This window comes from Mirounga angustirostris, unplaced genomic scaffold (genome assembly GCF_029215605.1).
Source record: "Mirounga angustirostris isolate CCGP_5_RB_7025 unplaced genomic scaffold, mMirAng1.0.hap1 SCAF_15, whole genome shotgun sequence".
Classification (NCBI taxonomy): Eukaryota; Metazoa; Chordata; class Mammalia; order Carnivora; family Phocidae; genus Mirounga; species Mirounga angustirostris.
Window position 1 is genome coordinate 88,419,411 of NW_026991723.1, and position 246,664 is coordinate 88,666,074.

The 246,664-nt window shown below is 49.6% G+C and overlaps 6 protein-coding genes and 1 long non-coding RNA gene across 19 annotated transcripts; 4 read left to right on the top strand and 3 right to left on the bottom strand.

The window, feature by feature from the left end:
• The first annotated feature begins 15,945 nt into the window (after positions 1-15,945).
• PRDM12 (PR/SET domain 12) lies at positions 15,946-30,938 on the top strand. The gene is made up of 5 exons (XM_045882022.1): positions 15,946-16,168; positions 18,044-18,234; positions 19,722-19,877; positions 29,074-29,185; positions 30,526-30,938. The coding sequence occupies exons 1-5, from the start codon at positions 15,946-15,948 to the stop codon at positions 30,936-30,938; spliced, it is 1,095 nt and encodes a 364-aa protein (XP_045737978.1).
• A 7,340-nt stretch (positions 30,939-38,278) lies between these two features.
• EXOSC2 (exosome component 2) lies at positions 38,279-48,678 on the top strand. Of its 6 annotated transcripts, none has more exons than XM_045883349.3 (9): positions 38,279-38,438; positions 39,938-40,039; positions 41,713-41,758; positions 42,166-42,255; positions 43,271-43,402; positions 43,807-43,875; positions 45,198-45,374; positions 45,974-46,102; positions 47,021-48,678. In XM_045883349.3, exons 1-9 carry the CDS (start codon positions 38,317-38,319, stop codon positions 47,099-47,101), a joined length of 948 nt encoding a protein of 315 aa, XP_045739305.1. In that variant the 5' UTR covers positions 38,279-38,316; the 3' UTR covers positions 47,102-48,678. The 6 variants fall into 6 exon arrangements, with proteins under 6 accessions (XP_045739305.1, XP_045739306.1, XP_045739307.1 ...); XM_045883350.3 differs by having other exon boundaries at positions 43,271-43,336; positions 47,021-48,478; XM_064579392.1 differs by lacking the exon at positions 38,279-38,438 and adding an exon at positions 40,854-41,058 and having other exon boundaries at positions 39,938-40,052.
• Positions 48,679-51,458: 2,780 nt separating this feature from the next.
• Positions 51,459-52,611, top strand: LOC135362701 (uncharacterized). The gene has a single exon (XM_064579393.1). The coding sequence runs from the start codon at positions 52,353-52,355 to the stop codon at positions 52,503-52,505; it is 153 nt and encodes a 50-aa protein (XP_064435463.1). The 5' UTR covers positions 51,459-52,352; the 3' UTR covers positions 52,506-52,611.
• ABL1 (ABL proto-oncogene 1, non-receptor tyrosine kinase) lies at positions 52,571-187,968 on the top strand. Of its 3 annotated transcripts, none has more exons than XM_045883358.3 (11): positions 52,571-53,186; positions 158,366-158,539; positions 159,115-159,410; positions 167,054-167,326; positions 174,526-174,610; positions 175,465-175,642; positions 177,415-177,599; positions 179,902-180,054; positions 181,585-181,674; positions 182,013-182,177; positions 184,057-184,252. In XM_045883358.3, the coding sequence occupies exons 1-11, from the start codon at positions 53,051-53,053 to the stop codon at positions 184,233-184,235; spliced, it is 1,914 nt and encodes a 637-aa protein (XP_045739314.1). In that variant the 5' UTR covers positions 52,571-53,050; the 3' UTR covers positions 184,236-184,252. The 3 variants fall into 3 exon arrangements, with proteins under 3 accessions (XP_045739314.1, XP_045739309.2, XP_045739313.2); XM_045883353.3 differs by lacking the exon at positions 184,057-184,252 and adding an exon at positions 184,259-187,968 and having other exon boundaries at positions 52,577-53,186; XM_045883357.3 differs by lacking the exons at positions 52,571-53,186; positions 184,057-184,252 and adding exons at positions 142,912-143,133; positions 184,259-187,968.
• LOC123850088 (uncharacterized) lies at positions 56,160-142,817 on the bottom strand. 6 transcript variants are annotated; one of them, XR_010407691.1, is made up of 6 exons: positions 141,102-142,004; positions 139,469-139,544; positions 137,398-137,524; positions 132,167-132,379; positions 127,297-127,363; positions 124,506-125,582 (listed from the first exon to the last, which is right to left on the bottom strand). It is a non-coding gene; the product is annotated as an uncharacterized LOC123850088 (long non-coding RNA). The 6 variants fall into 6 exon arrangements; XR_006792224.3 differs by lacking the exon at positions 132,167-132,379 and having other exon boundaries at positions 125,201-125,582; positions 141,102-141,204; positions 141,868-142,004; XR_008506784.1 differs by lacking the exons at positions 124,506-125,582; positions 132,167-132,379 and adding an exon at positions 56,160-56,655.
• Positions 187,969-193,548: 5,580 nt separating the features above from the next.
• On the bottom strand, positions 193,549-193,959 carry QRFP (pyroglutamylated RFamide peptide). The gene has a single exon (XM_045882023.1). It carries the CDS (start codon positions 193,957-193,959, stop codon positions 193,549-193,551), a length of 411 nt encoding a protein of 136 aa, XP_045737979.1.
• A 5,341-nt stretch (positions 193,960-199,300) lies between these two features.
• On the bottom strand, positions 199,301-234,882 carry FIBCD1 (fibrinogen C domain containing 1). Its single transcript, XM_045883359.2, has 8 exons — positions 234,828-234,882; positions 234,102-234,214; positions 225,026-225,505; positions 220,872-221,031; positions 220,354-220,490; positions 208,812-208,908; positions 204,257-204,436; positions 199,301-203,707 (listed from the first exon to the last, which is right to left on the bottom strand). Exons 2-8 carry the CDS (start codon positions 234,171-234,173, stop codon positions 203,448-203,450), a joined length of 1,386 nt encoding a protein of 461 aa, XP_045739315.1. The 5' UTR covers positions 234,174-234,214; positions 234,828-234,882; the 3' UTR covers positions 199,301-203,447.
• Between the last annotated feature and the right edge of the window lie 11,782 nt (positions 234,883-246,664).

Consider the following 246,664-nt stretch of genomic DNA (forward strand, 5'->3'; position numbering starts at 1 on the left):
TTCTGAGGCCTGTTGAGAGCCGGAAGACAAAAGGGGGCTGTGGCATCTTTAACTACACCTCTAGAGAATCGAGTTTGACGTTGAGAAATTGAATAGTAAAAGCCACTTGGAGAGGAGGGGCTGAGCAGGAGGGCATAAACGCTGATGATGGTAATGGGAGTTGGGGAGAGGGCATTACAGAGAAGACTTCCTTCTAATTCATCTTCCAAGCTCCGTGCCAAAACAGCATTTGGCATGGTTCACAGGGAGCGATTGTGTGATAATGAACCCTAAGGTGTCCCTTAATTGAAGACTGAGCATTGCGGTTTGTGCCAAGAGTCATAAATGGTGCAGGCTTGCGGGAGGATGCATTTTCTTAAATGTATCGGTAAGTACAGATTAGCACTTGTCCCCAGTGAAATGCCCATACTATAAATTATGGAAATCTCTCTCTCTCTCTGATGCAACCTTTTATTGAGGCGGGGGAAGGCGGGGTACAGTACAGCAGGAGGCAGGGGGGAAAGTTTGCAAGCATATGAAATTTGGCCTCTCATTAACATGGCGCCCACATAAGATGGTTTCCATCAGCAGTCTGGTGTCCTGGAAGCCTAAAGTGCTTGAAATGTACCAGGTTCAGCGAGTGTGTTCCATTAAGAAAAGCTGCGTGGTCATCACTGAAAGGACAAGTCTGTGTTCGGGGAGGTGGGGCGGCGCGGGGGCCCCGTCTGTCTTCCGCGCTCGGCCGCGCGCCCCCGCCCACCACCACGCACGCGCACTCCGTCTCTGCCCCCCGCCCCGCTTCCGCGTTCCGGGTTCGAGGATGCGGCTGGGCTGTTCCCGCCCGACCCGAGAGTTTGGGCGTGGGGGTGGGGAGCGCTCCCGCCCGCGTGCCCCATCAACGTCCATGCCCTCTCGTCAGGTAGGGGTGCTGTCTCTTCCGTGTCCCCTCTAAGGGGTGGCCACCCGTGATGTCCTACAGCCCCCCCCAGTAGGCGTGGCTGGGGCACAGACGGCAGGAGGCAGGAGCGGTCCGAGAGGGCGTTTGGACACCTCGGAGCCCGGCTCCGAGCCGGCTGCGGTGGCTCGGTTTCCCAAGGCCCTCTTCTGGCCCGCTGGGGTTTCCTCAGACAGGCTGATGCAAATGGTCCTGACAGACTCTTAGAGATTAATGGCCAGAAAGTGGCCTGACACTCAGTTCCGAAGGGGGTGCTGGCCCGGGGGCCGTGCCTTGCCCGCGCGGGGTGGAAGGGGAAGTAACGACAGCCCTCATCAGTGAACCGCTGAAACAGTGGGGAGCCTTGCTGGCCTCTGTCCTGAGGGCCTTCTGGTAGCACCCAGCGGGGGCCTTCTGGTCCTTGGCGGGCATCTCCCCCTTGCCGAGGGTCTGCACACCCTGGACGGTCCGCAGGACTGTTCCGCTTTCACAGACGAGGGCGCACAGTCAGAAGCCAAGCGACCTGCTCTTGTTCACACGAGTGTAGCGGCAGGTTCTGTGCCAAGTTCTGTGCTGGGCTTGGGAGCATAATGGCTGCTCCAGGGAGCTCCATCCAGGTCACGTTGGGGGACACGGCTGTCACCCCCAAGTGAGGCGGTCCATAGGGCGGGGGAGACCACCCTAAAAGTGAGTGTTGAGCGCCAACCCTGGGCTGGGCCCTCCAAGCGCGTCACAGGCAATCACGGTCTTTGGTTCCGTATTTACAAATTCACCTACTCGCTAAAATTTATTTACAATCTTAAAATGCATACCCCCTGCGCTCCCGCAGTCATTCTCAGCAAAGACTCTGAGTTGCCCGATGCGGACGTTTCTAGCCAGGAAAACAAGGACAACCCCCGCCGCCTGCGTGTCGCGGCTCTCGGGCCGTAAGCAGGCGTCCGTCTTGCAGTCTATCCAGTGCCACGGTTTTGCAAAGTCTGTGCTTTTCTCTCTGTGATTTTGCTGCTGAAAATGGCACCCAAGCGTAGGGCTGGGAGTCTGGTACTCGCACGTCCCACGGCGGTCGGCTCTGAGTTTGATCTTCAGGAATCGACAATATATATTAAGTAAGGTGCCTTGAAACAGAAACACTCCTAAAACACGTTTATGCACTGATTGATGAAAGGTTGAGACCAGAGGCTGGCAGGACCCTAACCCTGCATTTCCCCACCCCCCTGGGAGCGATGGTCCTGTATTCGCCAATCCAGATTCTCGGAGATTTTGTAGAATGTGACTACGGCAGACGAGGAGAATCAACTATCTCTTAGTTTCCGCCGAGGGCCCCGCTACTCCTGGGGCTCATGTTAGAGATGAGCAAACAGGTTTGAAGGGGTTCTTGCCAGAATCATACCATGGACACGAGGTGGCAGAGCCCGGGCTCAGACCTCAGTCTGACTGCGAAACCTGCCCACGTGGCCCCTTTCGTGGACAGAAATGGCACGTGTGCGAAGTCCACCTAACATGGTTCTAGAGGGACCTAGTGGGTTCAGCCCACCTGGGGCAGCAGAGTATAGGGGATAAATGTGTGGACACTCAAGCTTGGGGTTTTTGTTTGTTTCGTTTTGTTTTGACTTTATTTATTTGAGAGAGAGAGAGAGAGACAGCATGCTGCAAACAGGGGGAGGAGCAGAGGGAGAGGGAGAGACTCTCAAGCAGGCTCCACGCTCAGCGTGGAGCCCCATATGGGGCTCCATTTCACGACCCTGAGATCAAGACCTGAGCCGAAATCAAGAGTCGGATGCTTAACCGACTGAGCCACCCAGGCGCCCCTCAAGCTTGGGTTTGAGCAGTGTCCCCACTACTCAAAACCTATGACCAATGGCAAATTATTTAACATTCTATGCCTCAGTTTCTTCATCTGCGGTATGGGGATAAGAACTGTCTACCTGGTCATGGGCTGAGCTAAGATTCAATGACAAATACGTAAAGCACTTGACACCTGCCTCATAATGAGCACACAAATCATGGCATTTCCTAGTAATAATTGAGCCCAGGGCTTCTGCCTGCTCCCGTGGCTTTTTCTATCCCACGAGGAATGCAAGGGGCTGAGTGTGTAATCTGAAAAATGTATCAGCCTCACCACTGACCCTCTAGCTTCTTCTGGGCTCTCCTGGTCTCCCCAGGATTCTGTGACCCCAGGTCTAGCTCGCTGGTCCCCTGAAGCCACGGCAGCTAGGCCATTAGGAAAGAACGGCCCCCAAGGGCAGGTGGGGTGACTCCGGGAGAAGCCAGGACGCCCCCAACACACACACACGCACATTGCTCTGAGCCACAGCTGTGCGGGAGAAGACTTTGGCCAGCGCTTGAGTGGATCAAGGCTGCCCAATTCTCGCCTGCAAGATGATGTTTAAGGCAATCCTATTTCAAGCACACTGAAAAGGATTCTGATCCCTTGTGTCTCCCCCTCTCGCAGCAGACTCTCTAATCTGGACTTCCCAGGAAGCCTCGACCCCTGCGCAGGGACCTGGGCCCCCAACTGTCCCAGCTGCACTTGCTCAGAGTCCACACGACACTCCAGAAATCCATGTACTTTCAATTCTCTGGGGTGTAGTCGGGTGCTCTTAGCTGTGTTTAAGAGAAGGATGACAATAAAGATCGGGTGGTGACTGGCCTGGGATTAATGGTTTCATTCTAGGGATTGATAACATTCCACTAGGTCAACCCCTTCTGAGTGTCTATATCAACAAGTTCTTCCCCAAGTCTGCCTTTTCTTCAGTCAAGAGGAGCAAACAGCCAGATGGAGAGTCCAGAGGCCTGGCTTTTTCCTCTACTTGGATGGCTGACTTCCTCTGTCACTGGAGCAGGTCACATCCCTCAGTGTCCCTTCCATTGGAATTAGACCACACCAGTGGTTTCCAAATTGTGTGAGGCTGGGGTCAAGGGTTCCACTGTTGTTCGATTCAAATTCCAATAAAATATATTAAATGTATTTAAAATTTTTTGACTATAATTTTTTAAACACACCATGCATTCGAATATGTTACAACTGCATTCCCATTTTTTTTCAATCTGTGTGTCTGCCTTCATGCCAGTACAATGCTATCTTAGTTACTGTGCCTTTCAGTGAGTCCTTCAGCTCTGTTCTTCAAGCTTGCGTTAGCTGTCCTCAGCCCTTTGCATTCCCATGTAAATTTTATTTATTTTTTTAAAGATTTTATTTATTCATTTTGACAGAAAGAGAGCACAAGCAGGGGGAGAGGCAGAGGGAGAGGGAGAAGCAGGCTCCCCACTAAGCAGAGAGCCCAATGCAGGGCTCCATCCCAGGACCCCGGGATCATGACCTGAGCTGAAGGCAGACGCTTAATGGACTGAGCCACCGAGGCGCCCCTCTATATAAATTTTAGGATCCATTTATCCTTCCCCTATGCCCCACAAACAATGTGTTCAAAGCTGCCAGGATTTTGATTGGAAGTGCCCTGAATCTATGCATCAATCTGGGAAGTACCAAAACCCAACAATAGTCAGCCTTCCACTTCATGAACATGGTATATCCCTTCTTTTGTTTTAATTCTTTGATTTTTCTCTAGAATTGTAGGAGCTTTCAGTGGAGGGGTCTTGTACACCTTTCCTTCCCTTTATTCCTGGGTTTTTGATGTTTTGCTGTTATTGAAAATGTACTTTTTAAATTTCATTTTTCATTTCTTTGTCACTGGTTTTAGAAATATAATTTTTAAATATATTAACCTGGATTCCAATGACTTTACTTGAATTCCTTATCAATTCTAACAGCTTGTAGATTCATTTGGATTTTCTGTTCCAAATCATGTCATTTATGAATAACAATGGTGTTATTTTTTCCTTTCCAATCCTTATGCCATTTTTTTTTTTTAAGATTTTATTTATTTATTTGACAGAGAGAGACACAGCGAGAGAGGGAACACAAGCAGGGGAAGTGGGAGAGGGAGAAGCAGGCTCCCCGCAGAGCAGGGAGCCTGATGCGGGGCCCGATCCCAGGATCCTGGGATCATGACCTGAGCTGAAGGCAGTCGCTTAACTAACTGAGCCACCCAGGCACCCCCCATTTTTTTTTAATTGATTGCTTTACGGCCCTGTCCAAGGCCTCCGGTGCATTGTTTTCTGAAAGTAGTGACAGTGAGCATCCTCGCTGGTCTCATCCATAGTCTCAGAGGGAACACTTTTAATAATTCACCATTAATTATGTTTGTGGTGCATTTGTTATATATACTTTTTATCAGATAAGGAAGTTCCCTTCTGTTTCTCATTAGCCAAAAGTTTTATCATGACTGGGTGCTGAATTTTTCAAATGCTTTTTCTGCATCTCTAGAAATCATCATATGATTGATCTCCTTTTTAATTTTAACATAGTGAGTTAATTTGATTGTCAAATTTTAAACCAGCCTTGCATTCCTAGAATAAACCTCACTTGGTCATAATATATTATCAATTCTTCTTATATATCATTTGATTGAATTGCTCATAGTTTTGTTTAGAATTTTTGCATGTATATTCATGAGAACAGTCTATCATTTTTAAAAAATCATAATTTTTTAAATTTTAAAAACACCTGAAACATGTTGACTTGTGCTATTAGCTTATACTCAGTTCCATCTGGGTATGCCGTTATTGGTCATATTCCTGATGAAGAATGTTCTAACTCTGGATGGGTCTTTGGGTTCAGGTCTCCAGCAAAATTGTGCCAAAAGGCTCATTACTGAGTTCCAAGCTCAGTCAGATGCCAGGCAAGGCTCCAGCAAGCAGATCATCTCACTGTGGCCAGTGGTCATTGGGCAGTAACACTCCTGGAACACCTCGCTGTGCTCCACCCTGGGGGAATTAAGGCAAAGCTGCTTCTCCCCTCATGGAGCTTGCCATCCAGGGGAGGGCTTGTTTATGCCTGTGGTTACTCAACAACTCAACTTGGAAACAAAGTTCATCCTCCGCCTTGTCTTTGAATCTTCGGAATCAGTTTTAGGAAAGAGTATCAGGTCGCCTGGGTGGCTCAGGTCATGATCCCAGGGTCCTGGGATCGAGCCCCGCATCTGGCTCCCTGCTCTGTGGGAAGCCTGCTTCTCCCTCTCCCACTCCCCCTGCTTGTGTTCCCTCTCTCGCTGTGTCTCTCTCTGTCAAATAAATAAATAAAATCTTAAAAAAAAGAAAAAAGGGAAGAATATCTAAGATGACAAGGTAAGCCGTTCAAATAACTGTAGTCGTTAACAACCACTTATTTGTCTGAATCAGAATCACACTCATACTGTGCAACCAGTCCACAAATAACACGGACATTGAGACTCAGGTGAAACCATCATCCCCTAACTCCTTTTGAATCCCTCATCAGCCTCCCTGCTGCCGTTGATTGACCACCTAGCAAGTACAGACTGTAAATGTGAACTTATCAATCTGTTGCTACCTAAATGCCACCTGTACCTGTTTCCTTTGGTTTTCGTCAGTTTGCGTATGTTACGCTGGAGTGTGGTATTTTCTGTGTATTGGGTTTTTGTTATTGGTTTTGTTTCTTTTTGTTTGCGTTATTTGGGGTGCTTTTTTTTTTTTGGTTTTATAATAGCTTTAAATTTCTTTTTTTTTCTTTTTTTTTATTCTTATGTTAATCCCCATACATTACATCATTAGTTTTAGATGAAATGTTCCATGATTCATTGTTTGTGCATAACACCCAGTGCTCCATGCAGAATGTGCCCCCCTCAATACCCACCACCAGGCTAACCCATCCTCCCACCTCCCTCCCCTCCAGAACCCTGTTTGTTTTTCAGAGTCCATCGTCTATCATGGTTCGTCTACCCCTCCAATTTCCCCCCCTTCATTCTTCCCCTCCGGCTACCTTCTTCTTTTTTTTTTTTTTTCTTAACATATATTGCATTGTTTCAGAGGTACAGATCTGAGATTCAACAGTCTTGCACAATTCACAGCGCTTACCAGAGCACATACCCTCCCCAGTGTCTATCATGGGGTGCTTTTTTTTTTTAAGATTTTTATTTACTTATTTGACAGAGAGAGAGAGAGGCAGTGAGAGAGGGAACACAAGCAGGGGGAGTGGGAGAGGGAGAAGCAGGGAGCCCGATGCGGGGCTCCATCCCAGGACCCTGGGATCATGACCCGAGCCCAAAGAAGACGCTTAACGACTGAGCCACCCAGGCGCCCCTTTTTGGATGCTTTTAAAAAATATTTTATTTATTTATTTGACAGAGAGAGAAGGAGAGAGAGAGAGCACGGGCGGAGGCGAGGGGCAGAGGGAGAGGAAGAAGCAGACTCCCCACGGAGCAGGGAGCCCGATGCGGGGCTCGATCCCAGGATCCCGGGGATCATGACCTGAGCCGAAGGCAGACACTTAACTGATGGAGTCACCCAGGCACCCCCAGTTGTCCACTTTTTCTGTTAGAGCCCTCAACATATTAATCATAGTTATTTTAAATTCCTTGTCTGATCATTCTGGTATTGGCGTCATATTTGAGTCTGGTTCTGATCATTGTTTTGTCTCTCCAGATTTTGTTGTTTCTTGCCTTTTGGTATGCCTTGTAATTTTTTGTTGAAAGCCGAACGTGCTGTATCAGAAAATAGGAACTGGGGTAAATAAATAGGCTCTTAGTGTGAGAGGCGATGTGAGTCCCCCCAGGAGTGAGGCTGTGTGGTGTTTGCTGTAGTTGTGAGCGGGCATGACTTCAAATTTTCTTGTCTTTTCTCACCTCCTCTCTGGACTTGGGGCTTCCCTGTGTACACCTCCGCAGATAGAATCTTGCAACCCTTTCAGCTGGGATCCACCACCATATTCTGGAGCCCTGCTGGCGTGGCGGGGAGGGGCTGGAAATGGGGAGCATGCTATAGTCGCTCAATTGTAGGTCAGTCTCTTAGTGGGTCTGGCTCTTAGGGCTGTTTCTCCAGCGGAAGAGCTTGTCCCCCAACTGCCCATTATAGCCTTCTCTGGCTGCAGCAATTTCAAGCAAATTCTTGGAAGCCCTATATCCTGCTGACTTTGTTCATTTGTTTTTCCCTTAGGTGAGACAGGAAGTCTGGAAGGGGCTGGAGGGAGAGGAGAGTTCCCTTCCCCAATCTGGGATAAAGCTCTGGGTGAATTTCACCAGGCTGTCTCTCCCCATGCGTGCCAGGGACACTAGCCAGTCTTCTCAGATCTTCTCCTGGAGAACCCAGTGGGGTTCCTGGAAGTAAAAAGCCATGAAAGTGTGCCTCTCCCCAAGACTGGAGACTCCAGGAGTTTCTCACTGTGATACTATTCCACACGCAGTCTCCAGCAATTTGTCAAAATTGCCATGAAGTGTTCCTACAGGTTTGTGGCCTCAGCGATCCCGCTCCAGGTACACAGGTCCTCCCTGGGGTCCTCCAGATCCTCCTGTCTCCCCAGACTGCAAGATGATGGTATGCCTTACAACCTCAGTTCTCTGATGGGTCCTAGGAAAATTGCTGATTTTCAGAGCGTCCAGCTTTTTCTTGTTGTAAGGACCAGAGTGATGATTTCCAAGTTCTCAACATGTTGGGGCTGGAACTGGAAGTCCTATATCTGTTTTCTAAATTAGATTTCTTCAGGGGTGCCTGGGTGGCTCAGTCAGTTAAACGTCCGCCTTCAGCTCAGGTCATGATCCCTGGGTCCTGGGATGGAGCCCCGCATCGGGCTCCCTGCTCTGCAGGAAGCCTGCTTCTCCCTCTCCCTGCTGCTCCCCCTGCTTGTGTTCTCTCTCTCTCTGTCAAATAAATAAATAAACAAATAAATAAATTAGATTTCTTCATAAGAGTTCATCTGGAGAAAGCATTTCACTACTCGACACACATTTGAAGATCTGCAGCCCCTCATCTGCGTGTGTAAGAGTGAGTCTCGCACTTCATGGCGGGAGGCATGGAGCGGGCACAGAAGTGGGAGCAAGAGGACATTCCGACCAGCTGGAGAGCAAGGATTTGAGCCTTGAATTCCACCATCCAGGCCAACATCTTGCAGTGTGGCCTGGGATCTGTGGAGGTGCCCGCTCACTCAGGAAAACATCAGCATCTCGAGGATAGAGACCAGATGGGTCCTCTTTGGCCTCTCAGTGCTCAGACAGGGCTCAGACAGGGCTAGCTCAGTGCGAGTTCTCAGTAGATGCTTGTTGAACTAATTCACCTTTAACTAAAGTCTCCAGGGACCAGCGGCTGCCAGGGCTGGGCTGATGTTTCAAGGTACAACCCGCCTTGTTCAACGCCCCGAACTCCAGGTCCAGCCTGGCACATTGTCAGTGTGTGTTAAACATTTGCATAATTATCTGCATAATTAAAATAGATACATGATGATCTGAGAGTCTGGAGTGTTCAGAAGCCTCCAGAATAAATAGTTTGTGACTTACTAGACATTGGAAACAGTAAATTTCCCCTTCATTGTAACTACAACTTACTTAACTGGTCTCCAAATAAGTTTATCCTCCCTAATTTGCCCAAAGTCAGACTCTGGACAGAGAAGAAGGGAGAGGCGGGAGTGGGTAAAGGTGGGAATAGAAGAGGTGGCAGGTGTAGAGGTAGGAGTAGATAAATGCATCTGGTTTCATTTTTCAATGTCCCACTGGCCATATTTGGTACCCACCTAGTGCTTTTCATATTTCCTAAGTTTTCAAGCATGGCCCTACGTGACTTTTTAAATGTAATGAAGTTGCTAATATTTTCCGTATATGAAGCACATCTCCTATCCTATGAGCTTTTCATCGACTATGTATTTTCTTCCACAGGGCAGCCCTCCCAGTCTATCCCCATTTTGCAGATGAAGAAACTGAGGTTCTAGGAGGAGAAATGGGTGCCTTGGCTCCTGGGCAGTACCTACCAGAGCCAGGGTTGGACTCACACCCTCAGGTCTCAAGGGTCTGGAGCATCTCCTAATGGGCCCAGAGGATCCACATCAGGTTGAGCGTCTTTGGAGAGGGAGCAGCAATAGGAATGACAACCACAGGCACCTCTTAAGTATGAGCTCACTTATAGGGCACATCAGGCTTTGTGAGACAAGCCAGGGTTATTGTTCCATTTTACAAATGAGATCTACTTGCACAGAGGTGTCAGAGGTACCAGATGGGCCCAAAACAGGCTGTCACCACCTCTAACCAGGGTGCACCCCACCACCACCAACCCTAGACGCTGGTCTGAGAAAGCAAGGACAGGGTCTGCCTTGGTCACCTGGATGCCCCAGGGCCTCAAATAAATTGCCGGACAAAGGAATGACCGGAGCCTTTGGGATCTCCATGAGGCCAGATATGGTGTGGATGGCAGCCGGTAGGGCATGAGGGGCAGCACTCTCTGCCCCAGCCCTCTCTGCTCTGGGGGCATCCCATGCGGAGGGCTAGCAGGTGGAAGGACTGGGAGGCAGGCAGCAGAGGAGTGGAGGAAGGCCGGGCGGGCTGGGTGCTGTGTGGGCAGGGCTGCTGGAGAAGGAAGGGAGTGTGAGGGGTCTGGGCATTCCTTCTGGCTGTCCCAGGACTCCCAGGGGCAGGAAACTGGGGAGAGTTGAGGGGCTATGGCAGAGGGCCTGGAGACAGACAGGCAATGAGGGGCATGCCTTTCTCCCACCTTCCCCAGCCAGCCTCCTTCTCTCTTCATCCTGCCTGTCTGCTTCCCCCAGACACCACCCCCGCCCCCAGTCTCTGTCCCAAGAGCCCCTGTCCTCCCTCTTCCCTCTTCCAGACCACCTCTCTAGCTCTCAAAAGTCTCCCAAAAGCCTCATGCATTTTTAGAATTCCTGCTGCTCTGCCTCCTCTCATCTCTACATATCCCTGTGTTCTCCACATACCAGATTTTAACTTTCATCTGGATCCTTCCATCTCAGCCTCTCCTTGCCTCAGTCTCCCTCCATCTCGGCCCCTCACTGCTCCCATAAGCCTGTGTCCTTCTCCCGCGGCCCCGCCTCTCCTGAATTTCTAGCTTCTCACCCCGACTGTCCCTCCCCTCGGTCCCGCTACACCGATCGCTTATCACTCGGACTTGGGCGCTGGGACCCGCGGGGCTGGGGGCCCGGGCATGGGCGTTGGGTGGCGCCCGGGAGTTGCCGGAAAGGGGGGCGGTCCCCGCCCTCTGCGCCCAGCGAGACTCGCGTGCCAGTCACCTGGGCCCAGGGGCGCGCCTTTGTCTCTCAGGGGCCGGGGAGGCTAATTAGATTGGGGGGGGGGGGGCGCCGTCCTTCAAGGCGCTGTGACCGCCACTCCGCGTGGCAGCCCCGGGCAGGCCCAGCCCGAGTCACGTCTAATGAAATTGTCGTCTCTGCGGCCCGCGCAGCCACCCCACCTCGCAGCCCGTCGGGCCTTAGTAGGTGCCGGCGGGGGCGCCCTGGAGCCCTGAACCGTCCCGCGGGAACGGGGCCGGGGGACACGCGGGCCCCACGAGAGGAAGCAATTTCCCTGGGCCACCGCGGGACTGGGACTCGAAAGACTGAGACTCTGCACGGGAGAGAAATGGGAGGAGGAAGCCGAGAGGGTGTGAGATCGCCGGCGAGGGGGCCGGAGCGCCGGCGAAAGAGGAGAGCGCGCGCGGGGGGAGGCGAGCGACGCGGGCGGGGGAGCGCGGGGCGGCGGCGGCAAGCGGAGGAGGGGGGCGGCGGGAGGGGCCGGGCGCGGGGAGGCAGGAGGAGCCCGGGGGGAGGGGGCGAGCCGCCGCGGGAGGCCACTGGTCGCTGCGGACCACGCGGGGGCCCCGCTGCCGCCGCGGGGAGGGGGCTCGGGGGCCGGGGGGGCCGGGTACGGCGTCGGGGCGCGGCGCGACCGCATTCTTCGCCTTTTCTTCCTCGGGCTCATTCCGGCCGATCGATACCTGCGCGGGACCTGCCCCCGCCGCTAATATCTTTTTAATGAGTTCGCGGGGCTTAGAGCGAGCGCGATCTGCCCTCCAGGGTGGATTTTCCCCCGGCAGATGTTTCGAGAGGAGGAGGCGCGCGGGGGCCCCCGGGAGGGGAGACAAATCTCTCCCTCCGAGGGGCGAGGGCCGAAGACTTTCTTCTAAAGTTCAAAAGAAAGACGGGCTTTCACTCGGCCCCCAAAAATGTATTTCCCGGCGGACAATGGGCTCCTTTCTGCGCCTCGGAGGGCCCGCGGGGCGGGAGGGGCGGGGACCCGGGCGCTGGGCCCCGCCTGGCCGGCCCGCGCCCCCCTCCACCCGAGTCGGGGCAGCTGAGTGAGGGCGCGGGAGCCGGGAGCCCGGCTTCCCCTCGGCACGCCCGGCTGAAGCGCTCAGTCTGGACCGGGGCGCCCCCGAGCTGAGCCCCGGCGCAGAGGCAGGAACGAAAGTGCTCTGCGGGCCTGGCCGCGGGGCCTGGGGAGCCCCAGGCCGGCCCCCACCCCAAGTCCCGGCGCTCGGGGCTGCTGCCGCCGGGCCCGGAGGGGCGCGCGCCGGTGCCTCGAGAGGAGCTTGCGCCGTGGCCCCCGTTCTCTCCGCGCTCCGCTCTGTGCGGGGCAACAGGTAGAAATCAGCCGGTGTCGGGCGGCCGCGGGACCCTGAGTCCCTCTTCCCCTGCCTGGGCCGGCCACCCCTCCCGGGGCTCCCCGGCGCTGCCCGCCCCCCGCAGTGTCCCTCAGTCCGTGGGTCCGTTGGCCTGCCGCCGACTCCCTCTCTCCACTCCCGTGGGCTCGGGAGAAGGGGCAGCCCGGGCCACGCGGATGACCTCCGAAGAGCCGCGGCCGATTGATTCGTTCCGCCCGGAGCCCGGGCCGCGTGAATGGGGGGCCGGGGCGGCGGCGGCGGCGGCGGCGGCGGGGATAAAGATGTTCTCCCCGCAAGGGGGAGGGGGCGCGGGGCGGGAAGCGGGGCCATTCACTCCTGGCCCGGCCCCTCGGGAAGCCGCGCCGCAGAAAGAGGGCCGGGGCCTATTCAAGCCCTACGAGCCGCCCACAATGGGCCGATATACTGGGGGCCTCTCTATTAACGCCCATGAATATTAAAGAGATCGCGGAACGGCGGCTCGCAGGCGCGACGAGGGCGGCGCCTGCGAGCTCGGGCCGGGCCGGGGCAGGGCAGGGTAGGGGGCTGCGGCGCGGACACACTCCTCGCCTGGGCCCCGCGGAAACCGACACGGGTCAGCCGCGCAGAAACTCCGGGACGTGCAGTATCTTCCTTCGCAATCTCCGCGCACGGGCCTTGCTCCCCATTTCCAATGGGCCCTGAGACTGGGGCGCTCCCTACAGGTCCCCTTCCCTGGGGCGCGGTCCAGGTGGGTCTGAGGCTAGACCAGAAGCACAAAATTTGAGCGCTCAGCGGAGACGCGCCGGGCCGGCGGGCGCAGGAGCTAGAAGGCTGTGCCGAGTTCCGCTTCCCTCCGGCGCCCCGCACCGCTGCCTGGGTGTTCGCGTCCGGGGGGAAAGGAATAGGGCTCCCTGGCCGCGGCCGGAACCCTCGGTCCTTTCACATTCTGACCCCGAGCTGGGGCCCGGGTCCCAAATGCTGTGCCCGTGGTTGGAGGTACGCACAGACCTGAGGGCTTTTCTCTGGGGTGTGGCCCGGGAATTGGCAAAATCCTCCGGGCTTTCGGAGGAAAGTGACCTGACCCAGAATGGGACAAGGTGGGAAGAAACTTCAGTTCACAAAGTCCAACCTAAACCGTTGTGCAGACAGGGACACTGAGGCCCAGAGAGAAGGGCGGCCCCAAGGACGCACAGCAGTCCTCCTCCTCCTCCTCCTTTGATCTCCCCGAGACGCTGAGGTTGGCTGCCAAGCTTGAGAACTGAGCTCGAAGCTCTGGGCGGTGCTCCCCGAGGGAGTCTCCTCTGTCTTGGCACATTTTCCCCTCCACCAAGTCTTTGTAGAAGCCAAGGTCCAGGCGTGGGTGAGGCACCCAGGCTCGGATTCTGGGGGGCCCCCTCCGACGGAACCCTGGGCTCAAGCCTGAGCCAGTGGTGACTCACCGGTGGTATCTGGAAGGGATTTGAGGTTCCAGGACCCTAACCCTCGAGCTTCGCTGGCTCCTCTGCAGCGCTGCCCTCTGCTGGCGCCAGGCCCGACGGTCGTGCCTTGTGCCCGGTGCAGCCTCCTCTGGGCATCAGCCTCCAAGCTCATCCGAGCTCTGTGTCTGAAGGCCGGCGATTGCCGCCTTCCTTACTCTATCCCTGGAGGCAGACTCCAGGATGGCAGAGACTGCTGGCCGGGCACTGGGTGCGGGACGCTGGGGGTTCATGGTGGCCAGGTGTGAGGATGGCTTAGCAAAATCCAAGCCCCCCCCCCCCCGCCACCCAGTGGAAGGAGCTTTTTGCCAAGGGGCGTGAGGACAGTGACTCCTTATGGGAAGGCCAGACCCCTGACCATCTGCCCAAGGCCCCGTGCTGCGGAGAAAGCCCGGAGAGTCTGTGAGCCCAACCCATGCCCCAAGGGTCCAGAAAACTGGGCTCCGCTAGCAGAATCTGAAATTGCAGGGGGGAAGGGAGGTGTCCCCATGATGCCCCTCCAGTGTCTAGGGCTGGAGTCGGGGGCTTGAGGCTAACCCAAGAAGTCGGCAAAGGCCGCAGGAAGCTGTGGCCTTCCATTCTAGGCTCCGGGCTCAGCAGCTCCTTGTCACGGGAAAGAGACCGAGAGACACCGTTCTGGCGCCCAGGGTGCCTTGGAACCTCTGCACAGAAAGCATCCTGGTGGAACGGGGGAGGGGGCAGTTGGGAGGAAGGGAGAGAAGTGGGAGGCCCGAAGAGAAAGAACGAGAACTAGGAGGCAAGAAAGAAGGCGTGCGGAACGCAGGGGTCTCCCCTAGGTCGCAGCTGAACGAAGGAGCTGGGAGGCCGGAACCTCAAGCCGCGCGGGCACCGCAGGCCTGGGGCCGCCTGCGGTTTCGGAGATCGTTCGCTTTGGCGCACGGCTGCTCCCACTCAGAACTGTCCGGGGACCCCTTTCCATCCTCCGTATCCATCAGAAAAACCTATTCTAGGCAACCCACGGCCAGTGCGGATTTCGGTCCCTAGCCCCCCGAGAGTCGGGAGCCGGTCGCCCACGACGCCGTCCCGGGCAGGGCCCAGCCCCAACGTTCGCCGCAGCCCTTTCCGCCCCGGGAAGAGTTTCACACTCGGCGGCGAGCAGCGAGCGGGCCGGTTGAGCGGCCCGTTTGAAGCGAAGCGCACGGCTCTAGCAAGCGCCGTCTGCAGCACGAGAGGAGCGCGGTGTGCGCTCTGGGGCTCGGAGCTCCGGAGAGCCCGGGCCGGGCCGGGAGGGCCAGGGAGCGGAGGGGAGGTGAACGCCGGGCCCCGCCGGGCGGGGATGAGGAGCGCAGATCCGGCCTGGGGCAGTGGGTGAGCGCCGGGCCGGCGGGGCCCGAGGCCAGGTGTCCCCTCCTACCCAGTCTGGTCCCTGGAGTCCGAGCGAGCCTCGCCGCGCCCCCTCCCCTGCTCCGTCCCCTCCTCTCCTCGCCGCGGGCTGAGCCTCCCTCCCAGCCCGGCGCTTCCCACGGGGAGAGGAGGAGGAAGGGCGGGGGGGGGGGGTTGGAGAGGAAGGGCCAGGGAGAGGCGGGAGGAGCGAAGAGGGACAATTCGGAGCGGCCCGCGCGCCCCCGCCCCTTGAGCTCTCGCGACGAGGGCTCCTCGAGCCCGGCCGGGTACAACAAGTCTGTCCGACGTCAGGGGGTCATTAATAACCAATTAGGAGGGTCACTGCGGCTCCTATAAAGGCGCTGAGATTTTGCCAAGGGGAAGACCGTCCGGGCCGGTGTGCGAGAGCCGAGCGCGCGTCCGAGAGCCCCTCGCCGCCGTGTCTCTGCAGCCACCCGCCTCCCACCCGCCCCGCACCCCCCGCACCCGCCTCCGCCTCCACCCCCGTCTCTCCAGCCCTCCGCGCCGCCTCTGCCACCTCTGCTGATTTCCCCATCTCTCTCCCGCTCCGCCTCGCTCCCCCTCGTTCACTTTCCTTCCAGCCCGCCTCGCCTCCCGCTCCCTCCTGTGTCCTCCCCCTCCTCCTCCTCCTCCTCGTCCTCCCCCTGCTCCTCTTCCTTCTCCTCCGGCACAACCCTCTTCTCTCGGGCTTCCGCTCTCCTCTCGCCCGCCACATCCCCGCGTCGGCCCGGCCGTCCGTCCCCGGCGCCGGCGAGCCCCGGACCGCCCATGATGGGCTCCGTGCTCCCGGCTGAGGCCCTGGTGCTCAAGACCGGGCTGAAGGCGCCGGGGCTGGCGCTGGCCGAGGTCATCACCTCCGACATCCTGCACAGCTTCCTCTACGGCCGCTGGCGCAACGTGCTGGGCGAGCAGCTCTTCGAGGACAAGAGCCACCACGCCAGCCCCAAGACAGCCTTCACCGCCGAGGTCCTGGCGCAGTCCTTCTCCGGCGGTGAGTCGCGCCGTCGAGGCCGGTCGCACCCCCTCCTCCCGGCGCCGCCGGGTTCCCCGCCGGCGACGCCCAGGGCGCGCGGCAGGGACACAGGGCGGCGCGGCTGCTCGGTGGGCCTCAGTTTCCCGGGAGCCGAACCGCGGCGCGAGCAGCCAAAGGCCGGGCGGGGCGGGAAGCAGCTCGGCGCCCCGCGCGGCTCGGAGAAGGGATCGCCGCGTCCAGGCTGCCCCGGCCCTGCGGCCCCCCGCGGCCCCCCGCCCGCCCCTCACCCCTTTGAGCCGGCGGGTTCCCGGCATCTAAAGCCTTACTAGGCGTGTAATAGCAGTTGACTCAAAAAGAAGGGGTTTAAAATTCATTTAGTTAACTTGGGCTTGACCCGCGAAAGTTCCCACTTCAACCGAGAACTTTAAAAGGCAGGGGGGCTGGGGAGGGGGCGGAGGGCGGGCGGGCGGGCCGGCAGAGAAAGCCGCTGAGGGAGCGAGGGAGAGAGAGAGAGAGAGAGCCAGAAAAGTTTCTTTTCTTTAAGATGTCTCAAGTTCTTATTCCTCATTCATCAACGTGCAAACAATATCTTTCCCCGGCGCTGGCATCTCTGCGCGTCGCCCTCTCTTCCCCCGTGACGATTTCTGTTCCTCTCTTAATTTACCGTGCAGACTAATCCCACTTCCATTCACGCTATGTCAACCATCTAATCCCCCCTTTTTGTAAGGGGAATTCCTCGGCCCCTTTTAAACAAGTCCCCTCCGCATTGAGCTACAATTTACTGCTACAGCATTCTTCCAGGGCTAATGAATTTAGAATTAGCAATTTCTTTCGAATGGAACCGAATGAATGCTATCACTTTAACAGCGTGACAAATTGCCGGCCGCGCCGCAATGGACACCGTTTAACCCCCCCGCTTTCAGCCGGCCCGCTCGCCGGCTATTTTCCCAGGTAGCTTAGAGGGGAACCTTGTAAGACACGGAGGCCGCCCCTGTGCGCCTCGCCGCCCCCACTCCGGCTGCCGGGCCGGACAGGGGGACCCCCGGGGGGCCGGGGGCCGCCCGTTCTTTCCCGCCCAGAGAGGCGACTTCAGAGCTCGCCCAGGTTCCCGGCGCCGCCCTTTCTGGCACCCCGGATCCTGGGCGCCGAGGGGGACCGAGGCGGGCCCGGGGTCACACAGAGAGCGCCGGAGGCTGCCCGCCGCAGCCCGCGTTCCTTTTGAGCTTCGGCCGCCCCCCAACCCCCGCCGCGCCGCAGCCTGAGGTCTCTTCCCAGCGCCGTAGCCAGCCGGCGCCCAGGCGCAGCGCCTCCCGCACCCCGGAAAAGAGTCAGAGCTCCTGGCCGCAACCGGGATCCTTCGACAGCGCCCTGTGTTCGGTGCGGGGAGGCGCAGTGAGCGCCGAGCGTCCCGCGGAAGGAAGGTCTCAGCTTGGCTATCACCTCCTCCTGGGAGCTGGCCTCAGTTTACGCATTTGTAAAACCGCGCGCTGCGGTGGGCACAGTCGTTCTTAAACTCTTCCAGGGTGGGGGGGCAGGGACGTTGTGGATGCTTTGAGAATTAGTGGAGAGACCAAATAAATAAAAATAATAAAAGCCCCTAGAAATGAGCCCCAAAGCACCTCTTGCTTCCGAGGGCACAGAGGATCCCCAGGTTGCAAACGGAGGAGATTCCTGCACTGAGCACCCCGCCAACCCCCCCCCCCCCCCCCCCCCCCCGCCTCCCCCACTCCGCAGCCCGCACACACACACCCTAGTGACTTCCCCGGAGTCACTCCGGGGCGGGCCTGAGGTTGGTCTGGCCGGACAGGACTGGCCTGGGTCTCTGGCGGGAAGGGCGGGCCATTCCCTGCCTCAGGCTCTGACCCAGTCCCCCTGCCCTGGCGGCGGTCACAGAAGTGCAGAAACTGTCCAGCCTGGTGCTGCCTGCGGAGGTGATCATCGCGCAGAGCTCCATCCCGGGCGAGGGCCTCGGCATCTTCTCCAAGACGTGGATCAAGGCGGGCACCGAGATGGGTCCCTTCACTGGCCGCGTCATCGCCCCGGAGCACGTGGACATCTGCAAGAACAACAACCTCATGTGGGAGGTAGGTGAGGGCCGGGGGAGAGGGGTGCCGGCGGGAGGGCCCCAGGCAGCCGCCACTCCGTCCCTGTCGCTCCTGCTGGGAGCTCGGGGGCGCTTGGGCCCCCCAGCTCCCTGACGTGGGATCCGGGATCCTACCGCCCTATGCCTGGCAATGCCTCCCCAAACCAGGCTGCTAAGGCCATTGTTCAGAAAATCTGACCCTCTTTCTTCCGGCCAACCCTAGGGACTGTTGTTGGCCCTACTTCAGAGGAGGGCACTTAGGCCTCCGGAAGCCATGTAGCTTGCCCAGGGTTATGCCCAAAGCGCTGAAGCCAACCCTGGGGACAACCTCCCAGCTACCTGCATTCTTCTCCTTGGGAGGAAGTTGCAAGGAAAGCCCTTTTGAACCACCCTGGCCTGGGGGTAAGGGTGGCCAGTGTGGGGAATGGAAGGGGCCGGTGCTTCCTAGGAATGAGCTTCTCAACCCAGGCAGAACAGTGACAACTGGAAATGATCGGGGATGAATTGGCGTTGAGATAACTTTCTGAGTCAGCGGCCCGCATTCCACCAGATGATCTCATCAGCCCTGTGAATTATTATTCCCATTCTACAGAAGGAAACTGAAGCTCAGAGAGGCTTCCACGCCAGGCCTTCTGACCCTGCTCTCCTCCGACAGTGCCAGATGCCAGGGACGGCCACCCTTAGGACACCCTTAGGACAAAGCCACTCCCAAAGCTCTTCCTCCCCTGGGGCTCTTACCTTGCCGAGGCCAGGCTGGTGCACCCTTTCCCTAATCTCATTTCCCTTCCCCCCATGGGTACCCACCACAGCCCCCACCTGACAGTCCCTGGAGGAGCCCAATGTGACAAATCTTGGCTCTGGTCACAGGCACAGGAGGAAGGGAACAGGGGGATGGTCCAGATGCTTCTCCTGACCTCACCTCCTCCCTCCCTGGAGGCCTGGGCCAGTAGTTATCTTCTCCATTTGTTGCTAGGTTAGGAAGTTGGGGCCCAATCTGATCTCTGAGTACTCTTGATAGCTCCCACAAGGGGGCTTGGGCCAGGCCAGGGTGCCACAGTGAGCCAGCCTTCCCTCTCCAGGCTCCTGTGTCCCCCTCTGAGGTCCTGGTCCGTGCTCTCTGCTGCTTTGGGGAGCATCTCTGCATCCCCAGGAAGTTAGCTGGCTGTTACTTTGTCGAGTCAGTGATCCCTTGGAGACCCTTTTCTTCCAGAGTTGGGGAATACGTGGCCGCCGGAGCCTGTGGGGCCCTGGAGACTGACTCCCTGTCGGTCCCTTCTAGCTGCCTGGCCTCAGGCAAGTCACTGCACTGCTCCGAGCACCCCTTTTCTCAGCTGGAAAACTGAGATGAGTACAGCTGCTTGCCCTTCCTGGGGCTGTCGTGAGGATGGAGAGAGTGTAGGAGGACACACCGGCAGTGGCCCAGCCCAGTCACAGGTGGCACCTGCAGCACAGCCTGCCTCACTCAGCCCCTCGTTTACCTGCATGCAGGTGTTCAATGAGGACGGCACAGTGCGCTACTTCGTCGATGCCAGCCAGGAGGACCACCGAAGCTGGATGACCTACATCAAGTGCGCACGTAATGAGCAGGAGCAGAACCTGGAGGTCGTCCAGATCGGCACCAGCATCTTCTACAAGGCCATCGAGGTGAGTGCCTGTTCTGTTCCGTACGAAGCCAGGGGGCAGCCAGGAGAAGGGGCGCAGGCAGCAGTGTCCGGGGACTGGGGGTGGGGGGGATGGAGGTGCATTGATGCCGGCCACCATGGCCCTGCCCAGGCCCTAGGGCTGGGGCCCAGGCATCATGGTCTCTGGGAGCATGAACTTCGTGGCAGGTTTTCTGGTCTGTAGATCAGAAAGGACAGAACTTTTGACTTCAGGCCACTGGGGATGTCACGAGCACCTCAACCGTGAGGCTCCCGGATAGCTGCTTAGGGTGTCCCGGGGTTCAGAAACCAAGAGATACAGAGAGCAAGACGCAGGGGGAAGCATTTGAATGCAAGAGAGGGCATTGTGTCTGCAGCATTTTCGCTGTGTGTTGTTCCTTGTCCTGCATGCGTGGGACGCTGATGTGGGGATCATGACTCTAAGTCTTGGCTCTGACACATTGATCACTCGCTGTGTAAGGCTTCTCTCCTAGACTCTGTGGGTGCGTTATCCTTTATAATCCTTGTGCATTTAATCCACGAGGGAGGGTTCTGCGATTATCCAGTTTGCAGACAAGGAAGCTGGGGCTCACTTGGTGGCAGAGGGACTCGGGAGCTACCAGGCGTTGGGGGGAATGTTCGCACTAATGCCTGTGCTGGGTCGAACTGCTTAGAAGCAAGGGAAAGGGAAAGATAGCAGCAGATAAATATCACATCCCATGGTTGGGAGTAGCTAAGCCCCGCCCAGGTCATGGGAAGGTTCAGGAGGATGGAAAAAGGAGGTGTTCCCGATAGGGAAACCTTGGACAGAGGCAGAAAAGCTCATGGTCTACAGAGAGGGGCTGAGGGCACAAAGCAAGCCAAGTGGTGGTAGCCATGGAGGGCCATGCTGTCGGGACCTTCTGGACAGTGTCTCTTGGCAGGAAATATGCTCAGCATCTGTCCCAGGAGTGAGACAAGCTCCCTCCTTCCCCATGGCAGATTGGTGGCCAGTGCTGTGTGGGGGTGGTGGGGATATCCCCCCCACACACACTTGTCTGGACCTCCTGCTTCCACTCCCCTAGTGGAGAGAGGCAGTGTCCTCCCTCGGGGGTGGGGCTGGGTTTGGCCGAGTTTTGGAGAGGTCCAAAGGAGGTCTCCCAGGGCGGGAGAATGACTTCCCTATAGTCCATTTTATCCCTGGGACTCAGAGCCTCAAATCTTTCTAAGGCCCTAGGGGCACTGGGGCCTAGCAGCTTCTGAAACTGGGGTCCAGTTGTCCCTCAATAACCAGGCTCCAGGAAATCTCCCAGGGATGACAGCAGAATGGTCTTTGCCTGGGTGTTGTTGTGGCCACGGAGTGGGTCCCAGCAGAGGGGTAGACTCTGGGAGGGCCAGGAAGTGGAGGGTAAAGAAAGGTGCCCAAGTTCTGGGCTGGTATTCAAGTGAGATGGAACAGCATGGGGCTGTGTGAAGGTAGGGCCAAAGGTGGCCCAGGCACCTAGGACAAAGGTCTAGGACAAAGGTGGCTCCTGTGACCGTCTCGCTGGGCCACCACCCTGTGGGAATAAGGACTCCCCGCCAGACATCCCAGAATCGGCCTAAGGTGTGGCTGAACCTCACTTCTAGCAGAGCGCACGCTCCAGGGTCTTCTCCCCTCCTACCCTCCCAGCCTCACACACACATCCTCACATTCGTGCGCTGCTTCCTGGCCATCCCAATACAGATGAGCTAGGAGACACACAGTCTTTCCATTCCTTCCCTCTAACATGAATGCACACACATGTACATAAACACAGATGTACACGCATGCACAAGAGAGACAGTGGGAGTGCTTGTATGATTCGGGCCAAAGAACTCCCGCTGGGGCTGACTCGGGGGCCTCAGATCATCTCCCTGTGCAGATCACATTGGCTAAAGGCTCAACGGAGTCAGGAAATATTAATAGAAATTTCTACAGAAATTCAGTCAGAGGACAGAGGGGCTGAAGAGGATCTCTAGGGAGGAATCTGAATTTAGAAGAGTAAAAAAAAAAGTCATCTACACTTTATCAGGATTTAAGTTGATAAAAGAGGATCAGGAAAAAGAAACCGATTCATATAGGATACTGTGAGCAAGATGCCATGGATTTGCAGTTAATGCTTGCCCAGAGGTAGCAAGCCTATGAAGAAGGGGCCTCTTGAATGAGGGACAAGGAAACAGAAAATATCACTTTATGGTCATTTTACTTTTCATCAGCAAAGCTGGACACTTTTCTCGTAGTGGCAGTTTTTCTCAGATCATTTTGTGGCCATGACAGATTCCACTTACTGGAATCTGTCATGTGTGTCTGGGCCAGTGGTCACACCCACCATGCGCTGGGCAGAGGCCAGGGCTCACTGGCCCTTCTAGGCTGCACCAGAAGAAATTGCTTCTCCCCCAGGCCACTCCCTGAAATCTCTGGAATACACGGGCTGTTTGTTCTGTGCGCGCGTGCGAGTTAGCCAAGGAGACGGGCCTTTGCGATGATCTGTTTTCTTAGTCTTTCTGTCACTTAGAACTGCCATTTATATTCCATATGAGTAACCCAGTACTCACCCCAAAAATGGGAAGGCCCGTCTTTATTCGATAAGCAGAATGCACTGTTGCTACTCTCAGATTTTCCACAAATACAAAATAATAGCCCTCCAAATGGAGATGGGGTTCAAGGCCAGCCAGTCAGAGGAGAACCCCAGGCGGGATGGCATCTGGCTGGATCTACGGCAAGCTATTTCTGGGGCATTCTCCCCATCGATTCAACCACAGAAGAATTTACTAGGTGCCTAAAATAGCATTTCTTTTTTTTTTTTTTTAAGATTTTATTTATTTATTTGAGACAGAATGAGAAAGAGAGAGCACATGAGAGGGGGGAGGGTCAGAGGCAGAAGCAGGCTCCCTGCCGAGCAGGGAGCCCGATGCGGGACTCGATCCAGGGACTCCAGGATCATGACCTGAGCCGAAGGCAGTCGCTTAACCAACTGAGACACCCAGGCGCCCTAAAATAGCATTTCTAGAAAGCGCCCAGCACATAGCAAGTGACCATTCAGTGTTGAATGAATAAGTCTTTCTGCAGGTGATGGGGACTGGGTCGAAAGGGGAACACGCGGACCCCTGTTCTCCCAGAAAAACAAAACCAGCTACCCCAGGAAGCAAGACCTTCGATGCCAAAACTCAGCGCAAGGAAAGGATTTAGTAATAAGTTATGAAAGCTTTGGACTCTGGAGCTGGGAAGAAAATTCCCAGTCTTTCCCCTCCCTGTGTCTTGGCAGATTACTGTGCCCTGAAGTGTGGGCCTTTCCTTCCCGCTACTTTCCTTCTCCTTTCAAGCACTCGAACGTTAGTTATACGGCAGAGTCCCATGTCTGCTTTTCCTGGCACCGTTTTCCTTTTGACGTTGCTCAGGGGTGGATGCAGTTGGGGCACCTTATTTTTTTTTTTTTTAAAGATTTTATTTATTTGACAGAGAGAGCACAAGCAGAGGGAGAGAGAGGGAGAAGCAGGTTTCCTGCTGAGCAAGGAGCCCGATGCGGGACTCGATCCCAGGACCCTGGGATCAAGACCTGAGCTGAAGGCAGATGCTTAACCGACTGAGCCACCCAGGCGTCCCCACCTTGATTATTAATACTAAGCATCATTAATAATGCTACCATCTGTGAAGCATTTATCATCTGTGGGCACGTGCTGAGGGTCTTAGCAAATTTTTAAGAATCGAGTCCTCTCCGCTCTGTGAGATACTATCACTATCCCCGTTTTAATGATGGCAAAACTGAGGTTCAAGGAGATCATAGGAAGTTGGTGAGCTGTGATTTGAATCCAGGCCTGTCTGACCCCAGAGCAGAGCCCTTGGTCACCACGCCGTGGGGCCTCCCCGGCCAATATGTATTTGCTGGAACTCTATTAATTGGTCTGTCAGGACATCTGTGGTACAATGGAAATTGATATTCGTCCAGATGACATGGAGATCCTTCTGGACTAAGGTTTCTGCACTGCCCGGGGTGGGGAGGGGGGCAAAGGGAGGTGTCAGAGCCTCCCGGGAGTGTATTCAATAGTGTGACATACATTTATATAAAGAAAACAAACCAAAACCGGATCGGTTTCCATTTATAATAAAAATTCAGAGAGGGGGCAGGACAGAATGTCTGGGCTGGTAGGGATGGTTCCGAAGCACGAGCTGAGAGACTATGTAATTTGTCAAGGGAAGACTCGGGCCCTGATATTCTCCCAGAATCTCAGGGATGTGGATTTTATGGTACCGGGATCGGTTTCTTGGGGGAATTATTTGGTCTATTGTGTGTCCCGAATCAGTCCCCGCTGCCTAGAAAAGTGAACGAAGGACACCTTTGTGATCCTGGTTCTGCCGGCCCCAACGGAGAGTCCTGGCAGGGTCTTGCCAGAGTTGGCTGTAAAGAAACGTCAGTATTGAGGGACCGGGAAGCCTGGGAGGGGGACGGTGGTTGTTCTTTGCTCTTAGGCAGTCAGCTGCCGGGACCCTGGGAGCCTGTGGACAATAGTGCCAGGATCTCCGGGAAGAGGTTGCTGATCCTGAGGGTCTCCTGGTCTTGATCTCTGGGGTTATTGCATGAGGGGTACCAGCGAGCAAGCAGGGACCGGGCGTCCAGGTCAGGGGCTGCCGCTGGCTTCCCAGAGCTCTGAAGAGCCAACAGACTCCACTTCCAGCCTTCTCCAGTGCTGGTGGCTTCTCGATATCTGTGCCATTTTCAATTCCAGTAGATTCTTCTTAATAGATTTTTTTTTTTAAGTGGAGCTAATGCGGGGCTTGAACTCATCACCCTGAGATCAAGACCCGAGCCGAAATCTAGAGACAGATGCTTAACCAACTGAGCCAACCAGGTGCCCCTAGATTTTCTTTCTTTAATACAGAGATAGTATAAAAGTAATATGTGCTCATTATTTTTTAAAAAATCAGATATCTCATGTAGAAAAATAGAAGCCACTCTGCCCGTCATGCTGCTCCCCGCGAACCTTAAATCAGCATTTTTTAATAGTCTCAAAATGACAAACCCTTCTGGGGAAAGAAGCACAGAAAACTGGCCACAGTGGCTGAGCATCCAGGGTGGGGAGAGAGTCACTTTTCATGTCCTACCCCCTTTATGTGTTTACACGTGTTTGTCAATGTGTCTGCTTTGTTGTTTTAATTTCTGAAATTAACTAGTAAGATTAATTTTAGTACATGTAAAAATTATGTTAGTAAATAAATGATGTACTCTATGTTAAAAGTCAATGTCGAAGCTCTTATTTAGAAAATCATGTTCCAAACAACCATTTTGAACAATATTCAGAATTTGTGCAAGCCCAGAGTTCTTAGCTTCTCCTCATTCATCACCACTGTTGTTGTTGTATTTATTTTATATATATTTTTTAATTTTTAAAAAGATTTTTTTTTTTAAAGATTTTATTTATTTGACAGAGAGAGACACAGCGAGAGAGGGAACACAAGCAGGGGGAGTGGGAGAGGGAGAAGCAGGCTTCCCGCTGAGCAGGGAGCCCGATGCGGGGCTCGATCCCAGGACCCTGGGATCATGACCTGAGCCGAAGGCAGACACTTAACGACTGAGCCACCCAGGCGCCCCTAAAAAGATTTTATTTATTTATTTGAGAGAGAGAGAGAGAGAGCATGAGTCCGGGTGGGAAGGTGGGGAGGACAGAGGGAGAGAGAGAAGCAGACTCCCCGCTGAGCAGAGAGCCCCACACAGGGCTTGATCCCAGGACCCCGAGATCGCGACCTGAGCCAAAGTCAGTCTGTTAAGCATCTGACTTTGGGTGCCAAAGTGCGTTGGGAAGCCACCCAGGCGCCCCAAATTTACATTTAGTAACAATTGTTATTGTCAATTACAACGAGAAGGCTGGTGTTGATTTGGATATTTGATTCCTCCGCTGAGAGTCTGGAGGTGGAGATGCAACTCAGGGCGACAGCCGATGCGGGGTTGCTGAGCTTCCCCTCCACATCGGTGCTCTCCCTGGGGGTGCCCCCTGCCCCAGCCAAGCCGGAGGCAGTGGCCCAGAGTGGGGCTCCCGTCCTTGGGGCACTGGGGCCCAGCCCGTGCTATTGTTAGTCATTGAAGGCAAAGCCGCCAGTCACCCTGGGTTTTTTTTTTTTTTTTTATTCTTATGTTAATCTCCATACATTACATCATTAGTTTTAGATGTAGTGTTCCACGATTCATTGTTTGTACATAACACCCAGTGCTCCATGCAGAACGTGCCCTCTTTAATACCCATCACCAGGCTAACCCATCCCCCCACCCCCCTCCACTCTAGAACCTTCAGTTTGTTTTTCAGAGTCCATCGTCTGTCATGGTTCGTCTCCCCCTCTGATTTCCCCCCCTTCATTCTTCCCCTCCCGCTACCTTCTTCTTCTTCTTCTTTTTTTTTCTTAACATATATTGCATTATTTGTTTCAGAGGTACAGATCTGAGATTCAACAGTCTTGCACAATTCACAGCGCTTACCAGAGCACATACCCTCCCCAGTGTCTATCACCCAGTCACCCCTTCCCTCCCACCCCACCCCCACTCCAGCAACCCTCAGTTTGTTTCCTGCGATTAAGAATTCCTCATATCAGTGAGGTCATATGATACATGTCTTTCTCTGTTTGACTTATTTCGCTCAACATAATACCCTCCAGTTCCATCCACGTCGTTGCAAATGGCAAGATCTCATTCCTTTTGATGGCTGCATAATATTCCATTGTATATATATATATACCACATCTTCTTTATCCATTCATCTGTCGATGGACATCTTGGTGGGGGTTTCCACAGTTTGTCACCCTGGGTTTTAACTGTGCCCGTGGCCCCATGCCACACTGTAGGCTCTGTGGGGACCACTGTGGGCCTCGATGCCCCAGAGAGCGCTGCCAGCTTCCTGAGACATTGGTGAGCTCAGGGAAAATCATAACACTCGCTCCTGCATCCAACCTCCCTGCAAAGTTTTCTGCCCACGGCTCGCGGAGGCCTGGCCCCGTGAGGCCTGAGCAGAGAGGCCGTCCCTGTTTTACAGTCTGGGAAACCGAGGCCCAGCGCCAGAAGGCAACTTGCACAAGGTCACAGGCTCAGCAGGTGGGGAGCCCAGGTGGACCCTGACATGGGTGACCTCTGCCAGCACTCTGTCCAGTTCAGACAAGTCTGATGGGGGACTGGCTGCTTTAGAAGAACGCTGATTGTGAAAATTGAAGCCGGGGGTAAGGACAGGGTCAGAGGTGACTTACAATCAGATTCTCAGAGTTGGGGGACCTCAGGGAGGTTCCCCCACCCCCTCACTTGAGGAGACAAGCTTAGAGGGGATAAGTGCTTGCCTCAGGTCACCCAGGCGCCCGGTGGCCGAGGGTCCATCTGCATCCTCACACAGAGAGCATCCTTCGCAATGAGTTGATCTTAAATATTTTCCTTCCGTCCTCCTCCTTCTGTCTTCTCCGTCCCCTTTCCAGCAGGGCCTCCAGCTCTGTCCCGCTGACCCCCGGGACAACGGCCATGACTGTGAATGGCCTCGAGGACTTCTGTGGTGCCAGATTCTAACCTGTCTGCTTTCTTTGAGGCACCACCTGATTTTCCTCGGGTTCCGGGACTGTACTTATTTCTTCCATATTCGAACCCTGTACCTCCGAGCTGGTACCCTCTGCCTGGCTTCCAGTCACTCACTGACCCTGAGGGCTTGACGTGATGCCCCACGGGCCGTGGGGGCAGGCACACGGTGGCCCCAGGCTGAGTCTCAGGAGGAGGGCAGTGACTAGGCCCCCTCAAACTTTCCTTCCTTTGCCCACCCCCCACCCCCGTCCTTTTAGGGTCAAACAGAGCTGGCTGTGAGGGTCTGAGGGTCTTCCTGGCTTTGACCAGAGGAAGGAAGCTGTGGTACAGAAGCATCCTGCATGTGGCAGGGGTCTGCAGGCCAGAGTCAAATGGAAGGGCTGGGGCCTTCTCTGTAACCAGGGGGCCCAAAAGAGGGGGTCCTATTCTTGCATGATTTCAGATACCCCGAGATGGCATATTTGGTGTTTCAACTCCTTTGAGGCGGTTGAGGACCCATTAGGAAAACAAACCGGTTGCTGCCTGGGTGTGTCCAGCTTTCTCTGGGAAGCTCAGAGAGTGACCCCCAGGATAGATGCCAGAGCCAGCTCTATGGGGTGCAGGCTTGTCCGCTCTTTCAACTGTCTTTTTTTTTCCAAGATTTTATTTTTATGTCATCTCTACACCCAGCATGGGGCTTGAACTCACAACCCCAAGATCAACAGTCGCATGCTCCACCAACTGAGCCCGCCGAGGCACCCCATCTCTCTCATTTGTCTTAGCTGGCTGGGGTCTGAAGGTTCCCCACTTGGGAGGGCTAACTGGCTTTCGCCAAAGACCTGCAGGCCCCTTGGGACATCCTGGAGTGTGGGGTTTATGGTCAGTGCCACCACAGTGCCTTCCACAGCCTCCCGGGGCTGTCATTGCAAACCCCTTCCTCCCCGTGGCCTTCACCATTTCCCTGGTGCAGGTCCTCCCCTGAGATTAGCAGAGAACTGTCACCGTCTGTGGTGTTCTCTCCTGTAGAAATGGATTTTGTTTCAGGCTGTGTGCCCCAGTACTTCCTCAATCCGAATGCTTCTTTTTTAGCATTTGCCGTGTGCACGGAGTCACACAGCCCGTGATGGGGAGAGAGGTACATGTGGCGTGGTGCTGCCTTGTGGGCGTTTTGCGTGAGAGATGTTTCCAGAACATTATCAGAGAGGATGTAACCAAGTGCCATAGGGTGCCCTGCAGCCCACGATCCTTGGCTCAGCCTTGCAGACCAGAGGGCTGGCTGATTCTGGTTCCCCTCAGTAAGACAGGAAAAGTTTTCTAGCTTTCCTTCTTCTGTTAGTCAGCTTGCTGTAAGCCTTCCATTCTGTTGCTATCAGTCTGGGAACTCTTACATGGCTGGGCGGCTGCTCTGTTCCCAGCCCCAGAGCTAGGACAGAAACAGCGAGAAGGCCTGGCCTGGGAGGGGGAAAGAAGGGGTGGGGGCAGAGCAACCCAGGGCCTTCTGTGTTTATGCAGCTTGCTAGCGATGGCTGGTGTGGCTTTCTCTGGGCTAAGACTGGATCCCTGTCTCCATGGCAGGTGCAGGACAGCTTCCTCCTGGCTGCAGGAGGTCGTGCGGAGACCCTGATTCCCACCCCTGGGCACTGCTGCCTCCCTGATCTCATCTTGCTTTCTCCCCTGTAGATGATCCCTCCTGACCAGGAGCTGCTGGTGTGGTATGGAAACTCACACAACACTTTCCTGGGGATCCCTGGTGTGCCTGGGCTAGAGGAGGAGCAGAAAAAGAACAAGCATGGTAGGTAGTCTCCGTGAGGCCACAATGACAAGGGACCCCTGGAACCCAGAATGAGAGAGTGAGAGTGTGCCTGTGTGCACCTGTGTGTGGCAGGGAGGTTCCTGGTCTCCAGGGACCCGGGTTCAATCTCCAGCAGTATCGAGCCCATGAGGCTACTGGCTCAAGCAGGCCAATGCCCCCAGAGCCACCACCACAGTCCGGACACGAATGGCACTGTTTTCTGGACAAAATAAATTGTCTGGGGGCAGGCTGGGTTGGGGGGGGGGGGGGCACGCAGGATACCAGAGAGGCAGAGGGTGGAGCAGAAGGAGCAAGGGGCCGGGCAGCAGGAGCCTGGATTGAGTTCCAGTTCTGCTGTACAATCTTGGGAAGGGCTCTGTGCCTCTTGCTCCATCTGTAAAGGCAAGAGGTTGGGCCAGATGATTTTTAAACCCCCTTCCAGCTCTGACAATGTACATTTCCCTCTGTCCCTGGTGGAGGTGCTTGGTATTAACCTGTTGAATGAAGGTGGGGTGGAGTGTACTTGTGTGTGTGTGTTGTGGGGGACACCGGTCAACACAATACACACTGTTTGCTCAAGACCTATTTCATGGCAAGTATTGCACTAAACCTTTTACAGCTATCACCCCACTTGGGTCCTCATAAAACCCTTGTGAAATTTGGTTAGAGGAAGAACCTGAGGCTCATGAACTACTGTTTATCCAGCCCTTGCCCTGCAGCTAATGTTTCACAAACAGTAATTTCTCTGATTCTTACAAGAAGCAGGCTTATGGGGGTGATGCTATTATTATCCCCATCTCAGCAATGAGAAAGGTGAGGCTCAGTTCCCGGGTACATAGTAGGGCACTCAGTAAATATTTGTGGGATGAATAAATGAAAGGATTTTTTTGGGGGGGTGGGAGCCTTTTATGGAAGGCTACCATTTACAGAAGGCTACTTTGAGTCAGGTACTTCTCGTATACAGGCTAAGGGAGGTAAAGTGCAGCTTTTTATGATCACCTCGTGACGTTCTGCACAGCCCCGTGAGGTCGTAGTAGGTCCCCATTTTACAGATGAGGACGTTGAGGTTTGGAGGCGAAGTCACTAAGTCCCTGAGGTCTCCCAGCACGGTCTGGAGGCCAGCTCCTATGTGACCCCAAGCCAGCTTCCTCGATGCCTCTCTCATCCCTCTGGCAGCGCCGCCAACCCGTCTGCTCAGACCCGCGCCCCCCACCCCCACCCCCGTCGATCCGCGGCGGGCTGGGCGGGCCGGGCCGGCGGCGGCGCGGGGTCGTAACGAGGCTGCTCTCTCTCCCCCCCTCCCCGCCTGCCCCCCCCCCGGGCCCCGCCCGCGCGGCCAGAGGACTTCCACCCGGCGGACTCGGCGGCGGGCACCGCGGGCCGCATGCGCTGCGTCATCTGCCACCGCGGCTTCAACTCGCGCAGCAACCTGCGCTCGCACATGCGCATCCACACGCTGGACAAGCCCTTCGTGTGCCGCTTCTGCAACCGCCGCTTCAGCCAGTCGTCCACGCTGCGCAACCACGTGCGCCTGCACACGGGCGAGCGCCCCTACAAGTGCCAGGTGTGCCAGAGCGCCTACTCGCAGCTGGCCGGCCTGCGCGCCCACCAGAAGAGCGCGCGCCACCGGCCGCCCAGCGCCGCGCTGCAGGCGCACTCGCCCGCGCTGCCCGCGCCGCACGCGCACGCGCCCGCGCTCGCCGCCGCCGCCGCCGCCGCCGCCGCGCACCACCTGCCGGCCATGGTGCTGTGAGCGCCGCGCCCGCGCCCGCCGCGCCCGCGCGCCCCGCCTCCTCGCGCCCGCGCGCCCCGCCTCCTCGCGCCCGCGCGCCCCGCCTCCTCGCGCCCGCGCGCCCCGCCTCCTCGCGCCCGCGCGCCCCGCCTCCCGCCTCCGGCCCGCGGGCGGGGCCCTGGGCTGCTCTCGCCTCACGCGACCGCCCGCACCCCCCCGGCGGCAGACGGCCCGGCGCCCGGCGCTGTAGGTGCGCCCCGCAAGTGAACCCCTAGGCATACAGTCTTCGCTCCATCTCGCAGGTGAGGACACCGAAGGGCAGCGTCCCTTTGCAGGCCACCCAGCTGGTGCGGCTGCTCGGCCGCCTCCTCCTCGGGGGTCCCCACGCCCGGCGTCGGGGGCGCTCTGGCACACCTGTCGAGCAGGCCGCCGGGGCTGGCGTCCCTCGGGGGTGGCAGGGCCTCAGCGGGGGCGGGGAGCCGGGGGCGGGGGCGGGCCGGTGTGCGCACGGCCCCTCCGGCCGCCTCTTGGGACTGGTGCCCCGCGGTGTCGGGAGTCACGGACTTGATCTTGAGAGTTGGGGGCGGGCGGGGCTCTGGGGCAGCCAGGAGAGACCCGAGACCTGCTCTTCCCTGGCAGGCGGGCCCTTCTCTCCTTCTGGCCACCTTACCCCCAAAGCCGGCTCCCGGGCAGGGACGAGGCACGAACACTGTGCAGTGTGCCGGGCAGGCTGAGCGCGAGGGCCAACGGAAATCCACTGGGGTACCCGGGCAAGGCCCTGCTCCTCTTAGGGCCTCAGTTTCCCCTTTCCCCATCCGTAAAATGAGAAAGGTGGAGCCATGCCTCCTCCTCTTCATCTGACTTCTCGCTTAAGGAGAAGCTTCCCTTCCCCTCCTGGCCACACTCCTGCGGGAGGAGGGCAAGACCGGCTTCTCCACGGGGAAAGCACTTCCAAGCAGTGCGGGATCCTGGTGGTGGTGGGTGGGTGGGTGGGGGGCGTTCCGCCCCGCCCACCCACTCCCTCCCTTGCCTCCTCCCAAGTCTCCCCAAACTCTGGCGGTGGGCGCCCTCTGGTGTCGCCTGTCCCACCTTGCAGTCATGTTCCAGAAGTCCCGTAAGGCGTTTTGTAAAATAAAGAAGCTATAATAATAATGAAAAGTATAAAATGTATAGGGTTTTCAAGAAACTGTGTTCTACTTCCAGAAAATGGTCACTTTAACTTTGTAAATATTTATCTAAAATGATATTTACGAAACTGTGATATATATTATTTGATTGTATATGTACAACTGTAAATACATTTGTACCTCTCTTGTATTCTAAAATAAAAATTACTTGGATCATTTATCACTTAGCATCTGAAGGGGTCGACACATTTATCTGCATGAAAAGGAAATATGAAAAGTGCCTAGAAACTGGAGAGGGGTTGGGCAGAGTTGTTTCACTGCTTTTGAAAGTCACCATTGTGCCCTCCCCGAGGAAAATTCTCCGTCACGACTGGGATGTCAGCTCCTAAAGAGATGGCCACAGTGCAAAGCAACCGGAAATCTTTGAAGGGGTTGGGCATATTCTTCATGCTTCTAGCTGGACTCTCAAATCCTGGTGTCCCACTTTGTTACTTCCCCCAAATCTTTACTTACTTTTTTTTTTCTTTTTTCTTTTTCATGAACAATTTAAGAGAATTCAAGCAGCCCATGGGGTGGACCAGGATGGCCACTAAGTGCCCTCCCAATGCCTAGAATCTCCAAATGCTCTGGGTCCCCATTTCCAGAGCGTCCCCGAGGAAGAGGAAAGAGGAGGAAGGCCTTCAGTGCAGGGCCAGGCCCTGGCTCTCCTACCCAGTGCCTCCTGGCCAGGAGGAGGTGTGCACACTGGGGAGTGTGAGTTCACACCTGTACCCCAACACGTGCTAGTTGGGAGGGTCGCCTTTCCAACCCACTGGCATCGTCCAGGCACACCTCTGTGCATCCTCATTTAGCCGTGTGTGTGCACATGAGCTCACACACGCACACATGAAGACACTTGAACTCGCACTTTTATAAAGACCATCCCCATTTGGAGCTTCAGGTGCTCCCGAAGACCCCCATACTTTGGGGACTGGTCTTGTACCCCGGCAGATGGGGGCACAGGTAGAGATGTACACTTGATGTGTTCATTTGCAAGGCCCATCTGGGGTTTCCTCCCTAGGGTAAGCAGGGTAAGTCACCCTGGTTACTCCTCCTCCCCTGTCTCCAACCTCGCCTCTCCTTTGAAACCTCACCACTAGGCTTCTGATGCCTCCAGGGGCCCCCGGTATTACCTTCCCCCCATTGCAGGCCCCACAGGAGGCCTCTTGTTTCCATAAACAAAGCTGAATCCCCTTTCTCCTGGATGCTGACCAGTAGAGTTAAACACCCTCCTGGCCCACATGCCGTGCCTCCAGAGAGTAATGCTGGCTTCCTTCAGGAGTCAGACTTCAGAGAAGTCAGTAGGGCCCTTGATCAAAAATCTACATGGCTCTCCGTAGCTAATTCCATTCTGTGAAGTCCCCGCTACTGAGCGCAGGGTCCAGAGCCCGGGCTCCAGAACCCACCTGGTGGCAGCAGGCTGTAATTGCAGGCTAAAGTGCATTTGCTATGCCTGCCGCAGACCTACACAAGCGTGCGGGCGCCGGAGATCCAAGGATGAGCAGAGAGGAATGGGGGTCCTGAAGAATTGCACGCTGCTGGGAGGCCTGATACCAAAGGCCTGAGCTCTCACCGTGCTTGCATTCGCAGCAGACGCCTCAGGCCCCTTTCCACGGAGTGCACCCCCCCTCCTCCCCACAAAGGCATGCAAACACCACAGCAGTTTCTGGCCTTAGGGATTTAAATGCATTTATTCTGGGAATCCTCCCCACAAGCCCATGAAGCTGATGCTCTTTTTTCCTCCCTGATGCACTATTAATATCCATTTGAAGTAGAAGAAAACTGAGCTAGAGAGTAAATCATTTGCCCATGTCACCCAGCCACGAGTAGCAGAGCCGTTTTCGCCACGGCCGCTGACCCTAGAAGCCATGCTTACGACCAGTAGGCCAACCACATCCCAGTCAACCCACAGAGTCAGGGCTTTCTGCATAACCCACAGGGATGCAGTGCGGACCGGCACCGTATATAGACCTTGTATTCTTCAGCCTTGCAAAACTCACTTACTCATTCTAGAAGCTTTTTTGGAGATTCCTTAGGACTTCGATGTACACGATCATGTTGTCTATGAATAGAGACAGTTTTACTTCTTCCTTTCCAATCAAGATGCCTTTTCTTTCTTTTTCTCATCTTATTGCGTGGTTCAGGAACTCCAGGAGTGGAGGATTCTAGATAGAGGCCACCGGGTCTGGGTTTGAAACTCTGCCCCGCCCTTCACTCGCTGTGTGACCTGAGGCAAGTCAATTAGCGGCTCTGTGCTTCAGTTTCCTCAAATGGAAAAGAATGTTGTGAGGATAAAGTGGGATAATGTATATAAACAAATAAAGCATGTGGCGTGGTGCCTGGCACAAAGTTAAGTGTTCAATAAATGGAAGCTCTTGTTAATGCAGGGATGCCTTTGGTGGGTGAGAAGGGTTGTAGCTTCTTTTGCCACCCACCCCACTGGGCATTCCCCCAGAGGGCATCTGAGGCAGCTGTCCACCCCCCTCTTCTCCTACCCTTTGCTGTGTCCATTATCCTTGGATCTCTTGAAATGGACGAACAGATATCCCAAACTTTCAGCTTCCTTCCCACCTCAGAGCTGGCCTACTGGGATGTATGTCTGTGGCTAGTGGGGCAAGTTCTGGATGGTGGCGGATTAGCACCCTTGCCAACTGCTTCTGCAACGTGGCTGCCTTGTCGAAATCAGACGTCTTGCATGTTAGTGCAGGGCTTCAAAGACAAGTGCCCCGAGAACCTGTCCCTGCTTGTCTGGTACCTGGCCCAGGCGGGATTAGGGCAGGTGGAGCGTGGCCCAGAGTGAGCCCCCTACAGGAGGGCTGGTTATTTACTCTCTAGGGAATGGCTAACCCTGGAAGGGGCCTCAGTTCCAAGCACTGAGACACAATGAACAAAAAGCATAAAGCCCCCGGTTCTTGGAGTACTCGTGTTCTAGTGGAGGAAGTCCGCAATAAATAAGCAAACACACAAGAACATTCAGTGACAAGAAAGGAGACAAGATCAAGTGATAAAAAAGGGACCGAGGATTATTCCGGAAAAGGTGGTCAGGGAAGGCTTCTCTGAGGAGGTGATAGTTGAGCTGAGGTCTGTGTGAGAAGCAGCCAGCCCCACCAAGACCTAGGAGAAGAGAATTCCATGCCAAGAGCGCCCCAAGTGCCCTGATCTTGGGGTGGCGACCAGAGCGGTGTGTAGGGAACACAGGTGAGACCAGCGCATCTGGCTGCAGTGGAAGGAGTAAGGGGTTGGGTTAGGAGGAGAGCGAGCTCAGAGACAGGGCCAGGCGAAGACGAGTTTGGATTTTATTCTTGGTGTAAAGGGAAGCTGCCAGAAGTGTTCTAAGCCAGGAAGTGGTTTAACCTGATGTGTTTTTTAAAAGCTCACTCTGTCTGCTCTATGGAGATTGGATGGTAGGAGGGGCAAATGTAGAACCAGCCTGGAGGTGGTGCCCAGGTGAGACATGACTGAGAGGCCTGAGGAAAGTGCACAGATGGGAGGTAGATGGATGTGGGGGAAACTGATGAATGTTAGACCTGAGAGGCCATTAAAATCACTGAGGGAGTTAAACACATGCTCACAGGCTTCCAAGACCCCACCTTTGTAGCACCTCAATGCCCAAGTTTGGGCTCAGGAATCCATATTCCTTTTTTCTTTTTTCTTTTTTAAGATTTTATTTATTTATTTGACAGACAAAGAGAGAGAGAGAGCACACAAGCAGGGGGAGCGGCAGGCAGAGGGAGAGGGAGAGGGAGAAGCAGGCTTTCTGCAAAGCAGGGAGCCCAATTCGGGGCTCGATCCCAGGACCCCAGGGTTCATGACCTGAGCCTAAGGCAGACGCTTAACCAACTGAGCCAGCCAGGCGCCCTGAGGCATCCATATTCCTAATAAGCCCCTCTGGGATGCGCACTGTTCCCGGGTGCCCGGTTGCCCGGTGTGGTATGAAGAAGCAAGTCTGTTGCACAGAGAGGAGCTCTGGTGGGGAGTCTGGAGTCTCGGGTGCCAGTCCCAATTGCAGGTCTGTTGTGGGATTCAGAGACCCCAAGGGACCGCCAGGAATAGCAATTCTTACCTCCAAGATGGGCCAAGTGTGAGGAATAAGTAGCATGTGTTTGTAAAGCATTCAGCAAAGGACAAGGCCCTGGAGAAGTGTTCGGTAAATGGTGCAGGCTTTGGGGTAAAGCAGGTGCAGTGGGAAGGAACATTGGCCCTGCCACCAAGCACTCTGTGAATATTAGTCCCTTTTGGCCCTTAGTTGCTTCCGCTATTAAAAAACGTATCTGCAGTGGACTGAATGTGTCCCTCCTAAATTCATGTGTTGAAATCCTAACCCCCAAGTTAATGGTATGAGGAGGTGGGACCTTTGGGAGGTGATTAGTTCACCAGGGTGGAGCCCTTGTAAATTGGATTAGTGCCTTATAAAAGACACCCCAGAGACTCCCCTCACCCCTTCTGGGCCATACGAGGAAACAGCGAGAAGTCAGTTGTCTGTGAACCAGGAAGCCAGCTCTCAACAGACACTGAATCCGACACTACACTTAGACAGTGTTCATAATCCCAACACTGTGACAGGCCCGGTAAATGTGGATCGCTTCTCGGCCTTTTGGCTAAGATCAAGTGTAGGCTCGTAAATGTGGGTGCTGTGAGAATGGGAGGGGCGGAGGTTTTGTCCGTCCCTTCTGGGATGAAAGTGGATGATGTCAAGAGTACCCTACTCTTGGTCTAGGGGCCCTCCCAGGCCTAGCTCCCTAGCCGGCTGGGCTACCCTGGCTCAAAGGACACCACTGCCCTCTTATGGCGGAAGCCAGACTCAACTCACACTTTTGTAGCTCTATCACCTCCTCCATGCAGGAGGGCCATTGTCTGACCTTCGGATGCCCCATGGAGCCCTAGAATTTATATCCTTGACTGCCTTGCAGGATTGGCTTTCTTGACAGATGTAGTTGTGAGCTTTGCTTAAAAAGAAATGTTGTCCTTTTGGAGGTTTAGCAAACAACTGATCTGATGGATCTTTAGGAGGCAGTGGACCCGATTTACTGAGCGTAGTGTGTGAGGCTGATGCAAGTTATCTAATCCTCTTTAGGATCCCTGTGCATAATCATCAGCTCCAATTCCCTGAGGTTGAAACACAGTTTGTTGTGGATGCTATAAATCACGCAGGGCAAGGGGGAGGGAGAGGGTAGTGGGAGGCAGGGAGAAGGGAGGAGGGAAATGCTCCTATTAAATAGGATGTGGAGGGGGCACCCGGGTGGCTCAGTCGGTTAAGTGTCTGCCTTCGGCTCAGGTCATGATCTTGGGGTCCTGGGATTGCGCCCCACATCAGGCTTTCGGCTCAGCGGTGCGTCTGCTTCTCCTTCTCCCTCTGTGATCTCTCTCGCTTTTGCTCTCTCTCAGATAAATAAATAAAATATTTTTAAAAAGTAAACTGGACATGGGGATAAAGCCACATATACATCTGTCTGTCCACCATGGAATCCTTAGAACAGCTCCTGGCACACAGAGAGTGCTCAATTTGTTGTATGAGTAAATATAAGCCCATATCTTTGTATTATGTGTGCACCTGCCCTCCCTACAAAATAGGCCTGCTTTGCAAGGTTTGCATATTCTCTTAGGCAGCTTTATTTTTAAGTTAGAGTAAACCAGCTCATTCAAAAGAAGTTATTAAGAAAGAACAGAATCAGCACCTGGAACACTGTTTGGGGGTAGAGGTGGTTGGTTGGTACTGAGCCAGCACCCACGAGGAGGCAGTAAAGTAGAATACTGGGGCTACCAGGAACAGTATGAAAAGGGCCTCTTTTTTCTTTCCAACTCGTGTCTTCTGTAGATCCCACCTCCCCAACCTCCTGAGCTCTCTCATACCAAAGAATCACATTTTAGCAACTTAGAGTTGGAAGGAAACTCATAGGCCCATTTCTCAATGATCTCTGACTCTGGTAAACCATAAATGGGATGATGATTACGAGATATTTTTGGTAAAAAAATCAAACGCCACGCAACCTGAGATCTCATTATTTCACAGGTACGGCCTTACCAAGAGTAAAAATGGCAACTTGGCTCCCTCATTCCCTTCATGTTAGCCAAATGGTTGCCAGTAGTCAACATGGCCGCCAGACTGTGCGTTCCCATTGGCGAGTGCTCTGAGGCCCGCCCTGCCCCGCCCCTCCGCGCGAAGGCCGGGAACGGCCGAGGCGGAAGTCGCGGTTCCCGGCCGGACTGCGCCTGCGCCATTCTTTGGCGCCAAGATGGCGATGGAGATGAGGCTTCCCGTGGCTCGCAAGCCTCTTAGCGAGAGCGTGGGCCGCGATACTAAAAAACATCTGGTGGTTCCGGGGGACACGATCACCACGGACACGGGATTCATGCGGTACGTGGGGACCTGGGGACTCGGGGCCCCAAAGGGCGGCCGCTGGGCTGTGCACGTGGCCTCTGTTCCCTTGCATCTGAGTACCCGCGGGACGCAGGGCACAGCTGAGCATCCCAGCTCCCTTGTTTCCGAGTCCTCGGGCTTCTTATTCTGTGCACCTTGTGTGTCCCCGTCTGCGTTTGCCTCAGTCCCTGGAAACCCTTCTCTCCTAACCTCTGGTGTCAACGACTCCTGGGTTCTCCGTCTCGGGCCCTGATCTCTGAGCCTTCCTCGCCTTCTTCGTTGGAGACCTGCAACGCTGGGGAGGGTTAGGAGCAGGGGCCTCTTTCCAGTTTTCAGATGAGGGGACAGTGGGCATTCCTGACGTGGCCTCTTCTCTCGGCGACATCTCTTAGCCAGGTGCTCGGTTTTGAAATCAGTAATTGTTTGGGCTTAGGGCATACACAATATATTGTGCTCCATGCACCCAAATCTACATTTTGAATCCGAAGGCAGTACGATATGTGTAGTTAAAAGAGAGCAGACTCTTGAGCCAGACAGTTGGGGTTTCAGCCCTGCACCATCACATATTATAAGTTGTATTTCCTCTCCAAGGTCAGTTTTCCTATCTGTTAGATAGTGATAATAACAGTAACTATTTGGTAGGAAAATGAGAATTAAATGAGGAAATAATTAAGAAAAGAAGCGGGGTGCCTGGGTGGCTCACTCGGTTAAGCGTCTGACTCCTGATTATAGCTCAGGTGTGATCTCAGGGTCCTGCGATCCAGCCCATGCAACCCCCGCCTCCCCAGGCTTCACGCTGGGTGTGGAGCCTGCTTGGGATTTTCTCCCTCTCTGCCTCTCCCCCTCCTCTTTCTTTCTCAAAAAAAAAAAAAAAAAGAAGAAGAAGAAGAAAAGAAGCAAAACTCACCATTGTATCACTATCGTAGATAAACACTAGTAGTATTTCAGCCTTTTGGTGGTGGGGGTACAGCATTTATAATATTGCTCTTTAAAGTTTTAGTTTGAGGTTATTGGATCAGTGTCAGTCCTTCATGAATTCAGCATATATTTGTATTACGTGCGGTTGGAGTACAGCTGTGATCAAAGTAGGGAAATCTCTGTCGCGGTGGAGTTTATATTTCGACAGAGACAGACAGATAATAAACAATAAGCACAACAAACAAGTTAGTATGTTTGGTGATAAATTCAGTGGGGAAAATGCAAAGTTGAGCAGGGTAAGTGGAATGTGGTTGGGAATATGGTGGGGGTGGTGGCAGCAGGATGGGTGACTGTTTTAAATGGGGTAATCAAGGTAGGCCTGATGGAGAAAGTGACATTTGAGTAGACTTGAGTAAGACAAGGGGAGATGTCTATGCAGCTCTCTCAAGGAGTGTTCGGGGCACAGAGAAAAGCCAGGCTTTAAAGTAGGAGGAGCCTGTTAGGAATATATTGTTCTTGAAGGGAGAGGTCATCTCAAGAGTTACCCTTGTATCCTTTGTATCCTACTCTTAAAACAGGGGCCATGGAACTTACATGGGGGAAGAGAAGCTCATTGCATCTGTGGCTGGCTCAGTGGAGAGGGTAAACAAGTTGATCTGTGTGAAAGCTTTGAAAACCAGGTGAGAACAAAAGGTGTGTATTCTCTTGTGTCATTCATGTTATACAGCCAGGAACATACCCCCCCCCCCGCCGCCCCCCGCCTGCTTTATCATTCAGTAGGTCTGCGATTTTGAACATGACTATAGAAAGGATACAGGTGACTATAGGTGAGTGTGGGCTTCAGAGGTTTCCTCACATTACTCGATCTCTCCAAACTTTGGCCACCTCCTCTGCAAAATGAGGGTAATAGCATGATCCATCTTGTAGGATTTTTGTTAGAATTCATTGAAACGGGACATGTAAAGTACTTAGCACAGGGCCTGCTACCTCGAAGAGCTCAGTAAAGGTTAGCCCCAGAAAGGAAGCTGGTGGGGCTGGAACGGAGTGAGCAAGGGGGAGTGTAGGGGCAGATGCAGACAGAGCCGAGGTGGGCAGCCTGCCTTGATAAGCATTTTGTCTTCCACTTTATGTAGCCTAGGCCACCCCTGGAAGGGGTGGAGCAGAGGAGGGACATGATCTGACTTATGTCTTAATATCACCGGCTGCTGGGAGGGATTGAGGGGGAACAGGGGCAGGCTTAGGGAGACTTCATGGACTGTTTTCATCATCTAAAATAATGGTGGCTTGGACTAAGGGAGCAGTAGAAGTGGGGAGTAATGGCTGATTCTGCATACATTTTGTGTTCTGAGTTTTTTGTTTTGTTTTTCACCTAAGGGTATTGGATTTTGTATTCTTTGGGCTTTTCCATATATAGGACCATGTCGGTGAATCGAGATAGTTTTACTTTTTCCTTTCCCAATTTGGATGCCTTTTTTTTCTGTGTATATTTTGAAGGTAGAGCCAGTAGGATCAGCTGCTGCACTTGTCCTGGAGTGAGAGAGAGAGAGAGAGAAATCAAGCGTTCCTCCAAGGACTCCCAAGATTTTTGGCTTGAGCAACTGGAGGAATGGTGTTGCCATTTACTGAGACCCTGCTGGCTGGGAGAGGACCAGTTTGTGATGGGGGCTGGGGAGGGAGCTGCTGGAAAGCTTTTCTTTAGGTTGGTGACATTTGGAAATGGCTAATAGTCATGTAAATAGAGATGCTAGGTAGCCAGCAGTTGACTAGAGTCTGAAATTCAGAAATGGCATAGTCATCAGTGGTGTTTAAAGCCATTAGATTGGATGAGCTCAGCAAGAGGTGAGTGTGGGCTGACGGAGAAGAGGTCCACGGCTGGAGCCTTCAGCATGGAAGACATAATGATTAGAATTGGGATAAGGAATTAGCACAGGGGCCGGAGCTGAGCTCCCTGTGGGTGGGGGAGACTGTGAGTGGACTGGATTGAGTGGGGTCCTGTCTCAGTCTCCTCTTCCTCCTCCTTTGCTGATGCAGAAGCCATCTGTGCTCCAGATCCCCCCGGGAAATATTCCATGGTTATCAGTGTCATGTAATTAACAAAACAGGGGTTTCAGGCTTAAGGAACTACTTGGAATAAATGGTTTGTCCAAGAATAGTTAATGGAGACTTTATACACGTAGGAATGTTTGAAGTTCTCGGTTCTTGGAAATAAGTCGGAAAAGCATAGTATGTGAATTTACCATACTTCAGCATGGTGCCTAATCCAGGCCCTCATCCTGTTGAACTGAAATCTCCAGTGGTGCTTAGTCTTGTAATAAGGTCTGTTCACTGATGGATGACCTGTTTTATCTTTCAGATATAATGGTGAAGTAGGAGACATTGTGGTGGGGAGAATCACAGAGGTAAAGTAGATATCATGTTGGTTTTTACAAAGTAAAAGCAAGCTGGTGATTGAATGAATGGGATAGTCATTCTATCTGTAGTTATGCAAATGGGGCATTCATTGCATTTGACTCTTACGTGCCCCCCCCTTGAAGAGATTTTATTTTTTTATTTGAGAGAGCACAGGTGGGGTTGGGGAGGAGCAGAAGGAGAGGGAGAGGCAGACTCCCTGCTGAGCACGGAGCCCCATGGGGCTTGATCCCAGGACCTGAGCCTAAGGCAGACACTTAACCGACTAAGCCACCCAGGCGCCCCTTATGTGCCCTTTGATGTGAACAGTTGGCTTGTTGTATTGGGGATTATTGGTCACTGACGATGTGAGCTCTTGCCCCTGGAGTCTGTGTCCAACTGTGAAACTTCTCTGTAGGTTCAACAGAAGAGGTGGAAGGTGGAGACCAACTCTAGGCTGGATTCGGTCTTGCTTCTGTCATCCATGAACCTTCCTGGAGGAGAGTTGGTAAGGGTCTCCATGCTGGTACTGTAGAATTTGCTAGCGAAAGTTCTGGGGTCCGTTGCACCAGTGGAGAACTCTGCTTTATGCTGAGGTTGCCTCTTTTACTCTTGTTTGTCTGCTGTGAGGTTTGCTGCCTGGATGTACACATTTTCACTTGGTCCGGGCCTCCCAACATAAGCAGCAGTTGGTATGTGATAGGATCTGGAATGGCCGTGGGGTGTGATCCCAAAAGAGAGTTGGAAGAGAAGCTCTCAGGTGCTTGGTGCTCATTTTCCTTTTCTGGGTGTATCAGCTTTGCACAGTGATGGTGTCCCTTGAAAAGTTGTGTTTAGATTAGCTTCTTGTCAATTGAATGGCATTTGGTTATTCCAGACAACTGCAATACCTAAGGGGCGGCCTTTTGTAAAATGCCGTGGTTTTTCTTCAATCCATCATGTATGTACAGAGAGGCTCACTGCTAGGTTCTCTGGAGAATGCAAGATAAAGGAGGCTTGGCTGAGTTCCTGAAAGTGCACAGATTAGCAGGGGAAGCGAGATAACTGATCTAAATACCTGACAGTCGAAGAATAAACAAGCGTGTGATACAGAAGGAGTGAGTGATTTCACTGGGAGATGCTTGTAGGAAAGGGGCGTTAGAGTGGATCCCTGAAGAATGGATGGAATTCCACAGGGAGTCTGAGACCACGGGAAATGTGTGAGTAAAGATAAGAGTCAAGCCATAGGTAGTCTGGTCCTGCTGCAGCAGGGAGGGCTACCACGGACGGTGAGTGTGGACAAGGAGGCTGGGCACGATTGGGAGGGGTTTCAGTAGCACGTAAGGAGTTGGAAAACTATGCAGAGAAAGGAGGGGGAGAGGAGGAGCTGTGGGAAGGCCTGTACGAGGGAAAGTGGTGGTGATCGCTCTGGTATTCCTTGAGTGACACTGCTTACCTACTCGAGTGTCTGAATACTGTGGCTGGTTCCAGGGATCTTTCTGTAGGATCTGACTTAAGTCACATCATCGCTTTGTGTATTTCAGAGGAGAAGATCTGCAGAAGACGAGCTGGCCATGAGAGGTTTCTTGCAGGAAGGGGATCTTATCAGTGTATCCTGCACCTTGGATTACAGCGTCTCTGTGCTCTATACGGAGCTGGGAAATGGGGCTTTGATCGTATGTCTCCTCCTGGAGACATGTAGTCCTGGCAGGGATCTGGATCCTAGATCAAGTGTCTCAGGCTCTGCTGCAGCCTTCCTCCATCCACTTAACCCAGCCGAACTCTCCAGCCCTTGTTCAGACCTGCTGCCTCAGTCATTTTTGGGGGTTTTGTCACTTATGGTGGCCCGTGCTTTAAGCTAGACTCCAATTTTCTTATGCAGGGAGTAGAAAAGGTGTTGTTCACATCAAGACATTCGTGAGCACCAAGGGGGAGAGGTTAGGTCGAGGTGCTGTCCTCCGGGTCTGTCAGGCTGCGAGTGGGACCGTTGGGGATGGGAGGAAAGGAAGGAGGGGGGGGGCCAGGGCCCCAGGGAAGGCGGGTGCCGTGAGAGTGTTTGTTCCTTTATCACCCCGGCCAGGCGGAGGTGCAGGCGGTGTTCTCCGATGGGGCTGTCTCTCTGCACACGAGGAGTCTGAAATACGGCAAAGTAAGTTGGGCTCCTGCTTTTCCTGGATACAGACTGAGACTTCGAATCCATTTCTGAATCCCCAGGGCTCTCTGGAATTCGGCCCTGAAGAGCCCCAGAAGTTAAGCAGGACAGGCTGGCGTCCCCAGAGCGGCTGGTTCACGCGGTCATGGGTCAGTAGCATTGTCACCGACGACAACTCCTGTTCTCTTCTTACTGAGGAGACTGTTGTGGCAGGAGAGCTCCTGTGACCAGGGGCCCCGCGCCCTGCTGGCTCGGCTCACTCCCGGGGGCGCTGCCGCTTTGTACTGGGGCCAGGCCTGAGAGGCTCTACTAGGAGCAAAGGGAGGTCATACTGAAACCCGATGGCCCTGGCTCTAGACAAATGTCCAGTCAATAAATTGGGTGTCATTACTAGGAGAAACTGGTTTGCCACTTGAGCCTCTAAATGAAATGTCACTGATTGTATGAAGTTATGTTATTGAGGCTCTTACTGTTTTAACGATAGCGTACTTTTTTTCTTTTAAAGATTCACTTATTTTAGCAAGAGAGAGTGCACATGAGCAGGGGAGGGCCGAGGGAGAGAAGCAGACTCCCCGCTGGGCGGGGAGCCCGCGTGGGGCTTGATTCCACAAACCTGAGATCATGACCCGAGCCGAAACCGAGAGCCAGGGGCCCCACGCCAGCATACTTTCTCTAAAACAGATTATGATTTATTAGTCTCTGGGCTTTATCTGGCGGAACCTTCTCATTTTCTGTTCGCTTGTGGAGTGGCTCCAGTCAGCCGTGCGCGCAGCCCTGGAGCAGGGCCACGGCTACACTCTGGGTGCTGACCTTCCTGGGCTTGGTCCTGCAGACCCTCCCTCCGCGGGATGGGAATTCGGGGCTGACCCTCCCCCCCCCCACCAGGGATGGGTTTGCACCCAGCTGTAGGCCACTCCCCTTGCCCAGCGGCACGCGTGTCCGGGCAGGGTAGGTGGCTGGGATCCAGGTGGAACAGAATGGTGCACCTGGGCCCACAAGAGGCTCGGGCGCACGTCCTCATTAGCGCCAGCTTGCCTGACTCTGCCAGCGCACCAGCCCCAGATTCAAATATAATGATGAGAATGGGAGAGAATGAGAGAAGAGTATTGAAAGTCACCTTCTCTTGGGGTGTGTCAACAACCTCTGCGTCCCCAAGTGTCCTCTGGGTGTAATTACCCTGTGTGTACACACAGGTGACTGTAGTCATTAACAGGAGTGGCCCCGACTCCGCTGTAATGAGGATGTGTGTTCTGTGGTCTGCTTTTCACGCACTTTACTCATGACCCTCCAGTGACTTCGTTTATGCTGTATTTCTTTAGCTAGGCCAGGGGGTGTTGGTCCAGGTTTCCCCCTCCCTGGTCAAACGGCAGAAGACTCACTTCCATGATTTGCCCTGTGGGGCCTCAGTGATTCTTGGTAGCAACGGCTTCATCTGGATTTACCCCACACCCGAGCACAAAGAAGAGGACGCGGGGGGCTTCACTGCAAACCTGGAGGTGTGTAAACACCATGGCTGCTGTCGGGGCGGAGTGGCGCTCAGTCTTCGCTGTGCTTCTGGGGCGGGTGGAGCTGGCTGTTTCAGTTTTTAAAATTTTTTACTTTTGAAAGATTTATTTATCTATTTGAGAGAGCGCACGCATGAGCAGAGGCGGGAGAGGGAGAAAAGCAGACTCCACGCTGAGCGCAGAGCCCAACTCGGGGCTCGATCCCGCAACCCTGAGATCATGGCCTGAGCTGAAACCAAGTCGGACACTTAACCGACTTAGCCACCCAGGCGCCCCAAGAGCTGTCTGGTTTTAAACCGTACGACTGCTGTAGTCTGAGGGAATTCGAGTTTCCCTTGAGGTGTCTTCATGAACATCGTCTTGCCTTCTCCTTTTCTGAAGGAAAAGGAATGGGAACTGGTTTGATCCCCGTTGGCAGGATGGCAGGTTGCAGGGTTACAGCAGCTGAGGGCCTTTCTAGTCTCCCTTGGAGTTAGCCGTTGATGGGCTTGGAGTCTCGGAGTGATAGGGTCCAAGTTATAAATGATTTCTGCGCTTTGCCGTGACTCTTCCCTGACTTTGGTTCTGCTTCCCTCTGCCTCCGCTGGCAGCCCGTCTCCCTCGCCGACCGAGAGGTGATCTCCCGGCTCCGGAACTGCATCGTCTCGCTGGTCACCCAGAGGATGATGCTGTATGACACTAGCATCCTGTATTGCTACGAGGCATCCCTTCCGCACCAGGTACCTGCTCCAGCCACGCCCTCCCTCTTCCTCGTCCTGCTGTAAGGCGGGGGGGGGGGGTCGTCTGCTCCAGCGCTTCCTCTGGGATCGCAAGCACATCTCCCAGCAGCTTCACGTGTCCAGCGGTGGGAACGGATCTGCTGGGCAGCCCTACCGAGTGTTGGTAGAGTTTCCCCAAGATACTTGTAATATCCTCGGTGTCTAGTGTCACTCGAAGGACTTGGGGGGATGGAGGTGCTGGGGAGGACTAGTTTACAACAGCAGCTCTCTGGACTTCATCTTCCCATCCCCAATTTTAGTTTTATCTTTTTAGTGAATGCCAAGAATCAGGTCTTTGTTCCTGACAGCTGTGTATACGGGAGAATCTTGATCGTTCATTAAGCTGGTTCTAGCAGATTGCAATACTTAGCCTCCAATCAAGTATAGAGAGATGCCTGGATAGCTCAGTTGGTTGAGCTTCTGGCTCTTGATTTTGGCTCAGGTTGTGATTTTGGGATCATGGGATCGAGCCCCGTGTTGGGCTCTGTGTTCAGCGCAGAGTCTGCTTGGAATTCTCTCTCTGGCCCTTCCCCCCGCTCACGTGTTCGCTCTTGTTCTTTAAAATAAATAAATCTTAGGGGTGCCTGGGTGGCTCAGTCGTTCAGCGCCTGCCCTTGGCTCAGGTCATGATGTCAGTGTCTTGGGATTAAGCCCTGCATTGGGCTCCCTGCTCCTCCCTCTCCTGCTCCCCCCTGCTTGTGCGTGTGCGCATGCTCTCTCTCTCTGTCAAATAAATAAATACAATCTTTAAATAAATTAAATCTTAAAAACGAAAGGAATATAGAAAGTTTATGGTAACCATGCTTGGTTTCTGCATTTGGATGTCTGCTTATGGTTGGTTTCTTTTCTGAACAAATACCTTTTTCTTTTCTTCTTTAGATCAAAGACCTCTTAAAGCCAGAAATAATGGAGGAAGTAGTTATGGAAACGCGTCAGAGGCTTTTAGAACAGGAGGGGTGAGGAGAGACATCTGAAGGACGGGATGGTGTGCACCTGACCGGAGCCGTTCTTGAAAGTGAAGAATCTGATTTGTGGTCCCATGTGTGTCTCTCTAGAGAACTGACACTCGTCACCTGACCTATATCGGGCTACCTCTGGCCCAAAGACCTGCGTTCTCCTGTTGGAGGGCAGAGCCTGGGGAAGTGCTGCTGGCGCCTCTGGTTGCCCGCAGAGACCGTGCTATGGGTAGTTTCAGGCCTTTGGTTTTTTAAATTTTTATTATTATTATCTTTCTTTTTTTTTTTTTTTTTAAGTTTCAAGACTTCAGAAGCACACATGTTTCAGCCAAGTGGACTCCCATTCTGGAATAATATGGACAATCTTTTTCTTCCACTCACCATCAATTCACAATTTCACATGAAATTGCCCTTATAAAAAACACAGCCTCCCTGACCCGCAAATTGCCTGTTTTGGCCTCTGTTCCCACTTATGCAGCGCAAGTAGGATATTGAAGAATATAGTTAGTAACTTTTTTTTTTGAGAGAGAGGGAGCGTGCTTGCGCAGGGGTGGGGGAGCGTGGATCTTAAGCAGGCTCCACACCCAGCACAGAGCCAATGCAGGGCTCAGTCTCATGACATTGAGATCATGATCTGAGCTGAAACCAAGAGCCTGAACGCTTAACCCACTGAGCCACCCAGGCGCCTGTATAGTTAATAACATTAACCCAACAGTCAAATGGAAGAATAAAGTTAACCAAGCAGCCTTTGCTTGGTTGGAATCTTATTTCCCACTGCATGTTCCTTCTAGCGGTAAATGCGAGTGTCTACACCAGGCTGCTATAATCTGTCCTGCCTTTAAGGGTGATTTGTCAGAAGCTGATTTAGTGATAACAGAATGAATGTTCAGGGTGCTTCCGAGGAACACGAAAACAGTAAGAGAAATGCACATGGGTAAAGAAAAGCTGTTTTCCTCCTGTCAAGTAGTAATGCATTAACTTTAGAATAATTCAGGGTTGGGACACCTGGGTGGCTCAGTCGTTAGGCATCTGCCGTCGGCTCAGGTCGAGTCCCACATCGGGCTCCTTGGTCAGTGAGGAGCCTGCTGCTCCCCCCTCTCCCGCTGCTGCTCCCCCTGCTTGTGCTCTCTCTCTCTGACAAATAAATAAAAATCTTTAAAAAAAAAATAAGTAAATAATTTAGGGTTAAAAACAGGAGATTGAAGTTCTCACTGAGGAATGCTAGAATTCCCATGCATTGGTTTTCCTAATGACTGTCTAAAAATGGTACTCTGATTCAGGTTTGGGGAAGCATTTTTTTTAAAGGCAGTCTATGAAGTGCTATCTTATTTCACAATATGTGAACTATTTTTTATATATTTATAAATGTGGCTTTAACATCCCTGTTTCTGTCCCCGTGTCCTGTGTAATACTTGGGAGCAGAGTACAGTTGAAGGAGGGCTTAGCAGATACAAAATCTGATGGAGGCCTTAACTGCTCTCTGCCGGGTCATCTAGTAAAACGTAAACCTTGGACAGTTTCAGTGGCAGTGACTTTGAACACTGCGTTTGACAGTTTTGAAATACAGCTTGGCTCTTCACTGCTGGTGTATTTCCTGTCCTTACAACATTACTCAAGAGGTATCTTACAGACAGCCGAATATTCCATAGGCTGTGGTGCAACTTTAGATTTGCTCACTTGGCATGTTTTTAGAGCACATGCTAAGGCCGGAGGAGAGCAGGGAGTGCAGAGGGTGGAAGCCGAAGTCCCTGATTTGGTTTAGTTGACTGGGGTCATTTGTAAGCTCTCTGAAAGTTTGTTCTTGCTTGGTCTGGTCTCCCAGGCTGCCAGCCTTCTGCTGCTCATTCAGTATGTCCTGAATGGCAATCACCTGCCCAATGGGAATGATACAAAGAACAGTCTGAAAGCACCTCTTGGGGATGATCTCTCCATGGCCCACTAGAGGGCGCTCTTGTCGAGTGTTAATTCCAGTGGGTGTTCTTAAAAAATGGAGTAAGGGGAAATTATTACACTGGTGCCGAATCCCTGTAGCAACTTGTGATTGCTTTGCTCTATAAAAGTGAGGACAAAGTTAGACTGAATGAGAATATGTGAACCTAAAGGGATTTATTCGACATTTGGTAACGCTGATTTCTGACCGTCAGGCATTTGCTGAGCTCTGCATTTTAGTTTTTAAGTCCTCAAAGGTATCCTACAGTGTTATACAGGAAGTAAAAGAGTATAGTGCATCTCTAGAAAATACTGTAGTCTAGGCTTGGGGTTCACCTATAATAGGATGGTGAGTGGAAAGTGGAGATTGGGGATGCACCTTTAGATCAGGTGCAGGTGGCCTCTCCACTCTCCCCTAAAGCATCATCTCAGTCTGCAGAAGACCAAACAAGATCTACTTTGATAGTTAGCAGATAGGACCTCCACTTAGAAATGAAGAAAGTGGTTCAGAGAAAGTGACTTGATTAAGCTCCTACTGAGCTTAGCTATGAATCAGGAGTAGGCTTAAGCATTAGAGAGGTATCCTATAGCAACCCTTTAGAGAATGGGTTGGACTATTGGTGAAAGAATGTGGGTCCAGAAATTTTATTTCCAGCATTGAGACCAGTCCTTTGGGTTGTTACCATTTTGCTCATCGCTTCTCCCTCTATGTATGCTCCTCAGGACAGGGATGAGCGTCTCCCCACCCCCTGTTGTATACCAGCACCTAGGGCAGCACTCGGCACACTGGCTCGATGAATGTTGAATTAGTTGTAGAAATGCATATTAGAGTTCTGATCCAATTGCCTAATTTTAAGCTAAACTAGAGAACTATGATGTGCAGGAAATGATTAAAGCATGAATAGAAAGACACCAACATCTTATCCTCCCTCCCCAAATTCTCACCTTTTCCCCAAGAAGCATAAATATTAGAACTAGACAGGACAAGATCATGTGTGAATCAGGACAAGATCATGTGTGAATAAAGGGGAACAAGGGTGTTGAACGTTTGAAGAGTGAAGTATATCATTCGTATCAAGTCAGGCCTGAGTTTGCCAGCCAAGTTAGTTTGTGAGAGAGCAAAGCTAAACCAACTAACATCTGAATTTGTAAGTTTGAGTTCTAAATTTGGGTACAAGTTTTCCTATCCTTCACATTCAGTACCTCCACATGACTATTCTTGAAGCTGCTATCTACAAAATCACTACCATTTCCCCATCCAGCAGAAATATTCCTAAAATATGTAACAATATAACTGGATTACAACACCTGTAACGGGCCGTGGTTGTGGTTCTTCTGAAAAATGAGTTGTCCAACGTGGCTGAAAAATCAGTGGTCTGACATGGTCAACAGTTACACTGAACGTGCAGTGGAAAAGCATGGGCTTTGCAGCAAGATCAATCTGGGCTCAAGTGGTGACTTTGTCACATACTAACTAGGCAAGTGACCTTGATTAAGTCACCTCTCTGAATCTTTCCTCAGCTGTATAATGGGGAATAATATTACACGCCTCACTGGGCTACAGTGAGGATTAAATTAGATAATGTAGCTTACGAAAAGCAACACAGTTAAGTAGTGTAGAGCAGGCGCTGGGATGAGTGGATCTCCTTAGAAACGGGTATATCCCAGTCAGGTGCACTGCTCTGGGGATACACAGAGGGTGAAGACAAAGGGGCCGGGCTGCTTTTTAGTTGCAGGAGATGGGTCACAAGTGTGGGTTTGGTGTGTCTGGATCATTGGTTAGGCCTGCTAACCCAACAATCTGCATTTTCTCGGCTAACAAGATGTTTTCATGCGAATGCATGTATATCTGTGTAATGAGGTCGTGTCCTCTTAAAGGCTCTTTCTAGCTCAGACATCTATGATTGCGCCAGGCCTAACTAGCCTCTGAGGGGTGCTTTACACATGCTGTTTCTTTAATGAGTGAGCCTCCGGATAACCCAAAGAAACAATGAATTCGTTAGCAATATGTCAGATGCTTTCCAGTCATTTATTTTTCGCTAGTTCTAATATTTATGCTTCTTGGGGAAAAGGTGAGAATTTGGGGAGGGAGGATAAGGCACCAAATACCTTGGTTTCCAGAAGCGAGCCAAATTTTCTTCCCTGAAGAGGCTTAAGGAAGTAATCCAACTCCGGTTCTGAGACAATCCAATCCGCAGTTTTCGCCTGGCTTTGGCTCCTCGCCGGGCTCACTCCCCGCGCAGGAGAGACATTGGCCAGCCCTACGCGAGGCCGGCGAGAGTCCACCGTCTCCCAGGAGGGCGGGACCGAAGCTCAGGAGCTGGGAGCAGAGGGCAAGAAGTCTGGGGTTCGCGCGTGCAGGGGTGGGCGCCGCGGGACTACAACTCCCGGCATGCCCTGCGGCTTGCGCCGAATGCGGTTGGCTGGGAACTCCAGCCTCGCTGCCTTCGCTGGCCAATGGGACGCAGGAGAGAGACCTGACCCGGATTCTCAGGGACCAATGGCCGTACAGGGGAGGCGGGGGCTTCCTTCCCACTCACCTTGCGCTCGGAAAAAACCACATTTAAAAGGTCGTGCGGGGCCAAGTTCCGGCGGGCAGAGAGACCAGAGGCAGAGGGCGCGGCGGCGTCCCCGAGAGCGGCGCCGGGAGGGCCCGGGTCCCCGCGAGGCGCGCGCCGGACGTCGCCGGGGGCGGGGTCAGGGGCGGGGCCTGGCCTCGTTGTGGAGCGGCTCCTAATCCATCATGGCGGCCGCGGGGGTCGGTGTCGGTCCCTGAGCGGCGCTGGAGCCGGAGCCGGTTCCCGGGTCCTGCGGCTGAGGAGCCCCTCCACTGTCCACGGCCCCCACCTGCGGGGGGAGGCTGGGTCTCGCGGCGGAGCTCCGGGGATGTGACTGCCTGGCGGCGGCGGCTGTAACAACGTCCGGAGCCGGGGGAGAGGTTGTCTCGGGCAGAGACCCCTGGGCTCGGGGCAGCCGAGGCGGCCGGGCCTCCTCCCCTCTCCGCCCGCCTCCCGCCTTCCCGGGCCGCGAGGGTCCTTCGTCCCGTGCAGCCCTGCCCCGGCTCTGGGACACTGGGGGTGGTCTCTGTGTCCCCCAGACCTGGGACACCCCGTTTCCTGAGGCGTGGAGGAGCGACGCCCCCGAGTAAGCCGCCCGTGCCCCGCCCCGGCAGCCTCCCCCGTACCCCCCGGTCCGCCCCTCGCTCCCTCTCCCGGCCTCCAGTTTGGCCGCGGAGCCCCCCCATTCATATTGCCTCCCTGCTGTCAAGTGGCCTCCCCTTTCCCCCAGGTTGCTCCCGAGAGCCTCCAATGCCCTGACTTCTTCCAATGTCACCGACGGTCCCCTTAGTCTCAGCCCAAACAAAAACTTTAATGCAAAGGAAAAGTCTGGACTGGTTTCACAGGCCTTTTAAAAAGCGGACTGAAAAGTTGCTGGCAGTGCATTCCTTCTCGTCAGAGCCGAGGGCAAGCTCTCGCTGAAGTCTGGGTGACCCGTGTCCTTTTCCGGAGCGCACGGTAGAGAAGCCGGAGCGGCAGCTAGTTGGGCAGGAAATTTGTCGGAAGATGAAGAAACTAAGGGGGTGGGTGACTTCCACAGGAAAAGTTCCGGAGAAGCATCCAGAGACGATCGACATTTCCTTTATGTTGTGGGAACCGAAACGACTGTAGTGTTACTGACCCTTTGACAGCATCCCTGTGAATGTTTGTTTTTCTTCTTGAAAAGACAGAAACCTACTCAGCCAGTAAAAGACACTTAAACTCAAGAAGCTTTTGGGTAGCACTGCAATTACATTACTTCAAACTGATAAACTGCAGAAGTAATCGGAACTCCTGTTTACACATGTCAACCTAAAAACTGCTTCCTTTTTTTACGGAAGATGTCTTTTTGTGATTGACCTCAATTACTGACTTGTGGAGATTCGGTGAATGTGAAATCCCAAATAGATACTGTTTCTTTTTAAGCCCACTGACCATTCTGGAAGATCTTGAACCCTTTTCTGGAAAGGGGTGCCTATTATTACTTTATGGGGCAGCAGCCTGGAAAAGTTCTTGGGGACCAGAGAAGGCCAAGTTTGCCTGCCCTGCACTTTATCAAAGGAGCAGGGAAGAAGGAATCATCGAGGCATGGGGGTCCACACTGCAATGTTTTTGTGGAACATGGTGAGTGCTGTTCAAGCTTTCTGGTCCTGTTTTTCCTCATGTATCAGCTTAGGGATGCCTAAGGGACTTTTGAACAACAGCGTTTGTGTCCAGCTGTACTTAAAACTTGTGTTACTATAGTTTTCTCTTCGTTTGTGGTGGAACTTTCTTTGTATAAGAAGAAGTTACTTGGGGACTCTGGATGGCTTTATTCAAAATCTCTTTGAGTTGTTTATTTCTTGCCTAATTCCCCTTCTAACTCACTGTTGACCTTAGATAAGCCATTTTACTCTTCCAGTTTCCTGAGGAGATTGGACTTAAGTGGTTTCTCAGGATCAGAGTCCATGATCCTGCTCTAAACCTTAGGCTTGGGCTATACCCGAGGTACATGGATCCTTTACTGCTTTATCCACAGGGAGCTTTTATCGTATCCTCAAGAGTGCTTGTGTTGCCCAAAAGGTTAAGAACCACAGATCCTAGTTGACACTAATATCCTCGACCTTTTCAGTCATAAGTAGGACCTGAAAATACGCACTTTGGAGCTACGTGGGAAAAACTGAGTGGGGAAGCGGTGTCCCTTGTGAACTGAGGATACCCCCCTCTTCTGGTTATTTTACCTTACACAGGAGTAATCGTTTCCCCAGGGATGGACGGAGCTTTTATCCTCCTCTCTCCCTATTTTGGATGACATTTGGGGCAAGAAAGGTTGTCTTTGACATTTTTATGAATATAGTTGGCATTTGATTGCAGACAGTATGTGTTATACCATATACTTCCCATAATTCTATGTGTAGTTTTAAAGCTAAGGGTCAGCTTAGACAGATGTTCCTATCAGGGGCCAGCCGTGAGCCAGTTAATCAGGGGCCTGTTTGTACTGTTGTAGCCTCACATTTTTCAAACTGTGTACTTTATATTGAAATATCGGTCCCACCCACTCTATAAGCAAATGTGAGATGAGTGCAGGTGGCATATACTTTGAAATTCGATCTCAAATGCCTTTTAACAATGGGTGACCACAATAAACAAAGGTCTCTGTTGCATGAACTTGCACTTGACTGTGGAGGTTTTACTTTCTTATAGAAAAATACCTCATCTAAATGATTTGAGTACTCGAATTGTATTTTTCCTTGAAATATTAGTTACATTTTAGCCCTGGTTTTAGACAGGCAAAAATGGAAATTTGTTACATTATGGTGCTTTCCCAATTCAGGATTTATAAAGTGATTTATTTATGTTTTTAACTAGTGATGATCATGCAGCCTTAGATAATGAAAATTGGTACATATTTTTTGGAGAGCTTTGGCCAAAGTTATCAGAATTTAAAATGCATATACCAATAACCCGGTAATCTCACATCCGGGAAGTTCTTCTCGTACAGAACAGTATAGTCCCTTAGGTGTCCCTGATAACCTTTCAGAGAGTTGAGGTTAAAACTGTTTTCATATGAATGCAATTCTTAGATGTTATTTGCACTCTTTGCACGGATGGTGAATGGTGCGGAGGTCATGCAGGCTCCTGAGCACGAATCGAGGCGGGAGCACTACACCTCACTCTACTAGTAGCCAGTGTGTTCTTTGTGCTCGTGATAAATACATTGTGCCATGCACTCATAAATAAATAAAGACATACAATAAAAATTCGTTTTTCACTTAAAGAATGTCCTTGATGAAGCAGGAAAGATTAATTTTATGAACCGTTGGCCCTTGCGTATACTTTTTTTTAGTACGCTGTAGGTTGAAATGAGAAGTACACGTAAAGCACTTCTGCTGTGCACTGAGGGGTATCGGTTATCTCCAAGAGAAGCAGATGGGCAGTTGTTTGAGTTGCAAGCTGTACTAGCTGCTTTTTTCATGGAACTACCATTTTTCAACTACCACTGACAAACAATGGTTATTCAGGCTAAAAAGAGTATAAAGGAGTCTTTCAAGGAAAACCACTGGTAGTATATGTTGCCAGTGATAAAATTTTAGCTTTCCAGTGAAAATTAGGATTTTGGAAAACTTGTATCTGCTATTGTGATGTAGAGATTGGTGGTGATATTTTACAAATGTGATGTTTTGATATAATGAAATGTATTATTCAGAAAATCTACATAATTCAGTGATTTTCTAAGTGATCAGTAGTACGTAGTATTATAAAATCACACACAGGTAAAAGATCCATCCAAGGTGCAAGATGGACCAATGGATTTTAATGTAACAATACAAAAGTTCCCTGATACAGTTTTAGATTCTACATCACAACTAACCTTTAAGAAACTACCACTTACGGTGTTTTGGTGCAGCTTCAAAGAAGAAAATCTACTTATCTAAAAAGGCTACTTTTTTGGTGGAAGAGTTATTTTCTAGTAATAAAAAATGTTTTTAAATTAATAATTAAAGGGGCGCCTGGGTGGCTCAGTCGGTTGGGCGACTGCCTTCGGCTCAGGTCATGATCCTGGAGTCCCGGGATCGAGTCCCGCATCGGGCTCCCTGCTCGGCGGGGAGTCTGCTTCTCCCGCTCCTGCTCCCCCCTCTTGTGCTCTGTCTCTAAAATAAATAAATAAAATCTTTAAAAAGAAAAAAAAATTATTAAAAAAAATTAATAATTAAAAATTTTTCAGTTTAAATTTCTAATATGGAAACGTTGGTGAAATAGCCTATATAAATAAGAGCTCGTTGGGGGTCTTTAGTAATTCTCAAGAGTGTGAAGAGGTCCTGAGATAAAAAAGTTTGAGAACTGCTGCTATAGGGGGTCTGTCACAGGCACACAGGCTGTTTATTGCAGGTGTGTACTCTAAAGTACTAACCCTGAAAGGCATCCGTGTAGGGGCTGAGTGGAAAAAAGCAAATTGGAAATGAGTCAGCATGGCATGGGAATTGGGATTTCGGCACGATGGGAGAAAACTTGTACTTTTTACTTTGCACTTGTGATTTCTTTCTCTGACAAATTTGTGTTATTTTATAATGTAAAAAATACAGAGATGTAAAAACCAAACTGATGGCAGCCCAGCCAAATAGTCACTTCCTTGCAGCAGCTTTTTATTTATTTTATTTTATTTTTTTAAGATTTTATTTATTTATTTGACAGAGAGAGAGAGACAGCGAGAGAGGGAACACAAGCAGGGGGAGTGGGAGAGGGAGAAGCAGGCTTCCCGCGGAGCAGGGAGCCCGATGCGGGGCTCGATCCCAGGACCCTGGGACATGACCTGAGCCGGAGGCAGACGCTAAACGACTGAGCCACCCAGGCACCCCGCAGCAGCTTTTTATGAAAGAATTTGCCTAAGTCATGTTTTACTGAAGGCAAGTCAATTTCTTGGACCTCCGGTGTTCTTTTTCTAGGGGAACACAGTCTTACTTTGTGTTACAAATTGTTGATCTTTTATAGGGTGATCTAAGAGTTGGTTAATATCCATATAGGTTGGATTAAAAAATTTGCAGTTATACGGTGTTGGATCAGGCACGAATCTGGAAGCCAAGAATACTGGTAGATGAGGGTGTCAGTGATGAATCTGGAAGGAGAGGGCAGATGTCAGTTTCTTTTGCCAGGATCATTCAGGGTCAGAAGGGCTAGTCATGTGTACAGGGAGAAAAAAAAAAGAAGCCATATTATTTCATGCGTCGTATGTTCCAAATTTCAGTGGCTTGACTAAAGAAAGTTCACTTTCAGGAGAGTTGGTAAAAGAGGCATAAAAGCATTCACTAGTAAACCTCTTTTCCTTAGCGATTCCTTCTTTCTTCAACAAATACTTATTGAGCACACACTATGTATCAGGTAATGTTTTAGTCATCTGTGAAACATTAGCAAACAAAAAACATCCCTGCCCTCTTGGAATTTACAAATTCATTCTAGTGGGAAGAGACAGACCATAAATAAGCTAGGTAAGTGAAATATAAAGTATGTTAGATGGTAGCAGGTGCTGGGGAGAAAAATAACACAGGAAAGGGGCTAGGGAATGTTGAGAGGTGTGATTTTAGTTAGGGAGGCCCCCCCCTAAGAAAGTGGCATTGGGAGGGAGGTGAGGGAACAACCCTTGGAAATAATGGGGTAAAAGCATTTCAGGCAGAGAGAATCAGGGTGCAAAAGGCCCCAGGCAGAGCTTGTTTAGCGTGTTCTAGGAGAAGCCCAGAGTAGCTGGAGCAGAGAGCAAAAGGAGAGTTGGTAGGAGATAAAGTGGGGGTGAGGAGAGAATGACTGGAGGAGAATGTCGCCTTGTTGACCATTTGAAGATTTTGACTTTGACTCATGTGGTTTGGGAAGGAGTAACAGGCCCTGACTTATGTTTTATTTATTTATTTTTTAAATTTATTTATTTGACAGAGAGAGACACAGCAAGAGAGGGAACACAAGCAGGGGGAGTGGGAGAGGGAGAAGCAGGCTTCCCGCGGAGCAGGGAGCCCGATGCGGGGCTCGATCCCACGACCCCGGGATCACGACCTGAGCCGAACGAAGGCAGACGCCCAACGACTGAGCCACCCAGGCGCCCTGACTTATGTTTTATTAAAATGTCTCTCGCTGCTGTATTCTGAAGGAGAGCAAAGAGGAAGCAGGGGTTCCACTGAGGGGTTGGCTGTACTCATCTGAATGAGAATGGTCATGGCTTGGACCGGGATGGCGGTGGTGGTGAAGGGTTCAAATTCTGTGAATACCGGCAGGCACAGCTGTCTAGATTCGCTGTTGGATTAGATATGAGGTGGGGTGAGTAGGATGTGAGAGAAGTCAAGGATGACTCCAAGGTTTTTGGAAAAATGGAGATGTCTTTTACTGAAATGTAGACTAGAAGAGTGGGGTTTTGGGGAGGTGGGTTGCAGGGGATGAACGTCAGGAGCTGCTTTTTGGGCATGCTACATTCGAGTTACCTAGTAGTAGGCATCCAGGTGGCTGTGTCATTCGAGTGCATTCGAGTCTACCAGCGTGAATTCAGGGAGGCAGTCCACGCTGGAGAGGGAGCCTGGGAGTCATCAGGTTATAGGTGGTATGTATGTATGTATGTATGTGTGTATTTATTTAAGATTTTATTTATTTATTTGACAGGAAAAGACATAGCGAGAGAGCGAACATTTATTTATTTATTTATTTATTTATTTAAGATTTTATTTATTTATTTGACAGGAAAAGACATAGCGAGAGAGGGAACACAAGCAGGGGGAGTGGGAGAGGGAGAAGCAGGCTTCCCGCGGAGCAGGGAGCCCGATGCGGGGCTCGATCCCAGGACCCTGGGATCATGACCTGAGCCGAAGGCAGTTGCTTAACGACTGAGCCACCCAGGCGCCCCATAGGTGGTATTTAAAGCTATGAGAAGGATGACAAGCCCAAGGGAGAAATCTCCAAGTAAGAACCTTTCAAATATGTAAGGTGACATTTAGTGGTTTATGAAATTAAGACTTTACATTTTTATGTAGGATTAATTTGTATCTTTTTCGGGGGGGTGGTGACATTCACATTCACATTTTGATTTTAACTCATTTTTAAGTTTTAAATCCTGTTTCTCTGAGGATTTTTTTTTTCTAAATCAAAAAGTTGCAGATTTAACAAAAAAATGCACACAACTTTTCCTGTTCTTCTTGGTAGTGAGTGTTTTAAATATAAAATAACTGTTTCAATTTAAAAAGTTTTGTAGGCACATCAGGCTGGCTCAGTTGGTAGAGCATGTGACTCTTGGGGTTGTGAGTTCGAGCCCCACGTTGGGGGTAGAGTTTACTTAAGAAAATAAATAACATTAAATAAAATAAAAAATAAGTTTTCTTATGCATAAAAAGTTGAAGTTTTTTTAAAAAATAAATTATTTCTGGATTTTCTAATTTTAAGGTAGTACATCTCTGTCCTTCAGGATATTATTTAATTTGGTTATGTCACATGTTTTATTTATGAGCTTACCTGAAAACTGACTTTAAGAAATGGTTTATTCTCAGTTTAAAACTATGTTATAGTTCTCAGGGGCACCTGGGTGGCTCAGTCGTTAAGCATCTGCCTTCGGCTCAGGTCATGATCCCAGGGTCCTGGGATCGAGCCCCGCATCGGGCTCCCTGCTCTGCGGGAAGCCTGCTTCCCCCTCTCCCACTCCCCCTGCTTGTGTTCCCTCTCTCACTGTGTCTCTCTCTGTCAAATAAATAAATAAAATCTTTAAAAAAATTTGCAAATGCGTTTAACTGCTGACCCAGTGATCTCTTTAAAAATAATAATAATAAAAAAAATTAAAAATAAGGAACGCCTGAGTGGCTCAGTCGTTAAGCGTCGGCTTTCAGCTAAGGTCATGATCCCAGGGTCCTGGGATCGAGCCCTGCATCGGGCTCCCTGCTCCGCAGGAAGCCTGCTTCTCCCTCTCCCTCTCCCCCTGCTTGTGTTTCCTCTCTCACTGTGTCTCTCTCTGTCAAATAAGTAAAATCTTAAAAACAAACAAACAAACAAACAAACAAACAAACTATGTTACAGTTCTCAAATAAAACTTTATTGAAGGTAGGGGTGCCTGGGTGGTGCACTTAGTTAAGACTCTGACTCTTAGTTTCAGCTCAGGTCGTGATCTCAGGGTTGTGAGCTCCAGCCCCGTGTTGGGCTCTGTGCCCAGCGTGGAGTCTGCTTGAGGTTCTCTCTCTCCCTCTCCCTCTGCCCCTCCTGCTCGTACACACTCTCTCTCTCAAATAAGTAATAAAATAAATCTTTAAAAAAAAACTTTATTGAAGGTAATAGAACAGGAATTTGATAGATCAACACTAATTCCCATTACTGTTAAATTGTACTGGGTATCCATATACCTCAGAAGGTGGGAGACAGTGCAACTATGGAGTCTTAAGGTACTGAAGTTAAATCAGTCAGATTCTTAAAAAGAGGTTGTTTGGAAAGATTATATTTATGTACTTACTGTTAGGGATTAAGTTCTGAACTGTGAAAATGCGGAATTGTGTATATGTAATATTTTCTTTAACACACCCGTTATTTCCTGTAGGTGAATACATTTTATATGGCCCTCTTTTCATGAAACTTTATATAGAAGAAAACAGGAATTTCAGTTGTGGGATAAAGGAGGATGATCAAAAATGATTTAACCAAAAGAATTTTTTCCTTAATGAAGCATTCTATCAAAGAAAATAATAAAAATTGGAGAAAACATGCAATCATTTTCTCTTGGTTAAGGATTTCACTCGTGCTTCAGATCTCCATGTGATATACACTGTGTGTTGTGACGCGTGTTACAAATAATGCATTTTTTGCATGGGGGAATAGAGATGAGTTAACATGCTTGAGCTGAGAATTATACCCATAGGAGTATATCAAGCACATTATCTGGGTCCAGGGGGAAAAGGTTAAAATTGCTACTTAGAAGATGAGCTGTGGTAAAAGAAAGCACTCCCTGAAGACCTCCTTTGACGCATATCCCGCCATTCCCTACCTCCTCTCCTCTTTGGTGGCTGTACCCTGACGTTGCTCTTCTATGTGTTTACAACCTGCCTGCCTTTCAGAACTCTGCTTGGGTCCCACCTCTTTCTTGAACAGAAATTCTGATGTGCTTTTTTATTTTATTACTATTATTTTTTAAAGTGAACTCTGTGCCCGACATGGGGCTTGAATTTACGACCCTGAGATCAAGAATCACATGCTCAGGACACCTGGGTGGCTCAGTCGGTGACGTGTCTGTCTTCGGCTAAGGTCATGATCCCAGGGTCCTGGGATTGAGTCCCTCATCGGGCTCCTTCCTCAGAGGGGAACCTGCTTCTCCCTCTGCCTGCTCCCCTGCTTGTGCTGGCTTTCTCTCTCTCTCTCTTTCTGACAAACAAATAAATAAAAATAAAAATAAAATCTTTAAAAAACAAAAAAAAGAATCACATGCTCTACTGATTGAGCCAGCCAGGTGCCCCTGATGTGTTGTTCTTGAAGTGTTTAATTCCCAAATATTTGGGGAGTCTAAATATCTTGCTGATTTCTAACTTAATTCCACTGTGGTCAGAGAAGATCTTCTATAAATTTCAGTCTTTTGACGGTTACTTGAGACTAATTTTCTGGCCCCACATATGACCCATCTTACTGAATGTTCCATTTGTACTTGAATATATATTCTGCAGTTGTAATTTTCTGTAAATGTGAATTAGATGAAGTTGGTTGATAGTTGTTTAAAATCTTCCACATCCTTACTTTTCTTTTTTTTTTTTTTTAAGATTTTTATTTATTTATTTGACAGAGAGACAGCGAGAAAGGGAACACAAGCAGGGGGAGTGGGAGAGGGAGAAGCAGGCTTCCCACGGAGCAGGGAGCCCAATGCAGGACTTGATCCCAGGACCCTGGGATCATGACCTGAGCTGAAGGCGATGCCAAACGACTGAGCCACCCACGCGCCCTTCCTTACTTATTTTTTGTCTGCCTATTTTATCTGTACTTTTGCTGAGTGTCTTGGGGTCTCTTTTTTCACCGAGAGACGGGTATTAAAAATCCGCAGCTAGGATGATAGATTCTACCCCCTACCCCTTTAATTCTATCAGTTTTTTTAGCCTTAAAAGCAGTTATTAGGAAACAAGAAAGACTGGAGGGAAAAACCTAAGCATTTAACTCAAGAAGCTAGGAAGACAAAGTAGTCCACAGTACACAGACGTAAGAGTAGTAACAATGACAACAGAAATTAAGAAATGGAAATGTCAGTAAAACCAAAAGCTGACGTGGGAAAGCATCTGTAAAATAGGCAGCCTTCTAGCACGATTGGTGAAGAAAAGGACAAGGCAGGAGCGTGTGGTACTTAGGACGGGATTGTAACTGCAAATGTGGTCAGTTTGTTTCATGTATTTGGAAGCTCGGGTGGGTCAGCAACACACCACGGTTTTTTTCTTTCTGTTGTTCAGTTTGGGTACTTTCTGTTGATCTCTCTTCAAGTTCACTAACCCCTCCGCAGTTGTCAGTCTCTTTACGATTCTCATTTCAGATGTGCTATTTTCAATTTTAAAATTTCCATGTGGTTCTTTTTGATAGTTTGCATTTTCTACTGAGATTCACCATCTTCTCACTCATCAGGCCCATCTTTGCCTCCAATTTCTTTCTTTCTTTTCGGAAGATTTTATTTATTTGAGAGAGAGAGACAGAGGTAGCAAGAGAGAGCATGAGCAGGGAGGCGAGGGAGAAGCAGGTTCCCCACCGAGCAGGGAGCCTGACAAAGGGGCTCGATCCCAGGACCCTGGGATCATGACCTGAGCCGAAGGCAGACGCTTAACTGACTGAGCCATCCAGGCGCCCCTGCTTCCAAATTCTTAAAGGTATAATAAAGAACTTATCTGCTAATTTAAATATCTGGGTGATCTTGGGGTCTGTTTTTATGGATTGCTTTTTCCTCTACATTGCGAATCAACATTTTCATGCTTCTTTGTGTGTTTACTAATTTTTTATTGTGTGTCAGATATGTGGATGTCATACCATAGGGATTCTGGATCGTGTTGTCTTACTTTAGAGAGGCTTTCATTTCTTTCTTTCTTTTAATATTTTATTTATTTATTTGTCAGAGAGAGAGAGAGCGCACAAGCAGGGGGAGTGGCAGGCAGAGGGAAAGCAGGCTCCCGCTGAGCAAGAAGCCCAGTGTGGGACTTGATCCTAGGACCCTGGGATCATGACCTGAGCCAAAGGCAGACACCCAACCGATGGAGCCACCAAGGTGTCCCATTTCTTTTCCTTTCTTTCTTTCTTTCTCTTTTGTTTTTGTTTTTGTTTTGTTTTGTTTTGTTTTGAGAGGGTTTCATTTCTGACAGGCAGTTCCTGGCCTGTTCTTTTGACCCTGTCAGGCTTGGTTTTATGCTTTGTTAGAGTGAGTCTGTTTTGGATTTATCCTTAGTCTGCAGGCATGGCCCTTACTCTAGAGGGCGTTCTTTAGACTTAATGCTTGGCTTTTCTGGAATGTCAGCTAAAGAACAGAGGTGCTCAGCGGGTCTTCTCCACGCTGGATTGGCTGACGCTTGAATGTCGGGCACCGTGAGAGCTTCACCCTACAATCACTGCTGTTTGTTAGGCCTTCCAGAATCTTACCTTACCTGGTCCCTGCCCAGCCCTCTGCCAGGGACCCACAGGGCACCTCCCTCCTCTTCTGCCCCCCATGCAACCCCTCCTCTCAGATATTCTCCCCTGCACATTCTAGCTGCCTCCGCAGCCTCCAGCCTTGAATCCCCGTCTCAGTCTGCTTCCTCAGTTCCAGGAGACTGCTCCAACTTTGGTTTGGGCTCCAACTCCCTGCACCGCGGCTGGGAAGGTGCCCCAAGGCAGGAAGTCGGAGGTGACAGGCAGCTCACCTTGTGTTTTTCTCTTCTCAAGGATCACAGTCCTGCTGAGCCTGTTGTTTATCACCTGGAAACAGCTGTCTCGAATATTTCGCTTAGGGCAAAGGCTGTCTGATAGGAGAGTTCCAGTGGTTTTACATTCTTTACAGACTTGGATATTGTCAGTGTTTTAAATGCTAGCTTTTCGTGTGCTTGTGCAGTGGTATGTCATTGTGGTTTGATTCACTGGCTTCTTTGATGACTCACTGAAATTAAGCACCTTTCCATCATGCTTATTGGCCATTTGGATGTCATAAATATGCATTGTGTGTGTGTGTGTGACCTGTCAGCTCACCTCTTTTGTCCCATTTTTCTAGTTATGTTTCTTATTGATTTGTAGGAGTTATTTGTATATTCTCAGTGCATTTCTTTTGTTGGATATATACACTGCTAATATTTTCTCACACTCTGTGGCTTGCCTTTTTACTTTCTCTTTTTTTTTCTTTTTTAAAGATTTTATTCATTTGACAGAGAGAGCACAGGCAGGGAGAGCAGCAGGCTCTCCGCTGAGCAGGGGGCCCAACTCGAGGCTTGATCCCAGGACCCTGGGATCATGACCCGAGCGGAAGGCAGACGCTTAACTGACTGAGCCACCCAGGCACCGCTTGCCTTTTCACTTTTTTTTTTTAAAGATTTTATTTATTTGACAGAGAGAGGCACAGCGAGAGAGGGAACACAGCAGGGGAGAGTGGGAGGGGGAGAAGCAGGCTTCCTGCTGAGCAGGGAGCCCGACGCGGGGCTCGATCCCAGGACCCTGGGATCATGACCTGAGCCAAAGGCAGACGCTTAATGGCTGAGCCACCCAGGTGCCCCTTCACTTTTTTTTTTAATTTTGAAAGTATTTTTTTTTTTAACGATTTTATTTATTTATTTGCCAAAGAGAGAGAGAGAGAGCACAAGCAGGGGGAAGTGGCAGGCAGAGGGAGAAGCAGGCTCCTTGCCGAGCAAGGAGCCCAGTGTGGGACTTGATCCCAGAACCCTGGGATCATGACCCAAGCCGAAGGCAGAAGCTTAACTGACTGAGCCACCCAAGCATCCCCCTTTTCACTCTTAATGGTGACTTTGAGGAACCAAAGTTTTTAATTTTAATGTAGTTCAATTAACAATTTTTTTTCTTTAAGGTTGGTGCTTTTTTATGTCCAATATAAGAAATCTTTGTCTACACCAAGGTCATGAGGAAGTTCTTTTTTTTTTTTTAATTTTTAATTTTAATTCCAGTGTTGTTAACATACAGTGTTATATTAGTTTCAGGTTTCATGAGGAAATTTTATTTTATTATGTTTCATACACAGATCTACAGTTTCACTTGGATTTGACTTTTCTGTGCAGGGATGATGGTTTACTTTTATTTTTTCCATATTGACCTAGTTCTTTAATTGAAGAGCACATTTGCTGCTTCATAAATCAGGTATCGATATATGTGTGGGTCTGTTTGGGAACTCCTTACTCTGTTCGTTTGTTCTGTTTGTCCTTACACCAGGGTCATACTATCTTAAATACTGTCGCTTTAAAGTAAGTCTTAATATGTCGTGGAGTAAGACCTCCAGTTTTGTTCTTCAAGATTGTCTTGGCTTTTCTTTCTCCTTTGTATTTACAAATACATTTTAGAATCAGTTTTATCAATTTTCTACTGAAACAAAATATCCCTGGGGATTTTCTACTAGGATTACACTAAATCTATAGATTACTTTGATTGTAGGAATAAATAATGGAATATAAAGAATTCTTACTGATGGGGTGCCTGGGTGGCTCAGTCCTTAGGCATCTGCCTTTGGCTCAGGTCATGATCCCAGGGTCCTGGGATTGAGCCTTGCATTGGGCTCCCTGCTCGGCGGGAGGCCTGCTTCTCCCTCTCCCACTTCCACTGCTTGTGTTCCCTCTCTCGCTATGTCTCTCTCAAATAAATAAATAAAATCTTAAAAAAAAAAGAATTCTTACTTATGAAAGGAAACCACTTCAGGAGACTTTTTTTTTTTTCTTGTTAATCATAAAGGCTGAATGATTCCTGTAAATTGTTGAAAATTTCAAAATATCTGCTTATTCCAGATTCACCTTTCTTGTATGTGTTTTTTGTTTTTGTTTTTTTAATTCTACTTTTCTTTGACAGCACTTGGTTCCTTGCTGGTAGAGACCATGTTTGTAATCTCCATGGGTCCAGCATTATATTTTTTACAGACTAGATGCTCAGTAAGTATGGAATTGAATATCATTATCTCAGTGCCCACTCTGTATTATGCACTGTCAATCTCAGGTAGTACAGTCGACTACCCTGGAACAAGGGGACAAGATAGCCAGCCAACAGAATGTTCTTTAGGTCCAGTTTACAGTCCTAAGGACCACCATTGGCCATCTGCTTGGGAAGATGGTTGCCGCCTTTGAACCAACAGTGTGGGGGTGGGTCCAGCAAATGGGCCAGGGCCAGGGGGCGCTTGTTCAACTTGATCATGGTTGTTACACGGTGAGGAGACCCCCAGCCTGCCGTGCCTTTCATCTCAGTTCTTACCTTTTTATGTCAAGGGCCACTTGTGGCCACTAACTGAATCTGGAGATACAGTGCATGAGTATAGCACTGAATTTATAGTAATAGCTACACTACTAATTGGAACCTTTACTTAATGGATTTTATTTTTGGCACTTGCACTTTTATGAAAGAAAGGCAGCCAGTCTGGTTCCAAGAATTTAGTCCAAATGAACAGCTCCAGCATTTGCCCTGGTGATGCATGGATTCAACATAAACTTCTGTACTTTGTACTTCTGCAGTATCATACAGTAATTCCTGGTTTTATTGGTGATCCTGTAGCAGCCCGAATTGCAAAGAGTATCTGTCTCTTGTGGATGTGAAAGATTTAAGTATTTATAAAGCGCTTGTTTTTCGATTCACGGTACAGGTAGCATAGACGTTATTCCTGTTTTTCAGTAGAGAAAGCTGTGGTTCGGGATGGCAACAAAGTGTTTTTAGGATTATATTGCTGATTTGTTATAGAGCTGGGGTTGAAATCAAGTACTTTTTTTTTTTAAGATTTTTGGATTTTTTTTAAAAGATTTTATTTATTTATGGGTGCCTGTGTGGCTCAGTCGGTTAAGCGTCTTTCAGCTCAGATTGTGATCCCGGGGTCTTGGGATCCAGCCCCACATCGGGCTCCCTGCTCAGTGGGGAGTCTACTTTCTCCCTCTCCCTCTGCCTCTCCTCCTGCTCATGCCCTCTCTCTCAAATAAAAAATAAATAAAATCTTTAAAAAAGATTTTATTTATTTATTTTAAAATTTTAAATATTTATTTAAGAGAGAGAGAATGCACTCGTGAGTGGGCAGAAGGAGAGAAAGAGAATCCTCAAGCATACTCCCGCTCAGCAGGGAGCCCAACTCAGGGCTTGATCTCAAGATCCTGTGATCATGACCTGAGCCATAACCAAGAGCCAGCCATTCAACCAACCGAACCACGCAGGCACCCTGAAATCAAGTACTTCTTGATAGCTTGAGTATTTTTTCTACCAAAAACATTACTTTTTGAAGATGAACTAATCCTTTTGAAAACGTTCACAACACTGAAATGAGGGGGATTTAGAGTTAGAATTTATTTCAGTAAAACTTTTATTTTTTCACCATTCTGTGGGATATGCTTTTGATACTGATTCTCATAATAAATGCACACAGATACCCAGTCTAAGAGCCATGTCCTTGCACCTGGGATGCCCTTCAATCTCAGGGCTGGAAAGGACCTGGAGGCTAGCTACTTCCCTATGCTTAGGTGCACGTCCCTACACTACATGAGTGGCTGCTCTGTTCTGTGTGAGTGCTAGTCGTGGGGGCTGCCTGGCACCCACAGAAGGCATGGCAGGAGGATGGCGGGAATACCAGTCACCCCATAGGAGTGCAAGTTTTGGCCGAGACATGTGAGTTATACAGAAGAGTGCAAGACCTCGCCTGTCCTCAGATGCTTGAAATCAAGTACAGAGGAAAATGAGCAAAGTAAGAAAAATGTAGTGAAAAGGAAATTGGATGAGGGCCTAGGAGAAGAGGCAGAGTGGGTTGGTTGGCATTGATGAGTGCCGCAGCTACTTGCCCGTGCATAGCACAGTGCCGTGGGAGCCTAGACCGTCTCTGGCAGGAGGCTCCATGCCCTTCACAGACCAGTTGTCAAGAGAGGGGAACACAGCCATTTGCCCTATGGTCTTTCTCCTTTGTTGTGGTGTGGGGCTCATTCCGAGGTGTACCGAGGAGATGTGTCATGTATGTTTTCTGGTTGTCCCTGGTTTTGGCTAAACTCACAGGATGGTCATTTGTGAAGAGTACTGGTACTTTTTACCGCTTAACTTATAAGCTCCGGCTGCAGTGGTTGCCATTGTAGGGTGTATGCTCAGCAGTGAGGCAGATGGGGTGCACACATGGCTTTTCAGTTATTCACCCAGCACAGTGCACTATCCTGACATACTTCTGAGAAGCACTGACGAGTACATTTCACACTTTTTCTCCACTGGCTGGAATTTTCAACAAAAACACTGCCATCTCTTCTGAAGTGCATTAGAAAAACTGGAAGCTGTTACGTGATTCACAGATGGTGGATTGCATAAATAACCCATCTTAGATAGATACCGAGTATTGTCATATATTCCTTACTTTTTATGGCTGCCACTTGCCCACTTTCTCTATGCTAAGCATTGTGCAGAGCGCTTGACGTATTATTTTTGAAAGTTACCAGATAATGCCATGGCCCTTATTCTAAAATGCAGTCTAAGTTTGGGATTATGTAGCTTAGAACCCTCTGGTGGTTCCCATTACATAGAGCAACAACCTCCATTTTTGTAAACAATCATGTACCTTTCTTCCTAAAACTTTCCTGAGCAAACGTATCATTCATGTATATATATTTGCCAAAGTTGTGTTTGACATTGTGGAGTTGAATGTTTCTCAACTGTTTGCTTCTTTGGAGACAAAGTGGGCAGGGAGTAAAGGTAGGGAGGTGAGAAGGATATTCTCTCTTTCTCTTTTTTTTTTTTTTAAAGATTTTTTATTTATTTGAGAGAGAGAATGAGAGAGAGAGAGAGAGCATGAGAGGGGGGAGGGGCAGAGGGAGAAGCAGACTCCCCACTGAGCAGGGAGCCCGATGCGGGACTCGATCCCAGGACTCCGGGATCATGACCTGAGCCGAAGGCAGTCGCTTAACCAACTGAGCCACCCAGGCGCCCTCTCTTTCTCTTAATTGTCTCATTTGCAGGTAGTTTTATGCAGGTCTGCTGAATGGAGCGCCCAGCTGTTTTGATTTATAGTTTTCTGTAGAAGGAAAAAACCTCACATAAACAATAGCAAAGCCCTTGAGACCTCCTTGTTTCTCCCTTCCTCCTTTCTGCCCACATTGTCTGGCTTTTGATAGGAGATGACGGTGCCTGGAACGAGGGTAGAATGACTTTCACATTTAGGGTTCTTATTCTAAAGCCTTTCCCCCATATTTCAGCCCAAATTGTTTTGATAACCCATCTCAGTTCTTGTTCTTTGAAATGCACGTGGAAAAATGTTGATCAATGTGGAAGCTTATCATTTTTTATCTCATGAAATTCTGCAGTTGTCTGGTTATCAAATTTCTGCTTGTTTGGTTGTGGCTAAAATCCTGTGTTTAAAAGAGTAGAATTTGTTACTACTCCCAGCAAATGAAGATCAGGTAAATAAATAAAGTGGGCTGGAAAAGTAAGCCTTGGCAGTGTGGCATGTAAATTAAGCCAAACCTTCCCAGAAATGAGAATACAGACTGTGAGATATATAGGAGTTTTGTTGTACTTTGACAATTTCCTGCTTCTGTGTCTGTCTCTTAGTCAAATAGGGAGACAGGTTTTATCTGAATGCAGGCCCCAGCTTACCACTTACTAGCAGTGCGACTGTAGATACCAGCATGTGCTTCGTAGATATTGAACACATCCTCTCTGTGTTGCGAGGTTCTGGGTCTACAGCAAGTCTTTTTAACCGGAGTCTCTGGTTTTTGATTTGCAAAGTAGGAATCATAGTTCTTACTTGATTTACTACTGATGAGAGAATGAAATGGGATAATAAATTAAAAATGTCTAACAGTGCCTGGCACTTGGGTTAGGCCCTAACAAATAATAATTATTGCTGCTATTATTGTTTATAATTCTAAAATAATATATCTTTCAGTAATAAGGAGCAGGCCCAAAAGGACTAAACCAGAAGAAGATTAAGAAATAAATTCTAGTGGTAATAACATTGTGATGAGCAGTTTGCCTGTGACAAGGTTGTACCATGTTGGTAATTAAGGGTTATCTATGAAACCGTGGCTTATATCTGACCATATGACCATACTGGAATGCAATGCTTCAAGAAAATTCTAGAGGGGCACCTGGGTGGCTCAGTCGTTAAGTGGCCAACTCTGGATTTCGGCTCAGGTCAGATCTTGGGGTGGTGAGATCAAGCTCCATGTCAGGCTCCGTCCGCGCTCATCAGGGAGATTGCTTGAGATTCTCTCCCTCTCCCTTTGCCCCTCCCCGTTTGTATGCTCTGTCTCTAAAATAAATAAATAAAGATTTATTTGACAGAGAGAACACAAGCAGGGAGAGCCGCAGAAAACTTACACTCCCTTATGCTCTTGTGTGCACTGCCCGCCCATGCCCACCCCAGGGCAAGCTCTGACCTGCTCTTCTCACTGTATTTTGTCTTCCTGAGTATGTCCTATAAATGGAGCCATCCAGTATATAACTTTTTAAGACTGGCTTCTTTCACTGAGCCTAACACCTTTGAGATCCATCCAAGTGTTGTATATAACAATAGCTTGTTCCTTTTCTTTCTTTATTGGAGTTGAAGATTTAATATTCTTATTTAGTTATTTACTTATTATTTAAATTCTAGTTAGTTAACATACAGTGCTGTATTGGTTTCTGGAGTAGAATTCAGTGATTCATCACTTACATATAATGTCCAGTGCTCATCATAACAAGTGCCCTTCTTAATACCCAACACCCATCTAGCCCATCCCCCACCACCTCCTTCTGTCAACCACTAGTTTGTTCTCTATAGTTAAGAATCTCCCATGATTCTTAGCAAATCCTAAGCAACCTCTCCTTAGTGTCACTAGCCAGTGACATGTCCTTGAGTAAGTTGCTTGCCTCCCTAGGACTTATGTTCACCATATGAAAGGAGTGTGCATTTCAATTTCTACACCTAAGTTTCCATTACTCTCAGCACCTCTTTATTAGCATTTTTAAGCAGTTTTTTTAAGTTCACATTTCTCTATACTCAACTATCAGTCATGGTCCTTTTTTAAAAAAGATTTATTTATTTATCATTAGAGAGAGAGAGAGCATGGGGGGAGAGGAGCAGATGAAGAGGGAGAGAATCTCAAGCAGACTCCCATTGAGTGTGGAGCCTGAGGCGATGCTCATTCTCACAACCTTGAGATCCTGACCTGAACTGAAATTCAGAGGCTTAACCGACTAAGCCACCCAGGGGCCCCAGTCTTGGTCCTTTTAAAAATATTCCTTCAGTTTTTGCCATTTTATAATCTGGAACACAAAACTGCCTAGTGAAAACTGCTAATGATATTAAGTTTACTCTGAGTTCTACTGCCAAAATGTTTATAATATCAGGGACTACTTTGGTGTATTTATTTTTTAAAAGCTTTTGTGATTTGATATTTGACATTAAAATTAAATTATATTGTGCATTCCAGAAATAAAAAGAATCTCTCATGATTTGTTTCCCTCTCTCTCTATTTTTCCCCCTTCCATATGTTCTTCCGTTTTGTTTCTTAAATTCCACATATGAGTGATATCATATGGTATTTGTCTTTCTCTGACTAATTTCGCTTAGCATAATACACTCTAGCTCCATCCATGTTGCTGCAAATGGCAAGATTTCATTTTTTGATGGCTGAGTAATATTCCATTGTGTGTGTGTGTGTGTGTGTGTATGTATATATATATATATATATATACCACATCTTCTTTATCCATTCATCAGTCAATGAACATTTGCTCTCTTTCCTTTAGTTTGGCTGTTGTTGATAATGCTTATAAACATTGGGGTGCATGTATCCCTTTGAATCTGTTTTTTTGTATCCTTTGGGTAAATACCTAGTAGTGCAATTGCTGGATTGTAGGGTAGTTCTATTTTTACCTTTTTGAGGAACCTCCATACTGTTTTCCAGAGTGGCTGCACCAGTTTACATTCCCACCAACAGTGCAAGAGGGTTCCCCTTTCTCTGCATCCTCGTCAAGACCTGTTGTTTCCTGTGTTGTTAATTTTAGCCATTCTGACAGGTGTGAGGTGGTATCTCATTGTGCTTTTGATTTGTATTTCCCTGACAATGAGTGATGTTGAGCATCTTTTCTTGTGTCTGTTAGCCGTCTGATGTCTTCTGTGGAAAAGTGTCTATTCATGTCTTCTGCCCATTTTTTAACTGGGTTATTAGATAAATTCTTTGTAGATTTTAGATACTAACCCTTTATCAGTTATGTCATTTAGAAATATCTTCTCCCATTCCATAGGCTGCCTTTTAGTTTTGTTGATTGTTTCCTTCGCTGTGCAGAAACTTTTATCTTGATGAAATCCCAGTAATTCATTTTTGCTTTTGTTTCCCAGATTTTCTTTTTCTTTTGTTTTTAAGATTTTATTTATTTATTTCACAGAGAGAGACCGCGAGAGAGGGAACACAAGCAGGGGGAGTGAGAGAGGGGGAAGCAGGCTTCCCGCTGAGCAGGGAGCCCGATGTGGGGCTCGATCCCAGGACCCTGGGATCATGACCTGAGCCAAAGGCAGACGCTTAATGACTGAGCCACCCAGGTGCCCCTGTTTCCCAGATTTTCATTGCTGAGTAGGAGTCCATTGTATGGATATGGATATACCGTAATTTGTGCATTAATTCATCTGTTGCGGGACTTTGGGTTGTTTACAGTTATTGATGATCATGAATAGAGTTGTTATAAACTTTGCGTACAGTTTTTGTAATGTACTTAGCATATTGGTTTCCTAGGGCTGCTGTAACAAATTACCACACACTGCGGGGCTTAAAACAACAGAGATTTTTCACTGTTCTGGAAGCCAGAAATCTGAAACTGGTATCGCTTGGCCAAAGTCATGGTGTCAGTAGGGTCTCACTAGCTCTAGAGGCCCCAGGGAAGAACCCCTTCCTCCAGCTTCTGGAGGCCACTAGCATTCCTTGGCTCGTGGCCCCCTCCTCACATCCCTCCAGGCCCTCACTTCCATTGTTACTCTCCTCTTCCTGTTCTGCAGTCAGATCTCCCTTGGCCCCCCCTTTTAGAAGGACACTTGTGATTACGTTTATGGCCCATCAGGATAATCCCCCCCATCCCAAGATCCTTAACTTAATCACATCTTCAGAGACACTTTTTTTGCCGTGGAAGGTAACACAGGTTCCCAGGAGTCGGCTATGTCTATCTCTTAGAGGGCCTTTTTCTCAGCCTACCACATTCCAGTAAAGACCTAGGCGTGGGTATTACTGGGTTATGTGATATGTGTATATTTAATTTTATTAGAAACTGAGAAACTCTTCTGCTGAGTGGCTCTTTTTGTTACATCCCTCCAGCATTCTCACATGCTAGAATACCTGGCATCCTTGCTAGAACTTGGTATTACCAGTATTTTTTATGGTAGCCATTCGTGGGTGTACGCATTATGGTTTCAATTTGCATTTCCCTGATGGCTAATGATGTTGAGCATCTTTTCATGTGAAAACTGCATACTTTTTAATTTTCCTTTTTTACCTCCTTCATAAGTATGGGGAAGGAAAGAGTGAACCAAAATAGCTGAAGGAAGGAAGAACATCACTGTCTCGCGGGAGAAGCTTGCTGAGCAGCGAGTCTGCGGGAGAGTGCAGGGACACAGACAGATCTGTTTCCTTCCAGTTGCTCTTGCCTGTTAAATTTCCTTATAAAGTTTTGTCTGAGTTGATGATATGCTTGATTCTAATCTAGGAGGTGACTATTATCTAGCTTTATAATGAATAATAAATCTAAATCATGCTGATTCTCTACCAAATTGTTTTTTTTTTAATAAAAAATCTTTAACCAGCCACCCCACCACCATGACCCGAGGCGTGATACGGACGGGCTCATCTTTCTGCTGCTGTCTAGCTGCAGTTCACACTGATTCAGTGTTGCTGTAGATCACTCTTAGGGACATTAACCATCTTTTAGACTAGATTTTAAACACTAACCATTTACTTTCTTTTGAAGCAGTGGTTTATAGTAGTAAGTTGTGCTAAATTCTTTTTTGGTCCTTGGCTAAGTCCAACACCATAGCATCTGTTGCTTGAGTTCTTACAGAGTTATGAGAGGAAGTAAATGAATGCTGGTGTCCGTTGAGAATTAGAAACCTCAGTTTAGAAAGGCATGGCAGAATAGAATAAAATGAACTGATGCAAAATACATGACATATCTTTAGAGTATTTTTTAATTTTTAATTTTATTATTTTGAACTCATGACCCTGAGATCGAGACCTGAGCCGAGATGAAGAATCAGACGCTTAACCAGCTGAGCCACCCAGGCGCCCCTAGAGTATTTTGTTATTCTAATTGTGCTGCTTTTACTATGATATTTGGGTATTGGATGATGTATGGAAGTGTTGAATCACTATATTGTACACCTGAAACTGGTATGATACTGTATGTTAACTACACTGGAATTAAAAGCAATAAAAAAATAAAACGATCCCTTTCCCATAAAAGAATATGACATTTGCAGTTAAATATAAATAAGTAGTACCCAGTTTCAGTCTCTGGAAATTGAAAAGCCCATGATTTAAAATAGTCATGGCTCAGAAAACAGGATTACATGGCATTTCCTTGCTCACCACCCCCTCCAAGATTGTAGGGCTTTACATTTCTGGTATGCTAAGTTGCTGTTAGCAGCATGAGCTTTAGAGTATGTCGACTTGATCCAACATTTATTGTCTATAAATATTTGCTTCTAGCTCTGGTGCTGATACTTCAGGTCATGTGCTCTTGGAGAAGGCACTTAGCTGATAGGATAGACCTGAGCCTCAGTTTCTCCATCTCTCAGATGGCACTGATGGTACACTCTGCTCCTTCCCAGGACAGTGGGAGACTGAGATGGGCTGATGTCTGCGAAAGAGCACAGGAAACTGTAAAATGCTTCATGATTGTACGTAATTTTTATTATGATTTCATGAAATCATTCACTTCCTAATTTGAGATACCATATCTCTATTTGAATGCTAACGCTTGTGGAGGATTTTCTCACTTACTTAAAAAAATATTGTCGGGCGCCTGGGTGGCTCAGATGGTTAAGCGTCTGCCTTCGGCTCAGGTCATGATCCCAGGGTCCTGGGATCGAGTCCCGCATTGGGCTCTCTGCTCCTTGGGAGCCTGCTTCTCCCTCTGTTTCTCTCTGTCTCTCATGAATAAATAAATAAAATCTTAAAAAAAAAAAATATTGCCAAGTAAAATCGAATATTTAGAGGTTGGCTAGCAAAGGCCTTTTCATTACTGACTTTTCAACTTATTTCTTCTGGGTTTTGACAGTTGAAGAGTAGGGATAAATTAAACAAGGGAAAAACTCCTGCCCATAATGTTTGTCTTTTTTTTTTTTGAAGCTACTCTTTTGGTGGGATCGGGGTGATTGAAGGAGTGTTCATAGAATAGGGAAGAGATTTTATCCTTTGTTGAAATAGGTTTAGAAACGTGCAAAACCCAGTCACATAAAGTTTAAGAATATATATGGTATCATTCTGTACACATCCTTTTGAAACTTGATTTTTTTATTCAACATTGTACATAAGATTTACCTTTTGTTGATGCATATAGATCTAGGTCCTCATTTTAACTGCTGTATGGTATTCTGTAATGTGATTATGGCATAGTTTATCCCTTCTCCCATTTATGGCCAGTAAGGTTGTTTACACATTTTCCACAATGACAAACAGTGATGCAATGAACATCTCTCTGCACATCTGCTTATGCATGTGTGTGAAAGTTTCTCAGAGTGGTGGATTAGGCTGGCAAGGCTAGGTTTTGCAATGGTAATAAACAATCATCAGATCCCAGTTGCTTAACCAGGTGGGTTATCTCTTGTGGATGTGGTTGAATGCTTTGCCCCACATAGTTTCTGGGGGACCCAGACGATGGTGGCCCCAGCATCTTGTGCCTGCATAACTAGAAAGTGTGGCATCTTCAATATTGAGATAATGCGAGTGAGCAGCAAGAACTGTGAGTTCTCCAGGCAGGAAGGGATGCATGGTCACTTCCCATTGCACCTCACATGCAGAACTAGGTACAAGATCTCACCTCACTGCCAGAACCCTAGGAAATGTCGTCTTCTGTGTGTGTTCAGGAAAGGGAAGGGTTACCAGTTGTTCGTGAGCACTAGTAATGTCAACCAAAGATAGACACCTGGAAGAGCAGCTGTCTGCTGTTTAATACTGTGTCTCTAACACATTACATACAGCTGCCCCTCGAGCCCCCAAAGGGGCAACCAGTTCTTCCTCAAATTAGATAATTTTGGAGTTTTGAGTTTGGGAGCCCTTTAGTCTTAAATTACAGCTTGATTATGGATCATGGGCTTTTTTTTTTTTTTTTTTAACATTAATGAAGTTGAAGGTGGAGACCAGAACCTATGTCTTGGGATTTGTAATTCAGTACAACAGCTACTTCTTAAAAATCTAGAACAGGGATTTTCTGCTGGTCTGGGTTCAGTTACAGAGACAAGAACCCACAATAGCTCATTTTAATGGGGAGGGCTTTATTACAGAGTATTTTATAACTAACAGAATTATTGAGAGAGCTGAAAATGCAGGTTGTAGGTTGAACTTGGTGAATGATGCCCAAAGTCACTGACCGCACAGACCTGGGCCACCAAGGAAGCTGTAGCCTCTTTGGTCCTTGGAGAGCTACCAGCTCTAGAACTACCGCTATAATCAAGGACATTATGCTCTTGGCTCCAGCGCAAATCAGCTGTTTCCCATGCTGCTGCTCGACATCTGGACATGGGACCCCCAGTTCCACCCCAGAAAACCAAGTGTTTTTGCCCCAGCATCAGTGGAAGTAGCAGGAGTGTGCTTGGCCCTGCATCTGCTCTCCAGATCTCATGTGAGGGTTATCTGATTGGTAAAACCTAAATCATATTCCAACCCTGGCTGCAGGGAAGTGTCTCTTTTAGCTCTCCAGCCTCTGCAGTACTATGTGACGGAACGTTAGGGGGAGGAAGGAATGGGTACTGAGCATCAGTCCACTCTACTGGCCCCACGTTCTTACCCTGATTATTAAGATGTATACATAGAATTATAGAGTCTCTGACCCCTGGGATTTTATGCGTACTTTTGTGAATGTGCACAATAACACTTTTCTTTGCATGGAGCCTAGGCTTTCATGAGATTCTCAAAGGGGATGATGACCAAACAAACAGTGAGCACCTATTGACCAGATAGTGATTAAGCACCCAGATTCTGAAATCAGGCAACCTAAGTTTGAATCCTGTCTCTGCTACTTACTTGGTATGAGACCTTGGACATGTCATTTCTCTTCTCTAAGCCTTTATTTTATCCTCCTTAAAATAGGGATATGAGGGAGCACCTGGGTGGAGCATTTGATTAAGCATCCGACTCTTGGTTTTGGCTCAGGTCATGATCTCAGGGTAGTGAAATTGAGCCCCATGTCAGGTGCCACGCTCAGCGTGGAGTCTGCTTGAGATTCTCTCTCCCTCTGCCCCTCCTGCTCATGCTTTCTTTTTCTCTTTCTCTCAAATAAATGGAAAGAAATGGGGATATTAGGACTTATCTCCTAGGGTTGTTGTGAGGGTGTGGTGTAGAAGCATGTATCATAGTGCCCAGTATATTGCCCAGCCCAGAGTAACAACCAGTAACTGGTAGTTGCATGCATTCATTCATTCACTTGTTCATTCCTCAGAAGGAGGTGGCCAACCCCAAAATTACAGGGTTTTGCTGCCTCTGTTAAGGGTCCCACCTGGTGACTCCTCTTCGTCGTGTCTCAGAATACTTAGGTATTGTGCCCTTTGTTCCCACTGCATCCTGTGTGTAGCACTGTGAGACTTATCACACTGTTTGATCATCGCTTCTCTGCCACTCCCTCTTACATATCTTCAGAGCAGAGATTATATTGTAGTGCCTATCCCATAGTCGGTGTTCACTAAATATTTATTTAATGAACGAGTGAAAACTGAATGGTTAAAGTAACTGGGCAGTTTTTTAGCTTGGAGGAGAGGAGACTCTGGGAAGACATGTTAGCTGCCTGAAAACATTTAAAGGACTATCACATAAGAGGAAGCGGGTTTCACCTTGCACTGCTTTGGAAGGCAGAGTTAGGAGTAGTGGATAGTAGTCACAAAATAAGGGGTATTTGGGCTCGTTGTGGAAAGGGCTTTCAAACAGTGAGAGCAGTCAAGCATTAGGATGGGTGCCTTGGAAGGCAGTGATTAATCTATCCCTGGGGATATTCAAGAGGAGTCAGGATAAGGAGGTCAAGACTGTATTCGAACACTGTGGGACTTTGGAACACTCTTGGGACACTTCTTTCTCTGAGTACCTTTATTGAACACACTTTGGTAATCCCAGAGAGACTTAACTAGTCAGGGAGGGAAGGTATCTTCAGGTGGGAAAGGGCAGAGTATATTAGGAATAGTTTGGCTGGAATATTCAGGGGAGTATGTGGATTAAGGCAGGCAAGGCATGTTTGGGCTACTTCAGAGATGCCTTGAGTGCTAAGCCAAAGATTTTGGAAATATTTGGTGGGCAGTGGGAATTGTAGATAGCTCCCAGTAGGATGTTAGCATCATGAAAGATCCCCAGTACTTAGAGTAATGCTTGGCACATAGTTAGTTGTTCAATAAATATTTGTTGAAGGAACTTGTTAAAAGATCATAGCTGTGATTTAGAAAATTAATCTGAAACCTGAGTTTAGGTTGGGTGTGAAAAGGAGGACACATAAATAGGAAGTAAGGAGAGCCTGAAGAGAGGGAGCGGACACCAAGAGCCATCTTGGTTGTGGCGCTGACTGGGCTGGCCAAGTGGGCAGAAAGGGGAAGAGACAAAGATGATCCCAAGAACTTCATTCTGGTGGCCAGAAATGGGAGTGACATTCCCAGAAGGGGAATAGTTCCTTGTAGTTCTTACTTAAGCATAAGAAGGTGAGGCTTTTGGTTCTGGACATGCTTCAATAATGTGATGGGGTTAACAGTCTCCATCCGCGCTTCCCTATAGTGGTTTGTCCGTGTGTGTCACTCACTTGTCACTTACTTATAGGTCATTTGTGGTTCTCACCATGACTCGGAAGTCTGGGTCTCTGGAGAGAATCAACTGTAATGATCAGAACAACTGCCTGGTAGGACTTAACTTCCTGTGGGTTTGGTATGACACATCCTTTCACATGGTCTACCTGCTCACTCATCAGGTGTGTTTGGTGTGTTAGCTATAGTAGTGTGTAAGTAAGGAGACCCTTTGGACCAGTCTTCCCTTTTTTTCCATCTTGGAAAAACCGGAGGTCTATTTTCTTGAGATGTTGCTTCTGGCCCTGCGGCTCCTTTTCCCAGGCTTGCAGGGGTTGTGGAATAAGGGCGGTGTGCCGAAACACCAGCAGGAGGGGCCTGGCCTTGCCTGCGGCCATCCCCGGCCTCCAGAGATCTGCTCTGTGACCTGTCATCTGTGCAGTCTGCTCCGGCTGCCAGGGTGGTGACCGAGGAGGACGAGGACGCTCCGGGGACCTGGGCCTTTCACGAGCTTCATTGTACCGAAAGAACACTCTCTAGGATCAGGGTAAGTTCTTGTCAAAGCAGAAAAGAGTTGATGACACTTATCATTTATTAAAAAAACAACTTGTGAGCATTGTCCTCTCCCATTCTGTAAGCCGTGTGGTTTTTCAAAGGAATCACTTCTCTGTGAGAAAAGGGGCAATCAGTTTTCTGATAAAGAAGAGTGGGATTAGAAATGCAAAGATCAGCAAGTATATGTTGGTTCCCTGCCGTAGCCTGCTTCAACTAATTTAGAAAAGCAGCTGAATGTAGGAGGTTTTGTGTTTGTTCATTTCCTTTTCTCCTTGACTTTTGACAAACCAATTTAGCACTGAAGCTTTCCCATTCATTTCTTCTGGAGAGAGCTGCTTCTTGGGCTTTCTGTGTGTGGGTGGATGTTTTAATTATTTGGTCAAAGGAAAGATAAAACTTTACCTCAGATTTCCCACACAGCAGTACAGCAGTCTTTAGATTTCAAATTGGCAAATCCAGTGGGTCACTTACTTCTTCACAACTTGAAACATTTTACATCTTGAAACACAACAAAGTTTTGGTGCCTTTTTCAGCTATATTTCAGCATTGCTAGAAATGGAAGTTTTTCTCTTTCAAGCCATTGACATACATTTTACTCTCACATTTTCTCTTCACCTCTGGGATTATCTTGATAGTGTCTAAGGCAACCCCATAGCATTTTGCTTAGAGAAGAACTTAGGGCTGGTGGGAGCTGAGGGGAAGGGGCTGTGTCTGTTGTTGCTACTTGCCGAATTATCTTCCATTGTGTAAAAGAACCTTCTGTACACGCAGGGGCCTTTGCGGGGTCAGCTTTGGTTGTCTGTGCTCTGATGTGCAATAGTTGATCTGTATCCACTCTGACTTCACCGTAAGGCGGTTTTGAGGTGTGTGCATCTGGGGGTGTTTTAAAATGAAATGAAAACAAAACTCTTCCTTGCCTTGCGCTCATGGTTGTGGAATTTGGGTGTTTGGAATCACCCAGGCGCTGGGCCTGGGCAGAGCTGGGCTCCCCTCGGTGCTGTCTGCCACCCTCATGACAGTCGTATCCCAGGGGCTACCACTGAATGCTGGATGGAAAGGGGGCCTCAGTTTCTAAAAGGGCAGCTTGGGGCTCTTTTAGAAGCTTGCTTTATAAATGAAGAAACTCAGGCCAGCCAGAACACATTTTCAGAACTCAGCGAGAACAGGTTGTTCTAAGACAGGCTCTGAGATCAGCCCACTTGGGAGGGCTCATCAACTCCTGGAGGAGAAGGCCAGATGGTGAGAAGTGTGCAGGCCCCATTTTCCTGTTGAGAATCTAAATTTCGTATTAAAAAACTAGAGGAGTTTGATGAAGATTCTAAGAGAGCTGAGAAGCCCTGGCCCCTCTGTGGCACGCCAAGCACTGTCTCTTCTCCCCTGGCAGTTTTACGTCAGGTCCCTTAGCTGTAAGATGGGCCCCTCATACCCTCCTTCAGGGATGTTGTTACTGTTAAACTTCGATGATGGGCTAACATGTTGAGTGCTTACCTTGAGCTGGGCGCTGTGCTGGCTGCTTGACACATGATGTCCATCTCGCTTGCAGAGTGGCTGAGAGTTTGGGCCCAGGAGTCCGACAGACCTGGGATGGAGTTCTGACTGTGTGTTCACTAGCTATCAGATCTAGCTCTGTTTCAGCCTAGATCTTACGTATCTCATTGCGTTTCAGAGGCTGACTAAGAGAGGACACTATTTCATTTATCACAGTTGAGGGAGGCCTGATAATATCTTCCAAAGGTTCTCCAGGGCTGTGGAGGCCTGGGGGCAACAGGTTGTAGGTTCATGTGGAGCCAGGACTGAGTGTTTCCCAGGATACCAGCCATTTGTTGGAATAAGTGTTGAGCATATACTATATGTCTGGAACTCTCCTCGGTTGAAGCCCCTTAAAGGGTTTGTCTCAGTGGTGGAGCCAGGGGGGCAGCCCCAGTTCCTGTCAGAGACTCAGAAGGCTCACCTCCAGGCCCCATTGCAGTTGCTTAATTTTATCAACATAACTGGGTTGAAATGCGGTCACCTTATGTTTGGATCCTGGACCAATTGGGGTTAACTGTGCCACTCTCCAGCCTGCAGATCCTGGTGTTGTTGGGAGGTCATTTTGCTGTACCAAGGATAAACAACAGTAGCTGTGTTTGGTCTCTGACCCCCTCCTTAAAGTCAGTCCTCAGTGTGGGGACTTACACTGTGAAGAGCTGGGACACTGTGATCAATTAGGATTCCTGTTCCTCTTGGGTTGGTAGTAGAAGCTACCGGCTGGTAACAAGAGATCTGTTGTTCCTGGATTTCTTTCTGTTCTCTTAGCGTAGACCCTTCCAAGTCTCCCAAATGTCAGGGGTTCTTGAAAGCAGGAAATATTCTGATCTTTTCCAAGTGGCTGCATAACTGATCCTGGTAAAAAGACCTGAAAATATTAGGGGATGGCTTTTCTGCTTAAACCTTAGGATGCTAAGTCCTTATACTGCTTCTCTATTTTTTAAGGAAGAAAATTGCACTTATAAATTTCTTGGTGGCTAAATCAATTTTTTCCTCTTTCTGGTGATTATTATTCAGTCTTTGACATATCATTCACATTTGATTCACGTTGACTTCTGGAGGGGAAAGTGGCATCTGCCTCTTCTCTGCCTGCCACCCTTCCCTACCCTGAAGCCCCTCACAGCCTTCTCTCTTTCCCTCGGGAAGGAAAGGTCCTTGTTTTGATGCATTATTAGGACCAGGAGAACAAAAGCAAGACATGCTGGAATATTCTGTTTTAATCAACTCTCCCTTTCATTTTTTAAAAGTCATTGTTGGACCTTCACAGCTAAGGAGCCATTCACCATTGTCAAGCATGGAGAGTAGCAGCTCTTCAGGCCGCCTCACCAGTGTTACCATTTTGCTGCTGCATGTCATCAGACTTCCTCTGAAATGGTTCAGATCTTCATTTAGTGGACTGTCCAGCCAGTCCTTCAAATTTCTTTTCTTTTCCTTTCTTTCTTTTCTTCTTTTTTTTTTTTTTTGTATATGGAAAAGTTAAGGTTTTTGTGTTTTTTGTGTTTGTTTTTGTTTTTTTTCAAATGAAAATGATTTTGTTTATCTTTATAAAAGAAATGCTCATTATTTAAAAAATTCAGAAGTGTAGAAGGGGCTAACAAAGAAAGCAAAACCCACCCATAATCCCACCACTGGAGATAACCCACTGTTTATTTTGTGGAAACCTTTCAGATGTATTTCTATGCCTATAGCCACACCCCTCTGACACAGGAGGGGTCACAATATGTATGCGGTTTTTGTTCATTTGCTTTTAAAAAAACCTTGCCAGTATATTGTAAGCATTTTTTCATACCATTGAATATAGAACATGGCAATTTTAAATTGTGTTGTTGGCATGTGTATGCACTTCCTAGTTTATAATGATTGCATATGTGTAGAGTGATTTTCAAATTGAGCATTTACAAAGAAAAGAAATCCCGGTTATTGGTTGCATACAGTGTGCCAGGCATTGTGATAAGCACTTTACAGGAATCAGCTCATCAAATCCATCCCTTCGTCTGGAGTTGTGCAATCGCCTTCTTACTGATGCTCTTGCTTTCAGTCTCTCTGTTTTACAACTTATTTTTCATGCATAAACCTGAATAATCTTTCAGGAATGCAAATGAGATCATATTGCTCCTCTGCTAAAACCCTCTAGTAGCTTCTCATTTCACTTCAACTAAAAGCCAAACTGAGATCTGGCCTGCGTCCCGGCATCCCCCTCACAGCCACGTAGGCCCATGTTCTGCTTAAACATGACAAATCTGTTTCAACCACAGGGCCTTTGCACGAGGTCATAGTTCCCCTGCCCTGGGACATTTGGATGATTGGCTTTCTTTTCTTTCAGGTCACAGTTCAGATTGAATTCAGGTGAAGTGAACTGCATAATACATGTACATTGTATAAAATTTTTTTAAATTTAGCAAGGTATAGAATAGAACATGTCACCTATAATCCCACCATTGCCCTTTACATTTTTGTGATTCTTTTCATTTCAGTCACTCCATTTATTCATTCTTTTAACAAAATATCTGTGATATGCCAGGTGTATTATACTGGTGTTTGGTAGGGTTACAGCATTAAAAAAGACAGTTCTAGCTCTCGCCTCTGTGAAGTCTATTGAGGCATTCATCCTTTTGTGGAGGAGGATGCACAGTGTCACGGTTAAGAACTTGGGCTCTAGGGTCAGAGTAGTAAGATTCAAACATTTGGTGGGACTGTTTACAAATTGTCTAACTGTGAGCTGGTTACATTCTGAGCCTGTTTTCCCATTAGTATTGGTTATCTATTTCTGTACGACAAACCACCTCAAAATGGCGTGACTTAAAACAACAAATCTGTATTAGCCCACAGTGTCTCAGGGCCAGGAATTCAGAAGTGGGTTAGCTGGAAGGTTCTGTCCTGTGGCCTCTGCTGAGACTACGCTCTAGAGGTCAGCTGGGGCTCTATCATCCGACAGCTTGACTGGGGCTGGGAGATCTGCTTCTAAGGTGGCCTGCTCGCAGGGCTGGCAAGGCAGTGCTGACCGGCAGGAGGTCTCGGCTCCTCACCACACGGACCTCTCCACGGGCTGCTTGCGTGTCCACAGAGCAGGCAGTCCAAGACACCACAAGGCAGAGGCCACGATGTCTTTTTTTTTTTTTTTTAAGTTTATTTACTTGCTTATTTTTAAGTGATCTCTACACCCAATGTGGGGCTTGAACTCAGGACCCCAAAATCAAAAGTTACATACTCCTCCGACTGAGCCAGCCAGGTGCCCCTGCCACAATGTCTTTTATGACCTAGTTGCAGAAGTCCCACTGTCATTTCTGCAGTATCCTATTGGTTACACAGGTCCACCCTATTCAGTGAGGGAGGGGACGAAGCACATGAGAGGGGAGTCACTGGGAACCGTTTGCGAGGCTGGCTACTACATGGCTGTAAAATGAGCATCATGGTGGCATCCACATCCTTGCTTTTAATAGTGAGGAATAAATGAAACAACACATTGAAAATGAATGAAGAAAAGTCCTGGTACTTAGTAAGCACTCAAAAAATCTGAGTTGTGATTACGTGCTGTCATTGCCACCACAGCTCCCTCTTCTGCCGGTGCAAGGGGAAAATGAATCTAGCATATGGGGGGCGGGGGGGGGGAGAGACAGGGAAAGGCTTCCCTGAGAAGGAGACAGCTAAGCTGAGACTGGACTAAGGAGCAGGCTTTGGAGAGGTAAGAACATTCCAGGCAAAGAGGCCGCATACGTGAAGGTGCTCAGTGGAGGTGGGAGAGTGGCGGAGGCCAGGATGTGGCATCACTGTGCCTTTTACAGAGCTTGTCTTCTCTAGGAATGTAGATAGCTGAGCTTACCTAGAAACGGGCCGAGAAGGTACGAGCCAAGCTTTCTGTAGTGCATCTATCCCGCGAAGTGAGGTTTTTGTGTACCACACGTCTCCCCAGAGCTCTTCAAGTTGTTTTATTACCTCTGGAGGGAAACATACATCTGGGTCTTCCAGGTCAGACCAAACTCTGTAACTGACCTTTCCACATGTTGAAGGTTCCCTCTTCCCTTGGGGGGACTGCGCTTTTCTTGTTTCAACGGTGTAAACTTAGCTTATTTAGCAGAATCAGATTCTTGTTCTGATGAGTGCATCCAGAAACCTTGTACAGATTTCCTGTGGCTTGTGGCACATTATTTCCTTGTGTTTGTTATATGTAAGGTCAAGGATGTTGTGTTTTGTGTTCTTGATACCTTGGGTTTGGATTGATTTGATTAGTTCAAAGGATACAAGTAGAGTTGGTGCTTTGCCTAGTGCCTGCCTCATTAACCAGCCATTCCAAAGACTGAAGTTCCCTCACCTCTTTTCTTTTAGGCTGGAATTGCCCATATTCAGAATTTTTTGCCAAGATGATTTTTTACTCTTAAATATGAATGGTATGCGTCTCTTTGCACTTTCTAGGCCTTCCTGAAATTATATGCAAACATTTATGCATTCACATGATTTTGTGTGTGTGTATGAGGAAAAGCCCTTATCAGCTTCTGGGGGGGGGGCAGGGCGGGGGAAGGTTGTTGGAGGCATGGGGCCAGGCTTTAGTGTGGGTATGATGGTGCTGTAGCAACCCGGGGATACCTGGGTGCTGCTCGCCTACTCTGCAGAGTTCTTATGGGAGGAGGGAGCACTATGCAAAAATACAGCAGAATGGAAAGCAGATAACATGATAGATGTGGGTATGCCATGATTTATTCTCCTAATCCTCTACTGGTGAGTACTTATGTTGTTGACAGTTTTTCACCCCAGAATTTTCATGATTCATTTTTGTGTGTTCTTGTTATTTCCTTAGGATAAATATCTGAAAGTGGGATTTCTGCATCTAAAGAATAGATTCTTTTAAAAGCTTTGGCACATATTGTGAACTGTCCCTCTGGAAGGTGTATCTGGTAGGTCAGTTTACTTGTCTGCTGACAATAACAGATGAATATTTATTTCTTTTCTTATAAGGGAGGAATCCAAGCCATTGGGTGGGACAGAGCCATAATTTGACCCAGTAGCCCCTATGCTTCTAATCTCTCCTAAGCACCCCAGGAGCCCTTTGCTTTCTTCTTTATGCCACAGTTTTAATGCTTTAGCAAATGCAGAAAGTTTGGAAAGTTACGTAAATCTAATGGGGCATAATAGTCTGGTGGGTTTTCCCAATCCTGGCACTGACCAAATGAATCAGTCGTACGTATTGGCTTGGTGGTTTGCCAGCAGAGTTAGGTAAGGAAACTGTCACAAGGACTGGATTTGGGCTCCTTTTGAGTGCTTCCCTGAGGAGACAGAAGATAAAGCAAAGAATTGGGTGAATTCATTGGATTGTATTTGGCAGAATGGAAGTCGAGTGGGTGCAGGTCATCGCCCACAAGTTTCCCAGGGGCCTGGAGAGACTGTTGCCCAGGAGCTTCCGATTGTGAGGGCCCCCGGGGCCATGGCATGCATTGGTGCACTCAGAAGAATGTGGCCTGGGGCATTCCACAGACATTTACCAAGCACAGTTGTCCCCCCCCCCCCCCCCCATAAGCTAGCTCATGGTCATGCTGAATAACCAGAACAACTCACATGACCATTGCATGGAAAGTGGGTCTGGTTGGGCAGGACAGACGCCTACCTGTTGGCTCAGGGGGAGGAATGATGGTCACAGACAAACTTCTGAGTAGGACCCTGAGCAAAGAATGGAAAACCTGCAGTGAGTGGAGGCCCCTTCCAAAGCTGGCTCTGACGGGAAATTGGAGAGCCCGGGTGGCGGTGCTGGATGTGGCTCGTCAGGATACAGACCAGAGTGTGCCCTGTGATTATGAAAATGACCGTGAAGAAGCCCAGGTGCTTTCAGGGACCTGTTTCAAGTTAATGGGTTCTCACCAAACCTGGTCTTCAAATTCCAGTCCTTTTTAAAAAATTTTATTTGGGAGCGCCTGGGTGGCTCAGTTGGTTGAGCGACTGCCTTCGGCTCAGGTCATGATCCTGGAGTCCCGGGATCGAGTCCCGCATCGGGCTCCCTGCTCGGCGGGGGGTCTGCTTCTCCTTATGACCCTCTTCCCTCTCGTGCTCTCTGTCTCTCATTCTCTCTCTCAAATAAATAAATAAAATCTTTAAAAAAAAAATTTTATTTGAAGTGTGGTTGACATACAGCATTAGTTTCTGGTGGACAGCATAGTGATTCAGCATTTATATACATTACGAAGTGATCACTGTCATCAATCTAGCTGCCGTCTGTCACCATACAAAGTTGTTATAGTATCATTACAATATTATTGTCATATTAATATTGTAATATTACAATATTACGGTATTATTGCCTAGGCTATATATTGCAAACCCGAATCTTCCTTATTTTATAGCTGGAAGTTTGTACCTTTTTATCACCTCCTGTCCTTTTTTTTTTTTTTTTTTTGTGGCTTAGGATGTGAGGAAAGGGTGACTGCATGTGGCCATGGCATCATCTTCCGAGGTGCCTTGGGCCACCACCCCCACGTGTCATCCTTGACTCCTCCCTTATCCCTACTGCCCATATCCAGTGCGGCAGCAGATGCTCCAGAATAAATCCCAAAGTAAATCACACCACCCTGGCCCTGCATCGCTGCTGGCTCTGTCCTGAGAGATTTCCCAGTCTCCTAACCTGGTCTTAGTCCCCATCTGTGTCTGTTCAACTCCTTCTACCATCAGAGACCTCTCCTCAGACATTTACATCCCATTTTTCCAGTGCCCAGTTTTCTGTCCCCTGCTGGGTATGCGTCTCCACAGCCTGTGGGCCTGTATGGTCTGGGCCTGGTGTCCCTCTTGGATTTCCCTGCCTTTCACCCCCTTTGTTTACTAGGGTACTTTTCCCTGTGAGTGCCTGCCCCAGGCTCTGTCCTTCCCTCTGCTGGGGTACTCTTACAGCAGATCTGCTGGTGCCTGACTCTCAGATCCTGTGAGTTCCAGCTCAGGCGGCACCTGCTGGGAAAGACTTCCCTGCCAACCCAGTCCAGGGCCCTTGTGTTAGCACCAGCTATCCTTCCTCTCTCAATTTCTCGAAGCACACACCATTTGAAATCCCCTCGTTTACTTATTGGTATAGTTGTTTGCTCTCCTACTAGAAGGCCAAGCGCCCCTTAGCGATCTCATTCTTCTAAAGACTCACCTGGCCTCAGAATGCCCTGGAGAGTCTGGCCTCCTATGAAAATACCAAGTTTTAGTTCTGGAAGAGCTGCAGGTTATATGAGAAAGAAACACATCTGATTTCTCAAACCAGCCATAGCACAGCCCTTCAAAAGAAAGTGCATGCATGTGGCACCTGGGTGGCTCAGTCAGTTAAGCGTCTGCCTTCAGCTCCGATCATGATCCCAGTTTCCTGCGATTGAGCCCTGCATCAGGCTCCCTGCTTGGCGGGAAGCCTGCTTCTCCCTCTGCCTCTGCCTGTCACTCCCCCTGCTTGTGCTCTCTCTCTCTCTCTGTCAAATAAACAAATAAAAATCTTAAAAAAAAAAAAAAAGCACACACACAAACACATGCACATGTACCCACAGAAATAGGGCATATCCTTTAGACGGAAGTAGGCACTTGCTTTTGAGTAAAGAAAGTTTTCACACAGAAAGATACGTTAAAATACACCTCCTAACAAGTTAAACTCAGTCGAAGAAGAACTCCGTAGAACAAATGACCCATTTTAATTAATGGGTAAATTGGAAGAAAATTAAGTGGCATCTGTAAAGGAGATATGACTGCAGCACATGGAGCTTGTTAAGAACTGAATTCAAGCACACTATAAAACTGGAGGGGACATCTGGGGCACCCGGCTGGCTCAGTCAGCGACGCAGGCAACGCTTGACCTTGGGATCGCGAGTTCAAGCCCCATGTTGGGCATAGAGCGTACTTAAGAAATAATAATAAATAAACAAATAAATTGGGGGGAATCCATTTGTGAGCTGATTGGGGAAATTTGAACTCTGGTGGAAGATATTAAAGATTTATTGTTAATTTTTAGGCATGATAAGCAAAAGAACCATTATGTTTAAAAATCAGTCTTTGGGGCACCTGGGTGACTCAGTCAGTTAAGCGTTGGATTCTTGATTTCTGCTCAGGTCGTGGTCTCCAGGTCATGGGATTGAGCCCCTGCCTTGAGCCCTGCATCAGGCTCTGCTCTCAAAACAGAGTCTGCTTGGGATTTTTTTTTTTTTTTTTTTTTTTAGATTTTATTTATTTATTTGAGAGAGAGCGAGTACAAGAAGGGGGAGCAGCAGGCAGAGGGAGAGGGAGAAGCAGGCTCCCCGCTGGCAGGGAGTCCGATGCGGGGCTCGAGCCCAGGATCCTGAGATCATGACCTGAGCTGAAGGCAGACGCTTCACCGACTGAGCCACCTAGTCACCCCTGCTTGGGATTCTTTCTCTCCCTCTCCCTCTGCCCCTTCCCTCGCTCATGCACGTGATCTCTCTCTCTTGCTCAAATAAGTAAATTAATGAAACAAAAAAAAAATCAGTCTTTGTCTTTTAGAGACCTATGAAAATATTTATGAATGAAATCATGAAATATCAGATATTTGCTTTAAAACAACCTGAGCAGGAGGAGTGGGTGGTGTCAATGAAAGCCAGCCATCTGTGAGTCGGGTCTTGTTGTGGCCAGGTGCGGTGACATGGGTAGATGGGGGTGCATGGGGGTCTTAGACCATTCTCTCTACTTTGAGATACAGTGTTAAATTTCCATAATAATTTTTTTAACGAGATTTTACTTCCCCAAACCCTGCATTTTCCTACAGCACCTCTGCTAGAGCTTACAGTCTGCTGCTCTTTTAAAGTTGCATCTCTTAAAATGGGAGAGCCTTCCTATGCACTTCGTTCCTGGGTACAGCTGCTGGCCCCTGTAAGCATTAGAGCTTGCAGCCTCTTCTTTTTCTTTGTCCTCCTTGATAGAAAGATTGGTTGGTGGCAGGATTTACATTTATGAGCATGTAAAATAATTGGCACTGTGCAAAGTAGGTACACAACTTCATGGGAAGCTTGGTGTGAATGGGCATTTAGCAGCAGTGTGGAGTTAGAGAGGACTTTTCTTGGCGAGAAAGGATACAGACCACAGTGTGCCCTGTGATTATGAAAATGAAGGAGCCAGTGATGACTTGCTGTATGTCCTCAATCTGATGGGGATGGAGGAGAGGCAGCACCAAGTAGCAGAAGCCGGAAGCTTTGACCCTGTGACCAGCCTGCCCCTCCTGGGCTGAGAGCCTGTCTGCAGTCCCTAGAGCCCTCCTTATGTTAACCCTGACTTGCACTGGTCAGGGGATTGTTGCTTGTTACAGGGAGCAAAGAAGAAATATAGTGAGTTATATGATGGCCGAGACTATCTGACCATGTGTATTGTGTTCCTGGCACAGAGTAGTGTTTGTTGAAGGAAGGAATGAGGGCATCTTTTTAAAGCTTGGGGGACTTAATCTATAATAGGCCCACTCTATAGGGTCATTGGGAGAATTAAATTAGAACTTTTGTGAGCAACCTAACTTGGAACAATTGGAAATAGCTTAAATATTCATTAACAGGGAATGGCAAAATATATTGTGGCCATGGTTCTGTGTAGCACTGTGGAGCTGTTGAGATTGAGGTAGCTTTATGTGGATTGATATGGAACCTGTTCAGAATGTTCAAGAGAAAAGCAAGTGTGGTAAATCTCTTTCATGCAGAGAAAATTGTGGGTCTGTAGGTGTGGAGAAAAAGGTTTGTTGATAGCGGTTATCTCTGGATCGGGAATGGATGGGGGAATATGGTGTGGAGAGGGGCCATTCTCCACTCTTTATTTTACATATACCTACAATCGAGATAGAAAATTAAATACTAACCTTAAAATAACAGAATAATGCTTGTTACACAGCACTCAGTGAATTGTAAATATTATAAAGGGCAGTTATAATAAAGGCCAGACATCTAAGTCAAGTAGGTTGGTTGTAGAGAAAAAGTAGAATCAGTTTTTAGCTTTTATAGAATGCGACTTCTTTAGCTTCTGAAAACATAACTAATCTTTAATGTGGAAGGCCAAACAATGGCCCTGGACTTTTATTGTATTTTATATTATGTATTTTTGTCAAGTTTATTGAGGTATAATTTCTATAGAGTATAAAACTCTCTTTTGCATACAGTTCTGTGAATTTTGGCAAATGCATCCAGTTGTGAAATTACCATCACATTTGAGATCGAGAACAGTGTCATCACCTGCGGAATTCCCCTGTGCTGCCCCTTTGCCATCATCCCTTCCCCCAGCCCAGCTCCTGGCAACCACTGAGCTGTTTTCGGTCCTTACAGTTTTGCTTTTTCCAGAATGTCGTATAAATGGAATTGCACAGTATATGGTCTTTTGAGTCTGGCTTCTTTCACTTAGCATAACACATTGAGAGTCATCCCCGTTGTTGCTCATTATCAGTGGTTCCTCCCTTTCTATCTCTGAGCAGTATCCCCTTGTATGGATATACCACAGTTTGTTTATCTAGTCACCCGCCGAAGGGTAGTGCTCCAGGCTTTTAGAGCACAAACAGACCTCTGGCTTTGCTGTTGTCTTTATTTCTACCAATTTTGCCTCTTTTTTTTTTTTTTAACCCTAGAAGATTATTGAGATTTATAATATAGGCTTTTTTTTTTCAAAATCCTCATATGAGAAGAGCTGTATTAAATATAAATTATTTGATTTTAAATTTTATTGGACACAGCGCTTACTGTGTGTCTGCCACTGTTCTACATACTGCTTTACAGATATTTATGAAGTGCTTGGAACAGCTGCAGGCACGTAGTAAGTGCTATATGTGTGTTTGTTAAATAAATAACACATTTAAAGTTGGCAAATCATTTTCATTTCTTGTAGAAGAGAGGTGCTGTGGGATAGTACAGAGGTGGGAGAGCAGGGTTGTAGACCCTAGCAGTGTCACTTCTCTACGTCACCCCTGCCCCTGATTACAGGCTTTGGGACCTTGGGTGATTAATTGACTCTTTCTGAGTCTCACTAATGTGAAATGAGGATGGATTGTAATCTGAATCCTCCTGAAGAGAATAGATGATATCTGAACTCTAATATTTTAACTCTAAAGTTTGCTATTGCAAAAGTAATCTGTTATAAAAATCTCCTATAAAATGTGGCTCTATCTATTTTGTATTGGGCCTGGATAATTTGTTCCTTTCCCTTGTTTTCAAGTATAACGCAGTCCTATTGGTAGCTGTGTTAAAAGTGTACTAAAACCATTCACCACATGGTGGCGCTCCCTTAAAAAACCGAAACAAAACAAAATGAAACGAAAAGTTATGGGTCAACATTGAGTTTTAGGCATGGATTTGAGTAGAGGCAGCTGGAGTGCCAATTTTTATTCTGTACATTTGTGCTTTGAGTTTTGGGGGACAGATAGGGGAATAGAGTCTTGACATTTTATTGGCTCAATAAGTTATAAAGATGTGAGAATATGGGAACATTTGTTCTTTCTTAAACACCATGACATTTATTGTACATTAACTGATGCTATACTTTAAAATTTTTCCAGATATCTTCACTCAGAAGCTTGTGTGCTTAACAGGAAAAAACAAATACATCTGTAAATAAAACATCATAAGTATTTCTCCTTCAAAGATTGGCATTTAAAAAATGTTTACCTGGTAATTACTGCAGGGAGTACAGTTTTAACATTTTAGTTGTGATTCTCTCTCTCTTTTTTTTTAATGTTTTATTTATTTATTCATGAGAGTCAGAGAGAGAGAGGCAGAGGCAGAGGGAGAAGCAGGCTCCCCGCCTAGCAGGGAGCCCGATGCGGAACTCCATCCCAGGACCCTGGGATCATGACCTGAGCTGGAGGCAGACACTTAACCATCTGAGCCACCCAGGCGCCCCGTGATTCTCTTGAAGTAGAGTGTATCTACCTTATAGATTGAAATGGATACTTCTAAGCAGTCATTGCTGTCACTGGCTAGATTTAGGTTATTTACACCAGAATCAGGCTGGTTGGCCCTCGTGCGTCTTTGGGAGGGAGAGGAGATCGCCCCCATCACACTAATTTCCCTAAAGAATTTTCCTTCCTGCATATGTTCATTGATTCATTTACCAGATATTTATTGTTGTCCACATAGGCACAAGGCATTGTGTTAGTACTGTGGGAGTTCAGATGGTCCTGATTTTCAGGAATCAAATAGACAAGATGAAACTCTCAAACATTTAATTCAAATGCTAGGCATTATTTTGTTCACATTAATAATATAGGTAAGAAGAATTACAGTGTCTAAGAGGAGAGACTGCTCCTCACTAGGGTGACTGGTCAGGGAGAAATAGGAGAGCAATATTTAGTGAAGGAAGATGAGAAGAGAGGGTATTCGGGTGTATATATGAAGAGGCCTGCAGTAATGTAGAATTTCACCCCTGCCCAACTATAACTCCACCCCAAGTATGTACCCCATAAGGGCACAGGAAGGACACAGAGATTGTGGGCTGAGGGAGTGTTCTGAGAAAGAGCCTGGGGAAAGGAAAATACAAAGTCCAGAGGGATTAGATTGTGATCCAACTCTATGCTTGCCTGAGGGGTTTCTCTGTTGAAGGGTTTGGGGGAGGAAGACAGCTCGATAGAACTTTAGGGACACTTAGTAACACCCTCAAACACAGATATGGGAGAGACTTCTGCAAGTGAAATGACAGATGAGCTATCCTGAAAATCCACCTAGACGCAATGCCTAAAATGGAACAAACATCTTATTAACAAATAGCTGAACTTGAAAGAAGGGAGGGACGGCCTGAACAGTAAAGGACGAGCTGAAGGTAAGATGGGCAGCCTTAAACTACAGCTGTCTTCCTTCTGCTGATTTTAGGAACCAAGAGGCTTTCTTCCCCCTAGGTTGTTTTATCAATATAATTGACAGATAATAAACTGCACATAGTTAAAGTACATAATTTGATAAATTGAAATCATCACCACAATTTAGTCTAATGAAAATATCAGTCAACCTCAAAAGTGCCTGTATGACCCTCTAAAATCCTTTCCTGGCCCACCCCCCTCAATTCCCAGTCAACCGTTTGCCTGCTTTTTTGTCAGCATAAGTTAATTTTTATTTATTTAAAATTCTAGAAAATATAGCCATATGCTGTATACTTTTTTGTCTGACTTAATTATTTTGAGAGTCCTCCATGTTGTGTATATCAATGTTTTATTCTTTTTTGTTACTAAGTACTATTCCATTGTCTGGATATACCATAATTTATTATATATTCACCTATTGATGGGCATTTGGATTGTTTCCATTTTGGGAATATTACAGATAAAGCCTCTGAACATTTGTGAACAAGTCTTTGTGTGAACATATGTTTTCAGTTCTTTTGGATAACTAGCCAGGAATGGAATGGCTGGGTCATATGGTGGGTATCTGTGAGACTTGGACAAACAACCATGAATAAGAAGAGAGCAGAAGAAAAGAACAGTGGAGCTAGGGTTTTAGATTTAAAAATGATCAGTTTTGGAATATAAAATAATGGTTTAAAATATTTAAGGAAACAAAATATGAAATAGATAACAAGTAAAGACTAAAATCTTATGAAGAAAGAATCAGGAAGAGTTGAAAAAGAACTGAAATATATCATCAGTGAAATTCAAACCTGAATGGATGGGGTAAACAGGTTAGACACAGCTGAAGAGAGATTTAGTAAATTGGAGGATAAAGCTGAAGAAATTACATAGATTGCAGCACAGAAAGAGATGAAAAATATGAAAATCAAATATAAAGAAGTAGAGAACAGAATGAGAAGATATAACATGTTGGCTTATGTGGAGAGGTAGAAAAAGATAATAGAGACAACCAGGGAGAGGCAGTATTTGAGGAAATAATGCCAAAAATTTCCAAAAATATTGAAAATATGAATCTTTAGACTTAGGAATCAGAGGAAATCCCAAGTAGAATTAAAAAAGAAAAAGCCAAAACACCTTATCCAGACAAATTGGGAGTTTAATAGACACCAAAGACAAAAAGAGGGCCTTAAAAGCAAACAGAGAGGAACACATCATCTTCAAAGGAGCACTGTTGGACTGAAGGAGACTTCTCTCCAGCAGTCGGGAACCAGAAGGCAGCAGAATAGTGTCTTAAAAGTGCTGAGAGAAAGCTGTTGCCAGCTAGAACATTAAGCTCTCTCAAAATGTACCTTAGTAATGAGGGAGCAATAGTGACATTTTCAGATAAACAAAAACTGAGTTTTAGCTCCAACAGACTCTCACAAAGGAAGCTTTTATACTTAAAAACAAACAAACGGGGGCACCTGGGTGGCTCAGTTGGTGAAGCGTCTGCCTTTGGCTCAGGTCATGATCCGGGGGTCCTGGGATCGAGCCCCGCATTCGGGCTTCCTGCTCAGTGGAGAGTCTGCTTTTCCCTCCCCCTGCTCTGGCGCTCGCTCTCTCTCTCTCCCTCTCAAATAAATAAGATCTTTAAAAAACAAAACAAACAGAAAAGGACTCGAAAAGGAAGGCTGGCTGCAGTGCAAGAGAGGCTATCTGTGTGATGCACAGAAGGCTAGCTCAGGAAGATGAAGCAACTCTGAGATAAAGGGGTTACAACTTGGGAGTCCTGTTTATCGCTGTCAGTCTGGTCTAGGTGTCCTCCGTGAAACTGAATTAATAAGTAAGTTTTAAGTTAACCTAAGTTAAGAAGTTGTGGCAACTGATTTCTTAGTTTTTGGAGGCAGTGCATTGGTGGCCAGGCAGGTAAGAAGGAGAAAGTCCTAGAGGGTTGGGCAGAGTTTGCACGGATAGTGCCAACTGGTCAAGAAGCAACGAAACAGGGTCATGTTGCTTAGAAGGGGCTCTGTGTTCATATTAATTTAATATGTGCACTCCTGGATCTTTTATCATTTTTCTAGGTTTTGGGAGATTTCCTGGACGATTTTTCATTCATTTTAAAATTTCTTTATTTTGGTAGCCCTATGTTTAACTACCAGAGCTCTCTCTTATTTAAAAAATCTTTTTTATAGCATCACATTCTTCATTTCTGAGCATGTAATTTTTATGAGTCTCTCTGAGGGTATGAATTAGAGAAGAGTAGTTGCGGGGGTGGGGGGGTGTTGGTGTTGGTTTTCTCCAGTTTCCTGAATTATCTGTTTCCTTCAGGGTTCATCTGTTTTCTTGGTCTTTTTCTGTGATGCTCTAGGGCTTCCCTCAAAGTCTGGTGATCCTAGTTGTCCATTTGTATTTAAAGTGGGACTAGGAATTGTACAACTAGGACTGTGGTACAACTAGTGACTGTAGATTGGCTAATTACATTTCTGGATTAATAAGGAGAATCAAGAAACTCTTGGAGGGCTTACATTACATTGGGGCATGAACACTGCATTTGTGCTTTCGAGACTTTAATTTCTTAAGAGAGGATCCATCCTTATGGGAAGGTAGCTGTCTGGGTGTGGAGAGGTGGGTCAGGTGTGTGTTTTGGCTGTCTGCCATTTCACAGACTTAGAAACCTCAGTTTGTACCCTCTGCCTCACTCCCCATTCCATTCTCCTTGCCATCTTCATGTTTGTGGTTCTTCCTGGTCGGTGGGCTCCCTCTATCCTCTACTCCTTCAAAACCCTTCTCGGCTGTGATTTCTTCTCCTCTGCTTTGCCAGGCAATGAGCACCTATCCACTTTCAGATTTCCCCAATTCGTTGAAATTTCTTGTATGATGAAAACCCCCTTTCTGTTCTCTTCATTGCTGTGGGATTAGACTTTTTTTTTATTCCTTTATTGTAATTTCAAGGGGTGCAGGCAGGCAGAAGAGGTTAAGCACGTGTGCTCAATCTGCCAGTTTACCCCAGAAACCCAGAGTCATTATTTTAATACTTTTGATGATTATGGATTAATGCAGATAAGGAAAACATAGGTCATTAAGCCAAATATATATTAACTTTTAGGGTATTATCAAGAGCTTATTTAGAATTTTTTAAAAGTTTCCTGTATTTTGAAAACTTGTCATTTTATCCTTGAAAAACAATTGTGGTAAATAGGGAAGAAAGAATTAATTCTCTAGTTAATTAAGAATTATGCGTGAGATTTAAATATTATCACATATTGATGGCAGCTGTGACTTTTTTTTAGAAATCTAAGGACTGATTTCCAATTAATGCCAGGTGAATGAAAGCCACTAGAGTGGCCGAGTGGCAGTAACAGCGCTGGAAATGTGTGTGCACTTTGTTAAGATGATTCAAATGGTAGTTATGGCAACAAAGATCAACAGAGGGAGAAAGAGAGAGATACTAGAAAAGCAGCAGGACATTTTAGTAGGTCATTATTTACGATGGCAAAGTCGTTTACTATAAAAATTCTACCCTTCTTGGCCTCTTTGCTGTCCTCTGCCATTTTTTTTTCTTTACTTTGTTAGCACTTGCTGATTTATGGCATAATGCAGTTCAAATTCACCTCTGAAATGAAGTCTGTAAAGTCTCAAGGTACATCAAAGACCTTAGTGCCCAAGAGTAAATCATGAAAGGATCTTAATCAGTTTAGTCCTTTATGCTTGAGGATGGGGGAGGGGAGCTTATAAATGTATAGAGAGAAATGGGCTGAGGTGGTGCATGAGTTAGTGGAATGCCTTTAGCAAACGTAGCCACTACAAGAAAAACAATATATTCACCATATGAGTAATCTGCTACGTGGGGAGTTACTTTGGGTTTAAAACAGTGTCATAGTCTTGCTGCTCTTAGGTGGCTAATATCTTGGTAATAATGAAATAGAAATATGGTGAAGTTGTATTTGATCTTGAGAGATAGTACTGGCAAAGCCTGACATTTAGTTTGATTACTAGAGGTTTTATTATTATTATTATTTATTTTTTTTAAAGATTTTATTTATTTGACAGAGAGACAGCGAGAGAGGGAACACAAGCAGGGGGAGTGGGAGAGGGAGAAGCAGACTCCCTGCCGAGCAGGGAGCCCGACGCGGGGCTTGATCCCAGGACCGTGGGATCATGACCTGAGCCCGAAGGCAGATGTTTAACAACTGAGCCACCCAGGCGCCCCTAGAGGTTTTATTATTTACAGCTGCTCAGCTATTGTATTGATTGAGCCCTCTCTGCTTTCTGGCACCAGGGAGGCCTTTTATAATTTGAGTGTTCTCAAAAAGAACGTTGTGTGAAAACGATCAGCCCCAAATGTAAACTACTTTTAATAAAAGCAAACACATTTTACCTTGGCTCATCTTCTGGTTTTTGGTTGTCTGTTTTAGGAAGGAAGCTGTAGGGCCTTTTAGAAACGTGGTGAACCAGGTAATAGTGAGGTTCTCTGCTTATTGGCTATGTGGATATAGTCTTGTTTGCCTTTGTCATATTGGTGGTAATCTTGGGACTGTTGGTATCTGACCAGTCCCAGATGAAACCTCTTGCAGCTTCAGTTTTGGATTCTGCTCACCTCCTAACGGTACTTGTATCAGCTCTTTCCTTGCCTCAGGTTTTTCTTCCGTATCTCACACTCTCCTCTTGGTAGCTAACACCACTCAGCCTCCAGTCCCGTGTCACATGTCATTTTCAGAGAGCCTTCCGGTCTCAGTCAGATTCTCTAGAACCTGTATGAGTCCTTGTTGGCACTTGCCATACTTACAGTGAATCCCATTAGCGTGGCAATTATTTAAAGCCTTCCTCCTTCACTGGACTGTAAGCTCCATGCAGGGAAGGGCTGTGACTGTCTTGGTCAGTCTGTTCTGCGTCCATTGCCCGCGTCAAGCCTGGTGCATGCCGTGGGCTAATGCTGTTCAACCTGAATGTTCTGCCTTTGCCACTCCTGTCAGGTATCCACTTACGCTCACCATCTTTGGTGGGTACACATGGGGACTGATTTAGAAGCCCAGGTGAGCCGTTCAGTGTCGTCTCTTTTAGGACTGGAAGAAATATTGAGTTGTGGTCAGCTCTCACTATTTCTAAAAATGGGTAGGAGAGTGGGGATAATTGAAGTTGCTTCCCTCTCCCCATGAGTTTTCTTTTTTGTAGATAAAAAGATTAGAGGAGGCAACTCCAGATGTGTGCAGTACCAGCACTGGAGAAAGCTGAGCTAGACGTCTGGTTTCCATTCTTTTCTTAGCACATGACCAAGTAAGTCCAAGAAAGTCGACTGGACACGGCATGGGCAGGGAAGGTAGAGATGAGGTCCCAAATTGGATGGACAGGTTAAGAAAAGATTTGGAAATAAATGGTCAAGCTGTTTTGCCAGTTGAAAAAAGTGATCAGACCGTGATGAAATTGAAGATGAGGAGAAGGACACCCCCATCACCTGCCTGGTGCTGGCAGTTCTGTGAATAGGTGCCTCATCCATCTGATGGTTCCAAAGGCAGCCTTTGCCTGGGTATAGTCACAGTCTGTTTTGAAGTTGTGCAGAGAAGCTCGCTTGCGTCATCCTGAGATGCAGTGAGTCAACGCAGTCCCAGGGGAGCAGTAATGGCCTCAAACAGAAACTTGGAATGAAAAATAGCTCTGGATTTAAAGACAGAGTACTTTCTTCCTATGACTTCATTTGGTAATGGTAAGATTAATTCACAGAAAACCCTCCTTTAGTGGTGGACCTTAAACACATGTAGAATGATTGTTTTCCTTTACTTTTCCCATCTGACCTTTAAAAGTAGGACCGTGCAGTTAGGTGCTCAGTTTGGGGGGACTGTGTTGCAATGATTCTGCACCATTCACTTGCCATCCACACACCCCATCCTCTCCCAGCTGCTTTTGGATTTCTTGGGGAATGTCAGTGGAGTTTTCCTGGTCATTCTTGACCTTCAGTCATGTTGACATGCATTGGGATTTTTAGTGGAGAAGAATCACCAGAGAAGAATCTTTTCATTTAATTTTAACCATTGACCATATTTACATATACTATTTCAGCCTGAATTTTAAATTGATGTATTTTAATAGAATTGCAGATAACATCTTACTATAACAAACATCAAGAAGATTATCCAGATTCCTACTTGAAAATGTCTTTTATATTAGCAGAGTTGCCAGTTGCACTATTATCTGTTAGTGTGTACTAAAAGTAGATTATTTTGGCTTATTTTGAGATTAGAGAATTCCCAATGGAATGTTTTCCTTAACCATCTAAATCTGTATTGCTTTTTCTCTCTAGTCTCCTGAACAGCGAGGCTTCTGGGCAGGAAATGAAAGAGGAGGAGGAAGCAATATAGAATAACGCAGTGGCTTCCAAACACGTGACCTGCGTGAGGAATACGTACTCTGCTATGACTGTGTGTGTGTGTGTGTGTGTGAAGAAAGTCTGTGAATTAATAAATACCCTTATTATGGATCATAGTGATATTTTCTGTTTTATTTGTTAAAAAAATGCAGGCTGTGCCATACTAACAGTTTTTATGACCAGGAGTGAGTCCTGACCCAAGTTTGGAGAGATTGGTAGTTTATAACGAACGTGGGCTCCAGAGTTTGTCTACCCAGGTTTAAATTCTGGATCTCCTCTAACTCGACTGGATTGCCCTCTAACGCTTTGGCTCTGACTCCCGTGAGCTATGAGTGGTGGTAACACACCCCCGTCTCCCGGGGTCGCTGAGAGGATGAGAAGAAATGCATGGCGGCCTCCGTGCAGGGCCTGCGCACAGCCCTCGGGGGTACTGCGAGTGGTAGTGAGCGTCCTTGCTAAGAAGCTACAGCTGCACTGGCTGCATTGGAGGCTATGGAATTTCCTTCCCTGAGGACGTGGGGAAGGAGAGATTGTACTTGTCAAGAGCATTTGTTATGATTTTATTTTCTTATTTTTTTATTACGGGAATTTTCAAACCTATACAAAGTTGAAAGAACAGTGCAGAGAACCAGCAGTAATTTCCTCATATAGGTTCATCAACTCTTAACACTTGCTGCACCCTCTCCACATTTCTCTTTACATACGAACGCTTCTTTTTTTGTTGTTGTTTTTAAACCAAACCACCTAGAAATTGGCTGTAGTCTCATGATAGCTACGAACAAGGACATTCTCTTGCAACACCACAGCACCATTACCACACAAAGAAAATCAGCATTAATCCAAAAACATTATTCAATCGTGCACTCTATATTCAAAATGCCCTACATCTCGAGTGCCAGGGTGGCTCAGTTGGTTGAACCTCTGACTCTTGATTTCAGCTCAGGTCATGATCTCGGGGTCATGAGATGGAGCCCCGCGTGGCGCTCTTTGCTGGACAGGGAGTCTGCTTGAGATTCTCTCTCTCTCTCTCTCTCTCTCTCTCTCCCTCCCCCTCCCTCTGCTCCTCCCCCCACTCATGCCCACTCTCTCTCTCTCCAAAAAATAAAAAATAAAAAAAAATTCCCCACATCTCTGTAACATTTTTTACATGTTTTTTAAAGATTTATTTATTTATTTGAGAGAGAGGGAGAGAGCAAGCACATGCAAGCATGAGCGGGGGTTGGGGGGAGGGAGAGAGAGAATCTTAAGCAGGCTCCATGCCCAGTGTAGAGCTGATGCGGGGCTTGATCTCAAGATCCTGAGATCATGACCTGAGCTGAAACCAAGAGTCGCACGCCTAACTGACTCAGGCACCCCCTCAGTAACATTTTAAATGTGAACCACTCAAAGAATTTCGGATGAACCAGGTAGCCTAAAGAATGCCTGATGGAGGGCCACCTGGTTAAGTGTCTGCCTTCAGCTCAGATTGTGATCCTGGGGTCCTGAGGTCGAGCCCCACATCGGGCTCCCTGCTCAGTGTGGAGCCTGCTTCTCCCTCTCCCTCTGCCCTCCCCTTCCCCCAGCTTGTGCTAGCTTGCACCTTTTCTCTCTCTCTCTCTCTCAAATAAATAAATTTAATTAAAAAAAGAAAGGAATGCCTGATGGAGGTGAAGACTCCTGTGAAGTTGAAAATTGCCACCCATGAGGCACTCTCATGTGGCATATGAAATCGACTGGGCCTCTTTCTGGCCTCTGCTGTGTGAACTCCCAAGAGCTGATGTAGGTGGTGGTTATCGCACCCTGTGTGGAACAGTGAGCCTGGCAGTCATCACACCTGCTTTAGAGATGGCGTCCCTTCCTTTACCAGTTCACACAGTGTGCTCTGGTAAGAAAATGGGGAGGGAGGACCAAAAATATACACCCTGAAAGGCAAAGGGGTAGAGTAGTAGGTTACATCCGAATTTCAGTGGCTGTCAATTGGAAATATTTGTTGGAATTAGAATGTCTAGGTAGAAATTTAAGTTCTTCCCTAAAATTGAGAATGACAAGGTTGTCTTGTAAGGAGAGAATTTAAGATGAACGGTATGGATGTTTGAACATGTATGTTTTTAAGTTCACATACGAACAGTAGAAAATTAAAGCAACAAAAGAAGGCATTCAGTTAAAGGTCTTACATTGCCAATTTCTTTCTGTATTTTTTCAGAGCTGCTTTAATTCTAAAATTTACATTATTTCACATTTTTAAAAACATCTCTAAAATCAGGATGGATCTTATAATCAATAGAATGCCATGGTTTAATGGTTAGATTTGAAGAAGTATAATATTCTATGCATATACAAGTTTGTTCTTTTTGTTATTTTCCATTTTTGAAGACATGTGGTAGCATAGCAGGTTCATAGATTTATATACTACTACCCAGCTATGCAGAGATATTATAGCCTTTTAAAAATAAATCACCAGTCTGTCTTCCTCATAAATTGCCATCCTGTAGTGGGGAGAAGTAAAGGAAAGCATTTTAATTAGCCAGCTAACAAAGTCTTACATTATTTTGGTTTAAACATTATCTTTTGGGTAAATTCTTTTTTTTTTTTTTTTAAGATTTTATTTATTTGACACAGAGAGACACAGCGAGAGAGGGAACACAAGCAGAGGGAGTGGGAGAGGGAGAAGCAGGCTTCCCATCGAGCAGGGAGCCCGATGTGGGGCTCGATCCCAGGACCCTGGGATCATGACCTGAGCCGAAGGCAGACATTTAACGACTGAGCCACCCAGGCGCCCCTTTTGGGTAAATTCTTAGTCTTTCACATTTCCTACCCTCCCCTGCTCATCCCCATTAAAACATGACATCTGGGTGCCTTGGGAGATGAAGAGATCTGTGGTAGTGAGGGAGGGCTCTTTGGCCATGCTTTATTGATCTGGTTGGGTCTGGTCCCTGGGACCATTGTGCAGACGTTCACTGAAGTATGATCGGTGACCTTGTGTTTTATTCTTCAGTCTCCATCAGGTCCGGGGACTGTCCTTGTCTGCCCTTCAGTATATTCACTCTATGGCAGATGTCATGCCTCTTGACTTGGTTTCTTCGTATAAGGTGGAAAAGAACTTGAGTTCCTTTCTTACCACACAGAAACTGAGGAGGTTCAGCTTCTTTCTCTGCCTTAGCCTATCACACTCTGCCACCATTTTTAGTCTGTGGCCATCCATATTGGCATCGGTGGGAGGGTGCAGGGTGATCTTCTCCCAGAGTTTCAATTAGAAAGTGAGGCAAAAGCCCATTTCCCTCTCAGTCTAACTACTGTTCTGTCCTCCCTTTCCCTCATTATCTGTGCCCATTACCAATTTATTGCCTCTCATGTCCAAATCCATTCTTTGCCCTGCTTTGTGACATGGGATCTGGACTCTAAACATTTCTCCTTTGCTAGCTAGCTTAATGTTAGGCTTTGCCAACAGAGGATGTTGAAAGGACACTGCAAGGTGGGAGGTAGGGCTTCCTTTCCTATTTCCTGAGTGCTGATTTTCAGTGGGGTGTGGTTTTCAGGGGACCAGTGTGCAGGATGCCCAGTAACACTCAGCAGCTGTCACAGACCACCCAGCAGGCTGTACTGTAGGTCAGTTCCAACCCATTCACACCCTCCAGTGAGCTTCTCAACCACATGGTGGGCTGCTTCTGTAGACCTGTCTCTGGATCACTCCCTCTGGCAAGCAGAGGGAGAAGGACAAGCCGACTCCCCGCTGAGGAGGGAGCCCGATGTGGGGCTCAATGTGGGGCTCGATCCCAGGACCCTGGGATCATGACCTGAGCTAAAGGCAAATGTTTAACTGATGGAGCCACCCAGGTGCCCCTGGAGGTGGGGCTTTCTAAGAATTCCAGCACTTCTTTCCTCTGTGGTACCTAAATTTTACCTTTTATATGAGTGTCTGAGTGGCCAGGGAGAGGATCTTGGGTGAGATAGAATTTTCCTTGTGCCCTCCTCCCCAGTGGTAACAGACTTATGCTTTGTATCAATGCAGGATCCAGCCGATGATGACTTTGCCTCACCCATCTCCAGAAGCAGTAGACCTTTGCGTAGATCCCAGGGACTGGGAGGGTTTCTTGCCTTCCCCCTGTGGATTAAGGCTTTTACGTTGTATGAGAGAAGGGCCTGAGAAATGGACAAGATTTTGTCCCAGTCCAGTATCGAGGGGAGCTTTCTCCAATCTCCTGCTCTGCTCCCAGTCTTTCTCAAGAGCATTTGGTAGAGGCCCCTATGGAAAAGAGCTTGCAAATGAGTTCGGACAGCCCTTGTGTTTGGAACTCCCAGGGATTTGATATATTATACTAGGCTACACTTGGCTTTATAATAATTCAGTGTAATTTAGGTTATTCTCCTCTTACCTAATTTTATGGCAGCTACCTTTTCCTCTTGTGTTTTGTGAAAGGTCACACAGTTCGCATGTCTGTCTCTCCTTGGAGGGACTTGTCACTCTTTAGAATTCAGTTCACTTGGTTACCTTGTGACCTCAGCTTTCTGATTAGCTCAAGTAAAGTTATGATTTTATAGATTCTCTAGTTTTTTTCTTGTTAGGATGGGAGTGGTGTTCTCTATGGCTTTCTTTATCTTAAGCAGGAGTAGAACTCTGTATTATTTCTTCACCAGTCCCTCAGCAGGATTATATAGGTAAAATAGAGTTTTAGGTTCCTCACAGATCAATACAGTTTGCTAATGCAAGTACTGTGTATATATTTATTCTGTTTACCATGTCTCCAGTTGGCTCAAGTTTGACCACCCCCTTTTTTTCACTTTGTATTTTTAAATAATTTCAAAACTTACAGAAAATTTACAAGAATAGTAAAGAGAATTCCCACATGCCCTTTATTTAGGTTTATCAATTTTTAACATTTGCCATATTACATTTGCTTTATCACTCTCTCCCTCTCCTGTTCCCTCTCTCTCTCCCTCCCTCTGTCTCTTTGTCTCTGCCTCTCTCTCTCTTTCTCTCTCTCTCTGAATTGTGTATGGACATAAAATTCATTTTTCTGAGTTAGTTGAGATTAGGTTGTAACATTTGTCCCTGTATCCCTTAATGCTTCAAGTGTGTTTACTTAGAACAAGGATATTCTCTTATTTAGTTAGCTTTAGTATAACTAAATTTTCCTAAAACTGAGGTGTTTTAGGAAATTTAAGTTCAATAACAATATTCTTTTTTTTTTTTAAAGATTTATTGATTTATTTTAGAGAGAAAGAGAGAACATGGGGGGAGGGGCAGAAGGAGAGAGAGAGAGAATCCTGAAACAGACTCCCCGCTGAGCATGGAGCCCGAAGCAGGGCTTGATCCCAGGACCCTAAGATCATGACCTGAGCCGAAATCAAGAGCCAGCCACTTAACCAACTGAGCCACCCAGGAGCCCCAACAATATTCTTATTTAATCTGTAGTCCATATTCCAGTTTTCTTGGTTGTCTGCGTAATGACCTTTGTAGCATCCCCACCCTCCCCCCCCACAAGTTTAGGATCCAGTCCACGGTCGTGGATTGCATTAATTTGTTATGTCCTTAATCTCCTTTAATCTGGAACAGTTCCTCAGTATTTCTGTCTTGGTTAACCTTGATATTTGTAAAGAATATAGGCCAGTTATTTTATAGAATGTTTTTCAATTTTGGTTTGTTTGATGTTTCCTTATTACTATATTTGTTACATACTCCTGGTTAGAAATCTACAGAAGTAATATGTCTTTCTCGTGGTATCACATCTGGGTGCACACAGTGTCCTTCTATCTGAAATTAGTGATATTAATTTTGATTATCTAGTCAAGGTATGGTCTGGTTCCTTCATTTGGATAGTTGCTAGTTGTCTTCTGGCAACACAAAAGCAACCTATGGGGAAAAACATTGTGTGGCCATGTAAATGATCCGCTCCTTATAAAACCTTCCATTGATGATACCCTGGATGTATCCTAATGATCTAGAACCTTGTTGGGGGCGAGGGAGGGCAGTAATATACCTGTGACAAGCCTTAGTCTCCTCTTAAGGTAGAGAAAGGGGTCAGTAATCCAAGACCATTTCTTGTAAAGCCAAGACTTCAGAGGGGCAACACTCTCAGAGAAAAGGTGGACTGGGGACTAGCAGCAAGGAAAATTGTTTCACCCGTGGCTTTGGGTGAAGGCAAAGAAAAAACAAGTGACATGAGAACTTGTGGCTACTGACCAGCTCCCACATGGGTTTGGAAACTGATTTTATACTATTTGTTTGACCTCCAGTAACTGCAAGTTGGAAATCTTGATTTAAAGTGGAAATGTTGGGGCACCTGGGTGGCTCAGATGGTTGGGCGTCTGCCTTCGGCTCAGGTCGTGATCTCAGGGTCCTGGGATCAAGCCCTGCATCTCTCCCTCTCGGTCTGCCTCTCTCCCGACTCCTGCTCTCTCTCTCTCTCTCTCTCTCACTCTTTCAAATAGATAAATAAAATATTAAAAAAAAAAATAAAGTGGAAATGTTTTTAGTCACCCTGGGCACTTGACAAAAGAAAATTGAAGTCTTCTCTGGACTCAGAGAGTTCCTATAGATCATTTTAACCAATATGAACACACCAAAAAAGGAGATAGACAGACAGACAGATACACATGCACACACACACAGCAGAAACAGGATATCGTGAGCAAGAGTCAGTAGAAATAATAGTAAACCCTGACTTCTGAAGATTTCAGATATTAGGAATATTGGGTATAGAATATAAAATAAACTCATTTATAATACTTTGAGCAAACAAAAGAAGGAATAGAAAATATGAGTAAAGAAAAAGATACCATTAAAAACAACTAAGCAGGGTGATGGGCATTAAGGAGGGAATGTGATGTAATGAGCACTGTGTTATATACAACTGATGAATCACTGAACTCTACCTCTGAAATTAGTAATACACTATATGTTAATTAAATGAATTTAAATTTTAAAAATATTAACATAGGACAGAGAAAGGTCTGAATTAAAAAAAAAAAAAAAAAACTAAGCAAATTTGTTTTAAAAACCAAACATAATGTCCAGAAATAAAAAGCATAATTATTGAAGTAAAACATTCAAGGAAGGGTTGAATACCAGACTAGCTAGAGCTGAAGAGAGAATTAGTGAAATGGAAGACAAATCTGAAGAAGTAATATAAGCTGTAGTAGAGACAAAGAGGTGGGAAATAGAGTTTACGAGACAGAGTATATAGTGAGTTCTGTTTAATTGGAGTTCCAGAAGAAGATGCTATGCGAAATGGTGGAGAGCAGCATTGAAAGAGATAATGGGTGAGAATTTTAATAATGGATTAGCATCAGGCCTCCCCCTGTCATCTGTGGGGGCTAGTGTAACAGTATAAAGGAGGCCCACAAACCAAATGTTTAAATATGTACAAAAAGTTACCAGTGTAACAAACTGTTAAATAAAATATTTTTACCTTGACAAATATGCCTTCATAATAACCTAGAAAGCCAGGTTTAACTTTATAGTTGTTGTTTTTTTTTTAAAGATTTTGTTTATTATTTGAGAGAGAGAGAGTGCATGAGAGGGGTTAGGGTTAGAGGGAGAAGCAGACTTCCCACCGAGCAGGAAGCACAATGCGGGACTCCATCCTGGGACTCCAGGATCATGACCTGAGCTGGAGGCAGTCACCCAACCAACTGAGCTACCCAGGCGCCCCTAACTTTATAGTTCTTGAACTCTACAGAGTTTTGCATAGGCACGTAGCAGCATGGACTGAGCCAGACCCTGGCCTGTAGCCCAGCCCTCTCCCCTTCTTCCCCCAGCTTTATCCTGTACTGTGAGGGGTCTTATGCACACATGCATAGATATTTCCACCTGCATATCTAACCTCTGTTCACACTCCTCACAAACATGCCACTAGAGGACACCTCTGGCCTGTGCCCACACTGCTGGTACATTCTGCTTTCAGAGCAGAATGGGGAAGAGAACCAGACAAGCCCTGAATGTGGGCTTGGAGCTGATAAGGTAGGGAATTCCAAGGGCCTAGAATACAGTAGTCAGGCTCTGGATGGACACATCCCCGAGCCTTCGGACCTCTTACTGGAGTAAGCTGGAGTCTTAAACTGTGGAATCTGGGACAGAGGCCTCTTGACCCAGGATCTAAGGGTGGTAGAGAGACAAAAATTCTCAGGTTCTGGGATGCCTGGGTGGCTCAGATGGTTAAGTGTCTGCCTTCGGCTCAGGTTATGATCCCAGGGTCCTGGGATCGAGCCCCGCATCGGGCTCCCTGCTTGGCAGGGAGCCTGCTTCTCCCTCTCCCACTACTGTTCCCCCTGCTTGTGCTCTCGCTCTCTCTGTCAAATAAATAAATAAAATCTTAAAAAAAAAAAATTCTGAGGTTCTGGAAGCCCATCAAATTCCAAAGCAATCAAAAAGGAAAGTAAAGAAATTGTGACTCTATAGAAAATCAAAGACAGAAAAGATTCTTAAAATAACTAGAGAGAAAAGACAGATTGCCAACAAAGGAACAACAGTTGGAGTGACAGCTGGCTTTTCTACAGCAAGAGTAAAGGCCCTGAAACAGTACAATAATATTTTTGGAGTAGGTGGAGAAAATAACTCTTAACCAGAATTAGACAGTTATGAAACTGTCTTTCAAGAATAAAGACATTTTCATGGGGCGCCTGGGTGGCTCAGTCAGTTAAGCGTCTGCCTTCGGCTCAGGTTATGATCCCAGAGTCCTGGGATCAAGCCCTGCATCAGGCTCCCTGCTAAGCAGGGAAGCAGTCTGCTTCTCCCTCTCCTGCTGCTTCCCCTGCTTGTTCTCGCTCTCCCTCTCTCTCTCTCTCTCCAGCAAATAAATAAAACCTTAAAAAAAAATAAAGACATTTTCAGATGAATAGAAACCAAAGGAATTTGCCACTGAGAACCCATCACTAAGGGACTTTCTCAAGGATGTATTTCAAGAATGGAAGTCACCCAAAGAAAGAAGGTTTAAAATTTAAGAAGACATTGAATAGACCCAGAGAGGTGGATAAACTTGCCTAAAGATCCCAGTTGGTTTAGGATCGAGCTTGGACTTCAGCCCAGATCATCTTTGAGTCAGACAGAATGGGAGTAAGAAATAAAAAGTTGAAAACAGAACAGCATTTCTATTTAGGAAGTAGGTAGAGGGTGCCCAGAGGTTCCCTTCTGAGATAAGCCCTACATTTTTGCCAGAACACACCATCACTTAAGCTGAGTCTTCATGGCCTCTGGGAATTTGTTCTAAGTCCTCCATTGCTAATGCGTCATTGTTCCTTTCTCCTAACACTGAGTTGGTTGCTCAGATTGAGAACTTCAGTTTCTGACTTTCAAGAGACCACATGGTAGCGTAAGGCCACAAGTCCAGAAAACCTCTGCAGCTTGCCAGGGACTTGACAACTTGCATTTCTCTGCTTGTTCTCTTCATTCTCTCTCTTTCTCCTTTTTTTTTCCTTTCCACTCTCCATCAGATCCTTCCTGCCCCATTGGTTCTCCAAGAGTTTCTTCATTTCCCAGCCCTCCAGTTTTACCTCTTCCTCTGTGACAAACAGTAGCCCCGTGAAACACGATTTCCGATGTGGCGGCCCTAGACGGCACAGGGAGTGGTGGTCTCAGCTCGGGGAGGGGTTAAGATGTGTGAAGAAGATTGAGCAGGATATTTTAGGAGGTCAGATAATATTGTACCTCTGCTGGCCCAGTTGTGCTCAGCAACGGTGGTGCTGTTCCACCATCTCATTTGGTATCCTCCAAGATGGCAGGTACTATCCAGATGTGTGGAAGGTTGTAGGGCGTGGAGCGGCCGAGTGACTTGCCTCTGATATGAAGGTGGGAAGTGGCAGAGTCCTGGTGCTAGACCTCATGGCTTCTCTCTGCTTTCTCGTCTTATGCTCTCCACTAATCCCATCTTTCCTCTCCGTAGTAATGCCTTACAAAGGGTGCTAAGGACTGTCACTGGTTTTTGTTGTTGTTGTTGTTTAGTTGTAACTGACATAAGGAACACTTTTTAATCAGCCACTAAGGATCACATGAAATTTGCTTATTTTTAGTATCCCTGTCCATACTGATGAACTTCTTCAAAAGCGTTTTCCACAGATTTATTTTGTTGCGCATTTCCTTAACTCCTCCAGTTACTTAGCATCCGCCCCCTTTCTTCTCCATAATTATTGTGAAGTCTAACCCCGGGCCCAGATGATCATGAATTTTTAACTGGTGGTATCCCTGCTAATCAGGATTTCTGTCATTGGAATGTTCTTTATACTTTTCAAGACATTGTTGATATTACCCTCTCCACTCACTCTAGAAGTTTCCGACTATTCTGAGAAACAGCTTGAGTCCATATAAGCTGTGTTGTGAAGGCACACTTTGGCTTGAATTTTAGAACTAAGCTTTGCCTGCTTTTTTTTTTTTTTTTTAAGATTTTATTTACCTATTTCACAGAGAGACACAGCGAGAGAGGGAACACAAGCAGGGGGAGTGGGAGAGGGAGAAGCAGGCCTCCCGCCGAGCAGGGAGCCCAATGCGGGACCGATCCTAGGACCCCGGGATCATGACCTGAGCCGAAGGCAGACGCTTAACGACTGAGCCACCCAGGCGCCCCTGCCTGCTTTTAAAGAGGCAGATGAACTCAGCAAATGAGGGCAGTTTCAAACCTACCCACTACCATTATTAGCCTATAGATGACATGGGAGATCATGGTATGCTGCTATCTTGTTGATTTTAGTGCTTCCGACTGCAAAGTTTGGGACTGCCCTTAGGTCATATATATAGACTTTTTTTTTTTTCCTTTTACCTGTGAGCTTACATCCCTACAGTTAGCAGAATATGTCATAGTTGAGTACATAAACTAGCTGATATGTTCATTTTGTGAGCTTGGGAAGAAACTTTTTTTAAAGGCCAAGTTTAAGATACCTTAGGCCATACAAATATGTCTATTTCCTGGCCTGTTCTGTCTTTTGAAGGCCAGATTTCATCAAAACAAATGAATCACTGTTTTTTCTTCCTTCATCATCCCCTAATTGGTTTCCAAAATAAAATGATTAAGGGCCACGTTTCTCAACTGCATTGTTTTGGTTACAGTCCTACTGGCTGTGCTGGTGGTACATTGGGAAACCGAACTGGTGATCCTTGCTGGCCGGGTCACATGACTTCTCGGAGGATTCTCTCCTATATTGCCACTAGTAAGTCTTCAAAGGAGCAAGCTCTTTCTTATGCTTTTTGCTCTAACCTAAGGAAGATGATTTCAAGTTATGAAACCTTAGCTATTATTGTTCAGGCTCCATTTTCCTTGAGGTCTGTTTTGGTTTTCAGAGAGGAAAAAAAGTGTGCATTTTAGAGTTTCCCAGAGCCTATATTTAATTAGTGGAGTTTTTTGTTGTTGTTGTCAGTTTGTGGGAAAGCATCAACTGACCCTCTGGCAGAATAAGCTGATTACTCCTGACTGTAGGCCCCTCTCTGCTGGCACCCCCCAAACAGGGGCTGCCTTCACATTTCCTCAGCACTTTGTCCGATGAGCGGTGTGGAAGCAGAGCGCTGTGCACCAGCTAGTGGGACCCAGGGTTTCTGTGAGCACCCACCTGCACCGGCTGGGCCTTTTGTTCAGTGACGACCTGCTCCTTGCCAGGCTGCCCTATAGCTAGCTGGCCACTAAATACTTCATTTATAGCAACAGGAAGGAATAATTACCCTGATACTATGAAGTGGGTGGTTTTAGAATTCCCCTTCAGATGGCATCAACCCTTAATGCAGCTGGTTTCACTTAATACGTTTTGTTTAAACAAACCCTGTTCCTGGAAATGGTTTCAGAATAGTCTGTTCCTTGTAGCTGTTCCTTTGCTCTTATTTTTAAAAATGTTTTCCCAACGATATCATAAGTGCATGAGCATGACAGATTAGAACATTCTGCTTAAAGTTACTGCACTTATGAATAGAGTTGTGTTCAGATGTGATACATTGATTATTCAGTAGCTTTAGGATTTAATTCGGTACCTTCATTTTGTAAAACTGACCAGATTCCTTTGTGGTTTAGGTATATTCTCCTTTAAGGGACTCTGATGTTTAGAAATTTCAACTGAGAAGACCAGATAAATTAGGGAATAAGTGTTTTTCACTTTGTAAACATGAAAAATTCTTAACAAGAAGCCAGAGCTGGACTAATTAAATAATCAGTATATTAAGTAATCAGTATATTTTTAAGTGGGATATAAGTTTCGTTTTTTTTTTAAGATTTATTTAGGGGCGCCTGGGTGGCTCAGTCGTTAGGCATCTGCCTTCGGCTCGGGTCATGATCCCAGGGTCCTAGGATCGAGCCCCACATCGGGCTCCCTGCTCCATGGGAAGCCTGCTTCTCCCTCTGCCGGTCCCTCTGCTCGTGTTCCCTCTCTTGCTATGTGTCTCTCTGTCAAATAAATAAATAAAATATTTAAAAGAAAAAGATTTATTTATTTATTTTTAGAGAGAGCACGAGTATATCAGTGGAGGGAGGGCCAGAGGGAGAGAATCTTTTAAGCAGACCCCCCACTGAGCGAGGAGCCCCCACATGGGGCTCAATCCCACAACCCATGAGACCAGGACCCCAGCTGAAACCAAGAGTCAGATGCTTAACTGACTGAGCCACCCAAGCGCCCCAAGTGGGATATAAATTTCTATTTTAGGTATAATACCACTATATTAAAATCAAATTTTAACAAAAACTGCATAGAAATACAAAATAAGATATTAGTGGTTTCTTTTTTTTTTTAAGATATTAGTAGTTTCAACTCTGACTTTTCTAAAACAAGTTTGTATTACATTATTAAACATATTTTTAACGAGAGAACCTTTTAAAAGTAGGAATTTATAAAACATACGCTGCTCATTAAGAACTATTTTAAGGGCGCCTGGGTGGCCCAGTCGGTTAAGCGTCTGCCTTCAGCTCAGGTCATGATCCCAGAGTCCTGGGATCAAGTCCCACATCGGGCTCCTTGCTCAGCGGGGAGCCTGCTTCTCCCTCTACCCTCTGCCCCTCCCCCTGCTTGTGCTCTTTCTCTCCCTCTCTGTCTCTCTCCTCGATCCTAGGACCCTGGGATGATGACCTGAACCGAAGGCAGCCGCTTAACCGACTGAGCCACCCAGGCACCCCTGCTCGTTAGGAACTTTTTATATATTAACTTTCATTTTTGTTATATTCTCCTATAGGATTTGTTCTTATCTTTGGAGAATGTATCTCCGTTTATAATTATACATTAATTAATGTGAAACTTTGTTCAGTGCCCCTCCGCTCCTGGACTGCAAGCTCCCTTAGCATAGAGATCTTGCCCATGTTATGCTTTATCAAATCCTAGCACATATCAGATTACCTTGCACATAGTAGGTGTTTAGTAGAAACTTACTGAATGGATGAACCAGTGAGACACTTTTCACCTAGAGTGCAGTATAATGATGATAATAGCAAACCTGCGTTAGTCTTAACTATATCAGGCACTGCTCTCAATGCTTTACATACATTAAGTCCATATATTAAGTATTAGGTGGTGACTGCATATAAAACATTCAACAACACGCTGGTTAACATTTAACTCTTTGTTTCCAAGTTCTTTATTGTTTGCATTTGACAGTTATTCCAGGCATTTTCCATATAGGAATATTTTGGCAGTAAAAGAACACAGGATATTCTTCCGCTCCCAGAACTGATGTGTTTGTGATTCCAGGTGCAGATGTCTGTTGCCAGGAACCAGGGGCCTGTTCTCAAGCCCAGACACTGCATCAGGAGATTAGACCAGGTGCCTGTTCCTTTTTCCCCTCTTTTCCCTCCTCTTTGATTTTAATTTCTTTAGCAGGACAAAACTGATACAGCTTCCAGTAAACAAATGATTAGCTTTTTTTTTTTTTTAAAGATTTTATTTATTTATTTGACAGAGAGAGACACAGCGAGAGAGGGAACACAAGCAGGGGGAGTGGGAGAGGGAGAAGCAGGCTCCCCGCAGAGCAGGGAGCCCGATGCGGGACTCGATCCCAGGACCCCGGGATCATGACCTGAGCTGAAGGCAGTCGCTTAACCAACTGAGCCACCCAGGCGCCCTAAATGATTAGCTTTTAATTCTTACTCTGATGAATACTTTTGGTTGTAGTTGGTTTTATTACAAAGGTAAGGATTTGCTCATTATTTTAAAATAAGTAAATGTCTCTTTCTCTTGACATCCCTTCATGAGTAACCACTGCTGTTTGTTGAATATCCACCAGACCTTTTTCTCCTGGCTTCTTGAATATTTAAAAAATCTCTTTCTGGGTTGCACTTATAAAACATTTTATCCTAATCTGTATATCATAGTGGATGTTCTGCTTCTGAGAATACAATTTAATTTCCTTTGTAGGCATCATTAATAAAAGGCAGAGAAAACATTGAACCCAATATTAAGTGTGGGGCTTACAAAAGGTAAATGAATGTTACAAAGTCATTGCTTGCAGTGGAATTTGTAACATTTTCCTAGTAAGTTCATCTAAAACTGCTAAGCATGTTATTCCAATCATCACAAAAGGTAGATAAGTAACGAGGAGAGGGATACTTACACCCAAGTAAAAAATAAATATGGATTTACAATATCTAAGAATCCTTTGGCAAATGGAGAATGATTGCCAAGCTCCTCACTACTGAGAACAGTGAAAATACGCAGGAGGCAGGCTATGAGATTGGTTGGTACTGGCCAGCATTCTTTTTTTGTTTCTTGGAAATTCCACAGCTCTCTACCATGGTTTGTTACCTGCATGAAAGAAAGCACTTGCCCCTTCAGTATTTCCTGCTGACTCTTGACTTTGTTCTCGAGGCATCTTCCTACAGGAGCAGTGAGTTCTTTAAGATTATGAAGGGGGGGTGGCGAAGAAGCAAGGTGGTTATACAAATTGTCTTTACACCCCACTCTGTGACGTACATGAATTCAGAGTGACCCCAAGGACCCCTCTTTGAACCCCATGCTTCACCATTAATAGAAATATGGATAAAACTGGAGAGTCATAAGACTGGGGGTTTAAGGTGCCACGAGGAAAGAAGGCTTCACTGTCGCCAGTATTCGTAGCTGTGTTTGTCCTCCAGAGGTGTCCGTACCCATAAGCAGTGCTCCATAGTGAGGTTTAGTGTCAGCATAAGCTTTACTTTAGCAAAGTGCGTGGAGGGTGACCATGGTAGGGCGTGGGAGAGAATTACTGGGAAGGCTGCAGGTGCGTCCTCTTGGGCAGGTTGGGCATAGGGAAGTGACATAGGGAGGTTGAGGTTTGGGAATTTATTTCCTTAATGTGGTCCATGTCCAACAACTTGTCGAGGAAGGAAAGCATGTAGTGGAGAACACTAACTTGACAGAGTCAGGGGAGGATGTTTATAGAATATTAGGGCTTGGGTTGGGTGATTAAAGTAATTATTTAAAAATTAAGGTATTTACAAATAATAAAATCCACCTATTTTTAAGTGTGCATTTTGATGAATTTTGGTGTATAATCATGTAACCTCTATCACAGTTGAGATTATAGAACAGTTTCCTCACCACTAAAGGTTTTCCTGTGCCCTTTTCCAGTTGATTCCTTTCAACCACTGGCCCCAGAAAATCACCCATAGACTTTTTGTCTCTGTAATTCACCTTTTCAAGAAATTCATATAAATGGAGTCATACAGAAATCATAGGCTCTTTGACTACTTCCACTTAGCATAATCTTTTGAGATTCATTCATGTTGTCATATATATGTACTAATATTTTCTTTCCTCTCTTTGCTAAGTAATGTTCCATGATATGGATAAAGCACATTGCTTACCAGTTTACCAATGATTAACATGTGTTGCTTGCAGTTTAGGGCTATTATGAATAGTGCAGCTGTGAACATTTTTGTACTCATCACTGTGTGCACATATGCTTTTATTTCTTTAAAAAAAATTATTTAGGGGCACCTGGGTGGCTCAGTTGTTAAGCATCTGCCTTCGGCTCAGGTCATGATCCCAGGGTCCTGGGATCAAGCCCTGTATCGGGCTCCCTGCTCCACAGGAAGCCTGCTTCTCCCTCTCCCACTCCCCCTGCTTGTGTTCCCTCTCTCGCTGTCTCTCTCTCTCTCTGTCAAATAAATAAATAAAATCTTTAAAAAAAATTATTTGAGAGAGAGCGCGAGCTCATGTGTGCATGAGTGGAGGGGAAAGGAGAATGGAGAGAGAGAAACCGACTCCCCACTGAACAGGGGGCCCGATGCAGGGCTAGATCCCAGGACCCTGGGATCATGACCTGAGCCACCCAGGCACCCCTAGGTGTTCTTTTAGTGTAGGTCTGTTGTCCACTGATTCTCTTGGTTTCCTTCATCTGATAATGTTTTGGTTTTCTCTTTATTCCTTAAGGATACTTTTGGTGGATATAGGATTCTGGGTTGCCTGTTTTCTTCTTTCAGCACATGAAAAGTTGTTCCACTCCCTTTTGGCCTCTGTAGTTTCTTTTCTTTTCTTTTTTAAAGATTTATTTATTTCAGAGAGAGCAAGAGAGCACATGTGTGTGTGTGCAGTGGGGAGGGGCAGAGGGAGAGGTAGAGAGAGAATCTCAAGCATAGAGCATGAAAGTCAACGCAGGGTTTGAGCTCACCACCCTGAGGTCATGACTTGAGCTGAAATCAAGAGTCGGACACTTAACCCAACTGAGCCACCCAGGCGCCCCTGGCCACAGTAGTTTCTGATGAGAAATTTACTGTCATTTAAATTGTTTTTCCCCCTATAGGTGAGTATCATTTCTCTCTCTTCGTCTTCAAGATTTTTTTCTTTGTCTTTAGTTTTTAGAAGTTTGACTAGCATATGTGTTGGTATTTATTTCTTTGGGTTTTGCTCATGTAAATATGGACCTACATATGGACTCTTCTGGTCTACTGATATATGTCTATTCTTCTACCAATGTCATACTGTCTTGGTTACAATAGTTTTATAATGTGTTTTCAGGCAAGTCTACCAATTTTATTGTTCTTTTCAAAACTGTTTGGCTATTTTGGGTCTTTGCCTATTCATATCAGTTTTAAAATTAGCTTGTCAATTTCTTCAGAAAAGTCTGTTAAGACTTTTATTGGGATTGCCTTACATCTATTGTCAGTCTGAGGGGATTGCCATATTAATATTGGCTTCATGGGGAATCAGTATTCTACAGTCCATGAATGTAGTATGCCTCTCCATGTAATAGGTCTTTTCTAATTTTCCTTTTAAATGTTTTTTTATTTTTTTTCTTCTAATATTATTTTATTATTTTATGTTAGTCACCATACAATACATCATTAGTTTTTGATGCAGTGATCCATGATTCATTGTTTTCGAATAACACCCTCCTTTTTTTTTAATTTTATTTTTTTATTTTAAAAAAATTTTTTTTTTTTAAGATTTTATTTTTATTTGAGAGAGAGAGAGAAAGAAAGCACATGAGAGGGGGGAGGGTAAGAGGGAGAAGCAGACTCCCTGCCGAGCAGGGAGCCCGATGTGGGACTCGATCCTGGGACTCCGGGATCATGACCTGAGCCGAAGGCAGTCACTTAACCAACTGAGCCACCCAGGTGCCCCACACCCTCCTTTTAAATGTTTTATAATTTCCAGTGTACAGGGTTTACACATCTTTCATTAAGTATAGCTAAGCATTTTTAATGATATTGTAAATAGCACTGGTTTTAAATTTATCTTTCTTCTTATTGCTAATGTTTAGAAATAAAAATGACTTTTGTCTACTGAACTTATATCCTGCAGTTTGCTAAATTCACTTATTATTTCTAGTAGCTTTTTTATGTGGGTTGCTCAGGATTTTCTCCAAATACTTCAAATACTTGGAATGTTGTTTTTGTTGTTGTTGTTGCTATCTTTTTGGTACTGACTTCTAATTTGATTCCATTATACTTAAAGAACATACCCTGTATTATTTCAGTCTTTATAAATGTATTGATCTTATTTCTTAGGATATTTCTAAGTAAATATACCATGCCCTTGAAGAGAACGTATATTTTTCTGTCCTTAAATAAAAGATTGTGACATTCACAGATAAGGACAGTCATGCCTTTTCTTTCTTTCTTTTTTTTTTTTAAAAGATTTTATTTATTTATTTGACAGAGAGAGAGAGAGACAGTGACAGAGGGAACACAAGCAGGGGGAGTGGGAGAGGGAGAAGCAGGCTTCCTGTGGAGCAGGGAGCCTGATGCAGGGCTTGATCCCAGGACCCTGGGACCATGACCTGAGCCGAAGGCAGACACTTAACGACTGAGCCACCCACGCGCTCCTTTATTTCTTTTTCTTACCTTATTGCATTACTAGGACTTCTAGTACAATATTAAATAGAAGCCATAAAATTGGACATCCTTGCCTTAGTCTTGATTTTAGCTAGAAAGCATTGAGCCTTTCACTATTAGATATAGGTTAGTGGTAGGGCTATCATATATGCCCTTAATGAGGATGAGGAAATTCTCTTCTCTTCCTAAGTTACTGAGAGGGTCTTTTTTTTTTTAATTTAAATTATAGTTAGTTAACATATAGTGTATTATTAGGTTCAGAGTAGAGTTTAGTGATTCATCAGTTACATATAACACCCAGTGCACATGGCATCAAGTGTCCTCTTTAATGCCCATCACCCAATTACCCCATCCCCTCATTCACCTCCCCTCCAGCAACCCTCAGAGTTTACTGATAGTTTTTATCATGAAAGTGATATCAAATTTGGTCAGAGGCTTTTTCTGCATCTACTTAAATGATCATATGATTTTTCCCCCTTATTCTTCTAATACGGTGAATTACATTGATTTTCAAATGTTTAACTTTGCATTCTCAAGATAAACTCCACTTGATATGATATATTTTTGTGTATTATTAGATTTGTTATATAACATTTTGTTAAGGATTTTCACACCTATGTTTATGAGGGATATTGATCTGTAGTTCCTTTTTCTTGTTATATCTTTGTTTGGTTTTGGCGTCAGGGTAATACTGGCTTCATGAAATGAGTTTGGAAGTGTTTCCTCTGCAGTTTTCTGGAAGATTGATATTATTTCTTTCTTAAATGTTTGAATTACCAGTGAAACCACCCGGGTCTGGAGATTTCTTTGTGGGAAGGTTTTTAAGTATACGTTCTCTTTCACAGATATTGGGCTGTTTAAGTTTTCTAGTTCTTACGTAGTTTTGGTAATGTGCATCTTTCAAGGGGTTTGTTCATTTCATAGATTGTCATATATATAGCTATTTACATATGTATAGATATTTAAAGCTATAAATTTCCCTCTAGACACTACTTTTTCCTGTGTCTCACAAGTTTTGATAAGTTATTTTTTCATTATTATTCAGTTCAAAATACTTTATTTCTCTTGTGATTCCTTCTTCGAAAGAATGATTATTTAGAAGCATGTTGTTTCATTTCCAAATACAAGGAGTTTTTGGTTATCTTGTTGGTATTGATTTCTAGTTTGATTACATTGTAGTCAAAGAACATGCCCTATATAATTTTAATCTTTTTAAATATATTGATCTTGGGGCACCTAGGTGGCTCAGTCACTTAAGCGTCTGCCTTCAGCTCAGGTCATGATCCCAGGGTCCTGGGATCAAGCCCCGCATTGAGCTCCTTGCTCAACAGGGGTCTGCTTCTCCCTCTCCCTCCCCCTGCTCGTGCTCTCTCTCTCGCTCAAATAAATAAATAAAATCTTTAAAATATATAGATAGATATAGATAAAAGATATAGATCTTGTTCTATTTATCAAGATAGATCTATCTTAGTAAATATACCATATAAAATACACCTTGAAAAGAATGTGTATCCTTTTTTCTTGGGTAGAGTTTTATAAATATTGTTAAGTCAAGGTGATTCATATCTTCTATGTGTTTGCTGAATTTTTTTTGTCTAGTTCTATCAGTTGATGGTGTTAAAATCTCCAATTGCTACTGTAGAATTATCTTTCTTTAATTGTGTCAGTTTGGTTTCATGTATTTTTTAATCTGTTATTAGGTGCATACATGTTTATGATAATTGTTCTTTTATCACTTCTGATAATGCATTTTGTTTTGAAGTCTATTTTACTTGATATTAATATGATTATTCAGTCTTTTTTGCCTATGCTTTCATGTTATATCTTTTTCTATCTTCTTTCAATGTACCTGTGTCTTTACATTTAAAGTTTATCTCTTGCAAAGAGCATAACATTGGTTTTTGGTTTTTGGTTTTTAATCCATTCTGACAATCTTTGCTTTTCAATAGGAATGTTTAGTCTGTTAATGTTAAATGTTATTACTGATATGATTGGATTTTCGTCTACCATTTGATTTTGTTGTTACTTGTTTTCTCTGCTTTTTGTTTTTCTGGTCTTCCTTTCTACCCTTACTTGAAATATTTGAATAATTTTTAGACTTCTCTTTTAATTTTCCTTTCGGTTTTTTAAGCTTTGCTTCATTATCCTTTTTAGCTATTACCTTATGGATATACATTAACTATCCCCATCCATCTATAATTAGTATTGTGCTATTTCATGTTAAATATAGAAATACTGAAATTTATACCTTTCATTTCCTTCTTGTCCTTTAAGTTGTACTATTACATGTGTTTCATCTACATGCATTAAAACACCATCAGTGTTATAAGAGTTGCTTAAAGGGGTACCTAGGTGACTCAGTGGGTTGAGCATCTGACTCTCGATTTCTGCTCAGGTTATGATCTCAGGGTTGTGAGATCAAGCCCCTCATAGGGTCCACGCTGGGTGTGGAGCCTGCTTGGGATTCTCTGCCTCCCTTTCTCTCTGCCCCCCACCTTAAAAAAAAAAGAGGTGCTTTAAAACAGTCATGTGTTTTTACTTTTAATTTTTTTTTTAAGATTTTTATTTATTTATTTTAGAGAGAGAGAGTGTGTGTTTGAGCTGAGCCTGGGGGAGGGACAGAGGGAGAGAGAAAGGGAAAGAATCCCAAGCAGACTCCCCGCCAAGCTCAGAGCCCTTTGACACAGGGCCTGATCTCACAACCCTGAGATCACTATCTGAGCCAAAACCAAGAGCCAGACACTCAACCGACTGAGCCACCCAGGTGCCCCAAACAGCCAGGTAGTTTTAAAATAAATTTGGAGGAAAAAGCCAAAAAGTTAAAAAAAGGAGTCTCTTGCATTTACCATTTCTGAAGCTCACCATTCTTTTCTTAGTATTTCAGTTTCCCTCTGATACAATTTCCCTGCAGCATAAAGAACTTCTTTTAGTATGTCTTCTAGCACAGGTCTGCTGGTGATAGATTTTCTTTTATCTAAAAATGTCTTTCCTCTGCCTTCATTCTTGAAGAATATTTTCTCTAGATATAAATTCTGAGTTGACAGGTGTTTGTTTTTTTTCTTTTGACCCTTTTTAAGATGTTGTTCCCCTCTCTTTTGGCTAGGTCCTTACTACCCTCCATTCAGTATGTTTTTTTCTCTTGCTGTTTTCAAGATTTGCTCTTTATTTTTTGTTTCAAGTGTTTGATTGTGACTTGCTGGCTACTTTGTTTCTCCTTGGTGTCCGTTTAGCATCTTGCATCTTCAAATTTCTGTAGTTCCATCAAGTTTATGCAGTTTGGGGCCCTTACTTCTTCAGTTTTTTTCCTACCCCATTCTCTATCTTCTGTCCTTTTGGTATTCCAGTTACACATGGTAGACCATTTGACTTCATCTAACAAGTGTCCAGGTTTCTGTTCTTTTTCCCCCCAATCCTTTCTGTTTTCCACCTTGAATAATTTCTTTAAAAAAAAAAAAAGTAAAGATTTTATTTTTAAGTAATCTCTATACCCAGCATGGGGCTCGAACTCACAACCCCAAGATCAAGAGTCTCATGCTTTACTGACAGAGCCAGCCCAGGCACACCCACCTTGAATAATTTCTCTTCATCTATCTTGAAATTCACAGACACTTCCTCTTCTTTGTCCATTCAGCCATTAAGTCATCCAGCGGATTTTTTTATTCCAACAATTGTATTTCTTTAATTTTAGAATTTATATTTGACTTTTTTTGTTTCTATTTCTCTACTGAGATTTATTTCCTTGCGTAGTTTGTATTCATTGAAAACATGTTTTATTATACTTCACTGAGTTATTTATAATAGCTTTTAAAAAATCTGTGTTTAGGGGCGCCTGGGTGGCTCAGTTGGTTAAGCGACTGCCTTCGGCTCAGGTCATTATCCTGGAGTCCCTGGATCAAGTCCCGCATCAGGCTCCCTGCTCAGCAGGGAGTCTGCTTCTCCCTCTGACCCTCCCCCCTCTCATGTGCTCTCTCTCATTCTCTCTCTCTCAAATAAATAAATAAAATCTTTAAAAAATAAAAATAAAAATAAAAAAATAAAAAATCTGTGTTTATTCCAACATATTGGTTCATCAGCAGGGTAGGCTTGGTCCATTTTCTTGATTCTTTGTATGTTGAATAATTTTGAATTGTATCCTGGATATTAAGAATGTCAACTTGTAGAAATCCTAGATTCTGTTATTTTTCTGCAATAATTGTTGTTTTCTTTCTCTTATCAGGTAATTTTCTTGTCTGGGTTTGAATTACAAACTTGTTTCTCAGGGGGCAAAATTAGACAAACCCCCTTCAAAAATTAGACAAACCACATTTATTGTGTTATACACATATTTTGTTTCTTTGTCACCATTTATATTAAGTACCAACTTAAAAGTTTTTAGAAAGGGCGCCTGGGTGGCTCAGTTGGTTAAACGACTGCCTTCGGCTCAGGTCATGATCTTGGAGTCCCTGGATCGAGTCCCGCATTGGGCTCCCTGCTCAGCAGGGAGTCTGCTTCTCCTTCTGACCCTCCCCCCCTCTCATGTGCTCTCTCTCTCTCAAATAAATAAATAAAATCTTTAAAAAAAAAAAGGTTTTTAGAAAGCTCGAAGACAGGAAATCAGGAACTATCTAGCAATTTCTTTCCATGAGCATACATTTTATGTCACTTTAACAAATTTTAAGATGGCAAAATAAGCATGGATCTAGCATCATTTAGAGAAATTTACGCATTCAGTTAATCTATAGGTATTTTATATATAAAAGTAAGGAGGAGGGGGAGCCTGGATGGCTCAGTCAGGTAAGCATCTGACTCTTGATTTCGGCTCGGGTCATGATCTTGGGGTTGTGGGATCAAGCCCCTCGATGGGCAAAAGATGTCTTACATCTTTTGTCTTTAGCTGAGCTGTTTTGGGTCTGTCCCATGCATGAGCGTGAGTAGTTCAAAGGTCAGTTAGAAATGTGAGTGTAGGGAGCTTGGAGATCACCCCATACCTCTCTGTCTTCTAGGATTACTCACTCTCTTCGGCATTCAGTTTTCTGGCTTCACTTTTCTGATTTGCCAAGTCAGAAATACTGTGTGTTTTTAAATGCATGTTCCTACTCTCTCTGCATATATGACATAAGTCAGAGTATCCAAAAACAAGAAATTGCTAAAGGCAATAATTTGGAAACATGCAACAGTAAATAAAATGATTACAGGAACTTTAAAAAAGGACTTTTTTCAAAATGATTCCTGAGTATGCCAGAAAATTCAGACAGTCAACATAGCATTTTGATGATAAAAAGGAAAGGAATCTGTTATCTGGCAGTGGAATAACTTGGTCACTTTACAGAAAGATAACCCAAATTTGTATTTTCTTTTTTGCCTGTTATCCATCTATTTTCAGTAAGAGATTTATAAGTCCTTTTCTTTATGAATAAATTTATTAACATTGAACCAACATTGCCATGATTTTTAAAAACAATTCATTATTTCCTTCAAATTCACCATCTATAGGCAGAGTTTGTTTTCCTCAGACCCTTTATATTTACCATTAATAATTTACCCTCAAATTCGTCTTTTGTTATCTCTTATCATTTATTAACTTTTGATTTAATCAATATACTAGGTATGTATATTAGATCAATATAATAGAAATAGATAACTGTGATGATAAGAATAAAGCTTTTAACTAGTTGTAAAATATAACTAATTGTATCAGTACATTAAATAAAATAATGTATAGATTATATTGATTTACCATCTTAATGAACTAACATTTTCCTTAATGAAAAAAATTAGACAAACCACATTTATTGTGTTATACACATATTTTGTTTCTTTGTCACCATTTATATTAAGTACCAACTTTAAAGTTAAAAGTTTTTAGAAAGCTCGAAGACAGGAAATCAGGAACTGTCTAGCAATTTCTTTCCATGAGCATACATTTTATGTCACTTTAACAAATTTTAAGATGGCAAAATAAGCATGGATCTAGCATCATTTAGAGAAATTTACGCATTCAGTTAATCTATAGGTATTTTATATATAAAAGTAAGGAGGAGGGGGAGCCTGGGTGGCTCAGTCAGGTAAGCATCTGACTCTTGATTTCGGCTCGGGTCATGATCTTGGGGTTGTGGGATCAAGCCCCTCGTTGGGCTCTGCACTGGGCATGGAGCCTGGTTAAGATTCTTTCTCCCCCCCCCCCCCCCCCCCCGTCCCTCTCCCCTTACCCCCCTTTCAAAAAAAAAAAAATTAAGTAAGGAGGAGGAGCCTCTGGCTCAGTCGGTGGAGCATACAACTCTTGATCTTGGGGTTATGAATTCAAGCCCCATGTTGGGTGTAGAGATTACTTAAAAATAAAATCTTAAAAAAAAAAAAATAAGGAGGGCGCCTGGGTGGCTCAGTTGGTTAAGCGACTGCCTTCGGCTCAGGTCACGATCCTGGAGTCCCAGGATCGAGTCCCGCATCAGGCTCCCTGCTCAGCGGGGAGTCTGCTTCTCCCTCTGATCCTCCCCCTTCTCATGTGCTCTCTCTCTCTCTCAAATAAATAAATAAAATCTTTAAAAAAAAAAAAATAAGGAAGGGTAATTTAAAACTATATGTGGTGCCCAGTGTTTGGATCTTTTCCTTTAATTAGAAACTGTCCATATTTCCAAGGATTATTAATTAACTCAATTTATTATTAGTTTAAGAGATCTTTAAGTTGACCTAAACATCTGGAAATTAAAATTTAGGTCAACGCATCAAATATTTATAATTTGAAACATAAGAATTTATTAGATGAAATAATTTTTAAAATATAAGTTCTTTTAATTAAATACAGTTCTATAGTTTTGTAATTTTAAACAATTTGTGGGAACAGTGAGATCTTACTGAACCCTTAGAATTACTATTATTAATTTAGAAGCTTTAAATCATGAGAAATTAAATCTAAGTCTTACATTAATTATTACAGTAACATTTTTATATCATAATAAAATCAGGAGGAAACATGAAGTTATTTTTAAGCTAATTTAAACTTAACTCTTCTTTATAGTCCAAAGAATCATCTAACTGTCGGGAATATAACATAAAATTTTAATATAAATAGACCTATTATGGTCATATATCCAAAAAGATTTTTTTTTTTTTAAAGATTTTTATTTATTTGAGACAGAGAGAATGAGAGAGAGAGCACATGAGAGGGGGGAGGGTCAGAGGGAGAAGCAGGCTCCCTGCTGAGCAGGGAGCCCGATGTGGGACTCGATCCCGGGACTCCAGAACCATGACCTGAGCCGAAGGCAGTCGCTTAACCGACTGAGCCACCCAGGCGCCCCTCCAAAAAGATTTTTAAGACTCTTGGATATACCAAGCTCTAAGTATAGGAACCAAGACTATTGCCCAAACTCACACTTAAACTTTTTCTTTTGCGTTAGTTCAGCAAGGGAAAAGTAGAAGCACAAATAGTTTAATTTTTTTCTCTTTTTTATGGAAATTATGGACTGTTTATCTGTACTAGGTATTTCTTCGGTATGTACATGATGACAGAATAATTATTTATGATTAATTGATCTCCAAAGTTTCCCAAGGAAAGAGAAAAAATGGGGAAGGAAGGAAGTGAGAGGAAGCTGGCTCACACAGACACAAATGGCTGGTTATCTTCTCCCTGTGAGGAAGGGAAGAGACTTAGATACCAGAAAACCTATCTGACTTGCCCACTCAAACCCACAAGAACTAAAGTCAGTATATCTGGTTCACATAGTAATTCAGGTCCTTGACAGTCCTATTAAGCCATGTCCTTAAAAAGCCAGGATTTATTAATAAATAAGGGAAAAAAGAGGGAGATCTCCTGGTTAAACAAAGTGATATGTCTTTTATTTTTTATTTTTATTATTTTTTTAAGATTTTATTTATCAGAAAGAGAGCACTCACAAGCAGGGGGAAGCAGCAGGCAGAGGGAGAAGCAGGCTCCCCACTGAGCAAGGAGCCCGATGCAGGACTCCATCCCAGGACCCCGGGATCACGATCTGAGCCAAAGGCAGACGATTAACCAACTGAGCCATCCAGGTGCCCCTTCATAACAAAATTTTCAAAGTGATAACTGCAGTTTTGGATTGGTGGAATTATACCAGTTAGAAATGCATATGAGTGGGGCGCCTGGATGGCTCAGTTGGTTAAGCGACTGCCTTCGGCTCAGGTCATGATCCTGGAGTCCCTGGATCGAGTCCCGCATCCGGCTCCCTGCTCGGCAGGGAGTCTGCTTCTCCCTCTGACCCTCCCCGCTCTCATGTGCTCTCTCTCTCATTCTCTCTCAAATAAATAAATAAAATCTTAAAAAAAAAAAAGAAATGCATATGAGTGAAAATACGAAGAGAGCAGGTGTTTGGTCCAGAAGGCCAGACTAAGAAGACCTCACAAGAATGAGGTCAGTGAGGCTGGTACTTACATAAATCTAATATCTCCAGAATCTGGTCAAAGACAGCATCACAAAGTGGAATCCCAGTGACCCCGCCAATAATAGTTGTCTGTTAGTATCCTTAGAGAACAGGGCTCATGGAACTTCCCTATAACACCATTTGCTTAACAGTAGAATTAGGTTATTAGCTCAGCCAACCCAACTAATCAATAATGAGTGGCTGTATACAGGACTTGGCCCTAGGTATACAAAGATGGATCAGACATAAGACATAGTTTTAGCCCCCAAGAGCTCACAGCTTAGCTCTTTTTTTGAGCAAAATATTGCTTAAATTGTTGTCTTCATGGTGGGATAAATCTGCCTTGGAATCAATCCAAAGTGATTTGATTACCATAATATAGTTGCACTAATAAGACTTGAATTCCAAAAAACCCCATTTTAGATTCTAGCATTTTGCAGAATATTAGGATTCTCATTTTTTTTTTAAGATTTTATTTGTTTATTTGACAGAGATAGCAAGAGCAGGAACACAAGCAGGGGGAGTGGGAATGGGAGAGGGAGAGGGAGAAGCAGGCCTCCCGCTGAGCAGGGAGCCCAGGACCCTGGGATCATGACCCGAGCCGAAGGCAGATGCTTAAAGATTGAGCCACCCAGGCACCCCTAGGATTCTCATTCTATGTTAAGCCAGGCCAGACCTATTTTCTTTGATGACTATTTAAAAAATAAAATAATGCATTTGCTAGTTTAAAAATTATATATATATATATAAACTAGTAGATTGAGAAGTTTTACTCTGGTCCTTGAACTTTTCTACCTGGTTATCCCATTATCATTTCTTCCATGAATTAACACTGTAATTAGTTTCTTACATATTTATATATTTTCCATTGTTATTTTGTGCAAATATAAGCAAATATAAATGTATATATTTTTTAATCCCATTCTTACACAAAAGCTAGCTTACCAGTTTAAAGGCTGTCAGGCAGAAGGAATTCTTCCTTGGAGAAGTGAACAAAGAACAGATTGGATAACTATAAAACAAACAGGAAGATGGTAGATGAAATTCCACATTATGTTGTTATTATATTATATTAAGTAAAAAGTCTAAGCATCCCAATAAGAAGTAGGGGTTGTCAGATTGCATGAAAAAGTAAGACCCATTCAGATGCTGCCTAAATTGAACTTGCTTTTTTTTTTTTAGATTTTGGAGCACAAGGAGGGGGAGCAGCGGGCAGAGGGAGCAGCAGGCTTCCTGCTGAGCAAGGAGCCCCATGCGGGACTCGATCCCAGGACCCTGGGATCAACCCGGGCCGAAGGCAGACGCCCAACCAACTGAGCCACCCAGGAGTCTTGAACCTGCTTTTAGTACAAAGATACAAACAGGTTAAAAGCAAAAGGGTGGGAAAAGATGTACCATGTTAACATTAATCAAAAGAAAACTGAGTAGCAAAGTGAGTTTTAAAACAAATTACCAAGGATAATGATAAAGGGGTTAATTCATTAAGAAAATATAATCCTAAATGTTTATATATAAATAGAGATTCAAAAGACATGAATCAAAAACTGATAGAACTGCAAGAAATTCACAATTATAACTGGAGATTTTAACACCTCTCAATAACTGATAGAACAAGTAGACAGAAAATTAGTAAGGGAATAGATTTGAACAGTGTAATCAACGAATGTGACTTCATTTATGTTTATGGAACACTCTACCCCAGAACAGTGGAATACACATTCTTTTCAAGTGCAGATGGAACTGTTACCAAGACAAACCATTTTCTGGGCCATTAGAAAAGTCTCAAAAGTCTCAATATATGTAAGCTGGTTCAATTTATAGAAGGTATGATCCCTGACCACAGTGGAATTCAATGAGGAATCAGTGACAGCAAGATGTCAGGAAGATCTTTCAACTGCTTGGAAACTAGATAGCATTTTCAAATAAACCATGAATCAAAGAATAAAAAATCAAAAGTAAAATTAGCAAGTATTCAGAACTGAATGTAGGTGAAAATGTAACATAAAGTTTGTGGGATGGAGCAAAAGGAGAATTTATATAACACTAAATCCTTATATTAGAAAAGAAAAAAGGTCTCAAATGATCTTGGGTTTCTACCTTAAGAACTAGAAAAATAGGGGCACCTGGGTTGCTCAGTCATTAAGCATCTGCCTTCGGCTCAGGTCATGATCCCAGGGTCCTGGGATCAAGCCCCACATCGGGCTCCCTGTTCCGCAGGAAGCCTGCTTCTCCCTTTCCCTCTCCCCCCACCCCCCCACTCCCTGCTTGTGTTCCCTCTTTCACTGTCTCTCTCTCTCTCTCTCTGTCAAAATAAATAAATAAAATCTTAAAAAAAAAAAAAACTAGAAAAATAAAGGCTTGTGAAACCCAAATTAAGTAGAAAAAAAGACCAATGTAGAAATCAGTAAAATAGAAAACAAAAACCATAAAGAAATCTATGAAATCAAAAGCCAGTTCTTTGAGAAGAGCAATAGAATTGATAAACCTCTTGCCAGACTGATCAGGAAAAAATAGAGAAGACAAAAATTGTAATATTAGGAACAGAAGAGGTAACATCACACAGATTCTACAGATATGAAAAGTATAATAAGTGAATCATCAGCCTAGGAAAAACAGACCAATTCCTTGAAAGACACAAATGGCCAAAGCTCACTCAAGAAGAAACAGACAACCTGAATAGCACCAAATCTATTAAGGAAATTGAATTTGTAGTTAAAAGTCATCCCACAAAGAAAACTCCAGGCCCAGATGATTTCACTGGTGAATTCTACCAACTATTTAAAGAGGAAATAATATGAATTCTCTGCAACCTTTCTAGAAAATAGAAAAAAAAGGAACAGACACTTCCCAAGCTCATTCGCCCTGAGGTCAGTGTTAGTCACTGGTACCCCTCTTAGTCTTCTCCTGGTTCAGCCAGAGTAATCCCTTTAAATATAATCAGATTCAGTCACTCTGCCCCAAGCCTCTTGTGCCTTCCCAGTTCCTTCAGAGTAAAAGCCAAAGCCTCGACACCTTAGGCAGACAAGATCTTCCCATGCCCCTGCAGCCTCTATCTAACTGCCTTTTTTTCTCCTTCTTCTGTTCCATCCATATTGGCCTGTTTGCTATTCCTTGAACCTTTCCCAGTCATCCTCCCTGTCCCAGTGCCTTTGTACTTGCTGTTCTCTATGCTAGGAAAGTGCTTCCCCCATAGTTTACTCTCCCTCCTTTGGGTCTTTGTTCAATTTTTATCTTCATCAGTGTTTTTTTCTGATCACTTTATTTAACATTACAATCCAGTCCCCACTCCCTGACCTCAGCATCCCTGTCCCTCTCACATGCTTTTTCTCCCTAGCAGTTTTACCTTCTTATATATTTTGTAATTTACTAATTTATTTTGCTGTCTGTCTCCCCCTACTAGAATGTGAACTGTTGGAAGGAGGGATTTTTTTTCTCTGTATTCTACCTGTTGTAACCCTAGAGCTTAGGATAGTACCTAGCTCTTAGTAGATACTCAATAAACATTTGCAGAATGTTTAACGTTCATTTCGTAATGATGCTCCCTTTGCTTTGCTTTGAAAGAAGACTTCCCCTCTGCAGCCATGTATTCTCAGATTGTCCCATAGTTTAGTGACCAGAAATTTTTAAACCTATGGGGATTTATGAGAGGTGTTCTTCATTGTAAGGAAGGAAGGGGTCATTGTGAAAGCAGCATTAGGAAGGAGAACTGGCAGAGGTGTTCTCAGATTAGTTTTAGAAAAGATTATGTATGAAATTCAAGATCTGAAATTTGATCCCTTTTAAATAAGTACTTTTATACTTCTTGGAAAGCTTCATGTACCCCCATCCAGACACAAATGTACCCCATTTCGAAGGCTAAGATTAGAGTTTATTTAACTTAGTGATAGACACTTTACTATTTAAACAGTGCTTCAGTGAATATGTGTGTGCGTATGTGTGTATTCATACTCAGTTGTGTGTGTATGTGTAGGTAAGTCTGTAGAGTTAAATCCCCCAAAATAGAATTGCTGGATCAAAGGGTAAATGTATTTGCAATTTTGGTAGATACTGAATATTGTCAAATTGCCTCTCTGGGGCTTTTTGAGAACTGGGAATCAGATATGCAAACTCTAGGCAGAGTCAAGAGCTAGCATTCCCTTCGTGTTGTGCAACTATAGGACAAAGTTAAAGACAGTTTTGTCACCTACATAGTGGAAAGCTGAGGAATTAAGTTTACGTTTTTGAGGTTCATCTATATTGCAGCACATAACAGCATGTCATTCCTTTTTATTGTTGAGTATTCTTCCATTATTTGGACATACATTTTGTTTATCCATCCACCAACTGAGGGACATTTGGATGGTTTCCAGTTCTCGGCCATGACGACTAATGCTGCTGTGAACACTCACGGACAATTCATGGATATGTGTTTTCATTTCTCTGGGGTGGATTCCTAGGAGTAGAATTGCTGGGTCTTATAAAGTAAGTTTGTGTTGAACTTTTTAAGAAACTGCCAAGCTGTTTTCTAGAGCGATCCTACGGTTCTACATTCCCACCCGCAGTGTACGAGGGCTCCAGTTTCTCCACATCCTCACCAACACTTGATTTTGTCTGTTTGATTCTAGTATATCTCTTTGTGGTTTTAGTTTCCATTTCTTGAATGACCAGTGATACTGAGCATCTTTTCATGTGCTTATTAGCCATTTGTATTTCTTCTTTGTTGACATCAATTAAAAATCTTTACCTATTTTTTAATTGGTTTGTATACTGTCTTATTATTGAGTGATAAGAGTTCTCTGTATTCTGGATACAAGGTCTTTATCAGATATATGATAGAATGTAGGAATTTTTTAATCTTCCTTCCACCAGGACCAGAAATTGTGTAAGGCAGGGAACCGCTAACTGTAATAATAATTAACATGTGATATTTGAGTGCTCATTATGAGCTGGACACTGGGCTGCTTTATACTGATTGTTTTATACTGATTGTTTAAGTAAGATACTTTCTCATTTTCTGAAGGTTATGAGAATGTTTCAAATGCTTGCTTTCCAGTTAACAGTTTTTGATAGATAAAGAAAAGAAATAGTTGATTTAGAAAATTCTTGATTTCTATGAGTTAGAATTGGTGTTTTAATATTATTACCATAAAGATTACATGGCTGTTATAACAGATGCAGAATACCAGCAACTTTAAACAAGCTAGGTGTTTATTTCCCTCCTCTGTAACAGGCTGACATTAACTGGCTGTAGATGGGGGCTCCACAGGGTCAGATACCTCCATCTTATTACTCTTTAAAATGTGGATTCTACCTCAATTCCAAATGGCCACTCCACCTGTCCTGTCCTTGTGCAGGGAGTGGGAAGTAGAAAGGAGAGGGGGGCTGCCCATTCCTTTTAAGAAAGAGGCCCAGAAGTTGCCTGTATCATTTCTGCTCACATCTTTGGTTAAAACTCAGTGACGTGGTAATGCTGAGGTACAAGAGAGACTGGGAAATGTAGTCTTTACTGTGGGGCCATGTGGCTATCTACAGCTAAGGTTAAGGTCTAAAACTTAGGGGTTGAGGGTGAGAGAGGAGAACAGATGTTGGGGACCATTGTTGGCTTGGGGGTTCCTGTAACTAGCCCGTGTGGGATTCCCATTAATTTTTCCTCAGAGAAAGTCTAGTTGATATGTAGTTATTAGCCTAAACCTTATCGAGGAGTTAACTTTTACTATTGTTTTAGAATTGTATCAGAATGCTCTTCCTGCTGAAATAGCCATAAATATGAATTATTATTGCTTAGGAAATGTGAAAATTAACTTAGCAGTTAAATCCAATTTAGGAGTTGCCTTACTGAATATAGAGCTTATGCACCAGCTGGTCGATAGGGTGGCAGACAGCTTCTGGAAGTCGACTTTGGGAGCAGAACTCTGTCATTTTCTTTTCAAGTGACTCTTTCCTCCTGACATCACCACAGTGCCACTTAACGAGCAGTTTCTCCAGTGTTATCTGTAGCCGTTCTTCTCTGGTTAATATGTAGCTTTGGATTAATATGCCATATCTGGCGCTTTAGGAGGAAAAAGCATTTCATTTAGAGATGCCATTGCTTCTCTAAGGACAACAGTCATTTCTAACAAGTGTAGGGAGAAATCTTCTGGACCCATTTGTCCTTTGTGTGCGTTTAAAAACCTTGACGACAAAACAAATTGCTGCTGAATGTTTTGAAGAAACAAACAAAACTCCTTTAGTGTTTCATTTCTAGGTTTTTAGTCCTAACAATTACCGAGAAATTTGCCTTCCCCAGGCGCAGCTCCAGGCTGCTGAGAGGATCTTAATGCTGAGGGAGCTCATACTTGCATAGCCCATTTCAGCTGCCCCAGAGATAACCTGGATAAACACTGGCCCCTCTGCGAACCTCCTGATCCCTGCTGGGCCTTGCACTGTGGGGAGGTTCAGACGACGTGTTTTCCTTCCCTACTGGCCCTTCTCTCTACACTCCCTCCAGCTGCCTGCCTCCCCCACCCCCAAGTAACGTGATCTCCCAAGCCTGCTCACTGCTGGCCAGATTCTTTCAGTCTTAGAGAAAGAGAGGGAAAATTAACCACTGGTTTCCCAGTCAAAGTGAGCAAAACTATAAAAGCCAAAAGCAGCATTTGAAAATAAAAGAAGTCTTACTTGTAAATAACCAGTGCTCGGGCTTTTCCTTTATCAGTGTTTCTGCAAAAGTGTGCTTAAGTTTACCTTACTCTATAGATAATAGTCTGAAGTGTTTTGATTTTTGCAACATTGCTATTTTTGATTTGTTTTATAGATATTGTAATCTTTATTCAATATTCAGATTAAAGGCAAACAAGACTTTTAGGGATTTGAAATAAAATTCTTGGCATTTATTTCAAAAGTTAACCAAAGTAAAGGGACAGACACAATTCACGAAAATGTTTGAAACCTCTTTGAGTTGAATTCAGGCACTTAGTGTTTAATACGAATTATCCCAAACTATTTTTTGTTTAATAATATATCTGTTTCTAACTTAACTTGTAAGTGGAATTTGACTGGGTTTAGGAATTCAGGATTTGATTGTTTCTTCACCACCAGCAATATTATGATTTGAAACCTATAGTATGCAACAAATTTTAAATAGTTTTGCAGCCTGGTGTCCTAAAATTGGTCTGTCAGCTCTTGATTATGGGTACCTACCTAGTGGGTGTGATAGAATGGAAAAAAATCTAACAAGGGAGTTTGGAGATCTGGGTTCTTTTCCTGGCTCTGCCATACCTTGCTGTGAGACCTCGTGCAAGTTATTTAATCTGTCTGTGCCTCAGCTGTCTCATCTATAAAATGGGCAAAACAGATTCTGATGAAAAATGATTAAATGTGGAAGACCTGTTTTTATCTCCGTTTGTTCCCCAAGCTCTGCTGAAATGATAGTAAGAAGATTTTTTTCAAAGTGAAAATTCATAAGGGCAAAAGAACCAAAAAGGGTAAGTAGATAAGAAAGGTGAACACATTTTTGAAAATGGAAGGCAGTCAGAAGGAAATTGAAGTCTAACCTCTTCTGAGAGAGACATTAGAAGTGAGCCAGTGTGCTTGTAAGATCCTGAGAAAAAAATCGACGTTAGAGGCATTAGTACTAAAGAAAGCAGGGAGGGGTGAGGCCTGTAACTGAAATCGAGGGATCAATTGAAAGTCAGTAAAAGGAGTGTTTAGATTCTTCATTCACACTGCTCCCCAACTCTGTACAGCAGATGACCACCTCTCCTTCCCACCTATTTGAGACTAGAAGTATTATATTGACAGATTGCCCTATAGAGGCCCTGGACTCAGGGGCATTACTTTCACCATGGATACATATAAGCCAAGGGACTGAAAACAGTGGGGTGAGCAAGAGCAGAATTTTTTTTTAAAAATATTTTATTTATTTATTTGACAGAGAGTGAGAGAGAGAGAAGGAGCAGTAGGAAGGATCAGAGGGAGGGAGAGAGAGAGAGAAGCAGACTCCCTGCTGAGCAGGAAGCCTGATGTGGGGCTTGATCCTAGGACCCTGAGATCATGACCTGAGCCGAAGGCAGACGCTTAAACAACTGAGCCACCCAGGTGCCCCCAATTTTTTATTTTTATTTTTTTAAAAGATTATTTATTTATTTATTTGAGAGAGAGAAAGTGTGAGAGGGAGAGGGTCAGAGGGAGAAGTGGACTCCCTGCTGAGCAGGGAGCGGGATGCGGGACTCATCCCGGGACTCCAGGATCATGTCCTGAGCCGAAGGCAGTTGCTTAACCAACTGAGCCACCCAGGTGCCCCCCAATTTTTTTTTAAAGTAAGCTCTATGCTCAACATGGGGCTTGAACTCACAACCCCAAGATCAAGAGTCGCATGCTCTACCTATTGAGCCAGCCAAGCACCCCAAGCAGATTTTTTTTTTTTTTTTTTTAAGTCTGCATATTGAATAGCGAGATTCTCGGCCCTCTTCTAATAAATGCCAGCTAGGGCCCTAACAGAGAGATGGAAAATTTTTTTTCTGGGAAAAACAAAAACAAAATTGAACAGCCCTAGAAAAAGCCCTACAGATACCAACATTTGGGGATTCTCTTGAAGGAAAAGTGAGCTTACCACTTTCCTTCACTGAAGCCCACCAGTTGTGCTCCTCCCCGCATACGTTTTAGTTCCTCATTTATTTAGAAGAGTCTCTAACAGATAAAAGGTAAAACATTCACAGAAAAAAGGAACTTGGTTGAAATAAAGACAATGCAGGAAACAGAAGAAGAGTCCAGAAGAGTCTTTGCTGTCCTTAGGGAGACATATTGCAAACATCAAGCAACAGTGTTAATAAAAATAATCACAATAATAAAATAATGAGAATATCAGAATAATAACAAGGTCTTATATTGAGAACATTATAGCCAGAAGTTAAAATTCCACAGAAGACTTAAAATGCAGCCTATTGCAGGAAACAGTACATAAAGAAAAGACATAGACAATGAGAGAGAACAGATAAGAAAATTAGAAGCTCAGTCCCAGAGGTTCAGTATCCATCTGATAGGAATTCTAGAAGGAGAAAGCCAAAAGAAAATGGAGGAGAATTTAGGACACAGTATCAGGGAAAACCTCAGAGTGGGTGTTCTCCAGAGCTAAATGACTTAACATCTTCTAATTGGATTAGCTCCTGAGGTGCCAGCATTATAAAAGACTCACTCCTAGTTGTATCATTGTGAAATTTCAGAACACCAAGAGTATTAGAAGATACTCCAGAGCGTCCAAAGAGAAAAACAGGTTATTATATAAAAGATCAAGAATCAGAGTGGAATTGCATTTCTAAACAATACTGGAAACTAGAAACTAGTGGAGAAACATCTTCAAAATTAAGTGGGAAAAATTAATTTTAACCTAGAATTCTGTACCCATCCAAACTGTCAGAGTAGGTTTGGAATGTACCCTCCTCCCACTTTTTTTCCAGAAAGCTACTGGACAATGTATTCCAGCAAAACGAGGATGGAAGTCAGTAAACAGAACTGAGGGGGCACCTGGGTGGCTCAGTTGGTTGAGCGTACCACTCTTGGTTTCAGCTCAGGTCATGATCTCGGAGTCATAGGATCAAACCCCGTGTTGAGCTCCACGCTCAGCGCATAGTCTGCTTGTCTCTTTTTCTCTGCTTCTCCCCCACTCGCACGCTCTCTCTCAAATAAATGAATAAATAAAATCTTTTAAAAAATAAAAATAAATAGAACTGAGAATATTTTAAGGGTTTTAGTATTTGGAAAAAATACTACTAGGTGTTTGACAGATCTTTGAAATATTTGGGAGTAATAGTAATAGATCTGTAGAAGATTAACCAAATGAAAGAAATCAAGGCAATTAATATCTCTAAGATAAATAAAGGAAACATTCGTAGTATATTATTGATGGAACAGTGAACAATATATAATCACAGTATTATAAACACTGACTATTGACTTAACCAAAAATTGTGATTTTACTGTTTAGGGAGGTTGGGATACTACTATAATAAGTTAATATATAATGTGGAAAGCTGATGAATCCAGAAACAACAATATGAGGACATTAATTAGAAATCTGAAGGAGGCTGCCTGCCCCTGGGGCAGCAGACTGGGGGATGGAGTCAGGGGATTGCTGTATTTATTACAAAACTTCAGTACTATTTGATTTTAACCTTGTGTGTAATACAAAAATTAAAAGTAATAAAAAATAAAATGGGCATACCAATAATAAATTAGTTTCCTCTTTGAGAAAAATTACTGTTTAATAGTTCTATTTGACTTGTTAATTATTAAAATGTAGTAGAGTCTTACTATAATGAGATTTTCTAGAAAGTAGATTTACTCTAAGTTCAGATTTGGCCTCCAATTGAGAATTGTGGCTCTGGAAATACCAAGGGAACTAACAAAACAATCAGTGTTACCTGAAAAGACAGTCCTGTGTGCAGTTAGCTCATCAAGTCCTGGGCCTGAAATAGGCACCCATTAAAGATGTGGGGTGTGGAGTTTATGATTCACCACAAAGCTGTGGTTGCAATCCCTGGCTTTAGGATGAAAGGTAGGACTCCGTGACATTTCAATCGTAGTTGCTACTCCTACTCCATAGCTAGTTTCTTTCCCCTAATAAAATAAATGGCTTCCTTGTCCCTTGGAAAACCTCTAGACTACTTTCACTCCCTCAGACTGTGCTTGCTGGAATCATTTTCACCTATCACATTTGTTAATTTTAGCTCTTGACTTCGTCCCAGTAAGACTTAGGCAGGAACAAACACAGACCATCATCTGATCTGGTAAGAGGGCTCTTTTGGAAATAACAATAGCTACTGTTTATGGAGCCCCTTCCATACATTGTTTCTAATCTTCATAACCCTGTGAGATAGCTCCTCTCCCCCAGTGTTACAGTTGAGACAGTGGAGGCTCTGGGAGGTGAAGTCACTTGCCCAGGCCACCACAGTGGACGGCAGAGGTGCAGTTCAGAGCTAGGCTGCGTGAGGTAGCTCATTCAGCCTCTGTTGTGTTGCTTCCCCCAGTCCAGAGTCAGCAGGCCTTTGTGACACTCAACCCCCAGGTCGTACAATCTCCCAGAAAACTTACAAGACAAAGAGATGCCTGTGTGTCCTTATACAGTGGCCAAAATGGATGTGACTGCTTTGGTCTTCTGAGCTGCATTTTCCTTCAGTCGGACACACACTGGACACAGAGAGCTAGAGAACCCAGCAGGCTGTCAATGGAAAGTGTTTGCAGAGTCAGAGCAAGTGGGCTTTTTGGCAGGTGCACATGAAATAGCATGCACATGCCTCAAGATCTTTGCTCTCCACACGCCCCCCGCCCCCAAGTTATTGGCTGGGCTGGAAACAGTGGAGGGGTCAGTCACATTTGGGATCATTTGGTCCTGGGGGGTCCCAAACCAGGCCCCATGTCAGGCCTCCTGCCTCATTCCCTTGACCCACGTCAGCCCCCCTTTTTAAATAGGACTGAACTCCAAACTTTAAAAAAAAATTGTCTTTAGCCTAAAATCTTAAAAGAAGGGTCCTCTTCTGATAACTTGTTCTAGAATTATACATTTCCTAGATTTAAAAAAATTGCCTTCAGGGGTGCGCCTGGATGGCTCATTCGGTTAAGCCTTTGGCTCAGGTCATGATCCGAGAGTGCTGGGATGAAGCCCATGTGGGGCTCCCTGCTCAGTGGGGAGTCTGCTTCTCCCTCTCCCTCTGCCCCTCCCCAGCTCATGCTCACTCACTCTCTCTCAAATAAATAAAATCTTTAAAAAATATACAAAAATAAACAAAAAATTGCCTTCAAAGGAAAAAATTTTAGAAATACCCATTCCTGTTTGTCCAATTCCTTGTGAAAACAAGAAACAACTCTTCTCTATTCTAAAACGTAGTGGTTTTCAACCTTAAGTATGCACACAAATCATTTGGGGAACTTGTTAAGATGTAGCCCATTCCATGTATTCTGATTCTAAAGGACTAGAATGGAGACCAAGAGTCTGCATTTTATTTTATTTAATTAATTAATTAATTTATTTATTTGGGGGTAAAAATTTGTTTATTTATTTTAGAGAGAGCGTGCGTGAGGAAGGGGAGGGGCAGAAGGGAAGGGAGAGGGAGAAAATCTCAAGCAGGCTCCAGCCCAGTGGGGAGCCTGCAGCGGGGCTCAATCCCATGACCCTGAGATCATGACTGAGCTAAAACCAAGAGTCAGACACTTAACCAACTAAGCCACCCAGGCACCCCCAAGAGTCTGCCTTTTAAGCAAGTGTCCCAGGTGATTCAAAATAGGTTGTCCATAGGGGCACCTGTGAGATCAAGCCCCATCTCTGGCTCCGTGCTGGGCATGGAGCCTGCTTGAGATTCTCTCTTTCCCTCTGCCCCTTGCCCTGCTTGGGCATGCGCTCGCTCACTCTCAAAAAAAAAAAAAAAAAGTCCATGGACTATACTTTCAGAAACACAGCTCAGATCACATACTTTAATTAAGGACCTAAATTCTTTCTTTCTTAATATTCTTACTACATTTTAAAATATTTTAAAATAGTTCTAATTCTCTGAATTTTTTTTTTTAAAGATTTTATTTATTTATTTGAGAGAGAGAATGAGAGACAGAGAGCATGAGAGGGAGGAGGGTCAGAGGGAGAAGCAGACTCCCCGCCGAGCAGGGAGCCCGATGCGGGACTCGATCCCGGGACTCGATCCCGGGACTCCAGGACCATGACCTGAGCCGAAGGCAGCCGCCCAACCAACCGAGCCACCTAGGCACCCCCTGAATTGTTTTCTTTTAAAACAGTTTTTCTAGAGGCGCCTGGGTGGCTCAGTCGGTTAAGCAACTGTCTTTGGCTCGGGTCATGATCTCAGGGTCCTGGGATCAAACCCCACATCGGGCTCCCTGCTCCGCGGGAGGCCTGCTTCTCCCTCTCCCACTCCCCCTGCTTGTGTGTTCCCTCTCTCACTGTCTCTCTTTCTGTCAAATAAATAAATAAAATCTTAAAAAAAAAACCTAACAGTTAATGATTTTTATTTCATCCTCTAGCTTTGCTCATACTGTCCTTCCACTTAAATTGAAAATTATGTGCCATTTTGGAAAGGTCAGGGCTTTGGGACCGTACTACTTCCAGGATGTGCGACCTTGGACAGAACCCTCTCCTGGCCCCTTCAAGTTTCCTTACCTGTGAAATGGAATTGTTGTGACCCTTGTGTATGGCACATATCAGGCGCATATTAAACGTCTGTTTCTTTCCCCAACTGAATGCAATAGAACAAACAAGTTAGTTCACAGTCTTTCATTTCTTTGCTTAAGTTAATGCCTGTGGGTTTAAGGTTGCTTAACGGGAAGCTTTCTTGGGCCTTTTTTCATTCTAGGAAGAAGATAGAGGCTCTCTTTCATTTGCTTGTAACAATGCTTTTTGTATCTTGCAAATGAGTTTCAAAACTATCAAAAGCTGGATCAGGAAAGAATAGTCCAGTCTGATATGGTAGTGTACAGTTAGGCAAAATTTTCAATATTCGTTGTTGCTAATTCAGTGTTTTGCCAGACCTGTTGCTGCATGGTTTTATAACTATAATTTTAAAGATTTGGACACAGTTTATAAGCATTACTCATTTTAAGAGGACTTAAGAGGATAAGGTCATTGTAGACTCAAGAGAATATTAGTAATAGTCATTAGCTTTTTAAAATAAACTTACATCCAGTATAAAGTACAGGACACGCAAACAAATATCTGGGCCTATATTAACTGATAGTATTCAAGGATATGGTTAGAATTTCAAAAATGCCTATTAATATATAATTCTTGGCATTAAACCGCCAATTTGGATATAGCTTTTTTTTTAAGATATTATTTATTTATTTGACAGAGAGAGACACAGAGAGAGAGGGAACACAAGCAGGGGGAGTGGGAGAGGGAGAAGCAGGCTTCTCGCGGAGCAGGGAGCCCGACGCGGGGCTCGATCCCAGGACCCTGGGACCATGACCTGAGCCGAAGGCAGACGCCTAACGACTGAGCCACCCAGGCGCCCCTGGCTATAGCTTTTTAAATCTGAAGTGCTGTATCAATGACAGACTTTATTATAGTTTGGTCCAAAGCCCTTGAACTTTCCAGAATGGCACCAAAACAGATACTGTATTTTTCAGTTTGTGCTAGTGGCACCCTTTGATTTTTATTTTTGGCTTTACACTTGGGAGTTTGAAAGTTTTAAGACAACACTAAACAAGTCAGCAGTCACTCCCTGCGGGCTCTCTAGCAGAATGACAGTGCCTTAAGAACCTAGATAGCATCCACAGTTAGTGCACGTCACTTGTGTCTCCAGGTGGTGGGAACTGCGTACTTAGTTCCTGGGCTGTGCTTTCTTAGGTGCTCATGAGCCCTGAGCTGGTACCACAGCATGAACCATACATAGGTCCACTCATTTGCAGGACAGACACATTTTGTACATTGATCAGAATTTGGAAGGACAAAATGATGCCCTGGCTGAGAACCCCTGTGATACACACTAGTCACATCCAGTCCGATTGTGAATTTTTATGTGCTATATTTGGCAGACCTACATGAAGATCTTGTTACTTAGCCATTCTAAGATACCCAGATTTTGGTTTTTTTTTTAAGATTTTATTTATTTATTTGACAGAGAGAGACACAGCGAGAGAGGGAACACAAGCAGGGGGAGTGGGAGAAGGAGAAGCAGGCCTCCCGCCAAGCAGGGAGCCCGATGCGGGGCTCGATCCTAGGACCCTGGGATCGTGACCTGAGCCGAAGGCAGACGCTTAATGACTGAGCCACCCAGGCACCCCAAGATACCCACATTTTTGTTGTTACAGGATAGGCTGGAAAGTGTAACAAGTGAGTCCAGCTTTGCCTTCTGGGGTTGACCACTCGTAGCCAGAGCCTCTTAACCAGCACTTCCTCTGAAATATATGATGTTAGCTATTTAACCAAAGATAATGAAATCCAAGGTTTTAATCTACTTGGATTTATTGTTGATGGGAGGGGGCTGTGTCATCTACTGGTCAGGAGCCTGATCCTTGGAACTGGGCAGAGCAGGGTTGGTTTCCAACTATGGTGCCTTGGGCAGGGTGCTTGACTTCTCCAACCAATAGGCTTTTACCTGAAGAATTGGGATAATGATTCTCTTTTCCTCACAGGATCATCGTGCAAATGCAATGTTGTAGTGAATGGCCCATGTTTCTCATAAATGTCTGACACACAGTAAGGTCTCAGTAAATATCCTCCCTCATTATTCATGTGTTCTAAGATGTGAGCTACATTAATTTTTCTGTGTTGCAGTTATCTGACACTCTATTAAATAAATATTGATTAAATAAAATAAATGCCTTTTCTTATTGTTATTGAAATACATCTGATTTTTATTAAATGATTTGGTATGATTGGGTTCCCTGTTATTTCCCACCGATCTAGATTTCTGGCCTTATGCCAAGTAATACACTGTTGTGATTATTGTTATTTTATGTTATAATAACGTATATTATCAGTCCTAACCAGAGTTCTAAAGATTTCGGCTCTATACAGCAATGAAATCGGTTTTAAATAATAGTACCCCTGGCACTTACCAAACAAGGAAAAAAGTTCCCCGTTGAAGAAAATAAGGCACGGGGGGTGCCTAGGTGGCTCAGTCGTTTGGCGTCTGCCTTCGGCTCAGGTCATGATCCCAGGGTCCTGGGATCGAGCCCCACATCGGGCTCCCTGCTCCGCGGGAAGCCTGCTTCTCCCTCTCCCACTCCCCCACCCCCGGCTTGTGTTCACTCTCTCACTGTGTCTCTCTCCGTCAAATAAATAAAAATCTTCAAAAAAAAAAAAAAAAAGAAAGAAAGAAAAGAAGGCACGGGCCCTGCCTCTATGACATGGGTTCTTGTTGTGGAAGCTGAATTCCCTTTACATATAATCAGAAATTATGTTTGAATTCGAACTTACCTCTCTTCCGTTTCCAGCCACCTCCTAGTATGAATGTATGATTTGACAAATGTCTTGCATACCTGTGAGGTTGTCGTGTGGGTTCTAGCTCTCAGATTATTCATTCTTTATACACCCACTGAGTTAGCCTTAATCACTGTAAACTCAGTGAACATAAATGAGACCAGTATTGGTAACTGCAGTGGGATTTGCCTTATTCGCCAACATTTTGGGGACCCAGGGTTTGCCAGAGCCCCGCGCACCGGCGTTGTTCGGCTTTTAGCGGCGCAGGTTGGGGGGCATCTCGCCACAGAGATGCTCCAGGTTCCAAAGGTGGTGCTGAGCAGGCCTGCGCTCCCGGCAGCCCGAGTAGCCGGTGTCTTTCTTGGGACTTTAGGACTTTCCAACGTTGAGAACCACTCGATGCTGCACCTAAAAACAGACCCCCCGTTGACTTAGAAGCCGGCCCCGGGGTTGGTTTTGGACTGCGGTAGAGGGCCACGGCCGGCCTGGGCCTGGCGATCGCCGGGAAGAGTGGGGCCGGCCGGTCGGCCGGCGCGGCGCCGAGAGGGTTAAGGCGGCGGCGGCGGCGGCGGCGGCGGCGGCGGCGGCGGCGGGGGCGGGCCTCGCGGGCCGGGCTTGGGGCCCTTTGTTAACAGGCGCGTCCCGAGCGGAGACGGAGACGCGGCCGCGGCCATGGGCGGGCGCGCGGGGTGGCGGCGAGGCGGCGTGGCGGGGCCGCCGGGGCGCGGGAGGGCGCGCGGGGCCAGCGGGGCGTGCCGGGCCTGAGTGCGCGGCGCAGCGAGCGCGGGGAGGGGTCCGGCCCCGAGGCCGTCGGCACGCAAAAATGCTGGAGATTTGCTTGAAGTTGGTGGGCTGCAAATCCAAGAAGGGGCTCTCCTCGTCCTCCAGCTGTTACCTGGAAGGTAAGCGCCGGCCGGCGCGGAGCGGATCAGGGCGGCCGCGGGGCCGCGGGGCCGCGGGCCGGGCCTTCCCGGGCCGCGCCCGCCCGCGCGCGCTCCCTCCTCGCCCTCCCTGGCCCTCCCTTCCCTTTCCCTCTCTCCCCCTCCCTCTCTTGCTCTTCCTCTGTCTTGCCTGCGACCACGCCTGGGCGCTGCGGGCCGAGCGGGAGGGTGCGGGGCTCCGGTCCTCCCCGCGCCCTAACCCCGGGAGAGCCCACGCCGGGATGGCGGTGTCGCCGGGCCCCCAGCCGCGGGGCTCTCCCTGAGGAAGTTTGAGAAAGCGAACTCTACAGGCCCGAACGGCCTTGTGAGCCCACGTTGTGGAATTTCTACCGTTAATTGGGAATTATGTGTCAAAAAGGTCGACCCGTGTTTGTGAAACATGTGATTTTCATTAAGGATCGTGTACAAAGGAACACGGCTCTACCATTTATGGATACAGAATTCAAGCGATCTTTCTACCCCACACCCCACGCTCACAACCCCCAACCAGTGTTATATGCAGACCACGAAGAGGTCTTAGGAATTCTCCCTTTTCGGGGTTGGGGGAAGCGAAATTACAGATTTTAGGAAGGCATTGTGAATGAGTTCAGAGTACTTGGCGGGGGAGGGGGAGCCTCATGTTAGGTTCGCTCCATAAAGCGCAGAGCCAGGAGCATCTTACTTTTGCCTTCTTTCCATTCTACTTTCCTTCTCTCACCCCTGTGTTCTTCTTTCCTGTTGTCTTTCCTTTTCTGTGCCAGTAACAACGGAAAAAAAGTGAACTGGGATGGTGCGTGGTCGTCATTTTGTAGCTTCGAGTGGAGGAAATCGATCTGATTTAGGGACTGGTCATCCCGGGCGTAATCCTGCTGGCATTTCTCGGTCGTTTTCACTTAGGACTTAAAATAGGAATAGAAACGTAAATGTCATTTTAGAACAAGTATGATTTTTGCTATAGTGCCATGAAGTTGCAATGTTTTACTTTTTAAAATGAGGGAAAAATAAAGGAAGGCCTCATAAATGGTCTAATCTCTCTTCCTTACAACTTTTTTTTTTTTTTTTTTAAACACCCCACACCCTCACCGGGCACCTTTTTTTTTTTTTTTCTTTTTGACTTGAGGGTCTGCCTGAAGTCACATAAGCAGCTTAAACCTTAAGCACCAGTGTGGTAGGTGAAACCTGTTTGCCCTTGCTGCCACAGTATGTATACATCCATCAGTCCCCTTCCCTGTTCGGGATTTTCGACCTTGGAGCAGGCTCATAAAACTCGGCATTTGGAGGGTGGAGATGGTTTATTTGTCCCCAAAAGTTGGCATCTGAAGCAGCCAAAATAATCTTCAGTTAATCCATCGCTTATTTTCCAAGTTGCTCAAAATTCTGAACACATTCTCATTTACATCTGTATCCAGTTAATGTTAGGCATTATCATCTCCATTTTGCAGATGGACGCCTTCCGTGGAGTAGAAGAACAGACTTTTGTAGCTGCAGAGTTGGAGGAAAGTTTAGGTCACAGAAGAGCTGTGATACTGTTTTGTTTTCTTGGCGTAAACTAGAGATTTAGTGTGTACCTGGCTGCTTTAATTATTGGGGTTTGGGGGGTTATCTAATCCTAAATGTCTCATTCCATCCTGTCCTGAAATAATGTAGCCTACTGAGTCTCAAAAAAACCCAGCTGTGGTACCACAGACCGCCTTGGGTTAAGGCTGCATCTAGGAAGGAATCACTATAGGAATTCTCTCTTCTTACTGAGTTGCCCTTACTTTGCTAGTGTATTTAATTGGAGAAAGTAAATGGAATTATTGTTTTGTAAGTGGAGAGAATTTAACAAACCTCAGTGATCATTTCTTGAAGACTGGACGAGCTATGAGTCTCTTGGGAAGAACAGTTGCCAACATCTGGATAAGTAATCCAGTCTTTCCGTTTTTACTGACGTCCTAAATCAATCAATCAGTGTTTATTGACACCCACTCAGGGCTCAGGCAGCTCAGGTCACAGAGAGAATTGAATATGGTCAAGTTTTCCATTCTGTCAAAGAGGGTTCAGCCATAAACGCAACTTGAACACACATCTACTTGCTACCCAGGCCTAGCTGTCAAAGAAATAATTAAATGCTTACTGTATGCCAAGCTCTATTTTGGCATCCTGTGTGATTTAGTGTGCTTGTTTCTCATGATGGCCCTCTGGTTATTTCCACTTCATATATGAAGAATCTAAGGCACCAAAAGGTTAGGAAACTTGCCTGAGGTCACAGAGCTAGCAAGTGGTGGTTGGGATTTGAACCCATGCTGTCTGGCTCTAAAGAGCCCAGTTTTAAAGAGCCCAGTTTTAGCTGTTCTGTGCTTTACTAACTGTCACTGTGACCTTTGGCACTCTCTTTGGATGTTAAAATAGTATCTTCAAGAAGCACTCAAATGCCTGAAATAGGGTATTCTTTCTTTTCTAGAAAACTAATGCTGATAAAAATTATCTTTGCCAGTAGAAGTAAAAATGATTATCTTTACCAGTAGAATATTTTAAACATATTTTAAAATAGTTCTACATGATAAAAAAAATTCTAAAAGGGTATTTTGTGAAAAGTAATTGTGTCTCCTATCCAGTTTCCCTATACCCAGAGGCAATCACTCAGAGTTTCTCGTGTATCCTTCTGGGAATATCCTACGCATATAACAAGTATTTATAGCATTTGAATTTTGTGTTCCAACTCTGTGAAAATGTATGTTTATAGCAACATCTTTCACTATGACCACATTTAGCTTTACAACCTTAGGTCTACTTCAAACACTGAATTTTCTGATTATTTCTTCCCCCTAGAGATGTGGAAGAAAACATGAATACTAGCCATTTGAATTTGCTTTTTTCCCAGTTTTCTTTGTTCATGTTTGTATTTGCATACGTTGTGCATGACTGTTGTACGTGGATATGCTAGTTCTGTAGTGTGGAATCAGAATTTAATGTCTTGTGAAGTGAACTCTAATTGAACTTTGTAAATTTATTTTAAGGGCCCACTTTTAAATGCCTCTTTTCAGCAGTTAACTTTCTGGTGGATGCTTTATGTGGTGCCAGCCACACAGATACACTGTTAGAACTTCTGCTTCAGAGAAGCTCATGCTCTCTTTCTAAATACTCTCTTCTGAGGTCATCACATGCTTCCCTTGTGTAGTAACAAAGAAAATATGAGGCTTTTTCAGGAACCTAATAGAAAGCCAGCCAGTCCTCTCATTTGAGGTTACATTAAAATTGTTGAGCATTTCTGATGTGACAGGCCTCGGCACTAAGCACTTCATACACATCCTCACTTCATTCTCACACCAGCGCTATGAGGTTTCTAGAGAAGAGGAGGAGAAGGGCCCCATTTCACTTCGGTTGGAACTACTTCTGAATTTGGAGTCAGGAGAGCCCAGTTTTTGTCTGACCTCTCAGCTTTTCTGCTTCCTTACTTACCTCTAAGAGCAAACATCCTCTATCCAGCCCACCTCAGAGGATTGTTTTGAGGATCTAGGAGAGGATTCCAGTGAAAGTTTTGAAACCAATAAGATGCTAAATATTTGTATTTATACTGACATGCAGTTCCTTTGAGATGTCCCTAAGTCCAGATGGTTCTATGGTCAGGGTATTGCAGAAGTCCCAGTCTCACGTGAGGAACATGGCTCCAGAGCCAGCTGCCTGGGCCTGGTTGCCAGCCGGGCTTGCCTGCTGAGCTGAGGGATGTTGCTTTCTGAGCCTTGGTGTTCTCATTTCCAAAATACAACTCGTAGTAGTCCCTACCTTCTCGAGTTGGGAGGTTTGCGTGAGAGATTTTGTTTAAATTGTTCAGCACAGAGTAAGATGTTATAGCACGTTAGCTGTTACTTTAAACAAATACTTAGCAGTCTAAAATGCTGGCATTGCCAGTTTGTCCATTGGCTGAAGGCATGATAGAAATGAGCTGAACCTACCCGTAGTTTTTCTTGTTAACAAAACAGTTTGTTTCCAAGTTTGCTTTGATGCATAGAATTAATACTTCCTGTCATTGGTTTTAAGGAAAAGTATCCTCCCTTTCTCTAATCCTTTCTCTCTCTCTCTTTTTTTTTTTTTTTTTTTTGCTAAGTTTTTATTTACCTAATCTCTACACCCAGCATGGGGCTCGAACTCACAACCCTGAGATCAAGAGTCATATATGCTCTTCTGACTGAGCCAGCCAGGCGTGCCCCCCTCTGATCCTTTCTTATGCCCATGGTGAATGTTTTAATTGTGGAAGAAGAAATCCCATCAGTTCGTGATTGGCATCTTTTTCTCTCCAGAGGCAGTATTTCTGCAGCTGCAAATACGTGAAAACTGAAGACCTCATACTACTCATTACCTTGTTCTAAAATCATCATAATTTTGCCAGTATAATCACTGATCTGAAATAGAAACGGGAAAAATTGTCTACGGATAAGCTTAAAAATATGTAACAACGTTGTACAACATGATGACTGTAGTTAACGGTACTATATTGTATATTTGAAAGTTGCTAAGAGAGGAAATCTTAAAAGTTGTCATCATAAGGAAAAAATTTGCAACTGTGTGGTGATGGATGTTAACATTGTGGTAACTGATCATTTCACATTATTGACATGTATCGAGTCAGTATGTTGTACACCTGAAATTTATACAATGTTTTATGTCAGTCGTATCTCAATAAAACTGGAAAAGATAAAATAAAAAAATATATACAACAAGAACTAAAGATCAAATGGGATATTGGAAGAATTTAACTTTTCCTGTGTAATAGTGGATCATAATTAAACGCACTGAAATATTTATAAAATAAATCTTTTTTTTTAATGGAAAATTCTAAGTCTGTAAGAAAAGCAGATAGCCCATTGAACTCCTTGTACCCATACCTGGCTTTAACAATGACCAAATTATGGTCAATCTTAGGTTGCCCTCTTAGTGCAGCTGACAGAGCATCATTCTCATAATCCAAATGTCCTGAGTTCAAGCCTCAGAGAGGGCAGATTAAGTCACTTTTTATAGTCAGCCGGGCCCAAGGTTACGCTGGTTAAAAAAAGAACACAAAGCACATTATGGTCAATCTTGTTTTCTTGCCTAGTGAAGTTATAGTTCCAAAGACATGTGGGAAAATAGCTTGCTAATTACCGACATTTGAGAGTCTGACTTTGCCCTCAGATGATGAGAGTTGTTATTCTCTGAAGTTGGCTCTCAGATCCTTCTTTCTTAACCCACACCGTAGATACTTTATTATACTATCTGTGTTGGGGTGGTGGTGACAGGAAAGACAGACCGACAGATGAAGGAGACAGAGAAACAGATGGGAATTGAGGAGAGGGAGACAGAAAGGCTGAGACCAGAAAGAGAGAACACAGATGAGAAGAGGTGTGGGGGACAGTGGACCGAGGGAGGATGGCTGGAGGTGGGCAGAGGAAGAGACCCAGAGGGGAAAAATTCTCCTTAAAGACCTAATTCTTGGGGTGCCTGGGTGGCCTAGTCGTTAAGCGTCTGCCTTCAGCTCAGGTCATGATCCCAGGGTCCTGGTATCGAGCCCCGCATCGGGCTCCCTCCTCAGCGGGAAGCCTGCTTCTCCCTCTCCCACTCCCCCCTGCTTGTGCTCACTCTCTCTGTCTGATAGATAGATAGATATTAAAAAAAATTAAAGACCTAGTCCTTATCAATCTTACCAGTCCTCAAATGTAACTAGTAGCACTGTATGTTGCATATCTGAAAATTGATAAATGTGGGGGATGGATAGAATTAGCCATTGCTTTTGGGCACTCAGATACCTTTTTTGGGTCACATTTCATTCCCTGAGATTAGCAATAGGAATAATAATGGCTAATGAGACATTCTGGGGATACTACCTGCTACTGGGTAGCCCCTTTTCTTCAGTGAGTCTAAACTGACCCAGGAGTCCTTGATGACCCTTTCAGGAGAGAACAGGAAATGTGAATTGAGTGCTTCCCAGGCCTGGCAGGCAGAGGGGGAGGCTTTCAGTCTGCTGCAAATGGCCTGTGACAGAATAAAAATGCTTCTATGGTTAGGGGCTCACTGCAAACAGAATCTGGGCCAGTGCAGGGATTCCGTGAACTGTTCCTCCCCCACAGACAGAACGTGTGTGGAGGTGTTGTCTGCCTGTTCTGGGGCTATAACAGGTCCTGTTTCTTTTGAAAGCACAGAGAAATGGACTTTTATGTTGCACCTTGTTTTAGGATCTTGACCATGGTTTACATTCCATTAAAAAAAAAAATTACTGCATTTCTGAGATCTTTACAAAAGCTTCCCCGGTGAAGTGCCTTTTCTCTTCATCCTGCTGTCTTTCTGCTGTTCTTACTGCAGGTTAACATAATTAAGGTGCACTTTTCCGTCATGACTTAATGTTTTACCTTGTTGCTGAAGACACTGCAGGGCGTTCTACGCAGCGGCTGGCTGTAAGAAACACCCAGTGGTGCTCTATGCACTGCCTTGCAGGAAGCAGGGGGTGAAGACTGTAGTAGGAACGCTGGGCTCTGCCCCAGAGTTCACGTTATTGTGGGGACAATAATAAGTGAGGGAGTACTTGCCCTGTAGTGCAGGGCCCTAAGATCAGGTACCACACTTGGCATTTGTGCAGAAATTCTCTGCATGCCGTGTGCATGGAGTCCTCCTGACAGCCTGGCTAGGTAGATACCATCGTGGCCCTGTTGTGCAACTGGGAAGCTGAGGCTGGGAAAGTACTGACTCCAAGACATGGTGGACTGAGATTTACACACGGCTTGTCCACCCTGGAGCCCAGGCTTACAGATTCCTTACCAATGAGATGAAGGGGAAACCGCTAGAGGTTTGGGGAGGCTGGAATGGGGAACTAAGGGTTGTGGGAGAAGCTGGCCCCAGACCAGCCCGTCAAGGGCCTTCTGGGCCCACTTCAGGAGCTCGGACTTCTCCTGCAGTGGTGGTAATAAGGACAACCCCAGCCATCTTTTGAGGGCCTGTTACCTGCTAGGAGCAGTGTCTTCTATGTTATCTGCAGACTGCCAACGACCCTGTAAGGCACTTGACTGCTCTGTTCTTTGTGTTGCCACAGGTGACCCTGCTGGTAAATAGTGGCCTACCAGTGACAGGCAGAGCCGTCCTGGGCTTCCTCTTCTGCCTCTGCCAGCAGCCATCTCCGTGGGATTTTAACAGGAGAGCCACTTGGTCAGGCTTGCATTTTAGAAAGACCCCTCTGGTGGCAGTGTGGAGGCCGAATGGAGCAGGGCAAGGTCAAGGGGGGGAACCAGTTTGGGGTGTGGTGGGCAAGGATAGGATGGGACCAATGAGGGAGATTTAGCAGGAAAAGTGGCCAGTGTGGATGTACACTTAGCTGGGATGAGGTGGGGGTTGGCGAGGGGTAAGCATCGTGTTCAGAGTGGTTTGAGGATGGTGGGGTGTTCCTTCATATGGGTCTTTATTATGCTCCATCTCCAGGTACTATAGGCTTCTTTGACAACAGAGTCTCAGAAGGTGATAGAGAATTTTTTTTTATTTTTTACTTTTTGGTAGAAGGAGTGGACTGAATACCTTTCAGAATGGTTTAATACTTGGACTGCTGATAGAAACAGAGGTTAGCATGGAGAATTCTGTTTTCTAAACTTGACTGGCTAGGGACATTATAATGTAAACAGATTCCAGGGGAAATATTTAAACCTTGGGCTAATTTAAATAACTTTATTTTTTACTCTTTATTTTATTTTATTTTTTTAAGATTTTATTTATTCTTTATTTTTTAAATGAGGTTTCTCGGGAAACCTATTTAACTTATTGCCTATAATGCCCATAAGTGGGAAGTATGATAAAACTGCATTTATTTAAAAAGAAAGTTGCATAATTTGGACTTCTAATTTATAGCAGCCTCTTTTCTAGGCCCCTCTCCCTGTCGGATTACTGGGGTTCTACTGAATCACATCTATAGTGTAGTTGTTAACCTGGAAGGCTCTTGGGGTCTGGGATAGAACTCAGGGGCTCCATGTCCTTGGATGGGGAAATATTAGAACTTTATTTCACTAACCTCTAACTGAAAATTAGTGTTTCATTTTTTTAAGAATGTAGGTAACAAAGCACAGTAATATTAGAAGTACTTGTGACTTTGTCACTGGTAGAAATCAGATATTTTTATGTCATCTAACAGTTGTGATTGATGCACATATCACTACTTTGAAATGACAGTAGTTTCTCCTGGATGTTGTATCTAATGTGTTAATAAAGAAGCATATATTTAATGCATTAATAAAGAAGTACTGTATCACAAATTAATTTTTTTAAAGATTTTGAGGACTATTTCAGTACAGTTCTCCTTTGCAATCCTCTATGTTCTCTGCATTTGCAGACTTCTGAGGCAGACATCACCAGAGGGGCCGCAGCCCAGCCCAGATGAAGACCCCTCCCTTAGTAGCCTCAGTGTGTCCGGCTAGCCTTGGATCCCTGTCTTAGTCCTGCTTCCCTTGCTAAGCGAGGTCTTGTTCAGGATCCACATCCTTCCGGATGCCAGTGAGCTGGTCCCTTCACAACTCCTGGTCCTCAATGTCTGTGTTGTTATAAATGAATCCACAGGGCAGTGCCCGTCTTGGATTTGACCTGCTGTTGAGGCCGTGTACATTTTCATTAGCTTTGTTCTTCCCACAGGAACAGAGGCTGTGTGGTGATTCTTTGCATCATTACCATCTTGCCCTAGCCCTGCTCCCCAGCAGCTAACGCAGTGTTTGGGGTGCTGGGAAAATTTTGTCGAGTGTGAAGTTAAGGCCAAGGCTGTATTCAACTAAGCTCGTTTTTTAAATAATTGTAACTGCTCTGGGTGAGGGTGTAAATTACAAAATAAAGGACCATGTATAATGTAGATACAATGACTTTCATCAAGTTCAAATTGTGGGAAATAATACTTTTTCTCTAAGCTCATATTATAAGAAGTTGTATGAGACTGTTGTATACTGACTTGAGAATATTCTGAGCATGATCTCATCAGTTGGAACAGAGTCTGAAATAAAACACGAAGACTTCCCTCTTTTTTGAGGGATCTGTTTTATAGATTTCTGAATTACACAGATTCCTTGAACTGGAGGGTAATAGTGAAAGGCCCACAAAGGAAATAAGAATAAAGCAGCAAGGGTTTAAATAATTGAAATCGAGCTAAAGTAAGGGGAATGTATCTCATGCCCAACACGCCCTGCCCTCTCCCCTCCTCCACCCTGAAGGGCCAGCTGCACAGTGTGGGCTGCTCTGTACTAGGAGGGGACAGGGGGCAGGAGCACCTACAAGAAGGTGGTGGGAAGCTTCCCAGGGCTGTTTTTCCCAGAAGTGAAATCTCCCCTCCCCTTGGGATTATGAAGTAGCCTCAAGGCTCCTGGAGTTCACAAACATTTTACCTCTCTTCCTGTTGGACCACGGAAGGGGTTCAGGGGCAGCCCCTGGAAGTCTAGACCAGATAGGCCATATCGGAGAATCTTCTGTGAACATTTCTGATCAGTGACACACAATTTTAAGAAAGGATTATTTTCATATAAAACTATCTTTAAATTGCACTTTAAAGACGCAGGCCATTAGAATACCGTAAGTTAAACACACACAGGCCCAGTGAATTTTGTGGCATTATTCTTACTGGATTTTTAAACAGTTTGATATTCTCATGGTTAAAGCTGTAGCTTTTTGGAGGCTATTTTATTTTATTTAGATTTTATTTATTTATTTGAGAGGGAAAGGGAGAAGCAGATTCCCTGCTGAGCAGGGATCCCAACACGGGGCTGATGGGGGCTGACACCAGGCTCCATCCTGAGATCCTTGCCCTGAGCCTGAGATCATGAGCTGAGCCTAAGGCAGATGCTTAACTGACTGAGCCACCCAGGTGTCCCCTGGAGGCCTTTTTTTTTTTTTTTTTTAAGCTATCACCATTCTTGGTGCTCAGCTGGCTAATTAATAATAACTGAGTGAGTTTTATGGGTGAGTGGAAGCCTTTTCATGAACAGTATGGTAAAATAGTAACAAAAAGGTCTTAAAAGGGGTGAGAGGCACTTTTGAAGGTACAAATCTTAAATAGATTTTTTTTTTTTTTAAGATTTTATTTATTTGAGAGAGAGAGAATGAGAGACAGCACGAGAGGGAAGAGGGTCAGAGGGAGAAGTAGACCCCCAGCTGACCAGGGAGCCCGATGTGGGACTCGATCCCGGGACTCCAGGATCATGACCTGAGCCGAAGGCAGTCGCTTAACCAACTGAGCCACCCAGGGGCCCCTTAAATAGATTTAAAATATGACTCAGAAAGGATGCGGCAGAACGTGTTCACTAAGAAAAAGTAAGAATGATAGGAGATGCTGAAATTCCTTTCCCAAGACTTAACCATAGCCAAAAGATCCACTGGAAGAACAGAAGAGGGGGAGCTCTTTTGGAGCATGTCTTTTGAATGAAGCCTTGGGGCTTCTTCAGGGGTCTAACTTCCTGATCTGGGGCCTGGCAGAAAGTCCCTACGTGAAGCCAGGAAGGCTGAAGAACATTCTGCAGTATTGGCCTTGTAAGCTGTGATCATTTTTAAGGTTGATGAGCATAGTTCACTATGAAACGAAGCAAGGAACTTGGCATTTATATATTGTGAGTCAATTTTGACATCAGCCTGGACTGGGACTTAACTGGAAGGTTTTGGTGTTGGGCTCTGGCTACACTTCAGCCTCTTGATCCAGAGGCATGCATGAGCAATACTTCCCTTTGGGCTTTGGCCATTAATTTGTGGAATGGAGCAAGAACTGGAGAGGAAAATCGAGAGACTGCCTTGGATTTCCTGACGTCCTGTTGAATCAAAAAGCAGTGGGAGGCCCTTTCCTTCCTGACAAAGGGCTCATCCCCTCTCATGAAATTCCCAGCAGCGGTCTCCATGTTAGGGACAGTCCCTCCTCATTCCAGACTGCAAATCCACAGGCACCCCTGGGCGAGTATCGGCCTTCTGCCTAGTCCAGGTGTTTTCTAGGCCACTTCCCCTGATTATGTAACTTTGATCCAATCCAGATGCTGCAGAATGCTTGATAGAAGAGGTCAAATGGCACTGGAGAAGAAAAGCATTTCTGTATTCATGACTTTGGTTTAATTTCCTGTGTGGGCCGGGTCTGCCAGAGTTGTGTGCTCGTGGCCGGGAGGTCAGGACTCCAGAGGGAAGTGCTCAAATGTTTTTTCAGGACAGCTCGAGGAGATTCCTGCTTCCCCAGGGTTCTTTTTCAGGTTAGATTATCAATTAGGGAAGTGTCAGCTGGCTCTTATTTATGATGGCAGTTTCTCTATTTTTGTCATTGTTTTCTGAATTATAAAAACAATCCCCATTCATTGTGAGAAATAGGCCATAATATAGAAGAGAATAAAGGAAATTTTAAATGTTTATAATCCCACCACCCCACGTGAACCACTCTTAATGGCACTGTTAACACACCACCCTGGGTTAATAACTACTGTTCACATTTTGGTGCGGTTCCTTCTGTACTTTTTTCAGTTTTTATAAAATTGGGATCATGCTGTATGTAACAGGTTGTAGTACGAGCACTTAAACAATGCATTATTATGTGTATGTTCCCAAGCCAGTGGTGGTTTTTCTAAAAATATTTTGAATGGCTTTATGGATATATTCTGTATTACGGATGGACCACAAGCTAACTTACCTTCTGTTGATAGATATTTTGTACTTTTTCTGTGCTGCTATTTAAAAATCAGTATATAGAAATAATTGTGTGGATCTCAGGATAATTCCTAGAGGTGGATCTAAGGTTATGGAATTATTTTGAGATTCGGTTTGTATTTCCGGTTGCTTTCCTAAAGTGTTATGGCAATTTCTACAGCAACCACTGGCATTGTATGAGAGTTATATTTCATTGAAGTCTTACACTGACTTAGCCTCAAGAAAATGTACCTGCCAATTTGATGAAGAATTTGCATTTCTTTGATTACTAGCCAGGGCTAACATGCTTTCCAAGTTTAATGGTAATTTAAATTTTCTGTGAATTGCTTATTCATGGTTTTGGTTCATTTTTCCATAGTGGAGGGATTTATCTTTTTCTGTTGATATGCAAGAGTTCTTTTATGTTGAGAATCCTCAGGCTGATGGTGTTACTTAATATAATGACAATAGAACTCTTTTGACTCGCTTCCACTTTACCAACTTACTAGGTTGACCAGCATCTCCGCTTCCTGTAAAAGCTGCCTCCCTAGTGCCCAGGGCCCACTGCAGTCCTCTGCCACTCACTGCCCAGCCACACCAAGAGCCAGTTACATTTCTTTTTTTTTTTAATTTAATTTTATTATCTTACGTTAGTCACCATACAGTACATCATTAGTTTTTGATGTGGTGTTCCATGATTCATTGTTTTCGTATAACACCCAGTGCTCCATGCAATACGTGCCCTCCTTAATACCCATCACCAGGCTAACCCATCCTCCCACCCCCCTCTCCGAGCCAGTTATATTTCTTTCCAGATCTTCAGATACACTTGTTGTTTTATTTACTTGGTTAATATGAAACCAGTGAAATGCAGGTGTAAAAAGAGATTTGTTTCTATGATATTCAGATGGATGCCTTAGACAGACTCAGTAAAGGCAGGTGATTTTAAACACTGCTGCCGGACCAGGTGTGGATGAGCCAGCTGTAAGCGTTTGGAAGGGACCGTGCTGGGGTCACGGAGATATAAATCCAAGTCCTCTCCCCCTGCAGGAAACCGAAGCTGAAAGCCAGATGATGGGGACAAGCTCTGACTGTCACCACATACCCACCCCCGAAAGGGCAGGCTTTGCCCCTGCAGTCAAGGCCAGCAAACCAACACACAATCAGGTGGGGGGGGGGTAGATCAAACATTTTAATAAAAAAATAATTCTTTGCCTTAACCGGCTTTATTTGGTTAATTGATCAATCCCTGATCATGATGGTGCTAGGCGTGCTTTTAGAGCCCATGTAAAATACTCAAAAGAACAGGGCTTAACCCATCACTAAGGCTTTTCTACACTCTAGGAAGTGGCAGTGTTACAGACCCTCTTCCTTGAATTTCTCTTTGCCCTTATGATTCGTACAATGAGATTACCAAACATAGTAATGACATAATTTGGGATTTACTCTTTTAGCAAAAACAATTCCTGAAGGTTTACTTCAGGAATTGAAAGACCCTTGTTAGGGTCTTTCTGCCTGGGTGGCTCAGTTGGTTCAGCAACTGCCTTTGGCTCAGGTCATGATCACATGGTCCTGGGATTGAACCCTGCATCGGGCTCCCTGCTCAGTGGAGAACCTGCTTCTCCCTCTCCCTCTGCTGCTCCCCCCTCACCCCACCCCACTCATCTTCTCTCTCTCTCTCTCTCTTTCTTTCTCGCTCACTCTATCTCAAGTAAATAACTAAAATCTTTAAAAAAAATGAAAGGACACTTGTTATTTATGTTGTATCAGCTTATTCCAAAGAGATATTTTAAAGAATGCCAATTTCTGAAAGTTCTCCGGTTGTGTTTCTGGAGGGTTAGCCTCATTCCTCAGATGTCTTAGGTGTCTCCAGTAGTTGGTTTGGTTTGGTTTGGTTTGGTTTTTTTTGGGAAGTGAATACTACAGAATCAGGCCCATCCTTGAGATGGGTGTTATTGCCCAAGAAAAGATGCTTAGGGGTTCTCTCTAAATCCATAAAGAGGGAAAATTTAAATAAATTAAAAAAAAAATTTTTTTAAAGATTTATTCATTTATTTTAGAGAGATTGAGTGCAGCCGGGGGAGGGGCAACAGGAGAGGGAGAGAGAGAATCTCAAGCAGACTCCCTGCTGAGTACAGAGCCTGATGCGGGGCTTGATCCCACAACCCTGAGATCATGACCTGAGCTGAAACCAAGTTGGACACTCAGCCGACTGAGTCACCCAGGCGCCCCTAAATAATTTTCTTACCATTTGGGAAAATTAGAATTTTCCCCTTTATCTCCTTTTATAAAGTTTGATTTCTTATTGTAGTTTCCTTAAATGAGTATTCAGATTTCAATCCATAATATCCTATGACTATTAAGACCTACTTACTACTTTCTAAGGCTCTGTCTCAGGGCTCCTGGGTGGCTCATTCGGTTGAGTGGCCCGCTCTTGATTTTGGCTCAGGTCATGATCACGGGGTTGTGGGATCAAACCCCCACATCAGGTTCTGTGCTCATCATGGAGTCTGCTTGTCCCTCTCCCTCTGTTCCTCCCTCCGCTCGTGCACGCTCGCTCATGCTCTCTCTGTCTCAAATAAAATCTTAAAAAAACAAAAAACAAAAACCCTCCTTGGAGTATATTTGCTGGCTAAAAAAAAACCGCACATGTATATCACAGAAATTCTAGTGAGGCTGAGCATAGTTTAAGAAAAAAAGGAAGAAACTTCAGGAAAAAATAATGAACTATTTGACCCTGTAGTGAACAGTGGCCTCATGTTCTTAATATAAGAAATGTTGATTGGTGTTCAGCTTTTACAGTCTACCTATATACGAAACATGAAGGACTTTATTACAGAGTGGAAGAAACTTACTAGTTTTCACAAAGTAAAAGACATGTAAAGAAGGCCATATTTGAGAGTGGAGAGAGAGCTGGAAGGAAGGGTAGGATGATAATATTCTTATCCTGGGAAGTAAATAGCTGAGAGACACTGTCTATAGCTGGAGAACAAGAAGTAAAGTCTGTGCAAGTCTGTTAGTGAAAATGCAAAGGTAACTGGTAGAGGCTGACGGGAGCCGTGGGGGCAGAGGCGCCAGGGTAGGGTAAAGCAACCCAGAGATGGAGGGGTCACCCAAAGCACAGCTGTTGCCTCTGGGTGGAGAGGAGAGTAGGGTGGAAGGTGTTTGTCCTTCATTATAAGCCCTTCTGTCTTACTTGATTTTTAAATTATGTGCCCATATTAACTTTGATGTGTTTTTAAATGTTTTAAAAAAATTTTTGTTCTCCGTTATATGTAAGCAATGGTAAAGACATATGAGGATGGACCATTTCCAGTTTTAACTGAGTTCATTTTGAATTAATGAATTTAAAAAGCTGAAACTATTTGGGAACAGTGATTGCCACCTTGGAATGAAAATACTTAATATTTTTCACAAGACTTAGGAAAGGAAGAGTCCATTTTTATTTTACCGCCTTTCTTATTATCACATGTAGATGTTGAGAAATGAAATAAATTAGAAATGTATAATGATCGAAACAGACTTTTTTTTGCTCCTGAGAATAAAACTAATTTTCCCCAACTCTTCCTGTTTCTTCTGTTTCCCCTTTGTCTTCCAGAAGCCCTTCAGAGGCCAGTAGCATCTGACTTTGAGCCCCAAGGTCTCAGCGAAGCAGCTCGTTGGAACTCCAAGGAAAACCTTCTTGCTGGCCCCAGTGAAAATGACCCCAACCTTTTCGTTGCACTGTATGATTTTGTGGCCAGTGGGGACAACACCCTAAGTATAACTAAAGGTAAAAGGGCTGTGGACCACCGCTGGTGCTTGCAAGAGACAGAAATCAGGGGAAACTGTGGCTTGACTGGCTACCCCTTTGCCTAGTGAAAGAGCAGCTTTAAAGTTTGGAATGCAGAGGCATCCAAAAAAACAAAAAACACTCAGCATCTTTATAAGAGAGCTACTTTTCCTTAAGGAGAAGAGTTCCTATACAGCAGTCCTTAGGAAAAACAGCGTCGTAGTGAAAAAAAAGCCTGGACCAAACACTGAAAATGCCCTTTTTTTTTTTAAAGAAAAAGTATTTTTTCCCTAAGAAACTTCATTATGTTAGGAATAGAACACTTGAATAAACATAATAGATTTATGAAAAACTGAGGCTCTGTATTTCTCTTATATTCAGTACAAACAGGAAGCTTCATATATAAACGTATACTCTTTTTATATACACTTATAAATGCATATATTTATGTGGATTTGTTAAAGGGAAGTAGGTATTTAGGAATTTGGAGATTTTTAGTAATCCTATAAGAATAAATGGGAATGAACGAAGCCAGCCTTTAAAGCTGATGTCTGATTTGATTCTCCTCTTCTAAGGTGAGAAGCTCCGGGTTTTAGGCTACAATCACAATGGGGAATGGTGTGAAGCCCAAACCAAAAATGGCCAAGGGTGGGTCCCAAGCAACTATATCACGCCAGTCAACAGTCTGGAGAAACATTCCTGGTATCACGGGCCCGTGTCCCGCAACGCGGCTGAATACCTGCTGAGCAGTGGGATCAACGGCAGCTTCTTGGTCCGGGAGAGCGAGAGCAGTCCTGGCCAGAGGTCCATCTCGCTGAGATACGAAGGGAGGGTGTACCACTACAGGATCAACACTGCTTCCGATGGCAAGGTAGGGGATCCTAGTCGGGAGAGCTGATGGGCTGGGGGTGGCAGCCTTTGGCCAGGAGGACCCAGAGCTCCTGCTGCTGGGGTTAAGAAGTTATCATGACAAATCTCAACGGGGAAGATGCTTTTTTTTTTTAATTGTTATGTTAATCCCCATACATTACATCATTAGTTTCTGATGTAGTGTTCCATGATTCATTGTTTGCGTATAACACCCAGTGCTCCATGCAGAACATGCCCTCTTTAATACCCATCACCAGGCTAACCCACCCCCCTACCCCCCTCCACTCTAGAACCTTCAGTTTGTTTCTCAGAGTCCACAGTCTCTCATGGTTCGTCTCCCCCTCCAACTTCCCCCCCTTCATTCTTCCCCTCCTGCTATCTTCTTTTTTTTTTTTTTTTTAAACATATAATGTATTATTTGTTTCAGAGGTACCGGTCTGTGATTCAACAGTCTTACACAATTCACAGTGCTCACCATAGCACATACCCTCCCCAATGTCTCGGGAAGATGCTTTTGAAGGAAACATCTTCAAGTAAACAGCAGCCATCACTCCATTAGCCTAGGAAAGACATTCTTTTGAGGACCGATCACGTGATTTTCAAGTCCACGGGCCTGGTGTGGCTCTCCACCTGTCCTGCTGGAGTTTTGTTGTTAGCTATTTCATAAGACGAAGTGAATACCTGCTAGGTATTGGACATACTTCTTGTATTAAGATTCTTCCTTTGTAAAAAATCTCTTACTGTGATAGTAATTCATCTTCAATGAGTAAAACTGCAATAATGGATATTTTTAAAGTAAAAGACCACCTTAATATCACTTCCCCAAAATAAGTCTGGTACATGGTGTTCTTCCCGTAAATAAAGCCACATTCGTGTGTGTGCCTGCGGGCATTTATGGACATAAATACACAGTTTTTAAACAAATGAGATCACATTGTACCAGTAGATTTCCAAACCCAAACTGTAGTTTTGTAAAAGAGTTGATATATACAGTTTTGTGATCTTTATATGAACAATGCTCAAGAGTCCATGGAGGGAAGGGAGGGATTAACATTTTCCAGGTTCCTCCTGGTGGCTGGCACATTTTTCAGGCATCCTCTCATTTATACTTCACTTTGGTTCTTAGGGCAGAGGTCGCTGTGATCTGCATTTTTGCCTTAAGGAGTTGGGGACTTAAAAGGGAGGAGGTTTCTTACCCAGGATCACCTAGTGTGTGATTGATGGAGCTAGGCTTGGGCCCCGCTGTCCACCCTGCTATACCGTGCCATCATCCAGGGTGGAGATGGGTGGATTATTAGGCAGGGTCTAGATGGTGGATGTATTTTTTAATTAATATGTAATGTATGCATATTGTTAAAAAAAAAAAAAAAAAGGAAGAACAAAATAGATAACAGTGAGAATTCTGTCTCCTAATTCCATTCCCCTGCCCAGAGGCAACCCCTGTGACCAGTTTCTTTCGGAGTTCCCCAGTATATGTATATGCTTTTATATATATATATATATATATTTTTTTTTTTTTTTTTAAGATTTTATTTATGTGAGAGAGAGAAAGCGAGCACAAGCAGGGGGAGCGGCCGGCAGAGGGAGAAGTAGGCTTCCCACTGAGCAAGGACCCCGATGCAGGACTCGATCCCATGACCCTGGGATCACAACCTGAGCTTAAGGCAGACGCTTAACTTACTGAGCCACCCAGGCATCCCTACGCCTGTATGTTTTTTAAAAACGCAAATGATGCAGACTCCGCAGTGTTCTGCATCTTGCTTTTCCCACCTGATGATATTTTTTGAAGATTGCTTTATGGTAGCACATTTAGAGCTGCCTCATTCTTATTAATGACAGCCTCGTGTGGATGGACCGTCATTTATGTCAGCAGTCCCCTGCAGGTCGACTTTTAGGTTGTTTCCAATCTTTGGCTGTTACAAATAATGCTGCTCTGAGGTAGCTTTCAAACCATTAAAAAAAATAATCTCGGCACACTGTATAAAAGCATTTACCTCAGCACCTAGTACTCACACTAGTAACAAAAGGTTCTGGAAGCCCTACTTACCCTCAGTATATGTAATGCACTCTGGTATTTTGTATTCCATTCTGTTCTGTTTCATTTTTTTAAAAAAGTTTTGGTCAGAATCCACTAAGTTTATTTCATAGACACTTGTACATGTACATATGTACATCGTACGTACAAATTTCCATCGTGTTAACATTAAACACAATGGAAATGTGCAGATGTGTTTACTCACCCTGTTGCTGGTGGGAAATGGAGCTTCCAGGAGAAACAGGAGAGCATCTCCCCTCCACCTCAACAGTGCTCTGTCAGGCTTGTGAAAACATCTGTCACTGATGTGTAAAGATGGTCTCTTGTTATGTGTAATGTACATGTGTCATGTTTTGAGGGATCCCCGTCCATTTACTAAATTTATATTTTCCTGCATATTTTAAACATACCAAATTTACATATGCATATAGGTCTGTTGATCTACTCTCTGTTCTCCCGACATCAGACTTTTAAGTGTTAAGGCTATATAATATGTTTTAATGTGCGGTAGGGCTAGTCCCCTCCTTGTAGTCCTCTTGGCATTTTTATGGCTATCCTCAAACATTCATTTGTACCACACAAATGCACATGTATTTCTCTTTTTAATGGTCTTCTCTCGTTTTTTCCGCATGTCTCAAAGTCTTCTGGCCAAAGTCCTTATTGCTAGTATCTGGTACTTTCCGTGATGGCAGGGGTCTTTGTACCCAGCGTGGCCGCTTGCTGATGTGTGACTAGAGATCAGCCTTACCAGCTTGCCTTTCGGGTCCTCATTCTTATCCCAGATGTGGAGCTAGGTTGTTCCATTCTGCAGGATGTACTCCAGGGCAGGGGGCCCTTTGAAACCTTGCCTTCAGCCCACAAGGGTTCCTCTCTCGTGAATTAGAACGCCAGAGCACACCGCCCATGAGGGAGGTGATTTCCTGGAGCTGACAGCTTGCTTCCTTCCCATCTGTGCTGTTTATCCGAGGCGATCCGTGCCGCACTGCAGTAATCAGTTGAGGTTTGTACTGAACAGGGTAATGGTTTCTTTTCCCTGGAGTTGTTTAACCAGCATCCTAAGAACAGATTCAGGCAGGCATGATCTAGTTTGACAACTCATTAGCCGGGGGTTGGTCCAAAATGCTATTCAGAGGGAGGAGAGCAAGGGCCTGCATGTGGGATGCATGATTCACAGAATTTGAGAGTTGTCCCATGAGGACGTCACCCCCTCTGTTTAAAAGCTGGTATGTGCCAGGGGAGCACAGGGAACTCATTTGATTAGGCAGTATCCACCACTGGGCAACTCATCCAAGTGTCCTAGGCCTCCTGCCTTCTTCCCTCCCTCCCTCCCTGGCAAAGACTCTCCCTTCAGCTGTCCAAGCACCTGGAGACATCTCAGCCCACGGGGTTATCAGTTCCGGCCATCTGCAGAGGCGCCTCTCTGAGCTGCACTTGAGGGGGCTGTGTTGGGTGGGATCATATTCCTGGAATGAGTGGAACAGCATCAGAGGTATTGGGGGAGGTATTACAGCAATGCATGAGACAGTGTGGCTCGGCACTGAAAAAAGCTCACATAGCAGAGCTTTGATGCAATCCTTTTTGGATTTCTAAGGGGAAAATCTAAGGTTGGTAGGAGGGACAGGCTGGGATTGCATAAGCTCTAATGCCTATTTTCAAATAGCTAATCTTCAGAAAACAACTGAATTTAGAAGATTCTTCTCTAAGGGCCCGAAAGATTGCTTTCTGCCTCCACCCTCTTGGCCCTGGTTTCCCTCTGTTGTCGTGTTTCTGAGCTTCAGCAGCCGTTGTGGCTGGTCAGTCAGCCCAGGGCTCGGGGAGCTTCGAGCCGGACTCTTGCAAGGGCCCTACCAGACTGAGCCATCGCTGCTCCAGGGAGTCTCGATAGTCTTGAAAACCTCCACATCCCCTGGGATCTGATTGTCGTCTCAGTGCTTTCTCCAAGTTCACAATCTTCTGCCAGCGTAGTGGAGTTAAAGGCTGATTTTTCTCAACCACCCGCTGCCTGAATCATATTTAGCTCTTCTGGTTATTTGTGTCTACACTTTATTTACTTTCATGGGATGCCACTGTCAAGTTCCACTTATGGCCCTTGATAGAGTCTTTCCTTTTCTTCAAAGACGTTCCCAGGTGATACTTATTTTCACGGTCTGCTGAAGTGACAAGTTCAGGGTGACAGGAATGGAATTTGGGCTTAAGCTTTAGCAGAGATGGCAGGATAGGCCAACTGTATAACCTCTTGAATATTTAAGATTTACCTACCCTGACAGTGGCTTGGCAGGTGCAGGCATCCCAATGAAAAGCCTGCTAAAACGTGGCTGACCTGCCCTTGTCGAGGAGACCTCGAGCATTATTAAGTACTGCTTAATCATTAAGTTCTGCCCTCCTGCTGGAATGTGGGACACTCTCAGGGTAATGTTGCTTCCTGGCCCAGCAGCCTGTAACCAGTAGTAGTACATCCAGCATGGGACTCTGGGGACTGAGGCAGCTGAAGAAGGCACCGGTCTGAGCACTGATAAGCCAGTAAGTCGGGCTTTCAGGAGGAAAGCTGTTTCTGGTGAGTTTGACAAGTCCTGTCTTTGGGCTTCCTACATGATCAGGAGGAGGCCCAGTCCTGGCTGAGCACCCAGAGTGTTTATGTAACCAGGTGCATAGCATAATGACATGCCATTCATAATGCATATTTCACTTTCTTCTCGGAACATGCCAGGAATTCCTGATGCAGATTACCCAGTTCACTAGCAAAATGCTCAAAGCCCAGAACTAATCAGAAGGAAACCAGCAGACTTGACTGTTAGAAGGTGGCTGTGCGGTGCCTTGAGAACGGAGAGTAGTTTTAATATTTAATAAGTGTTGGGATGTAAATTTTATGTTGAAAGATGAACTAAGTCACAGGGTCTGTAAATTTAATTATCGAGAAGGATAAAGTAGGTCCGTTCAGTGAAACCTCCCACAGCTCTGAAATCTCTTAACAGGAGAGCCTGTGAGGGAATCAGATGAGACCAAGAACAAATTCTGCATAAACTTGGGCTTGGGGGAGCCATTAGCCTTCTGATCCTAGGATTGGAGAGCACTCCTTTCAAGCTGACGGGGAGAAGTAGGTAATGAACCTTGCTCCCTGGTGACCGGCCCCAGGAGCCCCGCAAGTGAGCTGGGCTCTTTCACCCGCACTGTGCCAGTGATGTCCGAGGTGGGAGGGATGCTCACATTCCAGGGAATGCCTTCTTGGAGAGGTTCTTCTCTCTTCTCTACACTCCATGGTAGCGAAAACACCAGCAGCTGAGCTGCCCCAAAAGAAGAGGGCTTGGAACACTTGGCACCCGCAGTGAAGTAAGTGGACGACGACAGACTTCCAGAGAGGGGTGGGAGTACGGGCTGTCCCCACGTCCCACTCGGTCTTCTCTGTGAACCGCACTCGTGTCCGCAATGCCCACTGACAAGAGTGCGTGTACGTCAGTGTGTGGACATCGGGCTAAGCGCGGGCTCAGCGGTGCTGACTTCTGCTCCCCACCTTCTCCCAGCACCTTGGTGCACTCGCTCTGGGTCGTAAGCGTGACTCATCGTGTGGCCCTAGAGCAGTTCACTTAGACTAAGGTTCTCCTCGGTACTCCGAGGTGTAAGTGGGGCCTCCCAATGGGCCCTCTCCTCACTTCGAAAGGCCCTGCCACTGAGGGGCACCATCTAACAGAGGGACAAGTTCCCCCAGAGCTATGGGGTCTTTTTGGACAATTCTTGGGTTGCTCAGAATTTTATTTTAGTAGGATTGCAACCAGAAGATTGTAAATTACAGGGGTGCCTGGGTGGCTCAGTTGGTTAAGCGTTTGCCTTTGGCTCAGGTCATGATCTCAGGGTCCTGCTTCTCCCTCTCCCCCTGCTTGTGTGCACACAAGTGCGCGTGCTCTCTCTCTCTCTCTCTCTCAAATAAATAATAAATCTTAAAAAAAAAAAAGATTATAAATTACACACCTCTAAGTCAAAGTTTGCCATTGCCTTGCCTGAGTTTTAAAAATCTGTTTACATTATCTCCCCAAGCAAAAAATTCAAAAAGAAAGAAAGAATTCTGTTTACCTTCTTGAGGGTTATAAGTGGGATCAACTCATGTATTTGTTAATATTTTCTTCTTTTAAATTATTTTGATTATCTAGTATTACCAACATACAGGAAGTGATGGAGCCTTCCATAACCACTCTGCTGTGTGTTTCAGGCCTTTTCTTCCTTTTTCTGTTTTTAAGTAATAGAGATACTGTAGCTACAGCTGTAGTCCAACTCATCCTGTTCCGTTTTCTCCCTCCTCCCCACGCGTCACCGCCATTCCAAACACATACACCTCCTTTGTCTCAGGAGTCAGGGCAAGCTGTGGTTTTTAATGTCTCCCCCACCTTCCGCAGTCGCTGGCTGCCCTTCATGAGCTAGTAGGTTCGGTTACCTGCTGTCTGCCTGGAGCCCAGATGTCCTGTGTGGATTTTAATGTGGAATTGTTTCTTGCAAAGGAAGCATTCCCTCACCACCTCACTGAAATGAACCAAAAAAGAAGAAAAAAAGATAGCTGTCCCCATCCACGCTTGCTTTCTGTCAGCCTGTCAGCTTGCTCCTTTCCCTCCTTCCTTTCCTGGGGCATCCAACGAGAATGACACGTGGATGGGCTCTGTGCATGGGTTTGCGGCCACTGTAGATCTCAGAGAGGCTCGCGTGCGCTGGTGTCTGAAAGCCCCTCTCCTTACTTCCCCACGGTAGAGGAGGCTGTGCGGCCTTTGTGCAGCCCTCCAGTCCCCCACCCCCCACACTCCACTCCTGGAGCGCGCTGACGGGGGCATCCCACGGGGGCATCCCACAGGGGCATCCAGCTGGAGTCGGCAAGTCTGGGCCTCTGATGCTACTTAGCCCAAATTGAGGGTGTAAGAATGAGAAGAAGATTTATGTTTTGTTTAGAGGTTTCCATCTCTGATTACCGTGTAGTTCTGGATAATTATAAATAATAATTAGAGGTTTTAGGTAATAAGCACAATTATTTTTTAAAAATTGCTTTCTTTTCCAATCAGCAAATAGGTACCAAGTTCTTTTCTTCGTTAATTTAATTAGTAGCTGCTCATTGAGTACCTATTATGTGCTGTGTATTTCTTATTCTCCACATTGGGGATACAGGATAAAACAGACCGCTTAGGGCTCTGCTCTCATGAAACTGACATTCTAGGAGGTGTTGACCGTAAATAAGCAAATAAGGAGGGTAAGTACAATGCAGAGAAGTAAGAGAGGTGGTATGACTAGTGGTGGGTGATGACCAGGTCAGGTGACTGCCGTGACCGTGACATTTACGCCGGGCTCAGGTTGGTAAGAGAGAACCAAGCATGTGGTGATTAGGTCGCTGGAGGATTTCAGGCAGAGGGAGCAGCAGATGCAAAGGCCCTGAGACATTTTGTATCTTTCTTCTTCAGCAAGTAAATTACAGCATGTGTAGAGAAATACAACACAGTGATTTTCTGCACACTCCGTCCTGTGTGGAGAGCCATTTATCTGAGGTTTTGCTCTGCACTGACTTAGGCTCAGCAGAGCTGGTTTGTTGGAGTTTGGGTTTGTGTGCGCTCTGTGGGCTGAAGGCTGTCTGTTTCCCTCAGCTCTACGTCTCCTCAGAGAGCCGCTTCAACACTTTGGCTGAGTTGGTTCATCATCACTCGACTGTGGCGGACGGCCTCATCACCACTCTCCATTACCCGGCCCCCAAGCGCAACAAGCCCACCGTTTACGGCGTGTCCCCCAACTACGACAAGTGGGAGATGGAGCGCACGGACATCACCATGAAGCACAAGCTGGGCGGAGGCCAGTACGGGGAGGTGTACGAAGGCGTGTGGAAGAAATACAGCCTGACGGTGGCCGTGAAGACCTTGAAGGTAGGCCCTGGGGTGGCGCCGCCTCCTGGGTTGCTGCCCCTGCACTCAGGTCCGAGGGGGTGACGTGCCCAGGAAGTGCCTCTTCGGGCCTCTGTGGTCCCTTTCTTCGAACGGGTTCAGTCCCTCGCCCCGACTCCGTGTGCCTCTGCATACAGCGAGAGCCGAGAAGTGCTGTGGTTTTTTGGTGTAAAAAGATGAGTCATTTGGAGACGTGTTTTCATTATATGGCAAGATTCTCTTAAAGCCGTGGGTTTCCGTTCTGTCTGTGTGGCATTTGGATCACTTCCTGTTGAGAGTTAAGAGAAGGAGGAAAAAAAACTTAAGTTTTTAAAGAAGGGGATTTAACCAAAAAGCATTTGACTCTTCTGTGGATTTTTGTTGGCAGACTTGAAAGGCAAGTGCATTGGGTGTTCCTAGTAGGTTCCAATTCTGTGTAGTGTGAGTGCAGACCTCTGGAAATGGAGGCGTGGAAAGGCATGAAGGAAGCATCAGGGCTTCCTACAAACTCAGGTACCATCGGGTCATTCTTGTTAACTAGGACTTTCGCTCTCTCCACTCAAGCGTGGGGTTTGTACTTTTCCGGTGGATTTGAAGTCCTTTGAAATCTTTAGGACCCCAAGCAAGGGTTTCACTTGCAAGCCCTCTCTGCCTTCCGAAAGTGATCTGAGCTTTTACCTGTGGCCAGAGCGTCCTCTAGTGTTGACCTGCGCTATTTTCACTTGCTTAAAAAAAAAGAAAAGGAACCGATTACACTCACACGTGCACAGAGACTGAGAGGGGAGGCCCCCCTGTAGGCATAGAATGGAAACATCCACGACTGCAAGGAAGGGACCCAGGTGTGCGCACGCGCTTCTCTGGAGTCCGTGGGGCGCACGCTTGAAGACCCGTGAAGTCAGATCACTTGCCTTTTAGGGACTCTGTTACTTCCCTTCTGCCTTCACTCAGAGACACAGTAAAGTGGGAATTATGGGTTCTGGCTGATGTAAAGTGCCGCTTCAGAGAAAAGATCGCGTTCTTTAGTTCTAGAAACCAAGAGTGGCTTTCCTTGGTTGTGTCCCCCTTAGATCAGTCCTTGGGGCTGATCTTGTGTGTTGGGGGCGGGAGGTGACGTGGTTTGAGGTCACCTTGGGGACTTCTGGATACTTTCCAGACATGATTTTTTAAAAACACAATAAGCATTTATTGAGTTCCTTGCTTCTGTTCACCAGACCCTGGCCTTAACCCTGGGATTGTAAAAATAGACTAATTCACTTCAGGCTAGTCTAGGTGGTAGAACAGTGTAGCTAGGAGGAGGAATAGGCAATATGATGGCAACCACAGTGTGGTGTGATAGGTGCCAGATCAGAGGCAGGAGCGGGGAGCTCTGACACCGCATGGGAATGGGGCGTGGGGTACTGGTGAGCTCCACTTGGGGAGAAAGCACGAAGGGAACCACAAGTTGGTGCCGTGGGGGAGGAACAGGAGTTGGCCAGGGGAGCAGAGGCCTGGACAGAGGTGGAGGGTGAAGAGCCTGCGCTAAGTCACAGGGTTTGAACCGGCTAAGGAGCTGGGACGCTATCCTGGAGGCGGTGGGGCGCGTTGAAGGGTTTGATGGACAGATGATTGGATTGGAGCTTCACAAAGATGGCTACTTTGGCGAGCCCTAGAAAAAACGAAACAGCCATTGCCCTGCCTCCCCCAGACCAGGCGAGACCAGGGAGAGGCATGTGCTCGTGCTGCAGTGTCTCAGCTTGGCACAGGAACGAAGAGCGGGCCCGGCTCTCGGTCTTGACCAGCTTGAGAAACTGTTAAAGGCCCAGGCAATACCCACACATTTGCCAGTATTTGCAGAAATGAAACAAGGAATAACAGAAGCACAAAATAAACTAGGTTTCCATCCAGGAAAGGCTTGTTTGAAAACTTTAGAAAGAGGGAGAGTTTGCCCAACTTGAAATGTGGGGAAGACACAGCCCAGCCACCGATGGTGTGGTGGTGTTTCCTGAGCAACTGAAGATGGGCATTCCAGAGGAGGGACCCTCCTGGAGGTCTCTGTCGGTGGTGGCGTTCTCACACCAGTGAAGCAGAATTATCTGGAAGTTTTGTGCCTTTTAGAATATATTTCTCTAATGATGTATTATTAATGATGTATTTTTATTATACTTTTAATGGTTTTCCCCAAGAGCTTTATTAACTTTATGGTTCCACGGTTGGTAAAAAAAAAAAAAATACAGAATCTGGTTGCATGGATTTCTGGGAGTCGTCACCCCTGCTGGTAGCTAATTAGGGAAAAGGGAATGCATCATATTCTAGAGATATAGGTCAACCCAAATTATGGTACTAAGCAACTGCTAGATAAATTACCGCTTCTTCCGCCTCCCCTGCACAAAGCACATGTCTACAATAGGTTTCCCACTTGTCAAATAAGATTAGTGTCACTATTTTGGGCATTTGTCTCCACTGGAGAAGTTGGGTTCTAAATGACAGTGATGGCTAATGTTTATTGAGCTCTTGCTATGTGCCCGGCAGGGTCTGAGTGCTCCATCTGTAGCCTCATGTAATCCTTTCAACCACCCTGAGGGAAGGGTCCTCCTGTTGGCCCAGCACCACCACTGTCGTAGGCTTGAGGAAACCGCAGTGGAGGGAGGCGGGGTAACTGGCCCGGCGTGAGCCAGTGAGCCGCAGAGCCAGGGTTCCAGCCCAGGCAGCCTGCCTCAAAGCCCAGCTCCTTTCTTCTTTCCTTAATTGTCACCCCGGTTCTTACTCCTCACACACCATGAAAAATACACAAAGCACAGTTACAAGTCTTAGAAATCCCCTTCCCCACCCACATTCACTTCCCCTCAGCCTGCAGCTGGGTCTCCCTTTCTCCCTAGGACCCAGCTGGGCACCTGAGTCTCCATCTGCTCCCCCCACACACACCTGTTTTGTGTTGCTGGCCCCTCTTGAGGTGGCACAGGTGGCCCCCCCTGCTGTAGCCCGGGCTCCATATTGATCCACCAGGCATTGGGTCCTGTACCTTTGGGGTCTGAGACCAGAAGAGATGGGGAAACAGGAGTGCACTAGGCTGACCTCTGTGGGTGGGAAACTAGAATTAAAGCAAAGGCCCACTGCTCAAACTGCTAGTTTGAGTTCTGACATAATTCAGCAGGTCGTAGGCTTACCTCTACCTGTGTATTATCAGTGTGACAGGTGGGATGTGCCTAAGAGAACCAGCTGTCCAGTACAAGAAAGCCCCATGTTTCAAATGAGCCATATTCCAAAAGTTTGTTTATAAGTCCGTTTTTTTCCCCATGAAACATGTAAGTCATAGAATTTGGGAAAGACTGCTGTTGATCCAGTGGCATTAGGATTGACTCGTAAGCTACTGACAGATTTACCATTGAAATGGTGGAAAATAACATTGTTGAAAAATGTTAAGACTTAAAATTGTACTCAGTTCTTTAGTTTTCAAATAGGTAACGTGTGCGCATAGTATCTTCTACCCTTGACTTTTGTGACTTTCCAGAAATAGCCCGCCTGTGGGTATCTTTCTGAACCGTACGGCAGCGTGCTCTAGACACTGCTCTGTGCCCCCTGGCACCCGTGTATCTGGCAGTCGTTCCTCGTCAGTGGACGTAAGGTGGTCTTGTTTCTGCATGGATGTATTTTAACACACACCAGCCTTCAGCGGGCATTTGTGTTTTTTCCCGCACTTTCCCGCACAGTTGTTACAGACTGTGCCATAGGGATTCTTGTTGGACGTGTGGAGACTGTGCTGGTGGTCAGCTCCCAGATCGAGTACACTAGATCGAAGAGCGTGTACCAATTTGTACTCGACTAGCAGTGCTGGCAGAGTGCTGTGATGCCCCTGTCCTTGCCAACACGGTCTGCTTGGGTTTGGTTTTTGTTGTACGAGCAGAGAAGGAAGGGCTCCATGGCGGCATGGACCGTCGCGTGCTCCAGCTTTCTGACTCCCCGAGGGGCTGTGCCCAGGGAGAGAGGCAGCCCTCGGAGCCCACTGTTGCCGTGTTGCTCGCTCTTGCAGTGGCTTCTGCTCTGCCTGTGAGCTAGATACACCTGCGAGTTTGAGGACCAGGGCTCGGGGGCTTCAGTGTGAGGTGGTTTCTCGTGCATCTGGTTGGGGAACCCCCTTCCTCGGCCTGGCTCTGGAGCTCTGCCCCATCTCTGCGGCCCCCTCTCTGCAGGCTGCGGGCTGGCACTTCACCGTGGTGGCAGCCTTGCTCAGCGCACATTTGGTTGAGAACCAGGGACAGATGTGGAAACTGAGCTCTCTATGGACCCTGCTCCGGGGCCATGGTCCCTGCTGAGACTCAGGGAGGCATGAAGGGCACTCGGGGCTGTGCAGCCCCAGTGGGATGCTGAGCCATTTACACGAACGCTGTTCTTTGTTAACGCCATAGCCTGCCCACGCTCGGGGGGAGGCCCGTGAGCAGAAAGGGTTAGGCTGGGTAGAAAGCCCCCGTGAGATCCTGGGGCCGGAGAATGTGTCTCTGTGAGAACGACCGAAAGCAGTGTTAACTGTCTCTCATACTAGTGCTATATTTCGCCTGCTTCCCAGGCATAGAGATCACCTGTTTTCAGTATAGTAAAAGCGGGTCCCGCTGGTGGAGTCCTGCCCACGAGGCAGATGCAGCTCTTCTTCCCGTTTGGGTTCAGAGAAACCTCGCTTATCTGGCATGTGAGTAACTTGGCATGGCCACGCAGTGGCAGGGCTTGGTCTGTGTAACTCAGAGCCACCCTCTGAACCAGCCCTTATACTGGCCAGGCCTTCGTGTGCATCTGGGCCAGGCTGGTCAGTCCCCGTGAGGAGAGCCCGGCTGACCCACCACCCTCCCAACAGACAGGGCCGAAACTCAGCCTTCACTCAGTGTTGCCTTCACCCTCATTGATCGGAGTTCATTTTATTTTACTCCGTAAATGGAAGACCTTTCAAAAAAAGATGATGGAAAGTTTTTAAATAAAAGTCAAGGAATAGAACAGGATAGCATCGGGGGTGTTTGCGGTTTAATGCAGCTACAAAAGTCTGATGGTGCTCGTGGTTTCCATTGCAAATTGAACCAGGCCTGATTCCACCAGGGGGAGACAAGTTTACACTGATGGTCCTGAAAGAAAAGAAACAAGGAATTATTTATACTGTCCACACGTGTATGTGCGTGTGTATGAGTGAGGGGAGAGCGAGACAGACAAAAAGAGGAGAGGGGTGCCTTTGAAAGCCCTGTTGTTCCTTCTGTGTGTCCACGCCTCTCAAGATCCAGACATGGTTCTTTTAGAAAAGAGTCTGTCGCGCTATAAGAGCACATGATCTTTCTGAAATGATTTCACTGTGGGTGGTTTATTATGTGGCACTTTTATAAAGGAAAACTCCACTTGTTTAGAAAGCTTTGTTTAAGAGCTGCGTTTTGAACATGTTGCTGGCCAGGCAAGGTTCTTGAAGTGAGCAGCATCGACTCGCCGACTCCAGCAGGTGTGTGCTCTCCAGCCTTGACATTACTGTGTCACCTGGCGGATCAGAGCGCTCCACGCACGAACGGCACGGTCTGCTGAGCGTGTTAAGGAGCAGAGAGGACTCCGAAGAATTGAACAGCCAATGGGGCGGTGGCAGGAATGAGTTCTTGTCCCCTGTACAGCTTGACGTGGTGACTACCAGCAGTGTTTAATTGACATTAGAGCAGCTGACCGTTGCTAAAGAGCAGTAAATTGTTTGAGTCTCCACCTCACAGAGCCCAGGGCTAAGTGGTAATGGGCTGACACGTGTCCTCAGCGGTCGTGCTCCGCTTGTAAACATGACTGACCACAGCAGGCACACGCTAGGGAGAGGATGACCTATCCTCTGGAAGCATTCCCCACCTCCGGGGGCAGGAATGGCGCGGCCACGGTGATGCCACAGTAAGGACATGTGAGCTCATCGTCTCCCGGAGAGGCAGGTATGATGTATAAGGTATAAGGTGCCACATTGAAAATAAGGTTGGGGCGCCTGGGTGGCTCAGTCGGTTAAGCGTCTGCCTTCAGCTCAGGTCATGATCGGTTGTGGGATCGAGCCCCACGTGGGCTCCGTACTCAGCAGAGAGTCTGCTAGGGTTTCCCTCTCCATCTGCCCCTCCCTGCATGTGCACACGTGTGTGTGTGTGTGTGCGCGCGTGCGTGCGCTCTCTCTCTCTCTTGCTCTCTCTCAAATAAATACATTTTTTTAAAAAGTTGCTAAAGCTTTCCTCTTGGGCGAGTCTGGTTTTCCAAATCACTCCCCATCCGCCGTGCAGTCTTTCTCTCCAGACAAACTTAGACCCCATGCTGAAACTCAGAGGGAGGCGTCCTGCTTCTCCCGCTGGCCTTTGTAAGCGGGCTCTCACAGCAGACCGGGTCACTCCCCCCACCTGCTGCTTGTTGCGGTGATTAGTCAGAGCACAGTCCGTTCTTTAAGTCAAAAGAGGTTTACCTGACGCAAGCCACAGAAGGCTCCTGCGTAGTAGGGCCAGCCGCCATGTGCGGGGCGAGGTGCACAGCACTCCAGAGTTGAGCCTCGACCCACAGCACCTGAGGAAGTGTGCAAATAGCATCAGGTTTGCTCTGGGCATTTGCTAATATCTTTGTCTCTTCGTGGCATTTAGATACAGTGAACTTGCTAAAACGTGACCTCATGAATCCATCGTTAGGGGGGCTGCTACAGAGGATTATTTTAGAACCTGAGTAAATCTACCTGGTGTAGGTAGTGGTGATTGCTTCCTTAAGACCCCCATGACGCCACGTTTTCAGAATCCTCTGCAGTTCAGCATTCTCCATCATATTTTGAGGTGTGGTTCTTCTTTGGTAGGATAGTATCTTTTTGTGTCATCAGGGTCTCTTCCATTAATTGGGTATGTTTCTGATTCTTCAGGTGATTTTTTTTTTTTTTAATGTTCAGTGTTTTAGGACTCCTTGGAAACCAGCTATTCCTTAGGGAAATAGAAATATCCTCTACATAGCAGCCCCTAGAAGCAAGTTCCCAACATCTATTTATTGCCCTGGGTGAGAATTCACAAGTTCAGCACCAAAGGGGAAAATTCTCTCTACTGTCGGGGTGACGATCGGCTGCAGGGAATCTGTCTGGTGCAATGTGCGGGTCGGCACTGGTGGGCCAGGGTGGTTGTCGGTCGAAGCTCCAGTTTGTATTAACCATTCAAGCTGTACCTTCCCACTTAAACACTGTCCTTGCTGAAACAACTTTACCCCCTTTTTTTCCACAGGAGGACACCATGGAGGTGGAGGAGTTCTTGAAAGAAGCTGCAGTAATGAAAGAGATCAAGCACCCCAATCTAGTACAGTTACTCGGTGAGTGTGCAAAGTTCTGAAGAGAGGGCCTTTTCATTAAACCCTCTCAGGGTGGTGCAGGTGCTGTGAAGGAAGAGATGAATGGCTTGCTGCATGAAGATTTCTGATGTGGACATCTGTCCTCTGCCAACATTCAGCCCATGATAAAAAGGAAGCCGATGTGGGATGGTGTGTGTGTGTGAGAGAGAGAGAGAATATGTTATTACTTTGTTTTTTTCTCTTTTCTTTCTTTTTTTAAGGCGGGGGGCAGAGGGAGAGAGAGAGAGAATCTTAAGCAGTTTCCACACCCAGCATGGAGCCCAATGAGGGGCTCAATCTCAGGACCCTGAGATCGTGACCTGAGCCGAAACCTAGAGTCAGATACTTAACTGACTGAGCCACCCAGGCGCCCCCCTGTTTTTTTTTTTAAGGCGGGGGGGAGGACGTTATTATTTTAAATCGATACCTAAAAGCAGTCAAAGGCAAATCTCAAATGGCTTCTGAGACAAGAATTTTCCAGAGTCCCTTCACTGCAGTTACTCTGTAAGCAGACCTCCCCGTTTTGGGGGTGAACGGACAGTGCTGTAGGCTGTTCCGTGTGTGCCCGACCTTTGCCTCTGAACTCGGTGGCAGCCTCTTCATTGGGGTTCAAGTGCCCGAGAGGAAGAGAAGAGCATGGCCACATCCCTCCCCCAGGAACGTGATCACAAGCCCTGAGTGCTTGGAACTGTGGTAGAGGTTGGACCCCAGACCTAGGGGCAGAGACAGAACCGGTTTCAGGAGCCCTTTACTGTCATGCTGTCTTTCTGGCCGGGGTTGGTGCACTCGGGAGCAGAACAGCACACCAAAGCCCTCGATGTCTTTCTTGTTGGCAGGGGTCTGTACCCGGGAGCCCCCGTTCTATATAATCACTGAGTTCATGACCTATGGGAACCTGTTGGATTACCTGAGAGAGTGTAACCGGCAGGAGGTGAACGCCGTGGTACTGCTGTACATGGCCACTCAGATCTCGTCGGCCATGGAGTACCTCGAGAAGAAGAACTTCATCCACAGGTAGGAGCCTGGCGAAGCAGAAGAGCCACGGAGTGAGCGTGGGGCCGGCAGCCTTTTACAAAAATCTCCAGCCTACAGGGTCTTAGGGCTCAGCCACTCGCTTTAGTGCTGGCAACATGGTGGGCCTTGGACCAAAGGCAGATGCTGGGTTCCTGACCTCGCCGGCTTCAGGCATGCATCCAGGACCAAACTCAGCAGGCCTAGACCCTGGGCCCGCCGAGCACTGGATCCCTGTGGTAAGAAATAGTTCCCCTCAGCACCGTTCTGGACTACGTGGAATACTAAGTGAAGTTCATCAAAGGCCTCCTTCCTGATAATCAGCGCTCCCCGGGAAGCAGAGTGCAAAGCGGGCACTCAACAGTAGTGACCTCCTCCCCGGGGGAGGCTGGCGTGGCTTCTACACGGGCTCGCGGTCGCAGCTGGTGCACGGGCTTTGTTTTTTGCGTTGCGTGTTTTCTCCCTCCTTTCTCTTTATTATCATTTCATTCTCCACTTAACTCGCTGTCCTCTGGTTCAGGGATGTTTCCGCGATTGTCAGAACTGTGTGTATGTAGTTCTAAATTAAGCGGCTTTGCTGTTTTGAAGCCTGGAGTGTTTTGACCTTCAAGCGTGCCACAATTATGTTGGTGTTCGCATTCCTTGCTGGCGGAAATGGCTTCCTAGCAAAGTGATGGCCTAAGCAGGACAGGGCCTGATGGGCTTTGCTGGTGACTTTTATACAAGATGTTCTCCACACCACCGCTATGAACTTTCCTACCCAATTAACTCAAGTATGAAGCCCGTACATGAGATTTGATAGTGAGGAATAAGAGTAGCATGTGTGAAGGGCTGTCCGTTTCTTGTAAGACAGATTTCCTATGCTGTGTGAGAGCCTGATTCAGTGCTCCTGTCACTCAAGAAGGTGAACCCTCTGAGGCTGCAAATTGAGATTTCTTGACTTCTGGTTTGCTTTGCGTGGCTAGATCCGTTCCTTCTTCATTTCACGAACTTAAAATGCTTTACCAAAATCCTGTTACGCACACAAGTCTTCTGCATTTAATTTCTGTCTGATTGCTGATGATCAGGCTATCTTAGGCAGCCATCGCCTGAAGGTGCTGCCTCTTCTCATTCCTCGGTTCCATTTTGCCTTGGGATTTCATGGTTAACATCCATGAACCAGAGATTAGACTCCCACCTCCCTGGGACAATCAGGAGGCGAGAAGAAGCTGATTATACAGGAGAGAATTTGTCGGATACACTCGGATAAGCATCAGAAGGAAATAGGAGAGTGCGAAACACAATTTGGGGGGAAAATGCTGTGGGCTTTATTTTATTTTGTCCTTTATCAAGTCTGGGTAGGCCAAATGGAGACTCCCTCTGATGGAAGTTGAGGACTGGCTGGTGCCTTTGTTCCCCCTGCCTGGCGTAGAGCTGTCCTAACTGGGCAGACCCTTAGGGGACCGGAGGTGTGCAGGCATCAGCGGAAACACTTTACGTATTAGCTCATGACCGCTCACCACAGCCCTAAGAAGTAGGCGCTGCCGCGATCAGCTTCATCATAGGGATGAGGGTAATGGAGGCCCAGGGTCATGAACTCGCCCCTCTGCTGCCTCTCCCCTCGGTGGGCGCTCAGGCAGATGCTGAGGGATGAGCGCTGCTCCTGCTGGGGTTTCACACACGTCCCCCGGGCCACTGGACCCAGTTGTCGGGAATGCGCCTTCACTCGCTGGTGGTGGATTCGTGAGGCCGGGAAAGCTGGCCACAACTCATGGGTGAACGCTTGCTTTTCCCAGAGATCTTGCTGCCCGGAACTGCCTGGTAGGGGAGAACCACTTGGTGAAGGTGGCTGATTTCGGCCTGAGCAGGTTAATGACCGGGGATACCTACACAGCCCATGCCGGGGCCAAGTTCCCGATCAAGTGGACGGCGCCAGAAAGCCTGGCCTACAACAAGTTCTCCATCAAGTCCGACGTCTGGGGTAAGGACTGCTGCTGCCCCCAGGCGGCCCTCGCTGCCAGGGCGGGCTCCTTCTCCCGGTTTCCTCGCTGTCCTTGCCTTTTCACTGCCTCTTGCTCAGTCCTTCCTTTATTTTTCTTTATCGCTTAATCCTTTATTTTTTTCTTTCCCACTTCACAGTCTTTACTCCTATTTTCTCTCCCAAATGAAGTAAAAGCCAGCATTTTCTTCCAGAATAATTCAGATTACCTTCCCCCCCACCTCCCCCCCCGCCGCACCTTACCATCTTCATCCGAAGCATGCTGCTTGGGTTTGCGGGGACAGTTAGCCAGCCCTGCAGGCACCCAGGGTCTTCTGAGCAGGGAATGCTGTGTAGTTTGGTTTGGGCTTTAAATTGGATATTGCCCTTGGAAGCTTCATGGGCCAGTATTTTTACCTTTTGTTAAAGAACTCATCGTGGCAGGTAGTAAGCATACACTGAAGAAGGCGGAGTTGCATCATGAGCCCCACGCACGCATCACCCACCTTTCCCGGCCATCAGCTCGTGGCGCTCCTGCACCCTCTATCCCGCCCCCTCCCCCGACCCTGACTGTTTTGAAGCAGATCCCGATAGCATATGATTTTGTCCACAAATATTTCAGTATGAGTCTCTTAAAGATGGCTCTTTTACTCTTGTAACCACATTGCCCTTCCTCCTCAAATTGACAGTAATTTCTGAATATCATGATACAGTGTTCACATTTCCAACTGAGTCGTAAAAATCCTACTTTTACGGTCTGTTTGAATTGAGATCCGGGTACTGTTCACACCAGGTGGGCGGTCGATGCGCCCTCAGTCTGGTCCCTTAGCTCCGCTCCATCTTTTCACTGCCCTTGCTGTCTGTCTGTTGAAGAAACCCTCTCACGTGTCCTTCCATGTCTCCCACACTGCATCCCTGCTCTGTGGTTTAGTGTGTTCCTCTGTCCCTCCTAGTAAGTGGGCAGGTAGGTCTGGACCGCTGGGTCATCCTCGGGTTTGACTTCTTTCAGCAGGACGACGTCATGCGCTGTGGTGTGCTATTTCATCAGCATCTCTTGTGTGATTTTAGCAGTCCTGATACCCAGTGCCTAGATCCACTCATTTATGAGGGGTTACCCAGTGGTGCTTCTCTCATTCTGTCACTCTTCATTCACTCGTTAGCTTAGTACTTCTGTAAGAAGAAACCTTCACTACTGTTTGGTTAAGGGAGGGGGGGGGTTAGTATACAGTTCATTTGGGAAAGACAGCATCATTGTTAGCTTCCTTGCTGTTGTCTACCAGTGTTCACACAAACGAGTCAGTTTTTTAATACCCTCCAGTGATGACCAAGTAGATTTTTGGGGTTTCTTTCTTTTGTGACACTATTATGAGATATGTGTGTGTGTGTGTGTGTGTGTGTGTGTATGACATGTTTGCATATATTTTAATCCACTGTAGTTCTTTTCCTTATTGATACTCCAATTGTCTCTTGTTTGGCCAATGGGAACTTCAGATTGCTCCTGGTTTTGACAAGACCCTTGTAGTCTTTAATAGCATCTGTGCTGTCTAGAGCGATAAAGATATTCCACGTTCATTCCTTGCCCTAGACCTGAATCACCCATTTCTCCAAGAAGTCCTGGTCCCTTTAATGAGATCTGGAATTTCAAGGCTATAATCTGGGCTTTCAAAACTTCCAAATATTTATTTAAAGATTTTATTTATTTTGAGAGCGAGAGCATGCACATGAGTGGGGGAAGGGGCAGAGGGAGAGAATCTCAAGCATACTCCACATGGAGCATGGAGCCCCATACGGGGCTCGATCTCATGACCCTGAGATCATGACCTGAGCTGAAATCAAGAGTCGTATGTTTAACCGACTGAGCCACCCAGGCACCCCGATTTTATATGATTTTTATGAAATGTTTGGAGTCAGAAGGGGCCTTGGAGATGATACTGTACACCAGAAAGAGGTGGCTTGTCTTAGACACTGAGCTAGTTGGTCTCAGAGCTAGGAGTAGCAGTGGCCTCCCGACTTCCAGCCCTAGGTGCCCTCTACCATAAATCCCAGCAAGGTGGTCACATGACCTCAGAGACACTGGAGGGGCCGATCAACCCAGTTTCTTCTCCCCTCTGGCACGTTTTGGAAGGGGCAGGGTGTTACCATCTCATCCTGTCCTGGGCTCTTGGTCATTAAGCCCAGTAAAATGTGCCTGGCTTGCTTCTGAGGGTGTAACTTCTAATGTCCATTGCATAGGTAACCAATTTTAAATGAACGATAGTTAAATTTCATACGTCTTGAACCAGCTTTCTCTTCCCTTTTTTTATAGCTTTTGGAGTATTGCTTTGGGAAATTGCCACCTATGGCATGTCGCCTTACCCGGGAATTGACCTGTCCCAGGTGTATGAGCTGCTAGAGAAGGACTACCGCATGGAGCGCCCGGAAGGCTGCCCGGAGAAGGTTTACGAACTGATGCGCGCATGTGAGCTTTCCCCAGCCAGTTCTAAAAATTCTTTGTGGGCGCTGTGAGAAATTACCGTCCAGGAGTATATTCCCAGAGTGAAGTAGTCCTCCCCTTCCTTTATTCACATTTTTCAGAATCAGCCAGTGTAGCAGATAGGCGCATGCTGACTCAGACTTGTTTCTCTGCACGTTGTTTATACATAGTGTTTATATGTGAGGGTTTTTTTTGGCTTGTTCTTAATGCAAAAATGGGATTGATGGGTATCAAACTTGGATTTCTTAATAATAAATACAAATTCCTGGGCCCTACCTCCAAATATTCTGCTGTAGTAGGTAAATACTCCGGGTGATGTTTATCTAGTTGGTTTTATTATATATATATATTTATATATATAAAATCATTCCCTCAACTTTTTTTTTTGCACATGGGCGTATCTTTTGTGTCCATATTTCAAAGACGTCTCTCCCTCTCCCCACTCCCTTATTTTTATATAGCTGTTTAACTTCCCATTAAATGATTTATTCATTCATCCAGTCCCATTTTGGTGGACATTTGGTGGTTTCGCACATTTGTTTGGCTTTTGCCATTATAAACAAAACAAGGATGAACATCCTTTTACGTATACCTCCGTGCATTATGCTGGGATTTCTAAAAGTTGAACCATTGGTTCAAAGGGCTATTTGCATTTTAAATTTTGATTTTACCAAATTGTTTTCCAGGAAAGGTGTACCAATTTATACTCCCTCCAGAAGTGTAGGAGAGTAACTCTGTGCTCTCGCCAACATGGGGCTTCATCAGTCCTTAATCCTCACGTTAATCTTGGGGCACTTGGGTGACTCAGTTGGTTAAGCATCCAGCTCTTGTTCTCAGCTCAGGTCTTGATGTCAGTGTCGTGAGTTCAAGTCTCGCATTGGACTCCACACTGGGCATGGAGCCTACTTAAAAAAATAAATCCTCATGTTAATCTTGTTTTAATTAACATTTCTTTACTGATGAGGATTTCAGACTTTGATAACCCAGAAGTAAGGGTAAAATAGAAGGCAAGCCGTTTATTTGACTTAGTGATTCTCTGCACTTGCTAGAGTGGGGCCGGGGAAAAGATTTATAAATGTACTTCTTGCTGTCACGTCTCTCTGAGGTTTTACAATCCATATTCCTGCCAATATCTAAAGTCTTTTCGAATTCTTAATGTCTGTAATAGGACACAGTGACATTTGTCACTTTAGCTTGTCACAGCAAAAGATGGTTAGCAGGATTGGGATGCTTTTTTTTTTTTTTTTTAAGATTTTATTTGAGAGAGCTCAAGTGGGGAATGCGGTAGAGAGAGAGAGAGAGAAGCAGGCTCCCTGCCGAGCAGGGAGCCCGACACAGGGCTTGATCCCAAGACCCTGAGATCATGACCTGAGCCGAAGGCAGATGCTTAACTGACTGAGCCACCCAGGCACCCCAGGGGTGCTTCTTTCATTACCAGACTTTCCTTGAGAATTGCTAGCCCCCAACTTGTTAGCAGGGCCCCGTGCATGGTCTGACTGGGTTTCGTCCGTCCAGGTTGGCAGTGGAATCCCTCTGACCGGCCCTCCTTTGCTGAAATCCACCAAGCCTTTGAGACAATGTTCCAGGAATCCAGCATATCAGATGGTAAAGTGCCCATTCCTGGGGGTGCCTGCAGCAGTGGGGTGAGAGGTCAGGATGGAAGGGACAGCCAGGCCCTTTAGTTCACTTCCTGCTAGAAAAGCCCAGACCAGCAAAGTTCTCTGAGACCAGAGAACTGGGCAGAAGTGTTGAGCATGGAGCTGTCTTACAGCCATGCCCAACTCTGAAAAGTACCGAGTGCGGTCTTCTCAGCATCTGTATCTCTTCTCTGTAACTTTGCGTGGATGACCACTCTTGCCTGAGGAGAAAAAAAACAAAAAACACCAGCATATCAAACTGACACCATTACTGATGGCCACTGATTTTTGGTTTTGTTTTCGTAGAAGTGGAAAAGGAACTGGGGAAAAAAGGTGTGCGAGGGGTTGCAAGTACTTTGCTGCAGGCCCCAGAGCTGCCCACCAAGACAAGAACCTCCAGGAAAGCTGCGGAGCACAAAGACCCCACTGATGTGCCTGAGACGCCCCACTCCAAGGGCCCAGGAGAGACCGGTATGTCCCCCCAGCCCCACCAGACACCCAGAGGAGTCTACATCCTCAGGGCCAGTGCAGGCAGATGGGAAGCAGCGAGGGAACCTGCATAGAAGGGCAGGCAGATTCCTCGTTAGTGATCCAGCTTTGAAAAGAGGAAGGTTCTCCTCTCTGCACAGCATCCTGCCCCTCCTTCTGGGAATCATTAGGAACCATTGGCTTCAGCGGTTAGTTTGGTCAGGTAGGCACAGGTGCTTATGAAACCAACTGAGAACAGACTCGGCTTTTCATGTATTATTCACAGCATTTGTGGTTGCTCTTGCAGGGCAGATAGAACAATAATAAATATTGAACCAAACGATGAGCAGCTTGTTGTGAAAGCACTGATACGAAAAGCTCACTGGAACTGATGGAGCTAAGAGACACCCGCGGCACAGAGCTGGTGTCCACGCATGGTCTCTGAGAAAAGACTCTGTCGGCCACTGTGCCTAGACGTGCGGGGGAGGGGCGATGGTGCCCGGGGGTCTCAGGCGTCAGGAGGAATCATGCCCGCAGACACTGACCTCCTTTCTCCCCTGTGCCCTGCTCTCCTTTGAGTTCGGCTGCCCTGATGTAGCAGTTGCTACTCTCCCAGCAAAACCCCGGGAATCTGGGTTTGTAGAGGCTCCTGGGGGATGCTCTGATGGACCACAGATGAGTGGGAAGGGGCAGGACAAAGCCAGAAAAATGAGATGTTTAGCCATATCAGGAGTCCCAAATTTTTTTTGTTGTGCACCCATATTCGTTTAAAAAAAAAGTCACATGTGCAGCCTAAGTATATATACGTACTAACACAGACATGTGTATTATAAAATACACCAAAAACGTGCACTTAGACGTAAACGTTTACGTTAAAAAATCCACATTATTATAATGCTTTCTTTCCACACCCCCCTGGGTCGTCTTGCTCACCCACTTTGGAGTCCGTGGCATATAGACTGTCCAGCAGTTTGGACCTTTGTCCTTCTGTTAGCTGTCATGATTTCAGGTGGCTGAGCTCTCCCCGGGATGGGGAGAGGCCGCTGTGGGAACTTGAGGCTTATTAAAAACCTAGTGATCAGCAACCATGTTCATTTATGCCCGTCAGTATTCATCTGAGGGGTATTTTGATATGTAATCTCATGGTGAGTCGGGAGTGTCAATTAGCTGTTCAGCACTGAAATAGAGCTGTGCATAATTCATTAGGATTTCACATTCTTCAACTTCTTCCGCTGGATTAAAGTTTTGGAGGTCCTCGGCTTCCTCTGAGTCAGGTGTCCTGTGTGCCTCCTGGTGTTCTGACAGGTGCCCCCTTGCAGCTCTGCTCCGGTTGTGGACGTCCTCTGTGCTGCTCTGGGTGCTGACAGAAAGCCGCTGCCCTCTGAGGGAGAAGTCTGTCATTCCCTAGCCGGGAGCTTGGCAACAGCAGAAAGATTTCTTAGGAGTTACTATTCATATATAAAGAATGCCCATTTAAAAATTTGTAAAGGTCACTCCTTCTTGTTTGCCAAGTATAACAGCCCATTGTCACTGTGGTGCGCGGCCCCTTCCCTTCAAACCCCACCTCCTAAGAACATGGATTGGCAGGTCCGAGAGGCATGGGGCCTGACCCTTTGCTCAGCCCTGTCGTGGTTTTTGCATGCTAGGTAGTGGTACTGGGGGGCTCTGCGCTGTCAAGCCCCAGGGCAGGGATGGGGGGCCCAGCTTTCTGTGCTGGTGTCTTCACAGAAAAGAGACCTACGCTTTTCCTAATAATATTAACAGTGGTGACAACACTTAGTGAGAAATTATGTGCCAATAACTGGGACAAATGCTTTACGCTCACTGCATTATGTTCACACAACAACACTACGGGTGTGTTTTGTTCCCCTCCGTTTCATAGATGCGAGAACGGAGGATGCACGCAGAGGCGTCCCTCGCCCAGGCCAAGGCTGGGGAGTGGCAGAGCCGGTGCTCACAAGCAGGCCTACCAGCGCCCAGACCCTTGGCTGCTCCTCTGTAGAGAACAGGGGGCCAGCCTCAGGGTCCCCCCACAAAGGAGCCTCCAGTCTGGAGTTGTGAAAACTCTTCCCACTATGTTTCAGATCCTCTGGACCATGAGCCTCCTGTGTCTCCACTGCTCCCTCGGAAAGAACGAGGTCCCCAGGACGGCGCCCTAAATGAAGATGAGCGCCTTCTCCCCAAAGACAAAAAGACCAATTTGTTCAGTGCCTTGATCAAGAAGAAGAAGAAAACAGCCCCAACCCCCCCGAAACGCAGCAGCTCCTTCCGGGAGATGGACGGCCAGCCCGAGCGCAAGGCGCCCAGTGAGGAAGAGGGCCGAGAAACCAGCAACGGGGCGCCAGCCCTCACACCCTCGGACGCAGCCGAGCCAGCCAAGTCCCCAAAGCCCAGCAGCGGAGCTGGCGTCCCCAATGGAGCCTTCCGGGAGTCAGGGGGTGCAGGCTTCCGGTCTCCCCACCTGTGGAAAAAGTCCAGCACACTGACCAGCAGCCGCCTGGCGGCCGGTGAGGAGGAGAGTGGCAGCAGCTCCGGCAAGCGCTTCCTAAGGTCCTGCTCTGCCTCCTGCGTGCCTCACGGGGCCAGGGACACAGAGTGGAGGTCTGTCACCCTGCCTCGGGACCTGCAGTCCACGGGGAGGCAGTTCGACTCGTCCACGTTTGGAGGGCACAAAAGCGAGAAGCCAGCTCTGCCTCGGAAGCGGGCAAGTGAGAACAGGTCCGATCAGGTGACCAGAGGCACGGTGACTCCCCCACCCAGGCTGGTGAAAAAGACCGAGGATGCAGCGGACGAGGTCTTCCGAGACGCGGGGGAGTCCAGCCCCGGCTCCAGCCCTCCCAGTCTGACTCCGAAACTCCTCCGCAGGCAGGTCGCGGGGGCTCCTTCCTCTGGCCTCCCCCACAAGGACGAGGCCGGGAAGTCCGGTGCCTTGGGGACACCTGCCACAGCTGAGCCGGTGCCCCCCGCCAGCAGAGCAGGGCCAGGCGCGTCCGGAGGGACCGGCAAGGCCCCCACCGAGGAGCCCAGAGCGAGGAGGCACAAGCCCTCCTCTGAGTCCCCAGGGAGAGACAAGGGGAAACTGTCCAAGCTCAAACCTGTCCCGCCGCCCCCGCCACCAGCCTCCGGTGGGAAGGCCGGGAAGCCCTCTCAGAGCCTGAGCCAGGAAGCAGCTGGGGAGGCCGGCACTGGCGGGAAAGCCAAAGCCACGGCCGTGGTCGTGGATGCTGTGAACAGTGACACCGTCAGGCCCGGTCCGCTGGGAGAGGGCGTCAAAAAGCCCGTGCTCCCGTCCATGCCAAAGCCACAGTCGTCCAGCAAGCCGGCGGGGACCCCAACCAGCCCAGCTCCCTCCCCCTCCACCTTGCCATCGGCATCCTCCGCCCTGGCTGCGGACCAGCCAGCCTCCACTGCCTTCATCCCTCTCATATCGACCCGTGTGTCACTTCGGAAAACCCGCCAGCCTCCGGAGCGGATCGCCAGTGGCACCATCACCAAGGGCGTGGTCCTGGATGGCACGGAGGCTCTGTGCCTGGCCATCTCCAAGAACTCCGAGCAGATGGCCAGCCATAGCGCCGTGCTAGAAGCCGGCAAGAACCTCTACACGTTCTGTGTGAGCTATGTGGATTCCATCCAGCAAATGAGGAACAAGTTCGCCTTCCGCGAGGCCATCAACAAACTGGAGAATAATCTCCGGGAGCTTCAGATCTGCCCGGCGACAGCAGGGAGTGGCCCAGCGGCCACTCAGGACTTCAGCAAACTCCTCAGCTCCGTGAAAGAGATCAGTGACATCGTACAGAGGTAGCAGAGGCCAGGCGTCAGGCCAGCCGGAGCCCCCTGCCGTGCGTGAGGGCTTCCCCACGCCTGCCATGGTGGCTGACACGAGACCAGTGAGTTGGGACGTTGGCCCGGGAGCACCGCGCTGGACGGAGCTGAGGGTCACGGTGGAACACAGCCCTACTACCTATGTTTTGCTCCGGCTGTGCTCCTGCACTTTCCCCTTCCCCAGCCCGGGCTCCCGGAGCCGCCTCTGTTCCGAGTTCTGTCTGTGGAGTTCCTGCTCTGTGGACTTCCGTTGGCCCACCAGCCTCTTGCCCACGTAGTGCTTCAGGACCGAGCCCTGCGGGCCAGGTGGGAAAGCGGATGAGCATTTTTTTTTCGCTTTTCTTTCCAGAGGCCCTCCTCTGGCTCTGCCTTCTCCCTACTTCCCTCAAGAACGAGTGCCCTGAACAGGAGCCTTTTCACCAAGGCCAAGGAACTGTCCCCTCCACTTACCCCAGGGAGGGGGCCTGTGCACTCCTCTTCTTGTGCTTCCTGCACTGAAGACACGTTTCCAGAACTCCATCCTGGAAGGGGCTGCCAGCTGGTCACTCTGCCCTCTGTTGCTGCCGGGGGGCTGGTGCCCTCACATTTGCTCATGTGACGGACAGCTCTTGATTTGGGGGATAAAACAGGGTGCTAAGACCAGCCAGCCTTTGGGTCCTGGGACAGGTGGGGAGGCCGAAGAGGCCCGTGGTGTGGGAGACCATCCTTGTCATCCGTTCTCTCGGTTCCTTGCTGTCTTGTGACAGGCACTGCTCATCCTGGGTGGAAAGCTTGAGTCCTAAGGGTAGCAGGGTCTCAGCCTGGCGAACCGGGGCAGGGGAGGCAGGAGGGATGGCTAGCTGGATGAACAGCTGGTGCCCAGGTGGCCTGGGGCTAGGCCTAGGCAGGTCTGCTTCGGGCCCAGGTCACCTTCCTTTCAGATTTCCAGGTGCCCAGAAAAGGCACTTGCTCTTGATTTCTGACTGATCTCTTTCTCCTCCTTGTACTCCTCTGAGACACAGTAGATTCATGCAGAGCTCTTTCTGTGTGACAAGCCAGTCCTCGGTTTTCTGGAGATCTTGAAGCATTCCGTGGCTCTGCCCTCAGCCCAGCCACCTCTGGTACAGCAGGACCTGCCATGGCCACCAGCACACGGGAGGAAAGGGACTGTGGAGCCAAAGCCCCAGCCAGTGTTGGCTGTGCCCTAAGGGGCAAACGTCCTGTTGAATCACCATGAGCAACACTTAGTCCCCTGTTTCTGTTGGGGTTATCAGAGATGAAGACGACCACAAACAAATGAAGCCCCAGAACGTGTCTCAAAGAGCAGGCCTTTGTCTCCTCTCCCCACGCGGCCCTGGACCAGGCTTGTGGGGCAGAGGCCGGACCGTCTTGAGCTTGACCTAGAGCAGCTACTGAAGAGTGGGCAGGCACGTGCCTGCGCCTCGTGCCAGGCCCAGGAGCAGCCCTTGGAGAAACCAGGAGCAGCCACCTTCCACCCCCATGCCTTCTCGTGCCGTGAGCGCACGTGGGCCCCATTTTTATGCTCCTCACCTAAACTTGTATTTTATTTCTCTGGTAGAGATGGTTTACGCTGTCCTCACGGCGCATCACCTCTTTGCCCACCCTCCCCCCAGGCTGCTGTGTTACACAGACTGAGGGAGGTCCTCGAACACCGCCAGAGGCCTTGCAGACAAAGCAAAACAGACCCCACCCAGCTTCTCGACTGCGTTTCCATGAGGTACTGGTCTCTTTGTTCACATGATGTGCCACTATATTTTGCATTTATACCTTGGTATTACACTCTTTTATAGACTTGCTCTTCTATAAATGACATGTAAATAGTTTTCCACTATTCTCCCTTCTCAAATGCCTATGGTGTCTTTTTTTTTTTTTTGGTCCAGTACATTTTGTTTCTGTATATGACTCTGTGTTTTTTGAATCCACATCTCTCCGTAGTATTTTTTAAATAAATGTTTACAACATTAGAACTCGGGCAGATTGCTCTGGTCTGTACTTTTCCCCTGTTGTTCAGAGCTGTGGGGTGCATGTGGTGGTGGGGGTCCCTGTTTCCCTGAAGGAGGACTGGAGGCTCCGTGGCGGGATTGCAACGCAAATCCTGCATCTTCCTCGGCCTTCCGAGAGCAGTCTCCAAGTCCTGGCCTCAGGCCCTGCTTGTGCCCTTGACACTGATTTTGCCAGCAGGAGGGGCCATGTCCCACTGGGGTGGGAAAGGAAGATGAGCCCCAGGGCTGTGCTCGCTGTCAGCCTGTCACAGCATCATTGAAATGGGGAAGAGGTGTCCTGGACTCCGCTGGCCTGGAAACGTTCGTCCCCCCACAGGTGTGCTTTTCTCTGCGAACCTGCCCCAGCTCCCCTCCCCCCCAGCCCCCGAAGCGCCCCTCGCTCACGGTGGTCCACACACCCCATGTCTTCTCTGTGTACAGGGGGAGGGGCGGGGGCAGGGGTGCTGGCCTCAGGGTGATGGAAATGCCACCCGGCGGGCTGTGGCCTCTCCCAGCCTCCCACCTAGGGGACCAAAGGGGGCACGTGCGGCTGTTTCCCTATTTGGGCCTCCATTGAACGCCAGCTGACAGCTCAGAAAGTGGAAATCAGAGAAGTAAGTAGTGCTCTCTGATAATGATACTTATTAAGCCGCAGACTTGTCAGAGGATACAGATCTGCTCACCAGAGCATGGTGAGGCGCACGGTTAGGTGGAAGCTCCGCGGCGGAGGTGAGGACGTGGGCCCTCGTGAGGTGGGGGCTGCTGGGACCATGGAGCGAGCTCACACCCAGGAGCTACAAGACCTCCTCCGCTGTTTCATGGAGGCAGGAACGGAGGCCCGGGCCACACTCTGTCCGTGGCTGAACCACAGCTGGACACGGGATTTCCCGGGTCGGGGACGTCTCCTCAAGGGACAACTCTGGAGTCAGGAAGAAGACACAGAGTGACTACAGAGACAGCCACCACCGATGGCCGCTCCCTCTGTGCCAGACGTGCACCAGCCCTGGAGTCTTCACAGCAGCCTCTGGCAGAGCGCCTTACCCCATTTTATTGACGCCCAGCAGTGAGGTTACAGTCACGGCTCGAGCGTGGTGTCACATGCCAGTCACCATGGCACCTGTGCCCGTGGGAAATACGGGTCTTCTCTCAAATAAGAATCTTGTGTGTGCCACCTGAGCTTCAGAAACTGCCTTGGGTCTGGCCGTTCTGGAACAGCGGCTCCTAACTTTGTTAGGCCACAGAACCCCTTGAGAACTTAGCGCACTGGGATCTAGCCCCAGGAGAATGCACAGGGCTGCACACAGCCGGTGTTCCGATCCTTGCGAGGCCTGCCCTCGAGGTCCTGAACCAGGGAGCGGGGTCAGGCCTGCCAGCAGGGCCAGCAGCTGCTGTCGTCATCGGAGCGAAGGACAAGCCGAAATGACAAAATGGGAAAGAGCAAGCACTGACAGCCAGCCTCGGACCGAAAACAGCCGAGAGGAGCAGTGCGTGGCGGTGTGCTTGAACACGTGGAGACGGACGAACTGGGCGCCACGCGGTATACACGAGTCAAACGTGACGTGGAGGAGAAGCAGCCAGCCAGCCAGTAGTGACGCCAGAAGCTTCCATCCACTGAAAGCACAGCTGGTCTGTGGTTTGGTGTTAGAAGTCACGACGGAGGTTCACGCCTGGTTGGGGTGCGGGGGAGCTGGGGGTGGCGATAATGCTCTATTTCCTAGTCTGGGTCACACTGGCTGATGGGTGTGGCGCTTGGGGACAGTTTATTGAACTGTACACTCAGAATTGGAGCACGTTCTCCACGTGTGTCAGATTTCATGAGAGATTTTTTTTAAGATTTATTCGAGACAGAGCGAGAGCATGAGCAGGGGGAGGGAGGGGCTGAGGGAGAGGGAGAAGCAAACTCCCCACTGAGCAGGGAGCCCGACACGGGCTCCTCAATTCCAGGACCCTGAGATCATGACCTGAGCCAAAAGCAGACACTTAACCAGCTGAGCCATCCAGGCGCCCCTCAGTGAGCATTTTCTTAAAATCTCAGCTCAGCTCACACGTGTAAGCTATATGCTACAGATGTGCTCTGTGTGACCACGTGAAACCCTCTCACTGTTTCTTTAATGAGGGAGGTTCTGTCCCTGTCCTCATTGAACATGCGAGGAAGCTGAGGCTCAGAGATGTGAAGCAGCTTGCCCAGGGTCACACAGCACGTGCCCCTGTTCACCTACTGTGCTGGACTAACTTGATGGCAGTGCAGACGGCCCCAGCATGACCAGCAGAGCTCTGTGCTCCAGAGTCCGGCTCCTCCCCCTGTCATGGAGTAGAAGAAGTCAAGAATTACAGCTGGCCCAACTTCTCTGGTGTCAGGATATGTTACAGGAGGCATTCCCAAATTGAGTGTCCTGGGGAATCGATTTTTCAATGTTCTCGGCACAGAAGGCATCAGGTGGGACAAGACGGACCAACCACGGTGTCTGTCCATGCCTGCCCTCACCCAATGGCTTCCCAACTTCTTGGGTGGAGCCCCAGCTTCCTGCTCGGAGGGTGACAGCATCTTTTCTGAGTTGGGGTCTTCAGTGGACTCTGTCATGCAGTGTCTCCGGCCCAGGGACAAAGTGAGGGCAAGGTGGCAGCTTGTTTACTACAGCAGGTGCCTGATGGCTTACTGCCCCATGAGCCTCTTTCTTACGTTTTTGTGAATGTTTCAAACATGGGGAAATATAAGCAAAAATATTCCCCAGTCAGTTTAATGGCTAAATGCTTTTAGATCTGCAGCCCAAGATGAAGGCTTTTTTTGTCTTGGAAAAACACAGTGAGAGGATGCAGACAGCTCTCAGGCGCCTGGGCTGGAGACCGCATTGCCACGCCAGGTGGAGCAAACCTGGACTGCTCAGGGGAGCTTAATCTGTGCTTGCAAAGTCAGTGTTTTCTGAAGAGCCTCACCTTCACTAATCTGGAGAGTGATCTTCCCCACCAAGGGTGTGGGGGTGGCGTGACAGGGCCCCAAACCTCGAGCAAGCCTCACTGGGGTGGGGCGAGGGTTAAAGAGGAGATGTAGCCAGATACAGCGGGAGTGGATTTAATAGAGCAATGCCCTTAACAGTTTGATCGTTTGGATTTTCAGGGTTATTGAGCTCAAATGTACAAGCAACTGGAAAGAATAACTTTGTTGTTGATTGCTGTTGAATGATGAAAGCCTAATGACAGGATATCCACTCCTCTGAAGGCTCTCCTCTCCCCCCTTCTTTATCTCTGATTTCTCTGAGGTTCATCTCCTCCTACGAAATTAAAAACCAGCCAGTATGTTCCCAAAGTGTGTGTAAACACATGCAGGAGTATCTCAGCCTTAGTGACCTCCAAGTTCTTGTAATTAGTGACCACGGAGGCGTCTATTCTTTTATTCTAAGAATAGAAATTGGCAAGGGGGGTCTGTCTCACCAGGGGACCTTGCTGCAGGGCGTCCCTCTGCCCTTGGCCTTTGCTGTGTCCTGTCTCACCTGGTCTTTCTACAAGCCCATTCTCTGGCTTCTCTGTGAATGAGCGAAGGGAGGAGTGATCCAGCGTGCTGCCCCCACCTCACCCCCCCAACCCCTGCCCCCCACAAAGTAGAAACGAGCACCCATTGGGGTGAGAGCCTGGGCTGGGATCACACCTCCTTCACCTGGCCACCCTATGGTGTCTATTCTCAGAGCTAGAGCTGTCCTTTATGGACACGCTGGGACTCATTTTCTTGAGGTTTGCCCTCTGTGGCTTGAGGGTTGAGTGTTTGCCTCTTTTATCAACAGACGAGGACCCCAGGATGTGTTCCATCCCCATCAGGCTGCCCATTAGCAGGAGGCATCCTGGCTCATCCCTTCCCCAGACAGTGGTGGAGACCAAAGAGCGTATAACGTGCCTCCCAGACTCGATGTCGCTGTCTGGCCCCTCTCTCAGTGGGGCCGTGTGCCCAGGCGTAGGGGAGAAGCAGTGAGGAGCTCCAGGAGAAGGCAGCTCGCTTTAGCATAAGGTGATGTTCTGATTCCTGTCTTCCTGGCCCATCCTACCACCCAATTTCCGCACTCCCAGTCAGCTTGGCTCTTTTGTGGCTCAGATCTGTCACCCCTTAATAAAGTGGCTTTCTGGCTGCCGGGGATTGAGAGCTGCTACTGGGGAAGGTAAGTCACTAATAGAATGGAAAACACTGTGAAATGCTCCGAGGTGCCAAGCTGGGCCCAACCCAGTGTGGTTCTAAAAGGCTAATAAAAATCCACCAATTAATTGTGACAGCTCAATGGAAAATTATTCAGTTGTGAACAGGGCCAAGCAGCAGCTCGAAAGGAGGAGGGGAGATGTTGCCATAGTAACATCAATCTAGGTTCTCATCTCAGCGGTCGAAGCCAGCCTGGGAGTAAGCAGCATCAGACTGCCGTATCTGACACAGGATGGGATGCAGGACACAGCAGAGCAGCATTTGAAAGAGATGCTCTGCCTCGCCCCGGGCCTGCAGCCACTCCAGGCTGAGCGCTGGCCTCCCCTGGGGTGGAGAAGTTGTTTTCAGAATGCTCTTTGCTTTGAGAAAACCAGGGAAGGAGCAGCCAAGCACAGGAGGAAAATACGCCCCGTCTTGTGTTTCCCTCTGCCTTCGACCATGGGTATTTTACCAACTGCCAATTAAGGGGCTGCTGGGACAGGTGTGGATACAGGCAACATGATTTCCATCTCCCCCGAGTTAAGGCACTGGCAGCTCAGGAAAACCAAACTCCTAGGGCACAGAGGACCTGTAGGCAAGAGTCAGGTGAGCTTTCCATTACGGTTTTGCAGTTACAACTTTTATTTCAAAGGATACACACAACACATTCATATTCTGAACATTTGAAAGGCAACCTTGCTCGAGCAAAAATGCATTCCTTCCTTGTTCGTCTCCCACGAGACTCCTGGCTTGGCAAACCCTGTACCACCGAGGACAGTTATCAGAAGGGAATGGGCAGCCGGTTCCAAATGACATCTTGACACCACAGCGGGGTTTTCTTGCCAGAGGGATCTTGTGTTAATGGGCTGGAGAACAAGATTTTTTTTTTTTAAACTTTAAGAACCATCCTCTCTAGCCGGTGGGACGTGCTCCCTCAGAGTTGCACTTCGGATGTCAGCTACAGGCGTCCCTGTGGAGACTGTCAAAACTTTGATTACCCCACGGCCATCATCAGCCCACCTACCTTCAGCCTGAAGCCGACACAGCCAGCCCTGCCTGTCCATATTCATGGCCCAGCAGCGGCCACGGCTGCGGGCCGCTGAGCCAGGGGACTGCTCAGAGCCGGACGACAGGGAAGCCGGCTGGGGCAGCTCTGTCCAACAGAGGAAAGGGCAGCGCTTTCTTCTTCACTGGGATGCAGCTTGCTTTGGGCCACCTCCCTTTTGATACCATCCAGGTCTTTGTCTCGGCAAAGTTGGAAATCAAAAGCAAGCACCCGCCTAAGTGATCCTACTGCTGAGAATTCATTATAATAATCCCCATACCTTCTTCGTATCCTGGTCTTTCAGGCTCAAGGAGAAGACAGGAGCAGGAGTGGTAGCAGGGAGGGTCCACGGACACCCCGGGCCCCTCACCGCCGGCCGAAGCGGAAGCTAAAGCCACCTTTTTTTCTGCTATAACTGCTGAGCTCCTCGGCCAGGGTCCCTAACGGGCCGCCGGCCTTCTCACCATCTGCGGGGAGGAATCCAGTAGCCTCGCTGCCATCATCCTGCCTCCCGAACCGGAACCTGAAGCCAGCGCGCTGTTGGCCCGACGTCTGCAGCTCCTTGGCCGTGACAAGCAGGCCATGAGGTTGTGGGGCTCTCGGCCACCGCGAGGAGCCCCGGGGGAGGGGGACGCGGTGTCCCCCGGGCAGGCCGGCCCAGCTCATTCCACCTCTGACACCTCGCACGGTGGCCATGGGCTCTTCTCTGTCCAACAGAGGAAAGCAGGCACCCAGTGGCAGGAGGAGGAGACACGACAGGGCGCGAGGACCTATCATCTGGCCCAGAGGAAAGAGAGGAAGAAGTTACCAGCTGCACGCGTGGGTTTGCACAACAACTTGTCAACAGTGCTTCCCAGGGCCTGGGCAGTCATCAAAGGCTGGTGGCTCCACTGAGCCCAACTTGCAAGCAGCTTGAGGAAGTGTCACTATGCTGGGGGATCAGGCCTTTATTTTCTTAGGCCCAGGAGCTGATCGCGCCAATTAGGCTGATTCTCCTCTCCTGCAGTCCCCTGCATCTGACGGCCTTGGCAGCTTAGCATTCACATCCCCCCACTGCTGGGACAGCTTACAGCCGTGCCCCGGCAGCCCCTGAGTGCTGTGCAAATTTGGGCTCGTTCTTTTTTTATTATAATTATTGACTTTGGGGCCATATCGTCTCAGAGCCATGGGGTAAAAAATTCATAGCATTAATCTCTCTTAGTTTCCAACTTGATAATAAATGGGTCTGGCGAAGCTGTGTCACGGGGACACTCTGCTCATGTCTCTTTAACATGGAAACGAGTTGCTCCCGGAAGCAAGAAACGGACTTGATGTTCCTGGCCTAACTCAGACCTCCACCTGGGGAGGAGCATGTGGACACGGCCGGGCTGTCGAGGGTCCCCACAGAGCACCGTCCGTGTGCACGGCTGCATGTCCTCATCACCAGTACCCTTCATTTTAGGCCCTGTTCGTCCCAGGTCTTCCGACAAGAAGACCGTCAGGAAGGCTAAGAGGTGGCACCTGGGCCACAGAGCTGGCAATGGAGGCCCTGAGATTCAGGATTCTAGCGCCCAGACAGCTTCTTGGCGTGCCAGGCCTGTGGGCAGTGCTCCCTGGCCCTGTCTGGGATGGTCCTCACAGCCCTCCCGCAGGGCAGTCCTAACCCCCTTCTACGGGGAGGGGGGGGCGGGGGCGTGCGCAAACGGGACTGGCCCAGGATCTCACAGCGTTACAAGTGACAGAGCTGGGATACAGGCCCAGGTCTAAGTGACTCGGAATCACTACTTTACCCCACGGATGGCGGTCCGGGTGGATTGGAAACCGAAATAGAGCTTCCCAAAATGCCCCTGCTTCGGCAACAATGCTCCCTCTCAAAGGAAGCCTTTTGGTAATGACCATCGTGAGTCGGAGCCGGCTGTACCTCTGAGTAGAACGGAGCCTAGAAGAAAGAGCTGGTTCTGGAGAAGCATGGGCTCCCCAGAGCTCTTCCCAAAAATGGCTCCCTTGAAGACATTTCAAAGTGAACTCAGCCAGAAGGCTTTAAAAAAAATCATAAAAGCGGCCCTCCTCCCTACCCAAATCCAGCCCTCCTAACTTCCATCATCTGATCGCCCGGGGCTGGAGCCAAGTCTGGCCTGCATTGCAGAAGGCTCTCCATCAGCTCCCGGGCGGGGGGGGGGGGGGGGGGGGGGGGCGCTTTCCACCTGGGGGCTAGGCCTCTGGGTCTCGAGAAAGGGTGCACTGATGCACAGAAGGAAGTGGCTCCTGTCCCCTTTTGGGGGGTCCTGGACCCCTTCAGGAACATGGTGGAAGCTTGAGACACTCGCCACCAAAAATTAGGCCCCAGCAGTCAGGATGTGGCAGGGGAAGCACACGGTGGAGACCAGGGCTGAGCCCTCAAGGCCAGCTGCGGCCAATCTGGGCTGCAAGAGGAGCTGCTGGTCTCCACCTCCGGGGCCCGTGCAGCTCCTGACCTGGGAGAGGACCCTAGGCAGCGGGGCTCCCGCTAAGGATGGAGCCGCTGTACTCACCGAGCCACGGGCTTGCTCCCCGGGAAGGCTGCTGGGCAGGGCGCCTCTGGGGTCTTGTCTGGGAGGTGTGGATCCCGGGTTCTCCTGCTTTATATCGGCCCCCTGGGTGGACTGCCATTCTGCCCTCTGATTGCTGCACATTCCTGACCCTGGGATTCCATTGGGGACTCCGGTGGTGAAGGACGGGGCAGTGCTGACTGCGTTGATAAAAGACCCAGCACAAACAGGATGTGGTCTGATGAGCGGAGCAGAGGGGGCTGCCCTTTGCCCAGAGGCCCGCCTCATTTGGAGGAGAGCGGGCAGCATCATTAGCTATAAATCGCGGGCTCAGACCCTCAAGTCCCTTGGAAGAGGCGTGGATGGCACGCCCACCCTTAGTCCTAGCGGTCTGCCTCACTGTTCGGAGCAGGGGCCGGTGTCCGCGCCTCACCCACCCGAGCTGCACCAGCTCAGGCAGCGCGACGCCCGTTGTGAAGCCATTGCCTCTCCCTCCCTCCCTCCCGTCAGGTGCGAAGTCGTGTGAGGGGCCGCCGTAGGTCGCCAGCTCGGGAGCCTCGCGAGGGGCTGAGCGGGGCAACAGGAGGGAACGTGGAAGGGGTTCGGAGCCCCTGGCCTGGCCGAGCCCCCCTCAAGCCCACGTCCCCTGCAGCACAGCCGATGCGCTCCTTAGAAGGGAAGCCTGGTGTTTCCCACCACCACAACCCCAGCGCCGGCCTGGGCGCCTGACACCCATTTGGGAAAGAAGGACACACATCTCAGGGTGCTCACCCCACGGTTACTCACTCGGCCTGCTCTGTGATCATGGAGCGACCCTGGGGTCTGCTCCAGGTGCGAGGATCTGCATGGCTGAGCCAAGATGAGGTGCCCGGTTGGGCCGAGTGCACGCAGAGTATTCTCCCCGCTCAGGCCAAGGTGGGAGGCAGGCGCCCGTCACGGGGGGGAAGCATCTATCTGGGTACCGGCGCTCTGGCCGATCTAGCAGCCTGCAGCCCCAGGGGTCCCCTGCCCCTGTCTCTCCTGTCCTCCCATCCCGCTGCCCATGCCTGGGGACCCCGCACCATATCTGAGGAGCACTTGTGGGGAGACCAGCCCAGCAAAGCCCCCAGCCTCTACTCCTCGCTTGGCCTAGATTTTCCCTTCACCGAGAGTGAGCAGGGCAGTGAGGGGAGCAGGTGCTGGGTGAGGCTGCAGCCGCCCTGTTTGGGGGGGAGCCGCTCAGGTGAGGCTGGGGATGAAGCACAGAGGCATTCCCCCGGTCTCGGGGGCCCTCACCCAGCTATCTCACCTTTGCCCGTGCAGTGCTAGGGGTATGGAGAGTCACCCCCCTCTTCACACAGGAATAGAGATGGTCTCATGGGCACTTCCTCTCCCCCATAGATCCGAGAAAGGGGCTAGAAGACATTCCCCCTGCAGGGGGAGGGGGAAGACAGGCTCAGAGGGTCAGAGCCCATGGCTGCACGCTCTCCAGCCCCATCTGCAGCAAGAAGCCTTGGTTCCCCTTGGTCTTATCTAGAGAGAGCAGGGTCAAGAAAAGGCAGTGTGGATTGGCTTTGGGCCTCTCCATGGGCAGGTGCGGGGAGAGGGTGTGCCCATGTGCGGACCAGAGCAGGTGCAGAGCCTGCTTCCGTCCCCCAGGGGGGCTGGTGTGTGTGCGTGAGAGACGGGAGGGGCAGGGTCGTTTTATCTCCCTTGCTAGTGCAGGTCGGTGCTGACACTGGGTGCTGGGGGTTAATGATGGGGTGCAGCCTCAGTGGTCACTCTCATGCCTTGTCTGTGCCTCAGTTACCTTGGGTGTCAAATAGGAGGTTCTGTTTCCCCAGCTGTGATCTGTGAAATTTCCTGAGGGACAGCTGTGGAGAGTGGGGAGGGCAGGTGTGGGGTCAAACCCTGAGGGCCACCCCGGACCCCCTGGAGAAAAGCTCCACTTGGCTGTTAGACACACCCAGCTCCAAGAAAAGGTTCTGCTGGTGAACTGACCCAGGTCCCGTTCAGGACTGGCTCCTGGAGCTCTGAGAAGAGGCCATAGAAAGTCCCGAGTGTTGGGGCCTGAGCTGGGGCTGGGGGCAAGGTTGGGGGCGAGTAGCCCACGGGTTCCTCAGCCCCAAGCCGTCCTGGGCCCTGCCAGGTGTCTTGTTGGGTTGTTTGTTTTAAGAGTTACTTATTTAGAGAGCACGCACACACACACACACACACAAGTGCGCAGGGGGGAGGGGCAGAGGGAGGAGAGAGAGAATCTTAAGCAGACAGCACACTCAGCACGGGGCTCGATCCCTCGACCCTGAGATCATGACCTGAGCCGAAGCCAAGAGTCTGACGCTCAACCAACTGAGCCACCCAGGTGCCCCCAAAGGGTTGTTTTTAAGTGCACTTCCTGGGCTCCCTCTAGGGAATGAGAAGTGGGAGAGGGGACAAGTCGGTGGCCCCCAGAGCAGCGGACGGGCAGGCTCTGGGCTGTGGGAAGGTCAGGGATGGCTCAGGCTGTGCCAGGGAGGAGTAGGACCCGTTCAGGCTCAGCTTCCCACAACAGAGGCTTTCGCAGGGTGAGGGTAAATGGGGAAGGGGTTGCCTGGGGGGGTCCTGCTTTCTTACACCAACAGTGAGGTTCCCTGGGAAACTGCCCTAAACATCAGGGCCAAGTCCCAGGATGTCCAAGCAGACCAGCAGCCTGAGCTCTCGAGACACCAATGCCCTTGCTTCTCTGCGTGGGGCTGTGACTTTGCAAGGGTGGGACCTGTTGGGATGACCCAGCCTGGCTGTGTGAAGCCCCCGCCCCTGACTGGGCACTCGGACCCCCCTCCCCTACCACCTTTTAGCCACACATGAGGACCCAGAACTGGGCTCCAGCTCTGCTCAGCCACACACCAGTGGTCTTGGGCGAGTCACTCTCTGAGCCTCCGTTTCTCCACGTGCCTGGGGGTGGCAGGGGTGCCCACATCGCGGCGGGCGTTGTGAGCTGCTGGGTAAAACGTGGGTCTGGTGCAGGACCCACTCCATCAGTGTTGGCAGCTCCCGGTGTTCAAGAGAGCCCAGATGGTGCCCTCTTCGTACGCATGGGCCTCCCAGGGTCTGTTCCCTGTCAGAGCTCCCGGTGGGGCCGGCTGGACGCCCCCCCCCCCCCCGCCCCCGCCATGGCAGCCTCTTCCTGTGCTGTGGGATGCACTATGGCTAAAACACAAGCACCCTCATCAGCCGTAAAAACCTGTGTGAGTTCACAGAATCTTTCCAATTGGTCCCATGAGCTGAGGCAGAGCATCATCCTGCCAAGGGCCCCCCATGGGGAAGGTTTGGTGGCTGTAGGGAAGGGGCCAAGTTGGGCAAGGCCCCCACCTGGAGCAGGGGTGGCCCATGGTGGCCACGATCACCTCAGTGACTTCCCGTGGGCCCGATTCAGAGTTTTCAGAGCTGGCAGGACTGCATGCCTATTGGCCAGGGACACTGTGGAGGGGCGTAGCGCTCTGTGAACCTTCTGGAAGCATCCAGCCGCCGGGGCAGAGACCTCTGTCTTCCGCATGGCTGGGTGCGCAGACGCCCTCCAGCTGCCCCCCAGGTGGGCCCAAGGCGGGGCTCTGGCACACCCACTCCCCACCGGCCCCACACCGGGTCTCTGACGTGGGCCCTCGAGAAATGCTGGGCTCCATGAAATAAGCTCAGGGGGTTGTTTTGTCGTCAAGCTTCACGCTGGCTTTATGAATAACTAGCCATCAGTGACTTGTTTTTAATAAAGTCTCAGCTACTCAGGACTCCAGCCCCAGGAGAAATCCACAGGGCCAGCTGGTCGCCCTGGAGCCCTGGGGCGGGGGGGGGGGGGTTTGGCACAGGTTCATCCCCCGAAGCCCAGCCCCGGGAGGATCTCCCCCACTGGGTGCAGCTCGTGGCGGGGCCAGGCCTCACCTCCTCACCTCCGCCGGCCGCGGCGGCCCAGCTGCTGGCCGGGTGTGCACCTGCTTCTGCTAAAGGATCTGGTGCAGCCTCTGGGGGGGCACGGAGTTATCCGGGAAACATTGTTTCTTCAATAGAAATAAAGACCGGAATGGCGAGGAAGTCTGGGGAAATTGTGCAGGAGACAGTCTTGGAACGCCCCGTGGTCTGATGTGGGGCACCAAGCGAGGTTAGAGGCGGAGGCCCCAGCTGGGTCACCACAGGATTTTATTAGAGACAGGACCACACCTGACGCCAAGTGTACTCAGCCCAGACCAGCTTCTGTCCCGAACCGTGCTGGCCCCCCAGCAACCCCGCGCATCCCCAGCCAGCCTCGTGTGGACGGTCAGGCTCGCCTGTCGGCACAGCCCGAGGCTGCCCCCCACCCACTCCGTCTCCACGCAGTCCCACCACGGCCAACCTCCGCCATCTGGGTTTGCGGAGCCCCACCAGCCGCTTGGCCCACTCGGGGTTTGGGGACAGCTCTCTCCCTGCAAGCAGGTGAAGACACTGAGGCCCTGGGGAGGCCCAGCCACTGGGACCAAAGCCTCGTGTCCTTTGTTCGAGGTTGAGCTCATCTGCGGGCATGTTGCTCCCCCAGCTGCACAGGACAGGGATGTGCGGCTGACCACAGGCCTAGCTCAGGCCCCCGGTCCCCCCCTGCCCGGCCACCGTCTGCAGACGCTGCATCCCTCCCCGCCTCCTCTTCTGGTGTCGCGGAAGCCTGGCAATTCCTGTTGACTAATCCACCGAATCCTGGGTGACAGGGCCCTGGCCCCAGCCAGGCTGGTCAGAGGTCTGTGTGAAGGAGGATGGCCGACGGTGGGAGCAGGGGGACAAGGAAGAGGCGGGCCTGCGATATTGCTTCTGCCCCAAGACAAACATTTATCAAACCAATTTACATGCGGCTGCAGGGGGAAAATGCAATTTGGGAACTGCTCACAGCGCTGTCCTTATCTCCCGGAGGCCCGTGCTGGGGCCATCAGGGGGGAAGCCCAGGAACCATCCATCCTCTGGACACAGCGCACTCAGGCGGCCCAGGGTGGCCTCTGGTTTAACTCAGAGATGTGTCCTGTTTGGGGGCCACAGAACGAGTGAGGCCACTGGCTGGTTCCACAGAACCTACCTGTGCTGGTGGAAAGGAACCTTCAGAAGCTTGTGGGGCCCCATGCACTGCCCCGATGTCCCCACGTGCTTGGCTCGCTCTCGTCATCAAAGGAGGAAGGAAAGGGATGGGGGGGGGGGTCGGTCAGTTCACACGTGATTAGTGGGACCACAGGCCCCCACCGCCAAACCATCAACTCGGGCCCCTTGAGACAGAGTTTGGGTGCGGTGAGCCTGGGTCCTGGGTAACAGTTTGCACACATCCGTCATCCATCAGATCTTGGTACAGCTGCCTCCTGTTCTCCTAGCACCCTCTTCTTCCTGTGGTCACTGCCACTCATGTGACGGCCATTCGTATGGACATCACAGCGGAGGCTCCTGGGCCAGAGCCTGCCTTGCTCACCATAGACCCCTGGCTCAGAGCAGGTGTGCGGGGCTATCTGTGCCCTTTAGGAAGTGGGGTGCACTGGCCTTGGCTGTCCCCACCAGACAGCTCTGTGCCCCTTCAGCCAGCAATGGATCCGGCCCATGTCCCATGGTGGTGCCAGTCCTGGGCCGGGCGTGGGGCTGGTGCTCTCGGCTAGGAAGGAATGGGTGTCTCCAGGTCAGCTGGACGCTCCCGAAAGCTGCCCTCGGCCGTCTGTCCCCCGCCCCCCCGGGCCGTGGCACGTCTGTTCTGCAGCCAAGCCCTGGCAGGAGCGCCCCTGAGCTTCCTGGCGCACACGCACATCTGTGAATCCATTTACATCACACTCACCAGGAGTTTGTTTGATGACAGATCAGAAAACGCCTGACACCTTCCAAATAGCGGCTGGCACCGCGAGGCTGGCAGCAGAAGCCGGCTCTAGCCTGGGGCTGGTGGGGGAGAAGGGGGCTCCCTGGGATGAGGACTTGGGGTCCCACCCGGCCTCTGTGCTGGGGCTGGGAGCCCCAGCAGCTCGGGTGGACTGGCTCCTCTTCTAGGAGATGGAGAAGGGGGCGCGCGGCGGGGGGGCTTCCCTTCAAGTCATAAGGAGGCCCCCACAGCTCCCCCACACCGCCGCGACCCCCCCTGCAGCTGGGCTGCCCCCCAGCACGGGTCACACTGGGCTGCGCTGCCTGTCTCTTGGCCGAGTCTGCTTTAGGTCCGGTGCCAACAGGGCAGGGACTCGGTGCTGTCCGGCACCCGGGCAGGCCTTGGCCCACAGCAGATGTCCAGCGAAACTCGGCTGAATGCCATGACCAGGTGGAGCTACAGGGGACGGGCAGCTTGCACAGAGGGTCGGCCACACTCGGAGCCCTCCTGCTGCCCCCAGCCGGCCCTGACTCACCATTACTGCAGCACAAAGTCTGGTGGGAGGGGAAGGGAGAGCTGAAGCCCACGCTCCCCTATTTGCCTGTGTTCACCTGCCTTGCGGCGTCCTACAAGGCAACACCCCCTCCCTCCCTCCTGCCTGAGGGGGGCCACTGGTGCGGCCCACCCCTGGGAAGCCAGCCTCCCAGAACCTCTCAAAGGCCCCCATCACATCCCCACAGGTAGGAACTTAGGGAAACAGCCCCGTGCTTGGTTCTGACGGCAAGGGCGTCAGGGTCCCAGCACTATCCACCAGAGGGGTTAGGGCCGCTTTTCTTGGCTGCTGACCTCGGGAACCTGCAGTTCTGGTTGGGGGGTAGAATGATAAGACGTCGGGCACGGGGAGGATTCGATGACAGATTGTTTCCAGTGTCTGGTGGTGCCTCAGTCCCCCCATTTGCCCAGTGAGCCCCTCCTTTCCCCCTGACCCGAGGTGGCAGCACCCACATTCACCAGCAGGGGGCGGCCTCCCCACTGAGACAGCAGTCTGAGCTGACCAGGGAAATAGCCCCGGGACCCCTCCCGGTCCAGCCTCCACCCTGCAGGCCTGATGCCAGGAGGCCCTAAGGCCCTGGAGTCCCTGGGAATTGAGGAATGTGGGGATGGTGGTTCGAGCCCCATGGCAGCCCAGAAAATACAGGGGTCCTCACTGACCAGGCCCAGAGGGAGCAGGACCTGCCCCAGCCTCCCACATAAAGAGGACAGGGTATGGTGGGGCTCCAGCTGCCCCAGGAAGGCGGGATACTGGGCACAGCGGCCAAAGGGGCTGACGACCTCCCAGGCCTGCAGGAACACGGGGTGGATGGGGGTCGGGGGGAGCTCCAGGGAACTGGCCCTGGCCACCCTGGGCTGGGAGTCCCCACAGACAGCTGCACCCCAGCCTGGCCTGTGGGAATGGGGGATATGGCTGTCCAGCCCCGGCCGCAGGCAGCCCTCTGCCCCCCCCCCCCACGGTCCTTAGGGGAGAGGTAGGATCCCCAGGCACCATGGAAGTGAAGGAGGGGGGCCAGGAGGGCCAGGGGAGGCTGGCCTCAGACCCGACTCAGAAAGATCCAAACAGTCCCTCTGTCTGCTAAAAGGGCTGCAGGAGTGCCGCCTGCCCCTACTCTGTGCCCCCCAAGCACCAGGTGTTTGGACTGGCAAAGTAGAGGGGCCGCCGGGGTGCCGGCCAAGGGAAGTCAAGACACTTAGCCCAGGAGCCAAAGTCCGGGCAGGTAGAATTTGGGGTTGTCCAGTGTGCCCTGCCCCACATCAGCAGAGGTAAACTGGGGCGTGGGGACAGCACGAAGGGGATGTGCAGCCCACCCCAACGCGAGAGCAGGTCAGAGGAGATGCAGGGTGGGGTCGGGCCGGGGATGGGGGAGGTGATGGGGTGGGGGGTGGGCGGACAGCGCGCCCATCTAGCGGTCCTCACGGACCGGCCGGATCTTCATCTCCGAGAACTTGAGCGAGTACTGCCAGCCCGTCCAGGAGGACCATTCGATGCCGTCGGCGTAGGACGCGTGCGCTCCGCGCAGGTACTGCCCGTTGAGGTTGGACGTGTGGCAGTTGCGGTACCACCAGGCGCCGCGGTAGAAGGCGGCGCAGTTGTTCTCCGAGTGGTCGCTGTCGCGGTCCTTGGTGGTGAACCTCATCCCGCTGTGCTTCAGGAGGGAGTCCCCTGCACAGACGTGTGTACACGCAGGTGCGTGCCATGGGGACTCCCCGGACACGCGTGCACACCCGGATACAGCGCCCCCCCCCGGTACACACACGGCGCTCGCACATCTGCTCCGACACACCCACGGTGTCTGTGCAGCTCGCATGCCGCCACGGGGCCACCTTGGGGGTCCCCGGGCTGTCCCGGGGTCCCGGTGGTCTCTGTCCCTCCTCCCACCTCTTTCATACACTCCCTTTCCTGGCCCTGCCTCCACCTAAGAAGAGCAACCCAGCCCGCAGGACTGCGGCCACCACACTTTAGGGGTCCAGCGGAACCCAAACCCCAGCTGTCCCGCTTCCTGGCTCGGGGCTCACTTTGCTCATCTGCAGAATGGGTGAACAGTTCGGGTCCTGCTGTTTCCATGCTGCTGGGATGAGGACCAGGTGGGACTTGAAGGTGGAGGCCAGAAGTACCAGACCTGGAGTTCCTCTGTCTTCCTGGGTGGGGAGACTGGTGGGCGGCCACCCCCACCTCGCCCTTCCTTTTCCCTGCGGCGGCCCGGGGTCCTACCTGCCGTGCCCGAGTAGTCGGCCACGGTGAGCGGGTACCCGTCTTCCTCGGGGTCCACGGAGAACAAGCCCACGCCGAAGCTCCCATAGCGGGCATAGGCTGTGCCGTTGTCAAAGTCCTCCAGGTCCACGTGGAGCTCATAGGTGGCCTGCGTGGTCAGGGCGTGGATCCTCCTGAGCCCTGGAGTGGAGGAGAGAATGGCCGAAGCTGGCGGGGGGGGCTCACGAGGTGACCCCCACAAGAGGGACCTGAGGAGACCCGAGAGCCAAGCTCACGTGGTTGGCGACAGGAAGGTTTGTGCGGTCAGGCCTGGGCCGCGTCCCTCCTCCTGCCAGCCTGCATTTGGCAGGAAACAGGACTGACGGTTTCTTGTGTTTGGTTTTCTCTGTTCGCTTTAAGTCAGGTTATGCGTTCCAAATGTTTGAGCGGAAGGTTAGTAGAAAGACTCCAGGAGTCAGAAGGAACCTGGAAAATCTGGGTTGGGGGTGACCGCGTCCCTCATCCTGGCTTTCACTCTGGGCTCCAGCCGGAAGGGATCTGGTACTTGTACACACTTCCCTGACCCTGGCCTCCGAGTCTTCGCACATGCTGTTCCCTCTGCCTGGGATACTTTTCCCTACTCCTCCAGGTTAGGTTCTGTTCATGTTCAGGTCTCACCTCAGGAAGGCTGCCTGGCCTCCTGTCCTGGATGAGGACCTCTGCCCACCCCGGGGCTACCCCCCTCGGTGTTTCTCATTCTGTGTCCCCGCTGCCTATTTCCTTATCTGCCTCCACCCAGTGTGGAACCTCACGACTAAATCCCAGCATCTGAGTGCGGCCCGGTACACAGTAGGCGCTCAATAAATGCAGGCACGGTGGCTGAGCAGCAGAAGGTGGGCTCTGAGTCTCCTGCTGTCTCCGGGGTCTGGCCCCCACGCCCCATCGTCCCTCGCCCTCCCTCCCTCCCTCTCTCTCTCACACACTCACAACTCAAGGTGCTTCCCTGCCAGTTTGATTACCTCTTGATTAAGAGGGCGTTTAATTAAAATTACAAGTTATCAACATCGAGTGACATTTCATCAGCCTCTCCCTCCTGAGCTCCAGACGCCCCGCAGGAGGGTCAGGGTGTAGTATAAGCAAAGGGGGTGAGAAGACCGTGCGGCCCCTTCCCCACCCAGGCCAGAGGGAAGCCCGGGCCCAAGTCCAGGTGCAGCACCAAGGGAAAGCCCCTATGAGCCAAGTAACAGCAGTGCTGCGTGGACCCCGCCCAGCCTCTCCCTGCAGCTCCCCCCGCCCCGTCCTACTCTCCCAAGACCCGCCCTGGACCAGGCTTTGAGAGTGGGGGAAAGGAATCTGGAATCTTCCAGCATCCCTGCTGGGCTGGTGTCCCAGCCTTTCTGTGCTCCTCCCTGAGCTCCCCCTCCGGGGGCCCCTGCTCGCACCCCAGCTTGCGCACCTGCGCCGCGGGCCTCCTGGGGCGGAGGGGAGGGGCCACGAGGGCTTCACACGCTGTAAAGGGCAGGCGGTGGACAACGATGACCACTGCCCACCAGCCGGACGGCGCTCGCAAATGCCAGGCACTGTTCCGAGCACTTCACGTGGCTTAATGAATCCAGTGGAATTTGAATGAGTCCAATTTAATTAAAGAATCCCTGTACAGCTCTTAGAACAGGGCCTGGCCCACTGCACACATTATCCACGTGTTTGCAGCTGCTGTCGTGATCAAAGAGGCAGGGGCTCTGTTATCGCTATTTGATGGGTGAGGCTGAGGCACAGGGACGTTAAGGGACGGGCCCAGGTCACATGGCTGAGGGAGGGCAGAGCTGGGATTGGAACCCAGGCAGACCTGCCCGGACTCCTTGCCCTTACTCAGTTCTTGTCCAGGACAAATAATCCGATCCAGGGATAGGGCAAGAGGGACACCAGCCCAGCAGGGATGCTGGAAGACTCCAGATTCCTTTCCCCCACTGAGTGGTTGCTGGTGCCCAGGGGCCCACCCTAAGCATGCCATTCCTCTGGGCGAAGCCGTGCTCCGCTCCTGATGCGCCATCCCCATGCCCACGAGGGGCCCCTGGCAGGGTGCCCTGGAGGAGGGGCAGGGTGGGGGCGCTGGGGGTCCTCCGCCATCTTCACCCTTCTTCCCATGAAGGCCGCCACCTCCCTCCCTCGCTCTCCCTCTCTCTTCACTTCCTATGTCTCTCCAACCCCCCACTTCGCTGGGCCCCTGGATGGTGAGCTGAGATCAGACCCCATCACCATCAGAGTTGGAGGAAGAGGGAGCTGGCGGGTTAAAATGGAGAGGAAAACTATTTAAACCCCCAAATCTCATACCATCAATCCCAGATGGATTAAAGAGCTGAACCTAAGACAAACACTCAAAAACATTAAAAAAAAAAAAAAAAAAGGAGTCTTTATAAAACTGGGAGGGAAAAGCAGGGCCTAAAACCCAGAGGATATAAAGGAAAAGACTGGCAAGAATTGGCTACATAAAAGTTTTAAATGTCTAGGAAATAAGCAAAAATTTTACAAAAAAAAAAAAAAAGAGGCTGAAAGATAAATGACTGGGAGTAAATACATATCGTGTGCATCTGACAAAGAATCAATAACCTTAATATATAAAGAGCTCCCAAAACTCAATAGGAAAAGACAAAACACTGGATGAGAAGGTGACAGGGGAGTGTGGAAAAGCAGAGGGAGGGAACGGCCAGGGGAGCGGAGGGCTGAGTTGACATTCTCCTCAGGGCTCCCTGTCTGCCAGGAGCTAATCAAGGCCCCGCTTAAATGCTTCCTCCCGCACCTTCCGTGGCTGCTGATAGATTTCAATTAAGATTTGGTGAGTGGCGGAGTCACCAACACCGCTCCAACAGGGTGGTGAGTGGTGATGCGGAAACGGCCCCCACCCGGCCACCCTCTCCCTATCTTGACACACCCACCCAGGTGGGGGGCGGGGGAAGGGTCTTCCCACCTAGAAGCTCCTTTCCCCCGGCCCCTCCCCTGCCCCTGCTCTCACTCACTCAGTTCAGGGTGTAGTTTAAAGCTTGTGAATCCTGCCCGGGCTTCCTCCATCCCAACACACACACACACACACACACCCCCCACTCATTCTGAGCCTCCGTTTCCTCACCCATAAAAGGGGAGGACAATGGCAGGGCCACCCACGCTCTTAGGGTGGGTTTGAGGTGTCAGGGCCGAGGTCTATAAAATGGGCTGGGCACAGAGGAGGGGCACAGTAATAGAGACTTGGGGTTATAAAGTTCTGCAGCCAGTATCTGCCCAGTAACAGGATACAGCGGAGGCCAGGACAGAGAGGGTCCTGCCCTCATGGGTCCCAGGGTCGGGGAGACAGACATTAGGCAGTGACACTGTAGATCACCACCCAGGTGCCTCTGCACAGGGCACAGACCCGGTCCCACCTCTGGGACTGACCCCATCTTTCCCCCAGAAGTTCCCCTGAAACTCCTACAGGCAGGCCTGGGACCATACTGACCCCTACCTGGAGCCCAGCCCTCCACCAGCCACATTTGTTCTCACCTCCTCTCACTTGGCCGTTCCCATATACCCAGGCCCAGGCAAGGCAAAGTGGGGCCCATGTGCTGTGGGGTGCATGCGGCTATTAACATGGCATGTCAGTCCCATGCTGTGTGTTTTGTTTTATTTTATTTTATTTTATTTAAGTGTATTTATTTAAGTAATCTCTACATCCGACGTGGGGCTCGAACTCACGACCCCGAGATCAAGAGTCCCACGCTCCTCCGACTGAACCAGCCAGGTGCCCCAATTTTAATATGTGTTAAAAATATAAATGGGGGTGACTGCTAACGGGGGCACAGGGCTTATTTTGGGGGGTGGAGAAGATGTCATGGAATTAGGTAGGGGCGAGGGTTACACAACTCTGTGAATATCCTAAAACCCCGTGAATCATGCACTTTAAAACGGTGACTCCCACAGACATATAAAAAAAAAAAACCCAAACCTCACCTCAAGTCCCAACTACCTCCCAAATATATCTAGGACCTCAGACCTGTGATTTTTATGGACGTTATGCTTCAGGATGAAATTATGTAAGATATTCAAATTTTAAAACACCGAGGGGATCTAAAGATAAATAGTAAGTAAATAAGGGCAACGTGAATACAAGCTTTCTGAGCGCATGCCAGCTGTGAGACCTCAGGGACCTCAGGAACCACGGCCTCTCCTTTGGGAGTTATGCCCTTGGCGCCCCAAGCCCACCCCGGGCATTTGCTGACCCCTGAGGGCAGGGCAGTTTGGGGGCTGCTCTGACCCTCCCTGTACCTGAAACTGAGCCCTGTCCCCGCCCCCTACTCACTGGATCCAGGATGGAGACCAGGTCCCAGGGTGTCCCAACGGGGAAAAACACACGCCTCTAAGGGACCCACTCACACTGTCCGCACTTCCTTTGGCTTCCAGCTCCTTGACCTCATTCCCGCTGAACGCACCAATCACCTGTCCCTGCAGCCCCGGAGGGCCTGACCCCCCAGGCGGGGAGGGCGCGTTCCCTCGGGCTGGGGCGACGGAGACAGAGGAGCCTGCACCAGGCAGGCGTCATGGCTCTCACCTAGCCAGTGCTCCCCCGTGAGCTTGCCGAAGCCGTCCCGGTACGCCTCCCAGCCTCGGAAGAAGTTCACGGAGCCGTCCTCCCGGCGCTGAAACACCTGCAAAGGATGGAGAGCTGGCGCCAACCGCCCCAGGACCCCCAGCCCCGACGTGCGTCCCCTGCCCCACTCACTCCCTTCAGCCGCCCGCTCGGGGACATCAGGGGCCTGGAGCAGAGCAGGGACTCAAGGGCTTCATGGGGGCCCAGGCAGGATGGACTGAATGCCCCCAGGTCCCCAAAACATCCCCCCCGGGAAGAAATCATGGTGGACGAGGCTGGAGAAAACATGCTTCCAGGCCCACCTCTGCCACCCTGCTGTGGGACCCTGGACTGGTCCCATCCCGGCTTGGACCTCAGTTTCCCCACGGGTCAAATAAGAGGGGTGGGCAAGGGCCCTAATTTCTTTTCACAGGTCAAAACAAAACTGAGCAAAAACCCATTCTCGAGTTTTGAAGAACCGAGGACACAGCCTCGGGAGCTCCGTCTCTCAAAAGGATTCTGCCGGCGTCACATGCACCCTCCCCAGCAGAAGAGGCCCCGGCGGCGGGGGGATCAGCGGGGGCTTGGGGAACCAGAGCCTGGCCACTTCTCCGGGGGGCGGGCGGCAGGAGTCCACAGCCCGCAGGGGTGTGACTCGGGTACCGAGGAGCAGCCCTGCTGCCTCTGTAACTCATTTTAATGACATTCTTGAGTTGGGAGTCAGGAATCCCATCAGTTAAATTGCTTTGAAATAAGTACCACGCTGGCCCAGGCCAGAGCTGCCTTGAGTGTTCACAGGATCCTCTGACAATCCTGTTCCTGGCCGCCCCCCCTTCCAACTCTTTCTGTGTAACAAGCCTTTTGCTTGCTCATTTGCCGAGGCAGCGCCCGCGCCCCGCCCCCCCCACCTCCATCTGTGCCCGTGGACGAGGCGGTGGAGTTTGGCTGCGGCGCCGGGAGCCGCCAGTTTCATTACTAAGCAGCCTGATTTCAGCCCGGGCGCATCATCCACCGTGAGCTTGGCCGTGAGCTTGGCCGCCTGCTCCGCAGCATGCGTCCCCGGGGACCTGTCAGTCACAGCCTCTGGGCAGCTCTGACGTGAGGGAGTGGCAAGGGGATGACACCTCTTTCTTCGTGCCCCACCATCGCAGACCTGGCGGGGCCCTGACAGGTGCAAGTGCTCAGAAGGGACTGGCTGGGGAAGGGACTTCGATCAGGCTCGGAGAGATCTGAGAGGCGCTGGGCCGCGGTATTGACAGCTGGATTGGGACCCTGAGCACGTGCCCTTTGAAAGGCTTAATCCTGGCAGAAGCTCAGACGCTCCCGGGAGAAGTCTCGAGAAGGCAGCGGGCAGCGGGAGCCTGTTTCTGCCGGAGGGGGAGAGTCGGGGGCCGGGTGGGGAGCCATGGTGAGGACCTGGGCCCTGCCACTTACAGGCTGGCCATGGCTCCACCTCTCTGAGCCTCAGCTTCCTTGTCTGTATGCAGGGGTCACACCCCATGCCTCCTTCATCCATTCAGATGTTCCACGGAGCATCTCCCTTAGGGCAGAGGGACACAGGGGACCCCCACCCAGATGGGAAGCAGGACTGATCTAAGACGTGGGGAGAGTGGGTATGCCCAGCACGGCCGGCTTCTGGCAGGGAATTCAGAGTGGGCCTAGAGGAAGGGCAGGGTCCTGACCACAAGTGTGGCCGTGTGGCCTGGGGACATCACCCCTCCCCTCTGGGCCTCGTATGTCCTCACCCACTGATAAGCCAGACCTGCCTCCCAGGACCCCAGGGAGGGATACATGGCAGAGCATTGGTCCTGTTAACACCACCATAGTTATTTTGCCTGTCACTACTGTTACGAAGTAGACTGGGGGTCTGCTGGGCTTCCGGGCGCGGGCAGGGCATAAGCCCTGGAAACTGAGACGGACGGGCAGAGTGCCCAAGGTGGGCTGGTGTTGACAGCCAGCCACGGCAGATGCTGGGGCTGGGTCCCTCTCACTGAGCACGTTCTTATTCACCGAATCCTTACCCCAACCCAGTTCTCCGCCCCCCTCGTCCTTACGGTAGACAGAAGCTCCGACGCTGGCCAGAAGCCAGGGGACAGTGAGCACGGAGTGGACGGTCTGACCCACCCCTCACGCCCTCAGCCGAAGGCCGGGCTGGACACCCGCAGGCCAATGTCCTACCCTCCACGTCACTCTTATTTGCCACTCACCAGACCCGGGACGTGCCTCCCTGTCCTCCTGCCAGGACTCTTATGCCGACCGCGGACCTTCAAACCCCGTTCTCAGTCCCTCTCTCCCCCTGCCACCCACAGGCAGGGGCCCGGCTGGGGCTCGGCCTGGATGCACGATCGGTGGGTGAGCGCGCGTGCTCGGGGCCCGCCGGGGCCTCCCTGCCTCTCTGTCCACCCGGGCAAAGTACGCTGCAAGCACCCGGCTGTGGCAGACATTCCCGATGACAGAGCTTGAGTCTGTACCAGCTCAGAAGCCACCGCAACTGGGTGCCCACGTGAGCGCACTCACCTGGGGCTCATGAACCGTGATCCACCCCGTGAACGGCCCAGACACATCCGTGACAATGCTTTGCACAAGTGACATTTAGACTCGCTGACCATGACCCCGGGAAAGGCGGGTGGCATCATGAGACACACACTCACGAGTGTTCACATCGGAAACCAAAACTTCCTGCCACGATCCTTGCCCTTTGAGACACACTGCTCTGGACGTTGCCGGCCTTTCCATGGGCTGTCCTGATTCCTGGGCTGAGTGATGGAGTGAGCCCGGCCCTGGCCAGGATCTCAGACTCGGTACCCTGGCCTCGCCCTCAAGCCAATCACTGCTTGACGTGGCCAGCAAGTCCCAAGCGCCCTCGAGGCCACAGACCGGCTGCCGGTTCTCCAAGGTTCCCAGGAGTTTGCTTTCTCTGACTCAGAGGCCCAGGCTGAGCTGCAGCTGGACTTCAGGGACACTGGCTGGCTGGATGTCACCAAGCAGAAGGCCTTCAATTACAGAGCAGGGATCAGCCAGACGGGAAGACGCGAAGAGGGAGTGAGCAAAGGATGGATGTACCCACTTCCCGGCCATCTGTCCCAACAGAACATGAATCCCCACTTAGGCCAAAAAGAAAAAAAAAAGGGTGGAAAATGGTAGGGAAACAAAAGGATTCCTTTTGAGGCTAAATCTTCATTGGTCCGACTCCTGGGGCGGCTCCCTTGGGCTCCAGCGGCAAAGTGACCGATGCAGAAGGCGAGGCGCCGGCCGCCCTCTCGAGCAGGTGGCACGTAGGAAGACAGACAGAGCATGTTTTCTGGATGCAGATTCTCAAGAGCCAGTGCCGGCCGCCCGGCGTGTCTTCCAAGTACTGCTTGGGGGCTCTGCCAAGGGAGGGATGGGCCCACATGGTCCTGCAGATGGTGCCGGGCGGTTCCTAAGGAAGGAGCGGCTGCATTTGGGGTGGGCAAGCGTGGGGGGGGGGGCAGCGGAGGGGCCGAGGGTCCTGTGTTTGTCAGCTGGGCTCCAGGGGCCTGCCTTGTGCTCCACAGGGTCCCATCTCTGCCGGGACCCCTTCCTCGGAGGGGCCCTGTCCGACTGGCTCCTTGTCTGCCATCGTGCTTGTCCTTGGCGCCTGAGCCTGGCTCTGTGGTCTCCCCAGCACAGAGGGCTTTGTGCTCCCATTTGGCAGGTGAGCCGGCTAAGGTGGCCAGGTGGGGCGACCTCTGCAGAGTGGGGGCACCCCAAGGCTGAGGGGGCGTACACTGCTCCCCTAGGCCCGTGAGGCTACCCGGCCCTCAGCACGGCCGAGCTGGGCCACAGCCTCAAGAAGTGCCCTCGGCTGGCATCCAGGGGACCAAGTTCCACTGGGGCTCCAGCTGATAGGCTGGGCGTCCACCGAAGTCTGGGCTTCTCTCTTCTTTTTTTTTTTTTTTTTTTTTTTTTTTTAAAGATTTTATTTATTTATTTGAGACAGAGAGAATGAGATACAGAGAGCATGAGAGGGAGAAGCAAACTCCCCGCCGAGCAGGGAGCCCGATGCGGGACTCGATCCCGGGACTCCAGGATCATGACCTGAGCCGAAGGCAGTCGCTTAACCGACTGAGCCACCCAGGCGTCCCTGGGCTTCTCTCTTCTGCCAAATGGAAAGCTTGCTGCTCCAGGCGCTTGTGTGCAGTCGTGGGGCCGGGCAGCTCCTAACCTGGCAAGCTCCTTCCATCCCTACACCTGTTTCCTCATCTGTAAAATGGAGGTCATGCAGCTCCTACCCACAAAGATTTGGTAACAGGAACAGGCGCTGGTTGATACACATTAGTCCGTAATGGTGACGCTTGTGGGTACATTTGCGGGAGCTCAGAGGAGGTTGAGCCATCTGCTAGGGTGGGCTCCAGGAGGGCTGCCTGGAGTAGGAGACGCTCTGCTGAACTGCACATTGAGCAGGGTCTTGGCAGGTGGTCAGAGAAGCCAAGAGGTGGGGGCTGGGTGGGTCCAAACCCTATGAGATGGGGAGGGAGTGTCTCTGCCACTTTTGAAGGGTCCCCAGGAGGCAGCAGCTGGGACCTTCCCTCGACTCTGATGAAGCTGCTGCAGAAACCATTTGCAGGCAGGATCTTGGTTGTGCAGCTCCAGGGCCCACGAGCCGCCCACACCTCCTGGGCAGGCGATTCCGGGAGGGGCGCGAGGGGGCGCTGTGGCCCAGGCGGATTTTTGTTTCTAAGGAACAAAGAACTTGGATGTGCAATGTAGCCCTTCAGAGGCTGCTGGGGAGGCTGCGGCTCCTTGAATCCTTTCTGGACACCTCTGGGCCGTGCCCCTGGGGTGCTCTCCGGGCTCGCTGGCAAGAGCACAGGTACAGAAGGCCCGGAGTTCGAATCTCGGCTCCGCCTCTCACAGGCCGCGTGACCTCGGATGAGTCACGGACCCTTTCCAAGCCTCAGTTTCCCTCTCTGTAAAGAGGCGCCAGCAGCAGTTCCTTTGTCACCCCTGCAGGGTTGCAGGGAAAACGCGCAATGAAGTAAAAGCGTAAACGGGGCGCACACAGTAGGTCTAACCAACGTCCCCTCCCTCTCCTTCAGAACCAGCTGCCAAGCCCAGAAGGAAGCGGGCCTCCTCCTTGTTTTTGACTGGAAATGGTACCCCCAGGCTTGGCGCCCTGCCATGCTTCCCAGGCTTGGCAGTCGGTGCCGGCCGGCTCCTGGCAAACGCTGCTCAGAGCTGCCATTTATCAAACGCTGAGCTACCGGGCTGAGCGTCCGCGTGTGCTACCCCGTTCTACGTTAAAAGTTTACAAAATCCAACTGCTCTGGATGGAGGCCAGCTTTCTCCGAGTGGATCACTCGAGGGGATGCGGGGCCGGTCACCTTGCTCATGTATTAGGGTGTGCAGCCCTAAGGACTCCCCAGGGCAGTGGGGAGCCGGTGCCGAGCCGGGCTACGGCTCGGGGACACCGTGGCCCACTGATGTCATGGCAGGTCCCCCTGCCACCACCGCCTCTGTCTGCAACAAGGACCGGCTGAAGCCTCAGCCCACGGACGGAGGAGCCTCCCACAACCCTGCGGTCCAGCCTCCCCGGCTTTTCATCTCTCCCTGAGCCGGATCCCGCTGCCAGGCTGGGCTCCGCTTGGTGGTGGCTCCTTTGATGTTTTGCAAGTGAGGGAAGGATTTTCCTCCCTTCCTGGGGAGCTCAGGTGGGGAGGGGATGGTTTCTCTCACAGCAAAGCCAATTAGCAGCATATCTGAGCCGCTGACCTCGCACAACAGTAAAACGCCTGGCAGAGTGTGGCCACCGTGCAGAACGGGGTTTGGGCCACTCAGCTCGTGGTGCTGGGAGCAGGCGGCTGCGCCGTGAGTCCCAGTGGGGGCGCCGAGCAGAATCGATCCTCCTGCGGGGTCCTGCGGCAGGAGATGCTGAACTGGACCTGATTCTGGTGACCCCGGCGGTAATTATGCAAAGGCGAGGGAAGGGGTTGGCAATCAGGCCTGGTGGCAGCAACGCTAAGGGCAGATGCCGATGGGGACAAGGCTGTGCCGCAGGGCAGAGAGGTAGGGAAGTTGGGCGGGGGGCATCTGTTGATGCCGAGCTGGACCCTCCTTCTGACCACCCAAAACCCACACCAGGCCCCAGCAAGGCGGCCACACAAGATACAAGGGCCACACTGGTGGTTGGGCGAGGAAGGGGAGCACCCCAAGAGGGGATGCGACCTCCCAGTCTCACACGGCCGGCGGGGAGGTGAGCTGGAAACGGCCAGCCTGGTCCCACGCATCACCTTCCCGATGAGGAAATCTGGCCTCTGTTTTGACGAGTCTTCCCTTTAAACACACTGCTTGACTGTAAGATCCTGCAGGAGGGAGCCAGGTTCCTCTGTTCGCAGGGATTCCCCAAGGCTCAGCGTAGACCCCTGCTCCCCCTGCTCCCCGCTCACCAGGGAAGAGCCTGCGAAGGATTCTGACTCTCTCGCCACGTGGATGGTGCTCTATCAGCCTCACTGAGCAGGTGAAAAAGTGAGGCTCAGTGAGGTGAAGTGTCATCACCCAAAGTGTGACAAGGGACAGCAGGCGGACAGGTAACCGCTCGATCCCACCTTTGGTACAAAAAAGGAGCATGATGGGTGGGCCCCGGTGGTCAGAGAGGCCTCCCAAAGGAGGCCCCTCCCCAGAGTCGCAGGTCAGCAGGACGCAGTCCTTCCTTCCTGCCTTCCCTCCTCCTTTCCTGGGGCAGGGATGGGGTGAGTGCCCATGTCAAGTTCAGGAGTGGCCTTGACAATCGGCGTGACCCTGTGTGGCCCGGGTCGCTGTGGGCTTTGGTGAGTGTGGAGAGAAGGCTTGGGTTCAGCCAAGGCCAGTGGCCACATCAGCCAAAAGGCCACCTTGAGGCATGTGCCCACCCACCTCTGTGGCCTCCCCACCCCAAGGAGCCACATGTGGCCTCTTCCCACCCGGCAGTTCCTACTGTCCGCAGCCACAATTCAGGGCCCATAGAATTCACACTCCCCGAACTACTTCCCCCACCAGCCGCCATGCCCTTGGCCCAAGTCTGAGTCACTCCCCACCCGGGGGAATCCTGAGGGCGGCAGGAGCCCAATCAGCACTCAGGACAAAGCCTGTCTCCTGATGTGCCCGCACAACCTCACCTGACCCAGCCCCTGCCCACCTCCCCCCTCTCGTCCCTGGCCCCTCAAGCTCCATACACCAGCAGAGCAGAGCCCACGCGGACCCAGACAAGGCGCCGCAACATCCCTGCAGACCTCTGCACGTCTGTTCCCTTTGCCTGGAATGCTGTTCTCTCCTCGTCCCCCAGCGCTTGGACCTCCCTGTCCAGAGGCTTCCCTGGGCTGCCCCAGGCTGGGTTAGGGGCTCTCCTCTGGGCTCCCCCATCCCCCCCAGCCCTATAGCCCTCACACAAGTCAGCTCATCTGCTAGCTCCCCACCAGGCCAGGAACTTGCTGTTGGATCCTCTGGCCTGTGGTTGGTGCTCAGCGGTTGGATGATTAAGGGCCACCGTGTGATGCCCAGCTCCACACACACGCATGAAGCTGGGCCTCGGGAGGTCTGGGCGCTGCCCCAGGCGGGCTGCTCATTTGCTAGGTGGCCTTGGACACATCTCTTCCTTCTCTGAGGCTGCTCAGCCAGGCTCCAGGGGTTGGATGCATGCCAGGCCCTGGTATATAAGCCATGAAGTGGCCAGGGCTGCTGAACCCCCTCCTTGCCCGGGCTGGTCTCGCCAGGAAGCAGGCTCTGGCTGCAGCGTCCAGCCCCAGATGCCCTGTCCACTAAGGAGGGCCACCCGGGGTCAGCACTCGAGGTCTGGCAGCTCAGACAGAGCCTAACGAGGATGGATGGTACCAGGGTTCAGAGAGGCGGCAGCGAGCTCCTTCCCAAACAACAATTGAGTTTCCGAGAGATTCCGTGTGGCAGGGAGGTGATCCTGACAGATGCCCAGAGGTATCTGGGCAAAGATTGCTTTTGATGGAAGCCCAAATGGATATTAACGTTTATCGGCCTCGCAAACACTTCTCAGCCGAGAGCGGCCTGCTTTCCACAGCCCCTGATCCAGGTGTCTGAGCGGGAGGGTGGGGGGGCGGGCAGGGGGCTGCTGGCATTCCTCATCGTCTCCCCTGTAATGGTCCCGGAACCCCAGGCCGCGGGTATTACCATCCTCCCAGCCCAGATCCTGATGGACTTCCCGGGAGACTAGCTTCAAGTCCACCCACAGGGAAGATGCAGAGCCCGGGCTGGTGCCCGAGTCTTTCATTAAGCCTGTCCTGACCCTTAACTCTGATTTCTGGGCTTTGGCCGCTACGTTGGTGCAGTTCTGCCTGCCGAGGAGTTCCCAGAGACAAATGCCATAACTCAGATGTTCAGAGTTAGGAAAACAAGAGAGCTTTTAGCCCCCAGACGCGGATCCAGTACATTTAAATGCTCTCCTGTGGAGCTTGAAGAGATGTTTGCAGGTATGTCTGTCCCTGGGTCTTTGGGGGATTCTCAGGGGCTCTCGTGCTGGCTCTGCCCTCTGAGTGCACTCGCCTGGCCCACCCCCCCCCACCCCCCGCCACCCACCTGCCTCACTCAGGCCTCCCCTGTCTCTCCCCGTGCTCGGGAAAGCCGACCCCTTTCAGAACCGATGTGGGCTGCCTGCACCCCCATGTCTCACCATGCCTTCCCCCGGGGAAGCTTCCCTCTCCCCTCTGCCTGGCCATCAACACACCAAAAATCGCACCACGCTCCTTGGTGAGAACTGGGGGGCGGCCAGGGCCAGCTTCTCCTCATGCCCCAAGTGCCAAGGGCAGAGACCTGGGGGCCCACCTGGGCACCCCTGGAAAACAGCTGACCCCATACCCTGCTTCAGGCCCCCATGACTGTCCCCTGGACGGCGGTGGACGCCCTCTTGGCAAAGAGCTCAGTAAGGGGCGGGGTCACACACATCCTTGTCATGTTGGCTGGCCAGTGCCTTGCGTCGGGCGTGACCCATTGTTCTAAATAGTGATCTGGCCACTGATGGGCCTGTGCTGAATGCCCCACAAGCATTCGGCGGAAGCCTTGGTCAACCTGGCTGTCCTTCCCCATCGTCTGAGATTTGGGGAGGGTCGTAGGCCTGTGGCCCAGGCCCCACCCATCAGAACAGCCACTGGCTCAATGGCTGGGGAAGCCAAGAGGCAGGGACACAAGGGATCTCTTTCAAAGGAACCGCAGACTGCACCCCAGGCCCGCACCCATCTTGGGGGTGTCCGTGCCCAGGTGTGGCTGTGCCCAGGGGCTCCTCACCAGCAGCCCTGGGGCAGTGGGGTTCCCACCACGTCACCCCTGGCCAGGTCTAGGGGGCTCCATTCCTGGCAGCATGGCCCTGCGCTGATTTCTCTGGCCTCCCAGCCTCCCTCCAGGACATTTCCTTTTCTGCTTAAATCGGCGATTTTCTGTTGCTTGCGGTTAAGATCTCTCAGTGAGGCAAGTGGGTATCCCCATTTTACAGCTGAGGAAACTGAGGCTCAGAGAACTTAATAACTTCCCCAAGATCACACAGCAGGACTGGGAGCCACCCCCACGTCCGTCTGTGGATGTTGCAGCCCAAGCTCCCGGCTGCTCTGGCAGAGGCTTGATCACAGGCCTGTCCACAGCATGAGCCAATGGCCTCCTCCTCTACTCTCTCCCTGCTCTGCTCCAAGACGCACAGTCAGGTTACAGCTCCTGCAGACAGTTCTTAAGCCACCTTCCTCTCTCCAGCACCCTCAGTAACTCCCCAGTGCCCGCCCCAACCCCGCAGCCTGGGATATTGATGCTAGTCTTACCTCTTCACACGCCACCCACCCTCGTTGACTCTTCCCTAAGGAGGCCATGTGCTTCCTACATCCCAGGGCCTTGTTAGGTTGCTCCCTCTGCCCGGAACACCTTCTCTTTCCTTCCCACTTACTGCTCTCACCAGCCTCTTAAGGCTTATCTGAAAAGCCGCTCCTTCTCCAGGAAGCTTGCACAGAGCCTCCCCTACCTCTGCTTACCGTGACTTCTTCCACCCCAAATCCTCACAGACTCCAAGCTCTCTGGGAGGACTGCGGCAGGGATTTCCCCATCTCTGTGCTTCCCCAGCACACAGTAGGTGCTCAAAATTATCTGCCCATTTTTGAAATTAAACGTGAAGCCAAGAACCATTAAAGAGTCAGTTTTACGAGCCCTGATTTCCATTGTCACTGGGCATCCCAACCACGGCCAACTTGGGGAGGTTGAGCAGCTTTCAGGGTGGCAGGCAGATGTCCAGGGACAGTGGTACAGGTTGTTCACTGCTCTAGGGCACCCAGCCCACATCTGTTCTCCTTGTCAAGCCCAGTGCCCCAGTGGGCCAAAAGGAAAGGACATGCATTTTTAATTTACACGAAGTCACCCAATGGCCGGTGGCAGCCCCGTTGAAGCCCAGCCCCCAAGGCTGAGCTTCAGGAGAGGGTTGGAAGGCCACTGATTTGAGGGGGAAGGGACAGCAAGCTCACTTCCTATCCCAGCTTTAGAATGGGGGGGTTAGTAAACCACGGCCGACAGGATGACTCCTGCCTGCTGCCTGTTTTTAAATGGCTTATGAGCCAGGAACATTTTTAAATGGTTTTTAAAAAGCAAAAGAAAAATATTTTAAAATATCTTTTGAATAATATTTGAAGAACGCACGAACATTTTATGAAATTCACATTTCAGTGCCCACATGTGTTACTGAGATGCCGCCAGGCCCGGCATTTCCCTTTGGCCTGTGGCTCCGGTGCCCGCACGAAAGCTGAGGCCAGGAGCCGTCACAGAGGCTGTGGGAGGCGACACGCAGACCCTGCTCTACAAGGGGCTTCCCCACTGGTGGATCTGGAGATTCCCCAGGGAATCAAGCCAGGGGCCTCTCCCCACCGCTCCGCCCCCTTCTCCCAGCTCCGGGGAGATTTCGGGGCCACCTGTGGTCACCCCACCCCGCAGCCCTCCATTGGCCGTAGGGACATTTCGTCACCCCTACTTCCTACCCAGGCAGGAAGTCACAGCAGCTCCTTGCTGGGAAGCCACGGGGGTCTCTGCTCCCTGCAGGCGCCTTCCCCCCGCTTTTCCCCTTTGATCTCCTGCACACATGCCATATATTGGAGAACTTGAAAGACAGATCTACACTCGCCGGCCCTTGAGCTCACAACAGCAAGAGGTTCCTGCTGCCACGTTCCATCCCAGAACCCATCCCCGACTTGCCTGGTGCTCCCGGGGAGCCCCTGTGTTCCCAGAGGCTCGAGGTTCGGGGAGCAGGAGGTGGCTCCACGGGCAGGAGACGGGGTCTAACATCTGCTCCCACGGGGGCCCAGGGGTCAGCCCACGGCCTCCGCTTGCCCTGTGCCGATTTCTGGGGGGTGTGGAGCTCTTGGGTGAGATGAGGGGCAGGTTTGTGGGGGCCGGCGGCAGGCCTGGCCAGGGGCAGAAGCCTGGGTGAGAGGCTGCTCAGAGCCCCCGAGTTCAAGCGCACCGCCCTGTGGGTCAGCCCGGCCCGCCTGGGCATCTGCAGGGCCCAGAGGAAGCGGGCTGTGCCGCCCGGGAGACTCACCGTCCAGCCGCCACCATCTGTGCTCATGTCGCAGTAGACCTGGAAGCCGGCAGGGTAGTGTGTGGGGAAGACCGAGTAAATGCCATCCTCCTGCTGTCCACTCAGGAGCACGTCCAGACAGTCGCGTGGTGGAGAGCCTGGGACGGGGCATGCTGTCAGGGCTGCGCCTGGTACCTGTGTCCCCCCTCACGACCACCACCCTCTGTCCCTGGCTCTCCCTGGCTTGTCAGTCTACCCTGCAGTGTCTCATGGGCTCCAGGGCACCAGCCTTGGGGGTAGAAGCTGGGTGAGCGTGCACCCTTTCTGAGCCTCGCTTTCTTCATCTGGGAAATGGGCACAACAGGCCGGGAGAGGGCTCAACAGAAGGGTGCAGGTAGGGTGCTCAGAGCTGCCTGGCAGCAGGAAGTCCTCAGCAAACAGCAGCTGTGTGTCCTCATCAGAGGGGTGGGCGAGGGGCCATGGGGGTACAGAGCTGGGCACCCAGGTCACCCAGGAAAGGCAGTCCCCCCTCAGCTCACCGTTGGTGCAGCCGCGGGGCCGCAGTCCCCTGGCAGGTGCCCTCTGGAGGTCAGCTTTGACACGGGGCCGGCCAACCCCCCGGTCCCTCTGCAGAGCATCTAGGACATCACTGACCGAGTTCACCAGGTGAGCCATGTGGCCTTGACTCTCGGAGAGAAGCTATGGGGCACAGGGGTAAGAGGAAGGGGTGAGTGGAAGGGGCAGGGGCTCCGGCCAGCCAGCACCTGCCAGCACGGGCCATCCCCTTCTGCCCTGCTCTGGCCCCACAGGAGCTCAGTGTCTGTGTGTTCAGAGGATGGGGGCTCGGGTGGGACGGGAGACAGAGGCTTCAGCAGAGACCTGTGCCCTGCTGCACCCAGGCCCCGTCCTCCTCCATCTCTGTGCCTCAGCCCAGGTGAGGGGACCGAAGAAAGCTCTGCGTGCAGGGGGAGGAGGCACCGCGCACCAGGCAAAGCTGGGTTCAAATCCCAACTCACCCATTTACCAGGTACACGTCGGGGGGTGAGTGATGTAACCAAGCCTCGAAGCCGGGCTGCCGGGGCCTCCCTGCTGCAACTGCCATGGGGACTGGTGACAACACATGGGTGGGACTCAGCACAGGGTGGGGCCCCAGCAGGGCACAAAGGACTTGGCCTTCCTTGTTACGAAAATTCATAAGGCACCTTGCAGATTACAAAACGCCCTCACCCAAAGTCTCTCCCGATGCCCAACAAGGCCGCGGAGGCAGGGGTGACGGTTCTGTGTGCAAACAGGGGGCCCTGGGATACTCCTCCCACCCCACCCAGTCCCCAACTCCACATTCATGAGTCACAGCTCCGATGTCCACCGCCTCACCTCACCCCCACAGCATGGCCAGTGGGGAGGGCTTGGCTTGCTTGTCTCCTCGGTACAGATGGGGAAACCGAGGACCAGAAGGAGAGGTCCCTGATGGAGACCGACCTCGGGCTCTTTCCCAGGGTTGACTGGCAGGAAAGGAACCCAGGGCTGTGTCATTGTGCAGGGTAGGGGCAGGACAAGCGGGGGGCGGTGGTCTGGCCCCAGGCTCTGGTGTCAATTCTGGGTTTTGACTCAACCCCTCCTCCATTCACTGGGCGAGTGACCCTGGAAGAGTAACCGAACCCCCTTTGTGAGTGATGGCACCTGTCTTTCTGGGGTGGGTGTTGGGGGTGGTTCACCAGAGCAGGTGTTTGGGGCCTGAAAGCTCAGCCCACATTCCCTGTGTCATTCCCACCGCTCGGCCACCCTTCCCGAGATCCGGGTCTGGAGGTTTGTAGCTGGGTCAGCACCGGGCTGACCACCTCCCCCGCCGCCCCCCGCCGGGACCTCTGGGCCGTGCTTGCTGCCTGAAGGGTCTGGGGGCTGTCACCTCCCCCACCCTGGGCTCTGGGAGGCTGCAGGACCACGAGGAGGGGAGGCAGGTCACGGGCGGACGACAGCCAGCCAGCCACCCCATGCACATGAGCCCTGCTGGGTCTTTACACGCTGAACCTGTCACTTGCCAGATAATAGCTCGCTCGAGGAAGGAAAATAGAAATATACAGAGCCAGCAGTTTACAAAATACGATTCTCGGCTTGTCCAGAAGCAAGGGCCCCTCGAAAGCTTTTAGTTTCCCCGTCAGCTTCTCCTCTGCAGGGAGGGCTGAGGCCCGGGGGGAAGGGCGCCGAGGTGGGCAGGGGGGACGCTGGGGCAAGGCAGCCGACCCCTCCCTGGGCTTTCACAGCAGTGTCCTATAGACAGGCCCTGTCGGGGGAGCCCCGTGGACCACATGGACGCAGGCAGCCCCCAGAGCGGGGGCGGGGGGCACCTGCAGGGTGTGGGCAGCAGAGATCACCAGGCTTGTTGGCTAAGTCTCCAGGGTCCTGCCCATCCTTCTTCGACCACCAGACACACTCGAGGAACTCAGGCACAGCCCGCTCTTGCTGGCGGGCAGGGAAGACCTCCGTTTAAACAGCAAATGATTAAAGTTGAAAATGTACATATAAACATGCTCCGAATTAATAGGGAAAGTCAGTCCCTGCTCGCTGAGCTGCACACATGCATTAAAAAGGACCTGGCAGCTTTTAGAGGCAGCGAAGTCAAAGCTGCTCCTGGCACTTCTTGGTCGTGTGACTGAGCTTCCACAGGGCACTCTGCCACTCCGAGCCTCCGTCTGCCCCTCCGGAGAATGGGGTGATGAGCTCCCCCTCCTGGGGCCACTGTGCCACAAAGTGCCTACTACCCGAGCACCCAGTGGTTCCTATCGTTACTCCCGCAAAAGAGATTTTCACTGGTGGCTCCCCACTGGCTGCAACTTTAGTTTACAAACCATTTTATTTCCATAATAATAAAAGAAAGGCTCATCTCTCTGTGCCGGACGCCAGCTGAGCCCAGCCCGGCCAGGAGCTCCCACATCCTCCTGGGTATGGACTATACTATCCCCATTTTGCAGGTGAGGAGACTGAGCCCAGGGAGGGCAACTGCTGCTCCTTGGTGGAGGCTGGACTGGATCCCAGCACTGCTGGCCCGAACCCTGAAGGCAGAACCGCTCAGCTCTGCAGCTCCCGGGCCAGTGGGCCATAGATGTCCGTGCCCACAAGGGCCGCCGCGATGCCTTTTTACCTGCGGGGCCCCGGGGGTTTGCGATGAGGTTCAGAGAGGTGCCTTTTAGCAAGCAGCTCTGGCACTTCTGACAGGGGGTGTCTGTGGGCAGTGCTTTGGGAAACCCAGGTCTGCGCTGATCACCTGGGGGTCTGGGAAGCTTGGAGCCTGGAGCCGCAGTTCCATAGCTCTGCAAGACACATGGTCTCTGAAATCACCCTGAGTCTGCGGGAAATGAGTCAAATTAAATGTTCTTTTGAGAAGTAAATATATCAGGTGAGCCAAGGCACTACCAGGCCCCCCAAAAGCTATTAGTCTTGTAGGAACAGCTCTAGGCCTCTGCGTAGGTGGGTGGGTGGGAGACCCTGAGGCCTCTCCCTGCGATTCCCCACCCCTGCCCTAAGGGCCTGGCTGAACCACGTGGAGAGTAAAGTGGGGGGCCCAGGTCACCCAGGAAATCTGGGTGATCTGCTGATGGAGAGGGCAGCTGAACACCTCATCCCCACCCCACCCGGGAGGGGAAGCGCCTTCCCATCAGTCACCCAGACAGGATGACGAGGACTGTAATTTCTCCAGCTATAGCCTTCAGAGGAGGGAAAAGACCCATTGCTCATGAGCTGCTGGGTGACCGAGTGCCTGGTCATCCCCGGTGTCCGGAAGGGGCTGGGACCAATGGCAGGGTGGGGCTCACCTCCTAGTCCCTAAAGACCTGAGTCATTGGGGTGATGGGGTACAAAGCCGGAAGGTGGACAGGGCGCTGGGAGGCCAGAGGCCAGAGGCCACTGTACCCTGGACAAATCATTCTCTCTTTCTGGGCCTCAGTTTTCTCTTCTGGAAAACAGTGGAAAACCAACAAGATGACCCTAAATCCCTGATCCTATGTGGGGCGGGGGGAGGGGGGTGAGGAGTTCTTGCTGGTGCTCCAGGAGTGGTCAACGTGGGAAACTCTTCCCCCAGATCTACAGGTGCTTGCCGGGACCTGCCTTGGCTTAGGAAAGGGGAGGGGAGCAGGGGAGACGGGGCAGAGGTGGTAGGGAGAGGCTAAGGGTCTGGTTGGGCTCTCTCAGCTGGTCCCTCCTTCCCTAGAAAGCTGGGAGCATCGACTGGTAGAGAATGGGGGAGAGAGAGCTGGGGAGGGGGTACAGCTCTCTCTGGCCTTGTGGCACGGCTGGGGAGAGGGCCTGCCCCTGACCCGCCACGTGACTTTGAACCTCAAATCACCACTGATGGAAGTCAGGTCTCGGATCATCTGTACTGACGTGCTTGGGAAGCCCCTTGAGCCCTGGACTTGACCTGACTGGGATGCCACGGGCTGCTCCACAAATACCCAGGGTCCCCACGGTCCCCAGGACCGTGGGTAGGAAATGGTGCCTCTCGCTGTGTGGCCTTGGATGGGACCCTCGCTTCTCTGAGGCTCACTGGCTCCACGGTAGATGGCAATAGCAACAGCCCCTGGTCCTGGGGCCCTTGGGGATTAAGGGAAGCCGTGGACATCAGGCGCCCAGCACCGGGCCGGACACGCCGGCCGCAACCCCCTCCCCCACCAAGACCCCAGATGCAGACCCAGCCCCGTACCTGGATGAGGCGGCCCTGCTCGCTCTGCAGGGCGCTGAGCCCCTGGCCCAGCGCGCCGAGGCCCTTCCGCAGCCCGGCGCACTCCGCCTGCAGCTCCGAGGCCCGGGCCAGCAGCCGGGGCAGCTGGTCCGCCAGGGTGTCCAACGGCTCCTGCTCGCCTGCGGGCCTCGGCTGGGCCTGGTGCTCGGCCAGCGCCTGCAGCACGGAGGCCTGGGCGCCCTCCAGGCGGGCGAAGCCGTCGGCGAGGTCGGGGCAGCGCGGGTCAATGAGAATGCTGAGGCGCGAGCTGTCGGCCCTCTCCACGGTGACCAGGGCGCTGTTGGCACCCGCCGGCCCGGTGCTGGTGCTGACGACGGGCGGGGGCGCCGTGCCTGGCACGTGGGCGTGGTTCAGGAAGAGCACGGCGCCGGTGACAGCCACGGCCAGCAGGACCGCCAGGGACAGCAGCACCGTGCACAGCACGTAGCCGCAGCCGGGCCACTGCGGGCGCACACGGACACAGAGACGGACAGACGGACGGGCGGGAGAGAGAAGGGGCGGCATCAGGGGCGGACCTGGGCTTCCAGCTCTGCCCGGGGAGGGGTGCCCAGGCAGCCTCAGGAAGGGGCCTCTGGCCTTTGTGAGGGGTGGGCAAGACTCAGAGGGCCCCCTTCTTGGGGACAGGGCAAGGGAGTCCTACAGAGAGGCAGAGGTGAGAGACAGAGGCCCAGAGGGGAGACAGAAAGCCCGGGACCAAAGATAACAGCAAGTGCGAGTGAGTGAGAGATGCACGCAGCTGGAGATGGAGAGGATGAAAAGAGAAACTGAGGCAGAAAGGCGGGGAGACCGATGGAGAGAGAGGCGCCCTCCCCTCACTGCCCCTGCCCTGCTCCTTGTGGCCTGCACGGGACAGGCACACCTCCCCCATGCAGCCCTCCTGGGTGGGTCAGGGTTGCAGGTGAAGGCTCCCACAGCCTCAGGCCCCCGCGGTGCCATTTCCAGGGGTTGGGGTGGACCTTGGGTGAGGGACCTCACCTCGCTGAGCCTCGGGGTCCTCACCTGTAAAACGGAGGCAATAATGACGCGCCCTGCCCCGCACGTGGGTGCCTGCTGTGCAGACTCAGGAAGAGAGAGCTGTAACGGTGACAGCAACCACGCTAAGAATTGTCACACTGTCACCGCGGAATGAGCGCCCGTCACTAAAGGTCCCTTTCCACCTGGAGCCCCTGCAGCCTGAGTCCCGAAGCCAGGGCAGGCCCGAGAGGCTGCCATGCATCAGTCCCCAGGGCGCAGGGTGGCCGCCAAGCACCTCCTCTCCTCTTTCCTCCCCTCTCCGCAGAGCAAGCTAACGGGCAGCGCCCCGCCGGGCACCCTGGAGAAAGGCGCCTCCCTCCCGTGAAGGAGGCGAGGGCTGGGGCCGCCGGGCAGCCGTGCCCCCCAGAGCAAGAAAAGGCGGGGAGGTAAAAACTGGGTTCAGGGGGGGGCTACCGGCTGGAACCGGGGGGGGCAGCTTGTCGTTAAAGGAGGCGCCGTGATCGGGCTCGCTGTACCCGATCGCTCACAGCCCCGAGGGAGCCCGCAGAGCGGCCACGGAGCATGTGGCACGTGGGGGACATGAGGCCCAGGAGAGCCAAGGGCTTGCCCAGAGTCGCACAGCCGATGAGAAGCGAGCTCAGACTCAACCCTCCGGCCTCCCGCCTCCTCTCGGGGCCCTTCTCCGGCTGGCTTTCCCCCACGTTTCCAACTTTGGGGACCAGAGATGCATCTTGAAGGGAGTCCGTATAGAACGCACTTGGTGCATTGTGCGTGTGCAGTAAATATTAGCAGCTTTTACTACCCCGTGATGGATGTGCACGGAGCATCGGGAAGTGTTTGGTTCTTTGTTTCCCACCCGAAGTGTTACTCCTGTATGTCACCCACGCGGGGATGCACCTTCTCATTTTTCCACATTTAACGTCTCCGATGGTGGGGGCTCCTGCAGCAGTAATTGACCCTTTCTTTCTCAGTGATACATAAAATAGCGAATCCTCTTACACAAGGTGTCTTACTACGGGAAAGTACAAAACAGCGAACAGCTTGTTTTGCTTAAATTCAAATTCTACAAGTAAGTCCCAAATCTCCTACTTGGGACCAGAGGAAGATGGGGTCGGGGCTGGGGTGCAGGTGGACAAGAAGGCCGCCCCCCACAGGAAGGGTGCCATGCTGTTGGCGAGATGAGGGAGAGAATTCCTTAGCCCGCCCCTGCAGTGATGATGCCCCCAGGACTCAGGCTCTGCCCCTCCTCTCTCCATACCTTCCCCAGGCGGCCCATCCATCCCAGGCTCCACACGTCTAGACAGCTTACTCCTGCCAGACCTGGACACATTAGCTCCCTCACAGCAGCTCTGCATAGGCTGCTCCCTTAGCCTGAGGCATCTGCTGCCCCTGCTCCGCTTCCTAATTCCCTCTCTTCCTTCGGAGCCCGGCTAGATGTCACCTCCTCCAGGAAGCCTTCCTAGACTGTTTCCCCAGCCCTCCCCACCCCAACCTAGTTTTGGAAAGACTCCTCCTCCATGTTCCCACGGCCCTTGCTCCCCTCCCCCATGGTGGCACTCATCAAGACCGACAGTCATCACCTTTGACTTCATTCATGTACTCGCTCAAACATCCATTCAACGTTCACTGGGTGTCCCCATGAGCCAGGCTCCAAACCAGTCCCTGAGGATGGGGGTGGCGGTTGTCCTAGCCCTGCCCTGGGGGAGCTCATGTCCCATGGACTGTGATTCTTAGCCTATGTGGGGCGTGGATCGGTTTGGGAATCTCTGAATGCTGTGCACCCAAGGAAGGCTAGGCTGGCAAGCCCCGGGCCCAGGCGAATTACCCTGGACCACGGGAGCCCCCGAGGGCAGGGCCTGCTCGCCTGGCACGGAGCAGCTGCTCGTGGGATGGATGGGAGGAAGAGCGGATGGACCAGGTCATTTCCCGGTGACCGTGCTCGCATGGGGGGGAGGTCAAGGCCCTGCCACCCTACTGTGTGTGGCAGGGCAGAGGCTCATGACCTCCACGCTGAGCCCTGGACCTCGAGGCAAGGCCACCTCTAACCCCGTGCCACCCTTGATGGCCTCGTACAGAATGAAGGCCACCTCCAGGCTGCCCCAAGCCCCCAGTCACCTGCAGATCAGAAGCTTCCAGATTATCGCTGCCATTCCTTGAATACGTGCCCTGTTCCCGCCCCTGAAACCTCCGAACGACCCCCTGCTCTGGTTGGATTCACTTGGCGGGTAGGAAAACTGAAGCTTGGAGAGCAGAAGACCCCTTCCCAAGGTCACACGGGAGGTACATGGGAGGGCCAGCATTTGATTCCAGGGCCGGTGGCCAGAATCACACCCTCTGTCAAGGCTGCTTGCTTCCCACAAACTTCTTCCCTCTGTCTGGTGTGTGACTGGGGTTTGCGAGACAAAGCTCTGTGTCAGCAAGTAAGTCCCTGTCAGGCCCCTCCCCGAGCCCATCGGGAGACACCTTGCCCAAAGCAGCTCTGAGCGCCGTCCTCCAACCGAAGAACATTAAGGTCCCCCAACTGGCTAGGCAGAGCGGCCAGCCACGTCTCCCTGTGTCTCCAGGACCCTCGCCCTCTCGTGCACCTGCTTCCCCCCAAGCCCCTGATCCCTGGAGGGAAGGCAGAGGGTGCTGGGGAGGGAGAGGCTTGAGAAAGCCGCAGGGGATCCCCAGAGGGGCAGGGGGATGACGGAGTTGGAGCTGAAACAGGCCACTCAGCAGAGGAGAATTAGTCTTCTGAGATCACCTTAAACATGAAGTACTGTTCGCTTTTATAGGCTGCTGTTTACGTGTCTCGCAGAGGAATCTGCCGAGATAATAAGGGGGGGCTCTGGGCAGTGGGCAGCCGATGGAGCATGCCGTGGGGCTGGGGCTTGTTAATGAGCCTTCGGCGGCCCTGAGCACCCGGGGGTCCGCAGGAAGCCGCGAAGGCACACGGGGCAAGGGGTGGGGACACTAGGAAGCTATCCCGGGCAGTGGCATGAGAGGAGCCAGGAGCCCCGGGTTCGAGGTCCAGTCTGCCCCTGTGTGTGTGAGCCTCCAGCTGGAGGGACGCGGCTTCATCCCCTGTGTGACCCCCCCCCACCCCACCCAGTGCTGTCCCAGCCAAAGGGAGGAGGAGATGGGCTCGTGCCAGGGGACGAAGGAGACTGGAAGCTGCAAAGGTGCCTCAGTGCCCTTAGTGGAGGGGTGGTATCTTTCCCAGCTGCCTCCTCTGTGTCCCCAGCCTCAGAGGTGGTCATGGGGTCCGGCGGGGACAGGAGCGCTCAGGAGGGAGGGACGCACCGCATGGATGGCCTGCTAGCCAAACACACCCAGCCCGCCCCATCCCCTTCCTTGTCTGCTGGCGAGTCAGGGGGCGGTAGCCTCGGGGTGGACCGAGACTCTACTCCTTGTATCAAGGTCAGAAGAAGAAAGTGTCCCTCTAGGGGGAGGCCAGGCAAGGTCAGATCCAAATGCAATCGGCTCTGAGCCCCCCATCTCCTAGGAGCACCCAGCTGGAGGCAGGGTGGCCGTTCATCATGACGGAACCGGGTAGTGGAGCTGTGGATTGGGAAAACCGGGGCTGGGTGGTGTGCGGGCGGGGGTGCCCGGCAGGGAGGGCCTCTCAGGCACAGAGCTGCGGGGGGGCGGCGCAGAACCCCTGGGGACGTCCTTCCTCCTCACCTCCTCCCCCAGGAGCCCACATCTTCCCCCACCGCTGGCAAACGGCTCCTACCTGGCCAACTCGGAGGCCCTGGCTCTGGCAGGACCGGGGGTGGGGATCCCAGAGATCCCCTAAAGTGAGGGGCTCAAAATCCTGGCGTCCCAAAGACTTGGGAAGAGGGCCTACTAGCTTGTTCTATGGGCTCCGAGGAAGAACCCCCTGCCCTGCTAGGGCCTCTTTAAGGCACCCCACGCTAAGGGGCATCTGAAGCCTCCAGCCACCTGGAAGTTCCTGGGGGAGTGGCTAACAGGGACAAAGAGACAGGACCTGGAGAGCTGCCCAAGTCCACCCCTCCTGGGGCCTCCAAGCTCCCCAAGCCCTGCCACTCCTCTGGAAGCAAGCAGCTCTGGGTCCATTTTCGGGGGGGTCTCCATATGTGTCCTGTGAGGGTCTTGTTCCCCCGCCCCACAGCTCCTGGCCTCCTGGATGGCCCACTCAGCCCGCCGACACCAAAAACCAGGTTCCGTCCACCCCTAACCCGAGCCCCCCGAGAGTCCCACCTGGGGACGGCACCAACTGCATCACTACCCCCCCAAAGCTGGTGCCTCACGGAGTTCCCCACCTTTCCCTCTGCCGACACCCAGCCAGCCACCTGGCTCTGTCCCTGTGCCCCCAGCCCTGCCCTGGTCCAAGCCCCCTCACCTGCCTCTAAATCACTGTGACCATTTCCCCCTGGCCTCCTCCCAACCCCACCCCCACCAACTCATTCCTCATGCAGCAGCAAAGGACCCCTCCTGAAGGTCCCGCTGAGACCCCTCTAGAGCTACGGAGGCCTCCTGCCTCCAGAGCAGGTCCCACTGGGCCCCTCAGCTCAGGGCACCTGCAGGCTCCGCCCTGAACCCTGCCCTGCTCTTTCCACCTGCCCGGCTCCTTTCCTGTCCCCCAACACACATTGGTCTCCCTGAAGGACAGATCAGGCAAATGCTGTCCAGCTTAAACATTGCCTCCTCCGGGAAGCTGTCTCCTCTGCGCTCCCACCCTGCCTTCCATCACAGCCACCGGCTGGACTGGATGGTGAGCTCCGTGGGGCAGGGCCGGGCCCGGAGGAAGGCACAGAAAAGTGACAGAAGGGAGTCCTTGGCTTGTCGTCCCTGTGGGCCCTCGCTTCCCTCCTTCTCTCCCAGCCCCCACCTAACCCAGTGACCTCCAACCAAACCCTAGGGAACAAGAGGACAGACGCTTTTCTTTACAGCGCCTTGTAATAATACCTGACTTGCGGGTTTCTTTGTCCCCCTCATGAGACGCAAAGCTTCCTGAGGTACAGGTTCCCAGCTGTACATCCCAGCTGAGGTAGGGACTCTAAAAACAGTCACTGAGCGAATGCAATGCAGCGGGGTTTAGGTTAGACATCAGGGAGAACTTCCCAACGAGGATTTGGTTTTCCTTCTGCGACATTTTTAGAAGTTTTGAAAGGACCAAGAGACGCCGCCTGGGATTGCCAAGGCTAACCTCCCTGTGGGGTGACGTGACTCGAGGACTGCTCAGAAGCGAGCCCCCGCCCAGGAGGAGCCGGTTACAGGGTGACTTCCTGCCCCACACTCCAAGAGAGAAGAATCGTGTCTATTTCTAGATCCTTTCATCTGAGCGACTCCAAACTCTGGCAAATATCCCACCACCATCTCCTGCCCCAAGGGTGTGAGGGCCCCTTCATTCTGCAGGGGGAGAAGGGACACTCTAATGAAGGCAGGAACTCGTCCAAGGTCAGCCAGCAGATGAGGAGCTGAGGCGGGACGGGGCCGAGGGCAGAGCGGCCTCAGGTTGTCCCCAGAAACACGTCGTGGCAGCGGGGGACCGTGAGCGCCCCGGGGACCACGCAGCCTGCAAGCCAGGGCTCTCCCCCTGGGAATTACATCATGCAGCTGAGCAGACTGACCGAGGGAAGGACAGCCAACCGCTCCTGCCTTTGTTCTCATTTTGCAGGTTGTAAGCCCAGACCCAGAGAGGGGGAGTAACTTCCCCAGAGTCACACAGCATGTCAATGGCCGAGACAGAACTAGGAACATGGGAGGAGCGAAGGCCAGATCTGAGGGAGGAAGTCGAGAGGGACCCAGGACAGCGAGGCTCTCTCTTTCAACAGTGAGCTCAGGAAAGGCCCTGCCTCTTCTCTGAAGCTTCCAACGAGCCTGGGGCTGGTACAGGGGACAGCCTATCTGCATGCAAGGTCACCAAAGGAGTGGGAAGGGGAGGTCGTGTTTGATATTGGCCCCAGGCCCCTGGGGCCACAAGCCCTCAGCTGCCTCTGATGCCAAGGGGGCAGACAGCCGGGCTCTGGCTGGTGGCAGCTGGACTATGCAACCCAGGCAGCCGCACAGGGAGGCCCCGAAGCCACAACTCAAACAGATCCCCCAGAAGCCACCTCCCCTTGAGACATAGCGGCACTTGCCTGGCTGAGGATTCATGCAGTTCAATTCAGCAAATGTCCCTAAGCTCCCACCCTGACTGCATGGAAGGGCAGGAGCCTGGGCCCAGGGGAAGAACTAGAGATGGGGGCCCAGAAGGAGCATGTGTCCAAAGGGAGCTCCTGATAGAGGAGAGCCCTGGGGCAGGGGGACAAGGCAGTGAGAAAAAGGCAGCTGAGGAGAACAAGCTAAATGCTACTGGGACTTTGAGGCACAGCCCCAGAATATCAGGGAAAGCTTCCTGGAGGAGGTGGCATCTGAATAGGTTTTGAAGTACATGTAGGATTTCCCTGAGCAAAAGCAAAAGGGTGTGAGTGTGTGTGTGTGTGCGTGTGTGTGTGTGTGTGTTGGAGATCTCGGTGGGGCCAACAAGATGACACTGCAAAGGTCTGGAAACGGGCAACCTAGTGTGGGACTGGGGTTTGGCAAATGACAAGCAGTCAGTCCCGGTAAGGGGGCTAGTGGGAAAGGAGAATGGGTCAGGCTGGGGATAGCCTTGAACAAATCTAGGAGGTAAGACTGCTCTTGCTAAGAGGGTAAAAAGTCAGATCTTAGCAGGAGAGGATTTTTTTTTTTTTTTTTTTTAATCTGGGATTGGCTTGGGTGTCAACCTGACGGAAACAAAGGAACAGACCACCTGGGAGGCATCGGGAGCTGCTGGGCTCAGACCTGCGTTCGAATCCTTACTCTCCTGCTAACACGCTGTGTGGCCTGAGCGCATGCCTCAACCTCTCTGAGCCACGTTAGCCTGTGACATGGGAATGTGCCTCCCTGCCTAGCCCCCAGGCTGCTGCAGGAAGTGAGGTTGTGCAGATGGTTGGGAAGGAGCTTTGCAAACTGTGGAGGGCTGGGCCCCCACACCACGGCACTGTCCCTCCAGACAGAAGGAGCAGGTTGAAGCCCTGGAGAGTGAGGGGCTGTCAAGGCTCGTCCCTGCCGCCCCCTCCTGCCACTGTAAACACAAACGGCTCTTTCCCCAATGACATCTGTCTGGGAGAAATTTGAAATTTAAAACGGGCAGCCCCATTATTTCCTCTCCTTGGCGAGCGGGCCTCCTCATCTTGCCTGCCTGCCCCAGTCCCTGGGCAGCCTGGCCTGGGGCAGCCCCAGGGCTGTCCCTCCACTCAGCTTCGCATCTCCAGCCCCCTCTCCGGCCAGCCCTGGAGCTCTGCCCTCACCACCCCTCTTCCCAGTGCACAGCCCTGGGCACCCTCCAAGCCTACCCCCTCCACTGCCCCAGAAGAGGCAGCAGGAAGGGTGCAATGAACAGGCCCTGGCACCACGGACCCAGGTTCAAATCTCAGCAGAGCCTCATGGCCTCCGGCAGGAGCAACCCTCTCTGAGACCTGCTTTTCTTGTCTTAAAGCTGGAGAACCATGATACCCAAGCTTCTCACTTGAGACAAACATTTATTGATCCTTTAGCGTAGAGCACGGCCCCGTTTAAAGTGTGAGGATTTAGAGGAGATCCAGGGGGATCCGCACCCTGGTCCAGAAGCTCAGGTTACCATGCCAGGCGCCTGGCACAGGGTGGTGCCCAGGGTGGATAATTAGCAAGTGATTAAGATGCCCATTGTAGAGGTGAGGAGACAGACACTCAGCGAGGGGTGTGATTAGTGTGGCTGCACAGTTTACTGAAGGGCTGGTCACCCTGTGAACTCGAGGTCCCCTACTCCCTCTGCTCACACGGGCACCGGGAGGCTGTTGGAGGCTCAAGAGGGCCATCTGCCACAGCGCTATGCAGGGGTGCTGCCCTCATCCGCACCCCGAACCCCAAGTTCAAGCCTCTTCTGGAGGAGGAGGAGAGGAGGGCGTCGCCTCGCCCCAGGCCTCCCGAGCCTCGCGGGGTGCACCCCAAACTCCAGTCTCGAGCTGGGCGCCCACCCCGCCGGCCGCAGCGGCCACCACCTCGCCAACCGCGCGGGCCCCACGCCCCCACGCCCCGGGCCCGCGCGTACCTGCGGCTTGTCACGCGGCCGGTCCTCAAGTTGGGAAGCGCCGCCCACGGTCTTCCACCGGTCGTTGACCATCTTCCGGCAGGACTGGCGGGGGCGCCCGGCGAGGCGCGCCGCTGCGGAGCGCAAGGACGCCGGGGTGGGCGCGGGCTCGGGGCGCGTTCTGCCCGCCAGAGCCCCGCCTCGGTACCCCGCGCCGGCTGGCCCGGGCCAGCGGGCGTGGTGTCCGGGGGTGCGCGGGTGAGGACGGGCTGCGCGGCTGTGCGCGGGTGAGGGCGGGAGCGGGAGCGCGAGAGCAGCCAGCCCGCCAGCCCGCCCGCCGCTCGCGCTGCGCGCCGTCCCCGCTCCCCGCTCCCGCGCCTCCCCCTGCGCGCTCCTCTCCCTCCTCCCTCCTTGCTTCTCAATCTCCGTGTCGTTTTTGTCTCGGACTCTCTTTGCCTTTTATTGCTCCCCCGCCCCTCCCGGCCTCCCTCCCTCCCTCTCTCTTTCTCTTTCTCTCGCACACATACACACATACACACACACACATACACACATCCATCATCTCCACCTCCGAAAAGGCCCAGATAAAGGGGCAGAACCCGCCCCAGGACCCCGGGGCCAGCCGGGGAGGGGGGCCGGCAAACCCCCGCGGGCAGCCCGTCCCCTGCCGGCTCCCGGAGGGGCCAGGGAGACCCGGACGGCACCTCCTCACAAACTTCCTCCCCGGCCGGACCCGTGCCAACTCACCGTGCGCGGGGGGCGCGGCGCCGGGCGGGCGCAGGGGGCGCCCCTGCCGGGCCGTCGGGCGTCTACCGGGGGCGGCCCCGAGCTCCTCCCGCTCCCTCGACCGGGGCGGGGCAGGGGGTGGGGGCCGGCCGGCGTGCGCCCCCTGTGGGTCTGCGAGGTCTCGGTCCGGGCCGCGTGGCAAGTGCGTCCAGTCCTGGAGTCACGAGCCGCTGGGACCTTCCCCTCCGGATCCCGACCAGCGAGGCCGGCCCTGCGGGTGCCCGGGCCAGAGTCCGCGACCCTGGATCCTGGCTCTCGCGGGCCAACAGCAGGCCCGACGCCTCCCTGCGCAGGCGGCCCGGGGGCCGCGGGGGTCCCCGCCGCCGCGACAGCCGCCGGCGCCGCGGTCCCGAGTACGAGCCGCTCCGCGCTCTGCCCGCGCTCGCGGCCGACCGCCCGCGTTCCCCAGGCGCGCCCCGCGCCGTCTCAGCCCCCGCCCCCTCCTCCTCCTCTGCCCAGGAGAGCAGGGATCTGTGCCGGGAGGGGGCTTCTTAGTCGCCCTCTCCCACCAGCAGCACTTTTAAAAGCATTTAATCCGCCCGGCGCAGCCTTCGGAGGTAATTGGCAAAGTCCTTAATCTGCGCCGTTAACGAGCTGCTATTGTGGCTTCTGACCGGGAGGCGCCCACACTGCCCGACGCCGCGTTCTCTGCGGGCCGCCCCCTCTCCGGGCCGCTGCAGGAGCCGGGACGACTGTCCCTCCCCCGCCCCTTTCTTCGATCCCTTCTGCTCCCCCCAGCTTCAGAATAGACACCCCCATTTCCCGCCCCCCGCTTCTCCCCGAAGCTGTTTTCCGGCTCCCGGGGAGCCTTGGCCCGCCACGTTGTTCCCTGGCACCGTCTTCGTCTCTTCCCCACTGGCTGCCAGTCTGTCGCCCCATCTTCGTCCCTCTTCCCGCCCCTCTGCAAGCCCCACACAGGCGATGCAGGCTGCCCAGCCTGCGAGGTCGCCGTGCCCTGAGCCAGGAAAGCCGGGGGACCCCATGCCCCATGCCATCTAAGCAACTGTCACTCACCCCCCAGCAGCTGGGTTCACAACACGCCAGCTGGTTGTCCCCAGTCTCCTCCTCCTTTCAGGGCTGCCGGCTGCCCCACCTGCAGCCCCACCACTCTGCGCCCCACAGGGAGGCTGCCTAGGTTGCTGGAGGGGATCCCACAGCATTGGCTGGGAGGCAGGGGACCTGCACAGAGTCCAGGCTTTTTCCCGATGGCACCCTTCCCCCCCGGGGCCCCTTTCCTGTGGGTTCAAGGGATTGTCAGGTGACCTGGGGAGCGGGCATCTGGCTTGGGTGGAGGGGTGTGGTAGAAAGCACAGAGCCCTGGCTGTGGGGCCTGGGGCAAGCTACTGCTCCTCTCTGAGCCTCAGTTTCCCCATGTGTACCAACAGGTTAACAGCATCCTCTTTGGAAGAGCTCTTGTGAAGTTTTAAGAGGGTGCATTGAAGCACCTGAGCAGATTTCAAACTTTCCTGCTATGACCTTGGGCAGATTTCCTGTCCCCTCTAGCCTCAGTGTCCTCACTGAAGAAATCAGGACCTCCCCCTTCTTGACGGGGAATTGTGAAGTTTACAGGCATGTGGCTGATACTGCAAGTCTGTGATTCCGATTTGGGGAGAGGATGTAAACCCCAGATGTGTCTCTGTACAGACAAAAGATCAGCCTGGGGTGGAACCCTGAACTGAGAATCTGAGGCAGGGTGGTGCTAAGGGTGATGAATAGAGGTTCAGGGCACATGCTCTGAGTGGGCAGGGAGAGCATCCTGAAGAAGCAGGGGTGTGAGCCAGGCTTTGAAGGCAGGATGTCTGTTTGCTGGGGAAGAAGACATTGCAGCAAAGGCAGGGCATGGAGAGTGACGGTGGGCTGTGCGGGCAGGTGCAAGCAGGAGGATGCTGGCTGGAGGATCTGCGCCCAGGCCTGCGTTAAGGATGGTTTGGCAGGTGAGCGGGGGCCACCTAGCGGCTCCTCCCGGCACTGCTTGCTGCAGGTTGTCTCACCTGCTCAGGGACAGACCCTTCACTTTCCTGCCCTTGAGGGGGTGCAGTGAGTACCTGTGTCAAGGGCGATCTTCACCTGTCACCCCCTCGGCACCCCAAGAGAAGAACCAGCCCTGGTGCGGCTCTGGCATGAGCCTGCAGGCATTTGCTCAGTGCTTTACACACCATATTCACTTGACACTTGGGGCATAGTCTCAGGGAGAGGGGAGGGCCACCCTCAGCTCATTGAGCCCGAGATCTGTGTAAGAAAAATCGAAGCTGACCTCACAGAGGGGACAGTGCCCCCACCCTTCCCCTTTGACAAAGCTAGTGTCCGCAGAGCCCCAGAGAGGAGCCCAGGTGTGTTCAACTGGCCAGGGCGGGATCAAGGCTATCTGGGTACCAGCCAGGACCTCGGGGCCACCAGAACTCAGGACCCCAGCTTGCATGGCATAGACCCGAGGCTGTCCCAGTGCCCCCACACACTCCCTGTGCATCCACTCACCCTCCTCCCTCTGGCTCGCCGATTCCACATGTTCCTACTTTTCCTGCCCACGGGCGCCTAGACATGCTATTGGCCCCACCAACAGAAAACTCCTGTCTGGGATTTTTAGTTCAAATTCCAGAAAGACTGTGATCCGTCCTGCTCATCCTTTGGAGCCAGGACGTCAATTGTAGATCATCAGCAGGCCAATAACAGCTGTCCTTGGTCAGGTGCCCACCATAGTCTGACGGAGGAGGGCATGGCCATGGGGGTCCTGATACAGGGCACCTCCCTTAGCAGGGAGTGGGTACAGGGCAGTGAGTCATGCCAGCACTGGAGGGATGGAAAGGAAGAGAACCAATGAAGGAGATAAGAAAGTGGCCAGGGACATCGGGTGACAACATTCAGGGTGCTGGTCCTTCAACTGGCTACGATCTGTTGAGCATCACCCCTACCCTCAGCTCTGTGCTAAGCACACTGCATCCTCCCTCCTAAGTGGGAGCTACCATAATCCCCATTTTATGGATGGGAAAACTGACTCAGGTAAGTTACATAAAATGATATAACGAATAGCTGCCATTCAGCATTTTCCATGTGCTGAGTACCATTCATTAGCAATACATCTTATTTCACATCATCCTCACCGAAAACCTATAGGTGTGACCATTTTGCATCCCCATTTTATAGATGAGGCAACTGAAGGTCCGAAAGGTTAAGTCATTTGGCCGAGATCACCCAGCAAGGGATGGGGCCAGAATTGGAACTCGGGTCTCTATACTACCACCCCTGTCTCTGTCGCTGGCTTCTGTCCTCTTTGTCATCTAGAGCTGGCCTGAGACATGCAGTGATGTCTCAGCAGCAGCTCCGCGAACGTGGGCCGAATGTCAAATGTGCTTGGCTCGTGGGGCCTGGGGCCCTGCCCGGCCAGGAGGTCAGGACCCCTGGCCCTCGTCCACGCAGCCTCTGCCCCGCACCGCCGAGGGCCCAGGGTTCTTGCCGTAAAGCTGTTTCAACTTAACTCTGACAGTCACATTTATCATTAAAAATAAATTTGTCTTGGCTTCCCATGGCATGGAAAGCTACTGTGCAGTGATTCAATGGGCTTGTCACCCCTCACGGTTAGGCACGGTTAGGCTGAACAACTGGATGGTCTCCAACACCAGCTCCTCATTTTCTGCGGCTGGAGCCAGAAATGTACAGTGGGCTGACATTTAATTTAGAATCCAACATACCTTGACATAAACCTATAATACAGAGACGGGGGCGGGGGTGGGGGCTGCCAAGCCCGGCGGGGGGTGGGGGGTGGGCGGGGAGCCCAAGTGACAGGGTGGATTTCTTTCTTTCTTCTTATTTTTTATTTTGCTTTGTCAACATTGAGTGGTGATGACAGCCTAGAGGCCGCCATCAGAGGCGAAAATTAGCATGGAGCAGGTGTGTGTGTGTGCATTTATGTTGATGCATCGTGCAGGGGCAGTGGGGCTGCGCCCCGAGTCCACTGGGATGTCCTGTGTGGTGCCCTGTGGTGCGTCGGTCAGATGTAGCCAGAGAAAAGTGAGCCGAGGCCAGGTCTTCGGGGCTAGGACTGGAGCCCGGGAGCAGGCTAACTCCGTCGTTATGGGCAAGAGGGCACCTGCCCTTTTGTCTCTGTGGCCCCCAGCCCTTCCCATAGATCCTCTGACACATAGTCAGTGCTCAATAAATACAGAGCAGTCAAGGACGATGTTATTTTAAAAGCTAGAAGCAGGGGTCTGGTTTTCTATGCAGCAGAACATCCTGATAGACTATTTGGGTGTGAAAAGCTGAGATTTAAGGCTGGCCGGGGAGGGGAGGGCAGGACACTGGAGGGAAGCCAGAAACCCAGGAGAAGCATGGTTTCAGCAAAAGAGGCTGGAAGGGGAGGGGCCGAGGGGAAGAGGGAAGAGAGGCCATGTGGGGGCCAGGGGTGGGGGGTAGACTGGCCTGGGAACCACAGAGCTGGTGCAGGGAATTGTGTGCTCTTGCAGAGGGTAGTAGAAGGATGCCATTTGCTACCCTCTGGGAAAACTCTGCTCTGCTCAACAGCCTTGTGTCCAAGATGCTTCGGGGAAATGGAAGGGGAGGACCCCACCCCACGCCAAGGTCAGCGCAAGGCAGAGTGAAGGGTCCAGCTACAGGAGGGGAGGGCAGGGATGCTGCAGAGGTCAGGAATTCAGCCCAAGTAGGAAATCCGCCCAGCGGGTGACCTGAGCTTGAGCCATTTCAATTTTCATGTTAGAGCACTCACAACAGCTACCATTTTCCTGAAAGCCAGGCACTGTGCAGGCCACCTGGGTTGGCTCGTGGAAATCCTTACAAGAACCTAAGAGGCAGCTGCTGTGATTTATTATCCCCATTTCACAGATAAAGAAACAACTGGAGCATGTGAAGGTCAAGTACCTTGCTCAAGGTTATACATCTCACGAACGTCACAACTTGAAGTTGTCCATCCCAGGACCCTGGGATCATGACCAGAGCCAAAGGCAGGCGCTTAATGGACTGAGCCACCCAGGCGCCCCATACTTCTCTTCTGGGCCGTACACTGTAAGGCACCGAGGCCCCTAGAGTGTTAACCCTGGGGTAATTATAGTCATTATTTCTGCCAACTTACTACCATGCTGGTCATTTTCATTGTCCTACAAAGTTCCCGCGTGCTCCTTTCCCAGTCACACATGGCCCCCCAGAGGTACCCACGGTCCTGATTTCTATTGCCAGAGCTTCATTTTGTCTTTTCTGAAACTTTCTGTCACGGACACATGTGGTATGTACCCCTTTGGGTCTGACATCTTTCACCCAACATTCAGCGGACGCCAAGCATCTGCACTGCTGCGTCCCAGCGATGTGCTCCTTTCCGTTGCCAACGGTATTTCATTTCCGGCTCGGCCACCATGTGTTCAGCCACCTTCGTGTGGACGTACGTTCGGGCTGTTTCCACGTGAGGCTGTTAAGAACAGGGTTGCTGTGCCCATTTGCACGCATGTCCTGGTGCAGACGTGCACACGCTCCTTGGGTGTACACCCAGGAGCGGAATGGCTGGGTAATAGGGCAGGAGAAAGTTGAACTTGGTAAGAAACAGCTTTCCGGTGTGATACCCCACGAGCGGTGCCCGGGGTGTGGGTGCCCTGCCCCTCGCCCCTGCTTTTCTCCCACTGCTCCTCTCTGGGGTGTCTGCTGGAGCCCCTGTCCCTCGGTCGCTCCGTCCGTTCCTTCGCTCGCTGGGTCATTCCGCAAACGTTTACTGCAGCCCCTCCCCGCCTCCCGACCCCACCACCCAAGGTCATGGGCCCTCCGGACGTGCAAGGCCTTCCGTCCTCGGGCGCAGCTCTCCTCTGACGGGTCCTCCCTCCCTATCCGGCCTGTCTTCGAGCAGTGGCAACGAGAGCAGCTGGGCTGTCATCTGCGCCTCTCTGTGTCTTGGTCAAACCTCATCCTCGTGGTTGTGTCAGCGAGCGCCAGGGCACATCTGTCACGGCTCAGGCGCACCAGCCCCGTCCCCGGTCCAGTGCTGCCCGGCACCCGCTGCCACCCAGGAGCGAAGGGAAAAATAGCCAAAGTGCTTCCAACGTGGCTGCGCCGTGGCCCACGCCCGCTGACAGTGCGGGGATAGAATGAAGGCAAAGCCCGGTCTCCATGAGAACAGGTCTGTGGTCACCCATCCGTGGGGAAGTGCCTCCTTGTCACCCTCCCGGCTTCCTCATCACCTAACTTGGCGGGCAGGTGGGTTTCGTCCCAGTCTACCGGGTCACTGGGGGATGTGCCCTGGCTCTCTGCTGCACCCTGGGTCCCTGCCTTCCTGGAGCCCAAGGCCTTTGTGTGTGAGGTTCCAGGTGCCCCATCTCACGCTCCAGGTCTCGCCCGGAGGAGCAGGGGAGGCTGGGGAGAGAGGGCCCAGCTGGCAGACAGGCCTCGGGTAGCACTCCGCCTGCACTCCTCCTGGGAAGACATCATCCCAAGCCTCAGAGGGGAGCTGACCGCCCCTGGTAGGGCCCAGTGCTCCAGAGCTGTGGTTCCCGTGGAATCCATCCCCCCACTTCTGGAGACTTTCCAGAAAGCTTCCCTGACCAGCTGAGCTCCCGGAGAGAGCTCTCATGCTTTCACCTTCCACGTCCAATCTACCAGCAAGTTCTTTCAACAAATATTTATTGAGCACCTGCTATGTAGAGCTTAATTCTAGTGAACAAACAAGATGCTTTCAAAACAGGGGGCTGTCCTACAGAGTGGCTTGAATGGGGGGAGGCTGGGGAGGAGCTGGTGTTTGAAGGAACCTATCATGGAAGGCCCTGAGGGAGAGCTCTCCAGGCAGAGGGGCCAGCAGATGCAAAGGCCCTGAGGTAGGAACAAGACTGGCATGGTAAGGGGAGCCTGGGCGGCTCAGATGGTTGGGTGTCTGCCTTCGGCTCAGGTCATGGTCCCGGGGTCCTGGGATCAAGCCCCACATCGGGCTTCTGGCTCAGCGGGGAGCCTGCTTCTCCCTCTCCCTCTGTCTCTTCCCCTGCTCATTCTGTGTGTGTGTGTGTGTGTGTGTCTCAAATGAATAAATAAAATCTTAAAAAAAAAAAAAGACTGGCATGGTAAGCCCTGACAACAGGCCCTGTGATGGGAGCACGGTGGACAAGGAGGGCAGAGGTGAGGTCAGAGAGGGAAAGACGGAGAGGTGATACAGGGCAGGGAATGAGTTTGGGTTTTACACTGGTCACACTAGGAAACCATCAGAGGATTGGAGGTGGGAGCACAATGTTTTTGCAAGTGCATTTTGGCTGCCATGTCAAGGACAGGCTCCGGGAGGGTCTGGGTGGGGGTGGGGAGAGCAGGCAGAGACCAGGGACGAGGTTGCTTGTTCTCACCTCTGGTGAGAGATGGAGGCAGCTCAGAGTGGGGTGTTAGCAACAGAAAGAAGTGGACCCATATGGGACAAGTTGTGCAGGTGGAGTCATGGGCTGGCTGGCGGAGCAGATGTGCACCTGGAGGCAGGTGGAGAGAACCAGGGCGATGCCAAGGTTGGGGGCCCAAGGCACAGGCAGATAGTGGTGCCGCTCCCTGAGATATGGGAAACCCCGGGGAGGAACAACGCAGGAGCAGGCTGGGATCAGGGGTTCTGTTCTGGGCACGTTACGTCTGAGCAGCCCGTTGGACCTCCCAGAAGGGCATGGCATGGGGTGTCAAGCACCTGAGTCTGGAGTGCCAGTGAGAGGTCCCGTCCAGGGAGAGGTCGGGTCAGGCCACCAAGCCATGAGACAAGAAGAAGAGGTCACAGGTGGATGGTGGGCTCTGGGTAGACGGAATGACTGCTCCCAGTTCCTCCCTCCCTGTTAGAGAACTACACCGACACCCTCCGCCTGGCCACTCTCCTGTGCCTCCCACCCCTCGACACTGGACTTGGCCTTGCGACTTGCTTTGGCTACTGGAATGTGGGTGGAAGCACAGAACGGCCGGTGTTCTGAGCCTAGACCTTCAGAGACGCCCTCCTGCAGTGACTTCTCTTATGACCACGGGAGGAACATGCCTGGGAAGACAGGTCCCAGAAGGCTGAGAGACATGTGGCCCGGGCTCGACCCTGGCAGAGCCACAAGCCAGAAAGTACACGCTGTTGTGGGCGAGTCTTGGAGTGTTGGGAGTGGCTGTTACACAGCGGTACTGTGGCCACGGCTGATGGATACACAGCGGAGGCAAGCCCCGCACCTCCTTCCTGGAGCAGTGCGATGGGGGAATGAGACTGTGTGCTCGAGGGCTTAGGGTCTGGCACACGGAAAGTCTCAGCAAACACTCCTAGTATTACTAGCCTACCTGTCCATTGTGCATCTAAAAACAGAGACCTTCCCTAAGTGCTTTCTTGACTCTGAGCTCCTCGTGGTCACCCATACGACAATCTGCTTCTGTGTGTATTTCTTTCACCATTTTCATAGTTTTTCCCGGTTATAAAAATCACTGATTATCACCGTGCCCAGGGATAGTCCTGGTCACGACTTTGGGGTGACTCCTTCCGATCTTTTCCCTAAGTAGCTGCCAGAGACCACCTCACTAAAGGGCCAGTGGGACCAGCAGAGTTGGGGGGACCCATCTGAATGTACAAATATGCAACACGGGCGGGGAGAGGGTCTTGGTGGTGTTTTTGTGGGCAGACCCTTGGGCTCAAGATGGGAAAATAGCAGCAGCATGTATCCAACATTTGCCGTGTGGTACATGCCGTTGGATCTCGGCCCGCAGGGGCACTCAGCACTCGCCATTCCAGAATGTGCCAGACCTGTAACCGCACCCTCTTCCCCAAGGGCAGCCCTTGGCCAGAGAAGCTGGGCGTTGGAAGGGTAGAGGATAAATGTCGCTGCTCCCTCACCCTCTGCTGGCTGCCTTCCCTTCCTGTCTCGCCCTCCCATGCCCCTTGCAGCACTTGCTGGGATCACCTCCAGATAAGCCCCTCTCTGCTTCTCGGGGAGCCAACCTAGTGGCCAGACGCTGTACCTGCAGCTCCCATCCCTTCTCGCGACCACCCAGCAAATTCTAGGGTGACCCACGGTTCGGAGCACCTACCTCTGTGACGTGCCAGACACGGGCCGCGGCAGGTGCGCTGCCGGAGGTGACAATAGCATCTGTGTCCAGGTGACCAGGTCTTGCCGCTGACCCAGGGAAGGGCCTCGGGCTAAAGCCACGCAGTACCAGACAGAGGTTTAATATACACACCTCCTAACCTGATTGTGAAAATTTCCCGTTTCTTTAAAAATTCAAAGCTTGGGCGCCTGGGTGGCTCAGTCGGTTAAGCGACTGCCTTGGGCTCGGGTCATGATCCTGGAGTCCCGGGATCGAGTCCCGCATTGGGCTCCCTGCTCGGCGGGGAGTCTGCTTCTCCCTCTGACCCTCCCCCATCTCATGTGCTTTCTCTCTCTCATTCTCTCTCTCAAATAAATAAATAAAATCTTTAAAAAAAAAATTCAAAGCTCACCTTTCTAGTTAGGCCTATTTAATGATGATCTTAGCTAATATGTACGGAAGGTGGTCTGCATGCCGGGCACAGACCTGGGTGTGAGGCACATGCTAAGCCACCTAATCCTTGCAGGGACTGGCAGCGAAGCCCCATTTACAGGAGAGGAAACTGAGGCACTGGGCGGTCATACAGCTGTAGCCTGGAGATTTATAGCCAGGGGGTCAGACTCCAGAGTTGGGGTGGGAGGACGTGGTGTTTGTAGGCCCCCTCCCCCTTATTTTTGGACATTTACTTCTATTTTCTAGTTGCTGTAAACCACACACAGTGAGATTAGCCTCGCCCTCCCTCGCCCTGGGCCTCACTAATTACTTCCTTAGGGTGAATTCCCAGGAAGAGAATTATGGGGTTGGAGGGCCGGACCATATTTAAGACTCTTCATCCCTGTGGCCCGACTCTGGCCTTGCTCTCGGAATCTCTCGCCTTCTTTCCCACACTGTCTTGAGCCCAGCGTCACTGGGAAGCATCCGCCTTGGCCTCCCTCTGCCCAGCCCCCACCTGCCCAAGTCTGCACCTGACCTGCAGCCTGACCTCCCGGGGCCTGTTCCGTGTGCCCGCAGAGGAGGTCCGGGCCTCTCAGAGAGGCAGCTTTCTCCCAGAAAGGACAGGGGAGGAGGATCTTCCTAGAGGAACTGCAGCTGCTCCTGTCACAGAGTAGGGGCTTGGTTATGATGAAGGAAGGAAGGAGGAAGGAAGGAAGGAAGGAAGGAACAAAGGAAGGAAGGAAGGAGGGAGGGAGGGAGGGAGGAAGGGAAGAAGGAAGGAAGGAGGGAAGGAGGGAGGAAGGAAGGAGGGGGGAGGGAGGGAAGAAGGAGGGAGGGAGGGAGGGAGGAAGGAGAGAGGGAGGGAGGAGGGAGGGAGGGAGGAAGGAGAGAGGGAGGGAGGGAGGAAGGGAGAGAGGAGGGAGGGAGGGAGGAAGGGAGGGAGGGAGGAAGGAGGGAGGGAGGAAGGAGGGAGGGAGGAAGGGAAGGAGGGAGGAAGGAGGGAGGGAGGGAGGAAGGGAGGGAGGGAGGAAGGAGGGAGGGAGGAAGGAGGGAGGGAGGAAGGAGGGAGGGAGGAAGGGAGGGAGGGAGGAAGGGAGGGAGGGAGGAAGGGAGGGAGGAGGGAGGGAGGGAGGAAGGAAGGAAGGAAGGAAGGAAGGAAGGAAGGAAGGAAGGAAGGAAGGAAGGAAGGAAGGAACAAGCCAACAAGACCCCTGGCCTGCCTGAATCAACTCCCATTTGTAGAGCAGTTCCTTGTAAAGCAGCCTCTCCAAGACTCTGGGGACGGACCAGCTGAGCTCAAACCGAGATCCAGAGGGGCTTTGTTTGTAGCCCGACAAGACTGGTACACCTGGGGTGTACAGCTGGCTTGCAGCTAATGCAAGAGTTTTTGCTCTAAGAGTTCAGGTGGAGAAATGAGTCAGGGTCGCCTGGGATACTTGTCCAGGCTGTGTCCTGCACAAGGCTGAGAAAGATGGTGGGGTCTGAGAAGGGCAGCTTTTTCTAATTTACTCAAAGTTACCAGATGGGATCCTAGGGCCCGCAGAAGAGTTGGCACATGGCCAGAAGAGGAGAACTGGAAGTGGGATGGCCTGGGCTCACCTAGAATGTTCCAAGCAGCAGCAATTTCCAGGTAAGACTGTGAGACTCTGGGCACTAGAGTGTGTCTGAGGGCCAACAAGCGCCCCCTCTAAGACAAGCCCATGCTGCTAGCCCTGCCTACCTCCTACAGCTGACCTTGCTGAGTGGTACAAAAACCCTAGCCCCGGGAGCAGGGGAAGGATGGCCCTGCCCCGAGTCCCTGCTCTGTGCCTGGCAATCGGCAAGGCAGACTTCCCTCCAGGGCGCCCAGGCAACGGGAAAGAGCAAGGAGTGTGGGGGGCCACGGGAGGTGGGCTCAGGGCTGTGTAGGGGAGCCGGAAGCCTCCCGGACGGCCCCAGCCCCATTCTGCCCAGAGCCCCATGCCTGAGCCCACAGCTCAGAGCCAACAGCCATGCTAATCCTGTCCTGGACTGGTGGCTGCCCCCAGCCAGGAGGGGAAAGTGAGCCACCCAGAAAGCTGGTTTGGAGTCCCCATTAGTTGTGGATGGCATCATGGTGCCACCAGGAGATTATCCACACCCGGCTGGTCCTCGGTGGCCGGCCCTGGAGCCCCGAGAGAAGGCAGCTAGCTATTAAGGAGATTCATGGGAAGGGAGCGAGGAGGGGAGGAAGGCTAATCAAGCTGTCCTGATTGTAATTGTCCGAAGGTGCTGGCCTCCCTTGTGAACGTGCCAACCGCAGGCCTGCCTCTGCGACTCGGCAGGGCTTCTCCCTGCTGGGACTGTGCCGGCTAATGTTCTTTTGACATAACTCTATTTAAATTCAGATTTCC

Coding starts and splice junctions, on each gene's coding strand:
- PRDM12 (XM_045882022.1), top strand. CDS start 15,946: ATGATGGGCTCCGTGCTCCCGGCTGAGGCCCTGGTGCTCAAGACCGGG. Junction 16,169..18,043: donor GGCGCAGTCCTTCTCCGGCG/GTGAGTCGCGCC, acceptor CGGCGGTCACAG/AAGTGCAGAAACTGTCCAGC. Junction 29,186..30,525: donor GCAGAAAAAGAACAAGCATG/GTAGGTAGTCTC, acceptor CCGCGCGGCCAG/AGGACTTCCACCCGGCGGAC.
- EXOSC2 (XM_045883349.3), top strand. CDS start 38,317: ATGGCGATGGAGATGAGGCTTCCCGTGGCTCGCAAGCCTCTTAGCGAG. Junction 40,040..41,712: donor GTGAAAGCTTTGAAAACCAG/GTGAGAACAAAA, acceptor TTTATCTTTCAG/ATATAATGGTGAAGTAGGAG. Junction 42,256..43,270: donor ACCTTCCTGGAGGAGAGTTG/GTAAGGGTCTCC, acceptor TGTGTATTTCAG/AGGAGAAGATCTGCAGAAGA.
- LOC135362701 (XM_064579393.1), top strand. CDS start 52,353: ATGTCACCGACGGTCCCCTTAGTCTCAGCCCAAACAAAAACTTTAATG.
- ABL1 (XM_045883353.3), top strand. CDS start 53,051: ATGGGGCAGCAGCCTGGAAAAGTTCTTGGGGACCAGAGAAGGCCAAGT. Junction 159,411..167,053: donor ACACTGCTTCCGATGGCAAG/GTAGGGGATCCT, acceptor TGTTTCCCTCAG/CTCTACGTCTCCTCAGAGAG. Junction 175,643..177,414: donor AAGAAGAACTTCATCCACAG/GTAGGAGCCTGG, acceptor TGCTTTTCCCAG/AGATCTTGCTGCCCGGAACT.
- QRFP (XM_045882023.1), bottom strand. CDS start 193,959: ATGATAGGTCCTCGCGCCCTGTCGTGTCTCCTCCTCCTGCCACTGGGT.
- FIBCD1 (XM_045883359.2), bottom strand. CDS start 234,173: ATGGTCAACGACCGGTGGAAGACCGTGGGCGGCGCTTCCCAACTTGAG. Junction 220,491..220,871: donor GCCCCGCGGCTGCACCAACG/GTGAGCTGAGGG, acceptor GCCCCGTCCCAG/GCTCTCCACCACGCGACTGT. Junction 203,708..204,256: donor CGACTACTCGGGCACGGCAG/GTAGGACCCCGG, acceptor ACGTCTGTGCAG/GGGACTCCCTCCTGAAGCAC.